The sequence below is a fragment of the Equus asinus genome, chromosome 1 (genome assembly GCF_041296235.1).
Source record: "Equus asinus isolate D_3611 breed Donkey chromosome 1, EquAss-T2T_v2, whole genome shotgun sequence".
Lineage (NCBI taxonomy): Eukaryota > Metazoa > Chordata > Mammalia > Perissodactyla > Equidae > Equus > Equus asinus.
Window position 1 is genome coordinate 174,133,932 of NC_091790.1, and position 237,992 is coordinate 174,371,923.

Genomic DNA, 237,992 nt, shown 5'->3' on the forward strand with positions numbered 1-237,992 from the left:
ACTTTTGGGAGAATACCTCGATAAAACTCACCTCAGGTTCTTCTAGGGAACCTGACCTAAAACAGACTCCTAATTCCATTTTCTAACCACCACAGTACACTGCCTTCTTTTTTTTTTTTTTTTATTGGATCAAGAGAGTTTCCTCAGCTCTCTGTTTAGTATAAATTCTCTCCCAGAAGTTTCCTCAATTGCTCATGTAAATGGATAGGGCAATGGATTAAATTCCCAGCGTGAAAGCATCTCGGGATAGGCTCAGTTGCTCTTTACGTTGAGAGTATTTTAAAGCTGAACATAGATAAATTTTTGTAATCAGCCGTGTGAACTGCTAGCCCAAGGATGTGCAGCGGAAATTTAAGAATGTATTCCTCTGAGTAGAATTAGGTTTAATATTTTGTACTTTTTACTGTTAATAAAAATTACATCATTAAAACCAAAATTGGAATACTTTATGATAACAGAAAACTAAGTTCCATGGAAAATCATACATTTTCTCTATTCCAGAAAAGCCTCTAGCTTTTCAGGTGACTGTTAAGCACTGGAAGTAATATATAGTTTTTGTGAAGCAAATTACAGGTACACACAAGATTTTAAAAAATATATATAGTAATAAGGATATATTATTAAATGTTTGACTGGGAATTGGAAATACTAAAGAAGATTAAGAAACAAAATAATTTGGCTAGGTGGTGCTCATGAAGGACTTCATTTTCCCAGCACACATTAATGTACTACCATTGTGACTAATATGTATATCTTATCATTACAAATAACTTCTGTGTAATCGATCCACACAAAGCGTTCCAGTGGAGGTCCTTTTTGATTACAGATTGCTTACTTTTACTTCAAGGTCAGGGAAGCTGATAGAATTTGTAGTGAATGGTATAATTGTTGAGCATTTAAACAAACATCATCTATTTGGAGATGAACGGTGCAATTTACGTAACGGGAAATCATGCTACCCCACCAAGTTGAGTTCAGTGAAAGGATAAATAGTTATCTGAAAAAAGAGGAACAAGTAGATGTAACTTATTAACATTAGAAAAAAAAATGCCTTTGACAATGTCTTCCTTCTCTCTGCTGTGCCCCACCATCCCCCACTCACATCCCCAAAACACCCACACACCAGAAACTATTTCTTAAGATACACTATAGGGCTGGAGCAAAAGTTTTGTTTTGTTTAGGAACTGAATAAAACAGCAAAGGTTTGGGACAGTTACTTATTTAAAAAGGAAAGTTTGATAGTTGTCTCAGTAAGAAGTGCATGTTAATTTAAAAATTTTATAGGTCAGGCGCTTATATTAAATCTCTGAGCTCACAATCACTTAACAAATGCTCTATGGATGTGAAAAAAATTAACGAAGAGGTTTTTAAAGTCCAAAATGTTGGGAGAGAGGACAGAAAAAAGAAACTTGAACTTTGGTATGGTTAAGTGTAAGATAAAGTGTACGACTAGAAACAACCCAAATTTATCCTTGTAGGATATGATCCTATGAGAGTCGCTGAGACCTTCCCTAGAGATTATGGGAAGTGAAAAATGATGTCTTGTTTAAAATTTTTAAAATTTTTATTTATTTATTGTGGTAAAATATACATAAAATTTACCCCATTTTAGTAGTATAATTCAGTGATGTTAAGTACATTCACAAAGTTGTGCAACCATTACCATCATCCATTTTCATAACTTTTTCATCATCCCAAACAGAAATGTTGCTTCCGTTAAACAGTAACTCCCTAGTCCCCTCTCCTCCCAGCCCCTGGTAACGTCTATTGCACTTTCTGTCTCTATGAATTTGACTCCTCTCAGACCTCCTATGAGTGGAATCATATAAAATCTGTCCTTTTATGTCTGACGTATTTCACTTAGCATAATATTTTCAAAGTTCATCCATGTAGCATGTATCAGAACTTCATTTTTTATTGCTGAATAATATTCCATTATATGTACTTTTAAAAAAAAACCAAAAAACAACAACAAGTTGTATGCTATCAGCCATGCACTATGTTAAATATTTTATGGGCAATATCTCATTTAATTTTTCACAATAGCCAATGAGGTAGGTAATATTGTTATCTCCAGTTTACAGATGAGAACACTGGGGCCTAGAAAGTAGCATGTTCTAGTCAGTGGTAGAGATGGAATTTGAACCAGGTCTATCTATTTTTTAAGGGTCCATCGCTTAAGCAGTACAGTACACTGCTACCTTAGTGGTATGTTCTCTCTTGAACTATTCATATAGTTTGATCACTGAACTTCAAGAAATACATAACGCTATAGGAGAATGTGCAGAGAATGGCATTTCAGAATAAAAAGAGAATTGAAGAACATTTGCTGCAGTGTTATCAATTAACAAGTAGAGAATTCTTCTGATAGATGAAGGCAGAAAGGAAAAAGGACTGGAGTCAAATCCTGAAGGCTAAACTTAGGATATATAGAATCTTATTTGATAAATCCTGGCATATTAGAAGTAGATATTTTCCCTTAAAAACTTTCAAAATGAAAATTTAAAGTAAAGGGAATTACTGTACTACTTTAAAAGGTGGAGTTCATAAAGACTGAAAATATAAATAGTTGCAAATAAATATTTATATAGACATGAATTCTGTTGAGAAAAATCAGGATATTATGGGAGTTCAACCTTTACTTCTTTAAGCTGGTGGCATTTGGGCAACTACACTATTCTAGATCACACACTGTAGCCCCACTCTTAAAAGCCATATCGATTGGCATAAAGGTTATCTATTACAATTTCCATTTCCAACAAACTGTCCATCAATCTGTACTTTAACACTTCCAGTGATAGACAGAATGCACAAAACACATACAATTTTCTTTTTTTTTGAGGAAGATTAGCCCTGAGCTAACTGCTGCCAATCCTCCTCTTTTCACTGAGGAAGACTGGCCCTGAGCTAACATCCATGCCCATCTTCCTCTACTTTCTATGTGGGACACCTACCACAGCATGGCTTATCAAGCAGTGCCATGTCCGCACGCAGGATCCGAACCAGCGAACCATGGGCCACCAAAGGGGAAGATGTGCACTTAACCGCTGTGCCACCGGACCGGCCCCAGAACACATACAATTTTATGTTGATACTACATCTTCCTTCTTTTACATTCCAGCCCAGGGTCTTATTTATTTCTTGAGACTATGCAGAACCAGCCTAATATTTTCATGCCTATGACAGCCTTTCAAATATTTGAAGACAACATCATGTATCTCCTACCCCCTTTCTTCCCTGCTCAAGATAATTAGCAGCCAAGACTTGAGAGGACAAGATGCTAGAGAAGTAAGCCCAGATTTTGCCCTTAAGACACTTGTCATTTCTGAAAGGCTACACAAGCAATTAACTGTAAAGTGAAAGATTAATAAATTGGACTTCATCAAAATTAAGTGCTTCTTTCATCAAATGATACCATTAGAGACTGAAAAGTTCACTCATTGAAGGGAAAAGGATATTTGCAATATATTCCCTCTGAGCAAGGACTTGCCTCCAGAATATATGAGGAACTCCTGAAAATCAATAAGATAGAGATAACACATAATCTAATGGAAAAAATGAGCAGATGAGTTGAACAAGTGTTTCATAAAAAACACATTCTATTGGCCAATAAACATATCAAAATGTGCTCAAGATCATTAATCATCAGGGGCCAGCCCGGTGGCACAGCGGTTAAGTTCGCAGGTTCCGCTTTGGCGGGCCCAGGTTGGGTGCGGACATGGCACTGCTTGATAAAAGCCACGCTGTTGTAGGCGTCCCACGTATAAAGTAGAGGAAGATGGACATGGATGTTACCTCAGGGCCAGTCTTTCTCAGCAAAACGAGGAGGATTGGCAGCAGACGTTAGCTCAGGGCTAATCTTCCTCAAAAAAAAAAAGAAAAAAGAAAAAAGAAAATCATTAATCATCAGAAAACGCAACTGAAAACCACGAGATACTACTATATACTTATAAGAATGATTAAAATTAAGAAACAAACTGTTAATGCCAAGTATTGTCACGGATATGGAAAAACTAGAACTTCCATATGCTGTTGGTAGAATGTAAATTATGAATTGGTACTAACACTGTGGAAAACCGTGGCAATTTCTACTAAAGCTGAACATAGACGAAGCCCATGACCCAGATTTTCTACTCCTAGATATTCCTAAAATAAATGCAAAAACTGCAAATCATCCAAACGTTCATTAAGGATAGAATGGATAAATTTATGAAGTATACACATTCAATGAGATACCGTATAGCGATGAAAATGAGCGGGCTACTTTTACATATCACAATATGTATGAATCCCACAAACATAATTTGAGTGAAACAAGCCAGACACAAAAGAGTACATACCGTAGAGCTCCACTTATGTGAAATTCAAAAACAGGCAGAAGAAATTTAATAGCGATAGACGTCAGAACAGTAGTTTCGTTGGGGAGAAGGTACGATTGAGAGATGGCAGGAGGGGAGGCTTCAGTTTGGCTGGTATTCTCTGATTTGGTGGTAATTACTTGGGGGTATTCACTTTGTAAAAAGTCATCAAGTGTATACATATAAATTGTGCACTTTTCTGCCTGTGTATTAAATTTTGAAAAAAGTTAACCTTAAAAAGTGAAAAAAAAAAAAAGGCCATAAATGGGTCTAAAACTTCCAGTTACTAAAATGCAGGGCTGTCATATTGTACCATCACTGTGTCTGTATTTTAACAATAAGCACAATAGTAAAGATATTGAAGCTTACGCTGCACATTACAAATTAAATCTTATATTGAGAAAGTCTTAAAATATTGAGAGACTCTCATTTCCTAATCGTTCTCCCCCAGAAAAAGAATTCTAGCTCATCCCTTTTTAAGAATTAGAGCTGGGCAATAAAGGAGTCAAGCACAGATTCAAATTTGTATTATTCTGGGGTTTTATAATATATGTGAAGTGTTCAATATAGATCTGGCACACACTAAGCGCTCAGTGAAGACACTTATTGTTAACTTTTTTTGGCACTTGACCATACTGGAGACTTATTTAGAGTTCGCTAATAACTGAAATGTCAAAGCCTGTTTCACAAATGGGACTGCTATGAACCTCATGCTTGTGTAACTTTCAGAACTTCATAGTAATTCCTGTTTTATTTTATCCTGGTAGAACTGGTTCAATGTCCAGTCTGTTGAGATCTTTATGGATTGGATTCACTAAGCTTCATTCTCAGCCTTGATGGGAATGTTACTCATAGAGGACTAGAGATAAGGCCCTGCAGACGCTCTTACTAACCTCTCCCCCGACTCATAGTGTTCCAGTAATCAGACCCTTTCGGATATGATCATTCAACCAGTTATGACTACTGCTAATGGAATTCTCATCCAGTCCATGTTGACATTGTCAGTAATGATGTGAGGATAGACATGACAGAAAGTGTCTCTCGTGCTGACATTTTTAGATGTTTTGTATTCTTATTTTAACGTGGTCATTTACCTGGACGATGTTAAATAGTGAAATATTTTCTAGTTCCAAACATTATTTTTTTTTACTCCAATCTTAACTCTCATACAAGTGATGAGATAATAGGATGGCAAATTAATCTGGCCTTATGAAAAATTTTGTAACACTATACACTTGTTGTTTAAAAATATGCTTTTTCAGTACGTTGTGTGTGAAGCTTCCTGACTTTTCACTTTTTTCTTTTTTGCCAGCAGAGGGCAGGTGAGGAAGAGAGAAGAAAATAAAGGCATCTCTTCCTGGACTAGATTCTAACAATTTAAATACTTCTCTGAAATATTTACAAAGCAAGTTATTTAGCTTTCTCTTTTAATTATTCTGTGTTGAAAATAATTTACCTAAGTATAAATTTTAATTTTTTACAGACATATTTGGCTTAATGAATTTCAAATGAAATTAGTACTTCGAGTTTTTAATTAAGTTTATAAATCAGTGATTATATTGAAAAATATGAATATTCTTTATATTTTGAGGTCTTGTGTCTAAAATATCCTCTCTTATTTTGGATAATGCTGATTAGTTAAACTCCTTTTATATTGGTTTTCTAATTCAATTATGGATATGTTTATGCATTTATTTTCCATACATATCTTAATACAGCTATTCGGTCATTACTTCAATACGCAGAGTGGTTAAGCATATTTTTCAGTTTTATTGATCAAGGAATGGGTCTCTTAAAACATAATTGGAGGAAATCCAAGTACAATGCAATAGAGGTTTTTTTCTTTTTTGCAGTATGTACCTGATGAGAATGTTTAAATATAGTTTTAGAAGGTATATTAAAATGTTCTCTTGTAACTTTAAATTTGTTTAATAAATAATAAAACACCCTTTTCAAAATATTAGATGGCATGATAAACTATGTCATTCAACAGCTCAGGATAGCTTGCTTGTAACCTTTGTTAAATCAAAAGTCAAGCAGCAGCTTGGATTTTTGCCTTCTCTACTTGAATAATGACATTGTTCTGGAACCACAGGAGCAGGGAAAAACTGAATAGGTTCTATCATTGGGAAGATAAATGCCCATATTGCTTATTCAAAGTGCTAGGGATTTCTTCTTTCCTCTTCTTACTGTGACCCTTATCTGTAAGAATCTTTTTTTTTTTTTTTGAATAGTCAAGCAAAGGTATGTGGTACAGTGCTTAGAACAATGCCCGCACACAGTGAGTGCTTTATAAGTATTAGCTATTGTTACAAAGTCGTATATTTATCTAAGTTTAATCCATTTATTGAAGTAGCCTGGGAGATGAAGTACATTTGAAAAAAACTGATTCTTTAATAAAAGGAAAAACTAGAAAAATAATCTCATTCTGGGAAGTGCTAATTCTCTTCTTCATTTATTTAATGGGAAAAAAACCTTGTCTTGAGTCACTTTTAACACAACTTTATTAAGCAAATGGGAGCAATAAGGTTTGTCACTTTGTGGTCTTAGACTAAATGCTTCCTGGTATTGTGAATGGGTATTGAATTTCCTGACTGTGTAATGGATATGTGATAGGATAAGATCTAGTTTTCGAAAAGGAACCAAGCGGGATGAGGAAGAAACGTTTTCCCTTTGATGAGGAATCCCCCTGGTCTTAACAAGGAGTATTTCAAAATATGGAACCAAAGAAGAACATCTTCTGATCACCCCTGAAGGTAAGCTTATGGCTTGGGAAACAAGTGGAGGGAGACTATAAGGAAGGGGTCTTCAGGACTGAGGAAAAAGGAAATTCTTCTGGTTAGTCAAAGAGTGATGAATCCTCAGGCTTAGGGTTGCCGTGACAACCTCCTCACTGATTTCCTACATCATCTCTTCCTGCTCCACTAGGCCACTGTGTGTATTTATTCCAGTTGTATCTTCCTAAAATGCAGTGCAACGATGTTACTTCCTTGCCCAAGATCCCATACTGAGTTCTTTTTGCCAACAATAGTAGGAGTGGGATCCTGCTATTTGTGACTCCGATGTACGTAGTCCCAATCTGATTTTCCAATCCACTTCTTTCTCTACTTTTAAAACAGAACCAAACAATGTTGTTCCCAAATATGCCTGTCTCTGCTCATGCCTTTCTCACCCATCTCTGGCTGTCAATGGCTTCTTTTCTGTGTGTGTGTGTTTTGTAATTATTTTATTTGTATTTATTAAAGAAAGGACTAGCAACTTAGGAAATCTTTTTTTTTATATAGTCAGATAATAAAGTGATTATTCACATCAACAATGAGCTAAATAAAAACTGGGTGAACAACAGAGGACTCAATATATTTGCAGTTTAAGTGGCACCAAAATCTACAATGGTAACAAGCTGTTTCTTTATTTTTCTTTAATTTTTAATACGTCAGTGGCTTCTTATCTTTCAAGATCCATCTTCAATGATATCTCCTCTTGAAGACATCCTAATTCTTAACTGGAAATAACTTGGGTGTCATTGAATCTCACAGCTATTTGCATCTCTAGAATGACTCTCATTCTATCATATATAATAGATATTTTTGTGGGTTTTTTTCTGCTGACGATAAATTTGTTGACAGCAGAGACTGTGTCTTATTTCCACATATTAATATGGTGCCCTGCAGCTGGCAGTCTGTTAGACATTCAAAGAGGCCAGGGTTTCAGTCTTATCAGCATCTCTCTGGAACTGTGCATCATCTGAGGTCTGGGCCATAGGACCCTCCAGACTTTCCGTGTGAGGGCCCTCATACATGGTAGACACCTGATAAATAGTCACTAAAGTGAGTTAAATTAAGTTATATGCCAAAATGGTGCTGTATGTAATTATAATGCATTAATTGCAATGCTTTACCTTGGTCAGAATATTATTCCAATATAAGATTGAAAGTTAATATTAACTTCTAACTTAATGTCTATAATTTAACTTTTACTTGTTTTACACTTGTCAGATCAAAGAACCAGACACTGGGGAGGAGAAAAAGTACTCATTCTGACTGACTGACTGACTAACTGCATATTTCCCTGTACTATGAGACACATGAAGAGGAGAATTGTGTTCTGTGTGACTCTCCTGCTTTAGTAAAAAGAATAAACACTGGGTGAGAATTACCACAATTTATTTCTTGAAACTAAGCTAGGGACAAAAAATAATGACGATCCCAAAAATATTTGGAATTCATTGCCATAGGGGTTAAAATTGATATCAATACTAAATCATTCTATTAGACAATATAGCTTAAATTTGCCCAGTGAGAGGTCTCCCCACTCTGAATACACGAATTGTGTATCTATGTGATTCTCCTTCTAATATAGTGCGTCGAAGTGAAGCACATTAGAAGCGTGAACTCATCATAGGAATTACCTTTGCTTACTTTTTGAAATGTATGTATTTAGGTATTCTTTTCTGATATAACTTCATTTTCTTAGACTAATTAGTAGAATGATGTTTTTCATGCCCTACTCTGCCAAATTAATATGAACCCAACCTTTTCTGTGAAATTATTTTATCATGAAAAGGAGAGGAAGAAATGAAGAGGACACAGTTACTTGTGGTGATTCAGTAGTTAGAAAGAAAATTTGGTTATTTCAACATTAGGTATGGACCTTTTATCCTGCTCCCGTATGCCTGAGGGATTTGACGTACTGTCATAAATATGAGTGGTTTAAGAAGCAGCTCTGGAGATGAATTGGGAACCAAGGAGCGGTGAAATTAGAATTAATTTATACTAAATGCAAACTGTAAGTTTAAATATTTCTGTGCAATGTTACAAAATAAAACCCAGTATGTATCCTTATTTACACATAACCACAGGGAATTCCACGTCTAAGTGCAACAAATCTTCCATTCCCCTCCAAACCCATAATTTAACCTTTTCCCTTCTGCCAACAGCGGGCCCTGGACATTGGCTTGAGCTCTGGCCTGAATTTTTGAATGAGAGGTAATTAACTGGGCTTGTTCTGAGTGTGGGAAGGGTAAGAAGAGGGTGTTGCTCCTTGATTCTCTCCCTCCTTGCCCTTTGCTCTGTAAACTGGACCTCTTGGGACTCAAGGGAGCAACCACACAGTCTCCTTTGCTGAATGCCAAAAATGTGTGTCATGTTAAGAAGACAGGCGACTCTTTCAGTTTAAATGATTTGACTAGTATTACACAGTAAAATCTTAAAAAAAATTTTTTCTCAGTTTAAGATCACTTGCTAAAAATTAAAGAAAATTAATTCTACAGTTTCCTATTCTCAATGATTTCAGTTTACTGAACAACATGTTACCCGACAATGATGTAGGGTAAGAGAGTGGTCTTAGAATCAGTGAGCTCTAATCCAGGACTACCTGTACTAGATGTAAGGCTAGTTAAGTATTCCTTCGAATTCTATTTTCCTCAAGAGTAAAATGGCATAATAATAATTATCTCATACGGATATAGAGAGAATTAAATGGGGCAAAAACCCGTAAAAGACTTAGCGCTTTCGGGACTCAGTACTAATTAATTTCCTGAGTTTAATTTATCCTGGATGCATAGTGGGCTTGGTTCAGATTGGAAAACAAGACAGGAGCAATCAAGGAACAAAGATGATCATTTTATGCCTCAATGTCTTAAAATATTAGTTGTTCCACAAAGAAAAATAATTTCATTTTCAAAACATATTTTACTACACATTTTCCAATAGAGATGTTAAAACTTTGGCTGGATGACTTCAACTATTATTTCCAAAATGCTTCTTTTTTTTTTAGTGAAATGTGACAGATCTTGTTAGTTCATAGCAATCTTATGTAAAATTTAAAACTGAAAATCAGTAATGTTAACTATAGAAGAATGAGACAGCAGAGTGAGTGGAGAGATGGAAAGGGAATCACCCAGATAGAACAGAATTATTTAAGTAAAATATTTTCCTAGAGAAGATAAACAATAGCACCTTCAAGTTGAATCTGTTTTAATCCAAAAGTTTTCTGGAATCCAAATGTTTTTATATAATACAATGGGAATAGAAATTTCTTACTACACTATGGTCAAATTCACTTTTATTTTTAAGCCATACAACTTTCATAGTGACTAGCTAATATTACCTTGAAACTTTGGCATGGATGATGAATTCCATTTTCTTAATAATAGCTACAGCTTGTTGAATATTGCAGGACAATTTGATGGTCCTGAGTTGACAAGGGAACATGAAGATTTTATTTTTCTTGCAAGCTTTTTGGGAACAAGAAATTTAGCTGCTTTTTTCATTTTATTTTGATTTATTTTTAAGAAATATTCATTGACTATTGTCTTTTACATGATTTATTTTCCACTGGGAGTAGAAAGTTTTAAGGTCATGGTGTAACCCAATTTGAAGCCAATATTTTAGATTTATGCAATTCATTCTATAAGCCCTAGATCCTTTGGTCAACCTTGCAAGAGAAATAGTTAATTAAGAAAAATAAATATAAAGAGTATTAATTTTGAAAATGCTACGCATGACATAAAAGGATCTGACTGGGCTTGAGATAGTATTAAATATTAAACATTATTAAAGTTTCAAATTGTTAGCAATTTGTCATTGCATGGAAAATGCACCAAAGAGGAGTAAAAACTTTTCTCTTATCTTTTAAATAAAAATTTTATTTTAAAATAGTTTTAGATTTACAGAAAAATTGTGAAGATTCTACAGAGAGATCCTGTACACCCCATATTCAGTGTTCCCTGTTGTTAACATCCTCCATTAGTAGGATGCTTTAGTCACAATTAATGAACCAATATTGATACATTATTAACTGAAGTCCATACTTCATTCAAATTTCCCCAGTTTTTACCTAATGATCTTTATCTGTTCCAAGATCTCACCCACGTTAATACCTTATATTTAGTCCTCATGTTTCCTTAGGCTCCTCTTGGCTGTGACAGCTTCTCCAACTTTCCTTACTTTTGATGACCTTGACAGTTTGAGATTTGCCTGATGTTTTTTCATGGTTACACTAGGGGTATGGGTTTTGAGGAGGAGGACCACAAAGATAAAGTGCCATTTTCATCACACAATGTCAAGGGTACATGCTACCAGCATGACTTATCAGTGCTGATGTTGACCTTGATCACCTGGCTGAGACAGTGTTTGTCAGGTTCCTTCTCTGTAAAGTTACTCTTTTCTCCTGTCAATACTGTACTCTTTGGAAGGAAGTCATCATGCACAGCCCGCACTTAAGGAGTGGGGAGTTGAGCTCTACCTCCTTGAAAGTTAAGTATTTACATATATTATTTGGAATTCTTCTGTACAGGAAATTTATCTATTCTCCATTATTTATTCAATCATTTATTTATGTCAGCATGGATTCGTGGATATTTACCGTATACTTGGGTTATAATTCAATTGTTACAATTATTTTATTGCTCAAATTGTTCCAGCTTTGACCACTGGGGGGCTCTCTCACCTGACTCATGTTCCTTTAAAAGACCCCCATCTTTGTGGGGTTTATTTTTATTTATTTACTTTTTAGCGCTTCTTTACTTTCTGGCACTACAAGATGCTCCAGGCTCATTTAGTACATTTTCTGCCCAGTCCTGAAAGGAAGCTTGGTTCCTTTTATTGAGGAACGGTCTTAGAAACCAAGATCTGGGTGCCAAGTGTGTTGGTTGCTGTTGAGATGTTGTTGCTTCTAGGCCATCTTAGCTGACAGAGCAAGAAAATATGTGGGTGCATACACGTCTGTAAATATTTCTATATGTAACCATCTGTATCTTTATAAAGCTAAACATGAGTTTATACTGGAGTGTCTAATTCTAATCCGTTATCAGGTGGATCATTCTAACTTCTTCCCCTGGCTTATCTGTAACTTCCCAGTCCAACAGTGAGAAACCTGACTTCCACCATCCACTATCTATTTACTTAACTTTTCATTTCCAGTGTACAGGTATAATGGTTTCAGAATTGTTAACCTATACCCCCGTGGGATACTAGTTTTCAACTAGAGGAGTGCTTATGTAGGCTCTTTTACCTTTAGTTTTACAGACTGCATTCATTTCCAAAATTATGTAGTCCAGAACCTTCCCCTATAACGCCTTTAAGTGAGACTGCTTCAAACATTTGCAATACAGTTAGATTCTTTTGTCACCTTCTGCATTCCATTCTGGAGATCCCCCCATCCCCAGTCTCCTAAATGATTTTTTAAAAATTCACACACATTAAAATTCACTCTTTGGGCTGTAAAGTTCCATGGGTTTTGACAAATGCATAGTGTCTTGTATCTACCATTGCAGTATTATACTGAATAGTTTCACTGCCCTAAAAATATTCCTTGTGCTTTATTTGTGTTACCCTTCCCCTCCTCACCCCCAACTCCTGACACCCACTGATCTGTTTACCATCTCTGTACAGTCGTGCCTTTTCCGTAATGCATATAAATTGAACCCATACAACATGTAGACTTTTCACACTGGCTTCTTTCACTAGCAATATGAATGAAGACTCATCCGTGTCCTTTCATGGCTTGATAGTTCATTTCTTTTTATTACGGAGTAGAATTCCATTGTTTACATGTACTACAGTTTGTTTATCCATTGGCTGACTGAAATATAATCTTATTTACTTTCAGGTTTTGGCAATTATGAATAAAACTACTATAAACACTCACATGAAGATTTTTATATGGACATAAATTTTCAAATAGTTGGATAAATACTTAGAACTGTGATTGCTAGGTTGTATGGTAAGACTATATTTAGCCTTGTAAGAAAATGCCAAATTGTATTTCAAAGTAGCTGTACCATTTTGTATTCCCACCAGCAACCCTCACCAGTGACTGGTATTGTCAGTTTCTGGATTTCAGCCATTCTAAAGGGTGAGCAGTGGTATCTCATTGTTGTTCTCATTTGCAATTAGCTAATGACAAATGATGATGAGCATCTTTCATATGCTTATTTGCCATCTGTAGATCTTTGGTACTGTGTCTGTTTAGATGTTTGGTTTATTTTTTAAATTGTGTTGTTTGTTTTCTTATTGTTGAGTTTTATTTTCCCTTACTTTTGCAGGAAGTAAATAAACAAAAAATAAAACTGGTTGAGAAGTGTATTAAAAGAATTATTCCAGGGGGCTGGCCCAGTGGCCGAGTGATTAAGTTTGTGCGCTCCACTTCGGCAGCCCAGGGTTTCAATTGGAATCCTGGGCGCCCGCTGGTCAGGCCATGCTGTGGTGGCGTCCCATATGCCACAACTAGAAGGACCCACAACTAAAAATACACAACTGTATACCGGGGAGCTTGGGGGAGAAAAAGGAAAAATAAAATCTTAAAAAAAAAATTATTACTCCAGACACATTTTATTCTTTCAACTAAAAAAAAAAAAAATCAGAAGAACCAGTTCAGCATTCAGTGAGTCACTAATGTGAGGATGTGAAATTTGAAAGACACACACACACACACCATTTATTGATCACTCATCCTACATTGGGTAGTTTGTTACATTTTTTACTTATATCAACTCATTTCATTCTCACAACAACCCTATGTAATGAAAGCTCTTGCTTCCCTCTTTTTACAAATGAGGAAATCTCAACTCCCAGTGGAGGAGCTCTAAACCTCTATGCTATGCTGTCTGATAGACAATACATTTTAAAACAAGACGATCTAAACTTTGTTTTCTTCACAGCCAAATGAAAGGATATTTTAAATTTAATTAGGAGTGAACACAGAAACAGATTCCAGAAAATAGTCCATTTTTCTTGAATATCCGATTGTTACCAGCCTCACATTCACTTGGGTTTGTGTCAAACACATTCGGGTGATTGAATAGAGGTCTACATTTTTTCCCAGATCTTTAAATCTAAATTTATTTTGCATCACTTTTTTCTTTTATCTTCACTTTCTTGAAAGCAAGCAAGATACAATGTAATATCAAATAGGCTGTTATTCCCTACCCCCTTTTTGACCAGACAAATAATTTCCAAGAGTCATTTGCTTTATTGCTTAATAGGTATTAACAAAAAGAACTCGTAAAGACAATTAGAATCATGGCAGAATTGCATCTTGAATAACATAGCCGTGCTGTCCCACTGCCCACGAGCCTGCAGCGTGGGACTGGGTGCTCTCCCCCGCCTGGCTCTCCTCCAGGGAGCTGTCACTTGCTGGGTTCCCACAGTGCCAAGCACTAGGCAGGTGCGGGAAGGGTCAAGGTTTTTGTTCCCGGGCAGTGTTGATGGCATGCAGGTCCTCTGACAGGAAATGAGGCAAGTAGTTCTGTGGGCCCTGAGGGGCTTAAGGAGGAGCTCAGGCTTTGCTTTGGGGGAGGGCTCTGCGTTGACAGAGGTGTGAGAAGCTGCTGCTGTTCCTCACCTGCCTTAGCCTGGCCTCAGATGAATGGGAAGTTCCCACGGTCCTCCGGAGAACCGGAGGACTGAGCCACCTCCATTTTGGAGGCTTCTAGTGTTTTTTTCTTTAAAGGAAAATGTGTTCTAAAAATTGTGCTTTATCTAACATTTTAAAAATTATTGCTCCTAACATGCAAAAAACGAAATGCAGTGTAACCGTGGCACTTACAAAGGACACATAAAACTCATAGGATTTCTAAGAATATTGACTTCTAATGAACTAATAGTGGAGGGATTTGGTTATGGGTCAAATGTTTAAAGTTATCTGAAGAATATTTTTCTTCTACTCCCAACAGGGCATCTTTGTGACTACATATAATGATCTCCTGAGAAGATTTTGTTTGCAGTCCTAAAACCAGCAATGGCGGCAGAATGCAGGTCGAGGTGGGGGCAAAAGAAAGGGAGCTGAAGGAGACTAAGGAGTTAGGTGGAATTTGCAGGGCCAAGGAGAATCCAGAATAAATGAAAGAGACATTGATGAGGGTAATTTCCTTTGGGCTCAGGCAACTAATGCTTCGCTTTGTCAGTTTTAGTAACAATTCAGATCTAGGAAGCCCTTTGAAAGGTGTAGCAGAATTCTGTCTTGTTCACTTTTTCCCTTTGCTGGCATAGAGCAACACTGTAGGCTTTTCAAAAACTTTTGTGGAATGGAGTCAGAAAGTCACTTTACTTCATAGGAAGCATTTCTTTTTTTGTTTTGTTTTGAAAAACAATTATTTAAAAAGTTTAGAAATTTATGGCATAAGATGATGACATATATCCTTCTAGGCTTTTTTTTTCAATGCTTATGCAAACATTTTTATGCAACCTGTATGTCTCCTTTCACCTACTTCTTGGGATACAAATAAGGTCACATTTCTTGTTAACTTTTTTTTGGTGAGGAAGATTGGCCCTAACCTGTTATCTGTGGCAATCTTCCTCTACCTAGTATGTGGGATGCTACCACAGCACGGCTTGATGAGTGGTGTGTAGGTCCACTCCCGGGTCTGAACCCATGAACCCTGGGCCGCTGAAGCAGAGTGTGTGAACTTAACCACTACGCCACTGGGCTGGCCCCTCTTTTTGACTTTTAAATGTTGATGTTACCAAGAAGTCCAGAAACTTTTTTTAAAAGGATTTCCTTTGCCCCTCAACTGTCCAAGAACCCCAGGGTTTTCATTATCCAAAGGGGTCATCTCTGTTTACAAACACCAAAGAGATGGAGAACATGGAGGATCTTACTGGACCACTGTCACATGTCTACACTATTTTCTGCTGCAGGAGCATCTGTCTTCACAACATTATGTCACTGATGAAAATAGGTCCTCCCACAGAGTCTGATACATCCCAGTCCACTGCTATGATTATTGCCCTGTTGGAGTAGATCTCTGCACAGGTCACAGCAGTTCCTGGAGGAAGATGAAGCTCATTCCCCAGCTTTAGTCTCAGCCAGTAGTATGTACATTATACTTAGACTTGCAAAGTTTCTCCTGTAGTTGCAAAGTCCACCCAGCTTCTCATGATGGGTAGGTAAAGGCAAGCTTCTGGTTTTAGCTGCAAGGTAGCCAGTCTCCTACCAAGCAGTTGGCGTTGCCATTAACCCTTTCCACCCATGGTGTGTTGAGTTTTCCTTGGTATCCATATTTGAGCATTTCAACTGGGGTCATCTCAATTCAAACAGATTCTAACTATGTTGAATCTCAAAGAAATAGAAGAAAAGATCTTGTTCTCCTTTTTCTTCCCCATGCCTCCCTGCCTAGTTCACATGCCTATAATGATGAATCTACTCAATGGATTCTGAAGAAATGAAGAAAAAGAAGAAAAGAAAAATCCGCTTTGCGATAAGTCCCTGTTTTCACCTAATCAGAAAATCAAGTGGAAAAATTGTAAAAGGGAACTCTTGTTAGTTAAAAAAACAGAACTGTTCTATATGGTCCAGTTACATGCAGAGTACAATGATTAAGTGCTCAGCTCAGAGCCAAACCACTAGGTTTGTTCAAATTCTGGCTCTACTTCTTGAATTTGAGCATGCCATTTAACCTCTGGACCTCAGTTTCTTCATTTGTAAAATGAAATGACAATGATAATAAAATATGCCAACTTCATGGAGTTTTTCTGAGATCTGTAATGTAATTTATGCCTCAAACAAGTATATGCAACATATATATTTTTTCTTGCAAAGATAGGATCATGCTAAATTTAATTTGTTATTATAAAAATATTACAATTTCGGGGCTGGCCCCGTGGCCGAGTGGTTAAGTTCACGTGCTCCGCTGCAAGCGGCCCAGTGTTTCGTTGGTTCGAATCCTGGGCGCGGACGTGGCACTGCTCATCAAACCACGCTGAGGCAGCGTCCCACATGCCACAACTAGAAGGACCCACAACGAAGAATATACAACTATGTATTGGGGGGCTTTGGGGAGAAAAAGGAAAAAATAAAAATCTTAAAAAAAAATAGCCAACTGTTTAAAAAAAAAAAGAAATAGTTTAAAAAAAAATTACAATTTCTATATTTTTAGGTAAAACTTTGTAACAGTCAAATTTGTTTAGATGAAAATCATGATATATATTTGTCAATTTGATTTTCATTAGCATGATATGCTTTGTTCCAGAAAGGATTTAGATGATTTTCATACATATCTTTAAACGTAATTTTTACACATGTAAATAAGAGTTCCAGAGTGTTTTGCCATCATTTCATCAGTATTGCTTCTCAACAGTCTTTGAAGTGAGGAAGTTCCAGTTACTCTGGGAGACACAGGGATCCAGGCTGTGGAGGCCAATGAGCCCTAGTCACTGAACCAGGAATTGGTTATCCTTTTGATCACATGGATTAATTACGATAGTTTCACCAATCACATTGAGCTTGAAGATCAATAAATGGCCAGCATAGTATCCTGAAACAACAAGATCTCACAGACTCTGTCTATACAAGGTAAGTCAAAGAAAATTGGAAAAGAAACTGAACCTGGGAATTCTCAAATTCTGCTTTCCCAGGCTGAACAGCCTTCCTTGAGTAACTGACCTCATGCTGCGTCCTTGGCTTTAATCATGGATTGGCATAAGAAATGGCCATAAAATAAATGTTTCTGAAAAAATTATAGCTGAAAATACTGTTCATGATGTCACTCAGTGATAATTCTACAAACCTTTGAGTGGAAAACTCTTCCAAGATTGGGGTGGAGGGAGGATGGTTTTTCTTTCCAGGTGAACTTGTATCTTGACTTCTATCAGATATCAGACCATGAGAATAACACAACCTGTTGGACTTTGAGGGCTAAGACACTCAGAATTACTTTTACTTCCCAGGTGCAATAACAATTTCCCATCCAGTATCTCTTCTTATTCTTTATTTCGAATGTCCTCCTGATTTACATGTTTTTATTACAAATTATCTATTTTGGGGAAAATAGTTATAAATAAGTAAATAACCTGCGTTCCACTTACTGTACTTGACTGACTTTCTAAATGTAAGTCTTCTAAATAGCATATAAATTAGTATAGAATTCATCTGAAGAAAACCCCCCCCCCACTTTTCTTCGTAGAGTTCAAACATATAAAACCACAATTTTAATTCTATAAATAGCATCTGGCTTTCAGCATGATATCACCAATGAAAATTTAATCTGGTGCTATGAATTCTCTTCTTCTAAAAAGCTTCAGTAGGAAAATGAAAAGAGAATCAATATAAATAACCTTTCATGAACACCAGTTTTAGAAAATTCCAGATTTATTAGCTTTTATATTCATGACAAAGTTGTACTCTGAATATTGTTTGGAATTGCTCCAGTTCATTAGTAGCAATAATAAGTCCCCATTTTGTACAGACTGAGGATCTTTAAGATTTTTTATGAGGAATTACCTTTAAGTTACAGAAGACCCATCAGGGAGCCACATCCCATCTGGACACAGTTGTTAAGAATGTACCACTGGTGATGATCTGAAAGTGAGAGGAACTGAAAAACAGCTTTCAAATGTTATTTCAATGCAAAAAGAGTAAGGACGTTTCCACTACACAAAAATCTAGCTCTGCCTCCAAATCAAAATTATCTTATAATTGGAAGAACCCCTGAATTTCCTCCTTTTCATCCAGTCCAAATACAAGCAAATAACTTCAGAAAGAATGAGGGAATCCAATGTTCCTGAGAATTCTGACAGTCTTTAGGGAGTTTAGTTTTCAATAGCATTCCATTTTGCAATGCTACACTGATTTATCACCAGTCATATGTAACTATAATTTCTATAATTTATTGAGTGCCTACGAGGTTCTAAGCCTTTTATGTCTGTTATATGCATCACATTTAACTAATTTCATCCAGTGATTCTCAAGCAGGGGCAATTTTGCCCCTCCAAGTGTATTTGGCAATCTTTGGAGACAGTTTTGGTTGTCACAACTTGGGGGGGGAAAGGTAGTTCTACTGGCAACCAGTGGGTAGGAGCTAGAGATGCTGCTAAACATCCTACAATGCATAGGGCAGCCACCCCTCATCAAAGAATTACCCAGTCCCAAATGTCAATAGCGCTGAGGTAGAAAGAACCTGACAATCTATTTGACAACCCTATGAGGTGGGTATGTTTTTTTATTATTATTTTTATTGAGCTATATTTGACATATAACATTGTGTAGATTTAAGGTGTACATGTTAATTTGAGCCACTTACATATTGTAATATGGTTGCCATTGTAGTGATAATTAGCACCTCTATCATCTTACATAATTATCCTTTCTTTTTAGTAGTTGGAATAATTAAGTTCCAGACTCTTAGCAATTTTGATGATTATAATACAATATTGCTGTTTATATTTTCTCTACTGTGCATGAGGTGGGTATTATTAACCTCATTTTCAGCACAGGGAACTAAGGCACAGGAAAGTTTAAGTAACTTACCCGAGACCACACAGCTAAGTAGGTAGTGGTGCCAGAATTGAAAATCTAGCTCTTTATTGCCTCAAAGCCCAAGCTCTTTCCACTCTACCTGCTACCATCTTCAGAGAACTTTGATGACCACCGGTAGATTCCAAGGTTTGAAGGGGGGAGATGCTCCCTTATTCTGTATACCTGCCTCAGTATTGAGTTCTTGTGTTAACAATTCATCTCTCGAACATCTTCAGATTTTCCCTTTAGGAACATATGTTAACTCAGGTCAGTAACCCCAAGAGAAAATTGTTGTTTGATTGTATATACCATATTACTAAATAAGAGATGAGTAAAAGGAAAATAAAAGACACAATTCCTGTCTTCAAGGACATTGTGGGGAAGAAGGGTTATGTATGTATATAAATAGAAGTAGGTCTGCATGTGTGTTTATAAACAGAGTTGTCAGACCAAACATAATGTTGGAAGCAGTAAAAGTAATGGTAATCTGACCTAATCATCTACCAGGACACCTCTCTCTGGGTCTGAAACATCTTTGTTAGACTATAACGTGTATTTACATCCTTGGTCATCACAGCGGCACACTTTGAAGAGCTTCAGCTGCTCTTACCCTTCTAGTTTAGGTAAATTTATAAGCAGAACCAGTTTACTCACATGAAGCTCACAAGGCCTTGCCCTTCTCTTTTTTGGTGAGCTTTTCTTCCTTATAGGGGTGACTTTTTTCCTTTCTCCTCTACTTTTCCAGGTTTTACTGCACTCATGGTCACTACTTACTTATCATTGTTAAAGCTCGTTCTCAGGAAAGAATCTGAGGAACACACTCAAATTAAATTGAACATGATGAAGAAGTAAAGAATAGTGAAATTTTTCTTTAGTAATATCTAATGGTGAAACCTCAGCCATCATCTGGCAGAGTGAGTAACGTATGACAGGAAGGTTGTCTCTCATAAGCATTCATATATTGAGATCATTTGTAGGAAGCATATAACACATTGCCGAACATATAGTTGGTACTAAATAAATGTTGGCTTCCTTTTCTTCTCTTCCTCCTCCTCGTCTTCTGGCTCCTTTTTAATATACCTTTAAAATGATGCCACACAATTTGTACACCCATGTTCACAGCAGTATTATTTACAATAGCTAAAACCCAAGTGTCCACTGACAGATGAACGGATAAGCGAAATGTGGTATATACACCCAGTGGAATATTATCCAGTCTTAAAAAAGGAAAGAAATTCTGCAATATGCTACAACACGGATAAATCTTGACCACATTATGCTAAGTGAAATAAGCCAGTCACAAAAAAGACAAATACTGTATAATTCCACTTATATGAGGTACTTAGAGTAGTCAAAATCATAAAGACAGAAGTAGAATGGTGGTTGCCAGGGGCTGTGGGGAGAGGAGAATCGGGAGTTATTGTATAATGCATTAGAGTTTCAGTTTTACAAGACGTAAAGAATTATGGGGATGGATGGTGGTGATGGTTGTACAACAATGTGAATGTATTTAATAACAGTGAACTGTACACTTATAAATAGTTAAGATGATAAATTTCATGTTGTGTGTATACTAACACAATAAAAAAAATGATGCCACACAAAGGGCCACCTAACCTTCTATATTTAAGATCAATTATGCTTAAAACATTAGGAAATTCTGTTGGAGGAGTATGGGTAGTGGTCAAATGCTTGGCTTCAGGCAATAGACTGTTTAGGTTCAAAACTCAGTTTTCTCTGTTATTATTAACTCTGCAGCTTTCTTGGGAAAATTACAAAACTTTCTGTACCTCAGCTTCTTTTTTTTTTTTTTTGAGGAAGACTCGCCCTGAGCTAACATCCGTACCCATCTTCCTCTACTTTATATGTGGGAGCCTGCCACAGCATGGCTATTGCCAAGTGGTGCCATGTCCGCACCTGGTATCTGAACCGGTGAACTCCGGGCAGCCAAAGCAGACCGTGCACACTTAACCGCTGTGCCACCAGGCTGGCCCCTGTACCTCAGTTCCTTTACCTGTAATATATGGATATTAAAGAAGTTACCTGTCCCATGAAGATGTTTATAAGGATTAAAAAAGGCAAAGCATACTATGTATTTGACACGGCACCTGGCATATATAGTAAGGGCTCAACGAATGTAAGCAATTATATTATAATAAAATTGTATGAGCTGATATTGGGCAGGTTGGAGAGAATAGCTGTGCTGTTTCCTATTACCACCTTCCACTCTTGTCCCAGCCCGTTGATCTCCGTCCTATTCCTGACATCTCAAAGCCACATTTAGGATTTTAGCCATGACCTTCAGCTACATTTGAACACTTTTCTGGTGCATGAGTCTATATTCCCACATTAGGTATGTGCCTAGATGCAAATCTTGACCATGATGTCCCAATTAGTTCATTTGTTCATGTCTGCTAACAGTGTTAACGTTCTGAAGAATGGTGAAGTCTTACTTATACCAAGAACAAATTTGGGATGTAATCTTTTATGATAAAAATCTAGGGTCTTCCTATGTGCATGCGTGTGCACACATGTAACATGGAATATTATAATTAAATGTTATTTATTAAAAATATATAACTTCAGTAGCTACTTTGTAGATTTCTGCTTTCTTGTCTCAGTCTTGGATAGATCTAGGAATTACAATTTCATGAAACTAATGTGAAGATTTGAAAGACTGGGCTGGTGTGTAAGTGATAGTATATGAATGTATGAGGAATGATTTGATTAGAAGCAATATTACACACTGATAGGAGTGATGGTTTGAAATTAGACTGAAGTTCGAATCTTAGCTCTAACATTTTAGGCATTTACCTAATTTCTTTTGTCTGTTTCCTCAACTGAAAATTGGGGAGCATAATACCTATTCACATGGTTGTTGTAAGGTTTATACGAGATGATGCCTAGCAAATAGTAAGAACTGAAGAAACAGTCATGATTTTATTACTTCTTTCCAGAGGAAGGGGATTAATTGACAAATATCTGGGGTCTCTTTGAGCCATATCAGTCAGTCAGCTTCTATGATCTTTGGAACTTAATTCTTAATCCCTTTATTGTCACATGCTCTTTGATAACAAAGAGAAAGTGACTACCAATTCATTTCAAAATGTGTGTATTACATTTGATGGGTCACACTAGCAGCTGTAAAGCAAACAACAGAGTGGGGGTAGGAAAGTGGATGGAGTGAGTTCAATCACATAGCTGGGAAAAGTCAATAATGAAGATGGAGGCTTCATTTGTGTCATACTGGAGACAGGAAAGCATGGGTACAGGATTTGAAGCAAAAAATCAAGTTAGAAATGCTGAAGTTCTTTCTTGGCGTCTAACTTTGCGCAGTTTGGTTTCTCTCTTTGCTCTTATTTTCTCTACTATTAAAATTTAGGATAATACAACTTAAATGTTTATAAACCCACTTTAAGACAGAAAAAGTATGACCTTGAAACACAAAGTGGAACTATAAAAACCTGCTGAACGCGTTCATTAATTTAAATACATGTTCCTGTCTATTATTATGAAATGCATAGTTTTGTTTGTACTGTATTTGGGTGACCACAAGTCAACAATAAGGTAATTCACAAGTAAACACCCTTGCCTCAGATGCAGAGGCAATGAAGTAATCAGACCAAAATTTTTACTTTCATCTGACTTTTTCAACTTAAACTCAATGCGCCCTTGCTTTTACACAGTAGGATTCAGGACTGAAGACTTGGCTCTTTAAAAACTATCAGACAGGCACACAATCCACCCACCAAAAACTCGGGGAAGCTAAGGCGCCCACACCTGGGAAAGCTTGGCTGCCCTTAGAGTTGAAGATGGCGTTTCTCAGAGTCAAGGCAGAGTTAACACGCTACCTTCGCTTCAACGACTGAATTCCTTTCTGTGTATTAGTCAGGATGTTTTGCTGACTGACTGTCGGAAATCTATAGGAGGGCAGGTTAGTTTACACACTGTCCACTTGCCATTGTAGTCGCTAACACACGCAAAAGCCTTAAAAACGCGGGCGAGACTGAAAAACTTAGGACAGACGATGAACAAATCCCAGGCGGGTAATGGACAAAGTAATAACTCCTCTTACCTCCTGATAGAACTTTTGCCCCCCATTAGTACGTCTCCTAAGGGATCCATGCTACAGTTGGAGCTCACCTAAGCCTGAAAATAACAAAGCTTGGTTCTTCCCTCTGACATTCAAAGGTGCACACATCAGACACTGCCGCGGAACTTTCCGGGTCTCTACGGCTGCATTTTGATACAGGAGAGACATATTTCGTTCTCCTTTCAAAATGCACCTTGCGAAACACGAACCCGGCTGGGATCTCGGAAAAGGGGAGGAGGAAGAAGGCTCGGAGAAGTTGGCAGCTGCGAGTACCGGGTTCGGCGGAACCTGCCGCGTGGGAGGGTCCAGGAGGCTCCCCGGGGGCTGGTTCTGCTCCTGCCCGTGGCTGCTTCTGTCCTCGAGCGTCGGAGACCGGACCTGGACAGCGGCCGCGACTGTCCCCCACCTGCGGGCTGGGCTGGGGCTGGACGGTATGGACGCGGACCTGCAAGGAGCGCGCGAGACGGAGGAAGGCTGGGAGGCAGAATCGGGAAAGGGAGGCGCAGGGCAGCGAGAGAGGGAAGGAGGCGAGAAGGAAGGAGTGGTCGGGGTGCGGGCGGGGGTGCGGAGGGGGTGGAGAAAGCCGCTGGAGCAAATTTGGGGCCGGACCAGGCAGCGCCCGGCTTTTAACCTGGACAGTGGAGGCGGGGGAAGGAGCAAGAGGAAAGAGGAGGTGTGTGGGGTAGGGTGGGTGGGGGGAGTTGGAAGCAAATGACATCACAGCAGGTCAAAGAAAAAGGGGCGAGCGGCAGGCACCGAGGAAAGTAGGGCGTTTGGCCATTAGGAGCGCGAGCCCAGCCTGTCCCGGAGGGACCCCGGCGCCCCAGAGACCATGCAGAGGTCGCCTCTGGAAAAGGCCAGCGTCATCTCCAAACTTTTTTTCAGGTGAGGGGGTGTCCAGCTGAAGCTTTGGAAGGACACGTGCCCAGGAAAGAGGAGGGAGAGTATGGGCTGGGTTTTGGGGAAAGAGGAGTAGTTTTTAAAAAGATGCGCTATCATTCATTGTTGTGGAAGAGAACGTGGATTTTGTGGAATAAAATAGAAAACAAGAAGAGATAAAGGAATAAACTGAAGCCCATTGTTTGCATAGAGAGCCTTACCTTAACACCAGACTTAACTACTTGCAACTGAAAGTCATACTCTCAAGACCCATGTGCTACTGTGCATTGTTGTCTTAGACATTTCTAAGAAATTTATGAATTATAAACTTGTTAATAAAGACTCAAGTTTGGTTCCTTGTTTTCCCCCCTTCATGCCTTGGAAACTTAGATGTTTTCTTGGCACACAGACAACAATGCCATGCCTACCTGTAGCAGGTGCTCAGGAAACATTTGTTTACTGAATTTTGAACTTTTTTGGGGGAGATGGGTGAAGTGGGTAATATGTGCTTAAGTTTTTATTGTTATGATACTGAGTACATCTAACAAGTATTTGCTGCAATTCCATTATTCTTCCTTTTAAGAATGAAAGCAAATCCTTTGAAATATCTATCCTGTTTTAAAAAGCCGATTTTAGAAGCTATAAATTTTAAAAGAGGGGTCAGAATTATCATGGAAATGCAAAGCCATGGGACTAGACTTTTAATAAATGGTACTCTTATCCTACTTCGCAAGCGATGAGCCATAAAAGCTTGCAAACTTCATCTAATGAGATTTTTAAAAATAGAGTCTAAGTTCAGAGTCTTAGACAAAGTGTAATTAGATGTAGCATTTCATGTTTGAAGTGTTCTTTGGATACTGTATCTGCTTTGTTCCTGTTAAACTTGTAGGAATGAATGAATAGGTACAGCTCTCCCATGGGGTATTGCTTGACTCATAATTATCCAGTGAATCAGCATACTTAGGTATCATAAAAGCCAAATATATTATAAATATGCCCATATGTGTGTGTTGGGAAGGGACTCAGCTTTCACATCATTCTATAATTTATTCTCTCCATGTGCAATAAGCCTGGAACTCAGGTGCTAAGGAGAGGCCGTTGGCCTTTGAAGGAGAGCTCCTCCCTGTGGATGGGAGAGCACCTTGCTCTTTGGAATTAACCCTTTGTGTTGATGTTTCCAGCACCTTTTGTTACTCCATCTATAAAAACTGGATTATCTGTTGATCTATTTTCCTACTATTTTCTGAATCAGAATGCTAATTGGCATAAATTGTAGACTTTTTAGTAGAGCACTTTGAGGAACCTAAAGGCCAGTCGGTCTAAAAGTGCAGTTTTCAGAAGAATGAATATCCCATGGCTACTTCTAAGTACTGAGTACTAAGAAACTTTCAATTAGCTCATTGTTGATTTAAATTAGATCATTGTTGATCTATTGAAGTTTCTTTTTTAGCAGATCACCTTATAAATTTTAGTATAGTTTAAAAATGCTCTCAGGTTGATTTGTAAGAAAAAATGTATTATAATGGCTACTAAATTTCTTCAGAGCATACTCATTGCTGTTCTCCAAACTATTTCATAATAAGTTGCTCTAAGAATAGGTGTATTTAAAAAAGTTCAGTTCCTACTATTTATAGGAACTGACAATCACCTAAAGTATCAGTGATTATAAACTTCCTTCTGGGTTGTAATTCTGAAAGGATAAGAAATTTATTTTCTGCAGTGGATTAGACAATACTGCTTATGATCACAGGTATTAGGCTTTGGGTTCAGATTATTTTGTTTCAAATCCCGGATCTGCTACTTAGTAGCTGCGTGACCTGAGGCAAGTCCCTTAACATTTTTGCGTTTGTGTGACTTGACCTTTAAAACTTGGAGACTATTAGGATCTATGTCAAAGGGGTTAATCTCTTGAGAAAAATGAATGTAAAATGTTTAACCCAGGAAATGTTAGCTGCTATTATTATTATTATTATTATCAATTACCATATTTTTACGTTCTTTATAATACCACATACCTTGTTTATATAAGATACTCAATTCATCTTTGTTGAATATAATTTGTGACTATCAGTCTGTCTATGCAACAAATGGGCCTGGATGAGAATTTAATTTAGGTAAAATCTCATCTGACGTGGCCTCACCAGATATATAGGAAAAAAGTCATATGCTTATATCCTATGTTGTTAAATGTCTTAGAATTTAACGTTCTGAATATGATCCCTTCAGTTTCAGAGTCATAAAAAAGTGAAGTTGTTACAGTCTGGGTTATAGATTATATTAAATATCTCTTTCATTGTTTAGGTTTTGTTATTGGAGAAGCTAGTAGAGTGGGGAAAATTTAAGTACTTTCTTAATTTTGCATGGGTTTCACAGCAAGTACAAAATTTGAAAGATATCTGAAGTGTCACAATGCTTATATATATATATTTTTTTAAATAAACATAATCTAAAAGAGAATTTTACCACAAAATTTCAGAAAGCTTATGGATATCATAGAAAACAAGTACATTAACTTAAAGTTTTCTTGAAATAGGAAGGTGTTTTTAAACTAGAGGTGATATATTTGCATAGAATTTATATTCATATACCAGTGGGAATAATTTACAAATGTTTACCAACAGAGATTATGTTTTTCATTTTTGAGTAATTTTTCAAGTTTATATTTTCTGATAACTTTGAAGGTAGTTATTTAGTTTGTTCTCTCTCTTTTCTCTTGTGTTCTGAATTTCCCATACTCTGTTTAGTTGTTAGATTGTGTATCAAACCATGTGTCAGATGACACTGCTTGAATTTTGGTCATGGTATCCATACCGGAAGTCTAGATCTATACTTGAGAAATTGTCAGAGCCCCACAGAATCCAAGGATACAGTGTCACAGATCTGTTACAAGACTGGATATAGGGCCCCTCAATAAACTCCACAGGTAACTCTCAAGTAAGACCAAAGAGTAAATAGTGCTAGGATCTTAGGTGGAAATTGAGCAGAGAGTTGCATATTGTAAATCTCAGGTTAGTAATAAGACAATTTAAGATATTTTTGTAATTATTAAACACAAAGTAATGAGAGATTTTTAAACAAATATGCTAGAATTTGTTCATCAGAATGGGTGTGGTGGATCAAAATAGCTACCAATGAAAGCTAAACTCTTATTCTAAACATTCTACCTTTGATCAAAATATTTTTGGATTCTCGTTATGGAATTACCTTAGAAACAGTATATAAATTTCTTCTCATAAATACATAGTAGCTTCATTACTTCATAGCCATTATTTTATATTCCTAGCTTGCTTTAGATTAAAAGTCATCTTACCCAGACCAATCAATTGGACTTACTTCTAAATGAGTTTTGATGATATCTGAAAATCAAATCTATCCTGAAAGTGTAAAGATTTTTCATCATAGTTTTCTTTGTTAACAGCCAAATACTACTTAAGTTTAGGTATCATTTAAAAAAAATGTACTGCAAACTTTAAAGTTTATTGCACATTAAACTTTATTGCGCATTTCCTAATGAAGGGAAACATAAGTGCTTTGAGTAACAGAAGCATAATTACAGTATGTATATTGTGAAAGACCCATAAAAATGACAATTCTGAAGAGGGACCACGCTTATTTGGTTATATAAATTATGGCATATTGTAAAAAAAATCCATCAAAATGATTTTATATTTACATCTTATTTGGCATACCACTCAGCGGGAACAAAGGATGCAATCCAGCCATTTGTGACCACCAGAATGGCTGGGAGGGTTTTAGGGGAAGTGAAACAAGCCCCAGGGACAAAGTCAAATACCGTAGGATCTCACTTACAAGGAGAAGAAAAAACAAGCACTAACCAACAGGTGGCACTGGACATTTGATTGGGGGTGCCCAGAGGCAAAGCGGGGCGGTGGGGGAAGGTGAAAGAGATGATGAGGCACAAGTGTGTGGTGAGGGCCTGTGATTCGGCTTACGCTGGTGAAGAGGATGGAACCTACACGGAAGTTTGCAAAGCATGAGGAAATCTAAAATTATGGCAGAGTCATAAATATTTTTGCAGTTTGTTAGGGGTGTTCATAGAAATCTTGCCAAGGGAGACCAGTTAACTACTCAGATAAGAGTCTAGTCCTTTCTTGATCAATACACATGCGTTATCTCAGCTTTGTCTCTCAGATGGCTTAGACTATCCAAATCAAAAGAAACAGATGTGTAAAACAGATGGCCAATATGAGATGCACAATTCATATTGAGAATGTACAGCTGCCAAGGGTGCCTGAATACCATGAGTCCACTTTGTCAGTCAATGGGCAAATGCCATGCAGTGAGGACCGTCAGGGGTTCCATACACTCTCTTGGCTTTGTCTCCTGTAGGAATTGGAGGAGGCTACTTTTGGGACAGTGGCCCCTCTCTCTTGGATAGTGTTGCCTGAACACTGACAAACGTTGATTCCTTACACCAGTCCCTTAATGTTCCTTTCTATCCATCCGCCTTTTGCTGATCATGTTTTGTTATGATACAGTTCAGATTTTTCAATTTGGGATATGTGTCGATTTTGATTGGTTTAACTCCCAGAGTACTAAAAGTACCTCCTTTGCACAATACGACTAAAATTGTAAGTATATATATTTTAATATATAAAACATATGTATATATAATTTTCTTTTTGTTGATTTTGCTAGTTTAAAAATTCCTCCTTGGTTTAGAAGCGTATTCCAATAGTTTTTATGTAGTAGTTCTAAATATTATTACTTGACTTTCCAGGAGTATTCTTACGTAGTTATAACACAGCATATGGTGTAGCTTTACTATTCAATTCCTTGGTAGGGAGAGAAGTGGAATCTATTTTTGTTAACTGCCTCATCAATATTTTATGTTTGTTGTGACAATCAAGATATCCCCCAGAGCCCACTGATACACTAGGGAAATCATGGTTTTCCAGTTTTCCGTTTATGTTCTATGGGAGGAAGTAGGATTTCGTGTGATAATATTGAGTGCATAAATGTTGAAACTTGTTTAAAAGGCTCTTAAATGAGCACCGCTATAACATGTGTTATTGTTAGTGTGGTTTCACAGGAACCTGTAATTGCAGTGCGATAGAGCTACAGGATAAGTATAGGATTGCAAAACCATCAGGGAAGAGTGGTAACCATTTAGCATGCAGCTGTCTGTTGTTTGTCAAAACTTTAAAAATACCTTTGACTCAGCAGCAATTTTGGCAATTTTGATTCCACTGATTCCTGACGCATCTGTGGAGAACACTTCCCTGGGGCAAAATCCCTGTGGTGCGATGCAGTCAAGAGGGGAAAACAGATCATGATAGAGATCTGGTTGTTTGGGGACCCTGATTGAAGGTTTAGTTTATAAATGTAAGTGCCTTATCATAGAGCAGATCCTTACTATTCCAGGTGCTTCTCTTCGTTCCTAAAAATTTACTTTGTGGTTGTTTGAGAGTGAAATTAGCATTATAAAGTGGCTTTCCTATTGAGCTATGTGTCAGCAAAGAGCTGAGGCTTCTTTGAGCAAAAAACCTGTAAAAATTCAGATTGCTTGTGTAGAGAATGAATATATTCTTACAGAGCTCTAAAAGATCTGGTTTCCACAGCTGTATCCAAGTCACAAGACTTTTTGAGTTTGCCATTTTCTGTGCAGCTCCATTAGCTTATTCTGTCCTTCAACATCAGTGACTGTTTCAAATTGTAAAGCCCTGATGTCAGGGCCTTTACTTTTATGACTTGTTTAATGTAGTATTCAGACCATTTCGAGACTCCTGCATGTAATGGTTTAATAAATATTTCTTTGTGGTGATGATGATTCCATGGTGATCAACCCCAGAGACTTACAGAATTGTAGGTTGATGACATTCATCAGTCGTGTAATGCAACGCTGTTCTGATAAAAAGGGGTCGAAGGAAGCTGGACCGTGGACAGATTTTTAATACTTAGAACAATTATTCCATCAAATTTTTCTGGTGTCCCTTTATGGTCAGGCCTTAGCCTTTGTGGGAAAGCCTCCTTGCTAAATTCTTTCCTCATGGGGTAAAGAAATGATTTGAAGGGGGCAGGCCTGGTGGCACAGTGGTTATGCTCGCACGTTCCGCTTTGGTGGCCTGGGGTTCACCGGTTCATATCCTGGGTGCAGACATGGCATAGCTTGGCGAGCCATGCTGTGGGTAGGTGTCCCACGTATAAAGTAGAGGAAGATGGGCATGGATGTTTGCTCAGGGCCAGTCTTCCTCAGCAAAAAGAGGAGGATTGGCAGAGTTAGCTCAGGGCTAATCTTCCTCAAAAAAAAGAGAAATGATTTGAAGATTTCTGCTAAGTCATTATTGTTGGGATTCTCAGCCCTGAAACTGGGCTTTACTCTGATATAATCAGAGAGTACTCCCGTAGATTGCTTCAAGGAGCTGAGTCAGAGCAGTACTTCCTTTGTAGGTCATGATTCAGAGCACTTTGGAGGATGCCCTGATTCATTTATTCACCACCTTCTGTATTCCATGTGAGGCATTAAGGAGATTGAAGTGGACAAGAAAGAAATTGATGGTGCCTTCTTGAATGAATTCTCTGAACCCCAAAGTCTCAAGCGTTTATGGAAACACTCTATGGGGCATCAAATCCAGTCTAAGGCTGGTTAAGGAAGGCTTGCTGGAGGGGTGACTCTTGAGTTACACCTAAAGGAGGTCGTCCAGACAAACAGGGTGGGGATGAGTTAGGAAAAATCTAAACACAGAGGCAGCAGACTGTTTGTAGGACTAGCAGCAAGAGTGCGCTCAGCACCTTCAAAGAATTCAGAGAAGTTCCCTGTGACTGAAGCGTAAGATGTGTGACACAGATTTGTGGGAGATAGGTCTGAAACACTAGGAAAGGCCAGATAGTAAGGAGCTTGGTGAGCTTTGTTTGGCCTTTATCACACTGGAAGCCATGGATTTCAAGCAGGGGAGTGACATGGCAAGTTCAAAGCTGTTGCAGTTTCTTAAATGATGAACTGAAAGTGTGGCAATAGTGATAGAGTGGAGGAGATGGATTTGAAACATTTAAGGGGTAAAATCAACAGGTTTGGTAATTGACTAGATGTGCAAGGAGAAGGAGAGTGAAGCATTGAGGATAGTGTCTAGATTTGCTGACTTGGGTCACGGGATGGATGATGGTGAAGCTTAGGAGTGAGGAGATACAACAAGAGAAGGAGGCTGGGGGTCGGGGTGGAGGCCTATGCAGATGCTCTGCTTCCTTTTTAAATAAAAACGAAGATGCATATGGCTCAAGGCCAGGTAATATGGTTAGTTGAAAATATATTAAAGTGATTTAGGGCTTTGGATAAGAGATACTTAGATGTCTGAGGTGATAGAATTATAAATACTTCCCTCACACTGTTCAGTCAAGTCCAGGATGGTATCTAGGAAGAATTTAAAGTATCCACTTGTTTGGCTTCATTGTGGTACAGAGTCACCTGAGAGCATGTCAGGAACAAGTAGCTATGTTCTGGGGACAGCACTGGCTAAATTCTACTTAGAAATTCTCCTTAGAACCCTACTGCTACCGTCCCTTCCAAACCCATCAAATGATGTCTCAAGTGCCCCGACCCTACTATAACTTCACTCAAACAGTGGGTTTTACCCTCTGATTTTTATGATCATAGACATTCAAGGAGGTATGAAAACCTGCTGGGGCTTCAAGTTTTGTCTGCCATGATTGAGTAGGTAAGAACACACCTGCTATCATGAAATTTTTTGGTGTGTGTTGAAAAAATATTCTCATGACTCTTAAGAACTTCACAAAGGTACCGAAGAATTTCATCTCGTACCAGTCAGACCAATATGTAAAACTTAAGCTTAATAGGCAGCATCCTAGAGATGCTGACAGCTGTGTTTAGAGGTGATTCAAAGGCCAGACCTTGGAGCTGCAGTATTGGTTATGGGAGCAACAAGAAAGTGAAGCCCCTCCTGGCCGGGATTGGCAATCCCAGATTTAGAGGCAGCATATTGGAGAAACTATGTAGGAAGCTCTCTTTGCACATTTTGTTTGTTTTAAACATCTCTATGAACTCTGGAAAATAAAGCCACTACAATAAAGCTTTGCTTTTCCAACCAAAATCCATTGCTATACTTTAGATCAGGAGTTGGCAAACTTTTTCAGTGAAGGGCCAGATAGTAAATATTTTCAACGTTATAGGCCACGTGGTCTCTGCCATTGCGGGCAAGCAGCTGGAGACAACATGCAAACTTGTGGGCATGGCTGTGTTCCAATAAAACTTTATTTATGGGCACTGAAATTTGAATTTCATATAATTTTCACATGCCACAAAATATTCTTCTTTTCAAAACATTCTGTTGCAACAAGCTTCAAAATACCCAGCTTTAAGATTACTTAGTTTAAAATAAAGATCTAGAAAAATATTTCAAGGTTCATAAGTAATTAATATTATTGTATTTAGCAATTGAGTAATTTTAAGAGAAAGTGAAACAACTAGACATGCAAAATGGACTTTTCAGAAGAAGAGCAAGTAGTGGTTTAACAGATATTAGATAATTTCCAGAATACTTTTGTCTTGTAGGAATCGATTGACTGTTTCTTCTTTACTTCTTTTTTGCATATACATCTTTTGATGCGTCCTTCAAGGCAGAGGCTCTATCTTATCCATCCTTGCGTGCCAGCACCTGTCTGACTCCCTGGTGCCTAGTAGGCCCTTAAAATGTACTTATTGAATTGAATAAAACTTGACAAATTCATTTTATGGCTATGCTTTTAAACTTAATTTTTGATGGAAACATAAAAATTTGCTTATAAATATGAAATTAAAAAACTTTCCATTTGGTATTCCGAAGATAAAAAGTCTAATTTTGAATAAAAATATTAGCTGTTTTACCAAATCTATGTGTATAAAATAAAATAGGAAAATCTGTTTCTTTTGCTTTCTTGTGGAGTTCTTGGAACTGTCTAGGAAAATTCCAGCTTAAGTTAGTACACTATTATTTTTCTTAGGAAGATCAATGATAGGCAACTTTATTGAAGATATGCTTGTACCCCTGAAATATTTTTCTCTTTGAATCTCATGAGTATTCAGGATGACTGACAGTTTAATTTTAAACCAGATTATTAAAATGATTATTTCCAAATTTTCTTTCTAAATATATGTACCACAATTTAGTCTTTAAAAAAGAATTCATTTTAGTTTTGTACCTATGAATACATTTTTTCAATAAAGTAAGTTGACTGACCAAATACTTATTACCAAAAGAACTTCTGCCTTTCAACTCAAAGATAGACTTGGCTTCTAAAAACTCATATTAGCCTCTTTTTTCTTTTATTTGGTACCTAATAGGGTTACTCTCTTCCATCCATAAAGGTCAATGTATAGCTTGAATATATACTCTGTGAATTGCACAAAGCAAATAAATCTCTCATGGATTAATTTGATTATGGCGTGAACTTGAACCAACATCATTAATACAGTTAGACATTAGGTATTTACATAAATCACTTAATTCAGAGCATAAAATTTATAACTGCAATGAGATCTAAAAGTTTATTCACTGTTTTAAGAGTTTATAAAACTGATGAAATTAAAACTCAGAGGTAGCCATCCCAGTAATATCAGAGCTAAGTTTTTATGTGATGTAATTTTATTAACTGGAAAGACAGCCATTATAAAATGAACTCATTAATGTAAAAGTAGTAATTTGGAAATACAGCTGTTTATTTATTTATTTATTCATTCATTCATTCCTGCACATATGCATGCATTTATTCAGCAGAAATGTTGAGTCCCTGATATGTCCCAGGCATATAGTGGTTTGAAGACTTAGAACACATCAAAACTTACTGTGCATTCTAATTATTCTTCTTTTACTGGAATTTTCACCTTAATATTCTTAGTGATAGTTTTTCTCTTTGGAACACAAAGCCCATCATAACCTTCTACAGGTTTTTCCCTTACTCTCTTTAATAAAGGGGACCTAAACTTTTTATTCATTTATGAAATTGACTGAATAAAGGTCATCTCACATAATAAAATAAACTTTTCTAAAGCCAACGATATAATTCCTTGACAGCAAAAATTGCTTGATCTATTTAAAACAAATTTAAAAATACTTCCTATGAAATGTAAGCCTGAGATCTTTACGTTCAGAAATGTGTATTGGATTTAGTTCTTGAAGACAGTCTTTGGATCCACTGAGGTGTTAACTTGGTAACTTTGCAGCCTTTTTGAACTCATACAAGGGTTTGTTGATTTGGCTGTTTCTGCTGCCGCCAAAGGTAGCAACACAACTCTTGTCTTCCCCGAGTCACACTCTGTCACTCCAGTCACTATTACTGTACCGTAGAGTCAGATTCTGGGATTAGTAGACATGTATAAATTATTATTAAAAAATAATGAGCCACCAAATCTGCTGTTAATGAAAGTTTGATCAAAGTTTAGTTATTCTGTTGCAAGGGAAATCTAGCGAGAAACAGGATTGAGAAATTCTTTAGGGAAACACTTAAGCTCTTAAGATTAGGAACTCTTACTTCATAATTAACAGTGTTTTATATAGCTTTAGAAAAGTGCTTCTCATATTGTTGTCTGCCAACAACCTGCTCTAAATATATATCTATCTTAATTATTACATTCAAATGATGTACATATTTTAAATATTATATATTCTTATTAAATATATGTATCATCTGCTCTAAATATATGTACATATATATGTATATATATCACGTTAAATATGCAAATTTCTAGATCCCATTCCATACCTACAAAATCAGAATCTCTGAGAGAGGGCAATTACTTTTTTTTTTTACATTCCTGATGATTCTTTTTGCCTACTAAAATCTGAGAACCATTAGAACAATCTTAAGAAAATGGGTTTAAATGGCCCAACTAGTGCTTCTCAACCTTAATAAAAGATTGAAAGACTACAGATTTGAGGACAAAAAACAAGATTCTACTACATTATCATAAAATGTGGAATATGCAGGTGATGCCATCTTCTCCCAGCTCTATTAATCTTCTCTCTTCTAACATCCTTCTTTTTTAACTTTAAGTTGCAAGGAAGAGAGTTTTGAAAGTTCACCATTTTTCAGTAAATTAACAACAGATATATAAATATAGTTCGACTTGACACAGAATTCAAAATTTCCTGTTAAGTAGTTTTTGAAATCTGCAGTTTTGCCTTCTACCACTTCCTAACATTTACTAAACACTTTCCATGTACCAGGGGTTAAACATATTATTATTCAAACAATTTTAGATGGGTTCTACATATAAAAAATATATGGTTTAGAAAGATTAAAGAGTTTATATAAAGTCACCTAACTAATTACTGTGAAATCAAGGTGTGAACTTAGATTGATCTAAATCGAGAACTCTACTCTTAACCAGTGCATCACATTATCCAAAAACCTAGAATAGAATTGGTGAATTATAGAACTTCATTTGATTTTGTATGTAGGTTTCTTAATTTTCTTCTCTCTGAAATTTATTATTTTTGATACAAACCTTATAAATAATATTATTTTAAAAATGCATTAGACTCAGTTCTTCTTGGAAGAGCCAGAAGCATGCCCTCCCATTGTTGTTTTGCGTAGGTCCATGTGACAAGCTACGTGGGGCGGGAGGGATGAAGAGGAGAAGATGGAGAGTAGGGAAGGGCATTGTCTTAGGTTAACGAGATCTTGAAAATTCTAAATGTCTAGTTGAAGATTGAAAGATGTGGTCAGCCGAAGCAGGCCAGTAGCCAAACATTGTCACACAGAAACAGCTCAGTTGCACAAAACTTGACCCAGACTGCACTTCTTATCCTGATTTGTCCCATCCAGGTACTGGTCATCACCCTTCATTTTTTCCATTTTCCAAATCTAGCTTCTTGTCATTTTCCACCTCGTCAAACCTACTGAGCAAGGCTTTCTGTTGAGTTTTGCATCTACTCTTCTTACTGTACTGACATCACTGCCTCAGCTGTGTTCCAGGTCTAATCACTTCAATGTTTCTCTCACCATTGCCCACCTTCTTTGGTGTCCTACTGTGATCACCACTCCCCAGCTGTTCATCATTCCTGTCATCTGTTTCTCCAAGTTTACTCTTATTCTATTTCTTGGGGCTGAAGGAAGAGGCAGTCACCTGGCAGATGGTTCTTTAATTTGATGTTTGACACTTTGTGTGTCTGTGTGTGTGTGTATCTATCTATCTATCTATCTTGGATTTTCCTAGTACATTAATTTTTATGATTTTTTAATAATAGGGGCCTGCCCCATGGCCAAGTGGTTGAGTTCACGTGCTCTGCTTTGGTGGCCCGGGCTTTCACCGATTTGGATCCTGGGTGTGGACTTGGCACCGCTCATCAGGCCATGCTGAGACAGCATCCCACATGCCACAACTAGAAGGACCCACAACTAAAATATACAACTATGTACTGGGGGGATTTGAGGAGAAGAAGGAAAAAAAACAATAATACTTTTATGAGTGAATCCCAAGTTCCAAATGAAATCTACCATGGAACTGCAATATATACAAATGAAAGTGACAATAAAAGACAGTAACCCCTTCATAAATACAAAGGTATAGTTAACCTCCTGCCCCCCAATAAGGGCTGAAATGATTATGTAACATTTATGCACAATTTTCTTAGCCCTACCTGCTTACGTTTTTCACAATGTTATGTTTCTGAAATGGAGATGCCTCTTATACTTGATGTCAAAAGAAACTTGTCAGCCATCAAGCCCAGGAATAAACCATAATATGAGAACTTAACAATACATAGAAGGGATATATTCCTGTGACCTCAGTTGAGTTATTTTCATTGGTTGCACCCCACAAGGTTGCCTTTTAAATTTAGTTTCTTGCTTGAAATTTCTTGAGAAAGATTACTCTGTGATCTAGTTTTGAAAGAAACAGTTAATATTTAGTCTGAAGGTTGTCTGGCATACCAAGCACTATAATTAAACTAGAAGTTGACCAAGCTCAGCACTTCACTGTTCTTTGAAATTATACTGCCTGCTGTACAGGTGAAGGTGTATGAATGCAGCTTGTCACTGTAACCCTGTTCATAGCTGTGATTGATATTCATATCACTCAATAGCCAAGAGTGATTCAGGAGAATATTTTTGACCTGAATGTAAAGAAGGCTTAGAGGAAAATTTCTTTTCTTTTCTTTTTTGCTGAGGAAGATTCACCCTCATCTAACATCTGTGCCAATCTTCCTCTATTTTGTATGTGGGTTGCTGCCACGGCATGGCTGCCTGTGAGTGGTGTATGTCCTCACCTGGGAACTGAACCCAGGCCGCCAAAGTGGAGTGCATTGAACTTAACCACTGGGCCACAGGGCCAGCCCCAGAAAATTTTAATTATGATACTGAAGAAGAAAGTGGTAAGTGATTGTGTGAATAAGCATATAGTATTGAGCACATCTTTAAAAAACTGTATATTTAATGTTTATTTATTTATTTATTTATATTTTTTTGAGGAAGACTGGCCCTGAGCTAACCTTTGTGCCCGTCTTCCTCTACTTTACATGTGGGACGCCTGCACAGCATGACTTGATAAGTGGTGAATAGGTCTGCGCTCGGGATCCAAACCAGTGAACCCTGGGCTGCCGAAGTGGAGCACACGAACTTAACCACTATGCCACCAGGCCAGCCTCTGTATTACTTATTTTTGGAAAGGCTGTTCTTAAATTGATGGTATCTTGTAATCAGTGTCACCTTATTGTTGCGTAAGCAGGGCAAAGTATTGTAAAATCATGATAATATCGTAAGTGGCTTGTTATGATTCCCTGGAAATTGCACAACTCCGTTATGCTGGGACGAAACCTGTGCAAGCTGATAGGCCAGAGATATGGTGGACTGTTAACTAAGCTTGGTTCACGTGTGTCTGTAGCGATGTACCCATTTATGCCATGTGGAAATAACCAATGGCAGATTGTAATATGTTTAATTATGTGCAAAGAGATGTCAGGGAAAGCTTTCCTACATAGTGGACACTAAATGAGTTAGCCTGGCAGGCCAGGATAATATTTGGATGAATCTAGTGTGCTAAAATTTTCATATGACACATTTGAGAATATGTGATGTTTTTTATTCTTAGTTTTTAAACAGTAAAACATTCTTAAAAATATTGACATTTCAAATCAAAAGTTGATGAACTCCCTGCACTATCTCTGGAGAATAGTAGATGTTGGAGCCCAAAGTTTGAAAACCATTGAATTAGTTTTTCCTCCATATTGGTTGTTATTGACCTTCCCTTGACTTCCTCATTTCACCCATTCTATACTCTTAGAAAATGATCTCACATTCTAAATCTTTGTCTCTATCCTTATTGTCAGCTCTTGGGGAGTAATATGTAATGGAGGAAGCATGAACTTTGGAATCAGACAGACCTGGCTGGAATCCTAACTCTGTGACTTATTAACAATGTGATCTTGGGCAATTTACTTCACTTCTGATGATGATGTTTCGCTGATCAGTACAGTGAGTTATCCTCATCTTAACATGGCTCAGCATTATGATGATATACAACATCCATTGAGTGCTTCATCTGTTAATTATTTAGGGTTCTCCAGAGAAACAGAACCAATAGGAGATCTATGTCTATATCTATATGTTTACATCTATGTCTGTGGTTTATTATAAGGAATTAGTTCATTTGATTATGAAGGCTAGCAAGTCCAAAATTCACACAGTGACTGGCAGGCTGGAGACTTAAGACAGTCAATGTTCCAATTTGATTCTAAAGGCAGTCTACTCGAGAATTCTCTCCTGCTTGGGGAGGCCAGCCTTTTTGTACTATTCAGGCCGTCAACAAATTGGATGAGGCCTACCCACATCTGCTGTAGAGCCATCTGCTTTACCCACAGCTCACCAATTTAAATGTAAATCTCATCCAAAAAACCCTCTAAGGTGACACATAAAATTAACCAACATACTCTATATAGGCACTTACCAAGCATTAAGTGACAGCAAATAATGCCAGATATAGAGTAACTCTTTAATAAATGGTAAACACTATCATCGGCATGATTATTATCATCAGTGCTTTTTCGTCTTTACCTCCAGGGTCCAAGAAAGTGCCTCTCTTTTCTGAATTTAACCCTCCTCTTCTGTAAACTAGACCTGGTGCCTTCTCTGAATTATGGAGATGAAATTCTCACAAATGCCTCTACCCAATTCCGCATCTGCAGCCTTTGCTTTGCCATAGGCTTTCATCTCCAACTTTTAAACTTAAATACTCCAAGTATCACCTTTGTTCATTTGCCCCTCTGTATGCACTGTCCTAACGTGACATTTCCCTGTTGCTTAGGGCCAGTGTATTTGTTTGCTAAAGCTGCTGTAACAAAGTACCAGAAACTGAGTGGCTTAAACAACAGAAATTTGTTGTCTCATGGTTCTGAAGGCTGGACATCCGAGATCAGTATGTCAGCAAGCTTTGTCTTTTTCTGAGGCTGGGAGGTAGAATCTGTTTCTTGCCTCTCCCCAGGCTTCTGGTGATTTGCTGGCAGTCTTTGGCATCCTTTCACTTGCAGAGGCCTCACCTTAATCTCTGCCTTCATCTTCACCTGGTGCTCTCACTGTGTGCTTGTTTCTGTGCTCAAATTTCTTTCTTTCTTTTTTTTTTTTAATAAGGACAACAGTCATATTGGGTTAGAGCCCGCTCTAATGAACTCATTTTTAACTTGATCACCTCTGTAAAGATCCTATCACCAAATAAGTTCACATTCTGAGGTCGTAGGAGTTAGGATTCAAACATACCTTTTCTGGGAGGAATACAATTCAACCCTTAATAGTAACAGTGTTCAGGAGCAGAATGAGATATAGAAGCAATTTGAAACTGTAAAGTATAATACGTGTAAGGTGTTACACTAATTTATGAAAAGCTTTTAAAAGCTATGTATACTTCATCTATAATGTACATAAATAACATGGAGACAATGCAGAGGATGTGAAGTGACATGATATGGGAGTTGTCAAGGAGGGTCAAAATAAAGGGGACCATTTGCTCTTGAGTAGACTGAAGAATGACTTTCCATTTATGAAATTCTGCTATGTTTCCACTAAGAATAAATCAAATTAAGGTCAGACATTAGGAAGAATATTTTGGTAAAGAAGGGTGTTAAATATGAAAACATTTTACTGAAGAGAATTTAATAATCTAAGCCGGAAGTTTTAGAATTATTGACTTTAGGTTATGACTCACAAAAAGGGCAGAAATATTAGTAAAGAATGTTCTTTGAACGACTATAGGCACTCTCCATTTGCATTGAATTTACGATAGACTCGAAAAACGTTTTTTGTTTTTGACTTTTTTTTCCTAAGGAAGATTTGGCCTGAGCTAACATCTGTTGCCAATCTTCCTCTTGTTTTGCTTGAAGAAGATTAGTCCTGAGCTAACATCTGTGCCAGTCTTCCTCCACTTTATATGAGGGTTGCCACCACAGCATGGCTGGTGAGCGGTGTAGGTCCAAACTCAGGATCTGAAAACACGAACCTGGGCCACCAGAGCAGAGCATGCTGAACTTAACCACTATGTCACAGGGTGGCCCTCAGTTTTTGACTTTTAATACATTTGACCAGGACTATTGCCTGGCTGAACAATACCCATTTGAATCATATCAGTGTTCTCACATGGGCTATAAACATATCGTGTTTGAGTAATTAATTAGTTAACACAATAATGGTTCCAGTTTTTATGCTGTCCCAGTCACTGGACAAGACAATGGAGATGTAAAGATTTAGACTACCTACATTGTCTTCAAGGAGTTAGTCTCATGAGGGAAATAAACCAGCAAACAATGTATAATGTGATAACATAAACAATTTTAAAAATAATTGAATGACAATTATGTACCATTCTCTATGGTAGGTGCAGGATATACAGCAATAAAAAAATGATGCATAAGGTGTTTGCTATGGTGGAAGTTGCAGTCTTGTGTGCTTGGAGACATGGGGTATTGGCAGACAAGTAAATAGACAATATGCGGTAACGGCTCAGGTGGAAGGAGTACGGGAGAGAATGGAGCCCACGGGAGGAAAATTAAACCTAGAATGCAGAGAGGCTCACACATACCTAATTTCTATGAAACTCTTTCAATGCATTTGAGGTTTCTTGGAAATAGAGATCAGGTTTTATTTCAAGGAAGTTATTAATTTTTCTTCAGTGTAACCTGGCACTTAGTTGATATTAATGCAAAACCAAAAAATGCAGTACCAAGTGATGGGAATAGGAGAATCCTTTTAAAAATTGAGAGCCACCTTGTTGTCAATGGTTTCATCCAGGGGGAGCTCCTGCAGAGTTCAAAAGCAAGAGTCTGGCTTGATGTTGCCTTTAAAGTTCATTTCCTAAAGTGCAAATGGAAGCAAGAGATCATGACATTTTGAGGTCACAATAATTCTTAAATGCCCATAAAAATGATTTTCACTAAACTATCACCACTTGTGTTATGATTTCTGTTCGTAATGACCTGATTGCAAAGGTGACCATTTTGAACTCAAATTGCTTATTAGGATCAGTTGATGATTCAGTCATCCGTTATTGTGTGTTTTGCTGTTGTGGTGGAAAAATGCAACTTAGGGTATTTTGTGGAACTTTATTTACCTATATGTTGCTTATATGAAAAAAAGATGTAAAGATTAAGTGAAGGGCATTTAAAGTAAGTCTCTTTCATAGAGTCTTATTTCCTTGGTAAACCTTGGTCCAATGGCTGTCTCCATTCTCTGCCTGTGTCATGCTCCTTTTTTTCTGGGATTCCCAGTGGGTATGAATAAAGGTTCAGTCACTACTGCTCTCCTCCCCTGCATCTCTCAGGAGATTTACTGTCAGTGTCCCTCCCAGTAATATCAAGGCATCAAGGAAATGAAAAATAACATTAATATTGCTCCACAACCTCAGGAACAGGATCTGAAACTTAAATCCTGAGTCATACAAGGTACTCTCCCTTGTGAAAAGGGGGAGAAATAAAGAAGGTGCTAAATTTATATTTTAATGCTATTATTTGTGATTTTAAAGGTTTTCTAGAAGGTGAAATAATAACAGTGAAAGATTAGAAAAAGGATTAAAATGCCACCAATAACCAAGTTCCGTATACAGTTTGAAGATGGGAACCCATCTGCAGTTGAGAAGTCTGAATCCAATGACGTTCTGCTCTTTGAATCCTTCTGAGAAATAATCATGAGTAACAGGAGTGTGACAGTGTAACAGAGCAGACAGCATAAACAAATTAGAGTGAAGAGAAGATCAAGATAAATGAGAGAAATTCTAGAATTTGACTGATCATTTATCTATTTAGATGATTCCAAGCAGAACCCTAGAAACCAACTTTATCACCACTGAATTTAAAAAAATCAACTTTGTTTTTGTGGTGCATCATGTTAGAGAGTTACCCTTGGAGTATTAGTTTTTAATCATCTTCATCTTAAACCATTTCTGAGGTCACCTCTGACCTCCATTTTACCCTTCCATCGATCCAGCAAAATAAGCAAATAAGTAAACATCCTCAAATGAACGATGTTGGGTGAAATTGCATTGCATTATTTTTTTTTAATTTTGGAAATGTTGCTTCAAGGCAGTAACTGACAAGCAGATGTCAGAGAGGATTTAATGATAAGTAGTGATATTTTTAAGTAAGTAGTGATGTGTGAAGTACACATAGTGAGGGTCATTAAGTCATTTGGATGTTGAAGGCTGTGAGAATCCAGCACGTGCTATGCCTCTGGTGGCTTGTACCAAACAGATCCCTGACTCTGCCGCCCAGAGCTTCTCAGAGGATTTCTGTCCCCAAGAGGAGTGTCTTCTCCATGCTGAGAGAAACGCTTTAGCAGAGAAAAATCAAATAGCTTTGATTCCAGATGTTGAGTTAATTCCACAATGAAAACCATGGCTCAGAAAGGACATGGGTATTTCATTTATGAAGGATGGTGAAACCCATCGGGGTGTTTAGTTTGGGTCCTACTGACGGTGTCCGAACAAGTGAAGTGAACAAAGAGCTTCAATAAGGGTTTCAGAGTTCTAGAAAAAGGGAGGGAATACCAAATAAATGGGATAAGTATGAAACAAATACCAGCAAAGTTAAATCGTTATGTCATATGGGAGATATCCTTGTATCACTCACGTGACGTATGTTTTTTTCCTACCTTAGAGAGAAGAGGCAGAACTTGTTTTCCTTCTTTCCCTGTCAGCTACCACAGGGCATGCTTGAAATTGCTTCTCTGCTCTGTTCTTGAGAATGCGATTGTCTAAAATAACAGTAATCGTGGTGAGATTCTAACAGTCACACAAGTTTCTCTCTGTGAGCTTTTACAAATGCTAGCCCGTAACCCAGTGGCATTTCTACCATAAGATTTTACGGCAAATCCGTTTTCCCTCTTCCTTATTTTGTTGGTTTCAAATAGATTTCTTATTGCCAATGGAAATAAAAATCAGAAATTAGAGAGCAATGATATCACTTGTCTTTCATGCTTAGTAAAGAGCTCCTAAAACTCATGTAGGATGCAGCAATTTTATAGGGCAGTTAATCATCCTATCTTTCTAGCCAATTGTTCCAGCTACAATCAATTTTATGACTTTTATTAGTGGCTTCATGCCCAGATAGAATGCAAATCAAACTAAAACCATGGAACAACACCCCAAGGCTGCTTTTCTAAAGCACATGGGCACAGGCTATAAATCACAATGCTTTGTTTCCTCTGTGTTATCGTTCAAAATAGGTGGGATTTTTTTGTACATTACTTGTCTCTCAATTGCTGGAGTCCATGAAATCCAAATCATGGGAGTGAATTAGGTATAGCTGTTAGAAGTGGTCTTTCTGCTCTCATGGTATTCATTCCTCAGGTTCTTTACAATACTGTCACAATTATTACTTTTCCTGTATTCATAATATTTCCAACAATTAAGTGCCTTGCTTCTGGGGACCAGGAAATAAACAATTTACACAACTCATGATCCATGTCAGCAATTCTTAGATCCTCTCATGGGCTATCCACAGGATCTTAATCCCTTGCAGCAATGCCTTGGGTACTAACATATTTGAAAGGGTTTAGAGTGTCAAAGTCACCATAATAAGAATTTACGTTTTACCAGTTTTAGGAGTGAAAAATAAAACATTTGGGAAAACTTTCCAAAATTGACACTCATGGTTGATTTCTGTATACTGTCTGTCTTAATACCAGCTTTATTGAGATATACTTCACATACCAATTTATCCACTTAAAGTATATAATTCAATGGTTTTTGAAGAGTTGTGTAGCCAGTACTACAACCAATTTTAGAACACTTTCCTCAACCCCCAAAGAAGCTGCATACCCATAAGTAGTCATTCTCCATTCCTTCCCCATCCCTTGCCCTAGGCAACTACTAATCTACCTTCTGTCTCTATAGGTTTGCCTATTGTGGACATTTCATATCAATGGAACAATGTGGTCTTTGTGACTGGCTTCTTTCATTTAGTGTAATGTTTTCAAGGTTCATCCATGTTGTAGCATGTGTCAGTATATCATTCTTTTTTATTCTGAATAATACTCTATTTGTAGGAATATACATTTATCCATTCAGCAGTTAATAGATATTTGGATTGTTTTTCCTTTTTTGCTTGTTATAAAAATGCTACTATGAACTTTTGTGTACATATTTTTGTATGGACATACTTTTTCACTTCTTTGGGCATATACCAAGTGGTGAAATTTCTGGGTCATATGGTAATTTTATGTTTAATATTTTGGGGACCTTTCTGACTGTTTTCCAAAGTGGCTGCATCATTTAACATCCCCACCAGCAGGGTATGAGCATTCCAATTTCTCCACATCTTTGTCAATACTGCTATTACCTGTCTTTTGATTATAGTTATCCTAGTGAGTGTGAAGTGGTATCTCATTCTGGGTTTGATTTGCATTTCCCTAATGGCTACAGATGTTGAGTATCCTTTCATGTGCTTTTGGGTGTTTGTATATCTTCTTCGGAGAAATGTCTGTTCAGATCCTTTGCCCATTTCTGAATTGGGTTGTCTTTTTATGACTGAGTGATGAGTCCCTTGTTTATTCTAGGTATAAGTTCCTTATCAGATACATGATTTGCAAATTTTTTCTCCCATTCTTTGGGTTATTTTTCCACTTTCTTGATGGCATTCTTTGAAGCATTAAAGTTTTTAATTTTGATGATGTCCAATTTATCTAGTTTTTCTGTTGTTGCTTGTGCTTTTAGTGTTATATCAAAGTGTATGGTGCTTTTTAAAAAATTAGTCCTGATATGGCATTTTTGATACAAATGTAGGCTCTGGTATTACAGTCCTATTTTTAGATTCTAACTCTGCCCTGGACAAATTATTTAAGTTCTCTCAGCCCCAGTTACTCATCTGTAAGAAGGGGATAAGACTAGGACTTGTCTCTTTAATTGTTGTGAGGATCAGATGAAATACTTAGAATTTTTCAGAGCTGTGGTAATGCTCTATTAATTTTAGCTATTACTATCATTATAATCCCAATAATAAATTCTAGTGTTCTGAAAATTAAACTGAAGCCAAGTAGTTTATGTGAAGAAGTATGTAATAATGTACAGTTGTAATGTTTTATAGACAACAGCGAATTTGGCCCCATGAAAATCAGGTAAAGCTGTCATGGTGGTTATTATTTTGAGGAGTTGCTGCAGCTGAAATATCTTAAGAAGAGCCTTTTTTGCAGGTCACGTGGCTGGGAAATGCCAGAGACAGAGTTAAAACCTAGAGTTGTCTTTTCTTCTTAGAATCATTAATTCAGTTTTTTTCAGTAATAGATTTGTAGTACTAGTCAGGTGGCTGGAGTTTTATAGTCTGCGTGATGAAGTATTACCTCAGACAACTGTATCAGGAAAGAAAAAAAGTGATTTTGTGGGAAATTAAAATTGATAGCAAGTACTGTATGAGACTCAAGGAGTTAGAACATACTTGACTAAAAAGTTTATCCTCATAGATAGCCAGATTAAGTAAGGAGTTATAATTACATATACTTTCTTCTTTAATTCAAAAGAACTTCCTTCTTATTTCCAAAGTGGTACATGCTCATGGTTCAACATTAGAGAATATAGGTGAGCAAAAAAGAAAACATCTTCCCAGACATTTTCTCGATAAGCTTACATTCCAAACATGTTTATATTTAGAAACATCTCCAAAAATGGGCAAGTAGATTTTCTATTTAATGTTGGATTCATTAGGCATGAAGTTAAATTAATTTATGTTAGGATGCATGTATGATTCTAAATTCTGGGCTACCAGACTGGGTTTGTGGTCTTTTGCTGAACAGCCAATGATCACCTTTCCAGATCTTCTGAAATTCATTAACTACATTTACTTTACTGTTTACTTATCTAGAGAAAGAAGAAGGACTTCTATAATTCTCTTGGTAAAATTAGAGCCCCATGAGTAATTAACTCTCAAACACAAAAACGGCTGATCTCTAGTAAGCAAGTACTTCCTAAAGGTGATCGAGCTGACTAAAGTGATTATTGCTTAGAAATTAAGCATTTTACGGATAAGCAGTAAACACTGTTTAAATACCTTGTGTTGTCAGAGGACAGGGACTCTCCGACCTGACCCTCACTCCGCTGCTGCGACTCTGGGGTACATTCTTGAAGTCTACAAGTTTTACACAGGACTTTTGAGTGCTAGATACCATTACCTTCTCAAGTTTTATTTTCACTAAAATTCATTGAGAAAAATACATCTGACTATAAGATGACATCAAATCTAAGTTAATGAAACAATTGTGACATTTGAAGTTCTATTTATATGAGTTTTTTCATTTTTTTTATTGAGATAGCATTGGTTTATAGCATTATATAAATTTCACATGTACACCATTATATTTAGATTTCTGTGTGGACTACATCATGTTCATCACTCAAAGACTAATTACCATCTGTCACCAGACACATGTGCCCTTTTACCCCTTTCACTTTTCCCCCTTCCCCTCTGGTGACTACCAATCTGTTCTCCTTATCTATGCATTTGTTTGTTCTCGTCATTGTTTTTATCTTTCACATATGAGTGAAATCATACTTTGACTTTCTCCATATGACTTATTTCACTTAGCATAATGCCCCCAACGTCCATTCATGTTGTTGCAAATGGCAAGATTTCATCTTTATTTTTATGGCAGAGTAGTATTCCATTGTATATGTATACTACATCTTCTTTGTCCATTCATCTGTTGATGGGCACTTATGTTGTTTCCCAGTCTTGGCTATTGTGAATTATGTTACAGTTAACATAGGGGTGCACATATCTTTTCAAATTAGTGTTTTTGTGTTCTTTGAGTAAATACCCAGAAGCAGAATAGCTGAATCATATGGTAGTTCTGTTCTTAATTTTTTGAGGAATCTCCATACTGTTTGCCGTAGTGGCTGTACCAATTTATATTCCCTTTTCTCCACATCTGCTCCAACACTTGTTATTACCTGTCTTTTTAATAATAGCCATTCTGATGGGAGTGAGGTGATGTCTCATTGTAGTTTTAATTTACATTTCCCTAATAATTAGTGATGTTGAAGATTTTTCCATGTGTCTGTTGTCATCTGTATGTCTTCTTTGGAAAAATGTCTGTTGAGATCCTCTGCCCACTTATTAATGGGGTTGTTTGTTTTTTTGTTGTTGAGTTGTGTTCTTTATAAATTTTGGATATTAACCACTTATCAGATATATGATTTGCAATTATCTTCTCCCAATTGTTAGGTTGTTTTCTGGTTTTGTTGATAGTTTCCTTTGCTGTGAGGAAGTTTTTTAGTTTGTTGTAGTCCCATTTGTTTATTTTTTCTTTTTGTTTCACTTGCCTGGAGAGACATGATATTCAAAAAGATACTGCTAAGACTGATGTTGAAAAGCCTTCTGCCTAAGTTTTCTCCTAGGAGTTTTATGGTTTCAGGTCATACATTCAAGTCTGTAATCCATTTTGAGTTAATTTTTGTGTATGGTGTAAGATATTTGTCTACTTTTAGTTTTTTGCATGTGGCTGTCCAGATTTCCCAATACCATTTATTGAAAAAACTTTCCTTTTTCCATTGTATGTTCTTGATTCCTTTTTGAAAATCGGCTGCTCGTAGATGTATGGTTTATTTCTGGGCTCTCAATTCTGTTCCATTGGTCTGTGTGTCTGTTTTTCTGCCAGAACCATGATGTTTTGATTACTACAGCTTTGTGGTATATTTGGAAATCAGAGAATGTGATTCTTCCAGCTTTGTTCTTTTTTCTCAAGATTGCTTTGGCTATTTGTGGTCTTTTGTTGTTCCATATAAATTTTAGAATTCTTTGTTCTATTTCTGTGAAAAATGTCATTGGGACTTTGATGGGGATTGTATTGAGTCTGTAGATTGCTTTAGGAAGTATAGACATTTTAACTATGTTAATTCTTCCAATCCATGAGCATGAAATATCTTTCCATTTCTTTGTGTCTTCTTTGATTTCTTTCAACAATGTTTTATAGTGTTCAGTGTACAGGGCTTTCAACTTTTTGGTTAAATTTATTTCTAGGTATTTTATTCTTTTTGTTGAGATGGTAAATGGGATTGTATTCTTAATTTCTCTTTCTGCTATTTCATCATTACTGCATAAAATGCAACTGATTTTTGTATGTTGATTTTGTATTTATTTATTATTTCTAATAGTTTTTTGGTGGATTCTTTAGGGTTTTCTTATATAATATGTCATCTGCAAATAGTGACAGTTTTACTTCCACCTTTCCAATTTAGATCCCTTTTATTTCTTTTTCTTGCCTAATTGCTCTGGCAAGGACTTCAAGTACTATGTTAAATAAGAGTGGTGAAAGTGGGCATCCTTGTCTTGTTCCTGTTCTTAGAGGCATAGCTTTCAGTTTTTCACCATTGAGTATGGTGTTAGCTATGATTTTGTCATATATGGCCTTTATTATGTTGAGATACTTTCATTCTATACCCATTTTATTCAGGGTTTTTATCATAAATGTATGCTATATCTTGTCAGATGCTTTCTCTGCATCTATTGAGATGATCATGTGATTTTTATTCTTCATTTTGTTAATGTGGTGTATCACATTGATTAATTTGTGGCTGTTGAACCATTCCTACATCCCTGGATCATGCTGTATGATCCTTTGAATGTCTCGTTGTCTTCAATTTGCTAGTATTTTGTTGAGGATTTTTGTATCTAAATTTATCAGTTATATTGGCCTGTAATTCTCTTTTTTTGTGTGTAGTCCTTGTCTGGTTTTGTTTGAAGATATTATTGCCTTCATAGAATGAATTAGGAAGCATCCCTCCTCTTCAATTTTTTGGAAGAGTTTGAGATGGGTAGGAATTATCTTTTTTGAATGGTAGAATTCACTGGGGGAGCCATCTGGTCCTGGACTTCCTTTTTTTGATTACTGTTTTGATCTCCGTACTCATGCTTGGTCTATTCAGATTCTCTACCTCCTCTTGATTCAGTTTTGGAAGGTTGTGTAATTCTAAGAATTTATCCATTTCATCTAGATTATCCAATTTGTTGGCATATAGCTTTTTGTTGTATTCTCTTATAATCCTTTTTATTTCTGTGGTATCTGTTGTAATTTCTTCGTTTTCATTTCTGATTTTATTTGAACCTTTTCTCTTTGTTTGTTTGTGAATTTAGCTCAAGGTTTGTCAGTTTTGTTTATGTTTTCAAAGAATCAGCTCTTAGTTTCATTATCTTTTGTATTGTCTTTTTAGTCTCTACTTCATTTATTTTTGCTCTGATTTTTATTTCCTTCTTTCTACTGATGTTGGGCCTTGTTTGTCCTTTTTTCTCTGGTTTCCTTGGGTATATTGTTAGATTGTTAATTTGCAACTTTTCTGGTTTTTTGAGCTAGGCTTATATTGCTATAAACTTCCCTCTTAATACAGTTTTTGCTGTATCCTCTAAATTTCGGTATGTCATATTTTCATTTTCACTTGTTTCCAGGTATTTTTTTATTTCTCCTTTGATTTCTTCATTGAGATAGTAGTTGTTCAGTAGCGTTTTGTTTAATTTTCACATTTTTGTGGCTTTTCCAGTTGTCTTCTTGTAGTTGATTTCTAGTTTCATACTGTTTTGGTCAGAGAAGATGCTTGGTATTATTTCAATCTTCTTAAATTTATTGAGACTAGTTTTGTGGTCTAATATGTGATCTATCCCAGAGAATGCTCCATGTGCATTTGAAAAGAGTGTGTATTCTGCAGTTTTGGGATGGAATGTTCTGTATATATCTATCAAGTCCATCTTGATACCTTTTACGGCCAACGTTTCCTTATTGACATCCTTCTGTCTGGATGATCTCTATCCATTGATGTAATTAGAGTGTTGAAGTCTGCTACTAGTTTTGTCTAACCATCAGATTCTCCTTCTTTGTCTGTTAATATTTGCTTTATGTATTTAGGTGCTCTATATAGAAGTGAGACGACTTCTGGTCTCAAGTCAATCCTTCCCATCATAGCGATTTTTCAAAAAAACTAAAGCAGGGGCTGGCCTGGTGGGATAGTGGTTAAGTTTGGTGTACTCTGCTTCAGCAGCCTGGGTTCATGGATTTGGATCCTGGACACAGACCTACACCACTCATCAAGCCATGCTGTGGTGGCAACCCATATACAAAATAGAGGAAGATTGGTACAGATGTTGGCTCAGGGCCACTTTTCCTCAAGCAAAAAGAAGATTGGCAACAGATGTTAGCTCAGGGCCATCTTCCTCACACACACACAAAACTAAAGCAAAGTGGTAGAGCTATGCTGCAGGAATTTGAGATTTATTATCACAATCTGTTCAAATGGTTTCCCTCTGTCCTCTGCATGAGGTTCAACATATTCCTTAGTCAGGACTATCCAGATTATTTGGGCTATTTGAAGCTCATGATAAATATACTGGATGATGAGAAAACCTCTAGTGTATTTAAACTTGACTACACAAAGTAGTTTAGAGTAATTTCTACTTAGTTCCTCAAGTATTAATTATTTCATGCAAAAATGAAGAAAGCTGTTAGTCTTTGAGTCTATCAATTTTGTCAGTATTTAGGAGAAGTGTCATATAACCAGTGATTTAAATTTGCAATTTCATTTTATTTTATTTTGCTAGTTAAACAAAAAGTAATGTTATATACCATGGAAGCATGATTGTTTTATACAAACAAAATCATTTTGAACTAAAAAGATCTGATACCTGACCTTCATCTTAAATTCTAGCAGATGAAAATGTCAGATGCCTCTGTTGGATTACTAAAGTCAAATGTCAAATGGAAAAATGATTATAAGCTTTAATTATGTGGCCTTAGGGGGATAGGTTTTGTGAAAAGCAAGGCTGTAGTAGTGGCTATAACTAGAAAATTCTTTGCATCATAGGGAATTGCAAATCACTGTATGCAAAAGTTGGAAGTTTTGTCCTAAGAAATGAAACTAATTAAATACAGTTTCATCTTTGTGTGTGTGTGTGTATTTTTGAAAAATCAAGTGATAGCATTTTTCTCAAAACATGAAGCCTCTTATAGTTAAGTGAACAGAACAGTGTTTCTGGGGTACTAGATCCTTTTTTTCAAAGTTAGTTTAAAACTTTTAAGTTATAAAAAGCTGTATGCCTTAGGGATGTCTGTCTGCTACTCTGTAATTAATGATTAGCTAATTTCTGTTAGAAATAGCCAGAACTTTGGAAACTGTCACAATTTCTAAGTAGACCAATTTTAAGTCCATTGTCAATATATAGTGACTAATTATTGAATGAAGGAGAAGGATAAGCTCAATTAGAGGTGAGAAGAAGAGTTGGTGGGGGCAAATGGGAGGAGGAATAGGGTTTCTTGCTTTCGGTTATTCCAGGGGTACCTGCTTTGCTTCATGAAACACCTGGGAGCTCACTGATTTCTGATGGAAGAAATACTGAAGTGGAAATCCTGGCTGGGCATTCCTAAATTCTATCCAAGTATGTTTAACTTACTCAGGATTATTCAAAAGGAGCGGTGGCTAGAGTTTATAGTAACTAATATTTCATAAAGTGTCTACGTGTAGCTATATGGGGAATTTTTTGTTTGTTTTATTTTTGTTTTTGTATTTCTAAGACTGGCTTGATATAGGCATGGAGAGCCCTTTGATGGGGCAGAAATTCATTCAATTTTGTTGGTTTAACCTCATAGAACAAATTCTTTCTCTAAAATAGCTCTGGTGATTGCCGGGAAGCCTAAGCTTAGTTGATTTTAGTTCTCATAATTTACCTTAAGCCAAGTTTCTATTTCAGGATACAAATATAAGTTTACTATGGTGAGCCTGACAGGAAATACTAAATTATATTAATAATTATAAATGACTAACTTGAGTTTTAATGCTACTGAATGTTTGGTTTGATGATGCTGGGCTATGGAAGTCTTGATAATCAAAGCTAGATGTCCTGGTGTAACATACATATTAAAATGGGCACAGATAATGCAGGAAACTTTTTATAAAAGCAGCCCACAAATTATGTTACTTTAAAATGAGCTGGAAACTCATTTATGGGAATGGTCTTTGGGTCTTAGAAATAGACGAAAAGATATATGTTTATATGTTTTTTAAAAGAGATATGAAGATTTATTTAATTTTCTACAAAGGTGTTTTTGGTGTATTGATAGTGAAATTTTGTTTATTTGTAGAATTAGTGTCATATTTTAATAATTTTAAACATACTGAAAATGTAAGACATTAATAGATGAAGTACATTTTCTTTTTTACTAAATCTTCTAGGGGCTCCTCCTTTCTGTCCTCAATGCCATTACCCTTGTTTCAAGTCTTTCAACCATCTGGCTGTCCATGATCTTCTGCAGTTGGCCCTTTCTGGCCAAGCTGATTGTTCAATTTTCAGGAAGTTTGTGAGTTATTTGTTAGGCACAACTAGTATTAAAAATTAAATAAGGGGCCAACCCAGGGGTGTAGTGGCTAAGTTTGTGTGCTCCGCTTTGGTGGCCCAGGGTTTGCAGGTTTGGGTCCTCAGTGTGGACCTACACACCGCTCATCAAACCATGCTGTGGCAGGGTCCCACATACAAAAGTAAAGGAAGATTGGCATGGATGTTAGCTCAGGGACAATCTTCCTCAAGCAAAAAGAAGCTTGCCAATAGATGTTAGCTCAGGGCTAATCTTGCTCACCAAAAAAAAAAAGAAAAAAAAATTTAAACTTGTAGTTAAGTAAATTGTATTAAAGCAAAGGTAATAAAAACTCAAAAGTTATTACCTAATTATTTTACATTTTACTATTATCTATGCTATTGAGGTTATTTATGTTCATTTTATCTGAATGGTAACCACACTATGTTATGATATGCAATTGTAAATCTCTTCCCAACTCTGTGTTCAGTGACTTCACATCTGGATACTTGAAATTAGTCATGGTGGGAGTATTCACACCACAGAAGTTGGCAGATGCCGTAAGTCATTTTGTTTTTGCTGGAGAAGGGACAGTTAAAGATTTGCCAGCACACCGCACCACTGCCTGCAGTCTGCCAGGTTTTGGTCTCCCTGCTTCTAGGTTCTCCTCCCAGCTATCTGTCTAGAACAACCCGCCATGCTTAATTTTCCTAAATAGGGAAAGCTGAGCATGGTAAAGGAAGGAATGAAGTCAAAAGAATGTGGCAAAAATCTATAGTTTTTGCCTTTACTAGCAGACAAGTTTAGCATCTCTGAGCCTCCATTTCTTTATCCTTAAAATAGGGCAATAATATGTTTTTGTTCTACCTACCTAAAAAGATTTTCAAATTAAAATCACGATGTGCTAATGTTTGTGAAAGCTCTTTGACAAGTGCTATACACACATAATGTTTTTTCAGTAGTAAACTCTTGATTCACCTTTTCCCTTCTTGGTTTAAGTTTACAAAGGCTTATAACCAACAAGATGGAGTTTATATCCTAAAATGCTGTCCCTGATTTTTCATAGCCTAAATACCACCTGTATTTCCACATGTACTTCCATTGCTTATGTTGGTCACGGGTTTGGCACCAGGTGGATATGACGTCCCCTTCTTAGACGATGCCCACTGCGGATGCTGCATGATCATGACACTTCTTTAACTGCTGTGTTCAGACTGTCCCCAACTATTTTCATTCTCATTCTCCAGGAAAAATTACCAATGGATCAGATTGGACAATAAAGACGAAACCTAATTATTACTCTTTATTAGGGTCTGAAGGAGCTTTTCAAGATGAAAATATTGCAAGTTAATGGGAAAAGTGACATATTAAAAACCATTGTCACACCTTGATATCTTAGCAAGAAATGATTGATGAAATTACTTAGCCTTCGAGTTGGGCCCTAATTCAGTTAAGTTTTAAGGAAGGACAAGTTGTAGAGACATCAGAAACATAGGACAGGGCTGACAGAAGAAGCGGGAGACCAGGGAAGTATAAAGAAGAATCTGGACCCCTTTGATTTTTGGTGGCTAATTTGCATTTTGATACATTACCAAAGTTTCAGTGACATCAAATTTTAGACATTTTTGAAGAAAAGAAAGATACTAAGGGAAAGAGCATATGTTTGGGGGTTACTAATTCTAAATTCAGTTTCCTTTTCTCAATAAATAAATTAAATTTCACCCAAGAAAGGTCTCATCTGCTCAAATTTCATTTAGAAATTTCTCTTCATACGTGATGTGATTGCTTTGTTTCATAATTCTCCTCCTCCTTCCTCTTCCTTTTTCTTCTTCTTTGTCTTCTTTTTAGATTTTCTTGTCTCTGTGAAGATTATTCCACTTTATCCAAAGGAGTTAGAAACAGTGTACTTGAAAGTAATTGGAGTATCCTCCCTAATTATTTACCACACCAGTTTCGCTAGCTTCCGTCATAAATTGTTATTTATTTGATGTGCAGAGGGTAGATGTGCGTAACTGCTGATGGGCGAGGAGCAAAACATAAGGAAGGTATCATCCCCACCCTCAAGTAACCATTCGGAGGTGATAATTAAGTCAACAAATTGATACAAACTACTCATTAACCCTCCGGCAAGAGTCAGTTCATTCAACAAATAGCTCATTGCTGAGTACCAGGTGTTACAGTAACAAAGTTATATAAGGGTGTTGCCTGAGGGTCGATTTTATCATTCACAGGTCATTTTATATTTGAAGTGGTGGAGACCGGACTTCAGCAATTTGCTATCAACTCCTAGTATCTGGTTATTTTGGGGCAGGTTTTTTTGAGGAAGACTGGCCCTGAGCTAACGTCTGTGCCCATCCTCCTCTACTTTATATATGGGACGCCTGCCACAGCATGGCTTGCCAAGTGGTGTGTAGGTCTGCACCTAGGATCCCAACCGGCAAACCCCAGGCTGCCAAAGCGGGACGTGTGAACTTAACTGCTGCGCAACTTGGCCGGCCCCAGTTTTTTTTTTTTTTTTTAGAATACTTTTAATATAGAATGTTTAGCAGTTTGTTTTTTCTTCTGGGAAGGATTCTACCATCATTCCCGATCCTTTCTCACAAGGCTACATCACATAAGTTTGGAGGGGTTGGTATTTTATACAGATGTGTCCTGTAAGATATGAAGCCCTGGTATTTACATAAGTTGAATTATTTTATTCTCATATTTACACATCTACCATTTTCCACAGGCCAGAAGATTTCAAGGGGCATCAGATTCCAGGTCTACGTTGGAGACCCAGTCGAGTTAATGTTTCTCTCTGTCCCTCTTCTCTTTCTTTTAGCTGGACCAGACCAATTTTGAGGAAAGGGTACAGACAGCGCCTGGAATTGTCAGACATATACCAAATCCCTTCTGCTGATTCTGCTGACAACCTGTCCGAAAAATTGGAAAGGTATGTTCATGCACATCATTTATCAGTTGAAGAGAGAAATGAATTATTTAGAGAAGGGAGGACTGATGTATTGGAGGGCTTAACTCTTAAAATGGCATATTTAAAACAGCAACATCTTGTATTCTTGCTGAAGTCTTAACCAATTAAGAATTAAACAATGAAAGGGGAAGGATAAAAGAAATATAACCATTTTCCTGAGAAATGACTTTTTTTCTGAAAAATACCTATTTGAATCCTGAGAAGTTACCTGTCTTTAAAGAACATTAAGCGGATTTGGTGAAGATGGAAATAACATCTTTATGAAGCAAATTGTGTATCTTTGTCTCCAAAATCTTAGTATGCGAATAGAAATGTACATACTTGGAAATCTTAAGGTAATGGCTTTGGATATCAAAGAAATGTAAAAATTTCATATTTGGGGTGCATATTGAACGCCAAGTGTAGTGTCTCCTATCAGCCGCTCTGGGAGGAAAGCATCATCTCCGTCATGCAGAAGAGCAGACTGAGGCTCACAGTGATGATGTAACCATCCAGCTGATGACTGATGGAGCCGTGATCCTCCCCAGGTCTGCGTTCCTGGTGTGCCCAGCAGCAGTGTTTCCTGTTGTAAAGAAATTCTCAGAGTTTCTTGGGCCAGCCCTGTGGCATAGTGCTTAAGTTCATGTGCTCTGCCTCAGTGGCTTGGGGCTCATAGGTTCAGATCCTGGGTATGGACCTACACACTGCTCATCAAGCCACACTATAGTGGGGTCCCACATTCAAAATAGAGGAAGATTGGCACAGATGTTAGCTCAGTGACAGTCTTCCACAAGCAAAAAGAGGAAGATTGGCAACAGATGTTAGCTCAGGGCCAATCTTCCTCATAAAAAAAAAAAAGAGAGAAAGAGAAATTCTCAGTTTCCTTTTATGAGAGTATTGATTAGAATTCTTTTGATTGCCAGTGACAGAAACCCAGCTAACAAGCTTAAGCAAATAGAAAGAGGGAATTTATTGGCTCATGTGCTCTACCTGTGTGAAGGCCAAGGTAGAGGACTGGCCTTCGGGACTCAATGGAACCAGGGACTCAAATGCCACCCCATGGCATTTGCCTTGTGCTGCTTTTGTTGTCTCAGACTGACTTCCTCCATGCAGTGGGTCCTCAGAAGTCTTTGCTCATATCTTTACAGACCACAGAAGAAAGAGCTCTTTCTCCTTGGCCAAATGTGAAAAACCCCAGAGACTCTTGAGTCACAAGTGTTCCTCAGACCAACACAGATTATGAATAAGCTAGAGTGGGTCTTGTGCCAGCAGCACAAGGCCTGGTACCAGATGAAAGAAAGAGGGAAGTAGCAGTTAGTAAAAAAAAAGATAAAGAAAAAATAGCCACTAAATTATTGCACCAAAATAAAAAAGTTGAGTAGACTTGCAATTTGTTGAGCTGATTTTCATTGAACTTGTTCCTGTTTTTTTTTTTTTGACATTTTCATGGCAAAATAAGATAATCAACCTTACTTTTCTTGATTTTATTCAAAGAATTAAGCTAGCGAGAGTAGTAGATTCACATTTCCAAGATCAAGGACCAACTTCTATTACTGAGTACTGAGTGTGCATAAGTGCTAGGAAGGCAAGGATATTTTGTTTTTTGTTTGGATTGGTTGGGTCTATTTATGAGGTATCCCCAAGTGCCTACAATAGGGCCTGGCATATAGTAGGTGCTCAATAAATATCTGTTGCGTGAATGAATGATGATTGAATGTGAAATGGCTAGCATTATGTAAAAATCTATAACGTTGCAGAGATAAATTGTATAAACATAATACATTGTAGGTATATCAGCAAATTAAAAATAATATAGTAGATATTGAATACCTAAGTTCTGAATAGATGCTGAGGGGAAGATTAATTAGAGAAGGGCTAAGTTAATCAGAAACTGTGTACTCCAGATATATTTTTATTTGTGGCCGAATAAAGGACATACACTTGAATTTGTAGGATTATCTGGCCTAACATTTTTTTCTCCTCCATTTTCATTGTGTCCCCATATCAATTCAGTTTTGAAAATATACCTATTTTGTTTCAATTCAACAACTCTGTGCCAACCTAAGTCCATAAATTCTATCTTTATTATTTTTATCTTTATTTTATATCTTTTTCATCCTGTTGTTTCCTTCTTTTTTAATAAAATGTTATTTGGAATTTATTGAAACATTTTGGAGGAATGACATACCTTTTATAGTACTTTGTACCTCTATGCCCTTGGGAAGTGAGGCTGGCCTCATATTTCATAACTGCCTTGTGACAAAGGCCCTCGGGTGGTTACCACATGGTTGAGGTATTTTGGCGTATCTGGCTCAGTTTGATGCCCTGGGATTGAACCTTCTCATCACTCCTGTGTGCAAACCACACATTCATTTTATGACTGTAGCTAGGCTACAATTTCGATAAGTATAAAGCTTCTTCCCTTATGATTCAACTCTTGGTGTTTGGAATGCTTTGTGGGTCTGTTATGGTGCTGCTAGAACCACACTGCCCACTCTCGCTGCTAACTCTTCGCAGGCTACAAATTGTTCAAGTCCCACTCATTAAAAAAAATTTCTCCCACCTTGCCTTCCTCTCAGGTTATTACCCCATTCATTTTTTTTTTCTTTCATAGCTAACATTTCTCTGCTCTCCTGGTCTCTCCACCTCTTCACCTTTCCTTTACGTCTCAGCTCCCTGAAATATGGTTTCTGTGTCAACCATGTTCCTAAATGACATTGACCAAGGTCACAAGAGGTCTCTTAAGGTCAAATATAATGACATCTTCCTACATGACTTCAATATTGACCACTTCTTCCCACCCTGAAACCATTTTTTGGTAGATGTACCACCTTTCTTTCCTGGCTTTCTCATCTGACTCATTCTTCTCTTGAAAGAGAGGATGAACCTGTCTCCATATTTAGTTTCTTACCTGATTGTGAGTCACTGAATGATATGCATGGGAGGCAAGTCCCATGTGTGTGAGGAAAAGAATGGGAAAGAATGTGGGAGGCAGACAGATAGGATAGGGTAATTAGGTGTTATAGATAATGAGCTTCTCGGGGAAGCCACTGTCCACGCACAGAGACTGCCAAGCTTGCCCTCAGATCTCACTTCTGTGTTCTTCTTTTAGAGTGACTTGGAAGCACCTCTAAAAAAGGGGTAGTAATGGGAATAGCTGTTGGTGAGATGCAAAGCCTTTATCTAATTCTTGCCTTTGAAACTTTTCATCTCTTGCAGTTTAAAAATGAAGATGAGGGTAACATTTAGACTTATATTTTATCCACTTGGGAAGACACAGGGGGCTTTTCTTGATAGAAAGCAGTGGCAATAACTGAAATATAATCAGCTGATGAACCTATAGTATTTAAAAGAAAACAGAACATTTATTGATACCAGCCATTTTTCAGACTATTTACTTTCTATTCTTACCAGAAAATATAGAATTTGATTATATTCTAATTTTCCAAATACTTTTACTGTAATAAATGACTTTAGTAGTTGAAAAGGAAGTTGGATGATATTTGTTTCGTACCCTTACATTTAAAAACAAAGTCTAAATAGCAAGTTTTTCTGATGTTAAATCACAGGAAAATTCACCTGACGTTTTACCCTGTTTTTAGTTTGACAGTTAAATTTTGTAAAACCTACTACAGTTCTACATGGATGAAGATCGAGAGGCGAAGGGGAAAACAAATTAAATTTTGTTTATTGTTCCAAGCACAGCAATGTGTATTCTTAAGAGACATAGGTTATTTGTCCACCTGTTGCATTGCTTTTAAGAAGCCCAGAACCTTTCTTTAACACATATAATGTGGCCTTTTCATGAAGTCAACTCCCTGAAATTTGATATATGGCGGAGCACTGAATTTTGCCAAATATCTGACTGAGCGTTGGTGTTGAAAGGTCTCCACAAGGTTTTGTCTCTTCAGTCACTGGGTTAATCTCCTTGGATGTACTTGTGTGAATAAAACTATGTTAAGGGAAATAGAACAACTCAAATATTTGCATATGCAACTTATTGGTCCCACTTTTTCTTCTTTTGCAGAGAATGGGACAGAGAGCTGGTGTCAAAGAAAAATCCCAAACTCATTAATGCTCTTCGGCGATGCTTTTTCTGGAGATTTATGTTCTATGGAATCATATTATATTTAGGGGTAAGGATCTCACTTGTAAATTCATTATAGATAAAATAATTATATTAATTTTTATGATTACAGAAAGACTAGGGCAATCTGGTGTACAGCTGCAAGGACTAATCAGCTCCAAATATAAAGAAACCACTCAAACTCTGGTAGAGACAAGTAAAATTGCTTTGGAACTAAGATGTCCTGGAACACAGGTGGCAATTTACAACTTAAGATGGGTTCAGTACAATAAATTTCTTTTAAAAAATTTAGTTTCTGTGATCCCAAATCGCATTATCTTCCTAGTACATGAAATTGCTGGTGCCTTTATTTTTCTGCATTCAACAGGAGAATGTCAGGAGACAATGTCAGGAGGGAATTAGATCAAATTCAGCCAATTACATATATATGTTTGTAATCTTCTGAAATCATATCTGTGTGCTGAATTGTTTCAAGGGAAAATAGCAAAACTTTAAAATTTGGCAGCAAGGTGCTCTTGGAATGTGTGTTCTCAGTCTCCTTCATCATCAGTGTGAAGAGAGTGCATGCCTGGAAACCCCAGGCTTTGTGGTGTTTAAGTACAGCCTGAGATGGTCCCCAGCTGCTGTCAAATGTGACTCTGATCTATTATCTTTTACATCACCAGAGCATCATTTTGAATCCTTGGTTGTAACCTGTAAGAGGTGATGGCAAGTTGAAAACTTATTTAGTCTTCAAGTACAGGCTGTGCACGATATTTGCTTTGGGACGTTAGTACCATCTGGATGCATCTGTATTGTGTTCGTATAGGTCTTCATGCCTCTGAGAGTTAGTGGTGCTGCCATGATGTCTCCCAAAGAGATGCCAGACAAGTTGCATTGTTTAAGAATTTATAGTTCATGCACACCAAGAAAAATACACTAAAAATTTATTTTGACAAAGATGACCACATTTAGGTCCAGAATGTTCTTGATAATCTGGAAAAATTCTTCTGGCTTTTGAAATCTACCTCTCTATCGATCGATTGATTAATCTTTCTATTTCTATTGAAACCTGTAGCAGTTTGGGGGTGAAAATATTTTGTTCATAAATATGAATAAGGTAGCTGAAGAACTACTTATTTTTTAATATGTCTTTGAGGTGATTTTTCTCAATAGGAGCTCTCAGAGTTTTGGGAAACAATTTTATCCATAGCTTCTGGCTCTATTTGACTTAGTTTTTAAAAGTATGTTTTGCTGGTTGCTTTAAGGATTACATTCTATACATTTGAATCAGTGTATAGAAGTACAATTGACTCTGGTCCTATCATATGAGTGTAACATTCTCAATAAGTTCCTGTGGGTTGAAATGAATGATACTTCAAACAATTGTTATATCATGATAAAGATTGCCATCAGACTCCAAATTTTCCTTAGTCATGGTCTTCATCACACATTTCCGTTGATTAACATAAGCACTACTGAGTAGAAACTGGAAGAGAAGCCTTATTATCAAGCCCTTTTTATGTTCTGCCTGGCTTTTGAAATCATTTATCCACCAACCTAGAAGTTTAATGTGAATAAAAGTACTCACATAGATGTGAAAGTTTAGATGAGGCATGTGCACACAGACCAAAAGTTTACTATTTATTGAGTTTATATTTGTTGTTCCTAATCTATTCCAGGTTCAGTATTAAGCCTTTTAGGGAGATTATTTTATTTAATTCTCTCAGTAACTCCATGGAGCAGTTGTTATTTTCTCTAACATACAGAAAAGAGAATTGACATGCAAGGAAATTAAGGAACCTTCCTAAAGTCACACATATGGTAAATTTGAGTGATGGCCACGTGTCTTTAGCCCCAAAGCCTACGACTCTTCCATTATATTAAATTGTAATTGTTATGCAATTATATTTGTAATGATTGTATTTAGGTATTCAACAGAATGGTGACTCTAGTAACCAGTCTTGGGTCTGCTGAGTTTCTTTGCATCTTCTCAGGAGACACAGGTTAACAGAAGCTTGAAGGTGGAGGATTCTTCCAGGGTCATCTCAGGAGCAAATCTGAAGAAGGTTCATAGCAGGCAGCAGGATAAGGGAGTCAACTAGAGTCTTCTCATTTACTTATACTCAGAAGGAACTGTGTGAAATCTACCCATGAGCCAGTAGTGCAAAGGGGTGGGAGAAAGGAGTGGATGTGGAGAGGGGCTAACTTAGTTTTCAACTTCTCAAGCTTGAAAATATCCCACCAAAAGAAATCTTAAAGTCTTTCTTGGTGTATTAATTACCCATGAGTGAGAGTGAGGAGAGAGGTGTTCTTGAGCTAACTTCAGCCCTGGGCTATAGGTCTGGAACCAGCAGCGCGTTTGAAGGGCAAAGTTTATTTGCACCAGCTCAACTTCTTTTCATAACCAACAGAATATTGGTGAGGAAAAGAATGGATGGGAAAAGCAGCTGAAATGTGCATGGTGAGAAAGCACCATTTACATTGGCAATGACACAGGTGTAGTGAGGCTGTAGGTTTCCAGCCTTGTCGCAGAGAAAAGGCCTTGCCGAGGCTGTGCAGTTTTAAGTAGTAGTGGACATGTAGAAAATTCTAAAGAATTTAGGTAACCGTTGTGGTCATTAAGATGAGCGCAGCTTTTCAGGGCATCTGATCTCTTGGCTCCATTCTTTTTGTCGCTTCAGAAGAAAAGAAGGGGAGAAAATTTAGCCGTTAGAATATGACCTCTCTCCTCTTAAACAGCTATACCAATGACTTAGTATTTTTGGTATTCTTTCTGGGCATTCCTTCTTTCCTCTGTGCGTGTCATCTTGGTAATTTTTAAAGTCCATTAAATGAGCAACGATTCTTGAAGTTGCTATAACACTTCTCTTGGTACAAGGTGGACATACTTTCAAAATGTCCTGTACATTCTTAGTCCCTCTAAATGAAGATAATTGTGGTATAAAGAATATTTGGTCGGTTTCAGGACTGATAGAAAAAGTACTGTAAAATTTGCTTTTGATAGTGAAAGGTTAAGAAAAAAGGAAATGCCACTGTGAAGGAGCTGCTCTCTGCACTACTGATGTAATTTTAAATCCTATTAGCTATGGCCTCTCAGCGTTAACTGTGTGCTTGTTTTTTCTCCATCTGACTCAGCGACCAGATACAACATTGTCTTTAACCCTTAAGACTCCTAACATAGAAGAGAAACTACTGTTGAAAAACTGAGTGTGAGAGTCAATGAAGGATAGTCAGAGGGAAGCCAAGCAGAGGGAGCTCTGTAAGCAGATTACTGAGAGAATATGGTTGTCACAATACGTTTATTATGATAAGAAATTCGTAAGTGTTCACTCAAAAATATTCTTGATGCCTAAGCAGCCCTGGACATCTTTCCATCATAAAATTGGGGTACATGTCAGTGCAACTTGGGTCACACTACTTTTATTCATTAAACCCCAAGAAGTTTAAGGGTGTAAAGGAGAAGTCCTAGTACTCATGTTGCTAGAGTTCTCAAGTCCCCCAGTCTATGTTGCAAAGGAAGATCTTTGTCCCTTATGTTTTGACAAAGACATTAGGTAGGTGTTTGAATTCAAGCATACTGCTAGAGAAGGGAGAGTGTTTTTGGGGATCCTGCACACATAGACTCTGGCTTAGGCACTTTGACTTATGTCTCTTTCACCTCAGGACAGCTACCTCTAGCCAATCTTCTAGATGTCTGTCATGTCTTTCTCAGCTTCCTCTGCTATCCCACCATAGCCTGAATATTTCTACCCTCTACTAGAACCCCCATCTCTAGCACACATGCTGCACTTCCTTGTGCTACCCACGGCCTTCTGCATCTTCCTCTAGTTCCTGTGACAGGAAGATTTGGAAATTCACGGGGTTTAGATTTCTTTGAAATATAAGGAATTTTTACTTCAACCTTTAACGTACCCGGGAGCCCCACCCCAGATGATGTAATTTAATTGGTCTGGGATGGGCCCTGGGATAATAAATGGTATTCTTGAGAAGTTCCCCAGGTGATCTGTTTCAGGTAGACAAGTACCAACATTATCACTGAATGCATCTGACTTTTGCTAGAATCTGAGGTGAAGGGATTGGGGGTTGGTACACACAGAGAGAACTTTTTAGTTTGATTTTTTTCTTAATGGTAATACAGAAAAGTTTTAAAACGTAATATTGAAGATAAACTATTTTATGACATAAGGGCAGTGTTTCTCAAATTTTTATATGCATACCAACCCCCAACCCCAATCTAGCTAAAATGCAGAATCTGATTCAGAAGGTTTCAAGCAAGACCCTGAGATGCTGCATTTCTAAGCTCCCAGGTGAAGATCCTGCCCTAGCGTTGCACTTTGAGTAGTAAGGCCTGACAGGGTCATGGAAGAAGAGAAAGCTTAGTTAGCAGGAAGAGTTGTTGTGAAAAGATAAGTAGGCAGCCTTTATGGCCATGGAGCCCCTGAATAAAAGTGACAGGAATCCCACTGAACTAAAAAGTGACTAAGGGTTTATCAGAAAGTCCCAACGTTAACTATTAACTTTCTGCCTCTTCCTCTGGCGTTCCCTCTCAAGACTCCATTGGAGAGAAGTAGATGACAGGTGCATGGAGAGGGCAAAGGTATAGAAGAGGGACTTCCTGTTTGTCTTCCAAGACTGCGGCAGGGTGGATGTTACATCTCTTCCTGCAGAAACATTGTTATACAGATTGGTTAGGTGTTTACAGCACTATTTGAACAGAAAGGTGCTCTAAGAGCATTTAGCATTATACGTGCATTTGAAGGCTCACCTAGGAATCCAACGCCACATTCAGAAGAATATTGTGTCCAAGGCAAAATGTATCTTCTGTTGTTACATGTGAAATTTTAGAACAAAATCGATTTGTAAATTAGGAATTGTGTGTGATCGTGTGCTTATGACATCAAAGATCTTGTTTGGACCTCAGTTTCCTTAACTGTACACTTAAAGGGGCTGCAGTGAAGTGAACAGTCCCTATGATCCCTTCTACATTTTAAATTACGTGTCTAATGATATGGAGCCTAGAGAAATGGTCCTTATCTTAAATAACAGTGATGTTAACTTATAACTTGATTTGCTAGGTTGTTGTTCAACTAATCACAATGCTTGAATTCATGATCAACTGAGAGAGACCGAGGTCATGATATAACATTTTATTTTGATTCAGGGTTATGAATAAGAGGGGGGCTTTGGAGTGAAAGTGGGAAAAAAATCCCAGTTTACTGCTTACTAGCTATGTGACACTGGGCAAGTTATTCAAACTGTCTTTGACTCAGTTTCTTTAATTGTAAAGTATAGATAATAATAGCTAATTTCATAGAGTTATTGTGAGAATTAAACAAGTTAAACATGTGGAATAGATCCTGGTACATAGCAAGTGCTTCAGAAATGTTAGCTATTACTATATCTTTAAATAGAATCTCCACCTACCTGCGCAAATAGTCATATTATTCGCATTTGCTTATTTCTCTATATATGCTATAAGAAAGTCTTAAACTACTAATTTGATTTTTATGTGTGTGTGTGAGAAAGACTGGCCCTGAGCTAACATCTGTAGCCCATCTTCCTCTGTTTTGTATGTAGGATGCTGCCACAGCATGGCTTGATGAGTGGTGCTAGGTCCGCACCTGAGATCCCAATCTGCGAACCCTGAGCCACCAAAACGGAGCATGTGAACTTAACCATTACCCCACTGGGCCAGTCCCCAAATTTGATTTTTTATAGAGCACAGGAAAATGTTTGGCTGATGTTTAAAAATGATGCCTAGATTCTAAGCATTTCTTCAGAAATTAAAATTAATATTTTAACACATCTTCCATTATTGCATTTTCTGGATTAAATCTACTATTGCTGCTATATCAGCAAATCCAGGAACTTTTTCTTATAAAACATGAAGAATATGGCTTAGATTTCTAGTGAAAACATTGCTGGTAATAGTTAATGAATCAATAAACACTAAAAGGAAAATAACAAAGGCAAAACATTTGAATTAGACATGGAATCTAAAAGCGTGATTCAAAAGTAGGCAGATAGATTCTCGGTGTGGTGTATATACATTTTTTTGAAAACTACAAACAGTTGTGGCAATTAATAGGCTTTATTTTCTATGCTGAATATGGAAAAATTCTTCCTTTAGCAATTAGTATAAAGCAAAAAATTACCATCAGACTCTAGTGTATCAAGATAAACAGAAACTTGACACTCTTGTTTACCCTGTCAAAAACAGAATCTTAGGGGGCTTGCTTGGTGGCACAGTGGTTAAGTTTGTGCACTCCACTTTGGCGGCCTGGGGTTTGCCAGTTTGGATCCTGGGTGCAGACCTACACACCACTTATTCAGCCGTGCTGTGGCGGCATCCCACATACAAAGTCGAGGAAGATGGCACAGATGTGAGCTCAAGGCCAATCTTCCTCAGCAAAAAGAGGGGGATTGGTGGCAGATGTTAGCTCAGGGCTTGTCTTCCTCGGGAGGAAAAAAACCAGAATCTTAAGCCATTGCTTTGTATTTTGTGATAAATTCTGTGTGTTTTTACTTTCTTCCATTTTCTTGTATGCATATTTTCTTTTTATCATTTATTAATTATCTTAAGTTATATGTAATTTTACATTCAAAAATTTATTATTCTTTTAAGTATTTTTTATAGTTCTGGTTTAAAAATATTTAAGACTTAGTATGTGGCCGGTGCAGTGCTAAGCACTCATGATACATATATAAAAAGGCAAAGTTGGGTGGAGAAAGAGACTTATAAACTTTCAATTTAAAAAAAAAGAAAATAATCAAATCATTACTGAAAAATTTGCTGTCTATCCTTCCAGTTTCTTTTCCGATGGGAATATATATTTAATGAAGGGGGGTGGGTCATTACTTTACATAGTATATTATAAATCTGCTTCTCCTCTTAATGTATTGTGAATGCCTTTTCGTGTCATTAGATGTTTTTCTGCTTAATCATTTTAATGTTTAATGAATCATGTGGCTGTACCATAATTTATTTGATCAGTTCCTCATCACTGCATATTTAGATTGCCTCCAATTTTTTTTTACTGTTGTAAACAGTGCTTTAATGCATATCTCTTTAAAGCTAAACTTTAGCAGATTTTCAAACTGCCTTCCAGAAAAGATGTACTAATTTATTTTCTTGATGCTAAGGTATGAAAATTCAGTCCTCACTAACAATAGGTATTATCATTTAAGGAATGTTTCCAAATTGCTAAGTGAAAAAATACATTATCATTTTTCCTTGTATTACTTTGGGTTCCCAGTGAGTTTAAATAGTTTTTATGTATGAATTATGCATTTATGTTTCTTTTTTTGGATGTGAATTGCCTTTTCATGTTTTCTGTCTACTTTTATTTTGGTGTAGTTGACTTTTTCTTATTGACCTATGAGAGACTATTGTCCCCAGCCCATCATTTGTTTTTAGTGAGTTTTTGTTTGTTATTTAACAATCAGAAGTTTTAATTTTTAAAAGTTTTCTGCCAAATCTATACACCTTTTTTTTTGTTTTCTGCTTTTGACATCAGACACTTTTAAAAGCCCTCCCTTTCCAAATGTTGTAAAAGCACATATCTTTGTTTTTATTCCATCTTTTACACGTAAATATCTAATCCACTTGGGATTTATTTTAGTGTGTGTATAAGATAGAAATCTAATTTAAAAAATGAGTATCTAGTTTCTCCATCACTTATTGCATAATCTGGCCTTTCTCCACTGAATTAAAATGCTGTATTTTATTATATATTAAATTATTACATGTACTTGGGCCTGTTCCTGGATTTTCTAGATAAATCAGTCTATTTTTATATCATGCCACATATTATTATAGCTGTATAATATGACTTAATATCCAGTAATGTAAACCTTCTCACACATTGTTCTTATTCCTCAAATGTTTTTGAGTAGTCTCTCATTTGTTTTCAAATGAAATTTAGAATCATTTCATCCATTGATTCAACAAATATTTGCTGAGTGGATATTCTGTGCTAGGTATTGTGATGTTGAGATTGTGGCAAAAACTAAGACTGACAGTCTCTACTTTTATGGTGCTATAAGTTCACTTACAAAAAATCCACGTGGAATTCTGATGAAAATTGCATTAATCTTATAAAATAACTTGGAGGAAAATGTAATCTTTGCAATGTTAAGTTTTTCTTTTTAGAAAGTTGTCTCTCCATTTATTAGAGACTTTAAAAATGTCTTAGTAAAATAAGTAAAAAAAATGTTTTGTAAAATATATTTTAAGATATATATAATTATTGATATTTACAATATATCTTTTTTGTATTGTTACTATAAATCGGACACTTATTTAATTGATTATTATGCTTGGTATATGAGAATCTATTTTCTTAGTATAATTATTTTTTAAAGCTCACCTATTAATCTCTTGATTCACTTAAATTTATTGTATAGACAATTGTATTCTATGCTGATAAGGATTCTTTGCTTCTCCTGTCCAATATTCATAGCTCAATTATTTTTCTTGTTGAGTTATATTGGCTAAAATTTCCAGAAAAATGTTAAATTGTACCAATAGCCTGTATTCCTATTGTTTGTGTTTTTCTGACTCTAAAGGTAATGTTTCTAGAGTTTTATTAATTATGGGACTGATTATTGTTTTGAGGGAAAATTTCTTTCTCAGGTAAATGAAATATCTGTATATTTGAGTTTATTTAGAACATTTATCAGAAACAGATATTAAAGTTTTATCAGATTCCTTCACAGTCGTTATTGAGACAATCATAGTTTTGTCTGTAGTCTATTGGTATTCTGTTAATTTATTTCTCAATATTGAGAAATCTTAACTTCTCAATACTTTGCAAATAATGTGCTGGTATTCCTGAGATAAGGACATATAAAATATATTAAAATGAGTTGAGATGATGATGATGATGATGATAATTTTGCTGACTACATAAAATAGGAAAAAGATGTAACCTCAGAAGTTCTTCAACTAATCATTCTACTTGTATTAGAAACAACTGTGCTTTGGGTTTGGATTATAATTTTTAAAGTAAAGTTATTTTGGGATAATTAACTTAATGTAATTGCAAGCCTGAACCAAGTTTCCTATTTTTCTCTGAACTTTCTTTCATAGTCTGAATATCCACCAGACTTCCCCATCTCTAGAAACATCTGGCCCTGTCCCAGGTAGAAGAGAAATGGCTAAAGGATTTAGACTCATCCACAGTGACTTTGAGCTCTGATCTGGAGGATCCCATGAGAGACCAGATATATCCCCTGGGAGGTATTTTCAGGCTTCCTAATTTTTCTCTGTGAGGCTGATCTAAATTGAGAGTCAAGATTATTTCCAGCAGGAATACAGTCACTTGTGCTGTTCTCTAACCTGACCCCCTCTGCCAAGATAGTCTTCTGAGCTCACACTGTTCAGACCTGCGTCCCTCTGAGTAGAAAATACCCATAGCAGTGGCAGGAATGGGCCAGGGCAATTGCCTAAGGAATCTTCAACCTCTGCCATGGGACTCCCCAGACTCAGATCATATAATCAGAGATGTTAGCACTGGAGGGGACCTTCAAGATCAGCTTGCTCCACCACTCAGTTTATCAGTGAGGAAACTGTTGAGAGAAGGGAAGTAACTAAGATGGCACAGATTATGTAGGTAACATGCTGGGATAAGAACTTGGGTTTCATGACTTTGAATTCAGTGTTCCTTTCACTGTTGTGCTGACTTAAAAATTGGTATCAAGCTTCTTCTATTATCTAAGTGAACCGTAAGTGAATTCTATCTTGATTTGTGTCTGATAAAAAGTAATAAAATATTTAATCAAATTTTCAAATAAATTTACATTCCTCTTCATTACATTCAAGCCTCAGTCTGCTTGCACTATTTTATATGGTGGCAAGTTGGGAAGTTTCTTGTGTCTATGAAAATAATCTGAGCAACAGGGTACACACAGCTTTCACACACCAAGAATATAGGACTATGTTTCTCCCAGTCGTTACAGGAGTGATTTTTGTAAAACACTGCACTTCATAGGCTGAGCTAGGTATCAGTTACTATTGTTTTTCCTTCCAAATAAAAAATCAGGTGATATTTGTAAATGGTTCCACTGTAAATATTAGAGAATATGCTGCTTAAAGCAGAGTAGGGAAAACTCTAGAAGAAGGTGTTTGGAGTGTGGATTTTGTCCTTAAATGTTGACAGTTCCATGTGGTGGTGAGGTTTATGTTGCTTTGCTTTCGGCAGATTATCCTATTATTGGAATTTTCTCTACTAAAAAGAAACTTCGTTTTTTTTCTGTGAACATGTACCCTCCCAGAGTAACATACCAGTGTCCTTGTGGAATAGCCATTGTTGCTCAAAGGACAAATATGTCCTCTTCTGGTTGAGGCAAGGTGACAACTAAGTGGTTCAGTAATGACAGTTTGTGGAATAGATGTCTGAATCAGATTACCATACATTTTACTTGTTTTGTTATAAATTGCAGCTGAACAATAATTCAGCAAATGGTTCGATTGTGATAGAGATGACAGGTTATGGAAAAAATATAATGGAAATACAATGGCAGCGAGTTCAGTTCAAATTGCTCAATAGGAAAAAAAATAAGCAAGCCTATACATTTCTAACTCCAAATATTCTGTGTACAACTCAATTGCTAAAATATTTCTCTTTTTCCTCAGAATGCTCTTTCCAGCATTCTGTAGATAAGAGTTACTCCTTAAAAGTACGTAATGTGGTGTTTATCTGTGGTTCTATATTCTTGGATATATTATCTATTAGGAGAATATATATATGGGTTCTGGAAAAAGGAGAAAGGTGTTTATATACTAAGTATGATATAAGCAATTGAATTCATGAGCAGCAGTCATAGTTCACGTTCTTTCAGTTATTGTCTTACAATGAACAAGAAATGATTTTGATCTGATATGCATGATAAATATTGCGGCTCCTTATTCTCTGCTTCATGGCCATGCACAATTCTTCCAAGAAGGGTAGCACATACAAATCCAGTGCCCTTGACTGCAACTCAAGAGAGCATTTTCGCCCAGTGCAAACCCACTATTAATGGAAAAGTAAATCAAAGTAGATGTGGTATTGACATTTGTCTATGAAGAATAACATAATATGGAAAAATTCTAGGATAAAATATTGATCTAAAAATAGTTTGAAGATGAAATATTGCCACTGCAAACACACTATGAAAATTTATATTTGTAATACAGATTTATTTATACGTATAATTTCAAAGCCAAGATTTATCTTAACTGCACATTTTCCTAGTTTAAGAAATTATTTTGAAATAAAATTATCTACTCTAGAGAATGTTTGGCATGGATCCATGAAACTTAATAAAAACAACCAGGGCAGCACTTGCACAGATTGTAATAGTCTAAGAATGAAAACAAGCCATCTGTCCCAACAGAGGGCAGTGGGGCAGATAACCTGATTTATTCACAGGATGTCATGTTGAACACCACTTAGAATAAATAAGATAGATATACAAGTAGTGGTGGAGAAAAATGTCAAAAACAGAATCTTAAGTAAAAAAAAAAAAAAACTGTGAAAGCACAGTATGATGGCCTTCATGTAAAATTTTAAACCTCAAAAATAATTCTCTCTATATATTCTGAAGATGGATACATGTGTAATAAAAGTACAAAGCATGCATAAAAGGATACACACCAACAAGCAGTGATTTCTGCGCTTATTTATTTTTTAAAAAGCAAGTGCTCTTCAGCAGATATGGCAAACTATTAACGTGTTATAGCTGGATAGGAGGCTAGCGGTTTTCTTTTCAGCACCTGTCTGTTTGCTATAATTCAAACATATTTAAAATATGGCTGAGATGAGAGAACCCTAATAGTCCATGTTTGTGATTAGTTTGGAAACTTCTTTTAAAGATTTGAATCTTTTCTTACATTCAGAGCCTTGGTCTACACAGTTAATTTAAGATGAAGTAGTGAATATAAAGTATGGAACGAGCAGCTACACAAAGCCAATGGTCAATCACTGACAGCTCTATACAGGTTAAGATTCCTTGTGGGGATGAAGTTGATCTAGAAAAGTATTTTCATCTATTGAGAATGAGATGGCTGGTGGTATTGGGCACTGAGGTTTAGAAAAGACATTGTAGAAAATGGAAAAAAAGCAATTTAAGGGCTAAGGGAGAGTAATGCTGAGCAATACTGGGGAGCCAGTCTGCCTCGAAAATATACGTTTGAAGTGGAATCAATTATCATAGTATCATTTCCCTGCAGAGTTTACCCTCAGATCCCCATTTCACTAGGCCATCATGAAATAAAATGGGAGATTATGTGTCTTTCCCTTTTGAAGGTAATTTAGCAAGCTGGCTTAGAATTAGGCCTCCTGAGTTCAAATCTCTGGGTTCAAATCTATACTTATATACAGTCGTACCTCAGTATTCATGAGGGATTTGTTCCAGGCCCCACCCATACCAAAATCTGCAGATACTCCAGTCCCTTATAAAAAATGGCATCTTATTTGCCTATAACCTACGCACATCCTCATGTGTACTTTAAATCATTTCTAGGTTACGTATAATATCTAACACAATGTAAATGCTATGTAAATAGTTGTTATACTGTATTGTTTAGGGAATAATGACAAGAAAGAGAAGTTTGCACATGTTCAGTACAGAGGCACCCATCATAGGCCTTTCAATCTGCAATTGGTTGAATCCATGGATGTGGACCCCATCCATGGATTCAACCATGGATAGATAAGAGAAGCTGACTATATTCAGGAGAAGCGGTAGTGAATTTAAGGGATTTGATTGAGTATTCAATTGAGGATCTGATGAAGTATACTTGGAAAACACAACTTTGGTCCTCCCTTCTTAACTCATAGGTCTTTGAGGAGTTGGTGTATCATTGGAAACTGGCCTGAGGTTGATGTCTGATGGCATGCTCCTTCCCTGAAGTCCATACCTATGCCAGACTGAAGGACATGCCATCAGAAGTGACTGCCTTTAAAGAGCGCCAGTGCCTGCGTGCTCCTCCCTCCTGTTGCCAGCTCCCCTTTGTGGTTGCCTTGAGACGCTTGGTGCATTCTGGAAATAATTCCACTGTTCAAAATTTAAAAGTTCTGTTTTGAAATCACATCAAGACACTTGGTCTCTTTGGCCTCAATTTCTTCACCTACGAAGTGAAAATAATAATGCCTACTCTGACTCCTAAAGTTGTCATGAAAATCAAATGAATAATATTTTATAAACTGTTAAGTGCTGTGTAGATGTTGCTAACCAACGTGCCACTCCAGAAATGACACCTTCACTTTAGGGCCACTGTTCACTTTTTAGTCAAAAATACCTCATACGTAAACTTGTCTCCAGATGACTTTTGCTATAACCAAAAATCAAATCTTAATTCAAAGAATAAAGATACTAAAAATAGTATCAAGAGTTTCATATATGGCATGGCCCTCTGCGGAAGCCTGTTATAAGTCCTCCTCTAAGAATGAAACTTAGGTTGAAATTGTGAGCGTGTTTTATGAAAGGGAAATCAAATTTCATGTCTCTGTTTTTTCCTCTTCTGCAGGAAGTCACCAAAGCAGTCCAGCCTCTCTTACTGGGAAGAATCATAGCTTCCTACGATCCAGACAATGAGGCGGAACGCTCCATTGCAATTTACCTAGGCATAGGCTTATGCCTGCTCTTTATTGTGAGGACGCTGCTCCTGCATCCAGCCATTTTTGGCCTTCATCACATTGGAATGCAGATGAGAATAGCTATGTTTAGTTTGATTTATAAGAAGGTAACACTTCCTTGAGCAGTCTCCGTACTTGTAGTGGTACCATATTTTAAATGCCAAGCTGGTGCAAGTAAGGGATAAATGCTGAAATCAATTTTGTGTGCCTGAGAAATAAATGGCAGCAATAATTAATGTTTCTAATTTTTCTTGATAATTCAGTTTACTTCAATGAATAATTATTGAGCACTTTCTATAAACTGCCGATATTATAGATTTCATTTTTGGTTTTTTCACTAGTCATGTCATCATTTTTTGGAATTCATGGCTTCCCATTGGAATGATTCTTACCATGTGCATAGAAGTCATTGACAAAATATCATTTTTTTGTAAAATGCCACGTATCTTTATGTTGAATAACAAGAGTATAGTATATAATTGTTAATGGTAATCCAAGCAATAAAATTTCCACCTTGGGGCTGGCTCAGTGGCGCAGCAGTTAAGTTCACACATTCCGCTTTGGCGGCCTGGGGTTCGCTGGTATGGATCCTGGGTGCAGACATGGCACTGCTTGGCAAGCCATGCTGTGGTAGGTGTCCCACATATAAAGCAGAGGAAGATGGGCATGGATGTTAGCTCAGGGCCACTCTTCCTCAGCAAAATGAGGGTGATTGGCGGCAGATGTTAGCTCAGAGGTAATCTTCCTTAAAAAAAAAAAAAGTTTCCACCTTAACTAGTTGTGATACAGTGGCCGTATCCACTCATCCACTGCCTTATTTTAAGTTAGATTTTTACCATCCTGTGAATCCTGCAAATTTAAAATTTTTGGCACAGCACATGCATGGCAACCGTAAGAATCTTCTCTGCTTTTCAGTGTGCATTGTCCGGACGTTGCTGAAGCATAATTTAGGTGAATTCAAATGAAGGTTTACCTGCCTTACAAACACAATTTATGGTTATTTCAGTGACAAGTGCTTTCACCAACCTGATTCAAGATCATATGTGACTGCTTGGGTCTACCAAGTCGTTAAAGAAAGATGTTTTGATTGAGTCATTTGGATATTGCTTCACCCTTCTTCTCTTTTTCCTTCCCCCAGTGTAAAAACTTTATATGCTTGGCTTACAAGGCACAAGGATCTGAAATTCCGTTTAGCAACTACTCCATAACACTTCCGTAATATACATGCAATGTCAATTGTGTTGTAAAACCTTGATAGCCATACTTTATTGTTCAAAAAAGCCTCTTATGAAGGCACAAGAAAAGAACTGAGTCCACAGTTTAATCAAATAATCTCAGCTCCAATCTTATCAGTTCACAAGTACCAGGAAAGCATGAGTGATAAATCAACAACAATTTTATTTTGATCCAGAAATTTTACGTAAGTGAAGAAATTATTGGGTATTATTTGAAAGGTAGAATCTACACAGCATGCATGTCAAAGAAAGTTGAATCCAGTTTCAAGATATTTATAAAAAGTGCTTTTTATCATAATGATAACTAATAGCAAAAGATGCATGGCAAACTTCTAAGTGATGTAGGTATGCCATCTCATTTGATCCTCCCCAAACCCTATAAGGTAGGAACTATTATGCCTATTTAATAGATAAAATATTTGAAGAAACTAAAGACCTAAAAAGTGTAGAACTTTGTGCAAAAACTTTAAAAATTTCTAAAATGGGTAAGCCACAATCCTTGAAATGGAGGGTTTTCCAACTAGTAGGGAAAATAAAATAAGTAGTGAAATAATGTAGCAAGGCAAACTGTGTTATACAGGAAGAGAGAGGCCTGAAGGCCTCTGGGCCAAAGGGGAGGGGAGATCAAAGAAGGTGTAGGTTAGTTTGTAAATAAGTCCACAGATAGCATTTAACGCAAATACAGCAATATGTGTGCTTTCAGATCCCAAAGGCATTAATGAAAAGTTAGAAGCTATTGTACCTGTCCTTCTTTCTTAGTGGTGAAGATACGTATTCTTACTCTATTCACTTTACCCCTCTAGCCACCCTTATTGGCCAGCATTGGCCTTATCACCAAAGAATACAGTTGCATCTCCACATAGCTGTGGTTTGGTCCAGAAAGCAAGCTAAAATAAGCTGGTGCCATATCCGACCAGTTTCATCCATGTGGCAGGCAACCACTAATTCTTTCTACAATCTTCCAAATTTTGTAATAAAGCACCGTTTTGCTTTGTTCAAAAATCTGCAACTATGATACATTTAAATTATATTTTAAATAAGGAATCTAAGTGCAAACTAAATTGAGCTTTGCTTGTGAATTTCAAGAAGAATAGAGATAACTAAAATGAACAAATATTCACTGTGTGCTTACTGTTTACATGGCTCCACTTTCAGCTCTGCAGAGAATTCGAAGTGACCTGAGATGGAGTCTGTTACTAAGTCATGTGTGATGCAGCTCAATGGATGTTCTCCTCTCATATTGCTCTAATAACGTTTTGGAATTAATTGCCTTGATATCATCTGTGCTTATCTAAATGCTATTCATTATTTCCACACTCATCTTATATTCTCCCTCCTCAAGACAATATTTCCAGATTTTTATAACCAAATATGTGAACTTTCTCTTAATCTCCCTATTTATTCTATTCCCTTTAACTCATTTATTGTATCATATTTAGTTATAAATATACTAGTTGCCTTGAGGCAAGAATTATGTTTTAATAAATCTTAATAATCCCTGGAGCCTTGAATACAGTGATCTGCATCTATGAAGTGCTGAGTACAAATGTGAGAGATTCAGTTGAAATAAATATTACTTGGGTACTCTCCAATCAGAACATCTAATGGAAATCATATTAAATTTTACAGGCAAAGTATGACTGCGATCTTTCATAATCATAATTAATTTATTTAACAATTCTATTTTGTGTATATAGATATATTTTTTCTTTGTAAAATTTAAGGATTTTGTATTGTTAATATAATCTTTCACAAAATTATTAATGTTTCAATTATTCATAATATACTTTTATTGACTTTAACAGTAATTTTATTCAACAGAGTTACTACTGGACTGCATGAAAAATTTAAGGCTAAGGGTTTTTCCTTTTTGAGGAAGATTAACCCTCAGCTAACATCCGCTGCCAATCTCCCTCTTTTTGCTGAGGAAGATTGGCCTTGAACTAACACCCGTGCCCATTCTCTTCTATTTATATGTGTGTGTGTGTGTGTGTGTGTGTGTGTGTGTGTGTGTGTGTGTGTGACACCTGCCACAGCATGGCTTGACAAGCAGTGTGTAGGTCTGCACCCGGGATCTAAACCGGCAAACCCAGGGCTGCCCAAGTGGAGTATGCGAACCCAACCACTATACCACCAGGCCAGCCCCAAAGCTAAGGTTTTAATCTCAAATTTCACTGCCTTTGGTTCCAGTTTTTATAAAAACAAAACAAAAGCAAAAATCCCCACAAAACCCTCCACACTATATAAATAGATATTTAACTACAATACCATTCCCATTTTGTAGGAGAAAAAAAATAATTATTACTCTCTAGATGCTGGAAACTAAAATAACTAGAGGCATGCCAGTATAATATTTGTTGTGAAGAGAAATAGTTGTAAATCTGAGAAGATATCAAGCTAGATGAACATAAAATAATTTTTCATTACCTTTACTTAAAATTGCATGCGTTGTCACCTAATTTGTCAGCTGTATTATAATGTTACTCATAAATATATTTGTCTTCTGTTTGTTGACATCATCTAACTTCCCATTTTTCTTTTAGACTTTAAAGCTGTCAAGCCGTGTTCTAGATAAAATAAGTATTGGACAACTCGTTAGTCTCCTTTCCAACAACCTGAACAAATTTGATGAAGTATGTACCTACTGATTTAATCTTTTATGGGTTATTGTTATAAATTGTACAACTCTGAAGGTTTTCCTGGTTCAGATAAGAGTAATAAGTGGTTAAGTCATATGCATCCTACCTTCACTATTTCTGAAAACTGAGAAAGCTGCGTTGTGAAGCAGAGTGCCGTTCTGGGGTGTCATGGAACCACCCAACTCAAACGTACTCAGCTTGTTGTGTATTTAATGAGGTTTTTCAAAATTCAACCCTTATCAGATCTTGTTTCCTTTTAATACTTTGACTCTGTTATTTATTTTGGCTGAACCTGATACTCTGAGCAATTCTTGTTCAGTGCTGTCTTGTGTCATAAATAAATGCAAGGTCCTTGAGGACAGGTAATGTGTTGTATTTATCTTTGCATCTCCAGTATTTAACATAGCATTGAGTGCTCAGCAGGTGCTAAATAAATTACTGTGGAATTGAGCATGCACCTATTCTGAGTCTCTTGTCAGATGATCGAGCTGTGCAGTTGTATAGATGGAGCTTCTGGAAAGTCTTTTGTTCTCTCATGTTCTATACCATGGCTCTTGCTTCAGCCAAATACAAGTATTTAAAATAAATTCTTGACATGATACTTAAGATATCCAATGTCAATTCCACTGAAAAAAACACACTTAAAAATGCAGCGACTTGAAATTTGCTCCTGGGAAATCCTAGCCTCTGAGTAGAATGTTTAAGTATATTACTATCTGCTCCAAGTAGTGAATACCTAGATTTTAGTGTGCCCAGAACCATAAAGTGTTTCGTGGTATAAGCTCACGGTGCTCGATTTCTTTCATCTGTGCTTGTTTGCTTGTTTGTTTTTTGGGGTGGAGGATAAAACGTCACTAGTTTTCGCTGTGATTTTGTTTTCCAGGGACTTGCATTGGCACATTTCGTGTGGATTGCTCCTTTACAAGTGACGCTCCTGATGGGGCTTCTCTGGGACTTGTTACAGGCCTCTGCCTTCTGTGGACTTGCTTTCCTCATAGTCCTCGCCCTTTTTCAAGCTGGCTTGGGGAGAATGATGATGAAGTACAGGTGACGCTGTTATTCACATAGCTTGGAAAGGGTTTCAATTAGGTTTCAAAAAGCCCACTCGAGTAAAATTGGGATTGCTCTATGCACTGAACCGTGATCAACTTACTGGGTGTCACTAAAAAGGAATTATTTTAATGGTGTCAATAATACTTCCTATATCAATGGGATATCTTCTTGCTTGTCAGTCTATAGAATTTCGTTATAAATATGTTACCATCCAGTTCATTTTTGTAGATCATAAGATTTAGGTACAATACATAAAACATTTATGTGAATGGGAAGGAATACGTAAATTTTCAGTAGAATTTATAGACTTTTCCATGGATGATCATGCCAGAGCCTTAGTTATTTATGAATCAGTGGTACTAGTCACTGCTTATGAAAGAGGACTTTTAGAGTTTGTCAGCTAGAGTATGATAGAAAGTGTACAAATTTTGGAGTCAGATAGCTCTTGCCTTGAATCCCAGAGTGCTTGCTTACTAGTTTTATGACCTGAATCATGCCACTTCACTCCTAGTCTTTGGTTTTTTCCTCTTGGACGTGGAGATAACCACCTCTCCGAGGCTGTCATAAGAATTCGGGCTAATGTATGGAATGCATCTCATATAGTGTCTGGCACACTGGAGGCATTTACTAAATGGTAGTTATTATTTTTGTTACTATTTGATGATAAAATAAATGTCCAACTGTTTAATGAAAGAAATGCGGCCTTTCTTAAAAGCTTGAGCAGTTCTTAGTAGAGAATTTGACTTGTTTTTACTAAGCATTTGATTGATGGGTGGATTGATTTACAGAGATCAGAGAGCTGGAAAGATCAATGAAAGACTCGTGATCACGTCAGAAATGATTGAAAATATCCAGTCTGTTAAGGCGTACTGCTGGGAGGAGGCGATGGAAAAAATGATCGAAAACCTAAGACAGTAAGTCATTCTGATGATTTCAATAGCGTTAGCCAGTTAGTGTTTTATGTTTTAGAAATGAGTTTGTCGCAGTGGACTTCCAACTCCTATTTGAAGTTTCTGAAAATCAAATGATTGTGTTAAGTTTCTGACAATCAAACAATTGTATTGTTATATCAATGTGCATGCGTTAGTGGCATAAAGTCATTTTCATGGGCTGTAGTTTTACATAGTTGGTCAACTGTGTTATTTTGCACGACAACGATATTTATACCTTATAAGAGAATGCCTGTATGTGTTTATAGCTGTTTAATGTAGTTGTGTGATTAAACTAATGATCATGATGTTGGAGGCTGATTGAAACCTTAAACGGAACTTCTAGAGTACTAAGTATACAATTCTGAACCAGTAAAGATTCTCTATTATTACATTTTCCTTAATTTTTCTTGTGAAAAATGGAAAAAAAGCCCCTCTATTTGGTTAAAATATGTTTGTTTTTCCTAACTTAAAAATAATAATGGAGGATAATCTCTCTAAATTGTGTTTCTATAAACCCTCTGCTTGAGAAGTCAGTTCAAGTAATAAAATATAGCCACTGCCTGAGGCAGGGTCAGTCCTCGGCACCTCCCTCCAGTCTTATTTCACCTCAGATAACCTTCCTTTCACTGATTAGTAAAGATTATATCCAGCAAAAAAGTACAGCACAGACAGATATGATTGCTGAGGTAATTTTGGGCAAAATATAAACTAGGGCATTTCTGTGGCCACAAGACTGTTTTTCTTTAGTCAAATTTCATATTCCACAAGCTGCAATCAGAAAAACGTTCTAGGAGACTCAGAACCTTTGGGGATAGATATTTTGTTCAAAGGCAGATAATTTCAGGACGTATAGCACTTGAGAGTTTCCCAGGGAAAAATATACTAAAAAAAAGAGTACCCTTTGGGATGGTGTGACTATTGATCGTCAAGGACTCAGGCTGCGAATTCCAGGAGACAATGGTAACTGGGCTGCAGGTGTGTGATTGGAACAACAAAAGAAATGCTGAAATGTTAAGTCCTTTGCCATGTAAATAGAAAGAGTAAAAGAGTATTTATTGCCCAAACATTATTGGTCACCTGTTTTTATTATGCCTTTCAAGACAAATCCAGGAAACAAATTATATTTTCTTTCCAGAAACATCCTTAAAGATTTTGGGGAATTATTTAGTTGGCTGAAGTTGTTTTTCTCATGAACAAGTGAGTTCTCCCTCACGCTTGTCCCATCCGTCACTCTTATGTCTATAAGTGTAGGCATAGCAGGCATGATGAGGTTATCAGAGAATCCAGTGTGCTCAGGCCTCAAGATAAACTCGTGCTCAGGTCATTCTACTGCTGACTTTTGTTGACTTTGGTTTTTGTTTTCCCTCTTCCTCAAAAGGTGAAATCCATCCTTCCTACTGCGTATTTCTGTTTTACCAATTCTAATAGCAAAGGTTTGGTTGTAACTTGCATAATCCAGTTCCTTAATCTAGAATGAAATTGTTACCTGAAAAGGCTGAGAATGCTGACACAATTATGAGAAAGGACGAATTGCTTCTACTCAAAAGAGCAAATATAATGTTCTGGAAGAAATTGGCAGGATGCACTTCAAAGGGGTGATTACCTCGGCCAGGGCCACTGTTGAAGTGGGCTCTGTTGAACAAAGCTCCCTGAAAATCTACTCCTTTATTGCTCTCTGGTAATAAAGTCGCTTTCAAATTTTTTTACAAGGAACTGAAAAAATATTTTTATGACTCATAAAGTGTTAGTAATTTTATTATGGAAAGTACTGCTTTTTGGGTGATTCTCATAAATATTCTTGAATCCTTTATTCTTTTGTTATTAGTACCACTTCTTCCATTTTCCCCAACTGTTTCTAATACATTTCAACAATAATTTTGACAGATTTGTCCACATTTTTATAAACAGTGTTTTCTACCATTTTATTAAGATCAACCTAGCCAATAGTGCTCTTTTTTCTGTTGAAGATTAAGGACAGAATGTAGAGTCTAAGTGCCAGGCCCTCTACTGTGCTGTCATTTATCTTGGCAATGACTCCAGAAGGGGGATGCTATGTGTCCCTTCTATAGGTGTAGATTCTATAGGATCAGAGGGAATGGCGGCTGACTTCAGATGGTGTAGCTATAACTGGCAGAGCCAGGAGTCAAACCCCAGTGAGATTCCAAAGTCATAATCTGCCTTCAATGCCAAATAGTTGAAGTAGGTAAGCATTAGACCATATTAGACTGAATCACAATCTAGCTTGGGCACATTGACCTTCGTTTTCTTTGTCAGAGTGTTCAGGATGACATTTTTTTTCAGACTTAAAAAATTATGTATTTCCTCTGAATTCTACTGTTTGAGAATGAGAACTTTTCTAAGTTACACAAGCATGTGGAACTAGCACCCAAATGCCAGGTACAGCTGTTGCTGCCTCACACCAGAACCCTCTACATGCCTGCGTCATTGCGACTCTTTCTCTTACAAGAGCTGAATAGGAGGATCACAAGTGACTCCAAATTTATGATCCTGAAGAGTGGAATGGAGATCGAAGGCAGCACTGTCCTCTCTTCTCACCAGCCACTGCACTCCCCATTTTCTGCCTGTTGGAGCATTTAAATCTCTTCTATATGTGTAAAAAAAATTGCTCGCATTTGCAGTTCAGGCTAGAAGATCAGAAGTATAATATGATTGCAAATAATACTAAGGTGAGAGAGACAGAGAGGATGCAGTATCTATTCTCAAAATTTTTCAAGAACAACTTGTAATAGAATCACTTGGGTTCTTTTTTTTAAAAAAATGTTTATTTATTTTTAAATTTTTTTGGTGAGGAAGATTCACCCTGAACTAACATCAATTGCCAATCCTCCTCTTTTTTCACTTGTGGAAGATTAGCTCTGAGCTAACACCTGTGCCAATCTTCCTCTATTTTTTGTATGTGGGATGCCTATACAGCATGGCCAATGAGGGGAGGATCCCAGGATCCGAATCCATGAACCCGGGCTGCTGAAGTGGAGCATGCAGAATTTTAACCACTAGGCCATGGGGCCAGCCCCCTTATTTACTTATGTTTTGTTAGCATTGCTACTGATGTAATTTTTTTTGGAGTGGGGGAGATCTGCCCTAAGCTAACATCTGTTGCCAATCTTTCTCTTTTTTTTTCTTCCTTTTTCCTTTTGCAAAGCCCTGGTACATAGTTGTCTATAGTTTTAAGTTCTGGTTCTTCTATGTGTGCCACTGCCACAGCATGGTCACTGACATACAAGTGGTGTGGTTCCACCGCTGGGAACCAAACCCGGGCTGCCAAAGTAGTGTGCACTGAACGTTAACATCTAGGCCTTCAGGGCTGGCTCTGGTTCTCTTTTAAAACACGGATTCTGGAAACCTACTGCAGACTCAGTCAGTCAGTATCTCTGAGTGGTGGGCCTTGGACTCTGCATTTTAACAAGTCTCTCAGGTGATTTTTACCCATGCCAAGGTTTGAGAACCACTCCTCTGTGTCTTATATGTTATTTTCAATGTTCTGCAAACACAAGCTAGAATTTTTAAAATGTTAATAATCCCTTAGGAAATCACAGAATTGTCTTTTTCCTTTATAAATCTTGCAACACTGTCCTCATTTCCACACTTAATTACTTAAAACACCTACCAATCAACGGACAAAAAATTATCAAATTCTCACTAATCTTACAAATTATCAATGAGGTGAATAAATATATTAAAATAATGTAATAATAATAATAGTAATAATTGAGGTTATTAATTATAATTTAAAAAGAATATTTACTGGTACTTTAATTTCTATCCCCCACTCAGATAAGGTAACTGAGGTCCAGAAAGGTTAAATAACTTTCCCAAGATCACACAGCTCTTATAGGGTGAAGCCAGGATCAGAACACAGGCAGAAAGCCTTGAGAGCCTAACTTCAGATTTAATATTCCAAGATGCCTGGTATTTGAAAAGTAAATAAGCATCTCAAATCTTATTTATTTTTTTGTAGAACAGAACTGAAACTGACCCGGAAGGCAGCCTATGTGCGATACTTCAATAGTTCGGCCTTCTTCTTCTCAGGGTTCTTTGTGGTGTTTTTATCTGTGCTTCCCTATGCACTGATCAAAGGAATCGTCCTGCGAAGAATATTCACAACCATCTCATTCTGCATCGTTCTGCGCATGGCAGTCACTCGGCAATTCCCTTGGGCTGTACAAACATGGTATGACTCTCTTGGAGCAATAAACAAAATACAGGTAATGTACTATAACTGGGCATAATATATGATGGTTTTAGAACATTTTAGAACTTTCCTAGTGGACAGACTCTCTAGAGGTAAATTCTTGGTCGTAGGCCTGTTTGATGGATAAGATTTCCTCTCTTGATGTCTGTATGTGGTCTAACGGGCCCCTATAATGAAAGCCTATTGAAATAAAATGAAGGCCTGTGAGATTTTCTTAAGTCAAAGAGATTGAAGACAATATTGTTTCTCTATTCTGGAGAATGTTATTTAAGTAATCAATAGATCGGTTCTAATGAACTTGGTAAATGTGCAAAAAAATGGTGGCAGGTTCACCAGGAAGTTATAAAACTCTCCAGCTAACAGTTGGAATGTTCACCTTGAACTTTTCCAAGCATTTCCCTGGACAGTATGATGGATGAGAAGGGCATTTTTATGTCACATTAATTACCTTAAAATCCCAGCAATGCTGATGTAACCGATAGCTTTGAAGAGAAGTTCTAAAGTCCCCAGGGGATGAGACTCAACTTATACAAAGCTAATTGGATCACCACCATGAACTTGTGTGTGGTTATAATTTTCATAATTAATATGCAGATCAGAATGTACTTTAAAAGTGCTTTAGAACACTGTTGAAATTATTAAGAAATAATTTCTAATATAATTCATAAAACCCAAATACAAAATGCAAAACTGTTAAAGTATAAAATAGATGTAATAATGCATTAACACTATTCTGGTTCTACAGTATGTTTTTGCCTTCTTTTATAAACAGGATTTCTTACAAAAACAAGAGTATAAGACGTTGGAATATAACTTAACAACTACAGAAGTAGTGATGGAGAATGTAACAGCCTTCTGGGAGGAGGTTAGAATTTTTGAAAAAAATCCTTTGCTCTAAATACTTAAGCATTTTCTCCTTTGTGAATCTGGTTTTCATCCTAATGGATAATAAAGTTAAAATGATGATAGAACTGGAAGAGGAACCACGCTACTTATTTTGTAGACTAAGAAGTAGAGGCCCAGGAATATTAAATAGACTTTCACATAACAGATTAGGAAGTAATGCAGATCTTACATGTTTTGGAGCCAGTAGAGCTGGGTTTGAATCCTGGCTCTGCTATTTATCCTCTGTGTAATCCGCATCGGGTTATTTTGCGGAGTCTTTGGTTCTCCATCTGTAAAATGGGAGTACTAATATTTACCTTGCAAATTTGTTGTGAAGGTTGACTGAGATAACGTATATTAAGTGTTTACCAGACTACCACGCAAATAATTAGTTCCTTAATAAATGCTCCCTTCTCTGATCTCAAGTTCTAGTCTGGTGTGCTTTACTTATGCCAGTCAACATAAAGATGTAGGAGAGATATACTGATGTATGGTTTTCTACTATTTTTACTTATTTTCATTCAGTATTTAAAATTCTCTCATGTTTATCAAAGTCAGAAAAAATATTATCAATGATTTTCAGCCTCCTAAGAAGCAATATTTGATTATCAAGAGCACCTATTGAGTTCTTATTTCCTTATGACTTACATCTGTTGAGTAAAGGTAGGAGTTATGAAACCAATGTTCTGTTTCTACATATTTCACAATGTCTTAACTTAGTTTTATTTATATAAGTAACTTGACCACCAGGGCTTCACTTTACTTCACTTTTAAAGATATGAATAAGAGAATAATTCTTTATCTGCCTAGCAAACTTGTTGGTGGAAAAGCGTGTGGATCAGAGTGATGTGATTTCTTTGTTTTTAGGAATTCCAAATGCCCTTCTAGGCATGAAGGAGCAATAAGAAGTTTGACACTTTCACTACTACTTTCAGATAATTGTTTTCCTACCCTGATGCAAAAATTCTCCATCTCACTCTCCTTCCATCTAATAAATAGGGAGCGTGCTGGGCCACTTACTGCGTGCCCGGCACTAGGATAAGCACTTTGTATGTATTGTGGCATTTAATTCTCATAACCTTCCTATAACCTCAGTAATAATATTTCCATTTTACTGATAAGGAAATGGAAGTTCAGAAAAATTAAGGGACATGGCTCAGTTTACACAGTTGGCAAGGGCTGAAGCTGGATTTTGGACCCAAAAGTCACAATCTACAACCCTTTCACTGAACCATTGACTCCTGTCTTGCTGTGTCCTCATCCTCCAGTCTTTGACTGTCACCTCTCAAACTCTGGACACTCCTTGATGGTATTTACTCAGCATAGTGGTGCTTGTTAAACCTCTGCCATCATGTCTGAGACTTCTGCATCCACATGAACAGTCCTTCCAACACTGTCCTTGGAAGTTATATTTTGCAGTGACTTCTTCAGAAGCTTCCCCTCACAGTCATATCCTGAGCTCTCTGAGCACCTGGACTTACTCCATTTTGGAAATATCACACTCTGAAATCTCTTTCTCAGTCCAGAATGTCCTAACCCTCCAGCTCTCTCTGTCTCTTAACTGCCATCTCCATCACCTTTATTGCCTTTCAATTTCATAATTTCTAGTCTCTTTAATTCTCCCTTTTGGACCCCTCCTAGTTTACCCTCCGCTGATTCCAAGACCAACCGTTTCAGTTCTTCTCTTAGCAGCACTCTCAATTCCGTTTTCCTTTTACTAAATCCTTTGCTGCAAAACATTCACTTTATCAACTTTGGCTGAAGAGATGCTGTCTGGGAAAACCATACACTCTAGCCAATTCTAAGTTGTATAGCTACTGTTTCAACCTCAGTTGGGCCTGTAAATCCTCTTGGGAAATCTTTTCATTTGTCTTTAGTTAGCTTCCTTTACCATCTCCCTAAAAGCTGTTCCAGATTTTTACCACTTTCCTGAAATCCCCAACCTCTCTCCCAGGATCTGCTCACCCCCAGCAGATGGCTTGGCCTTCTGCAATACATAGAGAAAATAGAAGCCACCATCATGTATGAATGCTTCTGACTTCTCTCTTCGCTCTTGGAATTATCTTTTCATCCTTCCTTCTTCTCTAAGAGAAAGATGTATTCTTCCTCCTGATTTTGATTAAACTATTACTGTCTTGCTTCACCTTTTCAGAACAGGGGGCTAGCATTTATTCTCTCTCTAGAAGCTTCAGTATCTCCTTTCAACTGATTCCTTCTCACATTTAAATATTTTCAAGTTAAAAAAATTTCTTCCTTGATTTGTACCCACCGAGCCTCATCTTCCAAGCCTCATCTCTTTCCTTCTATTTGCTGTCAAACCTGTTCTCACTTCCTCATCTTTCATGGATGTCTCCCTAATGCAATCTGGATTCTGCCCTCACCAATACATTAAAACGCTTCTTTTCTTCTTGAATTTATCACTTAGCTTTAGTGAACCACTCTTTTCATATTATTTTATCCTCAGACCATGATTTCTAAGTCTTCCCTGCCTTCCACTTCAGTGGTGATGGGCCACTGGGTCCCCACATAGGTCTCCTTCTAGCATTTCATGCTCTCTCTTGTTGACCTCATCCAGACTCACCTGACGTCAGTGTGCTAATGACTCTCAAATGCAAATCTCTGCCCACTTTCTTTCCTGAACTTACCGTATTTCCAAATTTCCTGCATGCTCCTCAAGCACTTCACATTCATAGCTTTCCAAGTTTCATAAACTCACTTTTTCCAGTGCATTCTTCAGTGTATGTCTCATTTGATGACATCACCGTCCACCCAGTTAACTAAGAGACAAGCCCCTGGTGAGTTATATATGACCCCTCCCTTACTCCAAACCTGTGAGTGGGTAAAATTTCTGTTTACATAGTAGGAAGCTGAGACTTAGCGAGGTTGAGTAACTAGAACAGAGTTATACAACCAGTTAGGGCAGACTTAGCAGGTCAGCCTAGGTTTCTCTGACTCCAAAGCCCTTTTCCACTCGCCATACTGTCTCTTGTTAAGAAAAAAAGAGTGACTATTGCTTTACTGTATACAAAATTCTTTCATATATGTTATGTTGTTTAATACACTCCCCAGATCAGGAGACTAAAGGTCAGAATGTTATAATGACTTGTCAGTCATTACCCAGCTAATTGAGAAGATGAGATAAAGACTGAGATAAAGACAAAGGGTCTCATAAGCATTCTACTCACAACTACAGGGGACTCATAATCATGGAAAATGTTCGACCTTACTAGAGAGCAAATAAATAAAAATAACATCAATAGTGAGACTCCATTTTCACCAATAAAGCTCTAAAAAAATACTGAGATTCCATTTTCACCTATAAAACTATTAAAAAAACAACAAAACAAATAAATCCCAAACCAACAAGCAACAGTATTGATAAGGGTTCCTGAAAACTAGCACTATCATACATTGATGGAGGAAAATTTGGAACTACTTTTCAAAAGACTTGGAATTTTATGTACCTTTTGCTCTGGAAATTCTACTTGTGGGAATTTATACTAAAAAAACCCCCAACATTTGCTCCAAGGTTTATAGCAAAGTACATGCATCACAGAATTATTGATTAAGTTAAAATAAAAAGAGGGAAACCATATAATGTTAAAAATAGAGAAGAGTTTATAGTTCATCTGTACTCTTGCATACTATCCTGCAATTAAAAGTTATATTAGGGGCTGGCCTGGTTGTGCAATGGTTAAGTGTGCACGTTCCACTTTGGTGGCCCAGGGTTCGCTGGATTGGATCCCCAGTGTGGACATGGCACTGCGTGGCAAGCCATGCCGTTTTAGGCGTCCCTCATATAAAGTAGAGGAAGATGGGCATGCATGTTAGCTCAGGTCCAGTCTTCCTCACAAAAAAAAAAAAAAAAAAAAGAGGAGGATTGGCAGCAGTTAGCTCAGGGCTAATCTTCCTCGAATAAAAAAATTATATTAAAAAGGTTATTGAATGGTATGTGAAAATATTTATGATCTAATATATGTCAGAAAAAATAGGTCACAAACCTTGTGTAAGATTTTTCCTTAATGTTGCAAAAATCATATATATGATTTTATATATTTATAACTATATGTATTTATAATTGTCTATTTAAAAGAGTGGAGAGATATCATTGAAATGTTAAACAGTTTCTTTCCAGTGGTGGGACTACAAGTGATTTCCATTTTTTTCTTTCTGCTTTTCTATGTTTTCCAAATTTCCTGAAATAAGTGTTTTACTTCTGTGATCAGAAATAAAGGTTACTAGTAAAAAAAACCCTGCCATTGGTCCAAGTGCTTAAAGTCCTGCTTCTAAGCATGGCACACAAGCCCCTTAACAGCTTTGACTGCCCACCTTACCGAGGAGCCCCTTTTTCATCTTGCCTTACACATCTGACGCAGCCACTCACCATTCCTGAGACATGTCTTGTTCTTTTAAGCCTGAATCATTGTGCATGCAGATCCATCTTCCTGGAACACTTATACCGTTTCCTGGTCTTGGGAAATCCCACTTATATCCTTCATAGCCAAGCATGTATGTTGTTTATTTGGTCAAGTTCCAAGCTGAGTCGGTTGCTCTCTCATGTATTCCAGTAGGTCTTAGTATAATGTTTAGTTGTAGCACTAAGCTCATTGCAATGTTAATATCTGTTCGTATGTTGTTCTCCCATGTGGGATTTTTGAAGTGGTCTTTAAACAGAGGTGATGCTCATCTATTAGATAAGTAAATGAATAAAGGAGAAACAAATGCCTTTGTCTCATTTTTAAAGGCTTTTCATTGCCTACTTCTTAAAAGTTTCACTTTTAGTTGTCTAATGACTGAGGGGGATGTTAGCCATCTATGTCATAAGAACTCAAAGCAGTGGTCTTCCAGCTTAATTGCTTATGTATGCCCTAAAAGAATTTTGAAAAACTATGTACCTCTAACACGTTTTTAATTTGATTTGTAAATTTTTCAGTGTAGGTTTACGTGGTGGCAAAAAGATGTAATTCTAGTTTATTGTGTATTGTCTACGTATCTTAAATGGATTTTTTTTTTTTAAAGATTTTATTTTTTCCTTTTTCTCCCCAAAGCCCCCCGGTACATAGTTGTGTATTCTTCGTTGTGGGTTCTTCTAGTTGTGGCATGTGGGACGCTGCCTCAGTGTGGTCTGATGAGCAGTGCCATGTCCGCGCCCAGGATTCGAACTAACGAAATGCTGGGCCGCCTGCAGGGGAGCGCGCGAACTTAACCACTCGGCCACGGGGCCAGCCCCATCTTAAATGGATTTTTGTCAAAACTTGGGAACTGCAGTTTCAGTGCATTCAATTTTATGGAAAATAAATAAATTTATGAAGCCAGTTTTCATTGTCAAGCCAATCAGCTAAATATAACTTGCTTTATGTCAGAAAAGCACAACTTTACTTTAAAATAAAGACAATCATTTGTATTAATTTATTAAAAATTAATTAATCAGCAAATTAGTTAATTAAAATGCCTTATCCTTCAACTCGTTTCTGAAATCTGATTCTGAGATAAGTGAGACACATACATTGCCTTCACTGTGAAACCTGAGTGAAATGAGATGTTACCTCCTTCAGTATTTCTGGCTTTGCAATTATGGGATGCTCTTCCAGGAGAAGATCATATCTTACAGTCTCCTTGTTTCCATCCTAGAGCTTTTTACACTCCAGAAAGTGCAATGTAGTGAAACTCAGGACTGGCGAGAAGCCTGCTCTGCTGTGTAAAGTGAGGGAAGGACAATTGTGAGAGGGACGTGGGAAAGGGGAATTGACAAACAGCGGGCGAATTCTCAGGCAGATTAATTTTAGGAATGAGCACATTTGGATGTTGAGGATGTGGGACTAGATTCCCTTAAAACTAGGTGCACCAGCTTCATCCTGATCAATCTTTAGGGCTATTTACTTTGGTTTGAAGACCACCACTCTAAAGCTTCCCATGGGACAACAGAGAAGCAGGGAACTATCAAGAGAGAATTCTTTCTCCCCAGCTACTCTATAAGTAGAATTCATTCCAATCATCTGGCAGACTCACCACATTTGTACATAATTGTAACTACTTAAAGAAATTCTTTGAGCTCTCAGAGAAAGGTACTACCAGCATGATAGAGTAGAAGTCAGATTTGCGCTGTATTTCCACCCTGACCTGTTATGTGACTTTAGTCATTAATCTCTCTGAATCATAGTCTACAGCTCTGAAAGAGAGGGATTATGAAGTCTACCTCATATATTATTATTACACTGAAGATTAAATAATAATGTTTATATACCCAGCTTACAAGAGAAGGTGTGTATGTAGATACATTATTTTTTTATTATTATTGTATATTTAAAATATACAATATATATTTTTATATTTTTTATATATATAAAAAAGGCTTATAATATATAAAATCTCTAATTTAGTTTAATTTGATGGTGAGCAACAATCTGAGAAATTGAAATTATGTTTTCATTAGAAGCTGTAATTTTCAAATGTTTTGGATCCTGTGCTCTAGAAATCATGTGCTGTAAAGTATGGATCATGTGCCATGTGCTTTTTGAACTAATCATACATAAAACAAATATCTATTGAAAATATCTGAAAAACTTACCTTTTATTTTCTATGTTTTTTTTTTTTTACAGGGATTTGGGGAATTATTTGAGAAAGCAAAACAAAACAATGACAATAGAAAAATTTCCAATGGTGATAACAGCCTCTTCTTCAGTAACTTCTCACTTCTTGGTACTCCGGTCCTGAAAGACATCAGCTTCAAGATAGAAAGAGGACAGCTATTGGCGGTTGCTGGATCTACTGGAGCAGGCAAGGTAGTCTCTTTTATTCTTCATCATTAAGACCTTAATTTGGCATGGATTTCTCCTTTCTTTTTCTAGTTTGTAGCGTAAGAAGGTATTTTGGAGAAATTCTTATTCTGATGTTAGGAGAATCCTTGCATATAGTATCCCTTACAATATAAATTGTTCCACTGATGGTATCCTCTAGCCATTTATTTCTTCATCTTATTTTCAGTGACTTCTTCTACGTCTTTATATTTTGCACAGCACTCAGCACAGTGTCTTGCAGATGGTGAGCATTCAGTAACTTTATTGAGCAAATGAATCATCCATTTTTACCAGTCTGTGGCACAGACATTTTTTCAGTGCTAGTCCAGGAAAATCACGGCTTAGATTTTACTTCAGTAACCACATAGACAAAAGGTCTCCATTTTGTTGACATTAGAATTTTGGAGAATAGACTCAGACTTGCTTATGATTTATTATGAGGAAAAATTAGTGAGTGGGATAATGTTTTGAAGGAAATACATAGGAATGTTAATTTATTCAGTGCTGGTGAGCCCTTCTCACCCACCGTCCCACCCTAATTTATTATAAACCAGGAATATTTGGAGATACATCTGATAAAAATTCATAGGTTACAAAGTGAAAACAGCTAAAGGGGCAAACTTCATAGTCAGGAGAAGAGAAGACTTTATAGTGATCTTCAAGGGTATGAGCTGTCCTTCTGACAATGATGAAACTCTTATTTTCTTTATCTAGGAAGTAAATATAAAGGGCATGAAGGAATCAAATCAGAGATAAGAAAAGGCCTCCTGGCTTTGGAGTGAGCTACAAAGGAAATAGGCATTTGCTTTGAAAGTCTATAAAAAAATAGGTCCTGGAGCTGGCCTGGTGGCATCATGGTTAAGTTCACACGTGCCTCTTCGGTGGCCCAGGGTTCACAGGTCTGGATCCCGGGTGTGGACCTAGCACCACTCATCAAGCCATGCAGTGGTGGCATCCCACATACAAAATAAAGGAAGATTGACACAGATGTTAGCTCAGCGAGAATCTTCTTCAAGCTAAAAGAGGAAGATTGGCAACAGGTGTTAGCTCAGGGCCAGCTTCCTCATACACACACAAAAAAAGGTTCTTGTTCTCACCTGACTGTAATTTTAGCTGTGATACTTTCTAGAAATATAAGAAAAAGCTGAGTATTTTCTTAAAAGTTTTCAAAATACTCTCTAGGATTAAACTCAAGGATGAAAGAAAAGAAAGAAAGGAAGGAAGGAAGAAAAGAAGAAAGGAAGGAGTGATGCTATGCTGTAAGATAAAAATGTAAATAAAAATGTAAATTAAGAAACACTCCTGAAAGGCAGTTGTTTATTAATATCTAATATACGAAGAGCCATAGTTTGAAGAATTTAATCTGACACATGGGAAATAAAATGGCACAGAAAATTTCTAGTCATTGAATTTGGTGTCCACAATGCTAGTAATACAATTTGTTTCTTTCTTTCTCCAGTTATTTTTCCTATATGTGAAACAGGCCTTTTAAATAAAGTACCTGTAGTGCATTTTCTTTTTAGAAAAACGTGTTCCTTCTTAAAGTGTTATTTTTTCTTTCTATTTCTTATATAATATTACTAGCAGTTTTCACTGTTAAAAGAAAATGATGCCATAGGAGGAATTGTTAATAAATAAGTTACAAATGATCTAAACAAGAACGTTTCCTTCTGAGAGGATGGTAATTGTGTTTCATAGAATTTTAAAAATCTGTTTATGTGTTTAAAATTACCTGTACGAAAGGTGTACAAAAATAGCTTTGCAATTACAAATTACAGGACTTACCAGCAATTAAGTTTCAAGCAATTCTATTAAGAATTGATAAGCAGGTAATTGCTGGCTGAAGTTGCAATTGCACCTTCTGGGAAGTAGCTATGAACACACAATTGGATGAAGGCAGTGGTTTGTTAGGAATAATTAAACCCTACTGACAAACAGGGTTTGGCAACTCAATCTAGGAGGATGCCTTTTCAAAGTATTAGGAATGGGGCACTTTAGAATCTTACTGGACAAAAGATCCAGCTAAAATATAAGATTGAATAATTGAATATTATCATTTTGAGTTAAATCCCACTCCACTCAATTTGGTAATTTGTATTTCAAAAGCCTTCAAAATAACCAAATAATTCTTCTACTTGTATGACTTCACCTGGTATGTTGGCAGAGATTTTATATAAAGACATTCATCACAACATTGTTTCAATAGCCAGAAATTGGGGGATCCCTAAATGTCTAATAATAGGGGATTGACTAGGTAAATTTTGGTGTAGTTGTATAATGGCATGTTATTCAGTCAGTAAAAGATACCATAAAACGTGACTCTGAAGAGTATATATGATATACTGTTAAATGAAGATGTTTTTTGCTCTCATCTGCGTTGTGTTTACATTTATGAAATTTCCTTGAATTATTTTGATTAAGCAATATTGGTGTAAGAGTCTTTACCACTGGGTGCCCTTGACTGGAGGCTGGCTTGTGGTATCTCCCCAGGGTATGGAGATTTTCAGTCTGTCTGTTGTCCCCACCACAACTGAAGCAGATCTGTGGCCTTGCCGACAACCCCTGATTCCGCATGGTCTCTATCGTCGTCCTGGCCTCACTCTTGTACTAAGTTTTAGCTTGGCTCTATAATAACTGAGCATCAGATGTGTAAAATAAGCTATTAGCTTCTGCTTTTGCTTACTTTTTAGATAAAATACAAATGTCTGCAAAGTTTTATCAGTATTTTGCTATGTTTATTTTTATATCTATTATATTCAATGGTGTTTTCATTTAACTTTATAGCTCTCAAAATACCAAAAAAATACATATATATAAAAAATCAGATCCATTCCATTGTTTGGGTTTATAAAGCTGTTCTATATGAAAATATCACTTCTAGTTTTAATTTTTATACAAAGGCATTATACATAGAAAAAAGGTATTTCAGCTATTTTCCCCATACAATAAGAATTATAATGTTTACTGAGCTAAATACCACAAAGATGTCTGTTACTTGACTGTCTTTTTTTCCTAATATATTTTAGGTAATATTATAATTTATTAAAATTAAAAATTAAAAATTTTAGAAAATTAAAATATGTAAAAGGTTGAAAAATTGTCCCTCTATTTTTTAAAAATTTTTTTGTGAGGAAGATTCACCCTGAGCTAATATCTGTTGCCAATCCTCCTCTTTTTTCACTTGAGGAAGATTGGCCCTATGCTGACAACTGTGCCAGTCTTCCTTTATTTTTTGTATTTGGGATGCCTCCACAGCATGGCTGATAAGCGTAGTAGGTCTGCACCCAGGATCTGAACCTGCGAACCCGGGCCACCGAAGTGGAGTGTGTGGAACTTCAACTACTTGGCCACGAGGCCACTTCTGTGTCTCTGCCTATTTTCCACTTTCTGCCATTCCCTCCCCCAACCCAGGCAACTACTCCTGTTAATTTTTTGAATATATATATTATTATATATAGTATTCCATTGTTTGGATTTATGTTCCCTAATGTAATGAGTCACCTACTGATTGACATTTGGGTTGTTTCCAGTATTTTGCTAACACAAAGAATGACATTATGAATAATAACGTAACGCCTTTGTGTGTTTGTCAAACTCCCCTCCCTGAAGGTTGCATCACTGTGTGCTTGTGCTGTACGGTCTGGCCCCTCTCCACTGATTTTAGTGCTGCCTTTATCAAATACTAATTCCTTTATGCATTTGGATGTTTGTAGTTATAGTTCTGTTCCACTGGTTTGTCTTTTTATTTATGTACCAGTAATTCACTTTTTTATGTTATTGAGCCCTTTTAATATAATGTGTCATAATATCATTAAATTATAAGATGATTTAACAAATTTATTGAACAGCTGCTTTGTGCTAGGCACTGTTCTAGGCCCTAAGGATATAGCAGTGAACAAAACCCACAATATATCCCCTCCTAAGGAGCTCACATTCTAGTGGGTGATGAAAAAAATAATATATATGGGATGTCACATGATGGTAAATGCCATGAAGATAAAGCAGAAAAGGAAGATTGATAACAGGGGTGCAATTTTAAATAGGGGGGATAGGGAAGGCTACACTGAATGATAACATTCGAGCAAAAACTTGAAGGAGGTAAGGGATTAGGTCATGCGGATATCTGGGGAAGAGTCTTCCAGGCAGAGGGTGGGGCAAAGCCTTGAAATGCAGCTGTACCTATCTAGTTCAAAGAACAGCAAGGAGATCGATGGGGTTGGCACAGGGTGAGCCATGGAGGGTAGAACTGTCAGAGAAGTAATGGGGATGGGGCAGACCATTGCTTGGAGCCTCGTAAAAGAGCCCCACGTGCCTTACAAAGGGCTTTGTAAAGATTAGACTTTTTCTGAGGAGATTAGAGGCCATTGAAGGATTTTAAGCAGAGAAGTGACATGATCTGACTTACATTTTGACAGGGCCACTTTGAGAACAGATTGTAGGGAGACAAGGGCAGAAGCAAAGAGATGAGTTTGGAGGCTATTGTGCTAATCCAGGCAAGAGATGAAAGTGGCTTAGTCCAGGTGGTAATGGAAGTAGAAGTCAGATTCAGGACATGTTCCTGAGGCAGGTACAACAGAGTTAGATTGAATATGGCATATGAGAGAAAGGGAGGAGTCAGGGATGAGTTCAAAGTTTTTGGACTGAGTAGCTGGAAGGATGAAGGTAACATTTACTGAGAAGATTACGGGAGAAACAGGTTTTGGGTGGAGTTTGATTTTGGAATGTTAAGTGTAAAATGCCTATTTGACAACCAAGTAGAGATGATGGGTGAATATACAAGTCTGGTTTCAAGGGATCAGGGGCTGGCGGTGTAAAGACATGGGCTAAATGAGATTCCAAAAGAGAGAGTGTTGAGAAGAAGAGGAAGGGGCCAAGATGTGAGCCCAAGAGCATTCCAACTTTTTGAGGTGGGGGACATGTTTTTGTTCTAGTGATTATGTTTATAATAATAACTTTATGTTACATCTTTGGTCTTCCATTTCTTTAGTTCACTATGAGCTCTGATAAAATCGATGTTTTTTCTTCCTCTGCTGCCTCCTTTTCTTCTGCTTAATTTTAGTCAGTAGTATTATCTTTCTTAATGTTTTATCTTTGTATTGTTAAATGTGCTTATGCTTCTCTTACTTGATTTGTTACCTTTAAATGGTATCCTTTGACTTCCAGCTTTTCTTGATAAGGCAATCAGCACATTTCCGCTACACCCCATTTCCTTTGTTTTGTTTGTTTTTCCTTAGAACTTTTCTTATTGTCAGGGCACATACCATATTTAAATTCTGTTCTTCCACTCTAATTCCCACATTAGTTTAAATTTTAGTTCACAGTTGTATAGTCTTTGCTCACTGATAGTCCTTTTGGTGAAGCTTCTTCCATCATCTCTTGGATGATTTTATACTAGTTTCTTCAAGAAGGGCTCATGGGAAAAATATTACCTGACTATAACTCTTTTTAACTATTCTCCCCTTTATAAGATGAAGATAATATCGAATCTCCCTTGCAGGGTTATTGTGAGGATTACATAAATGGATACAGTTAAATCACGTAGAGCAGTACCTAGCATAGAATGAGCGCTCAACAAATATTAGCTGTGGCTAATCTTTCTGTGACCTCCTCCAAACTCATCCCAACAATTTGAATTAGGTGCTCCAGCCCTGTGAACCTCTGTCAGAGCACTTATCACACTCCATTGTAATTCTTTCTTTTTTTCCTCTTTATATCTTTCGTGCATAGCAGCGTGCCCAGAACAGGAAGTGCTTAATAAATTTTGAATCAAATGAGTTAATATAGAATCTTTAAAAGTCAGAATAGATACCTCTGCTTAGGATGACAGTTGGAGGCAAGTACATCCTGAGAGTGATTTGATCAAATGATTTAACTTCGTAACAATGGTTTCATTTCCAGACTTCACTTCTAATGATGATTATGGGAGAACTGGAGCCTTCAGAAGGTAAAATTAAGCACAGTGGAAGAATTTCATTCTGCTCTCAGTTTTCCTGGATCATGCCTGGCACCATTAAAGAAAATATCATCTTTGGTGTTTCCTACGATGAGTACAGATATAGGAGTGTCATCAAAGCGTGCCAACTAGAAGAGGTAAGTGATTATGTGAGAAATTTCTGATTAGGCATATGAAGCCTTCAAACTACCTAAATTATATATTTAGCTCCCTGTTCAGTCAGTCCACATATATGTTAAGCTCCCACTATGAGTAAACTACTGTGAGTAAATCAATTAATAAAATATATGACTCCTGCTTTAAGACATTTTCAAAAACATAAAGAAGGCACAATTTATTCTTAAAATGTTGGGTGTGTTTGGTTACAATAAAAACTCTTTATGAAATGGTGAGAATTTTGTTCATTCATTAGTGAGGCGTGTCCTTAGTGGACACTTATGTGGCATACATTTTTTAAAAGATGCTTCAAAATTATACAGAGGACTTTAGCAATTTTAATAACACCGTGGCCTAATGGAACAAGCATTGGCCTGCCAGTAGAGAATCAGAGATAAAATTGTGAATGTATCTTATCGTTTGGCCTTGAAAATATAGCCGTGTAATCTCTAGTGACTGTAATTCTCTGAAACAGAGGCAAAATGAAGATGATGCTGTTGACTTATTTCATAACAATATCGGGGATATTTATGGGCTAATATATAATAATAATATGGGCTAATTGTCTGGAAACACACAGAGTATTCCTAATGAAACCAGTATGTGGATCTTGTACTATTCAGTACATAAATTGTATGATGGGGAGGAGGGGTTCAATAATTACTGGTGCAAATGTTAGAGCAGAGAATTTGGCATTTGACACAAGTGGATCCCTTTAAATCACCTTTCATGAAAAAAATTGCAGTGGGTATAAATGAAGCTTAAAATATAGTGCGTGAAAAATAGAAAAAGGCTAATTGTGGATTAATAGAGACTGCAATTCTTACAAAAGAGGGCTACATGCTTGTACAGATAGCTTTCTATGTATATACTGACTCCTTCAACAGTAGTTTTTAAAGCTCTATTCTCTTATTTTCTATATACCCTGTAAGCACAAAGAAAATAAAAGCTATCTTGGAAAAGTATTGGATTTACCTTGAAGAAGATAGTTTTCATTCCTCAAAAGCCCTTCTTCCAGGAATAGACTTTCACAACCTGGAGGTTGGAACACTCAGTAGATTTGTTATAAAAAAATTTGAATGTTTCTGGAGAACACAGGTATTTGTCTAGGAGGGGACTGGGATGTGGGAGTGGTAGTGCCTTGCAAGAGAAATCATGGGCTTTATTTATTTATTAGTGGAAAGGTATTGAGAGGTTTCTGGTAGGCTTTATTTTTTTCCTTGAATATACCTTTTCCCATAGAAATGATTTTATAAATAGTGGTTTGACTCCCAAAAGTAAACCCATAAAAGTATATTTAACCCAAATATAGCATAGCTATATTGCTAGTAATAAGTGCAGAGCTATGGGTTCCTTATTCATCAAATGAGCATTTACTAACTTCTGAATATTGTACTAGGTCCTGGGAATGCCAAGTTGAATAAGACAGTCCATTTCAGAGTATAGTGACCTGTGTTTTAACGAATGATTGTATGGTATGTGAATTATATCTTGATAAATCTATTAAAATAATGAAGGAAAGAGGAAGAAGATATTCCTTTTTTCTGATTCCATGCCCAGCCTTAAAATTATTTTCAGTGTATAGTTTAGTGTCTTTTAGAATATTCATAGGGTTATACAATCACCACCACATTTTAAACTCCTCTAAAAGAAACCCTGTTAACAATCAATTTCCGTTCTCCTATAACTAACTCCCCTACCTAGGCCTAAGCAACATTCTGTCTCTAAAATTTTCCTATTCTAGATATTTCACATAAATGCAATCTTACAATATATGGTCTTTTGTGACTAAATAAACTTTTATACTTGAAGAAGGTAAGGAGTCTTCATTCGGAAAACATTTATTGAAACTTGCTGCATTTTATGAAAATGGGAATAGAACAAGATTCATAAGAGGTTCATGGACCAGTAGGAGAAAGAAACATATCAATAAAGACCGAAATGGTTGCTCTAATAGAAAAAGAAAGAAGTATTTTTTTTTTTTAAAGATTTTATTTTTTTCCTTTTTCTCCCCAAAGCCCCCCGGTACATAGTTGTATATTCTTCGTTGTGGGTCCTTCTAGTTGTGGCATGTGGGACGCTGCCTCAGCATGGCTTGATGAGCAGTGCCATGTCCGCGCCCAGGATTCGAACCAACGAAACACTGGGCCGCCTGCAGCGGAGAGCGCGAACTTAACCACTCGGCCACGGGGCCAGCCCCAGAAAGAAGTATTTTTATAGGAATAAAAGGAGGAAGCATGGGAGTTGATCTAAGTCTGCCTTATGTAAGAAATACCCTCCAGAGGAGGCACAAGGCTAATGTCCTACAGCGGAAAGATTTACTGTGGAATTCCAACAGTGTCAAGAGTGAAACTTATGGTCTTGGAGGAATTTTTTGATTAAGAATAGTAGAGGTGCCAATAAAGTAGAGAGAAGGTTAGGTTGATGTGAACAAGTGGGAGAGATTGATGAGTAAATGGTCACTGGATTGTCAAGAAAATTAAATGAGATAAATATAAGTTACCTAATGTAGCATCTAGTGCAAATTAGCCATTCCGTAAATATTAGCTCCTTTCTCCTTCCTTTTGAGGTGGAGAATACTGCTAGAGAGCATGACATAAGAGAAATATGTCTGAGATTCCATTCTTGTTAGTGAATGATTACTGTGGGAACAAGATGGAGGTTGGTATAATTAAGAAGGAGAAACATGAAGCCAAAGAATCATAAAAAATCATAAATATAAATTTTGATGTTGACAGAAGTAGTTACAGGAGAAAATTATAAAAATGGTCATCTATAAATATGGTGGTTGGTCTATGTGACCCAATCAAGTTGAAGTATTCTGTGGAAGAAAACAGATGACGTAAGATCCTAAAGGTTTGGAGTATAGTCACGATGTTTCCATGCTCTAGAAATGACAATGGAGTTGGGAGGTGATTCCAATTACTATGCCCCTTTCAGACCCCAAAACATTACTTATGTGATTACCTTATGCCAGACTCTGTGCACTGTGGTGGGAGGAGGGTGAGTACAAAATTAAAACATTATCCCATCCTTCAAAGAATTTATAGGCTGGTTGGGGAAAAAAAATACATAAAGAGACCATTTGAATGTAATATAGCCAAGTGTTGGGATAGAAGTTCTCAAGTTACCTCAGAAGCCCATTTGAGGGCTTTAAGCCTGCCTGGACAGTTCAGGGAGGCTTTCTCTGAAAACAGACACCTTAAAGGATTCTGGACAGAGGAAACTGTATGAACAGAAAATGGGACATGAAACCACAAGGTTAGTGCAGGGAACCACAAGGATCTTGATGGAACCAGAGTGTAATTGGGGGACAGTGAGTGGGGAGGAATGAAGCTGGAGGGCCATGTCTTGGGAGCCTTGTGTACCGGTCTCAGGAATTTGGTCTTAGAGAGCTTTAATCAGGGGAATGACGTAATCAGCTTTGCATTTTAGATATATCACTTTGGCTGTGCCATGAGGAACAGAATTAAGGTGGACACGATTCAAGACTTTGTGGGATAGCAAAAAGAACATAGATTTTGAGATCGAGCAGAGATGGGTTACTAAAGAAAGTTACTTAACTTTGCTATATACCGAGTTTTATCCTCGGCAATATGGGGATACTATTACCTATTTTTCAGGGTTTTGTGGAGTCTTCTGGAGCATAGAAAGTACTTAATAAATAAAACCGCTATTATTATTATTATTATTGATAGTACTATTTGCTATTTTGACTAGAAGGAGGGAGATTAACAGGAAGCTATTTCAGTAATCCAGATAATGGTCCTGATGGACAAGAAGAAACCAAAGTTAAGCAGAGGAATTGTGAGAAGATAAGGAATGTCATATTTATGTACTATTTGCATCCACAGGAAAGGGCATCAGGAAAAATGGGCCTTCAGTAAAGAGTGAGTTTTTTTCTTCGAGAAATTAGAAAAGAAGAGAAATTGGTTTAGCGTTAAAGATTCATTGCACAATAGGAATTGGAAAGATAGAAATGCTATGGGTTTAGGAAGGAGAGACGTGGAGGCGAGTTACCTAGAGCTGAGACATCTGATCAAAGCAGAAGGATCACAGGTCTTGCTAACAAAGTACCAGTGGAGGACAAAACTAGGTGGGCTTTAGTAAATAATTGTTAATAATGATGATGGCTTCCATTTGATTTTTTAATGTACAATTCACTCTTCTTTCTCTTTGCCTTAAAATGTCAAATAAAACACTTAGCTTTTTATTTCTAACAATCACTGAGTACTTGCTCCTTTCTGTCCTGCTGACTTTTGCAACTGATTTGGGTTTTCCAAGCTCCTTATGATAGGCAAAACCATCCAGCAACTCCTGAATTCCCGGTACTTTAAACTGGCAAACATAGTGAATGCAATGAGTACATTTGCATATGCTTTTCTATTCTCTTTGCTGAATGATTCCTATATGTTGTTATCTATTCAACTACATGGTAAATTCCTTGAGAACAGCAATTTTAAAAAGCTTACTTTGGTGTACTCCACCTGGCACATTGATGGGCAGTGGGTAAATTCTTATTGGATGACTGTTTCAGAGATATTTCGAAATAGGCATGTCAGTTGCAAGACTTTTGCTCAGAAAATGTTCTTCTCTGAGCCTCATAGTCTCAGAGTTTGAAGAGACAATTACATGACAGCACATTATTGCTGGGAGTAACAAGTAAAAGTAATTAGAAGTGGTAGACTATCTTGACAGTCAAAATGAAAAGTTTCCCCTCTTTTCAGTGACTTCAGAGTTTCCGATTTTTGCAGTTGTTGTTAAACAAGTGTTTGCACTTTTGAAAAAGGCCAGTGAGAACCTTGCAAAATGAAGGGTTTGTTTTTCAGTGTGGAGGAGGTTTGAGCCTAGGAACATGGAATCCATACTGAATCCTTGAGGGTTAAGCAGGTGGTACCAGGAAAGAATCCCTCAATATATTCTCTGTGTGGCTCCTATCAGCAAATATAAACATTTATGATTCAATATGTTTTCATTTTGACTGCCAAAGTCCATCTGTTTCTTACTGTACTACATCTAGACTTGGAACTGGAGATGAGAAGGGAATATTTTCTTCCTCATTTTTGTGTTTTTGTTCAGCTCTAATATCTACAAAGCATTTGCGTACGTAGCGGTGCTTGGTGTCATAAGAGTAGGCAAGTAGGTGTTAATTGGCTTGGATAGGAAAAAGCACGCACAGCATATTTCACATAGTTTTCTGATTTCAGTTTGTTGTTGAAAACTATTCACTCTGGGATCACTTAAAGACTTTATCAAAGGGAAGGACATGGAGTCAGTTCTATGCTGATAGAACCCTTGTAATGTGCACACACTAGTGGGGAAGCCATGTTCAGATTCTTCACTGTCAGTCCTCCTCTTTTAGGAACATCTCCATGTCTTGCTTTATATATTCTACTTTGGATCTAGATTATAATAGAATGGATTCCTAGGCAAATTGATAGTTATTTTTTAAATAACATCTTGTATTCCTGTGCCCATTAACTTATCCTCCCATTTTTTTCTTTCATATACCCAACTACCCTTAGAGCCCTGCTAAGTATTTGTAACTTTTATAACTATCAATGGAGACTCTGCTAGCTTAAAAAGAAGAATCTATATAATTGGACTCTCATTAATTTAATTATCCCTTATGGAGATTATAATCATATTTTGCTATTGAAAGAGTGACAGACTTCACTGTTCTCTTGGTTTTTTTGATTTTCATAATACCAATTCCTTATCCTACCAACCAGCCCCACAGCTGACAGCAAGAGAGTTCTAGGCAGGCCAGTGTTTGGGTAATGAGTAATTGGACTGTTTTTATTCAGCAACTCACTCTCTTTTAAAAGTACCTGGATTTGGAGAAGTAATTGGTTTTTATAATAGTGCATGGTGGGAGGTGATGTTGGGGATGTAAGAAGAGGTCAGGGGCTTAGGATATGGAATTGGTTTCCACAAAGTGGTTGTGATCCTTTTTTAGCCACAAAATAGTCTTAACATTAAGTATTTGTCATGACAGCCATTATGTATGCATTGTAATAAAAATATTTACTGTGTAAGTTGAAGAAGTAAAATTTGTTTGTGTTTTCTATTCCATCACTGCTTGGTAGTTTTCATATTTAAGTCACTAGGAAAAAAATTGGGAGGGAAGTTGGCAAGAAGTTACTAAAAGAAAAAAAAACACTTGGGAGGGAAATTGGCAAGAAGTGTGAAAAACTTGGGAGGCACGTAAGCAAATAAATGAGTTTATGAGTATTTTGGAAAATAAATTCCATCATGCGGATACCATAAGACTAATTAAATTTGAATCTGGCCTCTGGATCTCCAAATCCGTCCAAAACTAACCTGCATTGGAGAGAGGCTTCACTTTTGGATGGTCAGTCCACCATTGTAGGAGAATTCAGGAATGTTCAGTTGGGAGATCTGTAAATAAAAAGCTGTCATAGGAATTAACATTTGCACTCAATAGTAGCCAAGACGTAATGGACATCGAAAATAGATATTTGAAACATATTGAACTATGTCCCCTAAACCAGAATAAACTACACTGAGTGACTGTACCTTGAACCACCTGTAATTTTCTGCTGATAGGTAATTAAGTAAGTTGGAAAGCACTGCCATTTATTTACTGTAATATGAAGCAAGTACATTTATTTTATGAAACTATTGAACCAGAACCAAACAGGAATGCTGTATTGTTTCCTGAACTAAAGTGTTATTTCATTTGATTTGAGCCCTGGAACTTAAAAATAAATACTAGCTAACATCTGTTGAGAGAGCACATGTCAGCATTGTTGTGCTAAGTACATTGGTCCATTGAATTCTCACTTTCTGGTTAACTAGTGACAGCTTTGCCTAGAGTTTGCAGTGAAAATGAAAATGTGCTGAATTTGAAGAGTGTGAACTGGGTTTTAGGAATTAAGATTACAATCCTGGAACTGATTATTAGCTTAGCAAATGACCGTTCCTACATCTCTAAAACCAAAATAGCCCTAAGACTGCCCCTCTTAGTAAGATTTGGGCAAGTCAACAGAACGGTAGTATAAAAATTTCACATAAGTGTCAGGGACCAGGCTATCTCATGAATACACAATGAAATTAAGATATTTAAGCCAGGCCTTGATATTAAAAAATAAAAAATCATTAAGTTTTCCAAAGGGAAGAGCCATGCTTTATCATTATATATATGCCTGATGTTTCATCTATCTTGAAGAACTAGGATTCTGGACCCTGCACTGATGAAGTTTTCCATTTTGTAGTAGTGATGAATTAAACGAGATCAAGAAGATTTTACACTTAATTTTAATAGAACCTTAGAACTTAGTAATATTCTAGAAAGGGAAACGGTTTTTCTAAAAATTCCGAGTGCAAGTGTTCTCTAAACAAAACAGCCCTTTGAAATAGCAATTGTATCACCATTAATATCTTTCAGAGCTAAGTCTATAATACCTAATTTTTATCTGGAAGATTTAGTTACCCCTGATTCAAATTTAATAAATTAAAAAACTGATTTCAACAAATATTTGTTGAGTTCCTACTATGGACATAGTACTATGTTAGGCACTCTGATCTCTGGGTGCTGCCTGCAAGTATAACAAGGGTCCCTCTCTGCAGCGAATTCTTGACTTACAGATATTTTTGGCGAAAAGATACACACACACACACATCGACTTAGTAAATATTTGTGAGTGTAAACATCGAACTAGAGACTGCACCAAACTCTGGGAATTATTGATGAACAAGACACAATACCTGTTGTCAAGGGGCTTTCATTCTATTGGAGATGAACAAGTAAAAGCCAGTGCAGTTACTATGGAGTCCTTGTATGAATACAGTGATGCAGCACTTAATCTGGTCTTAGAAGGTCAGGTGAGATATCCCTGGAGGAAGTGACATCTAAGGTGAGAGATGATGGATGCCTAGGAGTCATTTGAGTGAAGAAGAAAAGGGAGAACATTTCAGAAAGAGAAAAGAATGTGTAAGACCTGGAGCCAAGGGAGAACACTGGACATCCGAGGAGCTGTAGTCAGTTCTGCGTGGCTGTGATATGGAATGAAATGGGCCTGGAGCCAAGAGAGAGCACTGCAATTTTAAGGGAGCGTTAGGTAGTGTAGCAAGGTTGGGTCTGGAAAGGAAGGGGTTTATGATGAGAGCTGAACTGGGAGAGGACAGTCAGATCATGGTTTCTGTCTCCCCACTTGCCAACAATTAAAAAAAAAAAAGCCAAAAGAGGCAGAAAGACAAAATCCTCCACTTCACTTTCATGTTTTATTTAACTGGTGAAATCCAGTTCTCACACAGCACTCTAGCTGCAGAGGAGTCTGGGAAATGTGGTGCTTAGTGGGAGTGCAGGAAATTCCCTGGGAGGAGAGCAGATGGGTCCACAGTATCCTCCACAGTTGCTTTTCTTTATTGAGGGAAGTGCCATAATAAAAACTATATTTTAGGAAGATTTACCTGGTGTAATATGCAAACTCAAGGGGCATAATGGAGATGTGGTTAGAAGTTTATGCATATTGTTATTCACATTTTGAACAATAAGAAGTGACAGTTCAAGAGACTTGTTGAAGATCGTGTGTCTCATAATTCATGGGACCAGCAAGAGAATTCAAATCTTATCTTTTTTTTGCTGTACTCTATTAGGGTGGTTGCCTATTAGAAAAGAAACACTGTCTTAGACTCTAATGGCTTATCCACTGAACATGCTGACTTTCAGTTATAACTTTAGGCTAGTTAATCTCACTATGATTGTAACAGTATTATTAAACTGTCAAGATTACAACTCTGCCATTTGTAAAGGAGAAGATTATGATAACAAAGACTTGTGAACTAATGGCAATGAGAATCCCATGACATAGTTTTGCAAAGTATTTGCAGAATGTTTATTTTCATGTAAATGATATGTCAAGCTACCACAATCCTAGGTAAGTCTATCTTGAGAAAATCACCCATACTAACACACTTGAAATTTAAATGTCAGGAAATGTCTTCTCATATCTGCTCCCAAATTATCTTCTCCTTTTCCTCTCACCTTGGGGGCAGCATCTCTTCTTCAGGCTTCATAACCTCTAATTTAAAATATGAAAATCCAACTACGTGGGCAGTCAGCACAGGGGAGGCAGCCTGCTCAGGGCAAGTTGAGCAGCTGGTGTTTCAAAGTCAGCTCTTGAGAGAAGAAGGATCGTGGTAGGATTACTTCAGAGGTGTTGGGTGAGTGAATATCAAAGCCCAACTCCTAAGGAGCTACAAGACATGAAACTTAGTTATTAGAGACCTGAGAAACATTTTCGGAGCTCCAGAGCAGGATCGACTACAAGATAACACAGTAATGTGTCAATGAAGTACTGAGAGAGGAGTGCTTTTTCACAGATTGGATTTGTCCCAGCATTTTGGGTGGGTACATCTAGAAGAGATAGTTATGGAATTAGTAGCTTCCTAAATGCCAATTCTTAGACCAGCTGAATCAAAATCATCTAGACAGCTTTTACAAACTAGATTTTCAAGGGTCATTTCGGAGATTCTGAAATCTGGAGTCTAGAAATCTGTAGATAAATGAGTCTAATGTAGAGCCAGAATAAGATAAATAAGATTCTTCGTTTCAAGTATCTTATCTAACTTTACTTCCTTGGGAATACTTACCCAATGACACCTTAAATCACAGCATTTTACAGCTCTTCCTTGAAAAATGCTCAAGTTATTAGTTTTGAGATTCAAATACAGACCTACACACATACAGAAATAAACACTAAAGAGGCTTAGAGATATGAACTGAATTACATGTATACTCGCAAATTCATATATAAAATCATACATATGTATATATATATCTGAATATTAAACAATAGTTTAATATTGGTGACAAAAAGACTGTAACATCCATTATAATCGTGCTTTTTGTACTTTTGTTGTCTCCAATAAAAATTATATTGAAATTTGAGTTTATTGCTATAAATTTGGTCAGCACCAAAGCTCAGCAAAGGAAAAGCTTTTATTTTTGAAGTTGATAAAAAGTTCTCACTTCTTATGCTTTCTAGCAAGAATCAATCTTTATCCAATATTTCTACGTATAGCTGTTTGTAATCAAGTCTGACTTAGGTCAACAAATTATCTTTCCTAGTAAACAGAACTCCGGTTTTTAATTTACAAATTCATTCGTGTATTTTTCCTGCTGTAGAAGTTAACCTCTCTTGATATATATCATACAGAGCTACACAGCACTCTCAAGATCACACACCCACATTTACAACAGCCGTGTGCAGAAATGGTTAATTCATTCTTTCTTTCTCTTTCCGGTACCCTCTTGGCTTTCTTACATTCTCTTCTTCCCTTCTTCTTTTCTCCCTACCTGTTCTCTCTGTTTCCCCAACTCTTCTTTTGTCCTCCCTCCTTTGCGACCGTTTTCCTTGTGCATAAAGCACAGTACAAATGCTTAGTAATTATTAAACATTAATAATAATGGCACTCACTGTCCAGTGATTCACTGTTAAAGACTGCGTTACTGAATGGCATTACTTCTAAAGTTCACGTTCCCTCCACCCAAGCTTCTCGCCCTCCTGCCTTACCACAAGCAGCTATATTGTCAAGGCTGTTCTAAAGAGTGATAAGGCAGCCATAAAAGAGAGTTTATGGTATTTTCCTATCTACAAAGTCATAGGAAGCTCAAATGTACTCAGCAAATATTGCAAAATTACACAAGATCATTAAACGTAACACTCCACCCTGTCTTTAAAGTTCTGTTCTCTCTCAATATAATAGCACCTTATACTATTCCTCTGTTGTGTGTTCAGGTCAAAGTTAATGAGCTTTATATTACCAATTCCTCTTTAACAACTTCTGGTGTGTCTGGCTCAGTTGAATAATATTAGGGTGATGATATTTAGGTGTATTTTAACAAAGTAAAATGGTAAATATGTGTATGAAAAGTGCATACATCATATTGGGTATATTAGATACTTCATAATAATAAAATAAGTTAATCTTTATTGCACACTTATTATAACATGACTTTGATACTCTCTGGTATTCCTTATCTAAATATTTTCAAGTACTTTACAATCTCAAATAGACTAAATGTATTAAATGCTCAGAATCCTTTGAAGTTGGCATTTGCCTTTCTGACCAGCATGTTGTAGAGGAAGTTAGCCGAAAGAACAAGTATCTATTTGAGTAAGCATAATAATCACAGGTTAAAATGCAGATTCCTGGGCTCGGCCCTAATTCTTCCGAGTAAGAATAGGTGCAGCATTTTTCAATAAGCTCCCCAGGTGATTCTGAAATAATTGGTCCAGGGACCACTCTTTGAGAACCAATGATCCAGATATTTGATTTTATCTGTAGGTAAACTGTGCAGAGAATATTATTAAAAATTAAAATGGGCAGAGTAGGAAGGCTTCAAAGAAAGGTTTTTTAGGGTCTTCTTCAACAAAAATTAATTGATCACAATTTTAAAAAGGCTATATTTGATTTGTTTTAAGACTTAGGTTTAAAAAATAAATCTCAGCAGTTAATGTTTATATAAGAAATCAAACCATGCCCAGCATCTTAATTTCAATGAATGATTTCCTCCAGCAATTTTTAGGAATAACTCCAAGGGAACTCAAGAGAAGTTGCAATGCAAGTAAGGAGAAATCGAATTTGTCTCTGTGTGCAAGGCTTCTCTAAACAGCATATACTCGTATGCTGCTTTTTAAAATCATGATAGCACCAAGTGGTATAATTTCTTTTTTAGATTATAATTTTCACAGAAGGGAAAATCTCCTATGAAGGCTGAAAAACAACCCTTGAGATAAATATATTACCAGATTTAGTGCCCTTAGTACTCGACAAAGATAAATGTTTAAAAGTGCATATGAAACAAAGTGTTTTATGTTGTCAAATAGAAAAAGCCAAACAGTAATAAAGAAATCTACAAATGAGCAATAAACTAGGTAATCAGAACAAGTACTCACATTGACAGCAGGATATTGGTTTTACTAGTGTGTTTGATCTAAAAATAATGGGCTTTTTCACAATTCCCTTCAATCTACCCCCACTTTTGTTTCATTTCAACCTCAGCAGCTTCCTATTAATTACAATCTCTGAGATACTTTTAAAATTATCCAAATTCATACATTTCTCTTCATAAATGATTTCAATACAGAAAAGGGGGCCAAATACATTGACTCAGAACATCGAATCTTTTCAGATGCAAAAGTCTTTTATTTTCATGCTTTTAAAAGATAATCTGCATTATCTACAAACACTATTTAATAGTTTTGTTTGTGTGGTTTTGAAATTTACATAAATGATATAATTTGTATACATCATTCTTCAACTTCTTTCTTTGCTCATGTTATCTTTTTGAGTTCTAGCTTTGCTATTTATATGTAGAAATTTATTTCATTCTTCTTAACTGCTGTATTGTACTCATATGTCACACAATTTACTCATTCTTATCTTGATGAATATTTGCTTTGTTTCAAGATTTTACTCAGTACTGTATTGAAAATCTTTGAGTATTTCTCTTTGCACATGCGCAAGAGTTTCTCTGGTGTAGGTATCTATCAGATAAATTGCAGTGTCCTAGAATATAACGCACATTTCTGATTTCACTAGATACTGCCAAACTGCACTTTAAAGTGGCTGTACCAATTTATACTACCACCAGCCATTTAGGAGAGTTTCCATTGACTCACATCTTTGAAAGCTCTTGTTATTGACAGAAACTTGAATTTTTGCCATCCTAATTTAGAAAAAGTCATCTCTCTTTATTACTCTAATTTGTGGTTCTCTGATTGCTTGTGACATTTTACATATTTTCATGTTTGTTAGCCATTTTGACTTCATATCTTTTGCCAATTTTTTTTGGTAAGGTATTGTGGTGGCTGTGGGATGTGCCTCGCACACCACTGTTGTAGGGTGTGGAATTGAATGAGGACCCAGCAGCTCTGTGTAACTGTTGGGGTGGTGTGAGTAAAAGGATATTCTTAAATTTTGCTGTTGGAAATGTAACTTTTAAAAGTTGTTTTGTAAAGGAATCTGGCAGTATATTTTAAAAATAAAGAAAACACATACATTTGACCTAGCTATCCCATTCATGGGAATATATCTCATAGAAATAAAATCACAAAAGCATGATGATTTATGTACAATGGTATTATTGGTAGACTATTTTTTTTTTTTTTTTGGTAGCAAATGCCAAGGAAGGTCACATAGCATCTGATGGAGCCATATTTGAAATACAAAAATCTTACACTTCCAGTTCAGTCTAGTCCAGACTGCAAATAAATGTGAGCAAATGAATTCAAGCACAGAATTGCCTGAAAGCAGCTTGCATCAACCTACTTTTTTATTATAGTATTCTGCTGTTGCTTATCAAGAAGGTTCCTGTGGTGTTGATTACTAAAATATTTCTGGGTCTACCTAGATGTTTTTCATTCAGTAGTATGTTTATCAATTAGCAGAAAGGGGGGGGGGCTTTAAAAACATTCTTCTTGTTTGTTTTTACTGCTGAAATATACTCTAGTGGAAATTTCAAATCAAATACTAGTTATCCTAAAAACAAGAAAGAGTTTCTCAGAAAAAAAGAAGGTAAAGGACTGGCATACCCTTCAGCTTGATTCTTTTTATTTTTTGCTGAGTAAGATTCACCCTGAGCTAACATCTGTTGCAAGTCTTCCTCTGTTTTGCATGTGGGTCAATGCCACAGCATGGCTGCTGAGGAGTGGTGTAGGTCCACACCTGGGAACTGAACCTGGGCCACTGAAGCGGAGAATGCCAAACTTAACCACTGGGCAACCAGGCCGGCCCCCTAAATTGATTCTTTTATAATGAGAAGATAATAAGATGAATAAAAATATCATAGTGCAATTTAGCATGGCTAAATGTTAAATAAAATTAACCAGCCATTTCTGGAGTGGTAGTGTTTGAAGGTGGGGAAGAAACTCTGGATCTAGTCTGGGAATATCGTGTCACCCTTAAGAACTTTGACTTTTTAGTTTTAAATTGCATGATCACATACACAGCAATTTCAACCAAAATACATCTGGCAAAGACATGCAAACTCAGGACTTGAATGCAGGCCGCCTGATTCTAAGTCCAGTGCTTTTTCAATACATTATGCCTGTACATTTCTTACAATCATATGCTAATAAAGACTATGTGATCAGGCCTTGATAAGCATCTGCTTTTCCACTAATAGGAGAGTGGGCATAGTTCACAACAGGTAAGCATTCTGCTCAAGGCCAAATGGAAATAAATGCCATAGACAGATTATTGGTAAATACCTCATTACGTGATTGTGAGTCACCAATGTTTGAGTGTACATTATGGACCAAGCTCTTTATCTTAAGTTACTTCAAATTTTTATGACTATTAAAGGAAGATACTATTATCCCTGTTTTAAAGATGGAGAACTAAAGCCCAGAAGAGACTGCCCAAAGCTACTTATCCAGTTGGTGGTGGAGACAGGGCTAGAAAGCAGATCATTGTCCTCTCTGGCCAGTGTTGGCACTCATGTTTTCTATTTTGTTTAAGTTTTATTTTAGAATTAAATATATTCCACTTGGATCATCACATTTTATTTCATTGTTTTTATGTTTATGGAATAGCTTTGTAAATGTCATTTCCTCAATTCTCCTCCTTAGCACCCTTTATGAAAGAACTATTCTTTCACCCAGGTTATGGTTAGGGAAATTGAGTCAGAGCTAGCTGTTAAATAACTGAGATTTCACAATAAGCTTTCAGACCAGTGTTCAAATCCTGGGCCTCCCGCCATCCGCTCCAGTATTCCAGCTTTGTTACTTATTGAGCAACCACTGCAAGCATGGTTTACATGACATCCGACAGCTCTCAGCACGGGCACCACCAACTTAATTCAGATTTTAGCTCACCAGTGACTCGAGCAGGGCACTTGGATGCAGCTCTTCGTGGCATTTTCCCAAGGAGCACCCAACCTGGAGGTTCTCTCAGGCGTGAGGGAAGGTTTCACACTAAGAAATCCTATTCCCTCTAACCTGGGCCAAAGATGAGCTGTCCCTCACCAGGCATCATGGCTTACAACTGAGAGTGCTGAAAAGACCAGGCACTGGGGCAGAGTACATTATCTTAGGAGCTCAAAATTAATACTGTTTTGGAAATAAAAAGGAAACAGAGTAGCTTGTGGTTACAACTGAAACAGATGGAGTAACACGAAACTGGTACCAAGAAACCAGCCAGCAAGTCCTTCCTCGGATCCCTCATTTTTTAATGCCTTTTCTCCTTTCCCTAGACCAGTCTCACGTTAGGGTTTGAGGAATGCTAAGACCAAAAATCTGGTCATTTTTGGAGGAATTTGATGGTGTTCCATTCGATCCGAGCGTGTAAGGCCTGACTCACCTGAGGCTCTTCTGATTTCTTTCTCTACTATTTTGTTTCACATGAGAAAGAAGGAAGAGAATTTTTTAATTCCCTTCTCCCTCCTTCTATTTTCTTGGCTTGTTTAGAGTATAAATATTACAGGCTCCTATGAGAGAAACGTGGCTGCAACAGCTTCTTATTTATTCTGTCTTAAGAAAATAATATTAATGTAATAAAATTGAGCTTGGACTCTTTGGACATTTAAATTCAGTAGGCATGTTTACTGAAGTCTAGAAGATAGTTCATTATCTTCTGTCATTTCTTGTCTTCCCCTTCACTTCTCTTGTCTCTTTTTTTTTTTTTTTTTTTTTGAGGAAGATTAGCCCTGAACTAACTACTGCCAGTCCTCCTCTTTTTGCTGAGGAAGACTAGCCCTGAGCTAACATCCATGCCCATCTTCCTCTACTTTATATGTGGGACGCCTACCACAGCATGGTGTGCCAAGCGGTGCCATGTCCACACCCGGGACCCGAACTGGTGAACCCCGGGCCGCCGAAGTGGAACATGCGAACTTAAACGCTGCGCCACCGGGCTGGCCCCCTCTTGTCTCTTTTATTCTGCCAGTGTCCTGTTTTTTCTGCAGATATCTACGTCTGCTTCTGACATGTATTCCTTTCCCTATTTTCTTTCTTTCTCTGTGCTGTACACCTTTCTTCATTTGCATTGCTTATATGTACCCCTTTCTTTATAGGTTAATGTTTGATTACCCTCCCTTCCTTCCTTTTCTCTTCCTTTCTTCCACAAATCTTTATCAAATTATTCCACTGGGCTAGGATTTTGCAACCTCTAAATCTATTATCCATTCCCTAAGTGTAACTGTGTCATAATCATACTATTAAGATAACTATTTCCAAATTTAAATATTTTAAAATTTTAATTGATTTAACTAATACTATATTGAATTCAAATTTGAAAAGGGAAACCCCAATAATTCCACCAACCTGGTTTTTTAAGATTAGAAAATTTGCCTCCTTTACAAAAGCCTGCACTCACTATATTTATATGAGGAAAATTATTCTTTTTTTCCTCTAAAATATTTAGTTTCCCCCCCTTTGTTTGAGGAATATTGGCCCTCAGCTAACATCCGTGCCCGTCTTCTTCTTTTTTATATGTGGGATGCCTGCCACAGCATGGCCTGATAAGTGGTGTTAGATCCGCTCCCTGGATCTGAACCAGCGAACTCTGGGCCACCGAAGCAGAGTGCATGAATTTAACTGCTACACCACCAGGCCGACCCCAAAGATTTAATTTTTTAAAAGAGAATGGGATATGGGGGAGGAAAATGTGGTGCAGGAGAGAAGAAATACACATGTGAGATGTCATGCTCGTTGCTCGAAACAAGTGCAGAGGATGTGCTGTATAGAGCAGTTCAGTAAAGGCTTAAAGACAGAGACGTTCCTGGAAGTGCTCCTTTAGCAAGGCTGAAGATTTTGGACTCTGGGGTGTGGAATTTAGTTGTAGTCCTTGTTGTTTGAATGGAATCCTATGTGGCCCAGTCTGTGAGTTGAACAAAATAATTTAGTCCGGTGGGAAGAAACGAAGCACTTAGTTTCACATGTTTCATAACTACAGAGGGTCCTCCTCATCTGCAGTGCTGTGTGGATCTCAATGACCTTTCTATGTTGTGTTTCTCCAGTGCCTGAGTAACCAGCTCTGCTGGGTCCTGCTGCATCTCCTCCAACATGTCAGCACTTTTGGTCACAGGCCTTTGGTCACCTTAGGTCTGGAGTATTGATAGCAACACTTCCTTGGGGGCAGTAGCTAGCATGGTTCCAGTTTATAGGAGTTGCCAAATAGTTCTTAACATAAGTCATCACTTATTAATTTACCTGCTTTGTGCGTTGAGGGTCTTGTATATGAAGTTCTATTTAAGTTTCACATGTTAGATAACAGAAACAAATGAATAGCAAAGGTAACTATTTTGACAATTTAAATATAGATAATGTTGGTGGTAGGTGGTCAAGGAGAGATGGTGGATTGCCTCTGGATTGTGAAAGAAAAAAGAAGATAGTATGGAACAGTATTTTTAGGAGAGGGAGAGACAAGAAGAAGGTGGTAACCAAAAGAAAAGAGCAGATGCATGGGAATGGGAAGAGAAAAGAGAGAGAACTTTTTTGAACTAAAGAGAGAGTATTATTTATCTAACTCTTCTGATTCTTCAAGTCTCAGGCCAGATAACCTCTCTTCCGGAAAGCCTTCTAACATTTTCTATCTATTGTATGGACACTTCTATTGTCTGTATTTTCCAATTAATCTATTATTAAATTTATTAATTGCCAATTAATTGTGCACTATTTTAGAACCTGTCTTTAGTAGTTAATTAAATCTTTGGGATGTTATTTAGCATTCTCCAGGATAGTGGCTTATTGTCCAAGTTAGACTTATAATGACTGGGAGTCAAGGACTATATCTTATAAATTCTAATCTTCTTTTGCAATGCCTACCATGGTTGTTGCCGCAGAGAAGTTCATTAACTGGAGGAAGGATGACAGGACACGTGTGTCAGGGAGGTGACAGGAGAGGGAGTGAATGGAGAGAGGACATAGGACTGAGGTGCAAGGATGGATGAGGAAGAAGGGCTGTGTTGATTGGTTGCGTGGGTGGGTGGATGAGTGGGTCGGGGAGAGAAGTATGAAAAGGAGTTGCCTTGTACTCATGGTGCCCACTGAATATGTTTAGATACTGCAGGGGGATGAGAATGGTATTATTCTAGTTTCTTTTATTAGGAGGTTTATCATTTTTGGAGATTTCCTTTTAAAAGAGTGAATTTAAATTGGAAGGAAGTATACTTTAGCATGTGTAAGGGAGGAAGAACATTTCCTCTACCCACTGGGTCCTTCTGGCTGGGCTACGAATTAAATTGGCATGAGACAGAATAGCAGGAGAAAATCAAATAAAGCTTTATAACATGTATACATGGGAGAGAACCAGGAAAACTGAGTAACTGGCCCAAACGGCAGAGGCTGCTTCCTTAAATTCTTTTTTCAGCTAAAGACAAAGGAAGATGTTGGGGGTAGTGGAGTGAACTTCAAAGAGGAGGAAGGCAATTCACATGGAAATGGACAAGAAAATGTTTGGTAGAACATCAATAAGGATGGGCTTAGCAAGGGTCCTCTCTGTCTACCGATACCCCAGAGTTATCTATGGTGATGGCCTGTCCTCGGGACAGGCCTTCTATCTTAAATTCTTTTAGGCGGTTAGGGGGAAGTTCAAAGTTTCTTTCAGAGTCTTTTGTTCTTAAAAATAATCAAGCCAAAGAGACACATTTTCAGTTGGCCAATTCTGATCCCCCACACATGTTAATAGCACTTGGGTTTGTGTAATGGCCTATGGATGATATACACATGTATTTACCTACCCATAAATATACATATGCTTTACTTTTTGATGTTTTTCAGTTCTTATTTAATGATCATAAATGACATTTTAAAAATTAAAGAAAAATTTATTTATCGAATTTCAACAATGTTTTGACCAATTTAAGTGGATTTGAAATAACTGAGATGCAGTGCTCAAAATTTCTGCTGTGGTTAAAGCAATAGTCTGATATATGATTGCATTTGAAGGAAAATATAGCTTTCAAATTCTGATCCAACATATTGACAATTCCTCTCTAACTTTCTGTTTTTGATAACAGGACATCTCCAAGTTTGCTGAGAAAGACAATATAGTTCTTGGAGAAGGTGGAATCCAACTGAGTGGAGGTCAGCGAGCAAGGATTTCTTTAGCAAGGTGAATAGCTGATTATTGGTTCAGTGAGCCTTTGCTGTAAATATCATGCATGTAAAAAGTTAAGGACGTTTCTCTGTTTCTTTATATTCTGTTTCTGGAATTGAAAAATGCCTGGGGTCTTAAAGCTAGCAAGTTAAGAATCACCTTTAAAGAACTATAGATAATGACATAATATTCATATCTGATAAAGACGATGGCTTTTTCAAAATGCATACCCTTATTCCGGTGTGTGTATGTTTGTTTGCCTTATGATATGGGTTACTAAAAATGGAAAACTCTGGCTTTCTATATAGTACAAGGAAAGAGAAGAGAAGATATGACTTTTCATTTAGTCCATCATATAGTCCCATAGCACTTGCTTGTTATCTTCAACAATAATTTATACTGCAAAGGTTCTTTTAGATTTCACTTTGACTTTTTCCATTTGTTTGCTTTTATTACTTTTCTTTGTTACATGTTGATTGATTACAATTTTCTTTTTACAGAAAATACCAAGAATTAAACTTAAAAAACTGAATCCTATATGGTTGGGATAGGGATAGTGCTACTAACAACCACCCCTGAAAAATTTAAATATTATCAAGAAATTATCTCATTTCCATTAATATGGGACTATATCTTCATCTTATTACTAAGATCAACTTAATGAAGATTTTACTTGCTCATGAAATTTTTTTTTAACTTAAAAAGTAAAATATTGTGGGTATACATTTTTATGGTGAATTACACATCCTTTGCTTGTTTGGAATTTTTATGAATATGATACAGAGATTGAGACTCTAAGGAGCAAAGTACAATATCACTCATACAGCCACAACAGCACTGCTACCCATTTGTTGGTAGCAGTCAAAACTGAAAAACATTAAAAATGTTTTTTTTGTTCAGCAAGCTGTGCTGTGGTGGCGTCCCACATAGGAGAATGAGAATGACTTACAACTGGGATACACAACTATGTGCTGGGGCTTTGGGGAGGGGGGAAAAACAAGAGAAAGACTGGCAACAGATTTAGCTCAGGACCAGTCTTCCTCACCAAAGAACCACGGGCAGAGCTCAGAAACTTAAAAAAAATCTTCACATAAGCGCTGCAATTTAGTCGCTGTCTCTGACATTTTACAGGATTGAAACAGTCTATTTTCTTTTTTGTTTCCCCACCAAAATGCAACGTCTTTGAGGGCAGGGACTGTATAATTTATACCATTGTATTCCCAGCTCATAGCATGTCCATTAGCTCTAAATAGATACTATTATTAAAAGGTTTTGTTTTTTTTTAAGGTAACATTTTAAATTGTATGGTATGATGTAATTCAGTTTGTAACTTTTGCTAGTTTATGCCGCTTACATTTAGCAAAACCACTTCTGTGATTCTTGGAGTGTTGTGAAAAGCCATAAAAATCATCTATGACATATCTTTTTGTTACTTGAAATTATCTACTAAATGACATTGGAAATATTGAGGAAATCTAATTTAATTTCCATTTTTTTTTAGAGCAGTATACAAAGATGCTGATTTGTACCTATTAGACTCTCCTTTTGGATACCTAGATGTTTTAACAGAAAAAGAAATATTTGAAAGGTATGTTCTCTGAATAACTCATAATGCACGTGCTAAAAGACAAGAAAGAACCACGATACCATCATAGACTGCATATTACCCCTTGAGAAATATGTCCACCATCGTGACTCAGTGTGACATAACACTTAAATCTGGTCTTCCCTTCATGGGCAAGAGTCAAGATTATTTCCCTTAGAACCTTTTCTGACCATCTCATGCCAAACCAATTTCTTCCATTGCTACAGTTATAGCAATCACTATCTAGGTAATTTTAACAGTATTATTGCCTTGTGACCTATCTTATGTTGTTTTATTGGTTATTATACTTATTTTTACTTTTTTTTGTGTTAGTATTTTATTCCATCTCCTCCTTAGAAAGTAAACTTCTTAAGGAACGAAACAAGCTGAATGTTTTAATGTCAGCGAATGCTCCCGCTATTCATCTACCTCAATACCTCCCTCAGAACCTCTCCCTCAGTCTCAGGGAACTCAGGATTTGCATTGCATTGGAGCTCCCATTAGGGCTCAATGTATGTGAAGTTCCTAGGAGGAACAATTAGTTATATGACTTCATTTCAAAGGTTCAAAGTGATTTCATGAACTATGAAGTAGTTTGTTAGGAGAATTATGATGATACTCTTCTAGAAATAAAGTTTTTAAGCAATAAGGATATAGATGTATTGTGTGTATAAAATGGCTGTGTTATTCTTAGAAGCAGCTTTCTCAGAATTTAGTTAAATGTAATACCTAGGATGCTATTTTCATAATCCCTGTGACTAAAAGTAACTTCTTACAAGATAAACTTTGCTAGTTATGTTAGTATGTTCGAGTATAATTCAAAATGATTTCTCTTTTTATACAGTATATAATGTTTTAAAGCCCAAAAGAAATTGGTTTCCTTTTGATGGTTCGAGTCAGGATATACTTGTAGACTTCTAATTGTATTAAAGGAGGGTCAAATTTGTTATCCAATTCTCAGGTTTGTTGTTTTTTAACAAATCAGATTAGTCTTAATATAAGCTCTTGAGAACTAAATTAGTGGTCAATTCAAAATGTAAAAGGAAATTAATAGAAAATTTAAAGAACAAGAGAGCTCTGATACTTTAGAAAACACATAGAAATATAGACCCCCAGGAATCTTAAAGAGCATCAAACAATTCCGTCATTTTCTAGATGAATAAAACAAGACCCAGAGGGTAATCAATTTGCTCATCAAACATTTATTTAATATCAGATAATTAGTTTCACTCTAAGTTTGTTAACATTCAACTTTACAATATAGAATACTGTAATAATCTAATAATACAGTATTTTATGCTATGATAATTCAAAAGGCACCAAATTCATTACTGAATATTTACTTTTAGAATTAAGTATATTAATAGCATTGTATGGTAGAGGTATAATATGAGAATACATTAGTAAAATGTTAAAATGCAATACATATGCTATTGTAATAAAGTGTTTACAAATTTAATCTTATTTATATCTTTTTATATTCTTAAAGCTGTGTCTGTAAATTGATGGCCAACAAAACTAGGATTTTGGTCACTTCTAAAATGGAACATTTAAAGAAAGCTGACAAGATATTAATTTTACATGAAGGTAGCAGCTATTTTTATGGGACATTTTCTGAATTGCAAAATCTACGGCCTGACTTCAGCTCAAAGCTCATGGGATATGATTCTTTCGACCAGTTTAGCGCAGAAAGAAGAAATTCAATCCTAACTGAGACTTTACGGCGTTTCTCATTAGAAGGAGATGCTACTGTCTCCTGGAACGAAACAAAAAAACAATCTTTTAAACAGACTGGAGAGTTTGGCGACAAAAGGAAGAACTCTATTCTCAATCCAATCAACTCTATAAGGAAATTTTCAATTGTACAAAAGACTCCGTTACAAATGAATGGCGTCGAAGAAGATTCTGATGAGCCTTTGGAGAGAAGGCTGTCCTTAGTTCCGGATTCGGAGCAGGGAGAGGCCATCCTGCCTCGAAGCAATGTGATCAACACTGGTCCCACATTTCAGAGACAAAGGAGGCAGTCTGTTTTGAACCTGATGACCCGCTCCTCAGTAAACCAAGGTCAAAGCATTCACCGAAAGACAGCGACATCCACACGAAAAATGTCACTGGCCCCTCAGGCGAACTTAACTGAAATGGATATCTATTCAAGACGGTTATCTCAAGATAGTGGCTTGGAAATAAGTGAAGAAATTAATGAAGACGATTTAAAGGTTTGTATAAATTATTAGGTGGTTTAATAAATTATTCTGTGTTTTTTTTTCCCTCAGAGTGCAACTGAATGGAATGTAATATAAAGTATGTAACAAAACTTCCTCAAATTATGGGTTTAGGATGAGGTTTATCTTAAGGGCTAGTGTTGGGTCCTTTACTAGGCCAGTAGTAATCATTATAAATTAGAAAAAGTATAAATTATTATAAATCTGCTTTATTACCAACTTAAAAATCTCTCTAGGAAGAGGTGGAGTATAAATAAATATATAAACAAATAATGGCTTTCGTTACTTAGGGACCAAGAAATCTTTCTGTAGAGAGGTATCCTAAATAAGGTCTGTCAACATCTAGTCTCTTGACAGTAACTCACATTCTGGTTTATACATTAGTCTCACCTGAATTTAGTTACTGTGGGCTTTTTTATCTTTTAAATTTGCTTTATACATTGGATTTCTGGAAAATTTTCTTTTAGAAAAGGTATGTGAAACTCAGCATATACTAGCACCAACCTTCAGATAGAAAGTCTTTTACATTAAATTTTAAAGAATAAAATGTTTTTGTTCGTAAAATAGGAAGGAATGTAAAAGAAGAGGGGTTTTATTTGTTTTTTGTTTTTTGCTAGAAAAATACCTTCAGTGCCTTGGGTGAAACAGGCAGGGTTGTAATGAATTGATCTATTAAATGGCACAGATCAGTTAAGAGCAGTGTGAACTTTGGCAAGTCACAAGTCATTCAACGTCTCTGGACAAAAATTTCCTCCTTTGTAAAATGAGGCAACAGAATAGGTGATCTCTAAAACACATCCTTTGAGTGTTTCTATAATTTTAAAAAGGTTTCCTAAAAGATAATTTATGTATATTGTTTTAGTATCAATCTGAATGAATTTCTCAAACCTGAACCTATAAATTTAGTTGTAAAGAATGATCTCCTTGACTGATAATAGTTACTATTTATTGATTGCTTCTGGTGCTAGGCAGCCTATACTTAGTCCCCACCCACCCTAGAAGTTACCTATGGTTACCCTCACTTATAGACAAGGAAACTAAAGTTTAGAGTAGTTCAGCTGCCCAAATTCACGCAGCTCCTAGGAAGTCAATGGTGGAGTCCAGATTCAAATCCAGGTTTATTTGACTCCAAAAATCTTTACACCTAACCAGTGTGCTGTATTCTGATTTCATAGGACCCCTTCTTTGAGGTTCTAGTGCTTTTGTGAATTTTGTTGACTCCATAAGATACAAATCTATCCTTTACCTTTGGAATATCTGGAATTCCTCATTTTCAGATTTTAGAAATGCGTCTATTAAAGGACAAATAAAGACTTCTAGGGGCATATACTCAGGGTTAGAAGTCTGTAACTTAAGTCACAGCTGGAAAGAGAGATAATCCTAGGTACTAAGGAATGTACAAACATGAGTTGGCCTTCAGGTCTATTGGAAGACCTCTATAGCTAGCAAAATTCCAAACTCTATCTGCACATGGACCCCAGAAGAAATAAGTTAAATCAAGGAGAGTTCTGAGAAGCTTCAGTTTGATGATACCATTTATTTGATAAAAAGTGTGACACTGTTAAGCATTAAAATGGTAAAATTGTTCAAAAATAATACAGTTAAATCAGTGGTATACTTTCAGAATTTCGAAGAAGTACAGTGTTTATCATTTTTTCAAAAGCTGCATTGCTGCAGTGGACATTATACTGGCTGTGGAGTGACATCATGCATGCCATTCTTCGTTGTTTATATTTGTTGAAATTCACTTAGCTTCAAATAGTAATATTCCTTTACTGCCACACATTCAAAATAAAGCCAAAACAGTGGTGTGAAACTGTACTGTCTCGTTGTAATAACCATAATTCTTTTTGTCAGGAATGCTTTTTTGATGATGTGGAGAGCATACCAACAGTGACTACATGGAACACATACCTTCGATATATTACTATCCACAAGAGCTTAATTTTTGTGTTAATTTGGTGTTTTGTTATTTTTCTGGCTGAGGTAAGAATTTTCTGTTGTAAAATATTACTGTGATTTAAAGTTAAATTAAGAATAATTTGGAAGGATATATACATATATATGCACACACATATATAAATGTATATATGCATATATAAGTAAATATAAGTATACGTGAGTATATGTAATTTTACATCATATAGTGGTATATATAGTTTCATATAGTTTTTCTATTGATATTTTATTTCATATGTACATAACATGAAATACACTTAAACACATATCTTCTGTATGAAAAGTTTTTGATACAGAGGTTCAAAACCTCAAAGTGGAATACATTTATATGGATTGAAATTAGACACTGAAAATCATTCTGTAGTAAATTTTAAATTCATTTGACTCTAGATGTTGCATTATTAAATATGCAAATGATGAATCCACCTATAAATGACTATTTCTTCACAAAATGAAATAAATATATACTAGTGGCTTAGTAATCCTTTTAAACAATCCTTTCAGAGATTTACCCAGTTGCTTACAGAATCTTTTTGTCTATAGTGCCACCATTGTGGTTTCTTTGCCATGTCCCTGCTGTCCTTCACATCACCATGTTGAAAGAAGGGGGGAGGTGCAAACAGCACAGTAGACCACATCAGTGTAAGCTGGTTGGTGGATGAGGTTTTTCTCTAGATCAAGAGCAGCCACCTAAATGCCCAAAGGGACCTGGCAGAGAATGTCTGCAGGTGAAGTGGCTTTGAGGCTGAATGGAGGGCATTTGCCCTCCAATTGTCTAAAGGGGACAACTGCAGCTCAGTACCAGCCAAGGACTTGCCATTTGGGAATTTGGATCAGTTTTGGTAATTCTTCTTATTTATCAAGATAAGGTGGAAATCCAAAATTTCCTGTAAAATGTTCCCATTTTTGAGTGTGGGTAGTTGAGTAAATAAAAACAAACAAATGAACACTATATGGGCACAAGAAAACACATCTGTGGATTGGATTCAGCCTGTGAATGACTATTTATTCCAGATATTTATTCCAGAGGGCACCACTGGACGTGCACTAATATACAACCTAAATAACATTAAGGCCCATGCTGCCTTCAGGGAAGAAATGACCCAGGTGAAGAACTGCCTCTCCTGAGACAGTATAAATGCATACATTACTGAAACAAACTTGAACTACATGTTTTTCCTGTTGTTAGACTGTTTCTAACTTCAGTTAAGAAGTCTACATAAAAGTCATCATCCTCCCTGACCAAGTAAGATAATGTTAAATATCTAAAGGTGTATGCCAAAAAGTTGTACATACTACTTCACCTATAAACCAACAGTTTCCATTTGTTTTTTGAGTTCTCGTGATAACTCTTCTTTTGCCCTCCTACTATTTTAAGTTAATAAACCAAATGGAGACTTGATGCAAGATGCAGCATACAGCGTTAGCTGTGGAGTCAGACTGACCTGGCTGTGACCTAACTCTGTCTTCTTAACACTATGAAACTGAGCAAGTTAGTTAGCCGCTCTGAGCCTCAATTTCCTCCTCTATAAAATGGAAGATTGTAAATAGTACCAGCTTCCTAAGTCATTTTTGCATCTTAAGAGACATCATGATTATAAAGCCCTTAATGTAGGGCTTGGCACACAGCGAGCGGTGCTAGTTGCTGTTCTCATTAATATCCCTAATGTCATATCATTGTTATGAAGCTCAAGATAGTTTGAGGTGAATGTGTTTATAACAGAGATATAATAAAAGTTTCAATAATCCCTTTTACGCTCTAGCGAAAATATGCGGTTTGGGTAATTTGACACTCTCACATTAACGTGATTAACATGAGTAATAAAAATTGCATTGAAATGTATTTCAAACTTGCCTCATTAATCTTTGCCAGTTATGCCAAATGACCAACATTAATGTGAATGAAACCCAGTTCTGTGCAACATTTAATGCCAAACCAGCCCTTTATAATTGTTAGTGATTTGAACCTCTGCATTGAAAGATTGCATTACTTGATTGTCTTCAATTTATAGAGTTACATGAGAAAACATGGGCCTATCTGAATATGGTGGTGATTTATGTTTATTTACAAGACCTTTGTGCCATGCAACTCCATAGAGTTGAACTTATACACCTTTTGAAATGATGTACAATTAATTAATTAATTAGTAATTGAGCATTGAGCTGCTGCACATGTGTACAATATTATTAGGTCACTTAATCAAGAAGACAGTGATCCTTTGTCTTTGGGTTAGAAAGTAAATTACAACAGAGAATGTAAATGCTGTGTAACTACCCATTATTAGTCGAGCTCTCACAAGTATTGTAAAAAATTATCTTTTTAATGGACAAAACAATTGATAATGCCATTTTCTAGGCAAGAAATAATGTAATAAATGATGAGCCTTTTTGGCCAATATCCTGGAGGCATTGCCAATTAACTGACTCTCAAAATTTTGATTCACCAAAATTTGGTGATAGTAGACAAATAGTAATTATTTCAATTATGTGCACAGTTATGCAGCTAAACAAATCACTCACTGATGTTCACAGTTCTGTCAGCTTATTTGAATCAAAATTTACCTAGTTTTTCTTTTAGACGAAGCTTCTTTCTTAATACCAGTGTTCACCTTTCTCATTACCATTGAATATCTCATTGGTGCTTTGTGTCATGGTACAGATGCTAAGCCAGGAAGATAGTTTAGTCCTTTTACACTTTGTTTAGAGCCTAATACTCATCATGATCAGAGAAACTAAAGAAAGGTTAAGATACATTTCTTCCTTGATAAAAATGATTTATCCATTTTGACTTTTCATAGGGGTGTACTTCAATTTGGATTTTGTGATTTTATAGAATAGGTTCAATCTGCCTCTCTTTTACGGTATAAAATACTTAGCCTTTTTTATTTCTTCAAATTGCTAAACCGAAAAAAACTAGTTTGGTCTATTAAGTTTGTTGCCACTTATCGTTGGTGTGTAATTTTGATAAGGGAGTCAGTCTGCATTTTCCCAGTCCAGGGCAATATCTTCAGTAAGTTCTTACGTATTAGCAGCTTGGTTATAGGCTGTAAAATCTCTATTACGTTGGTCTTTCTAGTGCTCCTATTTGGCAGTGCGTCATTGACTAGAGAGAGAAGAAATGCAAATAATAGATTAGGAGGCAGTTTCCTGATTCCTTTTCCAACAACCAGAGAGTATTGTTGTTGACTGGACTATCTAAAGATTCCATTTAGTGATTTTTAAGAAATGTGTCAGAGAACTGCCGTGTCTTATTCCTTTATGATTTCCCTTCTGTTAATGAGGAATCCCTGGGTGGCTTTACATTATTAGTAAAATAGATGTCATATATTCTCATATTACCACTGCTGGTAGTGATTGATAGCAGTTCTTTTAAGGCAGCTTTACTTAGCATGGGTCTGTGTTTTAGAGCATTTGACCTGCAAAGCCTTGAAATCTGTGTATTAAGTCATGACAAGGTGTCACTTTACTATTACCGCCTGCCATTCATTCAGCCATTTACTCATTCAACACATATTTTTCAAGTTCCTTCAATATGCCAGGCACAATTCTGTGTTGCTGTGTATACAGTGAGTAACAAACAGAATGTACAGATGGAATATAAGATGTACTTATGTTTATAGTGTAAACAGAACATTTGTTATGCTGTGCTCCTTTGGTAAAAACTCAAAATGTCAATAGTATTTTAATAGGTATTCATTTATACACAGATCTCATTTTGTGACTTGGGAAGTAGCTCTGAATTCTGTGTATGTCCAAAGTTTGTAGAATGAATTGGTTTTGATTCTTTATCTTGAACCTACATAACATAACATCACCTGCTTTTTCAAATGTATTTTCTATATGATCATTATATAATTTTTTCTCTGCTGACATTTGTAAGTGCATTTTTAAGTATCCTGTTATCCATCCATTCCTTTACCTATTAAATACAGATTTACTTAATGCCTACTGTTGACCAGGTATGGTACTAGGCATAGTACCGAGCCTAGTGGTACTATGGGAAAGAGGACAAGAATGGCTCTTCCCTGCTCTTTTGAAGCACATTCTGAGGGAGAACATAGGCGATCAATACATTTTGATGGAAATGATTACAGAACGTGATAAGCGCAGAGGGAAATAAATAGCAGCTAAGATAAAGGTGAGAGCAGGAGGGGATGGGGGGGACTTTCTGAGGGATTGACATTTGGCTGACACCTGAAAGATAAGACAAGTCACACCTGCAAAGACTGAGGCAAATGCAAAGGTCTCAGAAGGATTTGGTGAATTACGGAAACTGAGAGGAGGCCAGCATAATAGGGGGTGGAGGGGACAGGTGTTGGAGAGAAGCGTGTAGCATGTGGTGATGTTAGAAAAATAGGTAAGAACCAGACTCGCGGGACCACTGGCTGTAGGAAAGAGCTTGAGTTTTATTTTGAATACAATAGGGAACCTTTGATAGGCTTCAGCCAGGATATGACATGATCTTTTCTATGTTTTAAAAAGATCACTCCATCTACTATAAAGTGAAAATGGATTGGATGGGGACATGAAGGGAGGTAGGGACATCTGGTATCACTGGAACAGATTGCTCTTGTTGTCTAGGCTCAATATCCAAGGCACTGAGAACCTTAAGTCATATTTAAAGGCCTACGCAGATATTCCACAGTGAAATATTCAGGAGTGTCTTCTCTGTAGCCTATTAAAGCTCTTCGTGAAAGGGTGCTGGACCACTATACCTTGTTTGCTTGGATTCACATTTTTGAGCCTTTTATACGTCTGGCCTTATTACATTATTACATTGCCCTTGGCAGTTTTCTTCTCTTTCAGGCCTATTTTCTTTAGTTGTGAATAGCAGAGTTGTGTCTGACCAGGTTGTGCTATGGGAGGGTTCCTCACAGGTCCTGAATGCATTCTTGCTCTAGTTCTATATCACATCTTATTTTTGAAGCCGTACTGTTTCGATTTTACTACATACATGATCACCTTTCATCCATCACATCTCCTAAGATGTGTACTAATCATTTAGCAAATAAGTCTTTCAAATGTAGACACTTGGCTTCTCTTTCTGTATGTATCTATATGGGATTCGACTGCTGCGCTTCATTTTTTTAAAGTAATGTAAACAAATTTTCTACGTAATTCTAATTCATCCTGGCTTCTAAATCCTGGCTACATCTTCTTTTGCATCTTAGGGCCATTTGCAAAGTTTGTGAATCATCTTCTTGGCCATTCATGGATCTATCCTTAGAGAATGCCATCATCAGATTCCTGATGCCCAACATGGACATATAATAAATTCTCTGTCTACAACCCTATATAACTAATAGTTATTATAGTCTATGCATGCTCTGTCTGATACAGTAGTCACCAGCCATGTATGACCATATAAATTAAGTGACGTTAATTAAAATGAAACAAAATTTAAAATTCAGTTGCTCAGTCATACACACTAGCCACATTTCAAGTGATCGAATGCTGCGTGATAAGTGGCAACAATATTGAACAGCGCAGATATAGAACATTTCTATTATTGTAGAAATTTCTATTGGACAGTGCTGATTTAAACTGTACTGTTTTCCATGTGATATGGAGTGATATTTGAAACCCTGAAAAAACTGCAAATAAGAACCTTTTTGCTTTTCTTCTTTAATCTTCCAGGACTGTCACTCTATGATAAACTACATGAACTTTATAACCTTAAAACATTTTGGAAATGAAACAATAAAACTTGCTTACTCAATTGTTTCTATATGCCCCAAATATTTTTAGTAAAGACATTATGTCAAGTCCTTGGAAATGTCTTTCTTCCGGTCAATAAAAGCAGTTTGGACTGGTGGTTCCATGTCTCTGTCCACAAGTGGTCTCTATCCACAAAAGCCAGAAAATAACTTTTATTACACTGACTAGACCAGGTCTTTGGAAAACTGTTTTGGTTATTGTTCCATAGTAAATATTATAAAATATGTGTTTCTGGAATTTACTCCCATCCTGAAAATGTTGGCAATGCCAGTAATATTGACACTTTCTTAATTGGAACAAAGGAGGACTATAATAACTGAAGAGTGACTGAGAAATATACCCTTACCTAGGTTCTTGAGAAATATCATTAGTCTTAGGAAATAGGAAAACAATTGTACTGGAACAAAGACTTTTGAAATAGATTATTGCCGAGGTTCTTGTCATTTGAATTTCAAGGAAACAAGAATAGTTTTTCTTCTTATTAATACAGTCTTGGAGGCTGTGTATACAGTGAAAAAAAGTCAGAAAGTAAGGATGATACCTTTAGATTTTTCATCATTATATTCCTATATGATATGTAAATTTAACTAAAATTTATACACCCCTTTAAAGTGTAGGACTTCATAATGTAATTTCTTGATTAATGCTGTGTTATCAATAAATTAGTTTATATAGTATTATTAAATAATCAAGATAAATTTCAGTATGAAGTAAGACATAGGTTTCTTATACCAAGCATATTTGTTTGTCCCCTGTTAACTTTTATGCTGTGTTCCTTTTCAAAATTACTTTACTCACAATTTCGTGGTTCTTTTTTCTATTTTATTCTTTGGTAACATTATTTTTGGGCTAATTGGGTAGTTTCAGTCATTTCTAGTAGTATAATTGTGATGGCATCAACACAAGATTGTTTCTCACAGGGCTTAGGAGAATAGAATGCCAAATTGAAATAGAACAGAGTACAGGTCATTTAAATGTCAAAGGAACTACAAAAATCACATTTGATAAAAAATTTTTTTGGTCTAGTTATAGTATAGAACATTTTTCCCTCAGCCAAATGTTTCCACTTTGAGAAAACCCAAAATAATTTTCATACCAGTGGAGTATGTTTTAACCTGAGTGCACTTATGTTTATTCATAAACTGTGAATTTTTACATCGTTGAAACTTTTAACTAAGTTTCATAAACATTAATCTCATCTTTTCCAATAATTAATAGTTCCTGTTGAATGAAAGAGAGAAATGCAAAGTATTTAATTCAACGAAATTTGAATTCCGTTAACTTAGGATGTTCTCACCACAAATAATGGTTCTTAGAACAATGATTGCAGCTGCTGGACCCAGGAGAGCAAAGCAAAGGAAAATGAAATTGTGTCTATTTTGATGTTGGTCATGGTGGAATTAGAGGAAGGTGTAGGAAGAATAGGAAAAGATGTTGGAAAAAAATCAACTGTGTGTTGTTCTCTTCTAGGTGGCTGCTTCGTTGGTTGTATTGTGGCTACTTAAAGAGTGAGTATTCGGTATCCTATTGTGGATTGTATTTTGCCTCTATTGATTATTTGGGTCTTATTAAATATTGTAATACCCATTGTGCTTCCCCACAGTATTACAGTAGTGGAAAATCGAGCTCTTTGGTTTAAAGTTGTGAGCATGTGCAGTCCTGCAGCTCTTTGCCAACTTCTAAAGGAATTAATTGTTTAGTTTCCATAAAATGCCATAAAAATATTTAAAACAGCATTGTACATTTCGTATTTGCTCTGAGTATTTAATAAGGATCAGTTTTATCTATTTCAATGGTGAAAAACTTAATCTGCTTTCTTGCAATAGTAAATCCTTGAGACTAATGGCATGAACTCTGCTAGTGAAATGTGTTGTGCTTCTTTAGATTCAAATTGAGTTTCATTTATGTGTTTTGGAAATCTAGTAGGAAAGTTTGGTTGCCAAATAACAGTCTTCCTTTTGCTTTCCAGAACACCGCCTCAAGACAGCGGGAATAGTACAAAGGGTGCAAATAACAGCTTTGCAGTGATCATCACCAGCACCAGCTCGTATTATGTTTTTTACATTTACGTGGGAGTAGCCGACACTTTGCTAGCTCTGGGCCTCTTCAGAGGTTTACCACTGGTGCATACTCTAATCACAGTGTCGAAAATTTTACACCACAAAATGTTACACTCTGTTCTTCAAGCACCTATGTCAACACTTAATACGTTGAAAGCAGGTACTTGACTAAGTATACACAAAATGAAACTGCTGATCCACCCTCAAAAAGACCTGTGATTTGGTTGGTTTTCTAGTAGTAGCGTTGGCTTTTGCATGGAGGCATCTGCCCTTTGTTGAGCTTCCTTATGACTGGAGGTACATGTCTCAGATACCATAGACCTTCAGATATGGTTGTTCCATACATTCTTTATTGGTTAATTAGAGTAGCTCAGTTTGTTAGAACGTGATGCTGACAGGACTGTAGCAGCAGAAGCAGGCCTTTCTGGGTCAGTTGCCCTTCTCTCTTCAGATATTTGGTCTAGCTCCCTTCCAGGCATCTTCTTACCAATGTGTAGTGTTGTTCAAAAAAGGGGAAGATTTGAAGTGATCAAGGAAAATATAAAATTCTTTTACTGATAAAGTCTTTTGATGGAGTAGAATAATCTAGTTTCATGTAACTGTTTAAAGATGATGATATAAATTCATTTCAGGGTTTTCTTTTCTTTTTTCGGGGGGGGGGGTAGCAGGAAATCCAAATGTATTTTAAAAGTATTTTTGACACCATCATAGAGGTTGGTAAAAGAGTATAAGCTTTCAGTTATAAGATAAGTAAGATCTGAGAATCTAATGTATGGCATGGTGATTATTGTTGATAACACTGTATTTTATCATTGAAATTTGCAAAGAGAATAAAACTTAAATGTTTTCACCAAAAAAAAAAAAAGGTAAATATGAAAGATGATGGATGTGTTAATTAACTTGATGAGAGGAATCCTTTCACAATGTATACATAGATCATCACATTGTACACTTATTAAATGTCTTACAACTTTATTTGTCAATTATACTTCAATAAAAATAAACAAAGTCACAGAAAGTAACAGTAGTGATGTAAAGGGCCCAAGATTTAAGAAACTGAGGACAATGAGGTACTTTAAAGTAATCAATTCTATCGATTTCCCTTTAGACAAATTTGCATTTAAAGAATCTGAAGTTAATAAGGAATCCGCCAGGTTTTATTCTTACAGCAACCTGTTGAGCACTTGCTTTGTGTGGCATTAAACCAGGGGCTAGTATGAAAAGTTGAATAAGGCACAGTTCTTGCCCTGGAAGAATTCACAGACAAGGGAGAGGAGGTAGATACAAAAACAATTGATTATAAAGCAAAGAATAAGTTCCAAGATTGAGATTTTTAGAGTGATTTATATCTAGAAATGTGAAGATAAGAAATGCCCGTCATTTTTTTCTGAGTGACAAAATTTCAGGGTTAGTATTCAGGAAGATCTTGTTTATATTTATTCTGAAGCTCTTGTGTGTCACCAAAACCTTGCCTCATTTGGATATACACATCACAGTCCTCTGTTTCAGAGCTACAAAATTTTAGACCTAAAAGGGAGTGTCAAAGTACCTTGATCCTGTGATTTCATTTTTTATGAGAAAACTTAGGACCAGAGAAGGTAGATTCGTCCAAGTTTCCTTCAGTCAGAAATGGGCAATGAGATATGATGAAAGAGTACAGGCATTGTTTGAGGACTGCCTTGGCCCCATAAGGGTGATGATCATGGGCGGATTAATCTTCTGAGCCTTGTCTCCTCGTCTGTAAAATAGGAAAAGGGATGCTTATCTCAGAGGACCATTGTGAGACAGAAACAAGGCGATCTACTTGCCTGTCACACAGTAAACGTGAAATAAGTGTTAGTTCCCCATTGTTCCCTTCTGTGGGGTGTTTTTCCCATGGGGGGGGGGGTGCACTTTCCATTCCACCTCTTCACTTTTCAGAACTCCTCTTTCCCTAAACACTGCTCACAGTTGGTTTGGAACCTTCTCTATTTCGTGTTTAAATAGTTACTATTTATTTTCTCATTCATCTTACTTTGCAAACTTTAATCCACTTTGTAGGATGATTCTGATACATCTCTCTTTTTTGCATTCCTCCTTATTTATGCTCCTGAGAACTGAAATAGCAAGATGCTCTTACGTCTATATGTCCTTTTCCCACCCTACTCCCACCCCTAATTTCTGTAAGCAAAGATTCTGCTTTCTTTTAAAAGCCATTGCTATTGCTGATTTGTGGTTCGTTCGTTCTCATGTTGCCTAGATGTTCTCTGCTATACTTGGCAACAGCCAATGCTTCCTTGCCTTGTATGTACACTTCAGTTTCTCCCAGGTGTGCCTTTTTGCCATTGTATATTGACCTTAATTTTCTCCTTGCCTGATTTTCTGATGTCACTATTTAAATGACCTTAAGATGCACAGACACATAGTAGGTGCTCAGTAAAGTGTGTTGAAAGAATGAAAGTGTGAATGCCTATTTTGACAGAATACTACCATTTGAACTATAATAAGCACCAGAATGATATTTTTTTCACTATAGTGGACTTTCATTTTCTAAACAGTATTTATAAATACCATAGGCTAATGTTTTTCAATGTTTGGTTTATTTATGGAAAGATATATAAATATGTTTAATTAAGTATGCTAAAGAACATAGTATTTATAAAGGCTAATGATAGTGCCTTAAGTCAGTAAATATGTATTGACTAATTCCTACATGTAAGGCTTTTTGCTGAGGGCTGCGAGTGTTACAAAGTAAATGTGGCATGGGCCTGTTGACTTCTAGCAATTTACAGTCTAGAAAAAGAGATAAGACATGTAAGTAAGAGACTATGACATAAGACATGGAGATAGTCATTATAACACAGAGGTGCTGACAAGATGTCTTAAAGGTATTAAGTGTGTCCAGTGGAGGAAGGGATTAATTCCAGCTGGTACAAACATTGAGGCTTCCTTGTAGGAGGGGCATTTGAGTTGGGCCAGGAAGAAGACGTTGATTTTGACAAGTAGAGACAAGAGGAAAGGCTTTTCAGGCAGAGAGAACCACTTGGAAAAGGCAGGGAGGTAGGAGAGTGTAGAATATATTTAAGGAATAGACCAATTTAACTGAAACAGATTGTTTGAGTAGAGGAAGCTTGTACTAGCTAGGTGGCTTAAGGTCAAATTATAGAAGGCATTAAATATTAAACTAAGAATTTTGGACTTTATCCTGCAGTTAATGGGGAGGTGAATGATAAGATTCAATGTCACTTTGTTTATACATTGTTATGTTATATTTTATCTAATTATATGTTTAACTCCCCCCTAGACAATCAATTCCTAAGGGGCAAGGAGCATGTCTTATTCATCTCTGTTATCTCAGTGCCTAGCATTGTGCCTGGCACATAGTAGATACTTTGCATATCACTTCTTTTCATTGAAGGAAAAAATGATCAGACTTATAAATGTGAATCTGGAATTTAGAAGATAGGCTGAGGCTTAGATTGCCAGTGAAGAGAGTAGAAAGAGAGAACATGGCGAAGGAGGGCCACATGGTGGGCAGGCAGGGGTTCAGAGCAGCTGTGGTTTCTGCAGAGGTGCTGAAGGGTGTGCCAGTCAGAGGAGAGGGAGAGCTGTATGTTGTGGAATACAGATGTAGGGGCATGATGATAGTGGGTCCAAGAAGTTATCACTGACCTCAGGCTTGCAAGTGGGAGATTGTAGTAGGAGGAGGAGTGCCATTCCTGACAAAATTTGTGATAAGGGCTCTATTGAAGACATTGGTTTTTGCCTGAATCTTACAGCAGTCTATATTTTATAAAGGTTTAAAAGTGAGAGACAATGACTTGAACACATGGTTACTTAGAATTCTTTGTACAACTCTAAAATTTTCTAAGTCCTTATTTATCTGATTACCTGCTAATTCTTATTTGAGTTCTGAATGCTTCTGCTATGATCCAAATTGATCAAATATTGATATGTCTTTTTGAGATTACTTTCTGAGATTATTTAAGATTTAAGGTTTTTGAGCAATTTATCTTCCTTTATATTTTAGGTGGGATTCTCAATAGATTCTCCAAAGATATGGCAATTTTGGATGATCTTCTGCCTCTGACCATATTTGACTTCATCCAGGTTTGTAGAAATAAGTATTATTAAGTATCTTTGAATTTGTCCTACTTTTTTAATAATTAGAAAAAGATGTTAATGTGTTTTTGCTATTTTTTCAATTGGTTAAGAGTTGAAGTCCTATCTGTTGTATGAATTTTGCCAATATTAAAAGTCTTCAAAATAGGCATAAATTTAATAAATTCAGTGATGTCAGATTATTTACCTGACCTGTTCCCAAGGCAATTCTGCATTTAGATGTAATAACTGTCTAGTTGGGAGTGATTTTAGAGGGATAAAAAGACCATCTTCCCCCAAATCACTGTCCGTGAAGTATGACATTTTTGACATTGACATTACTATTTGATGGAAGTTTACCTACCCTCAAAGGGCCCATGTTAAATGAAGACTGATTACCCTGGGGACTACAGTTTAAGGCAGTCTCACCCCTGAAGACTTTGGCACAGATTAGCTAGCCAGCAGCCTCACAGTAGGGACCATAATGCAGGAACAGAAGGACAGATACGTTTTCAAGCACGTGAGAGCGGAAAGAAGAATTCAGGCCTGGTGAGGACTACCCGTGGGTGACAGGTCTGAAGAGGCCTCCAGAGAAGCCTGGCTCTGAGCATATATCCCTGCGGTAGGGTGATTGACTGGTGGTGAGAGTAGAGAAGCAAAGGAGGGGATGGAGATGAAGGTGACCTAGAGGGTACCGCATTAGGACTCCACAAATGACAGGACTTAAGGAGTGTTGGGAGTTAAAGACCTTGGCTCTTGGACCAGGTTTGAAAACAGCTTCCTGTCTGGCTTAGGGCAAGCTTCAGAGAGCAAATGCCACAGTCTCAGTGATATCCTTGGAGAGACAAGTTAAAACAGGATGCTGCCCATCTTAGGATGAGTCATTCTTTCCTCCCACGCCCTTTCACCCCCCACCCCCCGCCAAATAATAATACTTTATTTGAGAGAACCTATGAAACAAAATAAGGGCCACTACATTTGTGTATATACACAACCGACATTGGCAGGTACAGAAAACCCAGACTGTCAGTTTGCCTCCTCTGAAGGGACTGGCACAATCAAATGCACGAAGTGTTCCCAGTGAACTTTAGCATTTGGGATTTCCTTCAGTTGCTCTGTTTAGGGATGTAAGTCAGCAGCAGCTGCTGGAATTCTCTGACGCTTTGGGTTCACGCGTTTGAAGGAGCGTTTCCTGGGTCTTTCCTTAAGCACTGGACATTTGTTCCTCGTTCAAGGAGTGTAAATGACTGGTTCCAAATGTGATATTATCAAATCAGGTACAAACTGGAACACGGACATCTTGATATGATTAAAAAGGATTCACAAATGGTGGCCCTTGATAATTTTTTTCCTACTTTTTAGTCTACTGAGTATTTTCTGAATCAGGGTAAGGCTCACTTCAGTCTCTGGGAGAGCTAATTTTTAAATATTTATTTTGTAAATCAACACTTTTTGACATATGTGATGGCTCTCCAGTCCTTTCTCTTATGGCAGTTTGAATAGTTTCTGCTCAGCTTCTAATGTTATTGGGATTTGTTAGTTGTTGCTTCCCAAGTGATCGGGCAGGGGACTTTTATTTTAGTTTCCCTATTTTATTTATAAAAGGGTCTCACATTAAGAAAGCATAATACATAACAATCTGATACAGTAAAAATCCAATTAATTTTGATTTTGTAAAAAATTCATCACAGGGATCCTTTAAATTGTGAGCTCCTCTCGTTTTACTTAATTATGTTCAGCTTAATGAAATTTCATTCCAGTCACAATATTTCAGGAACAGATCTTTTACATAGAATATGGCACACTTGTAAACTTCCTTTTTTCAAAAACTTCATTTCTATTTACTCTGTTTCCTAACATTTGATAATGTTTTGGCAAATTTGCTTTCTGAGTTGGAACATTACGTAATGAAAACGAAAGATCTGGGTTCTGTTTTGCAGATACCACTATTTATTTTACCTTGAGCAAGACAACCTCTAAGGGTCTCAAGTTTCTAACATGGAAAATGGGGAAAATAAATCTGGTGCTGGTCCCTTTCAGTCTTAAAGTTATATGCTTCAGACTGACACACTGGAAGTGGACCATGCAGGAGAAACTTTATCTTGAAGCCAAATGGAAAAAAACTATATCCTAGAATCCTACTTATCTCCATGTCTGGGAGAATAGTTTTTTTCATGAAACAAAAGCTTACATATTTTAAAATATCAAAACCTTCTATTCTCCTCCTCAAAACCTTTAAGTTTTTTTGGATTGCTTCTCTCTTCTCCTAATATACGATTACGCGCTGAGTTCAGTTACTTTGATCTCTGCTGTGTCTTTCACATCTTTTTTCCCACATTCATTCTGTTAATCTCAATCCCTTGCTTAAAAATTCTCAAAGACTCACTATCATTTATGAATTAAATTTCAAATCTGGTGTTCATTGCATGGTTCTGAAAAGGTATTTTGTGCTGCTTTGGTGGCTGAAAATGTGCTGCTCACTTTCTAGGAACATGGATGGATGGTGCCTGCTAGTTTTTATGTTCCATTGATTTTTTTTTTTCCTGAGGAAGTTTAGGATTTCGATAAGGATGAATGAGAATTAGAAGTCTGTGCTCACATTTTTGTCTTGTCTGAAGTCCTTCTATTTAATTATTCGTTTTGTTGTCCTCTCGCTAATTCACCTGATCTGAAACGACTTGTTTCTAATCCAGTGTGAATTAAAAACTAGGATAGAATTTAAGGCTTCTTTGTGTAATTAGAATATCAAATACATTAAGCCAGTGCCTTTAATTTTGTATACAGTACTAAATTATTAAGTTCTGACCTCAGTGCCTAAGGATGGCATCTTATGGAGCAAAGAGAATTATTTTCCTCAAAGGTTAGACTTATTTTTCACTTATTTTTTGATTTGGGCTATCTTCTGGATGGTTATAATTGCTGGAAGTCTCTTTCATGAATGTTTCATCACTTCCAAATGTCCCCACTTTTTTCTGCTCTTCTAGAGCCCAGTGTGATATCTTGGCCTGTTGACTACCCAATCCCAACTATTCTATCGTAATACAGTTCCCGTTTCTTTCCTAAGAATCTGGACCATATCAACAATCATTCAAAAAACATTTGGGGAGTTTGGCGCTTTCTCTTTTTACTGGTGGCACTTGTAGGACAAGAAAGGAATAGGGAAGACTTTCCTGAGATTATTGAGCCATCATATGTACTTAGTCCGTTGTCTGGCACAGCAAAGATTCATCTGCATATTCGTCAAATGAGTGAGGGGCTGATATTACAAAATCTGATGATTGGAGACCTAAAGGCATTTTCCCTTAGAAAAGTATCACCGAGATATGATCATCTAAGGTTTTAGATGAAAATAACAACCTGTTCAAACAAGATTTATGCAGACCTTAGCTATACCTGGTCTCCACTCCCACTGACCAAAATGCTCTGTGTTTCACTGCATCAGCTGGAAAATACACATGTGACCCAAGGAAACTGGTAGAGAGCTGGCTCCCTGATCATATGGATGTTATAATAGGTTGTTATATACATATATATAAAAAATAGGATGTTAGAATAGGTTTGTTTTTCAACCCTTGTTGCTGACAATTACTTTATTTATACTTTATTCAAATAAGTTATTTTGGAGCAAACATTAGCATACATTTTTTTCTTTTTAAAATGTCTCGATTTATGTCACACAGAAATATAGAATTTAAGCCTTTAATTTGATCCTGAACAACATCAATATGGTTAGCTTGTTTCTGAGACTGCCAACAGGGATCCATTTTTTGGTGGATAATGTGAAGAGAGATCTGCGATGGGTGGGCTTGACTGAAACACAAAATTCAGTCAACATTTTGACAACATATGAGATAGAAAAAGTTGTCTAACTTCAAATTAAATCAGCCGTTTCCAAAAAAAATTTTTTGAACCCTTAGATTTTCTCCAGTTATTTCAAGGAATGGGAACAAGATTGTTGGGAGGGGAGTAAAATTTATTAAGTACAATTTTTTTCAATCTTAAACGTGACAAAACTAGGTTCAGAGAAGTTAAGTAGCTTGCCTAAATGACCAAGCCTACGGTTACACCAGGTCTTTCTGATTCAAAAGTTTCCAAGATGATGCCCAATTTTCAGAAATTGTCTAAACAACATAAATCCTAAAATTTCACATTCCTACTAAAATTATCTCAGAATGAAAGTGTACTTTAAAAGAGGGCCAGGCTAGAAAGAAATCATATTCATTTAAAATTTATTTATCAAACAACACTTTAAAGTGTGTGGAGAATGAGAATATTCTGAGATCAGAAATCACCATGTTTTTGAAATTTCAAAATGTTATACTGAGTGACCTAAATAATTTTTTGAATATTCATAGAACTTATGAAAAAAGTGTCTCCCTCCTAGTAGGAAGATACTTGCTCCTTATTAAGAATGAAACCGGGGCAGGCCCGGTGGCGCAGTGGTTAAATGTGCACGTTCTGCTTCGGTGACCCGGGGTTCACAGGTTCTGATCCCAGGTGCAGACATGGCACCGCTTGGCAAGCCATGCTGTAGTAGGCATCCCACATCTAAAGTGGAGGAGAATGGGCACGGATGTTAGCTCAGGGCCAGTCTTCCTCAGCAAAAAGAGGAGGATTGGCAGTAGGTGTTAACTCAGGGCTAATCTTCCTCAAAAAAAAAGAGAATGAAACAGAGTGTGAAGAGCTTAGTTAGAAATATGTAGCTGATGTACCTTGTCCCCTTTGCAGTGTGAAAACGTTTACTCACTAAGGTGTTTTCTTTGACTCTACAGTTGTTATTAATTGTGATTGGAGCTGTGGCCGTAGTCTCGGTTTTACAACCCTACATCTTCCTAGCAACAGTGCCAGTGATAGCTGCTTTCATTATATTGAGGGCCTACTTCCTCCACACTTCACAGCAACTCAAACAACTGGAATCTGAAGGTATGACACTGAATGGGAATGCTCACCTTGAAAAATATCCACAAGAGCTATTTGTGATTAGTATTAATCTGCTTTTCCAATTTTTCCCCCTTGTAAGCTCTTGCCTTATATAACAATGACTTTTTAAAATGTGTGCATATAAAAGGAAACAGTAAAGTACAAAACCACATATTTATTTTTGTTAATTTATGAACATTTGACTTCATTTTGGTTTTAAAACAAGTGTAAAGACTTTTACCAGTGTTAGTGTATAGGATATTCATTTATAATTTACTTATATAAGTTAAACTTAAAAATGATCATGCTACTGTTACTGAAGGTTTGTCAGGGTTCCCAAATGATACTGGACAAAAGTCTTCCCTCTGACTTGTTTTCAGACACTCTTGCTTTCTCTCCAGGGGTCCGCCTTTTTGTGTGCCCCCAAACACTGCTTGGGCTGTGTGGGAAGCCCATTTTTCGGTACCAGCCTTGGTGTGGGTGCATTTTCAGGGGATAAATTTCCAGTGCATTTCTGCATTGAAGGTTATTTGCTAAATTAAGTTACATAAACTTTTTTAATTGAGACCTTGAATAAATTGTTTTAAAAGAAAAACATTTTCTCTCAGCAGTGATTAATTTAGGATTAGCCAGAAAAACAATGCCCAGCGGTAGCCAAGGAAAGTGAATCAATAATGGCAGTGATTTTATAACAAGTTCCCGTACATGGTAGCTGAGTGAAAAAGAAGGGTAACTCGTTAAAAAAGTGACAAATTTCATCTGTGCAAAGTATGGCACCAGAATGAAGAACCTCTCTAACAAATGACATGTGTTGTTTGATTTCTCTTTACACTAAGCTTTTTAAGATACGTGGTAGTAAGAATTTGCATTATGTATTTATATGATTTGCATTGTTTTCGTGGGAATATCTCACAGGCAGGAGTCCAATCTTCACTCATCTTGTTACAAGCTTAAAAGGACTATGGACACTTCGTGCCTTCGGCCGTCAGCCTTACTTTGAAACTCTGTTCCACAAAGCTCTGAATTTACATACTGCCAACTGGTTCTTGTACCTGTCAACACTGCGCTGGTTCCAAATGAGAATAGAAATGATTTTTGTCATCTTCTTTATTGCTGTTACCTTTATTTCCATCTTAACAACAGGTACTATGAACTCATTAACTATTTAAGCATTTAATGTAAAACTTTGTCAACCAATAAAATGCTACCTTCTTACAGGTTACAAATTTTATCTTTAAACAGATTTTTTGGGAGTTTATTAATCATGAAATTTTTTCATTCTGTGTTTAACAAATGATTTCCTTGTATTTCTGTTGTTTTACTGTCAAATTAGAGCTATCTGTAGTATTATCCCTGAGGTACAGTTTGAAAAACGGAGACACAGAGAGTATCAGATAACCAATCTGATTGAAAGGAAAAAGTCGTCTCTTGACTCTCATATTGGTAAATGATCCGGGCTTTAAAAATAATAGATCTCTTTATTAAAGAGCTCTCTGAATAGTGGAGAAGAAACATCCACATTTATACACTTAAACACACAAAATCCCCATTCCTGGTAAGTTATGTTCTTCTAACTAGCAGTTGGTGCAATTCGTCATCCTAATGGGAATTTTGCATAATGAAAAACTGCTGTAGAAGTGAAATAATTTAGAGAAAAGTGCCATATATTTCAAATACAAATGTCCTGAATTTTAGGATCTTTGGGTGAAAAACACAAAACATTTCATCATAAGTAAAATGAAAATCTATGTAGACAAGTAAACTCTCCCAATTTAAAAAGTTGAGCTACGGAGCTATAAGAAGTGTTGAAATATGTTACATATGTGACAGTGGACAAAGATTCAGAGCAACTGCCAAATCTGAGGGATCGTTTGATTTTAAAAATAGAATCCTGCTCTAACCAAATGAAACACATGTTGGAGTTACAGGCGTGCCTTGTGGGGACCCAGCGTAGGAGTCATGCTGGGCTTCCAGAGGACGTGGAATAGGTGTGGAGAGTGCGACTCTACTCTTCTTCCCATCTCTTGAGGCCAGATTGAGGCCCGTGTCCATTCCTTTCTGTGGCTGCTTCATTCATTTCACTCTCTCTAAAGACTAGTTCCCCTGGTGTACCAGGGCTGTGCCACAGTGACTTTGTATGGCCTCTTTATTCAGCCCCTTGAATTAACAGCTGAGTTCCTCTGTCCAATTACACAGTCCTGGAGAGAACGGAAAATAAGCTTATTGTGGCTCGGGAGTGCACTTGCAACCCATGCAGCTGCTATGAGGGTCGCAGGTTCCCCACATCCGTTGTGCTTTCAGCTAGGGCAGAGGGAAATGACTCTATGAGAGGGATATAAGAGGGCAGGCAAATGAACTAAATCCTTAGCAGTACAGTAATTTGGGGCAACTTGAAAAAAATTGTTTCTTCTTAAGTTCAGAATTTAAATTTTTTTTCTTTAAGTTGTTTGAAATAGGATCAAAGAGGGCCAAATGAACAAAGATTTGTGAACAATGAATTCAAACCAATATATCATATGCTGTAACATAAGGTTAAGGATCTGATTAAGTCCCGATTTACCAGGGGTGATAGTCAAAGCATTTAACAATCAGCCTAGCTCAGGACTTATCAACCTGATCAGGTGCCCAACCAGAGTGAATGTTAGTCACGCAGCCAATATTGACCCTGCCTCTACTGGCCTTCAGCCATATTCACTCATACACTTAACTTCTCAAAGACCCTCATTTTCCACATGTGTAAATAGACATAATCATAGTACCTATCCCATAGATTTGTGGTGAGTATTAAGTGTGACAATTTGTGCAAAACACTTAGCATAATTCCTGGTCCATAGTAAATACCCATAAATCTTCTATTACTTATTATTGTTATTATTAAAATTTTATCTTTCTCTCATCTTAAGCTTCAGAATGAGTAGTATATTGGGAGCCTGGATAAATCTTACATTTAGAATAAATGATTTAGTACTAAAAGCACATACCTGCTGTCTATGGCTTGTCTTCTGTTAGAGGAATTGTGGAAGCAAAAATGTCAATAATAATAGAATGAATTATTTCTCCCAATTTTAGAACCCTATGACAATTTTATCATGCATTACAGATGCAAAGATGGATTCCCAGCTGAGACTTGGTAACCTAAAGTTATAATAATTTAAGTTCAAAGAATTCCTATTAGAAAATTTTTATGGCCATAAATACTGAATATTGATGAATTTTTATTAGTGGTCCCCTCCAGCCCTGAAAAACTACTTACTCTAATTAAACACTTAAGTATTGTTCTTCCTGGGTGAAGTAGTCATTTTTTAATTCTTTTAACATAAAGGGCAGTCTGTCTTTCCAAATGGCAGACCCGGGAGTTCTGACTTCCCTTTCAAACTTTAAGTCCACTTTCTTCCCTCAATATCTGATTAGCAGAGAAATCCTCCATGCCAAGGCATGAAGCACATCTAAGCATCTTCTGGGTGCTGCTCCAACACACCTTTCTCCTGCTTTTGACTTCTTTGTGGAGGAACTCATCCAGACACAGGACTTCTTGTCCAGTGTAGTCTTTGAGGGTATTATTACCTACAGAGTAATAGTAGAAGAGATAAACATGGTATTTACTCAATACCAACAGCCCCTTAAATATCTGAAACACCTTTAAAAAGGGCAACTCTTTCCTAATATTCAAACACTCTGGTTTAAAATGGTGGTTGAATACTTACTATATTCAGGGCGTTATTACTAGTGGTAGAGGCTGTGGTGAACTGAAAGAAGGTTAAAATTGGCACAAAATTGAAATGTGACTTGAATATGGTATATGCCCCAGGAGAGGTGTAAATAAACTGGTTCACAGAGGACGGAGATAACATAAAGTTTGCTCATATGTTTTTTTCCCCCTGTAGGCGAAGGAGAAGGCACAGTTGGTATTATTCTAACTTTAGCCATGAATATCATGAGTACGTTGCAGTGGGCTGTGAACTCCAGCATAGATGTGGATAGCTTGGTAAGTAATTATTATTATTTTTTAACTTTTGTGAAAAAATTCAGACAAACCAAAAAGTGTAGTTAATGAGGGACAACCAAATAGCCAAGCTCCAGTTTAAGAAATGAAACGTTAGAGATAAATTGAAGGCTGCTATGTATCTCTCATTAAACCCACATCTCTTCTTTCCTCTGCATAGATAGCCACAATCAAGATCTAGTGCTGCAGCGAACCTTATTGCACAGTCTCCTTGCCCAGGATTTTCCTAGGACAGATACCCAGGAGTGATATTGCTGGGTCATAGAATTCACCCACATTCAACTTTACTAGATGGTGCCAAATTGCTCTGAAATCCTTTGTATCTATTGGTACTCCCATCAGGAGCGTATAAGAATTCTCGTAGGCCCATAGCTTCAGCAACACTTGATAGTGTCAGACTTTTTAAATTTTTTTTTAAGCTGGATAAAGTTCTTTTTTATTTTTCTGGGAAAGATTCACCCTGGGCTAACATCTGTTGCCAATCTTCCTTCTTTTTTTTCCCTCTCCAAAGCCTCAGTACATAGTTGTATACTCTAGTTGTAAGTCCTTCTAGTTCTTCTATGTAAGCTGCTGCCACAGCACGGCTACTGACAGACAAGTGGTATGGTTCTGTGCCCAGGAACTGAACCTGGGCCGCTGGAGTGGAGCATGCCAAACTTTAACCACTGGGCCATCAGGGCTGGCTTTAGACATTTTAATTTTGGCAATCTGATGGATGGGAAGTGATTAGTAAGGAGATGGGGCAGCTTAATACATATTTTTTGGCCATTTTGGTTTCCTCTTCTGTTAATTGCTTCTTCATGTTGATTGCCCGTTTTTCAAGTACACTGGGGTTTTTTTCTTAATTGATTTGTAGGAGTTTGTAAATTATGGATCAATTGTGAGTTCCACACATTTCAAACATGATCCTCCAGTCAGTGGCCGGGCTTATAGTGTCTTTGAGGAAAAGAAGCTTTTAAGTTTAACGGAGTTAAATTTATTAATCTTTTCCTTTATGTTTTGTGTTTTTGGTATCTTGTTTAAGAACTCTTTCCCTATCTTGGGTTTTCAAACTTATCAGCATTACATTTTTCATAATGTTTTTTCTTATTTTTAAAATTTCCAGTCTTTAGTGATAGCTCCTTTCTCATTCCTAGAGTGTTTATCATCGTCTCCTCTCTTTTTACTTGACAAATATTGCCTCGCGTTTGTGTGCCTCATTGGTCTGTACAAAGACCACATTTTGGTTTTGTTGTTTCTCTTATCTTGGTTTCCTAGAATGCGGAACCTGCAGTAACGTATGTGAGCTAACACTGTGTCAGGGCACAAATCCCATGGCAGCAAGAGTGAGAGATAAAAGGAAGCAAGGCAGATTTCCCACTTTTATTTAAAAAAACAAGTACATAATTTTCAATCAGACTGTCTAGTTGGACTAGATAGCATCATCATCAATTTCTGTTAGTCTATCTGGAGTACTGTATTTAAAATCGGTCACCCTTTACTGGATTTGTGGGGAGTCTAGAAGCCCCAGTTGAAAAGACTGTACCACACTCTTATTACACTTGTTGCTTAAATTCTTTTCCCACTTTCTGAGACAGTTCACATGTTCTCAAAGTGCACACTTTCATTCAGCTGTGAAATTTGTATAACCAATTTTTGTCGGAACACATATCATTATAAAAAATATCTCTAGGGCAAAACCAAAACTTTAATGCCTTCTTCTTGCCCATAAGTCTTAATATTTTATTTAATCAAAGTGTTTTAATAATTTATTGAAATGTAATTTAACCTTAACATGATTTATAGTAGTTTAATATATTCTCTCTTTTCCTTTAACATTATTTTTTGAGTTTGACCAGCTTCCCTTAGTGACTCCGTTCATCTCCTCACTTAGCTCTTGGGGTTGAGTCTGATAAATGTATGTACTTATTTAAAAATGTTTGTGTCAGAAAATAGCAGGAGAATAGTAAATAAATATTGTGCTTGCATTTATTTAATTCTTGGTTCAAACTTTCTACAAGTTTGACTTTGCAATTAAAATCCTCATGTGCTTCATCTCTTTTTTATCTAAAAACATCTCTTTACCTTGTATATGCATGATTCTTTTCTCTTTGACATATTAATTTCCTGTTTATGTAACAGCCTCTACACACCGATGTCAAAATCTTTGTTTGGTACATTTCTATTCTGTATCTCTAGTCCCATTAAAGTTTCTTTAAGGTATTTTTACTTCTCTAGTTTTTCACATGGGTATCCTGGGCTTTGTGACCTGTGCTTTGACATTGTGTCTTTCATCTTTTGATATAAAAAGATCCTTGCAAAGAACTATTATGTTGTAATACATTGTATGAAAAGTATCAATATTTGCATTTGATCTCATTTTAAAAAGTCGTGTTCTTTTGTTTGACTACCAAAGTGATCATGTTAGTTTTCATTTCCCTGCCAAATAGCATAAGTGGTCTTTCCTGGGCCTTTGTGGGCATTTATCTAGTTATTAATTCCCATCATACTGCTTTCACCCATGTAATTGCTAAAGTTATACAGTAATGTTTTTATTTTCACCTGGCATGTGTTGAGAGCAGGAGGGAAGATAGCTATGCCCATCACATTTATATGATGTTAACAAGAAAGGTTCTTGTGACCTCTGGAGTAAAAACTCAATGTATTCTTATTTTACTTTGCTGATTTGTTAACTGAATTTAGATCTGAATTTAAAATAAGAGAGTGTTTTGTTTGCACACACTTTTAGCTTTTCAGTGTAGAGCTACTCAGAGAAAAAAAAGTCTTTAGACTTAGAAAGAATATTTCATTTACCCATCTGGCCTAATTTTACACAGAGTCAAACATTAACAGAACTATGAAGTTATAAAAATGGCAATGACTTTTCTTTTACCGCTCATCCATTGCTTACACCCAGGTGCCTAGCTTTCATTAGCTTTCAACCAGTAAAGGTAATATTTGGATGATAACACTTCCTCATTGCTACCTCAAGTCACTATGTATTTATGACTGACTCACATCTCAAATATCGGTCCTCAAAGTGGCCAACAATTCTTTTATTACATTTTCTAATAAATTTTTTATTCTCTAAGATAGTCCTTTCCCACCTTCTTGTCTCTTCGCAGGTGCTCCAATAATGCCACCCCCTTCACTCTCAGCCAATGACCTTGCTACATACTTTGTAGAAAAAAACACATGCGACCAGAAAGAATTCCCCCATTTCCCTCCACCAGTTGCACCACCCTACTGTAACTCTACTCATATGCTTCACCTTCTTTCTGTGTCTTTGCTTCTATTTAAAGGCCTGTAATACGCAATTAACCCCATTTTGTGGGATCTTTCTTCCTAGGAAAACTACTTTCCCATGGTCTCCAGCTAACACCCTATTTTTCTGACTTATTTATAGAAAACTTCTTGAAAGAGTGCCTGTCTCAGTTTCCTCCTCTCCATTCTTTCCACAACCTACTTCATTTCATTTCCGTCACTTCCATGACGCATGACCAATATCTTGCCAGAGCCAATGTCCCTGTCTCCCTCAGCCTCTCAGCAGTATTTATGCCATGGGTACATCCTTTCTTCTTATGATGCCTTCTTCTCTCAATTCCATGATGCTATTCCTACCTGGTTTTCCTGCCGTCTTTCTGATTCCCCCTTAGTCCTCTTTGTTGGCTCCTCTTCTTGCAGATCTCTAAACATCAGCTATATTCCAGCCCTCTTCTGTCTACATTCTCTTTACCTGTTGTTAAACTCCATGCTTTCAAAACCTTCTCTCAATGAATCACACATTCCTGTCTCTAGTCTAGACCACTCCCCTGCTTTCTAAACATATATCCAACTACCAGCTTGACTCCTCCATGTGTTCATAAAACACAGCGATAGAACGTCTTCCAGTAGACTTGGTATTTTAGGGCGTAAGTTCTCATCCAGAGTCTCCTCAAAATACACGTGGGATATTAAGGGGCCATTCAAAGAGAACAGAGCTTCTATTCTACCTACTAATTTGTCTAGCTTTATATAGCAGGTTGGAGAAAAATTCATCTGAACACTGTCACTTTGTGAACAATATAGTTTAACAGGTTGTGAATCACCCCAGAAATTTAAAAAATAGTAAAATTATCAGAGTCTAGTTTAGTAATTCCCACTAGAAACCCACATGTTAGGGGATTTCCAATTATTTCAATTGATATCACAATGTTTTAAAAACTGTTATTTCTAATTCACTCTTCATTTTAACATGAATTGTATATATGTCTCTCTGTTCATTTCAATGGTATATCATACCATTCTGTAGATGGGATGAAAAGAGAAGTGTTAATTCCTTTCAACTCCATACCTCAAGTATGATATGGTTTATAGTTGTTATTACTAAAGCTATTATCTTAAATTTTTTGCATTCTTAGTTAACAAAGCTGTGTACCGATTATTTTTGGATTTGCAAGATGCCTGCCATTTTTAGTGCCATAAAGCTTCTCTTTCTCCTGTTCTTAACTACATAAGCATTATTTATCTTAAATAGGCAATGCATAGCTAGATCTGCCTCCATAAATGAATGAAGATTAAATAAATAAATAAGAGCTAAAGAGTGCAAAGGTGATGGTTCAGACTTAGCGACATCAAGCCGTCTGGTGACTGATAAATTGCCCACACTCATAGTCTCATTGCTAGAATGAGGCGGTGGACAATTCATATCTTTTCAGGGCTATCTACCACAGAGTGAGCACAACTAAAAGATCTGAGCATGTGGCTGTTACCTGCTTCCTTAATTTTCCAACTGCAGCAGCAGATGAACCCTCCGTGTTGTACTGTGTGTACCTAATAACACAGAGGGAAGGGAGCCACTAGGATGAGCAGGGAAGACTGTGCATCTGCAGAGCTCACATTTAGATTCCAGTTAATGAGGGTCCAGAAAGTTCTTACAAGATTGATGCAATCTGAGAAGAGTTTTCTGTCAATAGAAACTCCCTGTGTTTCTCCTTTGTCCTTTTATTGCTCATGTTTATTTTGAGTTCCAGTAAAGATCAAATGACTGCTTATACAATGACCAACAAGAAACCTGATGGCAGGAGAAAAGGGGAACCTGGCTTTTCTTTTTTGCTCCGGATGCCTCATTCTTTTGTGTCGAAAGTAGTTTCTGCCATGAGAATCTGAAGGGAGGATTCATTTCTCTGATTTTTTCTTTTTTTGCCTCCTTTTAATGGTCTCTTGATCATGTCTTTCTTTGTTTTCCTGTTCCCATGAATCTTTGTGGTGTAGTTTCCACTCATGACCTCTGCCGCAAGTCTTCTTTCCATCCCACAGAGGGGCTTTCCATTCTGTGTTCTACTCTGGCCTTACCACCAAGAAGTTGTGTGGCCTTGGGCAAGTCACAGCCCCCTTGAGGGCTTCACTTTTCTTGTTTGTAAAATGAAACAGTTTGATTAGAAATTTTTTAGCATTTCTGTCAGCTCTAACATTCTCTTTCTTCTGAACTCTTTCCATATGAAAGGTATTGCAACTCTTGATTGGCATGTATGCAGACATTATTCCAGATGCTCACAGGAATCACTCATATCTGCCACTCTCCCTAAATGCTAAAGTCCAATGATTATGTTATCCATCACTGCAGTTGTCAGAGCTAATCAAAGAACTCTGAACTAGTGTGTTACTAGAAGCCATAAAGAGAGAGAAAGAAAGTGGCATTAAGATGGTCTTAAGTCTTGTATTAGTAGGAGAGACCTATGAGAATCCTAAGAGACTGCTGGAATGTTGGAAATTTTGTTGAGCTCTGTGCCTGTCACTTTAACTTCCTGGGTTTAGATTTTCTCATTTGTACCAAGAAGGGATGGATTAAGTCAGAGGTTCTCAACCTGGCAGCATCTGAGGAATCTTTATAAAAATACAAATTACTCAGGGTCCTCTCAGACCAATTAAATCATTTCTCTTGGTTGGAAGCAGGGTAACTGGGCATGATGAATATAGTTTTTAAAACATTCCAGGTGATTCTAATCTGTATCCAGACTTGTAAATCACTGAATTAAGTGAGCTCTAAGATTCATTTTAGCTCTGATTTTTTCTGAGTCGTGGCAGGAGATCATCAAACTTTTTCTACAGTCAGATAGTAACTATTTTCAGCTTTGCAGGCCAAGAGTCTCTATGGCAACTATTCAACTCACTCTCTGTAGGGCAAAGCAAATGTAAACCAATGAGTGTGGCTGGATCTGGCCATTGAGCAGTAGTTTTCCTGACCTCTGGTCTGTGGGATGGAATTTACTTTGGAATTCATGGACCATCAGCAAATCATTTTTGTCCTAAATATAAACCAATGATGTATATAAATCTCTACAAGACATAAAAGGATGATGTTTAATGATAGAGTATATTAGGGAAGCCACAATATTTCATAATTAAGATGCTTAGAGAAAATCTCATTAAAATAGTAAAAACCTTGAGAAAATATTTTGAGTTGTTGTTTTAGACTCCTCTTCTTGAAATTTCCTTTGAAGAATTTTTGATACCACATAGACCCAATTGCATTCACCAAGCACTTGCTGATGGCCTGTCATATGCTTTTAAAAAATAGTAACATGAGATAGAGTGTAAGTTCAAGTTTGAGTACTAGATTCAATGAGTGATGTCAGAGCTTTCACAGAAAAGGATAAATGTGAGAGTCTTCCTTTGCCTGTTGGCATACTTAGTACTATGATTACTAAAGCTTTTTATTGAAAATAGGCCCCAACATATTTGATACCTCCGCATTCATTTAGGATAAGTCTTTTGTCAATAGTCGTAATGGATTTTCTTTCTCTTATATCAAGAATACTTTCTCTATTACTTCTTGCAGTCAGGAAAAGTGACATTGATTTGCCCTAATTTGTCACAAGTTACAGCATGTAAACTATTTGTGTAGATAGCAGGCTATAATAATTTACAAAGGGTTAGAGTTTATAGTATATTATAAGTAACTCATTTATGCGGTTAATAATTTATAGCAATACGGTACTTTGACTTTTTACATGCTCCAGGAGCGTAAATAATAGATGTAGAAAGATAGACCAGAGTTCCAAGAATATGTTTTGAGCAGAGTCTGTTTTCATGATAACCATTATCTCTTAAGTCTGTATGCATGGCCTAAAGCTTATGCTGATGACTCCAACGTGGCCTTGGGTTTCAGGTCTGTGTTAGTGGGTTCTGAAAAGCATTCAGTTTGGGTCTACTAGGAAGGATCTATGATTTAGACACTTGAATCTCTCTTTTATGTACTTCACCTTTTGAAAATTTCTCTTGTAAAATGTGTGTTTTTCACATTGTGTCAGTTTTCCAGATGATTCTTTTCACATTTATTTCTTGCAGTCTGCCTGTAACAACCAGTTATGAAATCTCTTCCCACTGTTGCCAGTCAGATCTCAGTCCTGTGAAATATATTTTCCATTATCATGGCTCCTGGGGTATTATGACATGTAGTTCGGGCGTTAATGCATAATTTTGATGCTCTGGTTTCTAAACCATCAAAAGGATAAAAGGAAATAGAGCAAATAGTTTTGTGAGGGAGAGAAGCCTGGCTTCCTGAGTTAGAGAAAAGATCTTTAGGCCTTCTCTTCCCTCTTTTGTCAGCAAAAACTGAAAAGGAAAATCAAGAATCATTTCCTTTTTTACTAAACATGTCGCTTATAAAGTAAGGTTGAGATGAGGGCGTGGAACTGTCTTTTCGTTAAGACCATCACACTCCCAAACGACTGTTCTCTTGATGCTTAGATTAATAATTTAGACGTTTTTATAAAGATAAGGAGATTCAGTTTTAAAGATTGACTCAGGAGAATACTTGGATCATAATCAATTTAAATAATGAAGCAAAAAATTTAAAGCTGATTATTCTCAAGCAAAAACCCCACCTTGTTTTGACTAAACTCCAATTTTATAGAAGTCTGTGCAAATCATATCATTTTCCTCTTTATATAAAAAATATGTTCAGTGTCTCAGTGCCTGAGTCTCTTCATTGACCTCTCAAAATCTGAGACAAGTGCTCCCACCTAAGCTGGTGAAGGCTACAATGAGACGTTCCTGTCAGTGGGCCAGACAGAGCTGGCCCCCATTCTTATTTGGGCAATGCTTTTCTGTGCGCAGGAAGCAGCAGCTTAAGGTTAAGGAGTTTGCTCTTCTCTACAGTCACACTGATGGTTGCCAAGTCTGAAGTTCCATCCAGTTCCATCTAGACAGATGGACAATGGCACAGCAGTTTTTCATAGCACCTGAAAATGTTTAAGGAGCATTCTAAAATAGAGAAAGGATTAAGTTAGGTTAAAACACTCAATGAAAACAAATAAATGTGACTAAAAATAGTTTGGTATGTTGCAACTTCCTTCTAATCCAAATAGCAACGTCTACTTTCAGACTGAGAAGCTGAAGGGTACAATTGCAGCCTGGGTCACCTACTGACGTGCTCACAGCACTGTCCTTCTGCCTGCACAGACACTGCTTTGTGCATATGAGGTAGAACAATAAATTTATTCATTTTGACAGAAATTTATTAAGGAACTGCCCAATGCTTAGCACTAGATGGGGAGGATACAACAAGGAGTGCTTTGAATAAAGTTATTGAAAGGGGCACAGTGGGGTTTTTTTTTAAGGATTTAGAACAACTAATTTCAATGTTTTTTTTTTTAAAGATTGGCGCCTGTGCTAACATCTGTTGCCGATCTTTTCTTTCTTCTTCCCGAAGTCTTCCCACCGGTACATAGTTGTATATTGTAGTTTTGAGTGCCTCTGGCTGTGGCATGTGGGTGCTGCCTCAATATGACCTGATGAGCAGAGCTGTGTCCGCACCCAGGATCCAAACTGGCGAAACCCCTGGCCGCCCAAGCAGAGCGCACAAACTTAATCACTTGGCCACGGGGCTGGCCCCCAGGCACAGTGGTTTTAACATGAACCCCATGAAACGTTACCGGCAGGTCCCCTTGTTTGCGTGAATCCCTTCAAAGGCCCTCTACTTAATTATATATGTGGAATTTTGATTCTTTTTCTTAAGAAGAGTTCCCCAAGTTACTTAAGCTTTAGTTTCCACAACACCTGGATCCATCCCTCATCACAGCTATGAATCCTTGGTTATGAAATCAAGTGTACAAGAAATATAGCTTTGTTTTTGCTGTAGTCAAATTTATTTTCTATTTGAACATGAGTTCCACTGAGTGGAAGAAATAATCTCAGCAAATTCAGAGATCGTACCAGAAGTGAATCTAAGTTCTGAGTAGAGTTTCCAGAATACCAGGACACTGGAGGGAGGGAGCATCTGGCCCCAGGTTGTCCCTTGTCTGTGCTCACTGTCTCTAAGGCAGTGATGTTCTTATCTGACCAGGGGGGTACAGTTCAGATAGGTTGAGTCTTTGTCCTTCTGGTCCTGTGAGCTCTCCCTTGATCATCCCTGAGGGATCAAAGATTGGAATTATTTGGCTTCCCTTCAGCACTAGTCTGGAAATACAGGGAAATCTGAAGCTACGTCAAGTTATCTGTGTCTAGACATGCCCAGCAACCATTTCTACTCTACTGCCCCCATGCGATGCCCGGCACTGGAAGCTTCTCTCAAGTGTGCCTCTTTCCTGGGCTTCACCTTGGAATTGAAGCATAGACCTCCTGTGTTCTAAAATTCCCCACATCTACTTGAGGATAGAACCAGGGTTAGGTTGCAAGGCAAGACTCTTTATAAGCGAAACCTGTGTCTACACTGTCTTGCTTTGCCCATTCATGAGTCAGACTGTGGGGTGAGGAGAAGAGTTGTTTCTCATCCATCATGAGTTTGTCTATGGCTACCATTTTTGCATAAACACTATTCTGTTAGTCTTTGAGGTTTTGGCTTTTGAAGTTTAAAAGCCAATATTCTTGTGACTCAAAATTTTCAAACTATCAATCTTGGACTCCAAGAACCCATTTTTGAAACTTGAAGACCAGAATTGATTTCCTGTGCTCTGGTTCTGTTGTGGCTTCTCCTTCAAGAGGCAGTGGAAGTAGAATGTGCAAATTGTAGACTACAACCAATTAGTCAGTAACTCATAGTAGTATCTGACCACATCATCTATTTGGTAATGGCATTTCAGTGGCTGCAAACTGACCCTAAGGCAGATAATCCAGGTGTCTGCACTAGCCACCTTTTCTGCGCATCAGAAAATGTTCTAACCCCCAAAAAAAGAAAAAGAAAAAAAAAAGAAAAAAGAGAGTGTTCTAACCCATTGAATTGAATGAATGTCTGCTCATGTGCTGTGGATGAGTGACCATTGTTAAGATAAACTTGTTCTTGGTCAGACATGTTTGACCATGCTGTGGGTAACTACAATAGTCTGTCTTGGGGCCACTTTAAGCAACTAGACTGTATGACAATGAGTTGAAAATTTCATTTTCCAAGTTTGATAGATATGTTGCATTTACCACATCTAACATTAGAAGGTCTGGATTGACCCTCAGTGGTGAGCCTCACTAATGGAGAATGTAGTTTGCAGTGCTCAGACTCAAATCCTTACCAAAAAAATTGCATCCTACATGTCAGTGCTGCCAAAATAGTGGTTTTGAATGTCCTTATTTTCTAATAATACTACATATAATTTTGAGTAGTTTAGATAGTACTACTTAAATTTTTTGTCGATTGTTTGGAAGCATTAATATACAAAGGGTTTTTGTTAAATAGTGTCTTTCTTGACACCCTAAAGCACTTAACAAAGACTAGTTTAGCGTTCTTCACAGCATTGACTTGCAGAAATGTAAACAGCCTCAACTTTATTTTTAAACTTCTACATTTATTTCAATCATTTCAAGAGAGTGATGTTATTCTTATGCAGGATAAATACAATAAGACATTTTAAATGCATTTGAGCTATTTCTCTAGCAGTTCCATCTCAGTGGTAGTTACAATTCTAATTTATCTTCCAGACGTTGTATACGCTAGCAGCTCTCTATGAAAATTAACGACAGTGAAATGCAAGAGTATACTTTAATTCAAAGTTAATAAAAAATAACTAAATCAGGATTTAACCACCCCTGAAAGTCACCCATAATTTGGAATTTGAAATATCGTATGTGGGCGCAGTAGTGATTATGTGCCTTTCACTTCCTATGGAGTTATTCATCATGAATGTGGATTTGGATACTTTTTACTTCCATTAACAGTGGCTTCAAAGGATTCTCTTCTTAAACCTTGAATAATTATTGAAGAGAATTCAAAGATATCTTCAAGATGAAGGAAACTGAAGGACAGAATTACTAGATAGAAGCAAGCTTGATCAGTGGCATGTGAAAACAGGCAATACAATTAGGTTTGCTAAGATGGACCCTTTAATGTTCAAGTAAGGATCAGTATCTAAACTCTGATTTATCTACCATACTAAAGATGAAGAAGTCTTCCCATTTCACCTTTTAGTAATGAAAAATAGAAATAATAGAAGCAAATGCTCCAAATACATTTCTTCCCACCTTTTTCTTTTCTGTAAAAAGAATCATTCCTAATAATCTAAGCCCTAACTATAAATAAGATGATAATAAATTAACCTTGAAAAGGAGAAGGTTAAATTCTTGACTGAATGAAGCCAGAATCAACAATTACTTTTAAGACAAAAAAAGCAGTATGTTTCTGTCCAGTAGGCTATTAACACCTGGGAAGACCTGAGCCACAGGATCAAGGATGATATCTTTCAAAAATAGAAATTGAATGAATTCAAAGTCTTCAACTCTTCTTCTTACTCATTTATCTATTCATATATATTTAATCATTCACATATTCAATCCTTTATTCATTTATTAATTTTTCAAATATTTATTGGGTGTCTATTATATGCCAGGCTATTTTTAAAATCATATTCCAAGTTCTAATAAATCATAATTATTCGGAGAAATATATTCTTGTTAAACAATTTAACTAAACACCTTTAAGAAATAGTTGAGCACTTTTATTTCTGTGTACATTAAAGATATACTTTATTATATGTTATATGAATAGGTTTATAAAGCAGTTGCATATTTAATTTCAAATACACCCCTTATACGCAGTCACATTCTGCTCAGCAGTGGAAATTGATTTTTAAGTAATTTAGATTAAAATTATTAAATTATTGGAAAATTATGTATTATTATATTATTAAAATTATTTAACTACAGATATAAGCCAATGACAAATTTATTTGCAGATTATTGTGAAGTTATTCAAAATTTACTGAGCATCAAGAGTCCACTTACCACCTACCTGATACATAGAATTGTAGATAGTTATTAAGGCAGTTCAAGAGAAAGGCAAGAATCTTCCATAGCGGTTTGAGGTGTGGAACATTTTATTACAATATACCAGTTGTACAACATTGTACAGTGCTGCTCATAGTAGAAAAAATTTTCCCCTTGACATCATCTATTCTCTTGAGTATAGTTTGGCTATTTATGTGTGGCTTTCATGTCTGAGAATTAAGTGATCAGAAAAACAAACAGGTCTATACAGAGCCCATTTATTATAAATCCTAGTTAATTTTCTTTGGTTCAGCTTTTAATTATATCCAATTATTTCCTCTTAGTTCATTGAAAAACCTTCTGACAAATAACCAAATGATGACTAGCTAGCGTCACATCTTACAAGTTATGTTTTAGGAAACATCCAACTAATTATGACATTGCCTGCAGCTCTTAAACAAGCAAAAATAAAATATTGTTCTTTTCATTTCAGATGCGATCTGTGAGCCGAGTCTTTAAGTTTATTGACATGCCAACAGAAGACAGTAAACCTACCAAGTCAGTCAAACCATCTAAGGATGGCCAGCTCTCAAAAGTTATGATTATTGAGAATCAATATGTAAAGAAAGATGACATCTGGCCCTCAGGGGGCCAAATGACCGTCAAAGACCTCACAGCAAAATATACAGACGGTGGGAATGCCATATTGGAGAACATTTCCTTCTCAATAAGCCCTGGCCAGAGGGTGAGATTTACATGTTGCTTGTTTTGTTAGATCTGTGTTCAATTAAGTGGATCTTAGTAGCCTAGAGCAATGTGTTAGTAGAATCCATTTGTAACACTATGAGTGTAGACGGGACTAATACTGAATACACATATTTCAAGTTATTATTGTATGAAATCATTATGTTTTCCTGTGAAGCTTTTCTTTGCAGAGTCCTGAATCTATATAATATGTCAATTTTAAATGTGATTCTACTTGCAAAATATCTAATTGCTTGCTAGGTTACTAACTAAAGAAGCCATTAACTAAACCAAAATTATAACATGTTTTAGATTTTTCATCTTAAAACTATCTTCCATTTCAGGTAAGACAAATATTTTCTTGCTGACTCCATCTAATGTCTTCTTAAATTTTACCTAATAGACACTCTGTCAAACAAGTGGTACTTTTTTTCTTAGCTTTTTTTGTTTGCTCGTTTAGTTGGCATTTTCCTCAAGGTATGGATTGTTTAATTTTTCCTAATAATGTATAACTTATTTAACCTTTAGTAAATTTTGTAAATAAATTTACAAAAATTATTAATAAGCAATAATTTTATTATTTAATAAGCAAAAATAACCATGCATTATTTTGAAGTGTTCCTTATGGATCTCTGCACTGGGCTGAACACACAGAAGGTACTAAAATGCACCCATTCTGGAATTGATTCTTGGAGAAGGAGATGGTCATTTTCCTGATACTTTATGCACTATAGTGTGATTTTATATTGTCTTCAAATCTCTTAATTTGGACCATTCTATAAATCTACAGAAGAGTATTATGTTGTTTTGATTGTTTTTGTTTTTTTAGTGAGATAGAATACAAGCGAGCCAGTTCTTATGAAAAATGAATTTAAAAATTTTATCTCTTTGTGATTTCATTTCAAACGGAGATTTTTTTTTTAACTGTTGAGATAACAGTCAGTAAAATTTTTTAGACCACCATCCCTGTCATGAACACAGGAATAGACTATTATCACTTGCTTTTCCCCATGGGTTTAGGAATATTTGATAATTTAATGCACTGGACAAAGTTCTGTTAGAAAAAAAAAGTACGTATAGGATGAACAAAATGTCCCTGTGTACCGTGCTAAATGGCTTAAGATGGCACACTGGAAATGTTGAGTCACCTTTTTATCTTATAGTTAAGATACATAAATCATACACTACTAAAATTAGCTCTCTATTGTGTTGCTGCTCAGGAATGGGATTTGGTTTTTTTCTTCTTTTGAAAGAAAACAATTTTAAATGTGCATAAATGGAAAGACTAGATTTTAGATAGAATTTACTCCTAGTATTAGAAGGAGGTTGTTTATGAGCATTTTGGTTATTTCAAAGCCCTGATGAAATCTCTGAATTTTTTGACATTTTTGCTTCTTTATTGAACTTGGAGAAATGTTATAGTTATGCTTTGGAACTATGTAAAATTGATGATTTGCCTTCGCTCCTCCCTTGCATTGGGAAAGGTGTAATTAATTACTCTCTTTTACTTTACACTTCAGTGAATGCTATAGGCAGTGAGAGTATTCCTGGGGTCACCAGGATGGATGCCAAAAGCACTGACATCAAGTTATAACAGCAACCAATAGCTTGATATAAACCAGGGTGGAAAGCCTTGGTAAATGATTTGCTTTCCCTCCTCCTGACATCTTCCCATCCCTTTGCTTTACCAATTCTCACTTGCCCACTCAATTAAATTCAACCAGTTCCTAGTCAAGTGACAGAATTTGCAGAGTACTCATTTCTCTAGGTTATTTCCTTGATGTGAGAGTAGTAATCAGAGATGCTGTAAAATGAGGAAAAAGCAGTACGTTCAGGCATTTCATTTTCTCTGAACCTATATATAGAAAACAGGCCATGTGTGTTCAGTAACTATTCTTGCAGGGAACTCTCTAGGTGCCTTAAGGGAATTGGAAATTATTCATATAAGGCTATGGATCTTGGCATCCAGTGAGGGAAACTGTTTATCGAGTGCTTATCATGTCCTAAGCACCATTTAAAGACCTTTATTTGCTATCATATTGGTCTTATTATAACTCCAAAGGTAGATGTTATTACCCTTTTTGTGTGCACTGGAAGAAACTGATTCAATTAAGTGAGTGAGGTAGCGGGCATATTAACCCCAGCTCTAGCTGACTACAAAGTTCTTTTTCACCTGCTTCTCTTAGAAGAAGAAAAAGAAGGAGCAGAAGAAAGAAGAGAAAGAGAGAGAGAAAGAGATCTGACCTTGAAGATGACAATGTAAAAGGGCAAGTGCAAGATCCAGTAAGAGCAGAGGCAGATTTACTGTAAAACTAACAAAGCTTAAGTTTTAGAGAACTTTGCTTGCCTGAGCTCCTTCCAACGTATCTAATTTTGGTTTTATAATTTTGAACTCTTTATTCTTGAAAGGAGCTCCCCCTACAAATTGTATGAGCTTCAGCCTCCACAAAACCTAGTTATACCCTTGAATAAGAGATATACAGGTAAAATGCTAAGGTCGTTCAGAGGAGGAAGAGTAAATATCAGTTGTGACTGGGAGTTGGGATATTCAGGGAAGGTTTTCCATAGCAAGTGGCAATTGGAATGAAACTATGAGACTTGAACTGTGTATTTGAGCAAGTAATGGTGGATAAAGAAGGGCAATATATGCAGAGGGAATAACATGAGACATGGGGCATGTACAGAAAATCATTACTGCTTCAGTCAGATTGGGGGATGCATAAAGGATGTAATAGGGGACAAGACTGGAGCAAGATGATGGAGATTATGAGTCTTGAGAGCCAAAGCAATAAACGAAGTTTAAAACTCAGAAAATCCTAATCAGTTTTGCTACTATGTAGTCATTGGTCATCTTCAAGAGCAGTGGTTCTCAAAGTGTGGTTCCCTGGACCAGCATCGTCTGCATCACTTGAGAACTTGTGAGAAATGCATATTCTTGAGCCCTACCCAGCCCTACTGAATAAAAAACTCTAGGAGTGAGGACATGGTCTGTGTTTTATCACAGCTTCCAGGTGGTGCTAATGCATGCCCATCGAAGTGTGAGAATCCCAACTTAAGATAGTCATTAGATGTAGAGAAGTGAGAGTATAAGTCTGACTGCAAAGAGTTAGGGAATGAGTGAGTACTGAAATGAAAAGTTATGTAGAACACCAATGTTGGTGGTGGGAAAGAGAAAGTGAGAACACCTATCTAAGAGGATGGCTATATGGAGGGATTTGCTTTTGCACTGTAGAGGAGTATTTTTTTTTTTGAGACAGAAGGAAAAGAGATAAGTGGAGTAAAATAGAAGTGGAATTAAAGAGAATCATTGAGCAAAGAGTTGGGAAAGTGAAGATGTTCATATTATACAGCCTCAACCTTTTAAGTCAACTATAAGCCAAAGTCATTGAAGTCAAGTAGTGTCAGTCCTCTAACTTTGTTCTTTTCCTTCAATGTTGTGTTGGCTGTTCAGGATCTTTTATGTCTCCATATAAACTTTATAATTAGTTTGTCAGATCCACAAAATAACTTGCTGGGATTTTGATTGGGATTGCATTGAATCTATAGATCAAGTTGGGAAGAACCAATATCTTGATAACATTGAGTCTTCCTATCCATGAACATGGAATGTCTCTCCATTTATTTAATTTTTCTTTGATTTTGTTTATCAGAGTTTTATAGTTTTCCTCATCTAGATCTTGTATATAGATAGATAGATAGTTAGATTTATACTTAAGTATTTCATTTTGGGGAGCTTAAGGTAAATGCTAATGTGTTTTTTAATTTCAAATTTTACTTGTTGATTGCTGGTATGTAGGAAAGCAATTAACTTTTGTATGTTAACTTAAATCATGACCTTTGCTATAATCACCTATTAGTTCCAAGAGTTTTATTGTTGATTCTTTTGGATTTTCTACATAGATCACGGTGTCAATCTGTGAACAAAGACAGTTTTATTTTTCCCTTCCCAGTCTGTATGCCTTTTATTTTCTTTTCTTGTCTGATTGCATTAGCTAGGACTTCCAGAATAATGTTGAAAAAGAGTGATAAAAAGGGATATCCTTCCTTTGTTCCTGATCTTAGCAGGAAAGCTTTGAGTTTCTCACCCTTAAATATGATGTTAGCTATAGGGTTTTTGTAGATATCTTTATTAAGCTGAGAAAGTTCCCTTCCATTCCTAGTTTACTGAGAGTTTTAATCAGGAATTTGTGTTGGATTTTGTCAAGTGAACTTCTGCATCTATTTATATGATCATGTGGTTTTTCTTATTGAGCCCATTATGTGATGGATTATATTAATTGATTTTTGAATTTTGAACCAACTTTGCACATCTGGGATAAATCCCTCTTGGTTGTGGTGTATAATTCTCTTTATGCACTGTTGGATTCAATTTACTAATATTTTGTTGAAGATTTTTGGATCTATATTCATAGGAAATGTTGGTCTGTAATGTCTTTGACTGGTTTTGGTATTGTGTCAGTGCTGGGCTCATAGAATGCATTAGGAAGTATTCCTTCTGCTTCTATCTTATGGAAGAGATTGTAGAGAATTGGTAGAATTTCTACTTTTCTAATGTTTGATAGAATTCATTAGTGAACCTATCTGTGCCTGGTGCTTTCTCATTTGGAAGGTTATTAACTATTGATTCAATTTCTTTAAAAGATATATGGCTATTCAAATTGTTTAATTCTTCTTTTGTGAGTTTTTGTATTGTTCCTGCCGTTCATTTCATTTATACAGAAGCATGTATATAAACATGCATAATTGAAGACATGGTTGTTATTATTATTTGAACAAACTGTTATCTGTGAGCTCAATTAAGAATAAGAAAAATATATTTTTTTGTTTTACCTTCACTTGTTCATTCTCTGATGCTTTTCCTTTCTTTATGTAGATCTGAGTTCCTGACATATCATTTTCCTTCTCTCTGAAGAACTTCTAACGTTTCTTGCAAAGCCAGTTTACTCATATCAAATTCCTTCTATTTTTATTTGATAAAGTCTTTGTTACTCCTTTACTTTTGAAGGATAATTTCACAGGGTACAGATTTCTTGGTTGGTGGGGTTTTTGTCCTCAACGCTTCAAATATTTCACTCCACTCTCTTTTTGCTTGCATTTCTTCTGAAGAGTAGTTGGATTTAATTCTTATCTTTGTTCCTCTATAGGTAAGGTGCCTTTTTCCTCTGCTTTTTTCAAGATTTTTTTTCTTTATCTTTGATTTTCTATAGTTTGAATATAATTTGCCTACATATAGTTTTTTTGGCATTTATCCTGCTTGGTGTTCTCTGAGCTTCCTGGACCTGCGGTTTAGTTTTTGACATTAATTTGGGTAAGTTCTCAGTCCTTATTGCTTCAAATATTGCTTTTGTTTCTCTCATTATTCTTCTTCTGGTGTTCCCATTGCAGGTATGTTAGACCTTTGTAGTTGTTCCACAGTTCTTGGATATTCTGTTATTTATTTTCAGTCTTTTTTCTCTGTGCTTCTCAGTTTAGGAGTTTTCTATTGTTATATCCTCAAGCTTAGAGATCCTTTCCTTAGCCATGTTCAGTGGGCTACTTTGAGCCCATCAAAGGCATTCTTCCTTTATATTACAGTGTTTTTTTTTTATCTCTAACATTTCTTTTTGATTCTTTATTAGAATTTCCATACCTCTGCTTACATATCCATCTGTTCTTGCATATTTTCTACTTTTTCCATTAGAGCCCTTAGCATATTATTCATAGTTGTTTTAAATTCCTGGGCTGATATTTCCAACATTCCTGGCATATCTGAGTCTGGTTTGATGCTTGCTCAATCTCTTCACACTGTGGTTTTGCCTTTTATTATACCTTGTAATTTTTTGTTGAAAGGTGGACACAATGTACTGGATAAAAGGAAGTCTGATAATTAGGCTTTTAGTGATGTAAGGTTTGAAGGAAAGGGAAGTGTTCTATAGTTCTATGATTAGGTCTCAGTCTTTTAGTGAGTCTTTACCCTTGAGTGGTGAACTTCACAAGTGTTTCTCAGATTTTTCTCTCCCTTAGGTGCAACAGGATGGTTAGTGTGGGCTGGAGTTGGGTATTTTCCTTCCACAGATCAGTTAAGTTCTAATAAAAGCCCCAGGAGGTTAGGGTCTGGTGAAATAGTTTCTCCTGAGGGAAGCCTTGTTAAGAACAGAATTCTTTGGTATTTTTCAAAATTGTTGCTTTTCCCTCCTCCTGCTGGATGCACGGGGGGATTTTTTCTCTATTCTTCACTGTGAGATGATAAACCTGGCTGTACTCCTGGAGGTAATACTCGCAAAACTGTGGCGTCCCCCTGAATGGCCTCCCTGGAGTTTTTACTCTCAGACTTGTCCACACTGAGCTTCCAGGAATTTGTCATATATTACAGTTTAGGTTTTCCTACCTGGCAGTGGTTCCTACAGAGGTTTCTTTTTAGGGGCTTCTGCTCTGGTAAGTTGTGATTCTCTATATCTGCCTGCCTGTCTCTCCATTTTTTGAGGCAGTGGTTTGCCCTGTAACTTTACTTCTCTGACGGATTTAAGAAGAATTTGATTCTTCAGTTTGCTCAGCTTTGTACTTGTTGTTAGGACAGAGTGATGACTTCCAAGTTCCTTATATTGCCAGACCAGAAACCAAAGTCCTGTTTTTCTTCTTTTTATCTTGTTTAAATGCCTGAATGGCTTACACCTACTTCTAGGTCATATGCTTCCTTACAGTAGAAATTGATTCTTGAAATGTTACTCTGAGCAGCTCTGTTAAGAATGTCGTTTCTAGGGGCTGGCCTGGTGGTGCAGTGGTCAAGTTTACACGTTCTGCTTCTCGGCAGCCCGGGGTTCGCCGGTTCGGATCCCGGGTGCGGGCATGGCACCTCTTGACACACCATGCTGTGGTAGGCATCCCACATATAAAGTAGAGGAAGATGGGCATGGATGTTAGCTCAGGGCCAGGCTTCCTCAGCAAAAAGAGGAGGACTGGCAGTAGTTAGCTCAGGGCTAATCTTCCTCAAAAAAAAGAAAAAAAGAATATTTCTACTCCCTTGCCCTTAGAACCTATAACAGCATCTTGCAAATTATTACAAGATTCCTCAAGCATACTTCTTGCGTGCTGATTTAAGAAGCAGATTCAAATGCAGTATACTATTTTGAGTATCTAAAAACACTGCAAGCTCAGCTGTGGTCTAATTTATCTTCTTGAAAAAAAAGAAAAAAGCACTCGAAAAGGGCTTAAATGGGCATTTCTTGTATAATGTTTCATGGATTTCAGTGTTCTTGGTTATAGGATGTGTCTGAGTCCATTCAGGCTGCTATAACAAAACATCATAGGCTGGGTGGCTTATAAACAACAGAAATTGGTTTCTCACAGTTCTGGAGCCTGGAAAGTCCAAGATCGCAGCACTGGCAGGTTTGGCATCTGATGAGGTCCTGCTTCCTCATAGATGGCTGTTTTCTCATTGTAGCCTCACTTGGTGGAATGAGCGAGAGGCTTCTCTGGGCCCTTTTGATAAGGGCCCTAATCTCATTCCTGAGGGCTCTGCCCTCATGACCTAATCACCCCCAAAGGCGTCACCTCCTAATACCCTCACTTTGGGGGTTAGGATTTCAACATGTGAATTTGGTAGAGACACAAAATATTCAGCCCATAGCATGGTGAAAAGATGAAAAAAAAATCAATATTTTGTGCAGAAAAATTATTCAGTCTTCATATTAAAACACTTTTCCACAACAATTACTTTAAGGAAGAGATGTCCTGTTATCTTCTTTGCTCTTAATTTAGGCCTTTACTTCCCAGAATCTGTACTTTAAATTTTATTTTCAATGCCTGAGAAAGGTAGCAAATATTTCCCAATTCTTACTTTAAAAAAACCTATTTTTCTTTTCAATCTCAAATAGTTTTTTCTTAAAAGCTTTTGAATTTTGCTTAAATTTTAATATCCAGATCACCTTCCCCCAATTAGAATATCTTTTCCTTTTTTCTCTCAAAAATGCAGGCTGAGATTTTAATATGGAGCCAGGTCCTTCATGATAAACCTGGACTTCTCAAAATTGCTCAGATGGTATATTGTATATACCACAGTACTGGACAGTGTTCTGGTTAAATAAACATTTAACAGTACTTCAAGATCTGTTCTTTTGAGGGAACTTACCTGCCTTTTCCATTTGTAGTCCCTTCAAAATACTGAGATGCCAGAAACATTTCAAACAATATCAGGTGTTCAGCTCATAGCAGCATGAGCACTTAAATGCCTATTTGATTTGTTAAACATATACGGCATCTGTCTCGATAAAAATTGGTGTGAAGTAGCTGAATCATTCAGTAACTTATAATACTGGATTCGTGAGGAGCATATTCTCAAGAACTTATGTTAAGAATTATTGTTTATTAATAATAGATCTATCAACGTATAAAAGGTACAGTTATTGTCACTTTGGGGAATCTACATTTCCTTTGACGTGGCATGTTGATTTCTGGAGACCACAAAGAGATGAAAAATAGTTACAAGAGGTTTCAATCTGTGGCAGTGTTAAAATGGTGAATACGACACTGGAAAGAATGTACTGCGACTGTTCTATTCATGGTACAGTGCAATTACAACTAGCACCAAACTCAACACTGTTTAACTCTCCACAGAGTGTTTTGATTTATCTTGATCCAAAATTCTCAGAGGAGGTGCACTGAAGTTACTAGAAAACGCTGACTTGGATAGGATGTATCTTAAAAGCTTATTTGCGGGAAGTACTCTGGCCTTTTTCAATAGATCACAGAAGCCTGGAAAAACAAATCCCGGACAAGTATTATTATGTGCCAATTATATAAACAACAAAAAGACTTTGTTAGGTATGAACCAATAAGATTCCTGGCTGTTGAAAACTGTGTCCGACATAATGTAGCAGTTCGATAATATAAGGAAACCAGAGCAATAGCTAAAAACTTTAAAGCTCAACAAAAGATTTACAGATAGCATCTCAATCCGGTCTTATCCCAACATAAAAACTGAGTTCTCTAAAAATTTCAGTATTTGCTTGTTAAGGAAAGGGAACGTGGTCATTTATCCCAGTCAGTAGAACCCCAGCTAGTGATATAGGGGTCTGGACCTTAAGGCACGTTTTATCAAAAATTCTTGATATGACTTTAGAACAAATCACTTACTCCTGTTGGGCTTCTCTTCTCCTCCCCTACGCCTCACCTACACAGGGCATATTCAGAGTGCTTACACAAAGCTTTATTGTTGTGTGTGAAAAATCATCACATATGGTAAACGTGTTTGTATAACATGCGCTGATTCAGAAATGGAAGTGTGCATATAACTCCACAAGATTTTTAAATTAAGAGTTGATCTGGGTAACTGACCAAATTGACTAAATCCGTTTGTTATTAGATCAACTAAATAAGTTTATTCATTCATCTGCCCTTCCTTCCTTCCTTCCTTTCTTCCTTCTGTCCACGTCCTTCGCCATCTGTCCATCATCCATTATCCTTCCAACTAACTGTCCTTCAGTCAATCCAAACAAGTATTTATTGAGTATGTTATGTGGAGCCAACCACTATGCTGAGTGCTGAGAATTCAGTGGAAAACAAGATAGACCCCCAGCCCATGTTGACCTTATTTTCTTGGGGTGAACAAAAGCAATAATCAAGAAAGGAATAAATAAAATAATTACCAATTGTGATGTGTGGTATGAAGAACCTCAACAGGGTGTTTGGTTTATCTGATTATCTCACTTGTCGCAGAGAACAAACATTTGTGAAATTCCCATTATAGAGCTCTTATGATGGATAGAAAGACAATTGTGTTATTATTGTTTACCAACTTATCCCAAAAGCCTATTTATTACCAGTTTCCTAATAAGTGTTCAGTAAGCTATTATTATTATGGGTTACCATATGGTCTAAAGCATTTATTGTGGTACATGAATTGGTTCTGGTTTGCAAACTATTACTGCTCTGTGATAAGTATAATAGTTGCAAGTGAACATTTAGAAATTCATTTTTATTACCTATTTTTTAAAGTAATGATTTACAGTGGATTGGAAGTTAAAAAAACAAAACAAAACTGTCCTTTACCACAGATAGTGTGGAAAGAACTGCTCTAAAAGACCACTTGCTCAGCTCTACTGTAAAAAAGGCTAAATGATAAAAAAGAAATAGGAATAACATTAAGGGGAAGAAAACGAACATTTATTCAGTGCCACTAGATGTTGGGCAGTTTATTCAGTGCGTAGTTAATGACTGCGGGAATGTTCTGTCTCACTCAGAGAACCTTTCTCCAGGTGCTGGGTCTGACTGACATCAGAATAGAGGGTGGGGGCGCCCTGTGGTCCACCTGTAGCTACTGATCTCCCCTTTCAATGCATGGCATTCACATTTTCATGCTGTGCTCTTAAGGTCTTTAGGTAACATGAATAGTTTTTTTTCTTTTCCTTAATATCCTTTTTGCTTCCCCAAATTCTGCCAATCAAGATGGATGTCAGAATTTGATTTGATAGCTGTCCAAGTGCTTATCCACTGAGGAGTGGCAAGGCCCAACTTAGCTTATTTGGGAATATATAGCTCACTGAACTTATTCTTGTTTATTGTCAGGCCTGCTGCTTGCTTAATTTGTTAAGGACAGTATCTAAATACTAGAACTGTTTCAGATTCATTAATTTTCAAGCTTGTTTTTATGTTTGGAACTAGATCAAGCGCTCGATCTCTGCTTCTGGCTTTAGCCCATCCTTAGAAATGATATGCATTAAGACACCATACCTTTGCTTTTCCTTGATGCAAAATGGGCATTTCAACCTTTTCGCCATTAGTAAAGGTCAATGATAAAAGAAGCCAGCATCAGAGGTCCAAATCCTTATGGCCAGTTTCTATATTCTGTTCTGGGGTTGCTCTGTTCCAGGTCAATATTGATCAGAGCTGGGAGTGCGCTAAAGGGTTTGAATGAATAGTTGCAAATCTTCCCCTGGTGCTGATGAATAAAACAGATGCAATGTTTTTTTTTTATTGAAGTATAGTAGCAGATTACATTTATGGTATGGTATTTGTATGTTACAGGAATAATTCCATCACTCTTACGTTCTAGGTGGGCCTCTTGGGAAGAACTGGATCAGGGAAGAGTACTTTGTTATCGGCTTTTTTGAGACTGCTGAACACGGAAGGAGAAATCCAAATAGATGGTGTGTCTTGGGATTCAATAACTTTGCAACAGTGGAGGAAAGCCTTTGGAGTGATACCACAGGTAAGCTGGAAAGACTTAGCTAGAAAAAAAGTGACTAAATACATTTTACCGTTACTTGACACTTGCACTCAAGAAATTCACATTTCCCTGCAAAATATAAAAATATACCTGTTATGTATTGGTGTCTTTTTTTTTTCTTACAATGTGGTCTTTTCATAGGAAGAAAAGCTATTTCTAAGAGTTTGGAATTCTCTGACATACAGTTGTTGAAATATTAACCGTTGTGATAGCCTTCCCCAGAAGACACTATCTGCAGTGGGAGCGTGGGCTTTTGTTTTTATCAGCTTTTCTTTCCTGCTTCAGTGGTTTGAGCTCCAAGTTAGTAGTCATAGCAGGTTGAGAAGTGCTTTGCAAGATATAAAAAATGCTGCTGAAATAACAAACACTTGGAAGCATGGGGTAGTGGAATTGAAAATAGAAAGGGTAATGATTGTCTTTTGTTCTTCGAATAGAATGAATCATGTCAGATTAATCTGTAGCTACTTTTTTTTAAATGCCACTCTTTGATTTGGGTCACAAAGGATCTTTAGCCCCACTGGCTTGGTATCATTCTATCTGTGTTATTGTGCAAGATGACTTCTTATATATAAGAGAAATGGCAACAGTTCCATTTTAAAATGATCTAAATGGAAACCAAGGAATGTCTTTATTGGGACCAAATCTGAAAGGCATGTGCTGTATATCTACTATGGGTATGATAGTCCTCAGAGTACATATACATCTCTATGGGTATATTCACTGTTTTAATGATCATTTTGCTCCCTTTGTACTAACGGGCACTGAATTCATTTCATTATTGTGGTTCTAACATTTCTCCACTTTTAACACAAAATTAAAATGCCAGGAGCATCTCTAGGTAGATTGACTATAAATCCAGCCTGAGAAAAAAGCTTGTATTTCTTGATAGATTACCTTTGGGGAACATTTGCTCCTTTCAACTAATGAGGCACTAAATATTGCAACTGCAAGGCTGATGCTTTTGACTCATTTGTCTAGACTTGCTATGGTGCCAGAAGCTTAATCCTGGTTGAACTTTAGAAAAACAATATTATTTCTTCAGAAAGAAAAAAGAGATTGTTAGATGTTCTAAAGATAAAGAAACACTGGGAATACAAGTATCCCGAGGTGATAGCATCAGGCAAGATAACAATGTTCAGGACGTGGAAGAGAATTTGGTTGTCCGAGGAGCGCTGGCAGTCGACTTTAAGCCTTCTGGTCTCATTTTTAACTACAATAATGAAGCTTTCGTTGTTGTTGTTGTTCTTGCTCACACAAATCTTCCCGTTAGAATAAGCAAAGCTCTAAAAAATAATTTCAGTTTCATTGGGAATCCTCTAGTTTATCTGCCATGTGATTCAGAGGGTTTTTGTTTGTTTGTTTGTTTGTTTTATTGTGTGTTCCATTTAGGCAAGACCTGGAGGAAACCCAAGTGGGCCAGAGTTATGAACATTCTTCACCTTGCCTTTCTGTCATGGTGAATCTTCCAAACTTGCCTTTATTTTATTTTTTCTCTTCTATGGCTTCAAGCTTTTTATAAACCAAACAAGAAATACTTTCAGATCTGCCTTGAAAAATGCATGATCATGCTCATGTAAATGCTTCTCATTATACATGCTTGTGACCCTGGTTTCTGGGACTGATTCCCAGTATCACAAGGATATCTATAGACAGAATGGACTATTTCTTCTACAGTGACATCTTGAGAACATTAAGTAAATACCCAAGAAAGAGAGAAAGAGGGCAAGCTCCTCATATCTTTTTAACATCCAAACCACGAGATGCTTTTATTTCCTAAATTTCCTTTGAAAGTTCAAATTACGTAATTTTTTTTCTTTCATGGAGTTTGATATTTAAAAAGAAAAAGAAGAAGGAATTAAAAATCCAAGAACTATTTTTGTTTGCTTTTCTATCTTTTTCTTCCTTCCATTTTTCTAAACTTGCAAGGGCCTAGTCCCACAAGATCTCTGACTTTGAGATATCAGAGATCTCTGAGTCTATTAGTCACTTGTTAGACACATGAAACAGGGACTTTGAACAACAAACTGTTTCTCTCCCTCAGTGATCCTGAGACATCAGCTGTAGAGTCACGAGATGTCATTAGTTTTGGCAAGTTCTTGCAGGCATTTTTTTTCTTTCTTCTTTTCTTACCTCCTGTAGCTAGAAAGCAGTCTTGGAGAATGCACCAGCCTGGAAATCGGGGTATTGTGTACATTTCCAAAGTAGAGTCTTCTTTAATTTGTTCTGCTTTACCTGTGAGCTCTGAGGGCGTGGAGAGGAGACAATGAGGCCTATGGTCGGATTCCAATTGGCTTAGGCAATTCAAACGCCAAGACTTAAAATTGTTCATTAGCCTTGAAGCTTGTTAAGCACTTAATTCATGAAAAACAGAAAAATAATTTTTAAATGTATTTTTAAATCATCAATGACAAGTTTGAAAGGCAGCAAGCTATTCTGAGGGAATGACTAGCCCTATTCTTGCAATGAGATATTATGGTCTGAAAGTAATTGTGCCCACATATGACTTCCACCACAGAGTTGGAGCATCTTTTGCTGTGAGGGATATCAGATAGGGCAAAACAAGTATCTGTAGCTCTAAACAAGGAAACTGGAAGTGCAGCAGTTCTCATTCAGTTTAACAATAATTAACAATTTAATAATTAGTTATTAAGCTTCTTTTTGGTGCTTAAAGCTATAAGTACCTTAGATTTATAGTTATGTAAAAGGCATTGAGGTCCCAATCAATGGGACCCAATGAGAAGCTCAAAATTATACTCATTGCTATAGGTCAGAGATAAAAGGAAGAAACCAGAATGCTAAATTAAATATAGGTAATTAAGTATAGTTATGGGTCAAGACACAGGCTAGTCAGGGAGTGCTGTGGGTAAATTATGAAAAAGAATCCAGCCCTAAGCCCTGTTGTCTCTACTTCCACCTTGTCCCTGTATCCTTCCCTCTTTTCTATCCCCACTCTGTGCTTCTGTTCTCATCTTCTTCGCGTCTCTCCATTATATGTTGCACATAAATTAAAATTTTGAAGCAACATTCTTATTTGGGGGTTTGCCAAGTCAAAAACCTTTTAGAAAAATCTTTCTTCACTGAATAAAGTCCAGATTCTTCAATTTGTGGTTTAGGTCCCTGACAATCGGTCCTAGCCCCACCTTTCCTGTCAGATCCACCACTCTTTACACCTGGGCACCTTTAAGTTTCACTTAAGCTGGACTTACTGTTCCATGAAAGATACCTCCCTTTTTTCTCTCATTTCCTCTGTTCATGCACTTCAGTCTGAGGTGATCTTCCTTCGCCACAGTCCCTTTGGCATCTCGAATGTTAAACTCTGCCAGGTGGCCTTTCTGACTCCCTCCCTTCCCCCATCAATCCTGAGTCTAACCCCAACTCTCCACTCTCACATCCCTGTCCCGGATAGGATCTAGAACTTTGTTTATAAACCTCTCCTGGCACTTCCTTATGTCTTGTATTAGAATTACCTGTGTATTTGTTTAATGTCCACTCAGTATTATAAACACTGTGCAGACATTATACTTAAGGAAGCAAGATTTAAACACAAAATCATCAACAATCAAAGAAGACTAGCAAAAAGACTAATAAAATGCTAAATAAAATGTAGATTTTTTTTCTTACTACTTTTTCTATATCTTATGTGGCACATAACACAATAGCTTGCATGGTAGGAAATCAATATACATTGTTTTGGGCTGAGTCTCTAAATGCTTGATATCTTTTACAAGAGACAGTGGTTCTACCAGTGGCTGGATTTTAATAGCTCTGTAATTTTAGGCAGGTTATTTAATTACTCTGAGTGTCAGTTTCCTTGTCTGTAAATGGGTATAATGGTAGCAGCTACTTCACTAGGTTTTTGTGAGAATTAAATGAGTCAAGTAATAAGTAGAAGTACTTGGACTACTCCCTGGCACGTACTAAGTACAATACACTGTGTTGTGGTGGTGATTACTATTATTTATAGTTCCTTGAAGACAGGGTATCATGTCCCCTTCATCTTTGGATTGGATTGGAAATAGCTTTATGAATGAACAAATGAGAATAGACAATTTCACAAAAAAGATGATAATTAAGGTGGACCATAAAGGATCATAAAGTTTGTAGGTTTTAGAAAGGTTCAGGGCAGGGAGTCGTGGAGAGACTATTTCAGGATTCCAGACGGGAATGTTATGAACAAGTACAGAGATTGGAAGTGGAAAGTGTTGGAAACAAAGAGCAGAGGAGGTCACATGTTAGGAAGTATTAAGAGAAGGAGGGAAAGACTTGACAAGTACTGAAATGGCCCTGTGAGGAATGGGCTGACTCTTTTTGAAGTAGGAAGAGGATGGTGAAAGGGTGGTACAAGAGTATGCTGCTGCCAGCAGCAGGTGGAGAGTGGACTTCAGGAGAGGACTTCTCATTCAGGCAGAATGAGAAGCAGGGAGGTGGGCTAAGAAACTCTCCAGCTGTGATGTGATAAGAGCCTGGACTGCAATGAGAGGACAGTGTGACTGCAGTCCTGAATTCAAGGGAGAAGAGAAAAATAACTAGTATGGATATTAGTGGAATACAATCGTACTATTTCTGAGCCTATAAATTTGAAATTTTTGATAGTTTGGTCAGGCCTGGAAATCACTTTTTGAATGCTATCTCTGCAAAAGTATATACTAACAAGTTGTAGTGTAAGAGGTTGTGAGATATTAAATAACTTTACAGGAAACGATAATTTTAACATCTTACATATAATTATTTACTTACAAATAAATGATATGTACATTAACTTAAAATTATTCTGTATTTGCTATAAACACTTTTGACTAATAAATACTTCATTCACCTTGTTCTCATTGATAGATAGTCTTAGAGGCGAAGCAACACTTCTTTTTTAGACATTCTATCATGCAGCCTTAAGATCTCGATTTGTTCAAATTGGATGGATTTTTCTTGTACAGATTCAACTTATAATAAAACTTTGCAGACATTGCCCAAAGGTGAGATCATAGCCACTGTGATGCTTATAAGCATTTGGGCCACAATTTTAATAGAACTATGCATGGTATATATATATATATGTATATTTCCTTTCTGAGTCAAAACAAAACAGCACTGTACACTTAAGGATGAGACATTCCTCTCACTTATTTAATTTATATTACATTCAGTCCCCACAGAAGTCAAATTGCTTCTTTTCTTTTCATTTAACATCCACAGCTAAAGCATGATGCCTGTTACAGTGATATGTGACGAGCTCTGTGCACTCCGTGTAGGCTCGGCTCTCTCCACTGAGTTGAGGAGTTGAAGAGTCAGTTTCAGGAAAGAGATTAGTCAGGCAGTGAACAATGGTCCACTCTATTCTTCCTTGAATCCAAAGAATTGCCCTTTAAACCATACATACCTGACATTAAATAAATATCGAATATTTGCACATCCTAATTTTCCGATTGGTGAGGTTTCCTAAAAGAGAGATAGAGGATCATTGTGATTTATAGTTTCAAGTTGATTTTTCCTGCACAATCAGACTGACTGTGCCACCTTGGCCAAGTCATATAACTTCTCAGGGCCTTGGTTGTTTCATTTGTAAACCAGGAAAAAGGATGTAGGTGACCTCCAAAGACCTCTCAGCTGGGTTTGTGGAAACTTCAACAGTTTAGAAAACAGAACTAAGACACCTACTGGCACCCCTGGAAGCAAGGGAGAGCCAGATACTATTTGTAAGTCAAACGGGTTATTTGAGTAATTGTATGAAATTGAATTCTAACTGAACCAGTTCATTCGGTTAATTTTGTTTAAATTAAAATTAAAGTATTACTTTAATGCTAGACAATAAACTGCAAACAAAAGACCTACGGGATTTCTGAATGGTATCAAATCCACCACATCTAAAGCTTTCGGATGTCTAATTTCAATGAACATCTTTCTTCCTTCATAGTTTTGAATATATATCTATTTTAAATAAAATTAATATATAATATATTGCCATACATTTGATAAATATTACATATAAATTATAGGGTATTCTGAGAAAAAGTTAAGCATATCATTTCTCAAGCAATAATAAAGGTTGTTAGAATTATTCCTTGAAAGACTGTGGATTGTAGTAGCTATTCTTCCAGAAGGAAGAAAAATAAATGTGCTGAACTCTGACAATGTTGTTTTTATATTTTTACTTCTTATATTTACTTCTTTTTTTTTTTTTTTTGAGCAAGATTAGCCCTGAGCTAACTGCCGCCAATCCTCCTCTTTTTGCTGAGGAAGTCTGGCCCTGAGCTAACATCTGTGCCCATCTTCCTCTACTTTATATGTGGAACCCCTACCACAGCTTCGCTTGCCAAGCGGTGCCATGTCTGCACCCAGGATCGGAACCATTGAACCCCGGGCCACCGAAGCGGAACGTGCGAACTTAACCTTAGCTGCGTCACTGGGCCGGCCCCTATTTACTTCTTATTTTTACTTCTTTTTTTTACTTCTTATTTTTATATTTTACATCTTACTACTTATTTTACTTCTTATTTTTACTTCTTATTTTACTTATTATTATTTATTTACATCAGCCCATTTATCCAGGGAACACTTGTTGAGCATATGCTATGTACAAAGCTATGAGCTAATGACAGGGCACACAGCAATGTTATTATGGTCTAGGAGAAGAGATGGCCCTTAAAAACAAAATGCTCACAATTGCATACATAATTTTAATACTCACTATAAGCTATGCAAGTAAAGTACAGGTATTGTCATATTACATATTGAGGGGCCTTATTTGGTTTTGAGGATCAAGAAAGATGCCTCTGAGGAAGTGCCATTTAATTTGAGGCCTGAAGGATATAGTTGGTCATGGGAAGAACATAGGGGATGAGATTTCCAGGCAGGGAGAATAGCGTATGAAGACCTGAGGAAGTGAAAGAAAGCCATGTGGCTGGAGTGAAAAAGGGAGGGGAGTAGAGAAGGGCACTAACTGAGCGAGAAGCAGAAGGGGCTAAACCATGTAGGGCCTGTAGGCCATTTTAAGGATTTTACACTTTGCCCTGAGTGTAGCGGAAAGTCATTGAAGGTTTTTTAAAAGGTTAATGACATGATTCAATTTATACTTTTACTGTGGTCCTCCCCTTATCTGTTGGGGGTTACATTCCAAGAACACCCAGTGGATGCCTAAAAGCATGGATAGTACCAAACCATATATATTCCATGTTTTTTCCCAAACATACATACCTACGATAAAATTTACTTTGTGAATTAGAGATTAACAATAATAACTAAATATAAAATAGAACAATTATAAAAATATTCTGTAATAAGAGTTATATTAATGTATTCTCTCTCAGAATATCTTATTGTACTGTAGCCACCCTTCTTGTGATGATGTGAGATGATAAAATGCCTACCTGATGGGACGAAGTGAGGTGAATGACATAGGCATTGTGACATAGCATTAGGTTATTATTGACCTGACAGTACATCAGAAGGAGAATCATCTGCTTCTGGACCGTGGTTGACCACAGATAACTGAAACCACAGAAAGAGAAACCGTGGATAAGAGGGGACTACTGTATTGATTACTTTGGTTGCTAAATGAGAATGGACTGGAATGGAGGCAAGAGTGAAAGGAAAGGAATCAATTAGGAGTTTCTTGCAGTGTTCCAGAGAGAGAGATAGGTGGCTTGAACTATGTGGTAGCAGAAGAGATAGAGAAATAAATGGATTTGAGATACATTTGGGAAAACTACCCACAAGGCTGACGACTGATTCCATTTGAGAGGATCAGGGAGAAAGATAAGTCATGGATGACTCCAAAGTTTCTGGACTGAGGAAATAAAGGTGCCACGTATCAAACTGGGAAAGCCTGGAGGTAGAGTAGATTTGAGAAAAAGGTGGCATTTCTCCCTTTTGCAATGAGAACACCGAGGCTCGAAGAAGTTGGGTTCCTGTTCATAGATACACGGAGCTGCATTGCTATTGCATCTTTGCAAACCATACTGCCTCTAATAACTTCTGCGTCAGCTTTGATATTATGACACCTTTGGCCTCCACTCACAGTCCTCCAGAATAATGGCATTATTCCATTTGGCCAAAGTAAAATTTCCTATTGTGCTGTTCCGTTCAATGTGTAAGTGTCCTTGAAAATTACAAAGACACTGTAGCCCATATAAAACCCTTCTAATCAGGTCCTGCATAGAGGAGTAAGCTAGCCTCTCCATTCACAGTGCAGGAACTGAGCCTGCGGCCAGACGGATGGATAGCAGCGCTTAAATAAAGACTATGCTGCCGAGCACTGACAGACTCCTTATGGACCCAGCAAGCTGCTCCTGCCCAACTTTTAATCATTCCTGAGTTCCAGATCAGGAATAAAAACGGGTCTGCATAGGACTTGAGGCATTTTGTTGTGGTGGTGAGGAGCATACGTTTGGAGAAAAACATCTTTGGGTTTGAATTCCAGCTCTGTTATCTACTAGCTAAGTGACATTGGGCAAGTCACTTAACTTCTCTCGGCTGTGATTTCTTCATGTGCAATAATAGGATCGATTTCATTAGATTGATATGAAGATGAAAAGAGATAATGCACGTAATGAGCCTTACCTGGTGTGTGGCGAGCCTTGCCGTAAACTGGAGCTCTGAATTCTAGCCATTTAGTTCCAAGTGGAGATAACTTTTCCGAAGCACATAATATGTTATCTGATACTTGGTAAACCCTCAGAGTTGTTACCTCTTGTCTTTCTCAATAATGCTAGAAATCTTTTATGTAAAGAACCACACTATGAAAAGAAAAAATGTTAAAAAAAAAAAAGAGAAGTAAATGGCAAAATTCCGTTGGCAAACTTTTGAACTATAGATGCTAAATAAACCAAATTGCTTAAATAATGGATTGACTGGAGTTCTCAAAGCCACTTCTAGTTTAATTCTCTAGTTTATCAGAATTCCCCAGTAATGCCTTTTGTCTGCTCTCTTCACTTATTTGGAGATTACTTTCATATACTCAGAAGCTTGGAGGAGGATGCGTAAATACATCCATCATAGCTTAGGATCTTATGAGTCATATATTCATCTCTTATAACCACTTCTGTAAAGCAATGTAGGCACCCCTTAGGAGTATGATTTTGATGCAAGTTAAGAAATACCAGCATTAACCTTCTTGTTGCCCACTCCAGAGGGTTCCTGAGGTATTAGGCAACAACTTTATTCTTTATGTCATAAATTATGCCCTGGGGGATGAAGTCTCTAATGTGACCCTCCTTGAACTTGGCTGCTGTGGTGAGCATATTCTTATTCTGCCTGAGAGGCACAGACACCAGTAATCTGGAGTAGACGGGGCTTGTGCAGTTCCTTACAGATCAGATGGGCCTGAGCATTCTCTCTCAGTCTAAGGAAATTTGTGAAAACTAAGGCTTCAACAAATTTAGTTCTTAATTCTCTTTACTGGATATTATTACCCAAAGGCAAAAAAAAAAAAAAAAAAGGCAAAGAATCATTGTGAACGTTAACATCAAAAATATTTTCAGTTCACCCATATGCACAAAGAGGGAACTAAGTATTATAATGTTACATCCGCATTTCCCAGTGAGACTGCGATTTTTTTAAAAACCTTTTTTTTAGTCAAACAGGCAGACCTATGTAGACAGTAGTGTGGCCAGTAGAGCGTCTCAGGGTAATGGTTTCACAGTGCTCTTTGCAGGGAATTAGACTGTCATTTTGTCACTTCATAGGATCAATCTCATCTGCCTCCCTCCCCATCTGTAAGGTGAATTACGTTAAACAAATATTTGGTTTCCGCTCTTTCACTGATTTCTCAGTTGTGGCCCTCTCCTGTGCCTCTAGTTGTGTAAGGAGAGGTGTGCCTTGGTTTAATAGACCAGATGAACATGTGTGTTTAAATAAGTGTCTGTAAATTAAAGCACTTTCAATATCCCTTAGGAGGCTAGGTTTATCAAAGAAATCCAAGGAAAATACATTAACAAAATAGGAATTTGTTCTAACAGATTAATTATAATTCATAAACTTATAATTTTCTGTTTAATTTTCTATTTGTGTATAATAAGGAATATTGCTAAGAATTAAAAAATGTTAATTTCACACAACTCACAATGATCTTAGTTTCTTTATGCTAAGGACATTAGGATCAGACAAATGTTCACAAGGGGCTTCCAAGGTAGCTGTGATATTTTATTTCTTAAAAAAGATACAAAGCAAGTATGATAAAATTGTAAAATTTAAGAAAAATGGATGGTAAGTACATGGGTGTTTGTTATGTTATTTAAAAATTTTTTTTCCTGCTTGAAATATTTTGCAATAAAACAAGGGAAAAATACAAAGATGTTTAGGTTTTCATGCTTTCCTCTTTTTTTATTACTATAGAAAGTATTTATCTTTTCTGGAACATTTAGAAAAAACTTGGATCCTTATGGACAGTGGAATGATCAAGAAATATGGAAAGTTGCAGATGAGGTAAGGATGCTAACTGAAATAATTTTGAAAAAGGTAACTCATACATACACAGGGTGGTTGTCATAGCTGAGATAATTTTACACACTTACCTTTGTGTGTGTGTGTGCGTGTGTGTGTGTAACTTTAAAGTGGAGAACTCTAATATAATAGGGGCACCCAGTACTTTGGATTAGATCTACCCCTCTCCTCAGTGGTAAGTCTCCAGCTGTTAGGCCCCAGAGATAGCATTCCTTTCCCTTCATCCCAACCAATATGCATCAATGACACGCGACCTAGGAGAGACCCAGGTACCTACAGCACACCAGGATTATTCCTGATACAAAGGACCATCTCTCTAAATCTTCTCATTTACTCCCTGTCTGGATTCTTAAGCTTTCCCATCACAAGGAAGAAGCTTTGGTTGACATGATATACTTCTCTGGGAAGCATGGGTTTAGCACAGAAGGATGATGATCATTCTAGAGAATCTGCAAATTACTGTAGCCTTCTCTAGAAGTCTCCAGGAGTCAACTGCCTTTAGGGGATGTGGCTATGAGCACATCCAGGCAAAATGCCACATGACCTCGATGTGGCATACTCCATTCCTTGAGGTCATTAGGACACGATACGGGAAATATATGGATTAAAATGGAATCACAATTCCTAAATAATACCTTGACTTTACTCAACAGGTGATTCATTATAATTGAAGGCATTACATGGAGGAATTTAGGTCTAGGGGAGAGCTAGAGTAAAATTCTTGGTTCCCTTAACAGAACACGCTAACTGTAAACTGATAGTTCTTGAAATATAGGCATTATGTTAAAGAAAAGGAGAACATGAATTGTTGTATTTCATTAAACTTGAGGTTTAGGTCCACAGCCCTGGATGGTGGCAGGCTACAATTATGGGACCCAAGAATGTTGAGATTCAAAGGTCTTCTTAGAGAACAACTTTATTCCACTGTTTCCCACATTTTTGGTCCTTATTTTAGCCCAGTTCTGTTTATCCAGCATGTTCTTTTCTTTTCTACCTCCCTTCAGAGTGGATCTTGCCAGGAGCCTTGAAATGCCCGTGAGTGTTAAACACTCACTCATTGAGTGCCCAACCTTAACATGCCCCTAATAAAATACTCTTAGATTAACCGTTTTCATTATCAAAGTTTCCTTATTACCCAACAAACAGGGGTTTTAAAGAAAACATTAACTAAATTGCAAATGACACATTTTAAGATCTTTGATGTGACTTCAGAGAATGAACTATAGGAACACAAAGTGGTGGGAGAGAAACTTGGGAAGGAAGACATTAGACTTTATAAAACCTCCAAGTATTGCCAAGTCAGAATAAAATTTACAGGAAATCAGGATTGTAAAAGTAATCTGAAACTTTAGAATACATAGTTAAGATTTTAAATACCAATATAAGGCAAAAATTTTACGTGTTTAGATTTTTATTTGATCTACTCATATTTAGGTATATCTTTTTACTGATTTATTGTGCATGAACAGAGATGATGATGCTGTCCTTACACTCACGTCTTGTGCTTTGAGTAGTAGTGATAAGTTTTTGTTGAGGAGGCCTGAGAATGATATACCAACAAGCAAGCAACAGCCCAGAGAAGTAGAAAAGGCTTTGGTTTAAAAGTTACAGGGTCTGGGCTTTAGTCCCAAATTGTTGATCATTTAACTTATCCAAACAGGAACTTTTTGAGGTGTGTCCATCTCTAAACCGGGTAGTACACTGGGACAAAAGATGCAAACCAGGATGGTCCAGGGCCAACCAGGATGTACGTCATCTCACATAGTGCTCTCTGGGACCTGGGTGTGACTCGAGTCTCTAGAGGGAAATGAACTGAGTAACGGCAGATAGCCAAACACCTGAATCTTAGCCCAATAGTGCCTCTTTTATAATTCCCCTTTCCCCCAAGTGAAAATCAAAAGCACATGCAATGACAATGCCAGGATGAGAAACACTTTATTCCTAGCTTGGATTTAGACCCGAACTCCAGTGTGAAACCTCATCCTTGCTAACCTGGACTAGATTGTGTGAAGCTGTGAGGATTGTGCCTCAGCACTAGCTCTAAGGCTTAGAAGCAATGCTGGACCAAACAGCTTCCTTTTCCTTTCTGCCTTTGGCCCACACCTTCATCTTGGCCCTCTGTGCCTTGGCATTCTTTGGATCAATTTAAAGCAAGTCCAAGAGAGGGAAAGATAGTTTCTATCTAAGATCTACAACTGAGATGGTCTAATTTCCCCATCCCAAAATGACTCAAGGCCAGATAGCTTCTCCCCAGGAGCACTGACTTTACCAGCTGTGTAGACCAAAGAGAATCTCAAAAGAGACTGAAAAAAAAAAAAAAAAAAAAGACCCCTAGCATTGTGGCCCAATAAACTGGTAGGGTTGCTGTAACTTTTTAGGCTTATGCACATAATGAGCCCAGCCCGGTGCCTGGCAATAGTAGGTACTAAGTAAATGCTAGCTATTTAATCATATTTCCATCTGGTCTTCACCTGGCCACCTCTTAAATGTTGTTGTTTGACAGAATCCTAATTCTTGTCTTTTTTACTTATTCTTCCTGGGAAATTTCATGCATCCTCTTGGCTCTAACTGATTCTTATATGCTGATGACTCCCCAGTCTGCCTGTTCCCAGAGCTGCCTACCTGACATCTCAGCATGGACAAGCACCTTATGTCCATATAAGTGAGTTTCCTAGCTGCCCCACCCACACAGCTGTCCTGTGTCCCTAATCTCAGCAAATGACATCTCCACCCTCCAAATGCCCAGAGCCAAGACCTGGGATGCATCCTTGACTTAGGACTTCTCTGCCTGTCTCCGCGTATCAGATCCTGTGAAGGCTGTCTTCTGCAAATATCTGTCTGTATTCACTTTTCTCCATCCTCACCTGACAACACTACTAATTCTTATGTGGATTTTTGAAATAGGCTTCTGGCTGATTTCCCTCTCATTGGCTCCCTGAAGTTCATTCTGCTCTTTGCAGCTCTGGTGATTTTTCTAAACCCTGCATCCGATCACTCGTTTCTTCCCTTCCTATGGCTCCTTATTGCCCTTTGGAAAAGTCCACGCTGCTTAAGGTGACTTACAAAGTCCTTCATGATTTTGTCTTTGCCTGTCTCTCTAAACTCACTCCCCAACCTCCCCCACTTACCGTGACCCAGCTATACTGAATTTATTAGGTTTCCTTGAGGCTCCATGATCTTTCTGTTCTCCAGAGCCTTTTTCACATGCTCTGTATGCACCCTTCACTGTCTGCTCCTACTCATCATTCAAGCCTCTCTTTACATATCACTTCTTCCCAGAAACCTGCCCTGATGCTCCAGGTCTGAGGGAGGAGGTCCTCATAGGTGTACCCTATACCTCCACCCCTTTCACAGCTTTCTTCACACAGGATAGAGATTTACCTCTTCACTTGTCTATGTCCCCCATTAGACTGTAAGTTCCTTGACGGCAGGGATGATGTCCTATTCACTGTGGTACTTTCAGTGTTTAGAGTAGTGTTGAGCACATTGATGGTGTTCAATAAATATTGATTGATTGAATGAATAAATGAAAGATTTGATTCTTTTATTTAAGTGAATAAATAAATGATCCATGTGTAATAGCCTTGTGATTGATACACAACTGGTGTGACCATTAGCGGTGAGGACACAGCCTTGAGAAGTCTGAGGGGCTTGGCTGACGTTGTTGGTGGATGCAGGAACAGCTGCATGCCTTGACTTCTGGTTCACAGGCTCTTTCACCACAGCGAGCTATCTCAGTGTCTAAGTCCCATGTCTGTTGGGTTTAGAATGAAGGCTTTTTTGGTAATTGTTTGCTTTTAGATTACTTATAAAATAGTTTCCTTCCTTATGCATTGATAGTCAGGTAAGCTATTTTAGAGAGCAAGCTAAATAGCAGAAATAGTGGCCTTTTAAGTTTAAAATTTGCCCTGAAAAACTTGCAGAGTAGCAAAAGGAGTGTCTAAAGGAGTTGACAGTTTCTATTTTTGTAACTGCCTACTAATGGACTATTCTCTCCAACCACAATTCACTTTTCCAATTTTTTTCATGTTTCCTTGCTACAAGAGGAGACTTGCTCCATAACATTCCGGGGTGCAGCAATAGCAAAGGTCAACATTTTGAAGAAAATGCCTGGTCCTTCACAGACTGTAATACATTTTTTAGTTTGACATGTCACAAAACAAAATTTGTTCTTTGTAAATAGCGGGTTGGAAGTACCCATGATTTGTTAGTTCAACCACATAAATCTGGCAAATTTTCTTGTCCTAAAGGTCTTTCTAGCCACAAACTGTTGATGCTTTTATAGTAAAAATAAGTTTATATTGGGAATATATATGAGCATGTATTTACATTGACAGGATTGTGCTGTTGAAGATCATTAAATTAGATGATCTATAGAAATTTCCCTTTCCGTTCTCCCTCCCCCCATAGCACTTATCTCTTTGAACAGTAATTTCCCACTTATTATTTTTCTCTCTATCTGTGCCATGAATTCCTTCAAGGCAGAACCTAGTGTTATTCATCTTTGAATTCCCCAGTCTGCTGTGGAGCCTAGAATTTAGTAAATTCTCATTAAGAGTCTGTGAAGGAATCCATGACTAAGAAGTCATTTACATCCAATTAGGAGGCTAATCTAAACCATTTTTATCAGCACAGAGAGTTGGTAACAATAACTGTATCTTTTAAAAAACAATTACTAGTCTATCTTGCTTCCCATTTTCTCACTGTAGCCTATCACAGTATCTGGCAGAAAATTGGTAATTAATAAATTTGTTAAATGTTAACTGACTTGAAAATTTAAAGTTTTACTAACTTCTATTGACCTTTCTCTCGTGAATATGATTTTAAAATATTTTTACTATATTTGATAGTGAGTCAAACAGTGAGATAGGAATGTTGCAAAATACACCCTAAATTGGTCTGTGTCTGTCATTCATTTTTTACAATTTTGTTCTCTAAATATTGACAGTGATACGTATTTAGGTGCTTAATTATTTACTTGAAGTAAAGAAATAGTTTTATTTGGGTAAAAACACACTTTGCACAGCTCTTTATCACAGGGAAGTGCAAAGTATGACAGTAAAGTAGCTTTCCTGGTATGACCTTAGGAAATTAGTGTACGATGGGTGTGAATCTAATGGGAAGATACATAGTGCAACATTCTTACCAAAATCTCAACCTTGTAACTAGGGGTGTGATATAAATTAATAATATTGTAGTACTTCCTGCTAACTTACTTCACAAGGCAACTAGTGAAGGGAAAGTCTTACAAATCTTATTATCATACCAGAGTGGTGTTTCAGTGACCTGGCCCGTGACCTTGGAATTTCCCAGGCTCCAACAATATTAATAGTTACTATGGATTAGGTGCTCACCCTGTGCCACATCCTGTGGCAACCTTTTTCCACAAATTATCTCAGTTAATCCTAATTACAAGTCTTTGGAGTCTAGACGATTATTGCTCCCATTTTTTTCAGGTGAGATAAATGAAACTTGAGTACCACACCTGACATCATCAGCAAATGAGCGGTGGAGTGCAGATTCAAAGCCACTTCTGTCTGACTTAGAGCTCTGGTCTTTAGTCAGTACTTTTCTTGATATTTAATTTGAAAAAAAAAAAAATCTTCAAGTATTACTGATTGATCTGAAATAAAATACTGATATCTCCAGTAGTATTAAGGAACTTCTAATTTTATAATTTGACTTTGAAGGGATTTTATAGAGTCTTAAAGTTGAGAAAACTGCGGCACGCAGACAGGTGAAGTGACTTGCTCTAGATCGTACACTGTACTGGCAGAGCTGAAACCAGCACTCACTCCCTTTTCATTTCTCATTCTTCCTTAAGTTTGGATTCATTTATCCTTCATCAAAACTGTGTTTGTTGTCTTTGGCCTGCATTTGAGGAGGTCAGTACATATTTGTTGTACAAATGAATGAATGTGTTGAGGCTGACAATGTGCCCAGTATTGGCACTAGGGACACAGAACTAAAGAGCACCTGTCTTTACCCTCAAGAAGCTGACAGTCTAACAGGGGAAATTGCCAAAGTACTCCCATGACTAGGGGCCTGACTGCCCTAAAGGATGATCAGGGATATTCTGAAGGGTACTCTAGGCTAAGCAATGGCACAAACCTGGAAGGTCATAGTGTGTAGGGAACTACAAGCTGGAAGTGAAAGTGGAGGGGGCTCTATTCTTCGTGCATTAAATGCCATGTGAAAGAGCTCAGTTTTATTCTGTCAGGAGGAGAACTACCATAGGATTTAAAACAGAGAGAGGATATAGTCAAACCTGTATTTTAGAAGTATCCCTGGGATATTTGTGTGGTTAATTGACAAATCAACCGCTTGGGATTTACAGTATGAAGCTTAAGAGATAATGATGGCTTGGACTAGGATCCCTAGAGTTAGCAAAGAGAAGAAGGATTTATGAAGTACTTGGAAGATGCCTAGGGCTGGAAATAAAGATTTGAAAAATCATTTACTGATCGGTGGTAGTTGATACCCTAGGAATGAATGAGATAGGAGAGTTTGGAGAGTTGGGAATGAGGAAGAGTAGTATTCAAGGGGGAGGAAGAGGGAGAGTTGCCCACACAGGATAATAGGAAGACATGGTCATCGAGTGTGTGGTTTCTCAGAAGCCAAGGGAGAGATGTTTGAAGAAGATGTTCTGTGGGGTGAGGCAGTGGAGACAACAGAAGCACACTAATTTTTTGAGATTTCTAGATGATGAAGGGGGTAGATACCAAATAATGGCTAAAGGAGAACATGGAGGCAGGTGAGGGGTTTTGTTTTTGTTTTAAGAAGGGAGAGGCTGTAGCAGGTTCACAGGCAGAAGCTAATAAAAAGCAAAAATAAGACAAAGAAAGAACATAGGTCCTCTCACTCCCCACCCTGGATCCTTTTATTCACATTCTCAGCTACCTGGATCCGAAAGTAGTTTTATGTTTGAGTCTTCTGGGATCCATCAGAGTAATCATACTTGTCTAATTAAGACGTTTATATTCCCTACCATCTCAGAAACTCTTTCAAACATTAATGAATTCTCACAAAATGAGATTGCTTTAATGAGAAACCCAGTCAAGGAAGGGAGTATCGTCTGCAATACATACCATGGGCACGTAGTTAATATTTGCTGAACAAACACGGTGATGTGGGCCATCTCTGAATTCATCACCGAACTCATGAGTCTTTCTTAAGGCCATTAGCTCATTCTGCCTGTATTACAGATAGGTGGGAGCGCATCTTACCTCCCAGTACTAAATCTCAGACTTCCCAAGGGCAGGAGACAATCATCTGTGTATCTCCTGAGTGAGGGCTAAGCTACCTGGCACATAACAGGCCCCCAGTGAACATCTCCTGAAAGAACCGAGTACAGAGCTGAAACAAGTCGTAGATGGATGCTTTAGAGCTGCCAAGATTATATATAGACTTTTGCTCAATCAAACCCAAATAGCAAGAGTGGAGGGGGTGGCATGAAATTTAAGCTTTCAGAACTCCTTATGTCTTTTACTTTTTTATTTTATTTTATTTTTTTTGTGAGGCAGTTTGGCCCTGAGTTAACATCTGTTGCCAATCTTCCTCTTTTTACTTAAGGAAGATTGTCGCTAACATCTGTACCAGTCTTCCTCTGTTTTGTATGTGGGATGCTGTCACAGCATGGCCTGATGAGCAGTGTGCAGGTCTACATCCAGGATTTGAAGCAGTGAACCTCGGGCCGCCGAAGCGGAGGGCGTGAACTTAACCACTATGCCACGAGATGGCTCGCCTGTGTGCCTTTTTAGATCATCAGCCTCTTGAGTGTTTTTGACCTTGTGATATCTGAACTACCCTTTCTAAGCACAGTCTTTTCCCATTCTCTTTTCTGCAGGTTGGACTCAGATCTGTGATAGAGCAGTTTCCTGGGAGGCTTGATTTTGTCCTTGTGGATGGGGGCAATGTCCTAAGCCACGGCCACAAGCAGTTGATATGCTTGGCCAGATCTGTTCTCAGTAAGGCAAAGATCTTGCTGCTTGATGAACCCAGTGCTCACTTAGATCCAATGTGAGTTTCAGAATCCCTACTATTTAATAACATGACAGGAGCAGAATCATTGAGGCATACTTCATATTGACACAAATTTCCATTAGGCTGGCATTCCTGCAAGTGGAGGACCGCCCTCTAAATATGAAATAATTGCTTAGTGGAAAAGTCACTATTTGACATGAGCACAAGTGCTTATTTCCTAGTATAAGAGCCATGTGTTCTCTTCTGAGTGTAATGTGTAATTTCATGCAAACTCTTCTCCCTTATCAGCGCATGATGAAATATTTAGTTACGTAGGTATAATTGGATCCTTGTGATTTTCCTTAGAATCCCTTTTGTACCATATGAAATATTTATAGCACAAAATAAAGAACTGCTAGTGATTCTACATAATGAAAAATATACTTATTTGTGAAATTTTCTTCAAAGTGTGTGTCCTATTTATTTATGAAAACTTAGACTCTACCCCATGGTTGGAAAGCTGATTGTGGCTGACACTGTATCAACATTATATTAAAAGTATTTAAAGAAAGATAAGTAATTTAAAGAACTAAATTGATAGGATGATAGCTATGTTATCAAGGATAAAGGCAGATTGCTAATGTTCTGTGATTTTTTATGCAGTATTTTCTTACTTTTCTAGAACATACCAAATCATTCGAAGAACCCTAAAACAGGCTTTTGCTGATTGCACAGTAATCCTCTCGGAACACAGGATAGAAGCCATGTTGGAATGTCAACGATTTTTGGTGAGTGTTATAATTTACTTAGGATCTCTTTTCTCCTTTAATTCTGGATAACAATCTCATATGTGAGATAGTTCCTGCAAATTACAGCAATGTGCAAGTTCTTCTTAAAAATATGTCATACAGCTATCCAGCCTTACTCAAAATAGCTGCACAGTTTTCTTACTTTGATCTGAGCTATGAGATGAAGTTGGATTTACTGAATAGCGACATATTACTAACTTACATTAATAATTGGAACACCTATGTTTTTTTGAGCCCTTTATTTGGGGATCAAGTCTTAAGAAAGACTTAAGTCCTGATGCTTTCAATAACTAAATCTCCCTTGGATGGAGTGCAGGACAGGCCTGGATTGTCTTGCCACCTGATGTATGGTTTTAATGCTGTAGCTGAAAGGCTCATTTCATTTTTCTAGTCATTATTTGGAGCTCAGATTAGTGCCTCTCCCAACCACCTTCTCATTGTGCTTTCAAAACTGTCACAGATTCTTTGAAGTGACGTTTATAAATTCCCCCAGGTTTAGTCACAAGGAAGTTCTGGGATGATGCATCACATCATTACTGTTAAGGCTTTTGAGGCTCCTGGAGGTAAATGCTTTCCTTACTGAAGGATTGTTATTACCATTATTATTACTAAGCTTCAAGTGACAAATTAGGGGACAGACTCACAGCCTCTTGCCCTGCTGTGGTCAGGTTCAGGAGATTGGGTAAAGCTTTTCCATCCTCTGGCCTTGGCTTTGCTCAACTTGAATATGTGAAGGAGGCATATTAAACTCAGGCACATCTTGACCAATATGGAATTGTTAAGCTTCAAATCCACTGTTGAAGAAGTTCAACTCTATTACGCTGTGGTCCTACACTCTTTTTGAAGGTAATATAGAAAGGATCTAACAGGAATTATGCTTGTTTTCAAAGCACACTTAGTTCCTCTAAGGTTCTCTGACGAAGCACATTGCTATACTTATTTAACAAAAAAGTCTTCCAGTTGCTAAGTAGACAATTACAGCTAATTTCACAAATGGTAGAAGCTCTGTAAAGCAGCAGGACTCAGCAGTTAAATGAGATATCCCTGACTGTTCAGCCTGCAAGCCTCTGGACACAGTTTTCTTTTTGGCTTTGTTCTTCCTCTGCGCCTATGGCAGGCTCTCCCCTTGCTCTGGGCCGCCCCTCCTTCTGTCCAGGATCTCACTAACAGCCACTTCCGCAGGTCATAGAGGAGAACAAAGTGCGGCAGTACGATTCCATCCAGAAGCTGCTGAGCGAGAAGAGCCTCTTCCAGCAGGCCATCAGCTCCTCGGACCGGTTGAAGCTCTTCCCCCATCGGAACTCGAGCAAGCACAAGTCTCGATCCAAAATCGCTGCTCTGCAGGAGGAGACGGAGGAAGAGGTGCAAGAAACAAGGCTTTAGAGGGCAGTGCCGATGTTTGCATAGGGCATTCACTCATGGAGTTGGAGGAGAGAACAGTTTCTGCCTCAGAAAACAAGGATGAATAATGGTTATTTTTTTAAAGGAAAAGTTTTGGTAAGAGGAATTTCAGACGTTCATATGGATCTGGATAAATGGCTTTCTGGCAGTGATCAGACTGTGTGAAAGATACTTCAAATTCTTGAAGATTTACCACTTGAGTTTGCAAGCCAGATTTTCCCCAAAACCCTTTTCCTTTGGGAGTAATTGGAAAGGTGGCTATAAATGTCAGCCGGGCTAATTGTTCAACTTGCTGTTTAATGAAACTTGTTAATTTGTATTTTTGGAGAGGAACCATAATCATACTACTTAGAGCTACGATTAAGTAATAATAACTGGAAACTTTAGTGGTTTATATAAAATTATATCCCTTTTTCTCCCCTCTCTCCAAGATACTTAAAAACACGACTATATGGTCTCCTAAGCATTTGGACGGTCCCATTTTCAAGAGAGTATTCAAATACTGTGAGAGTCACAAGACAGCCCGTGGAAATACGCACCATGTAACATCTAGGCATTAGTTAGGAGAGAGAACTTCCTCATTCTGGAAATCAGGGTTAGTACCATTCAGCTCTACCAAGAATCCAAATAATTCAGATAATCAGAATACATTCCTTACTGGGCAAAGGGCTGTTACAGTTCCATGTGGGGGACAGGATAGCTGCCTGGTACAGAAGTTGACATACCTTTCCCCAGCTTCCAGAAAGTAACAAGCTCATAAGACCTCTGAGCTGAAGGATGACTGGAAAATGCTTTTTTAAATGCTTTAAAAACTCTTCTTGCCACAAAAGCTCCAGGTAGAGATTGTGCAGGCAGATAGGCTGTGGGCGCTGCAGGTAGATGTACATGAAATCCAAAGGTCTAGGTCCATATAGGGTGACATTGTGAGTTTTCAGGCTAGCTGTGTGCGCTTCCTACTGTATATATTGAGTAGGAGAGAGATTGGGAGACGTGCTGAAGAAGAGTCAATCATGAATTAGTTTTATATGCTACTGTTTTATAATTTTGTGATGCAAATGAAATTTTCTCTAGGAAATATTTATTTTAATAATGTTTCAAACTCATAAATGGCTGTATTTTAAGAATGATTATATTATGAATTATATTTGTATAAAAGAATTTTTATATTTGAAATATTGACTTTTTATGGCACTGTTTTTATGATATATTACGTTAAAAGTGGGGGGAAAAATACCTAGGGTGATATTGGCCAAGGGCCATGAACTACCTTAATGGTGTGGAGAGAGACATAGGGCTGACCCAAATGTTGCACACCTGTATGATTCCCAGCCAGCACACAGGTTCCCTCTTAGATGTGGTTCTAAAGAAAATGGTATCGCAAAATCTGACCACTCCTATCAGACACACTGCCTTCCCAAGTCCAAACTAACCCTTAAGATTACATTCTATTTATTACTATAAGAAAATGTCATTTGTCAATAAAATCCATATATTTGTGTGAAACTTAGCTGTTTTCAGATGTCTTCATTGTGTCTCTTCTATCTGTTCCTTCAGTCTTTAAGGTTCATGAAACACAAAACATGAATCTTTCCTTTAGGTATAGCTTCTTGAGAATCCCACGTGAATTAAGACACTCTTAAAAAATTATTTCTTTTTTTAGATTGTGGTAAAATGTACGTAACTTAAAATTTACCATTTTAACTATTTTTAAGTGTACAATTCATCGTTTTAACTACATTCACATTGTTGTGCAATCATTATCACCATCCACCCACAGAACTTTTTTTGTCTTGCAAAACTGAAACTCTATAGCCGTTAAACAAAAACTCTCTGTTCTTCCCTGCCCCCAGCCCCTGGCAACCACCATTCTACCATCTGTTTCTATGAATTTGACTACTCTAAGTCTTCATATGAGTGGAATAATATAGTATTTGTCCTTTTGTGACAAATACAAAAAGCTTATTTCACTTAGCAAGATGTCTTCAAGGTTCATCCGTGTTGTAGCATATGTTGGAATTTTCTTCCTTTTTAAGACTGAATAATATTCTGTTGTGGGTATATACCACATTTTGTTTATCCATTTGTCAATAGACACTTAGGTTGCTTCCACCTTTTGACTACGCTGAATAATGCTTTTTTGAACATGGGTGTACAAATATCTTTTTGTGTGTAGGCTTTCATGAGTTAGGACACTTTTGAGGTTATTTTTGTTTTAAAATGGTGGCTTATGGAATAAAAAGAGATATATATTCCACAAGGGTCCATTTGTTTATTTGAATGCTTATTGAAATAGTGATAGCTGTCTGAAAGCTCTTGATAAGTGAGCAAATCTCATCAAGGGAAATAGTATTTCGACACTGGAACCTAGGGGGCTTTTCTTTGTCCGAATCTCTATTTTTAATTGATGAGGCTTCTTTGGTCCCCTTTTCTTCCTTGCAAAGTTTCTTCTTGAAAAACGCAGGTGTCAGTGTGTGCTAGATGGACAGTAGATGCCTACTGAATGTCAAGTCCTCCAACCCTGTTTTTCCCATTTGGAGAGGTTTGTTTTCACATGTGACCCCAAGAGGGCAGTCTCAGAGCATGCTCTATTCGAGTTATTCTAGTTCATTTTTTAAAAAATTAATAACTTTCATTTTTTAGGGCATTTTTAAGATCACAGCAAAATTAAGCAGAAAGTACAGAATTCTCACGTACCCCCTCCTCCCACACATACACGGCCTTTCTCTCTGGCAACATCCCACAGCAAAGTGGTACATTTGATACAATCTTTGTCACCCAAAGTCCATGGTTTATATAAAGTTTCACTCTTGGTGAACCCAATTCATCCCTTTCTCCCGACTAATCAATGGCAACCATGGATCTTTTTGTTGTCTCCATAGTTTGGCCTTTTCCAGAATGTCACATAATTGGAAGCATACAGTATGTAGCCTTTCCAGATTGGCTTCTTTTACTTAGTAATATAAACTTAAGTTCCTCCTTGAGATGTGAAAACCATGGCTTTTATGACTTGTTACCTCATTTCTTTTTTGTGCAGAATAATATTCCATTGTCTTGATGTACCACAGTTTATTTATCCATTCATCTACAGAAGGACATCTTTGTTGCTTCCAAGTTTTGGAAATTATGAATAAAGCTGCTAATAAACATCCATGTCCAGGTATTTGGGTAGACGTTAAGTTTTCAGCTTCTTTGGCTAAATACCAAGGAGCACAGTTGCTGGGTCTCATGGCAAGAGTATATTTAGTTTTGTAAGACACCACCAAACCGTCTTCCAAAGGGGCTAACCTATTTTGCGTTCCCTCCAGTAGTGAATGAATGTTCCTGTTTCTCTGCATTCTTGTCAGCATTTGGTGTTATCAGTGTTTGGGAATTTGGCCATTCTAATAGATGTGTGGTGGTATTGCATTGTGTGGTTTTTTTTAATATTGGCACCTGCACTAACATCTGTTGCCAATCTTTCTTTTTTTCTTCTTCTACCCAAAGCCCTCCAGTACATAGTTGTGTATTCTAGTTGTGAGTGCCTCTGATTGTGCTATATGGGATGCCACCTCAACATGACCTGATGAGCAGTGCCGTGTCCATGCCCAGGATTTGAACCAGTGACACCCTGGGCCACCCAAGCAGAGTGCGTGAACTCAACCACTCGGCCATGGGGCTGGCCCCTCATTGTTGTTCTAATTTGTGTTTCCCTGATCACATATGACTATCTTTTCATATGCTTATTTGCCATCTGTATATCTCCTTTGGTGAGGTGTCTGCTCAGGTCTTTTGCACATGTTTTAATTGAGTTGTTCATTTCTTATTGGGGAGTTGTAAGAATTCTTTTGTATATTTTCTTCATCCGATGTGTCTTCTGCAAATATTTTCTCCTAGTCTGTGGCTTGTCTTCTCATTCTCTTGTCATTATCTTTTGCAGAGCAGAAGTTTTTAATTTTAAGGAAGTCTAGTTTATCAATTTTTCTTTTGTGGCTCATGCCTTTGGTGTTGTATATAAAAGGTCATCACCATAACCAAGGTCATCTAGGTTTTCTATGTTATCCTCTACAAGTTTTGCATTTTACATTTGGCTCTATGATCCATTTTGAGTTAATTTTTGTGAAGGGTATAAGGTGTGTGTCTTGATTCATTTTTAGCATGAGGATGCTCAGGTGTTCCAGCACTATTTGTTGAAAAGACTATCTTTTTCTCCATTATATTGTCTTTCCTCCTTTGTCACAGATCAGTTGACTGTACTTACGTGGGTCTATTTCTGGGCTCTGTGTTCTTTTGCTAATAATACATTCTCTTAGTTACTGTCACTTTATAGAAAATCTTAAAGTTGGATAGTGTCGGTTCTTGGACTTTGTTCTCCCTCCATATTGAGTTGGATATTCCGAGTCATTATACTCTCCATATAAACTTTTGCATCAGTTTGTTGATATCCACAAAATATCTTGCTGGGATTTTGATTGGGATTTTGTTGAATCACAGGTCAAGTTGGGAATTACTGACATCTTGACAATATTGAGTCTTCGTACCCATGAACATGGAATATCTCCATTTATTTAATTCTTTTTTTATTTCATTCATCAGAGTTTTGTAGTTTTCCTCGTATAGATCTTATATATATTTTGTTAGCTGCATGTCTAAGTATTTCATTTTTGGAGAGTGCTCAAGTAATGTGTTTTTAACTTCAAATTCCACTTGTTCATTGCTAGAAATAGGAAAGTGATTGATTTTTGTTTATTAACCTTGTATCCTGCATCCTTGCTATCATCACTTTTTAGTTTCGGAGGGTTTTTTTTTTTGGTCAATCTTTTGGATTTTCTACATAAATTATCATGTCATCTATGAACAAACACAGTTTTATTTCTTCCTTCTCAATCTCTATACCTTTCATTTCCTTTTCTTGTTTAATTGCATTAGCTAGGACTTCCAGTAGGATGCTGCAAGAGCAGTTAAAAGGGGGCATTGTTGCTTTGCTCTTGATCTTAGTGGCAAAGTTTCAAGTTTCTTACCGTTAAGTATGTTAGCTGAAGAGTTTTTCTAGCTATTCTTTTTCAAGTTGAGGAAGTTCCCCTCTATTCTTGCTTTGCTGAGAGTTTTTCTTAGAAATTGGTATTGGGTTCTGTCACATGCTTTTCTACATCTATTGATTTGATCCTGTGTTTTTTCTTTGTGATGGATTGCATTAATTGATTTTCAAATGCTGAACAAGCCTTGCATACTTAGGATAAATCACACTTGGTCATGATGTATAATCCTTTTTATACATTGTTAGATTTGACTTGCTAATATTTTGTTGAGGATTTTGCATCTATGTTCGTGAGAGACATTGCTCTGTAATTTTCTCTTCTTGTAATGCCTTTGTCAATTTTAGTATTAGGGTAATGCTGGCTTCAAAGAATGAGTTAGAAAGTGTCTCCTTTGCTTCTATCTTCTGAAAGAGATTGTAGGGAATTGGAAGAATTTCTTCCTTCCGTATTTGGTAGAATTTACCAGTGAACCCATCTTAACTATTGTCTATTTCTTCTTGTGTGAGTTTTAGCAGATTATGTCTTCCAAGGAATTGCTTCATTTCTTCTAGGTTATCAAATTTGTGGGCATAGAGTTTTTCATAGTATTCCTTTATTATCCTTTTAATGTCCATGGGATCACTAATGATTTCTCTTCTTTCATTTCTAATATGTCCTCTCTCTTGTTTTCTTAGCCTAGTTAGAGGCTTATCTATTTTATTGATCTTTTTAAACCACCAAATTTTGTTTTGTTGATTTTCTCTATTGATTTCCTGTTTTAAATTTCATTGATTTCTGCTTTAATATTTATTTCTTTTCTTCTGCCTGATTTGGATTTAATTTGCACTTCTTTTTCCAGTTTTCTAAGTTAGAAGCTTAGATAATTGAGTATAGATCTTTCTTCCTTTCTAACATGTTCATTCAATGCTATAAATTTCTGTCTAAGAACTTCTTTTGTTGCATGCTGCACATTTTGGTAAGTTGCATTCTTATGTTTATTTAGTTCAAAGTAGTTTTTTTATTTCTGTTGAGATTTCCTCTTTGACATATATGTTATTTAAAAGTGTAATGTTTAATCTCTAAGTATTCTGGGATTTTTCCAGCTACCTTTCTGTTGTTGATTTCTAGTTTAATTCTGTTGTGGTCTGAGCAGACATTATGTGATTCCTATTCTTTTAAATTTGTTAGGGTGTTCTATGGCCCGGAATGTGATCTACCTTGGTGAATGTTCCATGTGAGGTTGAGAAGAATGTGTATTCTGTTGTTATTGGATGAAGTAGTCTATAGATGTCAGTTATATCCAATTGTTTAACGGTGCTGTTGAGTTCAACTCTGTTCTTACTGATTTTCTATCTACTGAATCCATCCATTTATGATGGAGGGGTATTAAAGTCTCCAACTAGAATAGCAGATTTATTTATTGCAGTTTCTCGTCGCAGTTCTGTCAGGTTTTGCGTTATGTAGTTTGTGTATACATGCACCTCTGTTGTTAGGTGCATGCACATTAAGAATTGCATGTTGTCTTGGAGTATTGACCTCTTTATAATTATGGAGTGCTCCTCTTTATCCCTAATAACTTTCTTGCTCTGAAATCAGCTCTGTCTGAAATTAATATAGCTACTCTTACTTTCTGTTGATTACTGTTAGCATGTTCTAATTTTCTCCATGCTTTTCCTTTTTTTTTCTTTTTTTGTAGGAAGATTAGCCCTGAGCTAACATCCGTGCCCATCTTCCTCTACTTTATAGTGGGACACCTGCCATAGCATGGCTTGATAAGCAGTGTGTAGGTCCGTGCCTGGGATCTGAACTGGTGAACCCCAGGCTGCCAAATCAGAGCATGTGAACTTAACCGCTATGCCACTGGACTGGCCCTGCCAAACTTTTACTTTTAATCAATGTGTGACTTTATATTTAAAGTTAGTTTCTTGTAGACAACATATAGTTGGGTCTTATTTGTTGATCCACTCTGAAAATCTCTGTATTTTTTTTTTTTTAAGATTTTTTTCCTTTTTCTCCCAAAGCCCCCTAGTACATAGTTGTATATTTTTAGTTGTGGGTCTTTCTAGTTGTGGCATGTGGCACGGCGCCTCAGCATGGCTTGATGAGCGGTGCCATGTCTGCGCCCAGGATTTGAACTGGTGAAACCCTGGGCCACCGAAGCGGAGCGCGCGAACTCAACCACTTGGCCACGGGGTCGGCCCTGAAAATCTCTGTATTTTAGTTGGTGTTTATACCATTGAAATTTAAAGTGATTGCTGATATAGTTTAGTTAATATCTATCAGATTTTCTACTGTTTTCTATTTGTTGCCCTTATTCTTTGTTACTATTTTTGTCTTCCAGACTTTTTTTCCCTTTTGTGGCTTTAATTGAGCATTTTATATAATTTTGTTTTTTTTTCCTTTCTTAGCATATCAATTATACTTCTTCTTCTTCTTTTTTTTTTTTTAGTGGTTGCCTTAGAGTTTGCAACATATGTTTACAACTAATCCTGGTCTCCTTTAAACACTACACCACTGCATGGTAGTGTCAGTATCTTATAATAATAAAATATTTCTAATTCCTCCCTGTTGTTCCTTGTATCATTGCTGTCATTCATTTCATTTATACATAAGCATATATAAGCTTATTTCTATACATAGTATACATAATCAAATATATTGTTGCTATTGTTTTTTGAACCAGCTGTAATCTATTAGATCAATTAAGAATAAGAAAAATAAAAGTTTTTCCTTTACCTTTACTTTTTCATTCTCTGATGCTCTTCCTTTCTTTATGTAGATCTGAGTTTCTGACATATCATTTTTCTTCTCTCTGATGAACTTCTTTTAACATTTCTTGCAAGGTAGGTCTACTGGCAAAAAATTCTCTCAATTTTTGTTTGTCTGAGATTATCTTTATTTCTCCTTTACTTTTGTAGGATAATTTAGCAGGATACTGAATTCTAGGTTGATGGATTCTTTTCTCTCAACACTTTAAATATTTCACTCCACTCTTCTTGCGTGTGTGGTTTCTGAGTAGTCAGATGTAATTCTTATCTTTTCTCCTCAATTGATAATGCAATTTTTTACTCTGGCTTCTTTCAAGTTTTTTTCTTTATCTTAGATTTTATGCAGTTTGAATATTAAATACCCAGGTAAATTTTTCTTTTTTCTTTCTTTTTGCATTTATCCTGCTTGGTGTTCTCTGAACTTCCTGGATCTGTGGTTTGGTGTCTGACATTAATTTGGGGGAACTTATCAGTCATTATTGCCTCAAATATTTCTTTGGTTTCTTTCTCTCTTTCTTCTTTTTCTGGTATTCACATTATGGGTATATTACACCTTTTGTAGTTGTTCCACAATTCTTGGATATTCTGGGTTTCCCCCGCCCCAATCTTTTTTCTCTTTGCTTTTTAGTTTGGATGTTTCTATTGTCATATCCTCAAGCTCAGAGACTCTTTCCTCAACCATGTCCAGTCTACTAATGAACCCATCGAAAGCATTCTTCATTTCTTTTGCAGTGTTTTTGATCTCTTTTATTTTTGTTTCTTTATTAGAATTTCCATCTTTCTGCTTACATTATTCATCTGTTCTTGCATCTTGTCTACTTTTTTCATTAGAGCTGTCAAGATATTGATCATAGTCTTATACAATTCTGGTCTGATGATTCCAACATTCCTGGCATATCTGAGTCTGGTTCTGATGCTTGTTCAGTCTTTTCAAACTGTGTTTTTTTGCCTTTTAGCATGGCTTGTAATTTTTTTATTGAAAGATAGACATGATGCACTGGGTAAAAGGAACTGTGGTAATTAGGCCTTTACTTGTGTAGTTATAATGTGTGGGGCAAAGCAAGTGTTCTGTAGTCCTATGATGAGGCCTCAGTCTTCTGGTGAACCTGTGCCCCTGAACTGTGAATGTCACTGGTGCTTCTCAGCACCCCCACCCCCCACTTAGGTGGAACAGGATGGCTAGAGTGAGCTAGAGTTGGCTATTTCCTTTTCTACAGGTAGGTTGGGCTCTGGTAAAATAGTTTCTCCTGAGGGTAGGCCTTGGTAAGAAGAACAGAATGCTCTGGTGTTTTTCAAAATATTTACTCTTCCTCTTTCTCTGTGGAAGAGCATGCGGACGTATGAGAGAATTTTCACCAATCTTTACTGTGAGTACCTGTTAGAGCTCCTGGAGGTAAAACTCATGACAATGTGGGCCCCACCTCCCCTGATGACTGGGTCCCTGGAGTTTCATGTCTAAGTCTTGTCCACACTGAGCCTCTAGCAATTCATCAGTCACAGTTCAGAGTTTCCTGCCCAGAAACTGGTTCCTAAGGAGGTTTCTGCTTGGTGGTTTCTACTCAGGTAAGCTGTGATTCTCTGTGCCCACCTGTCTGTCTCTCCAATTTTGCAGTCAGCAGTTTGCCCTGTGACGTTACTTCTCTGATAAATCTAAGAAGAGTTGGTTTTTTTCAGTTTGCTCAACTTTAACTTATTGTTATCTTGGAGTGGTGACTTCTAAGCTCCTTATGTGTCAGATCAGAACCGGAAGTCTTTCTAGTTCATTTTGAGTCAAAAAAAAGAGAACTATGCAAAAGTGGGAAATGTCGAGGGCAAACTAAATGTGGCAAAAGAAGCCCTAATTCTGAAAACCCACTTTAAGAAGAAAAACACTGAAACAAGAAGGGAAAATCTATGTTGGTCACCCAGGCTTCATTGCTCTTGCTAACACTTGGCTTTTCCTGATATCAGATCTTCTTTCCTCTTCTTTTCCATTTTTTACAATAAATTATTTTGCCCACAGACTCTCTGTTTAAATTTGTTTTCTATATGCAGCTCCTGAGTTTTGGAGTTTTTCTCAGTTGACACCCACTCCCAGTTAACACAGTTTCTTCATTTATTTCTCAGACTTTTCACTTTGTTCTTCCTCATTATGAGAAAAAAAGCTAAACCTTGAAACAAGTACATATCCTTCCAGTAACCAGGGACCTTCCAGGGTTGGGAAATTGCTATGTTTTAGAGTGAAAGGCTAACAAAACCCCCAATGTAAATATTTTAGTAGTTTGCTAAAGAAAGAACCACAAATACTATGTGGAAGCCAATTTAGAATGAGGTTTAAAGAGCTCAATATAAAAACCTGTTTGGCCTGTTAAAACAGGTGTGGACAATTGCAATTCCCTATTAAAAGATACAATGAAAAATACCTGTAAATTCACGACAAATACGTTGGGGCATGAGAACTCCAAATCAATAGGTTGGAAATTATAAGCTGCTCCCATTGTGTAAAGCCAAGGAGACCCGAGCCACTATCTGTCAGTTGATAGGGAACTGGAAAATCAATATCTGTCTAGTTTCTCAGATGGAGAATTCTTAGCAGAAGTTTGGGGTTCATTCTTAATTTTTTATAGTAGGAACACTCTTTTTTTAACAACTCAGTTTCTCTAGTTGTAAAATGATATAGTGCATTGGGAAAAGTGGTCAAAAATTTTTATTTACACGAATATGCTAACACTAGCCTTTAATTTCATGTAGCAAAATGAATTGTTGCAGCAATAATGCTAAATAGTTACTTGGATAAAAAGTTAAGACAGAGGCCGGCCCGGTGGCATAGTGGTTAAGTTTGCACATTCTGCTTCAGTGGCCTGAGGTTTGCTGGTTCAGATCCCTGGTGCGGACCTATGCACCACTTGTCAAGCCATGCTGTGGCAGGCATCCCACATACAAAGTAGAGGAAGAAACAATGAAAAATACCTGTAAATTCATGACAAATACGTTGGGGCATGAGAACTCCAAATCAATAGGTTGGAAATTATAGTAGGAACTATATATCCAAAGTACGGATGTTAGCTCAGGGCCAGTCTTCCTCAGCAAAAAAGGAGGATTGGGGGCAGATGTTAGCTCAGGGCTAATCTTCCTCAAAAAGAAAAAAAGTTAAGACAATTTACAATACATCTTCCATTCATCAAAGTACAGAAAGTACAGATTGATCTTCAAGAATATCCCCGTTGTGGAAATTTTGTTCTGTTGTTTCGATAATGGATGTCCCAAAAGAATATATATGCCAACCACCAAAATGAGCACAGAGCCTCACACAGCAACTTAAATGAATCTCCAAGACATTTTCTCTTTAAGCTGTTGTGAATATTGGAAATTAAGCCTGGAATAGTTTTGGAATACAAACAACTCTTTAGCTATGTTTTTCCCCATTCACCTTTGACACTGACAGAATAGTAGATGGAATGGTCTTTAGTTAGCAGCAATGACAGATATGCTGATAAATGGAACTAAAACGGAATTATATTTTGATTGCCAAGTATTGGCACAAATGCAAAAAACCCCCCTAAAAAACAAAAGAAACCCAGAAATCTACCTTGCAATTCGTTCCTATGAAAGTAAAGTTGTAGTATACCAATAATTGTAATATTAAAAAATAATCTTTCTCTGTTTTATTAAAAAGAAAAAGATCAATACAGAGAGTAGAATGGTGGCTCCCGGGGGCCAGGGGTGGAGAAAATGGGAGGATGGCAGTCAAAGGGTATAAACTCCAAGTTATAAGACAAATAAGTTCTGGGGATCTAATGTACAGCTTGATGATTATAGTTAGCACGGTGTTATGTACTTGAAAGTTGCTAAGAGGTTAGATCTTATATGTTCTCACCACAAGAAAGAAATGGTAATTATGTGACATGATGGAGGTGTTAGCTAACACTACAGTGGTAATCATTTTGCGATATATGTGTATTAAATCAACACATTGTGCTCCTTAAAATTCTACAATGTTATATGTCAATTATATCGCAATTAGGCTGGAAAGTAAATTAAATTAAATTACATAGTAAAAAGTCAGTATATTTGGCCTCTGTTGATCGCTTGCTCATCATTTTTGTTAGAATTCTCTAAGCTAGTGAAAACAAGACAGCTTTCAAAACAACCATCTCTCTCCTCCTCTGCCTCTTCACTGGGGGCAGAGACCAGGGGCTTATTAACATTCTAAAGGAAAAGCCACGTAAACAAATTTGTGATCATAGGCAATCCTCTTGTAGTAAGCAATTTTTATGTTTATTTCCTCTTATCTCCCCTTTAGGTCAGATGCTCCAGTGTCCTCGAGGAGGCAGAGCAGGAACCAGAATGTCCTTGCACAGACATGGCTTCCTTCCTCCTTGGGAGCCCACAGCAGGAGCTTGTTCTGTCCCATTCCAGTTTCAAAATAACAGTACAATGCAACCCCAACACTACGATGACTGAAAAATACTTAATTTACTTTTTTCTGTTTTCTCTTGCAATTCTTTTTATCTTTGGGGTATATTCCACGAGAGAGATGCAGGCAAATTACTGTGCTTTAAAGTCATTTGGAATAATTCCTCTCTGTGCAATTATGCTACCAGCTGGAGACACGTTTAGATTTATTAGTTCTATTTTATTTGTTCTTAGCTGTCTTTTTCCCTGGTCGTCTCCGGTAAACTAGCTGGCCTAGTGGTTTAGCTTGTTGTTGTCATGGAGCCACAAGCCTACTCTCAATTGCTTACCACCTACCTCTCTACTGTTTCTGAGAGCATCTTCTGGCTTCAGCTTCCCCCACACTGTTCCAGATAAAGTCAATTCCTTTGAAAAGAGTTCTCTGTCCTTATGGTGTGCCTCTCCACCAGGGCAAAATCTCTGAGCCACTGCTCCAGAGCTGGGGGCAAGCACAGTTTCCCACTTCTCTTGGAGTGACACCCATGCATTATAGCAGGGTGTTGGGTGGGGGTAGCAGACTCTAATCTTCTAAGCTTGCCTCTCCTGTCATAGAACTTCCACCTTATGAATGAGCTAGTGTGAGGGTGATTGGGGCGCCAGTGTTCCTGTCCTGCTACCCCTGGGATGAGCCTCTGCCCTGCAATGGGGACTGCGTAGAGGAAGGGAGCCCTGGACCTCTTTGCTGCACTTGTCTGGAATCTAGCCTCTGTAACACAGAGCTGCAGGGTGGGAGAATGAGAAATACTGTTGGCATGCACCCCCAGAGACATGCTGTAGCCTTAGACTGTGAACTTGGGGAAAGGGAAGCCCACATTCTTGGCCACAACATCCTAGAGTAGAGCTTCTGTCACATGGAGCTAGGGGAGGGGAGAGGGAGCAGATCGTGGCTGAAGTGCTATGGACTTTTGCTGTTCTTACTAAGATTTACTGTATCTTCTTGAATAGATGTTTCTTCATTTGCTGTATTGCCATTAGGACAATTTCCAGACAGTGTAAATGGTTGTTTGATAATTTTTACCAGTAAAGATTGTTTCACTAGGGAGTCAGTCCACAGAGCTCCTCGCCTCATTGTTCTGGAAGTTGTTCTCCAGCTTAATATTAATTCCTGTGTTTTTCAGTTTTTTTAATGTTTCACCTCTTTGAATCAACTCTTTTTTTTCGCACTATGTGCCAGATGCTTTGTATATATAATTCTCCTTTTGTTCCTTATACAATCCTTGTGAAGGAGGTTCTAAGAAATGGGAGGCTCAGAGAGGGTACAAGTCTTTCAGAAGTCCCATCTCACTCCTGGATTTTGAGTCATTGGAAAGTTTAGACTAATTTCTAATGAGAGGGAGTTGACCACACAGTCAGAGAACTACTTCCTAGTTACGATTTCCTCTTTGGAGAGTCTGTGAGCCCTGCTGTACCCTCCCACTGAATCTCAGACTGCAGAAAATCTCAGAAAAATGGAATGCTCAGCGTGGGATAAAACTCATGTTTTCCACCAGTACTAAGATTCAGGCTTGTGGCTCTGTCACTGATTTTTAATACTCTTTGCTAATGTCAACGTGATTCTGTCTAAGGTAGCCCAAAGTCTGGAAAGGTGTACTAACAAAGGGCTTGGATTGACAAATATGAGTAGTTTTTCAGTGTATTTACTGGGATGTTATAGGTTACTGCAGGATTTCTCAGATCCTTTAACATGCAAAGGTGCATTTTCAACTTTCTAAGAGTGGAGTATCATATACGACGTTTCCAGTTTATTTGGCCATGCAACCCTATTTTCCTTGTGCCATTTACATTTTGTGTTCTGGGGAAGGTTGGCTGAAAGCATTTACACAGCAAAGAAAGGGCTTGGGAAATATTGGCTGGAGAATATTTGCATATCAACAGTGTTTCCATCTGCCATCCTTTAGGGTCTAGTAATGGAAGACAGTACCTACTTTTTGTCTCTTAGAGAGAGAGCTCATGGACAAACTATTCAGTAGCTGTAAAGGTCTATGAGGGCATATCCAGCTTCCCATTGAGGCCTAATCTGCATTCTTGTCTGGAGAACTCTGGAATAATCCCACAGATTGCCTGCTGATCCTTGGAAGAAATTCAGAAAAACACTTTGGGACAGGTGGTTAACTTTGCTACGGCAAGATCGCGCAGTTTTATTCTCCAGTGCCAGCATGGTGCCTTGTGCTTAATACGAGTTTAATAAATACCTGTATAAGTAAATAAATACCTGCATACTTTAAATAAATACTAAATCAGTGCACAATGCAGAGTCAAGCTTGCCAAAAAAAGGCAAGTTAGCTCTGTCCTCACTATTGGGGAGGGGACTTAGTGTGAGGAAAGGGAGAATGAAAGAGCCTCTGCTCCTGGATCCCCAGGTGTAGATGCCTGGAGGGTGTGGCCAGGATTGTAGAAAGTGCTAACCCACTCAGAGCTGCTAAGGCTAGTCACTGGAACAACACTGAAAGTTCCTCCACAAAGATATTAATCAACCTGAAAGAACCAGACGAGTGGTTCTCAGCATGTGGTCCTGGGGCCCGCAGCATCACGCATCACCTATGAGCTTGTTAGAAATAGAAGCTCATGTTCCCCTCCCCACAAATTACTGAATTAGAATCACTGGGGTTTTGCCCAGGAAGCTGTTTTAACAAACCCTCCAGATGATTCTTATATCACATTAAAGTTTAAAAAACCCACTGACCTAGACTGTCCTTTTGAGGTCAAAGTAATTGCTACGAACTGAACGTTTGTGTTCCCCCAAAATTCATATGTTGTAACTCTAACTCCATTGTGATGGTATTAGGAGGTAGACCATTTGGGAGGTGATTCGGTCATGAGGGTGGAGCCTTCATGAATGGAATTAGTGCGCTTATAAAAGAGATCCCAAAATGCTCTCTGGTCCTTTTCCATGAGGATGCAGTGAGAAGACGGCCACTTCTGAACGAGGAAGCCAGCTCTTACCACACACCAGACCTGCCCGCACTTTGATTTTTAGACTTCCCAGCCTCCAGAAATGTGAGAAATATCTTCCTATTGTTAAATCACCCAGGTGGTGGCATTTTGTTATAGCAGCCTGAACTAAGATAGTGATAATCATCAGAGCAGTGGTTGTGAAGCCTGGATGTACATTAGGAAAATCTAGAGAACTTGAGAAAACACTGAAACGAGGCCCCATCCCAAACCAATTAAAGAAGAATCTGGGGAGAGTGAAGTTAGGTTATTGATAGCTTAAAAGGCTCCCCAGGTGAGTCTACCGTCAAGTCAGCTGAGAATAATTGATCTTATACAATGGGCTTTCAAGGTGCATTTAAAGAGCCGTGAAACCAGTGGAGCACAGTGGCGGTTTGACCAGGGAGATTGAAGCGTGTCAACCAAGGGTAAGAACAGTAGGGTGGTGCCTGTCACCGGTGGGTACTTTAGAGGCACTTATTTAAAAAGTGGTGGTGACATCAAGTGAGAATTCTTAACCAGACGTTCAACACTCTATTGAGTACTATGCACATGTTCTAGGTGCCAGGGGTACAGCAGCCTCGGTCTCAGGGGCCTTACATTCTAGTGGTGGAGACAGAAAATAAATAAATGGTTAAACTATGTAATGTAACAGATGGTAATTCAGGAGAAAAGTAAGGCAGAGATTTAGAGGAATTGTTTTACATAGCATATTCAGTAAAGTCTTCATTCGTAAGGTGATATTTGAGCAGAGACCTGAATGAAGTGAGGAAGTAAGTCATGTGGGCATCTTCAAGAAGAGTATTTGAAGAAAACAGAGGAGCAAAAGCAAAGGCAGAATCCAGCTTGGTATGTTTGAGGAACAGCAAGGAATCACTGTTGTCCAGATTAGAGAGGGAAATAGAATTATAGGGGTTTGGGGCTGGGGGCAGATGATATGGGCTTCCATAAGACTGCTGGCTTTTACTCCAAGTGATAAGAGAAACGACTGGAGTGTCTTGAGTGAGAAGTGAAGTAACTGGAGTTATATTCTAGCAGAGTCATTCTGCTACTGTGTTGAGACAAGACTGAAAAAGGTAGAGTGTAAAAACAGTTAGGGGTCTATCGCAATAGTCCTAGTGAGAGACCACAGCAGCTTGGACCAAGGTGGCAACATTGGTATAGCTGAGAGGTGGGTGGATTCTGCACGTATCTTGAAGATAGAAGCAACAGAATTTGATGATGAATTGTATATAGGGTGGGAAAGAAGGAGAAGATTCAAGAATGATGCTAAACCTTTTGGTCTGAGAAGTTTTAAGTTGACATTATTTGCTGTGATTGGGAAGACTGAAGGAGAAGCTGGTTAAAGTGGGGCAGGATTCAGGACGAGTTGTAGACATGTTAAGTTTGAGACATACAAGAAGAATAAATAATGTAATATGTTTGAAGTTCAGGAGAAAGGCCCAGAGTGGTCCAGAAATATAGAAGTCATCAAACATAGATTGCATTTCATGCTGAGAGTGAACTAAATCCTTGCTACCTGCAGCACTAACATCGTCTTGGAGCTCGTTAGAAATGCGGACTCTCAGACCCTACCCCAGAATTATTGAATCAGTATTGGCATTTTCTCATGATCCCCAAGTGATCTGGAGGCACTTTAAACTTTGAGGGTGCTTTCAGATGAGATGACCTAGAGTCGGAATGAATACAGGAAAGAAGGATTGAGGCCTTGAGCCAATCTAACTTTGGAGGCCATGGAAAAGAGATGGAGACTGAGATGAGATGACATAGGGGAGGAGAAATTCGGAGAGAATAGTGTTCAAATCCAAGTTTCAAGAAAGAGTGGTCAGTTTAGTCAAATGTTGTAGGTCAACTAAGACGAGGAATGAGAATTGACCACTGGATTTAGCATTCTGAATGCCATTGGTGACATCAATAAGGGCGTTTTTTTTCTTTTGTTCTTTTTTTTTACGAAGACTAGCCCTGAGGTAACATCTGCCAATCCTCCTCTTTTTGCTGAGGAAGACTGGCCCTGAGCTAACATGCATGCCCATCTTCCTCTACTTTATACGTGGGACGCCTACCACAGCATAGCTTGCCAAACGGTGGCATGTCCGTACTCGGGATTTACACCCGCGAACTCTGAACGCCGGGCTGCCAAAGCGGAACATGCGCACTTAACCACGGTGCCACCAGGCCGCCCCCCGATAAAGGCATTTTTGTAGGATTCAAGAGACTGGGAAGAGAGAAATTAGGGGCGGTAAGTATAGACTTTTATGAGTTTTGCTTAAAGCAAAGGACAGAAATGATTGGTAAGTGGATGGGAAACTGAAGTGAAGTTTTTCGTCTGTTTTTAAGATGAGAGAAATAATATCCTGTTGGTATATTGGAGAGAGCGATAGTTAACTAAGGGAAGAGGGAGTTGATGGAGCTGGGGGGAGAGTTGAGGGTTGTGCCAGAATACCTTGAGTAGGTGAGAAGGAAAGGTTCTAGGGAACAGGAGGGATCACCTTTAGTGAGAAGAGTGGACATTACTCATAGGACAGGAGGAAAAGCAGGTTGATAGATGTAAGGGTGGGAAATTATGAAAGTTTTCTTTTGTTGACTCAATTTTTATCAATTAAATAGGAAGCAAGCCATAAGTTGAACATGAGGATGGGAAAGGAAATATTGAGGATTTAAGGAGAAGGAAGTGTGGACTGCTATCTAAGACAGTTTCCCCAATCTTTAAAGTCATGGCACACATAAAAGTGCGAATATTTGGATGGTACATCAGGTAACTAGGAGGGCATTTGGAGGCCTGGACAAGTTTATTGGGGCAGGAGACAACTGGCTCAGGGGTTCCGGTGGCAACAGGACCTGCCTAGATGCCCAGATGGCTAAAGAAAGTAATATCTTCTGGCATCCTGGTTCTGTTTGTCACATGGCTTTGGAGTAAGACAGGGGAATAAATGGACCAGAGAAAATAAAAAAGATAGCCAGTTATCATGAAAGGATCCGTGTGCAATGGAATTCGTGAATTTGAAGAGAGTTTCCTCAGGATGGTTGTGTGTTTTTTAATCATCTTCAGCTATACAAATATAGTCATACAGGTGATTGCCATAGGTGTAGAATTGTATTTAACTAGGTTTGGAGTTATGCCAAGGAAGTACAACAGGAAGAGAGAAGAGATGAGAGAGTTGAAAGATGCAAAGAAATGACTGTAATTATGGATCAGGTAACATAAACTAGGTGAGGAGAGAAATTAGGACACAGAGTGGGTAGGGAATACTAAAAAGGTAGGTGGTTCAATGGACTGTGAAGTTTGTGGGTTCTCAACATTTTTGGAGTTGGAAGAAGATGATCAGGAAATAGAATACTTGAAGTAGAGATCATAGGTGGGATGCAGGTATTGGTAATGACAAAGCCAGGAAACTATGTGGGAGTAGCTAGCTGAGGTAGAGTGGAGGAGAAGAGGTTGATGAACCGGGAGATCAGTGTATCGGAGGAATTATTTATGTCGATGTTAAAATCACCAAAAAAGATGTCAGAAGAGGGTAACAGTGAATCTGGGGATAAAATCTTCAACAAATGAGAGTAACTCCAAAGGAGATACATGACTCAGAAGAAGGGTTTGTGTAGTCAGGTGGCAGAGTCTGATGTCAGAACTTCAAAGAAGGGCATTTGTGGAAGGAGGAGATACAACATGTGAATGGGACAATGAGAGTCAAGAGAACATCAGCCTCCACCTCCAGGTCTGGTGGTACAAGATGTGTGGGAAAGAAAGCAGCCTTCTTGAGAGGGCCCCAGGAAAAAACAGTGTGCTCAGAGGGAGCCATGTTTTTGTTAGAACAATGTGGTGAAGGAAACAGTTGGCCAAGTGCTTGAAGATGCAAGAAATTTTGCTGAGAGGGCTGTGATTCCAGAGGGTCCAATGGGAGGATTTGAGCGAGTTTGGGAGTTCGGAGTTCCGAGAGATGGGATCAGATTGCGGGATACGTGGAGTCATAGGCGATGAGAGTTCAGGTGATAAAGTAGTGAGCTTCTTGTTACTATTATTGCTGCTTTGATAGTTGCTGGTGAGCAACAACTCCAGGTAGTTCCGTTTTCTACCTAAGCACCTACTGGTTATCTAAGATCACTTTTCAGAGAAGATATTTGTTTTGAAGACAGAAAACATTTTCTCATAATCTAGCATAGAAAGCTGGCTGGCATTCCCTTAACCTTTTCTTGAAACTTTCCTCGAAATTATCAATTCCAGAAATCAAAAATGAGAGAGAGAATCTTGTCTGATCCCCTGCCTTAAGATAATTTATTCTAGAAAAGTGATTATCCATTTTCTTCAAGACTCTCTCTTTAAGGCCTCTTTCTTGAGTCTCCTTTCTGATTGGGACATTGATCCAAATCCTAAGCAGCCCTCATTCTGTTGTAATCATGCAAATCAGGACATGAGCCTTTGCTATTGATATGAGAGTGGCTGTATGCCGGTGTATATGAATACGTGCGCGTGTTGGTGGAGTAGGAGTGGCGGTGTCCTGAATGCTCTTTAGGTCTGATCTTTGAGGATCTCCATGGTGTTTCTATTTCTTGTGACCTGTGTGACTGGTTGTGACTCATCTTGACTAATATTCTTTCCAAAAACACTGTGCACTGAAGGAGAGCCAGAAAATTCTAGGAGTGTGTTCAAATTCTAATTGAGATGCAATTCCCTGCCCTCGCAACCTTTTATTGGGCAACCTTTGTTATCACTTGTTTTTCCAGGTTACCAGATTACTTATTTCAGAGTTCAGCAACCCAGAATCTACCTACTTCCATGCCCACAATAAGAGACAAACAAGAGGTGTCTGTAATAAAGATGATCAGTATCTAGGATAAGGGCTGGCAGGGAGGGTGGTCCCATCTTTGCTGTGAAGCTACAGGAAAGAGATAGGGAGGAGAGAAGCCTGCTTTCTGGCAGGCAGTTGAGTAACCTGGGTGGGACATCCCATCCAACATCTTGGCAGTTGTATTAGTTGGGCCCTTCAAGTTCACAAGAAGGAGTCCTATACACATCACCATCAGTGATGGGATTCTATTGTCAGAATATGTGAGAACTTGGGGTAGGATGGGAAATTTCCTCATCAGCTGCCCAATTCCTCCAGGTACCAGGGCTTCAGAGCTGGGATCATGATGCACAATAGACTTCTTAGCTACAGTCAAAGGGCAGAGACGTAAAGTATCTTCTCTTTCTTCCTCTCACACAGTGTAAAGTGTTTGATTGAGTTGCTTTTGGCTTATCGCTATGGGGTTCCCCAACTAGAAATGGTTCCCAACAATTCACCTCTTTGATGGTCAGCTTTTCTAGCATCAGAGATGTTTTCACCTGAGGATCCATAACACACCCTGCCCCCCGGCCCCAGAATTACATGCCCAAATGAGGGTCTGCCCATATGTGCATTTTCTTGAGAGAAGATTTGATTCCATTTCCAGAGAGGCCACAATCCTTGCTTCAGTTAACTGTGGCTAGTGTAACAGGTTTGAGTTTTACTCATGGCTCACGACAATGGAGGCAGGAATGAGTCTGTTCACATCACTATCCTCAAAAGGGGTCCATGCCCTGGCAGCAACTGGAAGCTTCAGAGATTTCTCCTGTAGCTGGTCACATATCAAAATGTTGTGTGAGCTAATTCCCTCACTTCCCCAGATTGACTTCTGATACCTCCTTCTTGTCCTTCCATTAGTCACAGAAAGTCCCCCAGCTGTCTAAAAATGTTCACACACCACTGCCTGACTCAGTGATAGAATGTAGAAAGTTTTTCTTGTGTGGTTCTATGACCAAATAAGTTCCTTTCATGCTGTTCAAATAGACTCCGTATAATGACCTTAGCAATGGGTTCCATAATGGTGCACTCGGTTCTCTTTTTCTCCTCAGTGGTTGAAGTTGAATAAGTGAAAGATATCCCAGGATTTTCACTTCTTAGAAAGCAGACGGTTTAGATAGCAATCTCCCACACTTTAGTAGCAAAGGTTCTATAACTGCATATACAAACTAAAAATTCCAGATGATCCCAAAGATTTTCCTTGCCCATGCTTCTGTATAGAAGTAAAATTTTAACTACCTCCAACAGGGTTTTCAGTATTTCCAGTGTTGACTCAGACCCAATCAACAGCAGTATCACAACAAATGGACAGCAAGTCTAAGAAGAAAGTTTAAATACTGTTCTTCAATCACAAAGATGTCATGGGTGACATGAACTTGTGTTGCGTTTTTAGTCAGTCAGTCTAAGTCAAATACACTTACTTTTAATGTAATCAATCACTTTCCTAGCCAGGGGCTCCCTGGGTTTCAGGGTGCTGAGTTAGAGAAAATGGAAAGGAGGTTTGGGTGCTGTTTGGCTTTGGAGCAATGCAATATGTGGTTCAAATTCAATCTGATGTCATTAACTCTGTCAGTGGATTAATGAGCAGCACCTAGCAAAGCTAACCAGAGCCAGGAAACAAAATTTATTTCATCAAAGTTTTCAGTTCACTGAGGTCGAAAGGGTTTAGAGACTTGATAATGTCAATCTACGATAAACGTCTTACAATTTTTTAAGACAAATCCATTGAGAAGAGGGATGATCATGATTCTATCAATTCCCTTGGCATCAAGGATCATTTCTAATTTTTGTAGAACCTTTCTCATGTGAATATCATTGTAATTTGTAATACACTTACTTTTCTTCCTTTGAGAAAGCTGAATTTTTTTTTATGGTTTTTTGGTGAGGAAGATTGGCCATGAGCAAACATCTGTTGCCAATCTTCCTCTTTGTGTTTTTCCCCCTCCCCAAAGCTTCAGTACACAGTTGTATATCCTAGTTGTAAGTCCTTCTAATTCTTCTATGTGAGATGCTGCCACAGTGTGGCTTGATGAGCTGTGTGTAGGTCAGTGCCTAGGATCTGAACCAGTGAAGCCCAGGCCGCTGAAGGGGAGCATGTGAACTTAACCACTATACCACTGGGTCGGCTCCCTGAATTCTTTTTAAAAAGGGAATGAAAATTAATTTCAATCAAAAGTGCTTTTAGGGCTTTCATTTGTACTTTCTGCATTTGTTTTGGATGATTTTATAATGTTTATCAATTCCCGGTCTTTTATTACAATATTCTACCCCTTGAAGTAAAAAAAAAGTTGATATTTCAATAACCATGCTCTATGCAAACCTTGAATAAAGTTCCCACATAAACATGTGCTGTGTAGACTCCAGGAAAAGCATACATAGTGTGATGATTACATTTAACTTTGCTCTTTGGAGTTGGATGGGGCTGGACCAGTGCGCACACTGAAATAGCAAGAGAGAAAACCACTGTGAAGGAAGACAGGTCAGCACAGCTGGCCTTCTGTTTATCTTCTCAACATTTTTTAAAAAACTTTTTGGCTCTGCTTCCACCTTGGCTTTTGTTGTTCGTTTGGTTTTCAGAGGGCTTGGCTCTTTTCATTTTATTTGAACACACATCCTATTTGTTGGAAGAACTTCCATTAAATTAGCTTGTCAGCTCCCAGCAAACCTTCTTTTCATGGCCCTCGCTGTCTAGGTTATGCGGTCCCATGGCAGACCTGAGAGGCCGGGAAGGAATGTGTGCTGGATCTTCTTGAAACACTATTGCTCCAGATTGTGAGATCTTTGCCTCCAGGAAAGCAGCAGGGAGATGACAAGTTGCCTGTGTAGAATCTCTCGTAACGGATGGGTTTTTCTTGAGAGCAGCCATGTAGAGCCCTGGTGCCTCAGGGACTCACTGACGCCAAGGTGAGGGTTTAGCAGAATGTCATTAATAAATGTGAAATAAGCAACTCTCCTGCAGGTACTTCTTGGATAGTATTTATCCTTATGATTTCCGTCTGGTGTTGTTCAGTGCATCCTCTCAGATCCTAGGAAGTCACCTCCTTTCTCCCTCAGAACAAATCGGTTTTTGCTTTCAAGCTTTTTTGCTCTGAAGACAAAAATAATAACAGCTCTGCTCACTACATCTTATTTTGGTGACCAGTTTTATTTCCTCTAATGGACAGTTACGGCCGGCGTGACTGAATCACTGCAATAGGTGAGCATGGCTAACAGCATGGACGAGACCATCGGCTCTCGCTAGGCAGGCTCTCTTTCTTTAGAGTGCCGCCCCAGGGGACAGAGACACCTCTTCACACTTCAGTTGGAGAAGAGTTCAAAGAGAATAAAGAATTTATTTTCTTGTGTTTTTAAAACTGAAAGGGTTGTTTTAATTAAAATATACGGTAAACTGGCAATTTATATTTAAAACAAAGTGATACATAAATTAGAGGAGAAAATATAAAGAAATGCCATCTTCTAAGTTTGATCCTTATTCCTAAAATTAGGCATTATTGAGCTCTGCTAATGTGGCATGGAAAGGTTAAAGAGTTAAACCCCGAGGGTCTGCATCAGGGGACTTGTTTGATAGTGTTATGCCCACTGGGAAAATCCTCACTTTGGACTCAATGTGGAAGTTACTCCTCCCACAAAAAAGAATAGAGAAGAAACCCACCTTCCCAAAATGTCCAGGCAGAATGCATTAAGTTGAATCATATAAAACTGATGATATTGATCATTTTTGTCCAACAAAAAGAATAATTTCAGTTGAGAGAGTTGTCAGCAACTCTTGTAAGAGGAACTGTGGCATTTTCCACTTTTTCTTTTCTCACATGTTTGAGCAGAAATTCCCAGTAAGGAGTAAAACTTGTTCTGCCCCTGGAACAGACAAGGCCTCGTTTCCTCTTTCCCCATCCTTCTGCAGTATCCCAAAATATCTTAGAATATCCCATGAGACCTCAGCATTATGCCCGCTCTCTCCTGGGATCCAGCCTTCTCCATCCAACTGACCTCAACTTTCTTTTCTAATTAAACCTTATATGTTTACTGGGGCAGAAGGAAGGTGTGGGCAGAAGTGGGATTGTTTTTCTCTATGTGTATAAAATTATTTTTCCCTAGGGTAAGTTTAGTTTTCTCAATTCTTGTTGTTTCCTAATGTCTTGGGTTAAGGAACTCCTTCAGGCATTGTTAATGATATATATCTATAACCTGAACTGATTCTTCCAGTTAGGATTATGTTACCCAATGAGCGTGGGCCAAGTAAACATCATACCTTACACAATGCTGCTGTTTAATGAGTGTATACCTGTCTAGGTGTGCTACGTGTTACATAAATTTTGGCTCTCCTAGAGGCTGTTTCAGTCTATGTTCATATGACTCAGCTACTTCTATGTTCTTGGCTTTCTGTCAGTAAAGGTAGTAGCAATGTCTGCTTGCTCATCTCACCAGCTGTTAAACTGAGCACTCATTCCCTGGCATGGGGAATATACTTCTAATGTCTTCAGGCAAAGGTCCAATAGGCCAGGTTCATGGTTAGTTTCTTCCCTTGAGTAATTTTATCTTTTATAGAATCTTCAACATTCAAAATTGAGGAACTTTCAGATCACTATCAAACTCTTTTAAACATTTTTTTTATATTGACACCATCGTATCCTTTGATTAACAGCATGGATTTTTTTTAAAGAGAGGTGGTGTATTACAAGTTTCCTAGGGATGTTGTAACAAAGAAACACAAACTGGGTGGACTAAAACAACAGAAAGTTACTATGTCACAATTCTGGAAGTTCTAGAAGTCCCAAATCAAGGTGTTGGCAGGGCCATGCTCCCTCTAGGGGAGGATCCTCCCTTGCTTCTTCCCAGCTTCTCGTAGGTGCTGTCAATCCTTGGCATTCCTTGGTTTGTAGATGCATCACTCCAACCTCTGCCTTCTCATCCCATGGCATTCTCCCATGTCTCCGCGTGTTAGAATTCCCGGCTTCTTATAAGGACACCAGTCAGTGGATTAAGGCCCACCTTCATCTTAAACTTAATGTGATCACATCTGCAAAGACCTCATTCCCAAATAAGTTCACATTCACAAGTTCAAGTGAACATGAATTTTGGGGGGACGCTATTAAACTCAGTACAGGTAATCCTACAAATATTTTCATAAATATTCTAAATAGTTTTAAACAAAACTAAATATGGTTCAAACAAATATATAAATAAATCATCACTACCGTATCTCAAGCTCCATCGGGGCCCCATTTACATTCATTTAACAAAGACTTATTGAAAGTCTATCATCACTGTGAACAGTGCTGGGTACTAGGGAGACAGTAATGAACCAGAGGGATGAGGTCCCTGTTTTCAAAGGCCTTATGTTCTAGTTGGGAGAGAGAGATACACATACATATAATTTCATTTGTGCTCTCAAGCAATAGTTATTGAGAACTGACCATGGGCTGGTCATTGAGGATGAAGAAAGGGAATAAAAGAGCAAAGCCCGTGTCCTCATAGAACTTACATTTTCTTAGTAGAGGGACAATACATATATAAATAAAAAAAATAAATATAGCTAGTGATAAATGCTCTGAAGAAATAAAAGGCAGCACTAAGCAGTACAGGGTCAGTGGGCTATGTATCCTTTGATCTGAGCCCTCAAGGAAGCCGGGGCCTGAGTCTTGTGGATGGCTAGGCCGATGTGGCCTCTGGGAGTAAACCAGGAAAGAAAGGGATTGAACAGTAGCCTAGGGCAGAGCCTAGTAAACCATGATAAAAGCTATTACTCTAAGTGCTCTGGAAAGCAGTCTGAGTTTTGAACAGGAGAGTAACTTGAATTTATTTCGATTTTATATGGAATGCTCCTGGCTATTGTGTGAATAATGGCCTATAGGGAGCAATGAGTGAGAAAGGGGTCAGGTTTGGGGGGATTTTGACTCCAGAGCCAATGGGATTCAGATAGTGAAAAATGCTGTGAGGTAAAAATGGCATGATGGAGAGGAAGGGTATGGAGGAAGGTAATTATGTTGGGTAACTAGTAGCCAGGGAAGGTATCCCGGAGAAGGTAACATTTTAGCTCATACATGAATGACCAGATGATGGCCAGCCTTATAAGGAGCTTGAGGGAACAGAAATTGGAAAGCCTAGGTGTGGTGGCTGGAGGAAAGAAAGAAGGGTAACTGGAACCTAGAAGATTCCAGCCTGGAAAGCCAGAAGATACACTGTAGGGAACGGAGCGAGGGAAGAAAGGCAGACAGAGCAGCGTCAGTTGGGTCCCCTTGGGTCCTGTCTTAGTTCTCTGTGCTTCATCAGAGTACTAGAAAGAACAGGCTCTGTGGCTGCTTACAAGGAACGGAAAACTCTACCCATGACCCTGGAGTTGCTGTTTTTGGCATGTCGGCTCCCACTGCATTGTACGGTACAACGTTCCTTCATGTAAAAGGAGGAAGTGACCACTTTCTGAAGTAGGTTCTATTAGAGGATGTCCCTCTACAAGTGTACAACTCATAATCAAAGAATGCCTATGCCATTTCACACAGCAAAGCCATTGCTAGGAATCGATCCTAAGAAACAAAATTACCAATACTTAAATATCAAGATTTTACTGTGGCTTTCATTATAATAGCAGAAAAATATTCAAAAAACTGAAACAATCTCCGTCATTGTTTTCTCAATGATTGATGTTTTTGTTTGTTTGTTTATTGAGGAAGATTAGCCCTGAGAAAACGCAATCTGAATAAAGCCCATCAATAGGGAAGTGGATGAATGAATTATGATATGTGATAAGGGGTCGGTGAGCCGGGTTGTCGAAAGAAACATTTCTTGGACTCTCAAGATCTGGAAGAAGTGCTCTTTTATTTAGAGAATAGTATGGAATAGCATGGGGACAGGACCCATGGGCAGACAGAGCTGCTGCTGGCATGGGGAGCTGCTGCTGCCAACATGGGTGGAGAGTAAGGCTAAATTTAAGGCATAGGTATGTGAGTTATCTCTTTACAAGACAAAGGAAAGAATATGTAAAAAGAGTTGTTAAAATGGTGTCAGTGCGGGTAGGGTTCTGGTTATTGGGTGGTCCTATAACTTTTAGATAAGAATCAAACCGGATTAAGTAAATGGCAGAAGTCACTGCTTAAATATTATCTTCAGCTAAAGACAAAGGAGGATTTTGGGGGGATGTCAGTTACATGAGGTTGCCAGACAGCAAACAACTTTAAGTTCTTACCTTTGGCATTGATTAAAGAGTTTCTAGAGATAAGGTCATCTCCCTTCTTCCTGGCACAGAGAGGGAGGCGTCTTTACAGATGGAGGTTTCCCTTACGAATTTAAATGTTTCCCAACAAAGGGCAAGCAAACTCTGCTCCTTGGAGCCTGCTTCTCATCTGCAGTTTTAAAATTAACCAGCCTAAAATCCTCATCAGTATGTATATAAGATGGATTTCTTTGCAGCTGCTAAAAGAATGTGCTGTATCTGTATTTGCTGACTTAGAAAAATGTCCACAATACATTATTTGAGTAGTAGACTGGCCTATAGAAATACATGTAAAAAGAAAGTATAACAACATGTAAAATATAAAATGATTTGAAACTCACTGTGTAGTGATGGAAATGATTTATATCTTAAGCATAGTGGTTGGTTCGTGGGTGTATACAACTGTCAAAACTTATAAAATTTCACCTTAAATGAGTGCAGTTCATTTTATATAAATTATTTCTCATAGTTGAAAAAAATGTTCCATCTCTAAAAAATCTGTCTATATTTGAGTAAGTTTGTATAAGCAAAGGAAGAAAACATAGATCCAGTGGTTACATTAGGATGCATTTGGAAAGGATGATGCCTAATTCTATAATCCTATATTGGCCTTAGCCCCAAGCCCTATCTAGCCAAAATGTCTTAATGTGAAGATACATATTTGTCTACAGAGCAGAGCTAGGTAAATATTTGGGCTGGCTAATTAAGGAAAGTAGTTGCCATGTCACTTCTGCACTTTTTGTGCCTGTGTGAATAGGAAAGAGGTGAGGAGGGCATTCAACCACAGCGTGATGGTGGTCAGCTAAAATGAAACCTAAGCCATGGGCGGGATCATCAGCAAAAGGATCATTATCCTTTTATAGCATATCTTAGAACGTAGTGGAAGAGTAAGATCTTTGAGGTTAGAAATACCTGAATTGTAATTCCAGCCTTGCCTCCTCCTAGTATGTTAAGTTCTGTGTGGTTTTGGAAAATTATTTTAATCTACATTGTCTTCATTTTCCTCAAATACAAAAAGGTAATAACCCCTCTAGGATTGTAGTGAAAATTAAATCTGATGAGATAGTGACAGGGCCTTCTATATTGTAGAATGTCAGTACGTGATACTATTATCTACAGTGTAAAAAACAGGTTGGAAAGTTCTTTTTCTAAGGATCTGTGAATTTAGTGTGCTTATTTGCATGGCTTGCCAAAATGTTATTCTTTACAAAGTCCTAATCAAGACTCTACTATGAGCCCACTCTGCGATATTGTTGTGATTTGATAAGTTTTTAAAAATTGAATTTGTAATAACTTCTTCATGCTCTCCAATATCTCAATGAAATCATCATCATGTTTGGTCAGATAGTGTGTAATTCTCTGAGATTTGTGTGTCAGGTTTAGCGCAGCCAGAACTCCCTCCACTATGATTTCCTTGCAGCCAATAAAATTGCTCTGCTGAAATGATGTTCACAGATTTTATGAGAATGACTCCCCCAAATGGCCTTTCAGACTTGATGGTAGTGGGGTAGCTTATCATCTAGGGAGATAGCACTGATTTCTTTCAGGTGACGAGCAGAGGAGAGTAAATTGCCCTTTGATATATTGAATCAGATGCTACACTGCCTACAGAATGGTCTTTGAGGTTAAGCCCTGTGCTCAGACATGCAGAGAGTGAGGAGAGGGAGCTTTCTCTGTAAGATGTTCCTGGTCCCATTATCGTGGGGCAGCCTCTGCTGAAAGACCTGGCCTCCCTTACATTTACTCTCTGTCACCCTTCAGCCACCACCTTGTAGCATGAGGTACACCACACTAATAAATGAGAATCCCAGATCCTAGTTTCCCCTTACAACAGACTTGCTAGGCAGCCTTGAGTTAATCACTCTGGGTCTAAACTATTCATCTGTAAATTGGGGATAAGGTACTACTTCCACATCTTTCTAAAGGCAGAGGAGTGAACAGGGAGTCCTTCCACTTTTAAGTTTTATTATGTCCAACTTTATTTGTCTGCTTTTCTCTTATCGTCTTTCTGGTTTCCTGTCTTTTATATACAGGACACTCTACATATCCCATTATCACCTGAAATTGAGATGTAGAGAACTCAGCTCCACATTTTTTGGTAGAAACTACGATCCATGCAGTTTCTAACTGAAGAGAAGAAATAAGGGTGACTTGCAGGTTTTATGTCATTATGGTCCTGACAACTGAGATAAGAAACCAAGGATAAGAGCTCATGAAAGTAAAGGAGAAGGAGTAGTTTCAGGTGTGGATATGTCAGTTTTGAGGCAATTATCCGACATCCATTTCATCCAATCAATTAGAGCTAAATATTCACAACCCACCATAGAGATACATATTTTTGGTCAACATCAGCATATAGGTTGTTAAAATGGTGGGAGTGGATGAGATTCTTCAGAAAAAGTGCAGTGAGTAGAACAGCAAGTGCAAAGGTAGGTGGTTCTTGGACAAGAAGGTGAATGATAAAGAAGTTCCAGTGAAGGAAGCTGAGAAGCAAGCACCAGAGAGTAGAAAGAAAAATGAAACAGCTTGGTGTCCTGAGAGCCATGGAGGAGAAAGACTTCATGGTAGTGGTGGTTGGTAGAGGGGAAGGCATTATCAATAGTGCTAAATACAGCATGGAAATGTAGCAATTTAAGGCTTAAAATTTGCCCACTGGTTCTGGGAATGAGAAGGTCACTGGTGATTTTAGGAACCACCACTTTCACAAACAGAGTGAGCACAGAGCACATTTTAGTTGTTGATTAAAGAATGAAGAAGGGGAGGGAAAGGCTGGATGAGAAGACATAGAAAGAGATGGCAGTTGCTAGAGGGCGGTCCTTTTTATTTTTTAATGGGGGTTTTAAAGCCCACATGTGGGCTTAAGGGAAAGAACTACAGGGAGGGAGGATAAAGGAGACCAATTAGGTCATTGACGGAGGTTGGTCCTGGGGTAATTGTACAGGTGAGAGGGAAAATCTCATCTCGTGGCAAGTATCTTAGTTTGGGTTCTCTGAGAAGCAGACACCAAGATGAGGTCAGATGTGTAAGAGATTTATTGGGGAAAACACTTGTGAAGGATAAGGAGGAGGGAGCAAGAGAAAGTAGGGAGACCCTTCAGACCTCCATGGAGGTCTGAGACCTGTGAAGGAAAGGGGAAGAAAGCAGGATTCGGCAGGAAGTGTCTCCACTCCAACACAGTTCCAAGGAAGTTTTGGCCAGGCTTATGGAGTACTAAACTCTCTGGTTAAGACGTCCCGCGTCTCACAGAAACAGGCCTGTCAGTATCCCATCCATGCTCAGTCACTGGCTGGAGGCAGCATGTGGGAAGCCTGGCCTGAAAACAAATGCAACGGTGGACCCCCAGGGGCAGCAGCTGGAGTCATCAGTAATTGTGCTTGCTGCATCGGGAAATCTGGACAGTGTATTTTCATGGTAAAATATTGATACAATTGTGGCTGTATTTGGGTGTCAAGAAATGAGAACAGGAAGGTAAGGGAATTTCCAGCTGGGACCTCATTTATCTTTGAAGTAAGAAGCATTATGGTTTAGCCTGGTTAGAATGAACAAAGAAGATGGAACAGAATTGGGCAAGGGACTTGTGTGATAAGGTTTGGAATAGCAGAAACTGGAAGAAGATAAATGATTTTGTGCCACACAAACTCTCATTAAGAATGGAAACTGTAATGGACTGTGCTGTATAGTGGCACTAACATGGCATAAATGTGTTTTCCTCGAGAGGGATGTAGTACAAATAGAGAAAGTAGGTTTTACAACTGATCCTTTTACTGTTAATGCCACCTCTGATTCCAAGGCTGCCTCAGGTTTAGACTTCTTAGTAAGTTAGCCTTTATTTAATTAAATGCAAAAATATACATTTATTGAGCACTTGCTATGTATAAAGCAAAGAGGGAGATAGGAAGATGGATTTCTGCCCTCAAGGAATGTGTAACTTAATAGCAATACCTATGATGCAAGGGAAACTATGATAGGTAGTATAGAGGCACAAATACAGGCTATGGGACTTCAGAAGAGGTATGGAGCCACCTGAGCTGGAGATGAGGGGTGGGGGGGAGGGGGTAGATTGAGAAAGCCTTTGTGGAGGTAGCTTTGGGTTGGGACTCAAGGGGTGGGCATAATTGTGATAGGTTTGTTATTTTCTATGTCTAATAGTACCAGGCACTGGTCCTTCTGCCCTTTTCTAGTCTTCTGTTCAGGACCTTGATCTGGGCTGATGGTGACCACCTCCTGCCTAGATTGTTAATCAACTGCTCAGTCACTCTTTAAATCTACTTCTCAAATGCTCACTTTCAAACACAATTGGGTAAATTACATTGTTCATATAGTCCAGAAGCTTTTGGGAACCTCTCCCCTATTTCCCAAGTGTAACTGGTGCTACTGCATTTTGTACTTTTGCACAATTTCAAAGTTTGCACATTTGTACAATGCCTTTCTGCACTGAAGTGTTTCCCGCCGCTGGATAGCGATAACTTTGTGAGCAGGAAACCGCACATACTTGGTACACAGTAGTGTTTGTACAGGGTCTTAGTCACTTGGTTTTCTTACCTGCCAATGATTCTGTAAAACGCAGTCAAGATCTGGGTTTGGAGAGGGAGGGAGGGAACCCTGCCATGTTATTTAACCCACCTTAACCAGTAAACAAGCTAATCCTGAATGTTGATTCTTATCTTAGGCCAATCAGGCTGCCTTAACAAAAATACTATAGACTTGGTGGTTTATAAATAACAGAAATTTAATTCTCCCAGTTCTGGAGGCTGGGAAGTCCAAGGTCAAGTCACCAGCAGAATCAGTGTTCATTGACAGCTGTCTTTTCCCTGTGTCATCACAAGGCAGAAGGGGCAAGGGAGCACTCTCAGGTCTCTTTTATAAGGGTACTAATCCCATTCAGGAGGGCTCGACCCTAATACCATCACCTTGGGGATTAGGTTTCAACATACAAATTTTGGCGGGGGACACAAATGTTCAATCTATAGCATTTCTTTACTTGGATCTTTGTGTTGGTTTCCAAAGGTTTGAGACTCCAATTGTTCATATATGTGGAATTATTTGAATGAAGTTTTTCACCCCCCAGTAATAAACCTATACTGAGTTCCTCTACTGCCTTTCAAGTAATTTGGGATAGAAACTACCGGAAGATACAAGAAGTGTAATATTGTATAGTCAGGACCTCTATCTTATAAAGTGAAAATATTCTCCCACTTTTTCTGGAAATGTACTTATTGTCCAGGATAAAGTTTATTCAAAGCAATTGCTAAGTTCTTCAGATGAAACTTAATGCAGTCTATCAACTAGCTGTGTGTCATTATCTTCATTGTTAATACAGTGGACTCCAGTCAAGAAAACATGTTTAAGACTTTTCACACTCGACTGATTCCCTCCAGGCTTCACAATGTCATAGAGGAGTATCAGTAAATAGTTGTGAGTGAAATTAACATCACGGAACCCTTGCTCAATGTGTTAAGCTTCTCCAAGAAACTTTTCTGATGAAATCTATTCACATAACCAGTGCTTAGATGTTTCATAATTAGTGATTTTGCATCTTTTTTGAAGGTTGATAATTTGTTCTCCGTTTAGAGGTAAACTGAGGATAGAGATTTCAGCTCCAATTTCTGCCTGTTTCTTGCTACCATTGGTCTATCAAGGTTCCTTTTCTTGGTGGAAGAGATGGAAGAGATATCTTTTAGGAGACTTTGTCAAGGTCAACAGAACACAGAGTGGATTTATTTAAATAATCCTTTTGTATTAACAGTATTTACTTTTAGGATTAATACGTGTATTTTTCCTTCCAGGCAGCAAGCTGGGTTGTTGCCACTTGAAAAAAAACAGTGGAGTATGTTAGCATTGGAGAAAAGGCTGGAAGCCTGATGTCATAAAGAAAAGAAAGAAGCAAATGGATAGTACCTTTGTTCGCTGCTCTAAAGGGCTCTGAGGGAGGTTTACTCTTCTCTCTCAGATGAGGTAGAAACTTTCATGTGAGATTCTTCTCCAACCCATATGAAAACTCTTTTCGCTCTGCATAGGTCTGACTCTAAGCCTTTTCTTTGCACTTCATTCTTTGAGAGTTGGTAAGTTAAGGTGCCCTTCCTTTGATTTAAGGTTCTCATTTTTTAGCTTATAATTTGCAGTCTCTGGCTGTCTGGATCTGCACACAGAGGCCATTCAGAGCTCCATTTCAACCAGTGATTGCATCTTTGTTCCAATAATCCTCTAGAACCAAGTTTTGACAGTCCTCAAAATCTTTTCCAAACAGTGCTTACAACCTTTCTTTTCATTAGGTAAGTGCCAGGGGGATAAACATGGCCAAACACTGTCCATGCTGCCTTGGCAAGGAAACGTCTCAGACACAGATAATTGATCGATCCATGGTTGTAGGAAGTTCACATAATATTCAACCACCTCTCAAGTTTGCTTGTGACTGCTAGGTTATTTGTGACATTGGGCTGACATCTTACCTTTAGGCTTCGTTGTTCTCACCTATAAAATGTGATAAAGGGATTATTTGATCAATGTCTCAAAATGACCAGTTTATAGACCACTGAAGCACATTGGCTGATCATGTCCAAGTTCAGCCCTGCACTTCCTCATAGCATAAGCCTTGATGGCTGGATTCTTTTCCTTTCCTCTTCCTCTCTAACTCACTTTTAAAGATTTTTGTAATTAATTTATATAAATGACCTGTTCTCGAGCCTAGGGTTAGGAATCTCCCAAGGAATTTACCACAATGCTTAAGTTCATAGATATCCTCTTATATTGACCCATTCCAAACCTCCAAACATTCTCTTCAGCAGTTGCAGGATAATATAGTAGCCACAGCATGTGCTGGAGATGTGGGGCACTTTCCCAGAAGCTCTGATGGCCCCAGACCAAACTTACCTCTACACTTCTAAAACTTGACCCTGGTAGACCTCATTCAGGATCAAATCCTATCTTTTGCCTCAAGGAGAAGAATCTGAATGAGTCACTCCTTTGCTCTCTGATCCAGACCACCATGACTCAGCTTATATGTCCATACTGCCTACCCTGCCCACAGTCAGAAACACCATCTTAGGAAGAAATTTGCAGAAGTGGCATTACCAACGAAGCTAAAAAATCTTTTTTTCTGTAGTTTCAATAATCAAAATAAATTTTGAACAAATCTGCTAGAGGCAATGCTAAATTATCTTTCTATTTTTTCTATAAAAAATTTTACAATATCATATCATTGCCATGTGAAAAGGAGAACAATTGTGTACGGTCCATGGACGTGCAATCCTTAGATTGCGACTTTTTGTTATTTTTTTTGGTAACAACTTTGCTGAGATATACTTCACATGTAGGTAGCATGTCATACAGTTCTTCCGTTTAAAATCATTACAATTCAATGGTTTTCAGTATATTCACAGAGTTGTGCAACCATCACTACAATCAATTTGAGACATTTTTGTCACCTCAAAAGAAACCTCACGTCCTTTAGCTGTGACCTCCCTCAACCCCTCTGTCTCCCCCAGTCCTAAGCAACCACTAAAATTTCTATCTCTATAGAGTTATTGGTTTTTGGAAAGAAATTTAGAGTGTTCTGTGGGGAGACTTTAAAAATGGTTTCTTAATATATTCTTTGGCTTGGATTTCCCCATTTCAATTCCTTAGTGTGGATAACAGACTCTGGATCCTGTTCTCTGCACTCCTGTTGGCCTGGCAGCCATAACTAAACATACCATTTTCCTCGAAATTAAGACAGAACAAAGTAGAATTTTCTAAGACTTTATGTCATTATATCAAAGCACACCATGGAATAGGAAAAGATATCTGCATTATGATTAGAGACTGTCTTTGGCTGGTTTTAGATAGGCTTTCTTTTCTTTTTACAAAACTTGATCAGATATGGTGTGGTGGAGTCAAAAGTTATATTACTCAGGACTTCCAACCACAAGAGATAGAAGCCTGACTCACAATGGCTTAAGAGAAAGGGGACTTTATTGGCTCATGTGAGCCCAGGGTTCCTTAAGTACTGCCACATCTAGCTACTCAAATCCCATTATCAAGGCTCAGTCTTATTCTCTCTATCTGCTTTTCTTTGTGTTGACTCCATTCTAAGGCAAGCTGCTTGCTCCTAGAGGTGGCAAGGTGGCTGCCAGCAGCTCCAGACTTACAATCTATCCTCTCAACAACCAGCGTAGTGGAGAGAATACCTCTATTTGAATCTGAAACATTGTCCTAGGATTGAGTTCCTTTGGCTCTGATTGGCCTAGACTGAGTTATGTGTCAACTCTTGGAGCTGGGGAGGGACTCATCTCTGCCTCATGCGTACATTTGACAGAGAAGAGAAGAAATTGTTCTCCCAAGGAAAATCGGGTGTTACCAGAAGCGGTTAAGGAGATGGATTCCGGGCAGGTAAAAACAAAGGATCACGATTAAAGAGGGCTGCAGGATGAGTCATAAAATCTGGGCATTAGTCTAATTTGCCACTAAGTAGTTTTTCTGCCTGAATCACATCGCTTAATCTCTGCAGGCCTTGGTTCTCAGTTCTGTAAAACTACAAACTTGCATAAGAAGTCCTCAAAGGTCTCTATTAGTCTAACATTCTAAATTCAGTGATGAATTGGCTAGATATTTTGGTATTAAAGGGGCATTGACGTTTTCTTTCTTTATGTTTAATTCAACCCTTCTGGTGTTACTTACAGAACCAAGGAATTATTGGAAGTAGCAGGGATCAATTAGAAAAAATGAGATAGAATCGAGTTGCCAGCATAATTGACCCTTCTCATATGCTTGGGAAAAATAATAGGGACCTATCATCACAAGTTAGGAACTACAGAATTGAGCTGGAGAAAAGAGTGAGCCCAAAGGAAAGGTCTTAAGATATTTGATTAGTGCCATGACTCGTAGTCAACGTAGACAGAGGGACTAGCTCATAGAGTGACTGAGAGGAGCGGGGAAAGACCTTGGTTGGTATGTGTATGGGGCGGGGGGGGGGGGGGGGGGGCGCGGTTGGGGGGGTGAAGTTCTTTACATTTGGGTATGGCATATAAAGTTTTTCAACTAGAGGTTCTTGCTTTGGGTGTTAAATGTCTTTTATAAGTTTTCAATAAAAATGCAAATGCCTGAGTACCCCATAGATTGTTGAGACTTAGGTATCAATTAAAAGTTAAGAATTATGATGGTTTTAGAAGTTCCATCACAACTTGCATGTTTCGTCTGTCTGTGATATTGGCAATGTACATCTTGGCTTTTGGCCTTTGTATAGATGAGTCACCCATGTGGGGTTTCAAAGCAACATGTCTTTAATGAAGGGCAGGCTCTTTCTCGGCTTGGACAAGAAGGCAGGTACTCTGGGCTGGTGGACATTTTTTACAATCCCAGAGACATGCTATTCACACGGAATTCAATATAAATGGTGCCCCTGAAGCATGAGTCTGTTGATGTCTCTTTAAAGACACTATACTGGTTAGACTCTACAGTATACAAGTTCGCTATTCCAAAGAAGAAATGTGCCTTGATTTGAAACTAAAAAGGTGTTCAACCTCAGTTCTACCCCCAAAGTACTGTGTGCTTCCATGAACCTAGGCCTCATTTTTGAGAAGTCTAAAGTGGTTATGAAGTAGATCTGTTAAGGAAGGTGTGAGAAAGAACAAAATAAGGATCCATCTTGGCAATACAAATGCTCCAATGAATGGGGAAATTAGTAGGTGTGAGCTTAACAGGGTGTCAGCTTATACTGAAATAAATAAATAAATAAATAAATAAATAAATAAATACATACATACATACATACCATAAGAATTTCATGACTGACAGGACCTCTCAGTCATGAATGTTATATAAAGGATTAGTTGGTACAGTAATGCTCTTCAAGGACGTTGGGTAAATATCAGGTTTAAAGGTAAAGGTACTTAATGTAGAAGTATTTATAGGATTGAGTGAGGTGTAAATTAATATTTAGCACCTCAAAGGAAGGGAAAGAAGATGGTGGTGTGGTCACCCTACAGAGGAAGTTGGAACCCTCCACCCCAAATTTGGCTCAGATATCAAAACTGATCATTGCACACATATGCACACACACGTGTACACACATGCACACACTGAGAAGATATGAAAAGGTTTATTTCTCACATAATGAGGTCTTCTGGGAAAAGCAGGTTGGTCTTCCAAGCAAGTCCAAGGATGGAATGAAAGAGCAGGGATGGCCAACTGACTTGGGGTTTTATGCTGGTTAGGTAGGGGGGCTGGTGCGGGTTCCTTTGTGTGGGTGGGGCTTGCGTGATTTGAACTTCTCACCAGCGCTAAAGGAGGAAGCAGCCAAGCTTCCTTAGCAGCTTGCCCCATGTGGGTAGGGGGAAAGAGAACGGATGCAGCTTGAAAGCTCCCAGCAGTCAAATTCAATGCTTAGTGCTTTTTATATCCTAAGAAATCTGTGCCTGATCTAATTTTTCCCTATGGTTTATTTTAGATGTTGCATACTTTTAGTTCTTATATTTAGGTCTATAATCCATTTGAGTTGATTTTTATATACATTAAGGTAAGGGTTGAGGTTTTTTCTTTTCGTTTTTTACGTATTGATATACAATTGTTTCAGCACCATTTATTGTAAAGATTATCCCTTGCTCATTGAATTATTTTTCACAGTTGGTTTGGTTATTATATGTCCTTGATGTTTCCATATAAATTTGAGAATTAGCTTGTCAATTTCTAAAAAAAAATGCAGGGATTTCGATGGCAATTGCTTTGAATCTATGGGTCATTTTGGGGAGAATGGGTGTCTGAAAAATACTAATTCTTCTCATCCACTGACACAGTATATCTCTCCATTTATCTGAATCCTCTTTATTTTTTTCACATTGTTTGCAGTTTTCAGTGTACGTGTTTTGCATATAGAGTTTATTAAAGGTATTCCTAACTTTTTCTTAATTTTGATCATATTACAAATCATATATCTTTTAAAATTTCCATTTGCTACTGTTTAGAATTCCTATTGATTTTTTCTCTTTTTTTAAAAAATTGAGACATAGTTGACACATAACCTTTATTAGTTTTAGGTGTTCAACATAATTTTTTGATATTTGTATATATTGCAAAATGATTACCATAGTAAGCTTAGTTAAAATCCATTACCACACAGTTACACATTTTTTTCTTGTGATGAGAACTTCTAAGATCTACTCTTTTAGTAGCTTTCAAATACATAATACAGCGTTGTTAACTATAGTCACCATGCTGTACATTACATCCCCAGGACTGACTTATTTTATAACTGGAAGTTTGTACCTTTTGACTCCCATCACCCATTTTGCCCCTCACTCACCCCGCCTCTGGCAACCACAAATTTGTTTGCCGTGTCCCTGAGTTTATTTATTTATTTATTTATTTTAAGATTCCACATATAAGCAAGATCAAACAGTATGTGTCTTTCCCTGTTTGACTTGTTTCATTTAGCATAATCCCCTCAAGGTCCATCCACGTAGTCACAAATGGCAGATTTCCTTCTCTTTTATGACTGAATAATATTCCATTATGTATATTTACCACATTTTCTCTATCCATTTATCCATTGATGGACATTTAGATTATCTCCATGTCTTGGCTATGCAAATAAGACTGCAATGAACATGGTGGTACAGATATCTTTTCTAGATGGTGATCTCTTTTCCTTCAGATAAGTACCCAGAAGTGGGGTTGCTGGATCATATGGTAGCTATTTTTAACTTTTTGATGAACCTCCATACTGTTTTCCATAGTAGCTGCAACAACTGACATGCCCACCAGTGGTGCATAAGGATTCCCATTTCTCCGAATCCTTGCCAACACTTGTTATTTTTTGTCTTTTTGATATTAGCCATTCTAACAGATCTGAGGTGATATCTCATTGTGGTTTTTGTTTGCATTTCCCTGATGAATAGTAATGTTGAGCATCTTTTTAAGTACCTGTTGGCCACTTGTATGTCTTTTTTGGAAAAATGTCTATTCAGATTCTCTGCCCATTTTTTAATCAGATTTTTTTTTTTTGCTGTTGAGTTGTGTGAGTTCTTTATATATTTTGGATATTAGCCCCTTATCAGGTATATGATTTGCAAATATTTTCTCCCATTTCATAGGTTGCTTTTCCATTTTGTTGATGTTTTACTTTGCTGTGCAGACCTTTGTGGTTTGATGTAGCCCCACTTCTTGATTTTTGGCTTTTTTTGCCTTCGCTGTCGGTGGCAGATCCAAAAAATCACTGCCAAAATTGATGTCAAGAAGCCTTCTGCCTACATTTTCTTCTAGGAGTTTTATGGTTCAGGTCTTACATTTAAGTTTTGAATCCATTTTAAATCAATCTTTGTGAATGATGTAAGATAGTTTTCCAGTTTCATTCTTTTGTATATAGCTGTCCAGTTTTCCCAGCACCATTTATTGAAGAAACCGTCCTTTCGTCATTTTATATTCTTGGCTCCTTTGTCATAAATTAATTGACCATATATGTGTGAGTTTATTTCTGGGTTCTTTAGTCTGTTCCATTGACCTATGTGTCTGTTGTTACACCAACACCATACTATTTGATTACTATAGCTTTGTAATATAGTTTGAAATCAGGATGACTCCAGCTTTGTTCTTTTTGTTTTTCAATTACTGTATTGATATCACAAAGATTTATAAGATTGTGTAACTTTGGGTGTACATTATTATTTATTGATTGCTGTATAGACTGCATAGTGCTCACCACAGGTAGTCTAATTTTTTTTCACTTATTTTATTGAGATCATAAAGGTTTATAACTGTAATTTCAGGAGTACATTTTTATTTATCAATTTCTGCATAGAATGCATTGTGCTCACCACCAATAGTCCAATTTTTATCAGTGACCATATATATGTGTGCCTTTACCCCTTTTGCCCATCCTCTACCAGCTCTTAGTTTCATTGATCCAGTTTGACTGAACCAGTTTCATTGATCCTTTCTTCTGTCTTTTTAGTCTCTATTTCATTTATTTCTGCTCTCATTTTTATTGTTTTCTTCCTTCTGCTGACTTTGGGCTCTGTTCTTCTTTTTCTAGTTCTATCAGGGGGAGTTTAAGATGACTTATTTGATATTTTTCTTGTTTATTGAGGTTGGCCTGTATTGCTATGAATTTCCTTCTTATGACCACTTTTGCTAAATCCCGCAAAAGTTAGTAGGTTGTATTTTCATTTTCATTTGTCTCCAGGTATTTTTTAATTTCTCTGTTGATTTCTTCATTGATCCAAATGTTGTTCAGTAGCATGTTGTTTAGTCTCCACATATTTGTGACTTTCCTAGCTTTTTTCTTGTAGTTGATTTCCAGTTTCATGGCATTGTGGTTGGAAATGATGCTTGATATGATTTTAGTCTTAAATTTCTTGAGGCTTACCTTGTTTCCCAGCATATGGTCTATCTTTGAGAATCTTCCATATGCACTTGAAAAGAATGTGTATTCTGCTGTTTCTGGATGGAATGCTTTCTCTATATATCTATTAAGTCCATCACGTGTTTTATGTAAATCCACGATTTCCTTGTTGACTTTCTGTCTGGATGATTCTAACCATTGATGAAAGTGGGGTGTTGAGATACTCTACTATTGTGTTGCTGGTAATTTCTCCTTTTAGGTCTGTTAATAGTTGTTTATATACTTTGGTGCTCCTGTGTTAGATACATATCTATTCATAAGTGTTATGTCCTCTTGGTGGAAAAAGTCCCTTTTATCATTATATACTGACCCTCTTTGTTGCTCCTTCTCTTTTTTATCTTGAATTCTTCTTTATCTGATAAAAGTATAGAAACAACTGCTTTCTATTGTTTGCCATTTGCTTGGAGTATCATCTTCCATCCCTTCACTCCTAGCCTATGTTTGTCTTTAGAACTAAGATGTGTTTCCTGGAAGCGGCATATTGTTTGGACTTTTTTAATCCATCCAGCTACTCTGTCTTTTGATTGGAGAATTCAATCTATTTACATTTAGAGTGATCATTGATACATGAGGGCTTAATTCTGGCATTTTATCCCTTGTTTTCTGTTGTTCTATATTCCCACTGTTTCTTTCCTTTGTATTTATGACTACCATTTCATTTTGGTGGTTTTCTGTGGAGGTTTTCTCAGCGGTCTCCTTTTTTACGAATTGTGGCTCTGCTCTGATTTTTGTTTAGTGGTTACCTTGAGGTTTGTATAAAAAATCTCGTAGATGAGCTAGTCCCTTTTCTGACAGTCCCTTATCTCCATTAGCCTAAGCAGGTTGCATTCCTTTCCTCTTCCCCTTCTGAGTTACTGTTACAAATTATTCTGTTTTGTGTTGTGAGTTTGTGACTAAGTTGAAGTGTTTAGAGTTATTTTCAATGCTTTCCTTCCCTTTATCTTTTAAGTTATAATTAAGTATTTGCTTCTCTGTTCTGAAAGAGAGCTGCAGTTTTCTGATTTTTGTCTGTTTATTTATCTTCTTGCTCAAAGCTTTGTGGACCTTTGCCTTTTTGTTTCAGGTGTGAGGGCATCCTTAATCATTTCTTGTAGGGAAGGTCTAGTGGCAATGAACTCCCTCAGTTTTTGTTTATCTGGAAAAACTTTCATTTCTCCATCTTATCTGAAGGATAGTTTCACTGGATACAGTATGCTTGGCTGAAAGGTTTTGTCTTTCAGTATTTTTAATACATAATTCCATTCTCTGCTAGTCTGTAATGTTTCTACCTAGAAATCTGCTGAAAACCTGATAAGGGTTCTTTTGTAGGTTATTTTCTTCTTCCTGCTGCCTTTAATATTTTTTCTTTGTTGTTGACTTTTGTCAGTTTTAATATTATGTCCCTTGGAGAAGAACTTTTAACATTGACGTAATTAGGAGTTCTATTGGATTCGTGTATTTGTAAGTCTGCTTCCTTCCTCAGGTTTGTGAAGATCTCAGCTATTATTTCTTGAACAAGCTCTCTGCTCCTTTCTCCCTGTCTTCTCCCTCTGAAATACCTATAATCCTTATATTGCTTTTCCTAATTGAGTCAGATATTTCTTGAAGAATTTCTTTCTTTTTTTCTTTTTTAGATTGGCACCTGACCTAACAACTGTTGCAAATCTTCATTTTTGTTTTCCTTCCTCTCCCCAAAGCCCTCCCAGTACATAGATGTATATTCTAGTTGTAGGTCCTTCTAGCTGTGCTATGTGTGATGCCACCTCAGCATGGCCTTATGAGTGGTGCCATGTCTGCACCTGGGATCCGAACTGCTGAAACCCTGGGCTGCCGAAGTGGAGTGTGCAAACTTAAACCACTTGGACACAGGGCTGGCCCCAGAATTTCTTCATTTTTTAAAAAGCTTAGTTCTCTGTCCTCCTCCACCTGAAGCATTTCTATATTTCTACCCTCTAAATCACTAATTCTTTCCTCCATAACATCAGCTCTATTTTTTAAGGATTCTAGATTATTTTTCATCTCATTAATTGTGTTCTTCATATCCAGAATTTCTGCTTGTTTTTTTTTTTTATAGTTTCAGTCTCTTTGGTGACGTATTCCTTCTTCTCTTTAATTTTATTCCTGAGCTCATTGAACTGTCTACCTGAGATTTCTTGTGACTCATTGAGTTTCTTTATTACAGCTATTTTGAATTCTCTGTCATTTAGATTGTAAATTTCTGTGACTTCAGTGTTGGTTTCTGGAGATTTGTCATCTTTCTTCTGCTCTGAGTTGTTGCTGTAGTTTCTCATAGCACTTGATGAACTAACCTTTTGCCGGCACTTTTGTGGTAGTATCAGGTCACAGATTCCACCTGCTGCTGCTGTGGAAGCAAGAGCTGTGTTTCTGATCCCATCCTATCTGCTGGAAGTTGTTTGGGTATGGTGGGTGCTCCCACCAGCTGGGAAAGCATTCACACATGGGCTCGGGGCTGCCACTGCACTCAGGTTCATTCCTACTTGTGTGGCTGCAGTGGTGCTATGGGCACTTGTGCCAGCTGGGAAAGCATTTGTGTGCACGCATATATGTGCCACCACCTCTTATGGTCACACCAGCTGCTGTGCTTGGTGGGTGGGCTTCTTCATGGGGTCTGAGGCTGGGCCACTCATTGAGACTGCAGCGGCAGAGTGGGCTCTCCAACTGGCCAGGTAAGTCTTCATGTGCAAGCCCAGGGCTGCTGCCACTCCTTCCCACAGTCGTGCAGAGGTGTGTTCACAGTTTCAGGGCTGCAGCGGTACTATGGGTTCTCATGCCACCCAGGAAAGCATTTGGGTGTGCTCATGGGGCTGCCAGGGAAGGATAAGGGAGTGCTCACCTGTCTCCACCACTTCCCGGGGAGCCAGTCCATCCACCTTCAGATGTATAACTGCATGGATCTCTCAGGCATCCTGTTGTGCTGTGTGGGTATCCTCCATTTGCCAGTGAATGTCCATTTAGTTGTAACTCATAGGGGGAGATATAAAGGGAAGAGCTCACTCCACCATGTTGCTGACATCCCTCCAGCTTTGTTTTTCTTTCTCAATATTGCTTTGGCTTTTGGGGGTCTTTTGTGGTTCCATAGAAATTTTGGATTGTGTGTTCTATTTCTGTGAAAAATGCCATTGGAATTTTGATAGGGATTGCATTGAATCTGTAGATTGCTTTTGGGTATATGATCATTTTAACAGTATAAATTCTTCCAATCCGTGAGTGTGGAACATCTTTCCATTTAATTGTGTCTTCTTCATTTCTTTCATTAATGTCTTACAGTTTTCAGTGTACAGGTCATTCCTCTTCTTGATTAAATTTACTTCTAGATATTTTATTCTCTTTGATGCAACTGTAAATGAGATTGTTCTCTTAATTTCTCTCTTTGATAGTTTGTTATTAGTTTCTAGAAACATAACTGATTTTTGTATGTTGATCTTGTATCCTACAACTTTACTGAATTGGCTGATTAGTTCTAATGGTTATTTGGTGGAGCCTTTGGGGTTTTTTATATATAATATCATGTCATCTGCAAATAGAGACAGTCTTGCTTTTTCTATTCTGATTTGGATGCCTTCTATTTCTTTTCCTTGCCTAATTTCCCTGGCTAGGACTTCCAGTACTATATTGAATGAAAGTGGCAAGAGTGGCATCCTTGTCTTGTTCCTGGTCTTAGAGGAAAAGCTTTCAGTTTTTCACCATTGAGTATGATGTTAGCTGTGGGTTTGTCATATATGGCCTTTATTGTGTTGACTTATGTTCCCACTATACCCACTCAATTGAGAGTTTTTATCATGAGTGGATGTTGAATTTTGTCAAATGCTTTTTCTGCATCTATTGAGATGATCGTATGATTTTTATCTTTCATTTTGTTAATGTGATGTATCACTTTGATTGATTTGCAGTTCTTTATCCATCCTTGCATCTCTGGAATAAATTCCTCTTGATCATGGTGTGTGAATCTTTTAATATACTGTTGAATTTGGTTTGCTAATATTTTGTTTAGGATTTTTGTATCTGTGTTCATCAGGGATATTGGTCTGTAATTTTTTTCTCATAGTATCCTTTTCTGCTTTTGATATCAGAGTAATGCTGGCATCATAAAATGAGTTTGGAAGTGTTCCCTCCTCTTCTATTTTTTTTGGAAGAATTTGAAAAGGATTGATATTAATTCTTCTTTAAATATTTGATAGAATTCACTGGTGAAGCCATCTGATCTTGGACTTTTGTTTGTTGGGACATTTTTGATTACTGATTCAGTCTCTTACCAGCAGTCAATTTGTTCAGATTTCCTATTTCTTTATGATTCAATCTTGATAGGTTGTATGTTTCTAGAAATGTATCCATTTTTTTCTAGGGTATTCAATTTGATGGTATAAAATTGTTCATAGTAGGCTTTTATGATTCTTTGTACTGTTGTGGTATCAGTTGTAGTGTCTCCTCTTTCATTTCTTATTTTATTTAATTGAGTCCTCTCTCTTCTTAGTGAGTCTGGCTAAAGGTTTCTCTGTTTTGTCTATCTTTTCAGAAAACTGGCTCTTAGTTTTATTGATATTTTCTATTGTATTTTTAGTGACCATTTTATTTCCTTTCTGATCTTTATTTTCCTAACTTTGGCCTTAGTTTGTTCTTCTTTTTATAGTTCCTTGAAGTGTAAAGTTAATTGATTTATTTGATATCTTTTCTTATTTCTTATCACTATGAACTTCCTTCTTTGATCTGCTTTTGCCACCTCCCATAAGTTTTGGTATGTTGTATTTCCATTTTCATTTCTCTCAAGATATTTTTTTTTTTTTTATAAAGTAACCTTTTTTTTTTTTTTAAAGATTTTATTTTTTCCTTTTTCTCCCCAAAGCCCCCCGGTGCATAATTGTGTATTCTTCGTTGTGGGTTCCTCTAGTTGTGGCATGTGGGACGCTGCCTCAGCGTGGTCTGACGAGCAGTGCCATGTCCGCGCCCAGGATTCGAACCGACGAAACCCTGAGCCGCCTGCAGCGGAGTGCGCGAACTTAACCACTCGGCCACGGGGCCAGCCCCTCTCTCAAGATATTTTTAAATTTCTCTTTTGATTTCTTCTTTGACCCATTGGTTGTTCAGTAGCATGTTGTTTAACCTCCACATATTTGTGACTTTTCCAGTTTTCTCCTTGTAGTTGATTTCTAGTTTGATACAATTGTGGTCAGAAAAAATGCTTAATATTATTTCAACCTTAAATTTATTAAGACTTATTTTGTGGTCTAATATGTGATGTAGTCTGGAGAATGTTCCATATGCATTTGAGAAGAATGTGTATTCTACTGCTTTTGGATGAAGTGTTCTGTAAATATCTCTGAAATCCATCTGATCTAAATGTTGTTTAAGTCTAGTGTTTCCTGATTGATTTCTGCCTGGATGATCTATCTATTGCTGAAAGTGGGGTATTGAAGTCCCCTGCTATTATTGCATTGCTGTCTATTTCTCTCTTCGGGTCCTTTAATATTTGCTTTATATATTTATGTGCTCCTATGTTAGGTGCATAAATATTTATAAATGTTATATCCTCTTGTTGCATTGTCCCCTTTATCATTATTTAACGATTTTCTTTATTTTTCTTAAAGTCTTTTTCTTAAAGTCTATTTTGTCTAAGTATAGCTAGTCCTGTTGTCTTTTGGTTTCCGTTTGCATAGAATATCTTTTTCCATCCCTTCATATTCAGTATGCATGTGTCCTTAAAGCTGAAGCAAATCTCTTTTAGGTAATATGAAGTTAGATCGTGTCTTTTCATCCATTCAGCCACTGTATGTCTTTTGATTTGGAGAATTTAATCCATTCACAAAGTAATTATTAATAGCTATGGATTTATTGCCACTTTGTTAATTGTTTTCTGGCTGTTTTGTGTAAATCCTTTGTTCCTTTCTTCTTCTCTTGATCCCTTCCTTTGTGGTTTGATGATTTTCTCTAGTGTTATGCTTAGGTTCCTTTCTCTTTAGTTTTGACAGAGTGGTCTTGTGTAGGAGATGAACCTAATTAATCAGCCTGGCCTTTGCTCCTGGTTGTCTCTCAAACCTTTGTAATTGTTTAAGCTGTCGTTTTTGTTCTTAATGGCTCCTAGTAATTGAGGATGTGCCAAGACCCATCAGTGTCCCAAAGGGAAGGGTCATAGTCAGCATCTAGATGCAAGCCAGTTGGAAGCCAAGCCCTCAGGCAGCATTTGGGAAAGCATGTAGTTAGGCTCTTTCCAGGGAGAAACTGGGAGATGAGTGTTTTTCCTGCTTCCTCTGTGCTGTGCCCAGGTGTACAGCTGGGGAGAGGGAGGGGATGGGGCGGCATGTCATCCTGAGTCAGTAAGAATTTCTTCTTTGTTTCCTTCAGTCCTGTGGGACTTCTGAATGGAAGCCCCATTGGCTATCAGAGCCACAGGATCTGGGCACCTGTCCCTTAGGCAGCAGCTACAAAAATGGGGGTACAGATGTGTGTACAAGCTCCCTCCAGGGAGATACTGGCAACTTGGGGCAGGCAGGAGGGAGATGGCTGGGGAGGTGTCTGACAGCTTCCCTGGTCTCTGGGAAGGATTGCAGTCAGCCCCTAGATGTGTACTAAGTTAGAAGCTTGACCCTCAGGCAGCACTTCTAAAGTACGCAAATAGATTCTATTCAGGGAAAGACTAGTGGAGGGGCATTTTTTGCCTGTTTCCTCTGAGGTGAGCCCTGGGGTGATAGCTGCAGCGAGTGCTCATGCCTGTTGATAACTGCTTCTTTGCTTGCTATAGGCTTATGGGTCTCCTGGACCCAAGTTGGGTTTCAGAGGTAGGTGTTTTGGGGCCCCATCTTTTGAGTGAATGTCTTAAAAGTTGGGATGCTAGATGTGGGATCTAAACCCTTTGCTCCTCATGGAGAAGCTGGGAGTTTGGAGTTCCTTTCCAATGGGATGGCACTATGCTGAGGTGGAGTTTACTGTGAGAATGTGTCTCAGCCTCTACTACTCATTTCCATTTGGGTTTTTTCTCATTACCTGATGTGTAGGAGTTGCTCAGCTGGTTCTGGATTTCTTTCAGAGGAAATTGTTCCATGTGTAGCTGTTCATCATGTGCATCCATGGGAGGAGGGGAGTTCAAGAGCCTTCTGTGTCACCATTTTTAAAGACCTCCTCTGTTTTTTTTGTTTTCTTTTTTGTAGATGCCCTTTCCCAAGGTTAAATCTCTTCTCTTCTCGGTCAGCTAAGAGTTTTATCATGAATGAGCATTGAATTTTGTCTAATGTTTTTCTGCCTTTATTGAAATGATTATATGTTTTTTCTCCTGTGTTTCACCTTTATTTTCCAAAGAGATTTTTCACTGGATATAGAAATCTTAGATTGACCGAATTTTTCTATAAGCACTTTAGAAATATCATTTTATTTTCTTGTGGCTTGTATAGTTTCTGATAAGTCTGTAGAAGTTGTTATCTTTGTCTTTAATGAGTCTTTTTCCCCTCTGGCTCCTTTTAAGTTTTGTTTGTTTTTTTTTTCACTTGGTATTCCCTAGTTCAGGCACTGATCCTAATCAGAAATCTATGCCCCAGGGGTGGTCCGCCAACATTTTAAAGAGAAAGCTCAGCAACAGAGACAGTTGTTACAAGCACTTCTCTCAGCCTTATCATTGATCAACATCAGAGCTTTGGCTAATCAGTGTAGTAAATGTCAGAAATTTAAGTTTTCGTTGGTGAAATTAGTGACTTGTCAATCAGCTTAATAGATGTTAAAAATACAATCTTGTTGGTTAAATAAGTATTCAAGTTGTATGGTCTGGCTAAAACATTTTGGAGGCATTCTTGACAGAGAATAAAGTATAAGCATCTTGGGAACCCTAGCACCACACAGACAGAGCTTGATCTCTTAAGTGGTCCCATATCCAGCCATTGGTTAAGAGGATTTCTGGTTGACGAATTCTGACTATAAAGTAAACCAATATGTCTTTAGAATATTGTTATATCTGCCTGAAGTGAATTTTTCATGCAAGATGTTGTTAAAGCATCTAAAAGAATAGAAAGCTGAGACTTCATCAAACTTCTAAAACTAAGTTATGTGAACTGTTTGGTGTCTGCTTTCTAATGAAGATTTTTTTAAAACAAATATTTGAATGTGAGGCAAAATTTGATCTAAGACTCTTTTTTCATAATAACCCAATAGAGAGTTTGAGGGAAAGCAGTTGTCTCTTAGCTGCCTTTTAATCATTGATGGCTATCAGTATTTACCAAAAAGAACCTAAGAGTTGTGTATGGCCAATTTATCACAGGCCCCAAATCAGTTGAAGGTCCTTATAAAAATGATTCTTAAAATGTACTAGATGTATAAATAGACAATAAGATTTAAAAACATGAAGTCACCACAATAGCTTTTTTCTGTCTACAATGTCCATCTTCAAGGACATCAAAAAACTGAAATCACAGCCTTGAGTCGCAGAGTTGGGTAGGTCAAGATTGGAAGAAACCTTCAAGTCTTCTAGCATAGCCCTTTCATTTTTCAGTATCCTTCCCTAGAGACTTGATTAATTGTTCAAAGGATTAATCAAGGTCCTCCATGCAATCTCTCTCAGGTTCTGATGAATCCCTTATTCTCTGCACTGAGCTTTAAAGTTTGATAATTTTAAATTTTATCTGTTTAATTAAAATTTTATCTATTTGACCGCAGACTTTTGTTCGCTCATCTGCATTTGTCTAGATTTTAGAGACCACACATTCTAATGTGTTGACCTTAAAACAGGTTTTCAGTGGTACTAACCTTTTCATTAGTTCATTTGATCTTTATAAAATCTCTATGAAGTAGTACTAACATTATCTCCTTTATTCAGATGAGGAACTTACAGTCAGAGATGTAAGTAATTTCCCCCAAATCACTCTCAGCTAGTAAATGGAGGAGCTGTTCCTTAAACTCAAGTCTGTCTACAGAGCCAAAATTCTTTTTTTTTTAATTTTTTTATTTTTAAAGATTTTATTTTTCCTTTTTCTCCCCAAAGCCCCCTGTACATAGTTGTGTATTTTTAGTTGTGGGTCCTTCTAGTTGTGGCATGTGGGATGCCGCCTCAGCATGGCTTGATGAGCGGTGCCATGTCTACGCCCAGGAGCTCAACCAGCGAAAACCTGGGCCGCTGAAGCAGAGCACGGGAACTTAACCACTCGGCCATGGGGCCGGCCCCTACAGAGCCAAAATTCTTAACACTATGTGATACTGTTTCTCAGTATATTAAGTAGGTTAATGCACAAGATAACATTTAACACAGTACCTGGCATAACATTTAACACAGTACCTGGCATAAATGTATTTAGATCTATAAACATTATCTACTTTGGCAGACAACTAATCTTTTCCATTTTTCTTCTCCATTTT

The 237,992-nt window shown here is 37.4% G+C and overlaps 1 protein-coding gene across 1 annotated transcript; it reads left to right on the forward strand.

Annotated features, from left to right (window-relative positions):
* Positions 1–24,396: 24,396 nt before the first annotated feature.
* On the forward strand, positions 24,397–189,661 carry CFTR (CF transmembrane conductance regulator). Its single transcript, XM_014838463.3, has 27 exons — positions 24,397–24,570; positions 56,138–56,248; positions 60,294–60,402; positions 73,849–74,064; positions 77,736–77,825; positions 78,715–78,878; positions 79,673–79,798; positions 83,796–84,042; positions 84,802–84,894; positions 91,515–91,697; positions 97,611–97,802; positions 116,813–116,907; positions 118,394–118,480; positions 119,967–120,693; positions 122,557–122,685; positions 129,847–129,884; positions 130,346–130,596; positions 134,446–134,525; positions 139,289–139,439; positions 140,352–140,579; positions 143,321–143,421; positions 156,083–156,334; positions 167,363–167,518; positions 177,863–177,952; positions 185,817–185,989; positions 186,615–186,720; positions 187,924–189,661. The coding sequence occupies exons 1-27, from the start codon at positions 24,518–24,520 to the stop codon at positions 188,122–188,124; spliced, it is 4,449 nt and encodes a 1,482-aa protein (XP_014693949.2). The 5' UTR covers positions 24,397–24,517; the 3' UTR covers positions 188,125–189,661.
* The last annotated feature ends 48,331 nt before the right edge of the window (positions 189,662–237,992 follow it).

Coding starts and splice junctions, on each gene's coding strand:
- CFTR (XM_014838463.3), top strand. CDS start 24,518: ATGCAGAGGTCGCCTCTGGAAAAGGCCAGCGTCATCTCCAAACTTTTT. Junction 84,043..84,801: donor GAGCAATAAACAAAATACAG/GTAATGTACTAT, acceptor TTTTATAAACAG/GATTTCTTACAAAAACAAGA. Junction 139,440..140,351: donor CAAACAACTGGAATCTGAAG/GTATGACACTGA, acceptor AATATCTCACAG/GCAGGAGTCCAATCTTCACT.